This window comes from Cygnus olor, chromosome 18, assembly GCF_009769625.2.
Source record: "Cygnus olor isolate bCygOlo1 chromosome 18, bCygOlo1.pri.v2, whole genome shotgun sequence".
Taxonomy (NCBI): Eukaryota; Metazoa; Chordata; class Aves; order Anseriformes; family Anatidae; genus Cygnus; species Cygnus olor.
This window is the reverse complement of record NC_049186.1, coordinates 2,179,932-2,444,659: the sequence shown is the minus strand read 5'-3', so window position 1 is coordinate 2,444,659 and position 264,728 is coordinate 2,179,932. Positions and strand designations below refer to the sequence as shown.

The 264,728-nt window shown below is 53.7% G+C and overlaps 6 protein-coding genes and 3 long non-coding RNA genes across 14 annotated transcripts; 3 read left to right on the top strand and 6 right to left on the bottom strand.

Moving 5' to 3' along the window:
- Nucleotides 1-13,460: 13,460 nt before the first annotated feature.
- On the top strand, nucleotides 13,461-24,918 carry ARHGAP44 (Rho GTPase activating protein 44). The gene is given in 17 exon segments (XM_040530443.1): nucleotides 13,461-13,578; nucleotides 14,755-14,788; nucleotides 14,791-14,822; nucleotides 14,935-15,016; nucleotides 15,608-15,735; nucleotides 15,848-15,959; nucleotides 16,740-16,821; nucleotides 17,592-17,672; nucleotides 17,756-17,869; nucleotides 18,090-18,181; nucleotides 18,410-18,590; nucleotides 19,053-19,070; nucleotides 19,394-19,615; nucleotides 20,720-21,112; nucleotides 21,425-21,540; nucleotides 21,645-22,025; nucleotides 23,995-24,918. Coding segments are annotated over 17 exon segments (2,244 nt in total). The 5' UTR covers nucleotides 13,461-13,542; the 3' UTR covers nucleotides 24,135-24,918.
- Nucleotides 24,919-25,334: 416 nt separating this feature from the next.
- On the bottom strand, nucleotides 25,335-34,827 carry USP43 (ubiquitin specific peptidase 43). The gene is given in 16 exon segments (XM_040530444.1): nucleotides 25,335-26,588; nucleotides 26,659-26,796; nucleotides 27,408-27,566; nucleotides 28,151-28,466; nucleotides 28,572-28,701; nucleotides 28,778-28,827; nucleotides 28,829-28,856; nucleotides 28,978-29,081; nucleotides 29,401-29,506; nucleotides 29,604-29,677; nucleotides 30,302-30,433; nucleotides 30,516-30,651; nucleotides 30,800-30,892; nucleotides 31,385-31,464; nucleotides 33,078-33,218; nucleotides 34,533-34,827. Coding segments are annotated over 16 exon segments (2,661 nt in total). The 5' UTR covers nucleotides 34,815-34,827; the 3' UTR covers nucleotides 25,335-25,896.
- A 6,386-nt stretch (nucleotides 34,828-41,213) lies between these two features.
- On the bottom strand, nucleotides 41,214-62,855 carry CFAP52 (cilia and flagella associated protein 52). Of its 3 annotated transcripts, none has more exons than XM_040530536.1 (14): nucleotides 62,750-62,855; nucleotides 61,081-61,280; nucleotides 60,264-60,400; nucleotides 59,527-59,655; nucleotides 58,371-58,470; nucleotides 57,790-57,903; nucleotides 49,937-50,037; nucleotides 49,068-49,238; nucleotides 46,978-47,126; nucleotides 46,210-46,355; nucleotides 43,691-43,842; nucleotides 42,969-43,071; nucleotides 42,605-42,716; nucleotides 41,214-41,812 (listed from the first exon to the last, which is right to left on the bottom strand). In XM_040530536.1, the coding sequence occupies exons 1-14, from the start codon at nucleotides 62,811-62,813 to the stop codon at nucleotides 41,637-41,639; spliced, it is 1,854 nt and encodes a 617-aa protein (XP_040386470.1). In that variant the 5' UTR covers nucleotides 62,814-62,855; the 3' UTR covers nucleotides 41,214-41,636. The 3 variants fall into 3 exon arrangements, with proteins under 3 accessions (XP_040386470.1, XP_040386471.1, XP_040386469.1); XM_040530537.1 differs by lacking the exon at nucleotides 62,750-62,855 and adding an exon at nucleotides 61,838-62,525; XM_040530535.1 differs by lacking the exon at nucleotides 62,750-62,855 and adding an exon at nucleotides 61,639-61,809.
- A 1,108-nt stretch (nucleotides 62,856-63,963) lies between these two features.
- Nucleotides 63,964-71,529, bottom strand: LOC121056965 (TBC1 domain family member 24-like). Its single transcript, XM_040530538.1, has 7 exons — nucleotides 71,410-71,529; nucleotides 68,762-69,800; nucleotides 68,409-68,567; nucleotides 67,760-67,823; nucleotides 66,853-66,948; nucleotides 66,228-66,504; nucleotides 63,964-65,724 (listed from the first exon to the last, which is right to left on the bottom strand). The coding sequence occupies exons 1-7, from the start codon at nucleotides 71,519-71,521 to the stop codon at nucleotides 65,579-65,581; spliced, it is 1,893 nt and encodes a 630-aa protein (XP_040386472.1). The 5' UTR covers nucleotides 71,522-71,529; the 3' UTR covers nucleotides 63,964-65,578.
- A 2,286-nt stretch (nucleotides 71,530-73,815) lies between these two features.
- Nucleotides 73,816-75,532, bottom strand: LOC121056962. Its single transcript, XR_005813580.1, has 2 exons — nucleotides 75,094-75,532; nucleotides 73,816-75,057 (listed from the first exon to the last, which is right to left on the bottom strand). It is a non-coding gene; the product is annotated as an uncharacterized LOC121056962 (long non-coding RNA).
- A 197-nt stretch (nucleotides 75,533-75,729) lies between these two features.
- STX8 (syntaxin 8) lies at nucleotides 75,730-174,178 on the top strand. 4 transcript variants are annotated; one of them, XM_040577756.1, is made up of 8 exons: nucleotides 75,730-75,861; nucleotides 75,976-76,075; nucleotides 78,772-78,866; nucleotides 80,214-80,324; nucleotides 89,950-90,074; nucleotides 91,765-91,857; nucleotides 136,869-136,970; nucleotides 173,081-174,178. In XM_040577756.1, the coding sequence occupies exons 1-8, from the start codon at nucleotides 75,845-75,847 to the stop codon at nucleotides 173,146-173,148; spliced, it is 711 nt and encodes a 236-aa protein (XP_040433690.1). In that variant the 5' UTR covers nucleotides 75,730-75,844; the 3' UTR covers nucleotides 173,149-174,178. The 4 variants fall into 4 exon arrangements, with proteins under 4 accessions (XP_040433690.1, XP_040433691.1, XP_040433692.1 ...); XM_040577757.1 differs by lacking the exons at nucleotides 136,869-136,970; nucleotides 173,081-174,178 and adding exons at nucleotides 94,356-94,531; nucleotides 95,898-96,464 and having other exon boundaries at nucleotides 75,736-75,861; XM_040577758.1 differs by lacking the exons at nucleotides 136,869-136,970; nucleotides 173,081-174,178 and adding an exon at nucleotides 92,544-92,685 and having other exon boundaries at nucleotides 75,736-75,861.
- On the bottom strand, nucleotides 136,978-147,133 carry LOC121079907. The gene is made up of 3 exons (XR_005825210.1): nucleotides 140,829-147,133; nucleotides 140,108-140,529; nucleotides 136,978-139,082 (listed from the first exon to the last, which is right to left on the bottom strand). It is a non-coding gene; the product is annotated as an uncharacterized LOC121079907 (long non-coding RNA).
- Nucleotides 174,179-176,729: 2,551 nt separating the features above from the next.
- On the bottom strand, nucleotides 176,730-262,779 carry NTN1 (netrin 1). Its single transcript, XM_040577754.1, is given in 7 exon segments — nucleotides 176,730-180,196; nucleotides 180,198-180,226; nucleotides 187,223-187,297; nucleotides 200,801-200,854; nucleotides 203,423-203,572; nucleotides 217,023-217,211; nucleotides 261,566-262,779. Coding segments are annotated over 7 exon segments (1,821 nt in total). The 5' UTR covers nucleotides 262,590-262,779; the 3' UTR covers nucleotides 176,730-179,896.
- LOC121079908 lies at nucleotides 182,167-186,413 on the top strand. Its single transcript, XR_005825211.1, has 2 exons — nucleotides 182,167-182,270; nucleotides 186,118-186,413. It is a non-coding gene; the product is annotated as an uncharacterized LOC121079908 (long non-coding RNA).
- Nucleotides 262,780-264,728: the final 1,949 nt, after the last annotated feature.

Genomic DNA, 264,728 nt, shown 5'->3' with positions numbered 1-264,728 from the left:
CCCCCCCCAGCACCGCTGCCGCAGCCTGACCACCCCTCCCCCCCCCGCAGCACCCATGGGTGCCCCCCCCCCCCCCCAGCCCGCCTGTTGGGTGCGGGGGGGGCGCGTTGGGTGCCTGCGGGGTGGCACCGCGGGTGTCAGGGGGCCCGCGGCCGTGCCGGCGGCTGTTGTGTAATTCCCCGAGATTTTCAGCAGCGGTGCGGGGGGGGAGGGTGGGGGGGTGTAGGGGGGGGGGATTTATTTATTTATTTTTTTTTCCTTTTCCGACTTTTCCGGGGAGGTGGTCTCCTCCGGGGGCTGCCACCCTGCTCCCTGGTTGTGTCCCATCCCTCCTTCTCCTCCCTCCATCTTGTCCCTCCCTCCTTCCATCCTCCATCCCTCCTTCCCTACATCCCTCATCCCAATCCCTACATCCCTCCCTCCATCCCTCCCTCCCCCCATCTCTCCATCCTCCCTCCCCCCATCTCTCCATCCCTCCCTTCCCATCCCTCCTTCCCTCCTTCCTTCTCTCCCTCTCCTCCACCCTCCTTCCATTCATACCCTCCATCCTCCCTCATCTTCCTTCCGTTCCTCCATCCCCTCCATCCATCCTCTCCCTCCTACCTCACTCCTCCTCCATTCCTCCTCCTCCTCCTCATCGGGGACACGAGCCCCAGGTGCTCACTCGGCCAGGACCCGGTAGGTGCGGGCGCGAGGGCCGCAGCTCCGTGCCTCGTCCCGCGCAGCCCCCGTGCAAGGCGCCCCCGCGGGCATAGCGGTGGCAGCGGGTCCCCGGCTGGGCCCGGAGCCCCTCGGGAAGGGGCTGCGCTGGGGCAGAGCGGGCGGGTGCCCTGGGGAGGAGCGGGGAGGGGGGCCGGGGGGCTGCGTGTGGTGCTGCGAGCTCACGCACACCTTCAAAATGGTGTCCAAGCAATCCTTCCTTCTCCACTGCCCGGCGGCCCCTGGCTAAGTGCGGGCAGGCGCAGCGCTCCGGGTGCCGGTGGTTTTGGAGGAGCTCGCGGAAGGTGAGGCAGGCAGGAGGGAGGGGGGCCGCCTGCAGCCTGCTCGTTGTCCCCGGGATGTCCTCGGCAGGGATGTGAATTTGCAGCCCGGGCCATTGCAGGCATGAGCAGCGGTGGTTTGTCCTCAGCTAGGCTCGGTGCTGCGCGGCGCCGCGAGGCAGCCGGCCCCAGTCCCGGGTTTTCGGTGCTTTTGCTCGTGCGGGGGCTGCTCAGCAGGCAGATCAGTCAGTAATCCTCTTCCGTGCCCGGCTGCAGCTCGGCTGTCTGGTGACCGGCAGCTCGGAGGGCCGGGTCCGTGGCTGCAGGGCCACCGTCCCCTGCGGTGCCTCACCCGCGAGTACTTGCCGAGGACGGGGCTGGAGACCACCGGGCCGTATCCCGGACTGGTGCTGGTGCAGCCTGCGCTGGGGGTCTCTGCTGTACCTGGGGGTTGTCCCTCGAGTTGCACTGGGGGGGACACCGGGGGGCCACGAAGAAGGTGGTGGAGGGGGGTCCACCACTCTTCCCAGCAAGCCCCTGTGGGGGTGGCCGTGCCCCCCATGCGTGCGCTGTGCAGGGAGACAGGGGCAGGGGACCAGCGATGCCATCCATGGCCACATCCCCCTGCCGTGGGGTGTGCCTGGGGGTGTCTGGGGGCTGCGCCCCCCAGGGACATCGCTGTGGTGGTGACGGATGGCTTGGGCTCAGTTTGGCACAGCCACAAGGCTTTTCCATCCTGCCACCCCCTGGCTCGTCCCCTTCATCACCTCACCTGTCCAACACCTGAACAACGCGCCTTTTAATTGACTTGTGCTAATTTTAATGACTTGCTCTAACGCAAGTCAGCTAAAACCAGGAACTGCCCCTCCTGTGCCCGTCCAGGGAGCAGCAGCACCCAGAGGTGTGGCGCTGCCCTGCGGGACCAGGGCTCGTCCCTTCCCCGGCACCTCAGGGCTTGGAGGTAGGTGGGATGGATGGGGGCCGGAGGGCTGTGCTCTGCCCTTTACTCCTTTATTTTGGTTGGCTTACCGTCGATGGAAAAAGGGGAAGGGCAAGGAGAGAGGGCAGCAGAAAGGAAGGAAATGGCCACTTGGCCAGGGCGCTGTCCCCTCCGGCTGTCCCCCCTGCATCGCTGCCCCACTGCGCCCTCCCGCTTCCTGGGGGCTGGCACGGGCCACGGATGGTTTCCTCGCAGCACCTTTTCCCAGCAGCATCACAAAAATAAGCACGTGAGGCCACAGGAATCCTTGCTTTGGCAGTTAAAGAGAGTCGGAGATCTGGGAATGCTCGTCCCAGCTCGGACACACACTCGGTGCCCCGACCTTCGGGAGAATTGCGTAGCCTGGCTGTAAGGCTCATAATATTTATCTCCATGGGGCGAAAAGAGGGAAGGGAAAATCAGTAAGTGGCTGTAAAACACTTTGAAGATGCTGCCTGCAAAGTGCCACGTTCCTGGGTTCTTCTCTATTTCCCCGTTGTACATGCGGGGCCACCGAGGGCCGCCGGGAGCTCTCCCCGGGACTGCGCCCAGAGCAGAAATTCATCGGCTTTCCAGAAGTGTCGGAGCGCGGTCTTCGCTGCGCCAGGAAGGAAACGGGCGAGTTGCAGCCTCATGCGAAGTGACACTTTGAGGTCCCTGAAGGCACAGCAGGCGACTGGGAACGTGCTCGATGGATGCGGGGGGGAGAAGGGGGACCCGGGTGCGTGTCCTGGGTGTCCGGGGACCACGGGTGGCGCTTTGGGGTTGCAGCGCGAGGATGCCTGGGGTGCTGCAGGCTGGCGCACGGTTCCTGGAGCTGTCGCTTTCCCTTAAGCACCGGGATGTCCCCGCTTAGATCCCGAGGCCTCCAGTACAGAGGGGTTTGCTCTGCCTGCGGCCTTGCAGGAAATAAGGACGGAGGGCGCGGGGATGAGCTGCGCCACCGGGGGTTTTCCCGTGGATTTGCAGGAGGCAGCGATGAGCTTCGGATACCTGGTTGCACGCACGGGGTGCGGGGCCCTGGTGCCTGCGGCCCCCCCCTCCGTGGCCGTTCCGAATCACGGCCCTCGGCTCGCAGGGCTCGGGAGCTGCGCGGCAGCGGGAGAAGGGAGGTGCCAGCTGCGAGCGAGAAGGCAGGCGGGCGGATATTTTTATCCTCCTCCTAAGCCGGCAGCGCTGACAAATGGAGTGATGAAATATTAATGGAGCAGTCTGAATGTTTTGTCCCCAAATTGCACATAAATCACCGGCTCTCCCGTCGGCTCCCCGAGCCCCTGGGGCTGGCAGAAGAATGCTCCAGCAAGTTTGGGGGGCTAACGAGGTGTCTGCGAGCATGGAAGGGATGAGTGGGAGCCGGCAATAAGCAACGTCCCCGTGGCTGCCCTGGGTTCACAAAACTCCGCGTGGGCAGACGTGGGGCTGGAGAGCGGCTGGGAGAGCCCGGGGGGCTCCACAAGCTGCCCCGAATCGGGGGAGCAAAGGCGAATGCCTTGAGCAGAGCTCCCCCTCCATCAGTCTGCGGGGCCGCGTGTCCTCAGCTCGCACTGGAGCCGTTGCAGGTGCTGGGGCCCCGCTGTTGTGGTCCCGGTGCTGCCTGTGCCAGACCCGTGCCCCTCCTCGGCTGAAACTGAGCCAGGGCTGCTGCCGGCTGCACACTGTGCAGGAAACCCAGGGCACCCACGACAGTGTCACTGCCTCGAGCGTGGCATCCTCGTGGTGCCTGCTGGATTTTGTTGTGCCTCTAAGCCCAGTGAAACGGGGGCAAGTCGGGGCTCTGGGGTTCAGGACCCGAATTGCCCCATGGGTGCCGGCACCCAGAGGCGCACGAGGAGTGGCTGGAGGGTGGTGTGGGGCTCGACGCAGGGAGCAGAGGTGCTCAGCCCTGCTCTGAGGATGCTTTGCGAGGGCTGGGTCACCTCCGTGCTTTTTGGGACACGGCTGCTGGCCGTGGGTTGCCTTTTCTCAGCCCCTTGTGCACCGGCATCCGGGTGCCAGCAGTCCCCAGCCCTTTTCTTCCTGGAGGGGGAGCTGAGCCCTGGCCGTCCTTGGGAGTCAGTCCTTGGCCGCCTGCAGCCTGCCTCCCCCTCGCTGCGGCCGGCTGCCGGGCTGTTTTGGGGCAGGAGCCCGCAGCCCCGCAGCGGGCAGAGAGCAGCCGCCCCAGCTGCGTCCTGCACCCTTCCGGCCCCCGGCGGGGCTGCTGCCGCGGGCAGCGCCGCTCGGAGCACCCGGTCAGAAATTTGGTGACGCTTCTCCCTTTTGGAGAGAACACAGCAGCTAAATCCAGAATGGGGTTGAAACGGTCGTATTAAAGATCGAGCTCCTTGTGGTGGGTGTTTTGCTCGTCCTAAAAGCTCGTTCCGTGGTGATGCTGAGCGGTGCAGGGCAGCGGGGCGCGATGCCCGTGCATGGGGATGCCACACGTAGGGACAAGCACGTATTGGGGTGAACGTGCATCACCCGACCAGGTGCAGCAGCATTCCTGCATCCCTCCGAGCACCACGGCAGCAGCAGCAGGGCTGGGCTCAGCCCTGGGACCTGGCAGGTGAGGGACGGTGTTGGGGAAGCCGTTGCACCCCCGTTCTGGTGGAAGTTTGTGCCCCCGGTCCAGCTGCGGGGATGCTCGGGGGAAGCAGACAGCTCGCTGTGGCTCCCGAGGTCAACGTACAATTTTCATGTTGAAGATTATGTTAGTATTTATGTTTAAATCAAATTAATTTGCTTGATTGGTGTTGATTTCTACTGGCAGCAATTATTTCTCACAGAAGCCAATGCCAACCAAACAGTGGCTGCATCCCCCCCTTGTTGGTTTTTAGCGCCACGTATTAATCGTCCCCTTTCTCCCAGATGTTTGCGGGGACACAAGTGTCTGGATGATGATCGAGTGTGATAATTGCCTGGATTTGTGCTGAGAAAAACAGCTCTGGGGTGGGAATCTGAAGGGGAAGGGGAGGAGCATGCTCTCCTTTGCCTAGTGGAAAGATGGAAGAAGGCACAGAAAGCCACTAATCCCGCCTGCCTGCCTGCAGGACGTGTGTAACGAGTGGGGTTTTGGGGCTGGGGGCACCGGGGTTTATTCTGGCTGTCAGTGTCCGGTGCTCCCCTGGTGTGTGCAGGGCTGCGGGATGGAGAGCCCGGGGCTCATCCTGCTGCGAAGGGGCTGGGGCTGCTCACGGGAGCGGGACCCCAGCAGGAAAGGGTGGGAGCATGGCCGGAGGGTCCCCGCGCCCCTGTCCTGGGGGTGATGCTTTGCAGAGGACGCGTTGTGTGAGTGGGGACGGCGTCACCAGCCTGCTGGGTCTGGAAGCGGTCGTGCCCTGTGCGGGGGTCCCTGTCCTGCTCTGCCTGCACCCACATCACCAGGCACAGGGACAGAAACGTCTGGGCGAGAAGCGAGGTGGCCAGGAGCTGGCTGGAGGTGCCAGGGGCGTTCCCAGGGGGGCACGACGTCTGGCTGGAAGACGATAGCATCCCTTCTGCTGCCAGACACGATTCCAGCACTGGGAACCCAGACCGGCTTCTCTTGGTGTTGGTGAGTTTCTGTAGGGCTGCAGCTTCCGAGGCACCTGTGGGGATAACAACAACATCATCCAACACAGTGCACGCCACGCGGCAGGGAAGAGGCCCCAGCCCCCTAAAACCATGTTAACTTTGGGCTGACGGTGGTAGGACACAACAGATAGGACGGGATTTTGCCAGCATGGAGCTGCAATGCAATCCCGATGGGCTGGGGAGTAGGACGGTGTGTTTTTTCCTTATAATCTTTACGTGTAGAACGGCCATCTGGAACGGCTTGTTCTGGTTTGATGTGCATTTGGAGATGCTGCTCGGTTCTCACACTCCTGGGATAATTTACAGATTCTGGAGAGCTGCCGGTGGGAGCAAACACAGAATGACGAAAATTGGTTTTGGGTTGGTTTTTTTTTTGAGCATTCTGGAAAAGAAAAGAACAACCTTAGGGTTGGTGGCAGGAAGTCGGCAGAGCCCAGTGGTTTGCAGGACCTTGCACCCGCTCCAAAACCGAGCGATTTCAGCCCATTTTGGCTGACCCCGGCTGGCAGGGCTGTGCTGGAGGGAAATTCCCTGCCGGTGGCTGCGGGGCCGGGCTCAGTGGTGCAGGATCCGTTCTGCGTGACGTAGGTACCCAGCCCAGGCACTCCCAGTGCTGTGAGCAATGCCATCCCATCACAGCAGTGCCCATGCCATTGCCAGTGGCTGCAGCATGGCCATGAAGCTTGTGGGGTCCCCATCCCACTGCAAAAGCAGCCTGGCTCCTGCAGCAGCTCCTCTGCACCCATGGTGCAAGGCACAGGCTGGGGATAACCATGCAGCACCCCTAGGGATGTGCTGCTTGCTCCACCTGGAGCAGTGCTGAGCTCCCGTTTGCTCATGAATGCCCCCCTAAGATTGCAGCCTTTTTTTCTCCACCCTTTTGTAAGCCAAATTGTTTGCTGAGGCCCCCTAACCCGATTACATGTCCCATGGGCTGGGTGCTGGGTGCCTGTGTTGGGGTGGATGGTAAGGACACTGAGGTTTTTCTGTACTGCAAACGTGCTTGAAAGCAGAACAAGGCCAGATTTTGGTACCCTGTTTGAGATGTTTCCTGCTTCGTGCACATGCATTGCAGTGTAGTGCGGGGTGTTTTATGATGGCTGGGGGAGCTCTGCCAGAGCAGGACCATCCTGGCAGCCTGGGCGTGCAAACCCCTCCATTTGGCTGTCCAGAAAAGGAGAAAGCACACAAAAAACATCACTATTTTTGTTTTATCAATTTTCTCTATGGTGATGGCCGTTGCATGGACTAGGGGAGCAGCCAGCTGCTCCATCTCCCCCGGAGCTGACACGGGGTTGGGGCGCGGAGCGGATGGCAGCGATGCTCGGCGGTGGCACAGCTTCTCCCCCGGGTGCTGTGCGTGCACGGTGCTCACGTGCATCCCTGCTCCTTCCCCTCCATGGGTGCTGACTGGATTTAGCTTCATATGCCAGATCTGCTTCTGTATAGCAGAGGCTTGATGCTGAAAGTATTCTGCTCCCAGCAGCGAGGTCGGGGAGCGCCACGTGGGTGCTGCACCGGCTCCGATGCGCGGGGCCGCGGGGTGGGTTTGGGTCCTGATGGGGCTGTGCCTTTGGGTATTTGCTGCTTTCTTCCATGCCCAGGATAATTCTGCACTGTTTCCAACCTTGCCCAAAAGGGCTAGCGATGGTGATTTGCAGAAGAGGAGTAACACTTGAACAGCCTTTTTTAATTATTTTTTTAAAGGCAAGTCTGGTTCTGAGGGGCTCCAAACTCTGTTTTCCCCAGGGGCTCATTTCTCACCTACCTCCAAGGCTGGGTGTAAAAATCCTTGGTTTTCTACATTCACCCATTTCCATCCATACATGGGCGGGCACGGGTGTTAGCATGGTGCCTTAAAGAGCACAAATAATGCTAGAAATTACTGATAAATGGGGTTTTGCACCCCAGGGACTTTTTGGGCCCCCCTCTCCCAAAGACAGGACGAAAGCTTCACAAAAGGCTGTAGGAAGGTGTGCCAAGGGAGCAGCGGGGAGGAGCAGAGCCCCTGGGGCCGTAACCTGGCAGGTGGAGAGCAGGTTGATTGCTTTCCAAACACAGGGAGGTGTAATGTGCACGTTTAAATCCATTTTTTTAATTAAACCAAATGGGTTCTGTGCCTCTTTAAAAATAAACTGACTTAAATTGAACGCTACGACAAGTTTCCTATGCAAGCTGGATTTAGCACCGTTCATTTACATTTCATAAAGGCTTTGAACTCAGCATGTTCGCCGATGAACTTGCAGACAAAGTCCTTCCCCTGGCTGCAAGCCCGTGGCTGCGCCGCTGGCACTGCTTTTGAACTTTCTGTCCGGTGCCCTTTACTTCCACTTTCAAATTCTTCGTTTCCACTTTCATATTCTACATGTCCACTTTTGCAGCACTTCACTTCTGTAGCTGGGTTCTCAGGGCTGAGAAAATCATGTTGGGTTTTGAAAAGCAAACAGAGCTTGGGCAAGTTAGGTGTTGGGTATTTTTTGTGTGTTTTTTTTTTGTTTTGTTTTGTTTTGTTTTGTTTTGTTTTTCAAGGAGGCCAAAGGATGAGAGCAATTTGCTGTCGTGCTCCAGTCTCACGTTAACCAGTGACAAACCTTGAGAGGACAACTGACCTTTACATTTTAGCTAAATTCCACTCTCTGTCCAAGCGCATCTTGACACAGATAACTTTTTTAAAGAAGAAATGGTTTACTAAAGTTTTTTAAAAAAACACCTCTATGATTATGAATAAACATTACAGTGTTCAATGGCTTAAACATGTCCCCTTGCCTACCAGCACAGCGTGGGTGCTTGCAGGGACTCTCATGGCTTTGCAGGTAAGTTGTGCCAATTGGCCTTTCTGCAGCAAAATATCCATCGTCCCCAGAGGAGCCCAGCACATCACTGGGGCTCATCCTTCCGGGCACAAGGGCTGCTCCTATTGCTTTGTGCATTTTAGGGTGCTCAGACCCCATTGGGGTGTCTGGGCAATGATAGGGTGCCTGGGAGGGAAATGCGTGCCCTGTTCCAGCATGGTGATAGCTGTTGTGATCCAAAGGAGGGACACTCTAGGGCCAGATGTGGGTTCCTGCAGTGTCCTGGAGCTTGGACGTGAGGTTCTGCAGTGTCCTGGAGTTTTCATATGGGGTTTTGCAGTGTCCTGGGGCACGGATGTGGGGTCGTGCAGAATCCTGGAGCTCGGACATGGGATTCTGCAATGCCCTGCAGCTTGGATGTGAAGTCCTGCAGCATCCTGTGCCTTGGCACAACCAGGCAAGCTGGATTTGCACCTCTGGGTTCATCCTGCCGGCTGTGCACCACCCCTGTGTGCTCAGCCCCACGTAAAGAGGCCAGGCTGCCCACGGGGATGTGCAGGTCCCTGCAGTGGGGCCGTATCTCTGGCTGCGCGGCAGAGCCCGGGCGGTGATGACGATGCTCCAGGCTTTGCTTGTCTAGGACGTGGTGGGGAGAGGCTTTCTGACCAGAAACCATAACTGGGAAAAAAAAAGCAGGTGGGGCTCATGCAGGGGCTGCACACGGGGCTGATGGACCAGAGAGTCTTAAACTGATGTGTGCATAGAGTCATGGAATCACAGGGTGCTTGACTGGAAGGGACCTTAAAGCCCCCCCTGGTTCCATCCCCTGCCATGGGCAGGGCCCCCTGCCCCCAGCCCCGGCTGCCCCCAGCCCCATCCAGCCTGGCCTTGGGCACTGCTAGGGATGGGGCACCCACAGCTCTTGGGGCAGCCTGCGCCAGGGCCTCACTGCCCTCTGAGTAATGAATTTCTTCCTCATATCTAACCTAAATCTCTCCTCTTTTAGTTTAAAGCCACTACTCCTTGTCCTACCACCACACCCCCTGACACAGAGTCCCTCCCAGCTCTCCTACAGCCCCCTTTAGGCACAGGCAGGCTGCTGCGAGTTGACCCCCGGAGCCTTCTCTTCCCCAGGCTGAACACCCCCAGCTCCCTCAGCCTGTCCCCACAGCAGAGGTGCTCCAGCACTCTGAGCGTCCTCGTGGCCTCCTCTGGACTCCTTCTAACAGCTCCACATCCTTCTTGTGCTGGGGGCCTGGAGCTGAGTGCAGGGCCCCAGATGGGGTCTGATGAGAGCAGAGCAGAGGGGGACAATCCCCTCCTCGCCCTGCTGCCACGTTGCTGGTGGTGCAGCCCAGGGTGCAGTTGGCTTTCTGGGCTGCAAGCGCACATTGCCGGCTCATGTTGAGCTTCTCATCACCCAACACCCCCAGGTCCCTCTTCCTCAGGGCTGCTCTCAATCCATTCTCCACCCAGCCTGTGTTTGTGCTTGGGATTGCCCTGACCCAGATCCAGGGCCTTGCCCTTGGCCTTGCTGAACCTCACGAGAGCCACACAGGCCCACCTCTCAGCCTGCCCAGGCCCCTCAGGACAGCAGCCCTGCCTTCCCAAGGGTTGCTGCACCACGCGGCCCGGGGTCATCGGCAAGATGCCGAGGGTGCCCTCGCTCCCACTGACCACGTCTCCAACAGAAATACGGAACAGTCCCGGTACGGACTGGTGGAGGAGCAAATACCGCTGTGCCCAGCACAGCCACACACCAGGCCCTTCACCAGCTCATTTTTGTCTTTCTGCTCTTGCAGGGCCGAGAAGACAGAGGTTTTGAGCGAAGATCTTCTGCAGGTAAAGTGCCTCTGCCCTGAAGAGGGCAGCCACAGCCCTGACACCCATGGATGGCTGTGGGTGCTGCAGCGGCACAGGGCGGGGGGGTGCAGGACGGGGACAGGGATGGGAGGTTTGGGCTGGATGGGGGGCTCCCCAGCCTGGCGGTGCAGGTCAGTGTTTCTCATTGCTTCGTTTTTAGTTCCTGGTTTCTCTCCGTGCACACTCAGGTCTCTGCTGACACCGCGCAGCCTGGGCCTCGTGCTGTGTGGGGCGGTCGTGTCTTTTGGGGAAGAGGAAGGTGCTGTGGGGAGAAGGGGCGAGGTGCTCTGTGTTGGTGCAGTGCCTTCTCCGGGGGGGTTGTCTCAAGGGAAAATTGGGAACCAAACCCCTTTTTGGAGTGGTGTCGCATTGCCTCCGTCTCACACACCCGTGTTCCTCCTGCACAGAGTGCCCCATCTTTCGAGGCGTACACGGACGTGTAGATACATACAACTAGTGTGCAGGGCCCCAGCCGAGGCCGAGCAGCCTGTCCCACACATATCCTGCCATCTCTGCTCCCTCCAGGACCTGCCGCCCTGTCGGCACGTCCCCGTGTCCCGAGGGCAGGGGTTATTTGTTTTTCCGGATTATTTTCCCAGATGTTGCGCTTTCTGCTTAGCTGCACGTTTTCCCCGATGGTCTCGGCTACATTTTTCGTCAGATCTTGTTTGCTGACTTTTAGTGACTCATCTTGCTGAGCTTTTGAATGGACTTCCCTGTTTAAGCAAGTCCGAGGCAAATCAGGCAATTTTCAGCCCTGGGGTTGAATATCTGCCAGTTTGGTGCAAGCAAAGCTTTCCTGGGAGAGAAAGCTCCTGCCCTCACTTGGCCGCAGCGCACAGTGTTGTCCCAGCACTGCTGTTGTCTCCACGCCTGTCCCCAGAGCCACTGACCGTCTGCCTGCACAGCAGGGTGGTGGAGGACAGCCAGGAGTCTGTACCCAGCCCGATGCACCAGCAATTAAAATCCCTTTGATTAACAAAGGGATATGGCTGCACCGGGGTGAGGATGAGGAGGGACGGGATGGTGACGGGTGCCGCTGTGTCCGCAGGTGGAAAAGCGTCTGGAGCTGGTGAAGCAGGTCTCCCACAGCACCCACAAGAAGCTGACGGCATGTCTGCAGGGCCAGCAAGGCGTGGACGCCGACAAGCGCTCGGTGAGGTTCGCCAGGCTCCCCTGGGGATGCGGAGTGGGCAGCGGAGCCGTTTCCTCCTTTCCTTTAGCCAGACGCACACGGGTGCACACACATGAGGGTGTGGGGCAGAGGGGTTGTATGCATGTGAATAAAGCACCCATGTAAGCGAGGTCCTGGGCAGAGCACACGTGCAGAAGCACAGCTGGGTGACAGCAGGAGGGGCTGGGTGGCCATAGCCACCTGGGCCTGGGGACAGCGTGACGTCCTGTGAGCGCGGGGAGCCTGACAGTGCCGGGGCGCTCCCTTTGCAGAAGAAGCTGCCGCTGACGACGCTGGCGCAGTGCCTGATGGAGGGCTCAGCGGTGCTGGGCGACGACTCCCTGCTGGGGTAAGAGGTGGCAGTGCCACCATGTCCCCACGGTGCCTGCCGTCCCTGTCCCTCACCTTGCAGACCTCGGGGCACAGCACCCCACGGCTCCGGCCGGGATCGCTGCTGTCCCTCCCCAGCCTCGCCATCCCCTTGCAGGAAAATGCTGAGGCTGTGCGGGGAGGCGGAGGACAAGCTGGCGCAGGAGCTGATCCAGTTCGAGCTGCAGGTGGAGAGGGATGTCATCGAGCCGCTCTTCGTGCTGGCTGAGGTGGGGCTGGGCAAAATGCAGCCAGGCGCAGCAGGCGGTGGCGTCTCTGGGTCGCCCAGGGGTGCTGGGTGCTGGCTCCCGCTGTCAGCGCAGCCGGTGTCTGCACGTCCACCAGCCCGGCTGCTGGGGCAGCTCCCTGCCCTGCTCAGCTGCTGTCCCTCTTGGCTGTTGCTCTTTTCTGTCTTTCTTCAAGGCAGAGGCTTATTTCTGAAACACGTTTCCAAGCTCCAACAAGGGAGGTTGTTGTCTGGGATTTTTTTTTTCTTCCTTTTTCCTCCTGCTGCCAACTTTCTGTTTTTTTAATTTTGCCAAATGCTTTTTTTTTTCTTTCCCTTTTATGTCTTGCAAAATGTCATGGGCTCCATTCTGATTTTATCGCCCCCAGCTGAAATATGAAGAGCTTTATTGAGTTGCTGGTGATAGGACAGGAGAGCAGGGCCCGGGCAGCAGCTTTGGGGCTTTCAGCCGCTGCAAAGCCCTTGGCAGACGCTGTCTGTGCGTGGCAGGCTTTGCTGCTATGGCTGGCACATCCCAGGAAGAGTTTTTCTTCTGTAAGCCAGGTATCCAGGTGCAGGAGGACTTACTGACCAAAGGATTCCTCTTTTGGGGTTGGGGTTTTCACACTTGCATGTTGGTGTCGAGGGGTTTTGTGCATCACAGGTGGGAAGCAAAGGAGGGGTGGGCTGTGCTGCCTTCCTAATGCTGCGGCGATTTAAGTGAGGTGTTTCTCTCCCCCCATGCCCCTGTGTTGCTGCAGGTGGAAATCCCAAATATCCAAAACAGAGGAAGCATTAGCAAAGCTGGTGCTGGACATGGACTCCTCAAGGACGAGGTGGGAACTGCAGCCGGGCTGCCTGCGCTGGGCAGGCGTCGCTCCTCGCGAGGGGCTTCAGAGCTGCCCCTGGCTCTGTAAATCCCCAGGTCCCTGGGTGTGGGGTGATGCAAAATGCACGGCCAGCAGCCATGGGAAGTCACCGCCCGGCCGTGTCACTGTGCCTCGAAATCAAGCTCTGCAATGAGCCCATAGCTCTGCTCTTCTCTGCAAAATCCCTTTTCCTTGCATGCACACTGCAGAAAAAAAAATACGTATTTTGTTCTGGCCCAAATCTTTATTTTTTCCTGTTCTCCCTGTCTTGCTGAATTCTTACATGGTGGCAAAGAGCCAGCTGCTCCTGCTGCTGTAGAGCAGCGCTCGGCTGGCAGAGCCCAGCTGGGGACGTGGGATGTCCCTTGGCGTCACCCCGTGTCCCAGGTGACGCTGGAGCAGCCCGCTTGGGGCTGTGCCCGAGGCAGTCTGCAAGCGTTTGAAAAATAATAATTGCTAAATTGGAGCTAGGGATCGTTTGGGCTGGGGGTGGCTCCTGCATCCCAGCACGGCCTGGGCCCTTTCCGTGGTGCTCAGCCCTGGGGACTGCGGCGGGGCTGGCAGGGGTCCCTGGGCTGTTCCCCACCGGCTCAGCTGGGCTCCGGCCACGGCTCTGTGTGGTCCCTGTCCCCTCCTGACACCCTGCCCGCTGTCCGCAGGTGGCAGCAGTCCGCGAAGTCATCGAGTTTGTCAAGCAACCTGCAGCCGTCGGGCGCCAAAGCCGATGCTCTCAGGGAGGAGATGGAGGAGGCGGCAAACCGAGTGGAGATTTGCAGGGTACCGCTCGCGGGGGGCTCAGCCCAGGGGCACCCCGGGACACGTGGGGGTGTGGGGACGTCAGGGTGCAGCTGTAGGGACAGCACGGCTTGGGGACACCTGCTCCACGTGCAGCCAGGGCTTCAGCATCCCCTCGCATCCCAGGTGCCACTTGCAGTGGGAACCCCTGCAGCATCACCCCCTCTGCCTCCCCGTTGCACACAAGAAACCCTCCCTGTGGCTGGCCCCATGCCCAGCACAGCCCCCTGGCAGCCCTGGTCCTCTCCTGGCCCCGCTGGGCGTTGTGGGGTGCTCGGGCACAGCACGTGCCACCCTCGAAAGCGGGTGCGGTGCCCTGGAACTGCTGGGTGTGGGTGATGCTTCTCAGCCACAGTTCCTCTGGCCCCCCGTGTCCCACAGCCCTCGGGAGCCCGAGAGCATCCCGTCCCCAGGGCTCGGCCGGATCACCTCGTGGGGACAGAGCCAGGACCCGAGTGGCCTCGGAAATCTGCTCCCAGCCCTGTGTGTTTCCTCCGGTTTCAGTGCAGGAGGGGGAGTCACAGAAAGGAGCAACTCAAGAAGCTGCAGAGTACATTGAGAAAGCGTGAGGATAGAAAACGTGAGCTGCGGGGCTGCGTGCAGCTCCGGGAGGGCTCTTTGCAATTCGGAGCAGACAGCTCCCTCCTCCTCACTGCCAGAAAACAGGAGGAGCACCTGAGGGCCCTGCCAGTCTGTGCTGTGTGAGCGCTAATGCAGTACCCGCGGCACACGGGCTGTGCTGCTGCTCTGCTCTGCAGAAACGTGCAGCTGAGGAGCTGCTCGCATGGGAGAAGCGATGCAGCAAGCGCAGAGCAAACTTTTGTGCGATTTGTGCCAGATTCGTGCTGTTCAGCCCAGGAGGTTTCCATGTAAATCCTTCTGCGAAGCTTGATATGGCAAATCGGGGTTTATGCAAGGGTGTGGGAGAGTGGAGAAGTTTGTAGTGCAGCAGAAAGCGAAGCCACGCCGTGCTGCTGGGCGTGCGGAGTCCTGGGCACATCTCGAGCAGGCGTTACATGCCATGTGCTGCGCTGGGCTCAGTGCTGAGGATGTGAGGCAGGGAGGAAGGCTGGCGTGCAGCGCTTGCGTTGTCCCCCACGGTCTGCCATCGTGGTGGCCACGGCACCGGGCGTGCTCCTAACTCTGTGCTCCCCGCAGGACCAGCTCTCGGCTGACATGTACAGCTTCGTGGCCAAGAAATCGACTATGCAAACTACTTCCAGACGGTAAGCGCTGCGAGCCGGCCGCTCCCCTCATCCCCGCGCGTGCTGCAGCTGCTCCGTGCCCGTCCCTGCGGCGCCGGCGGCACCGCGCGCACTCTGTGCCCTCTCTCCCCAGCTGATCGAGGTGCAGGCCGAGTACCACAGGAAGTCGCTGGCGCTTCTGCAGAACGTGCTGCCTCAGATAAAAGCCCAGCAGGGTGAGTGCACGCAGGGCTTGTCCCGTTCCCGAGGAGGGTGACACCAGGGACATGGAGCCCATCACCCGGCGTCACGCCGGCAGCCGTGCGTGGCTTCGGGCTGCGGTGTCACCGCGTGGCGTGGTGCCTGGCTTGCAGCTGTGCACCCCCTGTCTGCTCCCCTTCTTTGCATCCCACCTGTCCCTGAGCTGGGGAAGTGTCCCCGTCCCCTGGGACCGCTGCGTGGTCACCCCGGCAGCCGCCCTGTGCTCGGGGTGCCGCAGTGGTTGGGCAGGAAGGGATCTTTATTCCTCAAATTATTCCTGACTCAAATTGTGGCAAAAGAAGGGGGAAAACCCTGCAAACGTTTGCAAGATGTTGCTCCCCTGGAAAGCATCATTCAGCCCCCTTGAAATGTGATGGCTGGGAAATATTTGGCTTGGATTTCACCTTTAAAACCCACTTCTGGGTGTCCCAGGACAGAAATGTGGGGTCGTGGGGTTGCAACAACACCCGAACAGCCGCTGCCATCCCCAAACTTCTCCTCTGGGGGGTCAGGAGGACATAGGGTGCCCCGTGCTCTGTCCCCCATCACCCCTCTGCCCGTCACAGAAGCGTGGATGGAGAAGCCGTCCTTCGGGAAGCCGCTGGAGGAGCACCTGGCCGTCAGCGGGCGGGAGATCGCCTTCCCCGTGGAGGCCTGCGTGACCATGCTGCTGGAGTGCGGCATGCAGGAGGAGGTGGGTGCTGGCCGACGGCATCCTGGCCACCTCTGGTGGCACGGGGACAAGTGGCCGGGGAGGTTTCGGGGCCGTGCCCTGGTGCCGACGCTGCCCCGTGTCGTCTGCCAAGGGTCTGTTCCGCGTGGCTCCCTCTGCCTCCAAGCTGAAGAAGCTGAAGGCCGCCCTGGATTGCTGCGTGCTGGACGTGCAGGAGTACTCGGCCGACCCGCACGCCATCGCAGGTGGGGATCTCCCCGGGCGGGTGGCTTTGGGGTGCCCTGGTCCTGATCTTCTGCTGGTCGGGGGCTTGCCCGTGCCGGGCAATGTGGAAGCCCCGCGTTGGGGCACGGGGGGGATGCTGCCGAGGGCAGGAGCCAGCGAGGTGCTTGCGCTGCGGTGAACACGTCGAAGAGCTGGTTTCAGGCTTCCTTCGAGCCTGAATTGGACATCCCTCACCGAGTGCATGCACCTCCCCTCTGCCCCTGCCGAGGGATGAAGCCCACGGTTACGCTGAGCCTGAGATTCTCCAGAGGAACCAGGAGCAGCCAGGGAGCTGCACACACGCACCCTAATTGAGTTCTCAATCATATCTCTGCTGCTTCTGCAGTGATGCAAGATGCCCTCTGCACGCAGAGCCTGGCCTGCTGGGCTGTCAACGAGCATTAATTTGGTTTAAACATGAGTCAGCTTTTCCCCTCCTGGGCTTGGCTCCTGGTGGCTGCAGGGTCTGGGCGCTGGTGTCCTGTCGGGAAGCCACCGACCGAGTGCTCCCAGAGACGTGCTGAGTGGGGGGCTGGGGCATGGTGCCGGGCAAAAAGGAGAGGCAGAGGGGCTGCTGGAGGTGAAAGGGAGAGGGAGGAGCTGCAAGGGGTGGAAGTTCAGCAGCTGCTGGGGTTCGAGGAGGCTCCAATGAACCTAATGGGTCTGGGGAGGCAGCACACGCTTTGGGCAGTGCCATCAGCAGGCGGGTGCAGGTGGCCCCGGTGAGCCGTGGTGAGCCCCGTCCCCGCTGTGTGCTTCAGGAGCGCTCAAGTCCTACCTGCGCGAGCTGCCGGAGCCGCTGATGACGTTTGAGCTGTACGAGGAGTGGATCCAGGCCTCCAAGTGAGTCCGGGTCAGGAGGTGGCCTTGGGGCTGGGGCTGTCCCCGCGGGTGCCTCGCCAGAGCCCCGGCCCCGTACTTGGCCTCGCCTGTGCCCCAGCCCTGGTCCAGTGGCAGCATCTGCTGAGGTCTGGCCGGTGGTCTTCCCCAAAGCAGTTTCAAATAAGTTTCAGGAGGGGCTAAACAAGCAAGTTTTAGCCCCGTGGCAGTTCCCCGAGGGTGAGGAGGCTGAGCACGAAGGCTGACAGCCCACGGATGGCCAGCAGCGTGCAGGGCAGCGGTGTGGGAGCTTCCAGGCTCCGGGTCCAATGCTCCCATGTATCCAAAAACTGTGGGCACCCTTGTTGAGTTGTTTCTGACCGGCTGCCAGCATTTGGGATGTTTCCTCCAGGGTCCGAGGGCTCTCTGTGATACTCCTTGGGCATTGCATGTCCCAGTGCAAGGGTGGCCTTGATGTCACCAAACCCTGATGTCCCCAGCGTGGTGCACAGCACCCTGCCCACGGTGGCTCAGCTCTCCCAGCACCTCACAGCTGGGCTCTGGTCCCATTCCTGGCCGGGTCTGCAAACCCGCCCTGCCCAAGGGCGCTCAGACCACCCTGGTATAAATGCACAAACCCATCCGTACGGTGGTACCGGCTGGTAAAGGAACGAGCTCGGAGCGAGCGCCCCGATGTGAAGGGCAGCGTCCCCCTCGGTGTGGTGCCCGTGCCGCGGGCAGTGGGGTGGCAGGGCTGGGGTCTGTGGGGTGCTCACCCCGATCCCCTCCCGCAGCATCCCGGAGCAGGAGAAGCGGCTGCAGGCCCTGTGGAGCGCCTGCGAGAAGCTGCCCAAGGCCAACTACAACAACATCAGGTGAGCGTGGGGCGGGCGAGGAGCCGCCGTGGGCATGGGGAGGGCGCACCCTGCCTCACCGGCGCCTGGGCTCGCCCCTCCAGGTACCTGATTAAATTCCTGGCCAAGCTGACTGAGTACCAGGACATGAACAAAATGACGCCGAGCAACGTGGCCATCGTGCTGGGTCCCAATCTCCTCTGGCCGCAGGCAGAAGGGTAGCGTACGGCGGTGGGCACGTGCAAGGGGGTGACGGGGACTGAAGCCGTAGCTCTGGGGCACGAAAGGTTTCTCCTGCAGCGTGGGAGCAGCACCCGCTCCCCGGGCAAGAGACCTGAGGGGCTGCTGGAGGGGCGAGGGGCGGCCAAAACCCAGCAGGGAGCGGGGTCGGGCCGTGGCGGGGTGGCAGCCGCCGAGCCGCTGCCCACTGTGTTGCAGGAACATCACAGAGATGATGACGACCGTCTCCCTGCAGATCGTGGGCATCATCGAGCCGCTCATCCAGCACGCGGACTGGTTCTTCCCCGGAGGTGGGCTGAGCCCCGTGCTGGGACGGGACGGGACGGGACGGGACGGGACGGGACGGGATGGGACAGGACGGGACGGGATGGGATGGGATGGGATGGGATGGGATGGGATGGGATGGGATGGGATGGGTTGGGATGGGACGGGACGGGATGGGCATCACGGGGACCGGCTGCCCCTCCTGGCCCAGGGGAGTCAGAGCTCTGATGTCCCCGTCTCGCTTTGCCACCCAGACATTGAGTTCAACGTCACGGGGAACTACGGCAGCCCCATGCACGTGAACCACAACGCCAACTACAGCTCCATGCCCTCCCCGGACATGGACCACGCCGACCGCAAGCAGCACGACCAGGCGCGGCGGCCGCTCAGCGTGGCCACGGACAACATGATGCTGGAGTTTTACAAGAAGGATGGGTAGGGCCGGTTCGGGGTTGGGGACAGAGGGAGTCACACCAAGGGTACAAACTGGTGGAGGTCGGGTGGTCCCAGGATGGGAAGACCCTACTGTCCATGCTGGGATGAGAGCTGGGGGTGCTTGGATGAGATCTGGGGGTGCCCGGATGAGACTCAAGCTTCTCACCACCCCTGAGCCCGCTGGAGATGGGAGCAGGCGGGCCCATGCTGTGGGGCTGGGGCTGCACAACCCCCGTGTCACCTCCTGTGCCCTGCTCAGTGCTGTGGACCCACAGCCAGGTCCCAGCCCCATCCCCTGGGCTTCCCCAGCTCCAGCACAACCCGGTCCCCCACCGTGTCCCTCCTGTGCCCACGCTCCAAGCCCCTTGGCCTCTCAGCTCCCTTTCCAAGCAGCAGGCACTGCACCGTGTGGCTCGTTCTAGCTTCTTTTCCACTAATAACTGTGTGTTTCTGTCCATGCAGCCTTAGGAAAATCCAAAGGTACGGTGTCCTCCGCGGCAGGACTGGGAGGGTGCTGGGAGGATGCTGGTGCCTGCTGGTGTCAGGGCAAAGGGCGACGTGGCTGGTGACACAAGCTTGTCCTGCAAAGCCACCGCTGCCCTGCTGCCGTGGAGGTCCATTCCCAACAGCTTCCCTGTGGAAGAGGCGTTTGTAGGGACCAGACCCCACTGCAGCGGCCGGCCCCGAGCCCTGGCCACCAGCTGGGCTTGGGGTGGACGTGTGGGGTTGGGACGCCCCAAAGGGGCCCTAGCACGGTCCCGTCCCACCATGCGGGTGCTGAGGACCCGTCTCTGTCCCCCCAGCATGGGCGTCAGGGTGATGGACACCTCGTGGGTGGCCCGCAGAGGCACCTCGGGGGGGCGCAAGGCGTCCGCCACCCCCCCTGCCACGCAGCCCCCCGCGCCGCCCACCGAGCTGCCTGGCACGCCGCACTCGCCCATCCCCGAGCAAGCGCCCGATATTTCGGCGACCCCCTCTCCTCCTCCCACCAGCTTCGGCTTCCCACCTGCAGCCGAGCGGGCAAGGTAAGGACACCCCCGTCCCGCCCCCGTCCCCGCGGTGCTTCTCTCCCCGGGCACGGCCTCCCCCTGGGAGCAGGAGGAGAGGATGCTCCTCGTCCTCGTGGTGCCCCCCTGGGGTCTGCAACGAGCTGGGTTTTCCCTGCGGGGCTCTCGCATGGCTCGCCGTGGTTATCCTGGGCTGGAGTTTGGGTGCTAACAGCGAGGAAGGAGCTGCTGGGCTTGCAGTGGCCAAAGTGACAGCCTAAAGGAGCCAGGCGTTCCCCGAGCCCAAGGTCTGTGTGTCTGCCTTCATCCTGCATGGACCAAGTAGAGGAAAATATCTGAATCACACCTTCCTGCCCCAAAATGGGGAGCCTCCCTCTCCCACCACCCCACAGGGCTGTTTTCCCCCAGCCATGAGCTGTGCACTCCCTAGGCTGCACGGTGAAGGGCTGGGCGAGCACCCATGGGTGCTGTGGGGTCCTCATGGAGGGGGGACCCACCCCGCAGCACTCCCCGGGCACATCGTGCCCAGGGGCCGGGTCCTGGAGCTGGGCTCGGAGCCGTCCCAGCCCTGTCTTGGGGGGGGGGGAGGGTTGTGGGGGTCCCCTGCTGCTGCACCCAGCACGGCGGGTGCCCGGCGGGTCCCCCCCGTCCTGCAGCTGCTGTACTTTGGTGCTGTTTGTGCCCAGCCTGCTTCTGCACTGCGCTCGGCTCCCAGGGCACCGTGTCCCCCCTGCTGGTGCTGCCTTCACCCCACCCTCCTCCTCCTCCTCCTCCCCTGGCCGGAGGAGAGGTGCTGTCCGAGCTGGGCTGCCGATGGCACCGCAAAGCGCGGGGATGTGCCAAGGGCTCCTCTAGAGATGGCTCCGTGGCCGGGACCATGCAGAGCCTGGAGCTCGCCTCTCCAGCCACGGGGAAGGGGCTGTCCCCCAAATCCCCCCTCATTTCGGTGTCGGCCTCTCCTGCAGCAGCCCCAAGCACTCAGTGGGGCCGTGCCTGCTCCCACGCCGCCTGTTTTCACTGCCGCTTTTGCTTCCTCCCCTGCCGACGCTTCTGCTCGTGTCTTTTTTTATTTCCTCGGTCTGTCGTTTTGCTGGTCTGTGGTTGTTTCTGGACATTTTGCAGCACGGGTGATGCGCCGCCTGCCTGGTCGGATTGCTGCTACAGCCCCCCCCGCCCCGAGGACAAGCGGGGTCCCCCGGCCCCCGGTCCCCAACCCCGTCCCCTGCCCTGGGCACAGCCCGCCCCGGGGCTCGGCCCCGCACCCCTGCGCCTCTGGGCGGGCTGCAGCCGCAGCCTGCCTCCCCCCCGCCGCTCCTCTTCCTCCCCTCGCCCTCTGCTCGCCCCCCACGCTCGCCCCAAGCCCTGCTCCCTGCCGGTCCCCACGCAGCGCTCCCCGGCCCCGTGGCACTGCCCGCTCCCCGTCGCTGCCCCCCTGCTCCTGCCCAGCCCCCGGCCCCGAGCGCTGCCCTCTGCCCCCGGGGGCGGCCGCACGCCTGCGGGAGCCAGCCTGGCCAGGTAACTCCCCCTGCCACCCTTGGGTGCCCCCACCACGGGCGGTGGCCTGGGTGTCACCGCTGTCCCCGGGAACGGCCGCGAGCCGTGCAGGGGCTTGCCTGCAGCATGGCTTCTGCGCGGAGAAATTGCTTTAAAAAGCTCCGATTAAAGCAAAATCGGATTGTAACGACCCCCAGCCCGGCGCTGGGCACCTTTGGGCACCGCTTCGCACCGGGACGCGTGCAGGTGCCGGGGCGTCGGGTGCCGGGGCGTTGGGTGCCGGGGCGGACGGGACCTCACCGCTGGTTTTTTTCCACCCCCCCCCCCCCCCAGCACTTTAAAACCCAAGGAGCTCTCCCCCGTCTCCGGGCCGCAGAAGGGCAGCGGGCAGCAGGCAGCGGCCGCGCCGCCGTCCCCCGCCGAGCAGAGCCCGCGCAGCCTGCGCAAAGGTGGGTGCCCGGCGGCGCGCCCGCCTCCCCGCGCCCCTCGCCCCCCTGACCGCCGTCCGTCCGTCCGCCCGTCTGTCTGTCTGCCTTGTCCGTCTCTCCCGCAGCCTCCAAGAAGCTGGCGCCCATCCCGCCCAAGGCGCCCTCGGGGGGCACGTCGGAGCCGCCGGCGGGCCAGCCGTCCCCCGCCAGCCTGTCCCCCACCCCACCGAGCACCCCCGCGCCCTATGGACTCGCTTACCCGCAAGGCTACTGCCTGGCCTCAGGTCAGCTGTCCCCAGCCGCCGCACCTTCCCCGTCTCCTCCTCCTCCTCCTCTTCCTCCCCTGGGCGGCTCTGTAACCAAATCTCGACCCGTCCCCAAGCCGAGGCAGAGGCCCTCGCTGCCGCCGCCGCAGCCCCCCACGGCCAGCGCGTCCGGCTCTAGCCCCCAGCCCGCGGAGCCCCCCCTGCTCGACGCCGTGGCCCCCGGGGAGAGCGTGCCCACAGGTAACCCAGCCGCTGCGGGACGCTGAGGACGCGCCGGGGCTGCGCCGGGGTGCTCGGAGCGGTCCAGGGCACGGACCCCAACCGGGGACCCCGCTGGGACCCTGTGGGCAGCCGGGGCTCTGCTCTGGTGGCACGGCTGCGTCTGCGGAGCAGAGGGACCAGGACGGCTGCTCGTGTCCTGGGGTTTGGTGGCGGCATCGCTGGGAAGGTGGCGGTGTCCTCAGGAAGGCGGTGATGTCCTTGGGAAGGTGATGGTGTCCTTGGGAAAGTGGTAAAGTCCTCAGGAAGGCTGTAGTGTACTCAGGAAGGTGGCGGTGTCCTCAGGAAGGTGGCAGTGTCCTTGAGAAGGTGGCGGTGTCCTCAGGAAAGTGGTAATGTCCTCGTGGAGGTGGCAATGTTCCCAGGAAGATGACTGTCGTCAAGAAGGTGGAAAGGTCCCTGGGGAGGTGACAAGGTCCTCAGGAAGGTGGCAGTGTCTCTTGGATGGTAGCAGTGTCCTCAGGAAGGTGGCAGGGTCCCTGGGAAGGTGGCAGCGTTCCCAGGAAGATGACAATATCCTCACAAAGGTGGCAGTGTCCCTGGGAAGGTGGCATTGCCCTCAGGAAGGTTGTGACATCACTGCGAAGGTGGCAGTGTTCCCAGAAAGATGACAGTGTCCTCATGAAAGTGGCAGTGTCCCCAGGAAGGTGGCAGTGTCCCTAAGAAGGTGACAACATCCCCAGGAGGGTGGCAGTGTCCCTGGGAAGTGCCCAAAGCTCTGCTGCCGTGTCCGCTGTGTCCTGACCTTGTCCCTGTTTCTTTGTCCCCATCCCCCACCACTGCTGTCCCCGAGGGCCACCTGCTGCCACCCCCTCCCCACTGCCACCCCTGGGTGCATGGGGCGGGTGAGGGCGTGCCCCCCCAGCCCCATCCCGCCAGCAAGGACACGTTTGTCTCCTGGCTCCGGCTTCCTCGTGCCGCTGGCTCCCTCCTGCCCCGCGGCCCCGGAGAAGCAAAGCGGCAGCGGGCAGCCGCTGGTGTCCCCAGCTCGCCTCCCGAGGGACTTTGCAGAGGGGTGGCAGGACGTGGTGGCAGGGGGGACATTTCCCTGTCTTGGGCAACTCAGGGGGCACTTTGGTGGTGGGGGCAGCCTGGGGACGTGGTGCTCGCAGAGCTCGATGCCCCAGGGGCACCGCGTGTCCCGCAGGGCGCAGTGTGGCTGGCAGCCGGGTGTCCCCACGCACAGGACCTTGATGTGCCCGGTGACGCAGTGAGAGTGGAGGGGATGGGCCGGGGGGGACGTGCGGCGGTGGGGTCGGGCTGTCCCCAGGCGTGCTGCGTCCCCCTGCTGCGCCCCGGTGCTGTGCCCGGGCCTCGGTGCAGCCCCCACAACGCACCCCAGCGTGGTGCCCCCAGGCATTGCAGTGGGTCTGCAGCCAGGCGTGGAGGCCCCCCAGCACCAGGGCGCCCAGGAGGTGCAGCCCCAGCACTGCACCCAGGCATCGCACCCGCACAGCGGTGCCGCCCCAGCGCTGCAGCCAGGCATCGGTGTACCTGGGAACTGCGCCGGGCATCGCTCGCAGGCACAGTGCCCCTGGCACGGCACCCATACGTGGTGACCCCAGCACAGCACCCGTACTTGGTGCCCCCCAGCACAGCACCCAGCTGTCGCTGCGCTCTGGCATTGCACCCTTGGGTGCCCTTGGGTGCCGCCACCTGCGGCAGGGTCCCCGAGCCGGCAGCTGCAGGAGCAGGGCACGGGACTTTCCCCCCGCTCCCCTGGGTGGGTTCCTGCAGCCTGCTGAGGGACTGTGACGTCCCTCCGGGTGCGGGGACAGGCAGCTGGCTGGGGTGGGGACCTGGAGCCCCTTGTGCCGCCCCGGCGGTGGCACCAAGCGCTGCCAGCCCGTCGGAGCACGCCGTGTGCCAGCACCCGTCCGTGCCCCCCCCCGTGGCAGCCCCTCACGCTGCCCGTCTGTGCCCGCCGCAGGTCTGGTCCATTTCGAGATCCCGTCCATCCACCTCGGCGTCGATGCCGCCCTGCGCCGGGACCCGCCGGACGCTGCGCAGAGACTCTCGGTGAAAGCCCCCCCGGAGGAGGAGGAGGACTCGGAGAGCACGGCCCTATGACAGCGTCCCCTCCCCGCCCGTCCCCGCGGCACCCGGCCAGCGCTCGGGGGACGCTGCTCCTTAGTTGGGTTCGGTTTGGTTCGGTTCGGTTCGGTTCGCCTTATCCAGACTTTGCCTTGTGACTCGGTGCCTATGTCCCCCCCGGCAGGCGCCCACGTCCCGGGGTGCATCCGGCATCCCCGCGGTGCCACCGGGGCTGGAGAGGTGCCGGCAGCCCCGTCCTCCCCCCGAAATGGGGCGCGGGGGGCACGCGGGTGGCGTTGCTCCGGGGTCTCGTCTCTTTGCTTCGGCCCCGGCCGAGCGGGGCTGGGGGAGGACGGCCCAGCAGCAATAACGCGAGTGCCAGGAGGGGGGGGGACGCATCCCTGTCCCCTGCCTGCAGCCCCCGCTCGCTGTCGTCGTGGGTTGGTGGCGTGGAGCAGAGGCTTTGGTTGTGCATGCAGAGACAAAGTAACCTTTTATCCTTTTCAGAGAGATGGTATATATATATATCTGGTGGGCATAGATATATATATATTATATATTTGTATATATAGAAATATATATATATATATTTGTTTTATTTGGAGCCATTCCACCTGACCTGGCGTACAAGGGACAATGTAAATGGAAATGCTTCGCCTTCCCGGCCCCCTGGCCCCGCTCCGCTCCCCGCGCGCTGCACAGCCCAGACCCCCCCGGGCTGCCCTCAGCCCCCGCCGCGATGTGACCGTCACCCCTTCGGGGGGGGGCCGGGCGAGGGGAGGGCGGGAGCACCCGAAATAAATGTGCAAATTGCTGTTGAGCTCGCCCCGAGCCTGGGTTTATTCGACGCCTGCGGTGGCTTCGCAGCCGGTTGCGGCGGTGGTTGTGGGGCCGTGCTGTGGAAGTGGGCTTTGGGGGAGGGTTTGGGGGATAAAGCAGGGGGTGTGCGCCCTTGGGGTGAAGGAAAACCCTGTTACAGCTGTTCCTTGCTGTGAGGGTGTTGGAGGAGGCGGGGGCTCTGCCTGCCAGCTGTGCTGCACCCCAGCCCCTTCCCCGCCGGCTTGCGCCGTGCCCCAGGGTGCCCATGGCCACCTCCAAACCCCCCCAGGACCCGCTCCAGGAGCTTGTCGGGGGGCTTCGGGTCTCCCACGCTCAGCTCTGCTCAGCAGGGAGGCAGCAAGAATCCACCCCCCCCCCCCCGGGTGGGCACCACACACTGACACACACGGCACCGGCTCCTTTCACGTGTCTTTAATAGAAAGAGCTCAGAGTGCCGCCGCCAGCAGCCCCCGCGTACAAAAGCTGGGTGGAGGAATCGCGTATTGCATAGCCCTGAGAGCGGGCGCGGCGCCCCGCTGCCGGCCGCCCTCCCAAGGAGTCGCCTCGTACAAAACAAAACCGTCTCTGCATAAAACTCTCTCCGTACAGAATAAATACTCTTAGCTCCTGACATCCCTCTGCCCCACGGACCCCACACCTGCTGCCTGGTGCTCGCTCCCAGGTAAGGCATGGGTTGGGAAGGCGCTGGGGGCCGTGGTGCAGGGCACGCCCAGCATGGGATGCCCCCGGTGCGGGGTGCCCAGGTGCAGGGTGCTCCCTTGTGGGATGTCCCTGGGGTGCCAGATGTGCAGGGATGCCCCGATTTCGGGCACCCCAGTGCATGATGCCCCCAGCACCGTACGCCCAGCTGCGGGATGCTCATGGTGCAGAAATGCCCCAAACGCGGGCACCCCACTGCGCCATGCCCCCAGCGCCGGGCGCTCCCACTTGAGCCTCACGCCAGCCCCACGGGCCCTGCTCAGAAGCTGGACTCGGGCACGGCCGCGTGGCGCGGCGATGCCGTGCGCTCCCGGCCCCGCAGCACCGTGCCCCGCGCACCCGGGGGGCCGGGTGGGGGCTGTGGGGGGCCCCCCGCGCCCCTGCCCAGCGAGGCCGAGCGCCGCAGCAGGCGGAAGGGGTGCAGGGGGAGGCTGGCCGAGCTCTGCGAGCGCCTGATGGGCGGCTCGGGGCTCTGCGGGCTGCTGCAGAGCGTGGCCCCCCCTGCTTTGCCCTCTTGCCGCCCCCGGGGGGGTCTCTGCTGCTGCTCCCCGCTCCCGGGGGGGCTTTTGCTTTTGGGGTGCAGGCGTGGGGTCACCTCAGCACCGGCGCTCCGAGCTCGGCGCAGTGTTGGGGTGCAGAGGGGCAGCTCGGGTTTTTTGGGGGTGCCGGCTGCCTCACCCAGCGAGGGGCTCCGGGCCTGGGGGGCAGCGTGGGGGCTGCCATCCTCACCCACCCCTGCTGGGAGGACGGCGCGGTGGGGGCGGCGGGGCCGGTGCCCCGGCTCCAGGTGCACCACCAGCTCCCCTGGGGCACCCGGTGCCCGCGGCCGGGAGGTGAAGGACCAGCGCAGGGGCACGGGCCTGGGGGGGCCGTCGCGGCGGGCGGGGGGCAGCTTCACGCTGAGGCTGCGGCTCTGGACGCCGCGCACCGAGGGCCTCGCCTCGAAGCCGCCTGCAAGGAAAGGAGCAGGAGGTTGGAGCGGCCGCCCCAGGGTGCTGGGGGTGCTGCGGGTGCTGCTCACCTTTCTCCTGGGCGGTGCTGGTGTCCGGGGTGCTGGGCGGGGAGGGACGGGGGGCAGGGGGCTGTGACCTGGCGCTGTCCCGCTTGCTGCCGCCCAGCCGGGCCACCCAGTGATGGGACAGGGGCGAGCTGGTGGAGCCTGCGGGGAGCGGGGGGGCTGCGAGCGGTGCCGGGGCCGGGCTCCGTGCAGAGGCTGCGCAGTGCCGGCACCAGCACCGGTCCCACCTGCAGCCCTGGGAGGGCTCAGCACCCCTGGGAGCGGGACGAGAGCTGCTCGTGGGGCGGCAGCAATGTGGGAGCTGCAAAGAGCTGCGTGTGCATGTGTGGGTGTGCACGCGTGTGGGCTAAGTGTGAACACACCGTGCTGTCTGCGCTGTGCGGCTGCAGATTCAAGCACGTGTGCAGTGTGTGCAATCACCCAGGTGCACGCAAGCGTGCACAGCTGGCTGTGGTGTGTCTGCACAATGCGCTGCATGCACGTGTGTGCACTTAGCTGTGCTGCGTGTGCCTGCGGCACTGTCCACGCATGGGGACACGTTCCCCAAGTGCATGCATGCATGCGCACACCATACCGTGCACACACACGTGTCCAGGTGCTGCACACACGTGTGTCTGGCTGAGCTGTGCCCAGGTGCTCTGTTTGCACTGGGCCATGCCCGCGTGCATGCCCCAGAGGTTCCCAGGCACCGTCGGGCCGGTGGCAGCGTGCGGGTGGCGGTGAGGTGCCACCGCTGGGGCGGTTCCGCTCACCTCTGGCGGCGCTGCTGGCCGACCAGGCGGGGATGGCGTTGCGGCGCTGGTAGAAGAGGATGTAGGCGCTGCGGGTGCTCACCTCGTCCTCCTGCACCGCCTCCACCGTGCTGTCGTCGTAGCTGTACCACCGCCCGTCCAGGGAGTTGCAGCAGCATGCTGGGGCAGGGGTGAGGGAGGGCACGAGGGGGCAGGGACACCCCCGGGCTGCCCCTCGCGCAGTACAGCGGGGACGGGAGCCCCATCGTGCTGCGGGGTGGCGCTGACAGCGTGGGCAGCCCGGCCCCTGCAGGCGCTGCTCTGGGACACAGCCCCACGACCCCAGCCCATGTTCCCTGCCCGTTGTGCATGCCCCCCACCCCGTGTCCTGCCCCACAGCATATCCCATGCAGTGCCTCCCAACCCTGTGCCATACAAACCCCATCACACATGCCCCAGAGGTGCCAGCCAAGCCTCGTTGCACACCCCTGCAGTGCCCTCCAAACCCCACGTCCTGCCCCACTGCACATCCCCCTCCAGCATGTCCCAACCCCGTGCCCCATCTCCTTGCTATGTACCCCAAACCCAGGCTGTACCCCAAAGCACAGCCCCTGCAGCGTGCCCCAAGCCCCGTTGCACATCCCCTGCAGTGCCCCCAAACCCCACGCCCTGTCCCACTGCCCATCCCCCTGGGGTGCCCCCCAGCCCCACGCGCTGCCCCGCAGCACACCCCGTTGCCGTGCCCCGTCCCGCCCCGCACTCACCGGTGTAGTGGCCGCCCTGCATGCTGCCGTGGTGGTTGCAGACGGCGTACAGGTCGTAGAGGGAGTCGCGGGGGCGGCTCTCGGGCAGGCGCCGGGGCGCCCAGCGGCCCCCCCCCGGGGCCAGGTGCGGGGCCATGTCCAGCCCCCGCAGGGGGAAGCGCACCAGCGTGGTGAGTTTGTGCCTGTGCTCGGCCACCTGCCGGAACCGCTTCAGGTGGATGATGAGGATGTCGGGCAGCGTCCAGAGGCTCAGCTTCACCGTGCCCTGCTGCGGCACTTGGCAGTGCGGGCAGCGCCAGGCGTCGTCCGGGGCCAGCTGGGGACACCGCGCGCTGTGGGCACCCCGAAACGAGCCCGGAAGTCCCAGCAGCCTCCCCCCGGCACCGTGGTGCTCGTGGGGGGCTTTCAGGGTGCCCCCTACCTGCTCCTCCTTGGTGTAGAGCTGGAAGCACTCGTCCAGCGTGCAGCTGTGCTGCTGCTGGTGCGCCTGCTGCTGCAGCCGCACGCTCTCGGCATCCTGCACGGCCTCCTCCTGGAGGCTGCCGAAGAGACTGCGGGGCGAGGGAGGCCGGGGGGGGCTCAGGGAAGGGCACCCCACGCTGCCCCCCCTCCCCACGCGGGACTCACCGCTCCTTGGTGGCCACGTCCCACTCGGCCGTCAGCTGCACGTGGGGGGGGGCCGCCCGCACCGCTCAGCCGCAGCGCCCTGCGGGGCAGCGTTAGCCCTGCAAGCCCCCGGCCCCTCTCCGTGCCTCAGTTTCCCTCCCGGCAGGGCCGGGGGCAGCAGCACCCCCCTCCCCGCGGGGACGGCTGCGTCCCCCCCTCACCTGTCAACGGCGGGGTGGCAGAGCGGCCGGGCGTCCTGCGGGGACAGGTAGGTGCCGGGCGCTGCGTCCCCGGCCACACGGAGCCGGAACAGGGTCCCTGCGCCCTGCGCGGCACAGCGGGGTTCAGCGGGGTCTCGGCCGCCCCAGGAGCGAGACCACCCCCGGCCAAGCGCCCACCCCAGGCTGGACGCAGGCACCGATCCTCGTTAGCATTGGGAATTTAATTCTGGGTCCCGAGGGGCTTCCGATCCTGCCCCCGCACCCGCGGTGGGGACACCCGTGGGGACAGGGTCCCACCCATGGGGGCTGCCCGCTCCCAGCCCTGGGGACAGCACGGGGACCCCCGGATGGTGGCACCCAGGTGCCAAGGGACGGGTGACGCCGCGGCCCCGTCCCCAGGCGGGGGCACGCGGGGGGTCTCACCTGCGCCCCGCTCCTGATCAGGTGCCGCAGCGGGGCGAGGAGGCTGCGCTGCAGCTGCGCCCACGACGCGCCCCGCTCCTGCCACAGCACCAGGGGGGGCCCGAACCTGGGGACGGAGGGGACGGGGCTGGGGCGGGGCTGGGGGCAGCGGCGGGGACGCCCCCCGGGGACGGGGGACGGGGGGGGGGGCGCGGTGCCGGTACCTGGCTTGGTGGGGGCCGGTGCCCGCGGCGTGGCACAGGAGCAGCAGGAGCGCGGGGGGGGGCCGGGGGGCGGCCTGCGGGACGGGGACAGGGGGACAGGGACAGGGACAGGGGCACAATCGCGGCACAGGGGGCACGGCGTAGCCCAATCACAGCGCAGCGCACCCACCTCCCACCAATCACAGGAGAGGGGATCCCCGCCTCCCACCAATTATAATGGGGGGGGGGGGGTGAAGTCTCCACCAATCACAGCACAGCACACACCTGCCCCCACCAATCACAGCACGAGGGACACGGCTCCCACCTATCACTGGGAGGGGGAAGGAGGGTGCCACCAATCACAGCAGGGCAGGCACCTGCTTCCACCAATCATGAAATTGGGGTGGGGGTGGGGCTGTTATCTCCCACCAATCCCAGCCCAGGGGCTGTTATCTCCCACCAATCAGAGCACGGGGCTGTTATCTCCCACCAATCCCAGCCCAGGGGCTGTTATCTCCCACCAATCAGAGCACGGGGCTGTTATCTCCCACCAATCCCAGCCCAGGGGCTGTTATCTCCCACCAATCAGAGCACGGGGCTGTTATCTCCCACCAATCCCAGCCCAGGGGCTGTTATCTCCCACCAATCAGAGCACGGGGCTGTTATCTCCCACCAATCCCAGCCCAGGGGCTGTTATCTCCCACCAACCCCAGCAGCACCCCGGTACCTGCGGGGGGCCCGGGGGGGCCCTGCAGCGCGTACAGGGCCGCCCCCTCCCCGGCCGTGCCCAGCTCCTCGGCGTCACCCAGCGAGCGCAGGGAGCCCCGCGGGGACACCTCCGCCAGGATCACCTGCGGGACACCACGATGTTGGGGGGGCCTGCCTGGGGGGGGATTTGGGGCGCCCCCGGTGCCGCCACCGCCACCCCCGTACCTGCTCGGGGGGCACGTCCCCCTCCCGCGCCACCATGGCGCGCAGCTCCGCCACCGTGCCCCGCAGCGGCACCGCCAGCCCCACGCGCACCGGGCGCCGGGCCTCGCGCTGCAGCACCAGCGTCACGTTGAGCGCCCTGCGGACGGCATCGTGGGGAGGGGGCGTCAGAGCGGGGGGGGGGGGGGGGGCGCACCCTCAGCCAGCACCCACACCGCAAATCTTTTCCCCAAATTTTGCAAACCGCTCCGTTTTGGGGGAGTGGGAGGGGTGCGCGGGGGGCCCACCTGGTCTGGCGCGTGGGGATGGGCAGCGAGACGCACAGGAAGGGGTCGAAGGTGTTGCTCTGCTTCAGGCAGTGCGGGCACGTCAGCGAGGACCTGCGGGGCGCGGGCACGGCGCTGGCATGTCCCCGAGGAGCGCGGCACGAAGCCATGCGGGGACGGGACAGCCCCACCGGGGCTGCGAGATGGAGGCGGGGGCTTGCATCCCCCCACGGTGCCTACCCAGAGCCACGCGCAGCCCCGGCCGGCTGTTCACTCTGAAACCCATCAATGGCACCGCAGCAACTGTTGCTGCAGAACCTGGTGATGGCCGCACAGCCCCAGCACAGCCTGGCTCAAATCAATATTTAATGCCAGCAGCCAGCACACCTCTCCTTTCCTCTCCTCTCCTTTTCTCTCCCCTTTCCATTTTTTCCCCTCTTTTTTCCGCACCTCCAGATGTGTCCCCTCGCTGCCCTCCTCCCCGAGCCCTCCCAGCCCAGCAGACCCGGGGGGGTCCCAGCCCATGGGTGTCCCCCCCTCTGGCAGTACCACACGGCTGCAGCGCTGCTCAGAGGGCAGGACACGGCCCCCGCAGTGCCCGCTCACCTGTACTGCGCCTGGAAGTGGCTCTGCACGAAGCTCTGCACACGGGGTGCCGCGGCACCGCTGCTCTGCTCCGGGACGGGCTGCGGGGACAAGGGACAAGTGGGGTGAGCCCAGGGCACCACGGGAGCATGGGGAGCCAGGCACGGCTGCAGAGTCCCCACGGGCTCTGCAGCGTCCCCATGGGCTCTGTGGCACAGGGAGTGACCCCTGCCCAGCCCCATGGGCATCTGCTGCAGGGGGGATTTCTGGGCACATCCCCACGTGGGCAGCACGGCCCAAATCCCCAGCCAGGAGCAGCCCCGGGGCAGGGAGGACCTGGGAGAGCCGAGCCCTGCCACAGCCGAGGAGGCCGGACATGCAGATGGGGAGGCGAGATGCCCTGCGGGCGTTCCCCTGCTCTGCTCCTTATGGGACGTGGATGAAAATGCAACAACCGCTCGGCTTTTCAGGGCTTGGGCTGCTGAAAACCAGGGCTCAGCCCCCACACCCGGCCCCTGTCCCTGCCCTGCCTCAGCCTCCAGTCCTGAGGAATGGGCGCCCTCAGGGTGCGCACAGCCAGCCGTGGGAAGGGGGAAAGCCGTGAGATGCTGCTGGAGGACTGGGCTGTTGTAGGGAATGAAGAGTTTTTGGTACGGCCATGAGCAAGCCTGAAAACACACGAGGTATTTGGACAGGCTGTGGGTTTTCTTGGTGCCATCTGCTGGCACCAGGTCCCGCTGAGCCTGACGTGTCCTCACGGCCTGCTTGGGGCCATCTGCCGTGTCAGAGGGGGACCTGACTCACTCTGAGCAGTGCCCGTGCCCCCTCTGATTCCCCCAAATTGCCCCAAATCCCCCAGAGGGTTCCTCCTCCTCCTCCAGCCCTCCGAGCAGCAAACCCTCTGGACCCCTGGGGCTGCTCAGGCAGACGCAGCGCCTGTTTCAGTCCTGCTGGTGAGCTGTCACCAGCGGCTTCTGCCTGTCCCCAGGGCGCAGGGAACACACCAGGGTTGTGCCACCTCAGCCCCAGATCAGAGTATCCCCAGGCCCGGTGTCCGCGCTCTCCATCCATCCCACAGCGTCCCCACCCCGTGTCACCCCGCGTGACACCAGCAGCGGGTTTCGGGTGCTGATTTCTCAAGCTGTGCTCCCAGCTCCCACCCAGCTGCCGGGGGAGCTGCTGTCTGATGGCGAAAAGCACGTTTCAGCTTTTCTTCCTGTTTAATAGGTTCTGAGAGCAGAAGGGAAAGCACAAAGTGCCCCCCACAGGCACCACTTTGGAGCCAAAGTGTCACCGAGATGGCTCCCGGCAGCGATCTGCTGCACCCACGGGTGCTGCAGGGACCCAGGGCAGGCGCTGGGCTCCACGGGGACCCCACAACGGTGGGGTGATGCCCGGGAGGAGGGCGCTGCCCATGGGGTGCAAGGGGCGGGCAGCAGTGGGTTCAGCTTCTGAGAGCCACTGCTGCAAAAAGGACGCTGGGGGGCACAGAGGGCCCTGTCCCAAAGCCAAACGGCCACCGCCGGTGTCACACCAGGTGCTGGCACCTCGCTAGGGATGGGGACATTGAGAGCGCAGACAGACAGAGGGAGGCTTAATTGTGTGCGCTGTGCCGGAGCTGCCCGGCTTGGCTGGATGCTGCAAGGCTGCGCTCCCCGGCTCAGCGGGGTCCCGGGGAGAATTGGGGTGCTCCCTCCCCGCAGGGGACACCCACCTCGGCGGTGGTGCAGGGCCCCTGTGCGGGCAAGGCGGCGCCCAGGTCCTCGTGCATGCGGTCCAGCAGCCAGAGCAGGAATTCGAGGGCGTCGTGCTGTGCGTTGCCCCGGAACTGCGCGCCGTGCTTGGACACGATGCTCTGCAAGGCATGGCGCTGAGCCCTGGGACACGCGTCCCAGAGCTAACCGACACCCCGGCACGAGGCTCTGATCCCGTCCCAGCCCCAGCCCGCGGTAATTAAGCCCATAACAAACAGGTGCCTGCTGTCCTGGGGCTGCAGGGCTGTCGCAGCAGCTCTGGGCCGGCCGGGGAGCATCTCCCAGCAGCTCGTTGCAGGACGACTTTTGGGCACCAGGAACTGCTGACGCCCCAGCAGGCAGCAGGGATGCTCCTGGGGTCGGGGCTGCCACCAGAGACCCCCCCAGCCTGGCCAAGCCCCCCTTACCCCATCAGCAGCAGCCCATTGCCAGCCCGGTGCCACCCCGTGTCTCAGTTTCCGCAGCCGGGTGAGGCTGGCGGTGCCACCCCGGGGTGTGCTCAGCCCAACGCCGCCCGGTGCCGCACGGGCAGACCCCGGCACCCAGCACCCTCCAACTGGCTGGCACATCCCAATAATGAAGGCTTCCCTAATTAAGCAGTTCATGAGCTAACAGCCCCGCAGAGGCTCTAGCAACCTCGAGGCCCCCAAGCCTGTCCCCTGCAGTCTCCCCTTGCACAGCTCCAGCCCCTCACAACCAAGGCTCGGCCTTGGGGTCCCCCAGTTCCATGGCCACCAGCTGAATGCACTGCCCCGTGCCTCAGTTTTCCCTTCCGCTGAGCAGAACAAACACCCACACCAGTGTGACCGGGGGGGGGGGGGTGGTTCAGCCCAGCTGGGTGCCCCCCAAAGTCCCCTCCAGCTTTGCCCAGCTCGGTCTCAGGGCCCAGCCCCTGGCGGAGCTGACGCGCTGCCGGGACCGCAGCAAGCCTGACACCTCGAGCACAGATCACTGGGGACACGCAGCGCCAGTCGGGCGCCACCGTCACCAAACCCAGCTCTGCCACCGAGCCAGCCACGGAGAGCACCGGGCGCCGTGCACAGGCGTAGTGCCCAAACCCCACATGGGCACAGCCCTGGCACCGGGGTGCCAAGTCACCGCCGAGGCTGAGCCCTTGTGGGGCTCTGCAGCCGCCTGGGCACCCGCCCTGCTGCCACGTTGCCACAAGGGAGCTTAGTGTAAGGGCAGAATAAAGAAAATAACGGGGTGAATGCACCCAGCAGGCAGCAAGCATCCAGCGGGAGGGAGCCCCAGGCTCAGCCCGAAGTCGGCTCATCCCTCGCGCTCCGTGCGTGGCCCCACGCGTGGCTGCGAGCGGGGCTCAGCACCGCCGTGTTGGTGCCCGCTGGAGCTGGTGAGAGGCCGCGGGGCGACGGGGCCGCGATGGGGCCGGGATGGGGCCGTCGGGGCCGTACCTTGAACTCGGCGGAGAGCCGCGGGCTGTAGTCGAGGGTCCAGAGGGCGCGGACCAGGGCCGCCAGCCGCTGCGTGACCTCGGCGCGGGCTCCGCGGGCGCGGTAGCGGCCGAGGGCGAGGAACTCGGCGAGCGGGGCGGTGTTGCTGAGGCACTGCACCACGGCGTTCATGAAGCACGTGTTGCCGTGGTTCCGCAGCCCCTGCGCGCCCGGCGGCCGTGCCACGCTCCCCAGCCCCGTCCCCATCGCGGTCCCCACCCTGGTCCCCACCTCCATCCCCATCCCGGTCCCGGTCCCCACCCCGGTCCCGCCGCCGCCGGGGCCCGATCCCGACCCCGACCCCGATCCCGGTGCCCGCCGCCCCCCGGCCCCCCCGCCCCCGAAGCCCCCCTCGTCGTCCTCGGGCGCCCCCCGCTGCGCCCCGCGCCCCCCCGCCAGGCGCCCCCAGGCGCGCAGCAGCCGCCCCGCCAGGCCGCCCAGCGAGCGCAGGGCCCCCCGGGACCCCCGGCACCCCCGGGCCCCCCCGGGCCGCCGCCGGCCCCCCCGCCGCCGCCGCCCCCCCCCGCCCCGCCACCGCCCCCCGGGGCCGCCCCACGCCGCGCTCATGGCCCCGGGGTGCGGCGGCGGCGGCGGCGCCCGCCCGGTGCCGGTGCCGGTCCCGGTGCCGTCGGGGCGCGCATGGCCCCGGGCGGGCGCTGGGCGCCGGTGCGGAGCCGGTGGGGCCGGGGAGGGCGGTTTTGTGTGCGAGGGCGGCTCCTCCCCCGGGCGGGCTGGCTCCGGGAGAAGGGGAAGAGAAAGGAGGAGGAGAGGAGGAGGAGGAAGAGGAGGAGGAGGAGGAGCTGCAGCGGCGGTGGACGCGGCCGAGCCCCGGTTGACCCGTCCTGTGCCCGCCTCGGGCCCCTGGGGGCCACAGGGGGGCTGCGACCTCCCCCGGGGAGCCGAGGCTGGAGGCGGGCCGGGGGGGCACAGGGGGCAGCGGGCACCGGCCCCGGCCTCGGGTGCAATCCGTCGGGGCCCGGTGGTGCCCAGCAGCTGGAGGGAGCATCAGCAGCGGCAGTGCCTCTCTGCAGAGGTCATGGTCTGCAGGGCAAAGCCCCGCGGCTCCGCGGCACCGAGCCAGGAGCTGGAACCGGGGAACGTTCACGGGAGGATGCGGGGATTCCTCCAAAGCCGGGTTGTGCTTCGCGTGCTGCGGGAAAAGCGGGCTTCGTCAACCCCGGGAGCTCCCGGCGGGCTGCAAACAAAAGCACGTGTCGGTCCGCCCGGGGCTGGGGGCACCAGGCCGGCGGCATCGCCCCTGAGCACCTCACGGCAGCGAGGGCTGAGCCTGATCGGGCATCCCGCTGGGCTGGGGGCACGCGGGGACCCGAGCCTGGGTGCTGCTGAAAGCACGGGAGGGCAACGGGGAAAAGTGAGGGTGCTGGGACGTGGAGGCAGGAGCCGGGGAGCCCGGCCAGGAACGTGGTCGTCAGGTGTGGCTGCTGCGAGCGGTGGGAATTAGAAAGCCAAACCTGCTGGGCACACGGGAGAGAACAGAAAAGGGAGACAGTGAAACAGCCCTGAACCAAAAAACAACAACCAAGCCTGCCCAAATTAGACAGCGAAATGTGCCAGGCCGTGGAAGTGGCTGCGCTGGGGTCCCAGCAAGCTGCGGCACGGGGCACGGCGCTGGTGGCACCGCCTGCCCCTGCTGCCAGCCCTCCCGCAGGTAGCACCGGCCTCTCCTGGCTGGGAGCGAGCGATTCCCACGGCACGGCGAGGGCCAGGAATGCTCGCTATGTTAATCCGCCTTTCAGTAATATCCTGCTCGCAACCTTCACTCTTCTTCACACGGTTCTGGACCCCGTGCCGTCCCATTCAGCTCAAATCAAATATTTATTGGCGCTGCAGCACGCAGGCAGCGCTGGGTTGTGTAAGTGCTTTTTCTCTAAACGCCTTTTTCGGGAGCCCCCGACTTTCTCACACGTCTGCCGTGCAAGCTGACATTTTGCACACACCAGGCTTAGACGTGGAGCAAACGTGGGGTGGGGAAAACCTAAACATCAGCTACAAGGAGAGTGGGAAAGTACCCGCCTGCTGTTCTGAAAAAATCCGTGCTGCTATGGCATGGGCTGCCCCGGTGCCGTGGACAGCAGGCGGCATAAAACCAGAGGGAGGTTCCTGTGGCAGGAGGGTGGCAGAAACGTGCCCAGCGGGCGGGCAGAGTCTGTGCAGGGCGGCACCGGGGTGTCAGGGGGGGTGTGGGAACACAAACCTCAGCCCCGAGCTGAGCTGAGTCCAGCCCAGCAGAAATCCATTCCGATGCTGCCAAATCACAGCAAAAAATAAAAAGAAGAAAAAAAGAGTCTTCACGCTCGCTGGGTTTTGCCCCAGGACAATGTTTTCTTTATCGAAGCCTCCCTGCTCTCTCGGCACGGGCCGGGAACATCTGCAGGGCGGGCTGGGAGCCTGCTTTCACAGGGGGCTCTGGAAATGGTAAGTGCTTTCTGAGTGCAAGTGAGGACAACCGAAGCCTGCGTCTGTTTTTAAGATTCTGTGCTCCCGAGGAAAGCCATAATGCCGGTCCCACATCGTTACGGGGGGGCCGCCCGCTAATGGTGACATCCGACTTCGCGGCTTAAGGCAGAAAGGGAAAGCTTCCTCCTGCAGGAGACACCTCCTCATTCGGCCTCCTCGCTCCAATTAAATTATAGATAGCAAACTAAGTTATTTAGCAGCCACATGAAAGATGCATGGGTCCTGCCTTTTGGGGGAGCGGAGGCGCAGCAGCGAGGCAGGTGAATGCCGCTGGTCCGGGGAGCTCGCAGCCGACGAATGCGCTCCTGCGGCGTGGAACACGAAAGGTCAGCCAGCAACTCCGTGCTGCCCCTGAGCTGCTCTAACACACACTTCGTTCGCAATTCTGCTTTGTTTGTCATGAATATGTGCAGTCCCTGGCTGCTGCTCTGAGTAGGTGTCTTTGGGCTGTTTTCACCCGTTGTCCCCTGTGAACGTGGAAGCTGAGATCCCTGCAGCAGGCACTGAAGCTGGGGGTACAGAAGGAGCGGTGAGCCCCGTTACAGTAGCCACAAGCCAGGGATTCGGGTGAGAACCAGCCTCCGGCCACAGGCACTCACATCCCTCTGGATTCTCCAGGGTGAACAAAATCAGCGTTCAGAGCCCTGCACGTCCATCCCCATGTTTCACAACCTGGAACCTCCGTTTTTGCAGGGGGCTGGGAAAGCCCTGGCTTTTTGGGACAGGATGATTTGGGGTGAGGAGCAGCGCTCCATCACGCTCCGGCTGTGTGCGACAGGCAGGTCAGCGCACACCCAGCTGCTCCTTCTGGGCTGCATTAGCCTAAGGACCCGTTTGGCAGCCTACAGAGTGCTTCTGGAGTAAAGCAATGACTTTGCCCTGCAATCTCCATCAGTCCCTGGGCACAGCAGGGGGTGTGGAACTGGATGATCTTCCAACCCAAACCATTCCATGCTCCTGTCATCCTCTGGTTCTGCCTGCGCTGTGACTTCTCTTGGCCAGGTTCGTGCCAGCTGAACCCCCTGGGGACTTGCTGCCCGCCTGCTGCAGGGACACGGAGCAGCCTGGGGCTGGGCTCCCCCCACTCCGAGCACCAGGGGATTCACCTCCACGCCAGCAGACACCCCGAGGCGCTGAGCGATGCGCAAATCAACAAACGCTGCGAAGTTATTTCAATGCTAGTGTGTTAAAAAAACTTACTAAAAGGCTTTTGTGCCAGGGCAGAGCAAGGCAACAACAACGTGAACCCTTCTGCAGGGCTGCAAGCCAGCACACCACAAAGAAGTCCTCCACGGAGCGGGGAATGGCAGCCTGGGGGTCAAATTCCTGGTGGCAAGGAGCTCCCATCACAGCACTGTGCTGTGAGTTAATGCCACACACCCAAAAACCCGGGTCTCCCTTCCTTTGGCTCCATGCCATAAAGCCCACGATCAGTTTCACCCAAAGAGCTACCTGCTCCTGGAGCAAGCAGCAGGCATCACACAACGCTCACTTTTTTTTTTTTTCCCTATTAAAAAAAGCCATTTCCAAAACCCAGGATATGCCCGATTTTCACTGCCCCTCACTTCACACCCTCTCCCCCGGGGACCACAGTTTAGCTCCATTACCGAGGCAGTGCATAGCGCAACCGTGGTGCTCATGCAGGCTGCGCTGCCGTAGCCTGTCTGCTTCTCTGCCTTGCCACTTGCTGCTCCTCCGGGGAATTCGGGGAGATACACGGGGAGACATGTCAGGAGCACACGCAATGTGTATGCAAACATGGCTTTTAGCAGCGACACCGCGTTGCTTTTGTTGATGTGACTGGAGCAGCAGCACCTCCCTTTGCCTGGGTGAAGCTGCGCCGCGCTGCCTGGTAATAGCGCCCGTGTTACGGCTGACTCCGGGTAGAGCCTCGTACGGATCCGTTATTAACAGGGCTGCTCCTCGTGACTAATGATAGCGTAATGAATACATTCACGTTGTAAGACACAATTTGCCTGCCGTCAGGCAAGCGCCTAATGGGGAAATGTGCAACTGCAGCTCACGTTTTCCAAATACAGCCTGACTTCTGATGGGAGCGAGGCACGGGTTGCTCTGCCTATCCGCTGCTCGGCATTATTCATGTAGGTCACATCCCTTCGTAAAGCTCCAGGGGCTCCCCAGGGACCCCAGCTGTGCGGGTGAGGAGCGTGCACCGCTCTTAGCGCTGCTGGGAGATGTGCCGGGGGGGCAAGGAGCGCTGCTGAGCTGCCTGGAAAGCCAACGAGCTTATGAGAGCCTGGCTGAGCCCCGGCTGCCCGTCTTTTCCAAGTACAGGCACAGACTCAGAGGTCACGCAGCTGCTCACAGCCAGCCTAAACGCCCTGAATGCGGTTATCACCTCAGAAGTACAGCGTGGGGGTCCTGCCCCAGTGTTCCTCTTCCCCTGCAGCTGCAAAGACACGATAGCATGGCTTCCTCGGGGGGCACTGGGTCAGGGTGTACAGGAGCATGGTGTTGTGCTGCCATCGCATGCCGAACACCGCCGCGGGCAGTGACCTGCACTGGGTTGCTGCGCTGGAGCGAGTGAACTTGGTCAGTGTCCATGCTTATGATTTGGGCTGGCTTCAACAGGTTGATGCCCGTTCACTCTGAAAAGAAAGAGGTTCAGGAGAGGACTTCTCCATGTCTCTGCTCACTGCTTTCCCATCTGTAAGCTGCCAGTAGCAGACACACAGCCTGAGCCTCCTTGCTGCTGGTAACAAAGCGTGGTTACCCTTGGCGTGTCAACTCCCGTCTGCCAGAGTCAGCAGATGACTGCGGCCAGACAAGTCTGGAAAGCCCATCTCATTTTGCTGCCTCCAAGCTGAGAAGAACCAGATAACACAGGAGGCTTTGGTCCTTACACCGAGGACCAGCCGCACAGAAACAGGATCTTGGTGCCCCGCCGGGTACTCGGATCCTGCTCCTGCACGTAACGACAGGTTTGGTGCAACCCGAGGGGAAGGGAATTGCTTTGCTGGAGTAAGACTGCTGGAGAGGTACCTGCATCTTGAGCCCTCCCCCTCCAGGTACACAGGGAGCTGGCGGTGCATTGAGTGGTGCCCTGGATGGGCTCCCCCAGGCTGACGGTGTTGGGGGCTCGGGGATCCGGCACCGCGCTGCCCGTGCTGCCCTGGGCAGGGCAGAGAGGAGCTGCTCTTCGGGGCTGCCCGGTGAGCTCTCACGCATGGTTTCTGTTTTCATTGTCCTCCACAAGCACGAATGTTTTGCCTGTCCGTCCCACATTCCGGTGGTTTGATCCCGCCTTCCAAACCACAGTGAGCGCTGCTGCAGAGCTTGTAAAACCTGCTGTAGCGTTTATTGCTGCATAGCAGCGAGCCTTGAATCCGAAGAAAAAGAGGAAGGAATGACTTAATTCCTTTGCTCAAGACTCCGTTAATAACAGCAGAGATATTTCAACCAGAAGGAATATGACTTGCACGGTGTTTGATGGGCAACACGTGCAGATACCCCCAGAGCCGGTCTAAAAGGATGTGCTGTGAGCAGTAATCATTTTCAGTGGCATATAAAGAATAACAAGCGATCATCCCGTAAAATGCCTATCCCCCATTGCATACCAAAACAGCTCTACTACCAGTCCAGGTGTGACAGTATCTAAATGACAAGGCCTTTAAATCATCAGCTTAGTTAACTGTCTCTAAGCGTTAACATTAGGAATACAACATTTTGCTACAATTTTAATTTATGACAGAATTCTCAGTGCCTGCAAGAGAAATATTTACTTCACTTGCATCACTTCACAGACTGGCTGCCTACGCTGATCTTTAAACAAACAGTATCTGGAGAGCTGTTGGCTATAATGCCAGACATGATACCAGATACTCATTCTCGGACAGAATACATATTTCATGCTATTTGGAGCCTGTTTGAAAAATTAGGGCAATGACTGGGAATTTGAATGCGTCCAGCTGGAGACATCCAGGCATTTCTAGAAACGATTGCGCTCTCGCTCTTGAGAATCAGGCCTCTGAACAGAGTTTTAGATTGGACACTGCAAATGAAGAAGCCCCAAAGACCTGGCATTCCTTTGAGAACATTGATTTAAAAGCTTGAGTCAAAAGAGCCTCCTAGTAAAACACTTGAGTTGGAGCTGAGGGCTTTCTCCTTAATCAAGACCCGACAAATTAAAATGAACACAGAAGACTGAATTTACACAACAAGTTATTCATTAAAGAAAGGGACAGAAAGGGGCAGGGAAGAACACGAGAGAGAGCACACAAATGAGCAGTCATACAAGCAAGAATTGGCTAGAAGACTGCCAGGAAAGGTGGCAGTAACAAAACACCAGTGTTACAACAGCCGGGATGATTTTCAGAAGTGATGAATACTTTCACTCCAAACTAAGAGGAAGAGGAAATTCTTAGCCCCGCTGAAAAAAAAAAACCAGACCTATTCATTCAGTGCTAAAAAGGACATCCGAAGGATCTGGTAAATTCCTACCAGCAAGTAGAAAAATGGTTCTCTCCTCTAACAGTACAAATGCTTTAAAACAACCTTATCTGTAAGCAGAAAGGACCTTTAGGACGGGCCTAGGAAGAAGCAGCCCAGCAGCTCCCGTGCCAGCTGTTAGGGAAAGTCCGGGTATTTCCAGAGCAGGATGGCACCATCTGCACTCACACTCACGATGTACTTGTTCCCAGGGCAGATCTTGAGACGGGTGATGTTGCCGCTGTGGCCCACTCCAACATGAGTCACTGTACCCTCGTTGTAGTCCCACATTTTCACCAGATGGTCATCACCACCTGCAGCGGGCACAAAGGAAGAACAAACGATTACACAGAGTTCTGCTGCTTTTTGTTCCCAGCTGACAGGCAGGGGAATACTTTGGCATTCATTTAATTTAGGAAGGGTGGGATACACTGTCTCGAGCATTATGGCAAAGCCCACTTCTGCTCAGCTGAAGCAGAGTCAGCGGCCAGTAGAGGACTCAGGACCCGCACCAGCAGCACCAGTAAGCTATGGCCTGCAGTTGGTACCAGAGCTGAGCGCCTTCAAAAGGCTCTTAACCAACGCTGGCTTACTGGGTTAATCTAAAACCTGGTGCTGACACAAAGCCTGCTGTTTTAGCTACAGTCAATAAATACAGTACCACGGCTCCTCTACGCTAGCGCTAGGTTCCCAGAAGAGATGTCATGGCGGTGGGGAACATGTGAGCCTGAGGCTGGATGGAGCCTGGAGCCACACACGCTTGCAAACTAACAGAGAGCCAAGCTCCTGGAGGAGGACACCTGAACAAATCATCCAAGTGAACACGACAGAACGACATGAGGAGCAGGGCAAGGTGCAACCCTGTACTCGCCTGGGGACATCTGAACCTTGTCTTAACCTTTAAATTACACCCTGCAAGACTGAACCACAGCACCTTCCAAGTCTGAATCACAGCCTTTTCCGAAGTATTTTTCTTCAGTGATTCATTTTATTTTGCCTTTTAGCTGACCTTCCTTTTAGTTTTTTCTTTCTTTGCTGAGACCCTTGCCTTGCTCTTCCTGGTCTTAATATGGTCTCCTCTTTCCTAGTTTCATCCACCCACTCACCTGTGACAAAGTATGCCCCATCTGATGTAATGTCCATCCCATTGATGGAACCCGACAGCGAGCCTTCCAAATCTCTGATTGCAGAGCCATCAAACACTTCCCAGTATGCAATCTAGAGAGCAGACCAGAGATGAGAGCTCAGTTGTACATAAATAGCACAAAGATTTCAGGGCTGCCCTGCAACACAAACTTCTATCAAAGTATGGGAGCTCCTTCACAAGCCCCTGCTGGTATGGGAAGCCTTCCCTAGGTTGCATGGCCTGGCTTTATCAAGGCCTTGTGTGATTCTGGCCGTTTGAAATGTCTGTAACCAGACTTTGTGTTCTGGGATTACTGCCAACAGAATTCCTGGAGTTTTGCTTACCCTTCTGTCTGTCCCACTGGTGATTAGCTGGTACTCTTCAGGATGGTAACACACACATTTGAACAATGTGTTGGCTAGAATCATTTGTTTTCTTATAGAACGCCTGCAAAACACCCCAAAACAGGATAGAACAATAAGGTCAAAAATCAAATTTTGACTGCCTGAACTCTCTCCACCTGTGCTATACATCAAATATCTCTTTCTACTTGGATACTTTCAGGTACTGGTCCAACTTCAGGATTTCATGAAGCCAATTTAGGCTCATTGGTTCTAGCTGCCTTGTAGGACTTTTGATCTGCCATTACACGAAAAAAAGATTTTTAGTCCAGAATGCTTTCTAGGTGCTACACACTATGCAAGAACATCGCTACCCCTACAACAGTACAGCAAATCTAGAGACCTGCAATAGATGGACCAGAGTCATACAACGCTGGAAAACAGAGCTAGCTGGAATCTTAGGAAATCATCTGCTCCGTCCCCTTGCCTGATACACGATTTGATACAACTAAACAACTTGGGACCAATGCTTGTCTAAACTTTTCTGAAAAGTTTCCAGTGTTGGAGCTTCTGCTTTTCCTGACTAGATTGTTCTTTCTAGTAATTTTCATTTTCTAAGGCTCTTTTTCCTCTTCCTCCTCACCGCGTTGTGTCCCAAATAGGACCCACTGACCCAACAGTGACCAGCACTTTAAGCGTGTTGCAGTACTTATCTGTCTCCTTACACAATGTCCCAGATGATGCATGTTCCATCGAGGCTGGCTGTGACACACTCTTGGTCATTCTTCTTAAGCTTAATGCAAGACACAGTAGATATGTGCTCCTTCAGAACTGCTTCCAGTTTGCGAGTTTTCTCGCCAATTGCCCAGACCCTCACCTGAAAATCAGCAGCAAACATCAGCTCTTTAACTGCCTGGTTCTGAGCTCAGCAGGATGCCTAAGGCTTTCCTAAACTCTGCACTCCCCTTATAACTTGTATGGGAACTGAATCTCAATGGACTGTCGCTATTTTTCCATGAGTTACTCACGCAGCTGACTCATAAAATTGAGCTGGGTTCATAGAATCACACAATGGCTCGGGGTGGAAGGGACCTTAAAGATCATCCACTTCCAACCCCCTGCATGGGCAGGGATGCCACCCTTTGGTCATCAGGTTGGCCAAAGCCCCATCCAGCCTGGCCTGGAACACCTCCAGGGATGGAGGCGTTCCCACAGCTTCTCTGGCCAACCTGTGCCAGTGCCTCACTACCCTTACAGTGAATAATTTCTTCCTAATGTCTAATCTAAATCTATCCTCTAGATAGATTCCTGAGAGCTTAATCCACTTGGTTCGGGAATTCATGACCATTAATCCTAAAATAATGTTTTGGCAAGCCCACACCCTCCCATGTTTCAGGGTACTTGTATCTCAGTCAGGAATAAGCACCTAGTCCATGGTATATTTCTGGCAGTGCTTTAAAGATCAAAGAGCAAGGCTTCTGAAATCAAATTTTAAAAAGCTACCTGCTATTTGTGGTACTTATAATGCTAGTAAATACAAAACAGCTCTTCAAATCTTTGATGTGAGGTATGTGGCTGAGAGCACCTCTTTTCCCAGAGAAGGTAAAGGCAGAAATCTTTCTGCTTTGAGGACTTGATTCTTCACACCTTGCATTTACTGTCCCACTAGTGCCAAGCTTCATGGTATCAGCTTGAGTTTATGTTCCACTAAGGTCAAATGCTAGTGCAAATTTAGTAATTTAGACGCTGGGATCAAAAGCAGAGAGTGCTGACCTTCCATGTTTTCAAGCCTGATGCCGAGTTACCTATGGGATCTGGATGTCCAATTCCCGCTGGCTACATGACCAGAGCATCCAGACCCCTTAAGAAACCCTGAATGTCACAGCTTTCAGATGATTGACTCTGACAGAACCATTAGCATTTCAGAACACCTCTTTGTGTTGTGAATGAATGCTGCAAGTGCTCCCCGCAGTTCTCATTTCTGCTTAACCAACCTTCTAGCTTTAATTCTGTCTCAGCTGTCTTTTTCAATTCAGAGATCAACTAACCGCAGCCTGTGCCATTCTGTGTGTTCATACGGAATCTAGGTCTCCTATCTCCTGCATCCTCTAGCGCTAATCATCCAAGGTACTTAGCTGTTCTTTTATTAGTGAAGGGTTGAAGTGGCTCATCATCTCTAACGTCTTTATGCCGTTAGACAAGGCAGTGCTGCTGCTACCACTCTACAGGAGAGCTGAGGCACAGAATGATTCTGAAAGATGGTTTCATTGATTAGGATATTAGCCCGAGATTTGGAAGACCCAAGTTCAATGCCTCACTCTTCAAGACTTCGTGTGCAATCTTCAGCATGGCACACTGAACACTACCATCAGGGTACACAAACAAAGCAGAAGAGCAATTAAATCCGTCAGGATACACTTAAATGTCTGGTTCTGAGTGCTTGCCAGACTGCACAGAGGAAGTCCAAAGGAAAGTAAGAAACAAAATATAAACAAAAAAAAGTGTGTTTAAATTATTTAAAAATTAGGAAAAAATACAGGAGTGCCTCTTTTACAGATTGAAAGAGGCCACAACTAAATGAAGTGCATGGAGTAGCCAAAGTACGTGGTATTAGTTTTGTATTGCTGGAAGAAAATTGTTGAAGTGCACAAGTATGATGCCTAAAACATGTTTCCTGATTTGTGTTATGTGCATTGGAACATTTTCACAAATCTATCAGAAGCCAAATTATTAGTCTTCTACTAATATCACCACTGAAACCAGATATTACCAACTCAGAAAATTACTAAGTTACCCGCAGACAACATAGTCATAGAAAGTGAATTTCATGCTATTAAATGAATTCATACAGGTCACATTGGACAGGACTAGGACTTCTAAAGCAATGACAGAAAGAAAATCTGTGTGAGAGCACAGTTAGACACAGGTTTGCAAACAATGACAAATGCAGATAAGCCAAATATAGGGGAAGAGACATGGACAAAAAGGAGGATTAAGAGCATGTTCTACATCAGAAGGATTTTCCAAGACTAACATGCCAGAAGAAAATGGGGCATTGTTTCATATTATACCCTCTGAGAACAAGAGATCTGCATATATCAAAGGCTAATATTTTCAGACTCAGTCCTCTGCTCAAGTGGAAGCTAAGAATAGCTCACTCTCTGACTAAGCAGTTACAGACAATTTTCCCAGGTCCTGTGATGAGAGCACAAAGCTGCTCTGGGATTTTAAAGCAAAATATTACCTGCCCTTCACCTCCTCCACTAACGATCCTTTTACAGTCATTTGTAGCAGCAATTGCTGTCACTCCCAAACTATGGGCATTGTTAATCACATACATTAGCCGTCCAGTCTCTGGCATGAAGGCACGGATTTTCCCGTCGTTCCAAGCTGATGAATATAAAGAAACAGATTATCCAGGCGCAGAGACTTTCCTCAAGCTATTGTTTCTCTTTCTGGTCCAAATGAACCCTTTTCTTATTAACCTCCTTTATACTATACAGTCTCACATAAACTATTAAAAATTAATTCCTTTTTGGTTCTGGCTGTGGACAAATTAGTTTTGTAATAGTGGAGGGACAGGACAGCATTGCTGCTCTAGAGCTGTGGTAGGTCCTGTGTAGGCAACTTGCACATGGCAATGGCCAGCAAATTTACATGAAAATTGTTCTATGTACATCATAGGTTAATCTGTTCCATACGCCAGGGTTAGTATTTTAGAATGAGGTCTTTTGAGTAAGACTCAACTGAGTTGTGAATTGCTGCAACTCACATCCCAGGCAAGGTTTCAAAATCTCACCTTCACATAACACCATAACTGCAGCCCCAAGGTACCCGGGGGCTGGGAGCAGAGTCCGTTGGACCAGCTGCAAGCAAAGGGGCCTGCGGGTCACAGCAACGAACTGGAACTATTCCCAGGTTAAACCTTTCTTCATTCTAATAGACTGATGACATTTATTAGATTTGGCAGCACTTACAGACCGGATTCACGTGGGCCTGGGCTGCCTGGTACCTGAGATGATGCTCTTGCCATCCTTCATGAACTCTATGGCGTAGCAGGTCATGTTGGGGATGATGATCCGCAGCAGCTCCCTGTTTTCTGGGGTGTGCCACACACGAATGTCATTTTTGGAGCAGGTGGCAAACAAGTCAGAAGTTCCCCTGGCGAGTTCAGAGAGAAGAGCTAACGAGAGGAGGCATACAGCAAAAAGCTTCCGTCTCAGATCTTAAACCATCCTTTAAAGCTCATCTGTTTCTAACGTACAGCTGTAATCTTTTCAATAGGGATCACCATGGTTTAGACTGAAAGACCTTTATTACAAACAATTCCCCTGGTTTGGTTTCTATGCAAAGATTAATTTTAAGGAACAGGTATATTAAACTAAAATAACTCTTCCTGCTTTAGGTGAAGTTTATTTCCCATATTCAATCTCTAGAAATCTTCTATTGTTGCACATAATAGAGAGAAAAGTGAGTGCAGAGGTGCTGACTGCCGAGGTTTAACATCAGGGACTAACAACAGCCGCGTATTATAAGGATGTCAGTTTTGATCTTGCTTACTGGATGGTTCCTATTCAACACTGCTGAAGGCAATAGAGAAAATGGTAAAAGCCTGTTCATAATATACTTGGTATACATGTGTGAATAAAAAAGACCTTCTGCAATGTTACAAAAGCTATGGGACCGAATACTTTGAAATAAGCTCTTAAAGTATATCAATAAACAAGCAAACAAAAGGAGACATGAGGGCATGTTTTTATACCACCACCACCACTTTCTGCAGGATGAGATTAACCCTATCTGGCAGAAAATGATACATTCATTATGCAGAAGGACAACCAAAGCACGTATCCCCTGGATATGACGGAGTGCCATCTAGAGAGGTGCCACATCCTTTTGCTCAACATCACCATCGACACCCGGAAAGACGAACCAGTACAGGGGAAACTGGCCCAAAAAAAGCGTAGCCTCTTCCAAGCCAAGCTTGTGCAGGTGCTTTATAAAGCAGAACAATGTCAGCAATTCAAGTGTTCTGAAATAAGCCAGAACAGGGAAATTAAGCCTGTATTTCCAAGTCAGTGATATGCGCTGTTCAAGAGCAGTTAACATATAAGAAGTTCAAAATATGCATGTAAGGATGTAGCCCTGTAGCCCTTACAATCATCCCTAAATCCAGCTCACCCAAATACCTCTGTGACGCAGATGGGCAAGGTGGGTATATTAGCGTCAGATTACTCCAAAGCTCCAAATGATTTACTCATTAAATTGGAAGGATATGGATTTTTCAGGCTGGTGACAAGCAGGGAGGAGGGCATCTTGCACTCCCTATTAATACCCTGCACACTTTGTTGTATCTCGATAAGATTTGATACTTTGTGCTGTGTCAAGAAGCAATGCAACAACGACATGCCAAATATCAAAACTTCCTTCAGGATCAAACTGCCATTCTCTACTGGGGGAGGAAACAATGGATCCCTTGTTTTTCATAAGAACATCATGATTCTACTGTACAGAAAGGGGGGATGTTTGCTGTCTGTTCACGAGACAAATGCAGACAGAAGACACACCACAAGCCTATAATTTAATATAACATGCCATATTGTCAAACGTGAAATTCTAAGTGAGACTGAGACCCAAAAAGCCTCTTCAAACAGCTACATTAGTCAGGTTTCAGCTGATGTTCCAGGTGGGTAGAAAAGCAGACACCTCTACAAACTCTAGCAGCAAAATGCCATACAAAAGCAGATTTTCAAGATTGACACTAATGGCAGACTAACATTGCCCAGGTCTCACAGCACCAACCATAGGAGAAAGGGGGGAGTTTGCCACCCCTGCTGTTACCCCAAAATAAATAATTATAGTCCTTTTATTTAGAATTCTTCCTGTAGATCGATTATTTTTCCAATTCTCAAACAGAACTGCTGCCCTTCTTAAGCAGTCGCTCACTGTCACGCTTGTATTTCACTGGTAGGTGCCAACACTGCCCGTATAAATCACCCCCTCGGGATGTTAATAGTCTTTGGGTTCCTGATCATTGAAAGGTGTTACACGGGTATCCTGGCTTCCTCACCAGCCAAAAGCATCCCAGTCAGTTATACTCACACAGGAAAAACGATGTCGTGAACGGCTTCATTATGACAGGCAGCAATCAGCTCCTCTTTAAAGGCGGTGTAGTTAATTCGATACATCTGGCACATGTCTGTCCCCACAAAGAACTGGTGTCCCTGGCCTCTGCATGTCAGGGAAGTGACACCACCTTGAACTTGAATCCTCCTGTTAAGAGAAAGCAAAATCTATTCTTGCTTAAGTGCAATTAAATATCCCATATTCAAGAATATTTCCATACACTTTAGATCTTTTGGGAACACTTTAAGTTATACAAAGCTAAGCTTTCAGAACTGCACCCCTAAGTTGGCTATTCAAATGATGCAAAATGACTGTCTGCAAGCCCAATTTCCAAACCACCTACTGAAGAGTGAAGCCTGCAGCTTCCTATTCCGTACGCAGAAAAAAGCCTTGCAAGGACTCTGGCACTTTGAGACGCGCCTACAGAATTAGCGAGAGCACTCCTTTACAGTTCCACGTCCTCCAACAAACACTTCTTAAATGGCAAATATTAATCTTCCTCAGGCGGTGTAAAACATAATTTTACTGACTTCAACAGACCTGTCTCAGTTTACTCCAATTTGGGATCTGAATCCTAATGCCCCAAAGGAAACAACGGTCATTTAAAATGAATTATGAGTAGGGCAATGTACTTTTATGCAGAAGCATACAGTAATTTTCAATCTGCTTCAAATTCATTATGCTGGAACCATACTGTCTATTTTAACAACATCTATTTTATCTGCAGGATTGAAAAACTGATTTATTTGGATTATGCCATGCCACAGAAGTGATTAGTTCTTGTACCATGACCCTTAGGGGGAAGCATCACCTCTACCCTCTGACCGTCCCACCTACAAACTCACTTCATTGCTTTGTAGTTTGACCCTTTACAGAGAGCCACGATCCCTTCTCCGGTGCCAACTATTAAATCTCCTGTCTTCAGCAAAAGCAAAGCTGTGATTCCCTAGGAGAAAACAGGATTAAAACACAATTGGATGGAAGAAGAGTATCTGTATCGACGCAGCCATGCTGAATAGCACAGCGGAGTGTTTAGCGTGCTCCCCGTGGTGGTGCTCATGCCACTCAAATGTGCCTTTATCAGTAGTCTTTGACTGACCTGAGCTAAAAGCGGTTCTCTAGAGGGAAAAGGAAGAAAAGAGTTATTAATTACAGGCATATATGAACATCTACGATACAAGTGTTTAAAGAACAAGTAGATAGCAGCAACGTGAACCCCTCAGCACAGTTGGGACCCCGTATGAGCCTATGCATCCTTACCTTGTTCCAGCAAGCACTACACACATTTTGTATCAGTGCCTCCACTTTGTCTTCCACTGGTTCTTTATCTATCAGATGTGAAAACAACAGAAGATAAAACTCAGCCAAAGCATCCTTTCGTGAGACTGCTTTTAGGACAGATCCTCTCTGTCCCCTCTCTGTCTGAAGTATCCAATCCCATCTCCTGCATGCTACTAATAAAATAGACTTGTCACAGAAAAGCTTTGGAAATTAGTCAGCCCATCAGCACAGGTTTCTGCTGTTTACTAAGAAGAGTAAACCAACAGGAGATGAACCATTAGGAAAAGCAGAAATGCTTTTCAGCAGCTAAAGTAGAAGACCACAGCCAGAAGAAAATCAATCCTCAGCCTTGCTACAAAATTTCCAGAATTAGAAAAGTCAGTCTCTGCTTCCGTTCTGCTGCCCGTCAAGTAATGGTAGTCTCCTGTATACAAGACAACAGATGAATTCTTGAAAATCTCTGACACGCCAGAATAGGCTGCAAGAGGAGTGAAACTACTTCTGCGGGGGTCAAATCGCTCAGAACATTCCCACTAGCTTGGGGGAGCAAATGCATGACTGAAATGGAAAAAAAAGAAAGAAAAAAAAGAAAGAAAACACAGGAGCTTTATGCCGTCAAAACTGGGACTGAAAACTAAGTTTTATCACAAAGCAAACGTGTATGAGAGGCACTTCCACTCTCATCAAGAGAGCAGGAAACCATTGCCACTGATTGTTCTGGATCAGGCCAGCTCCAGGCTCCGGTGACATGGGGGGATTCTGCTCTGCACGGCACGATGAGTTGTGATATCAACTCCAACAGCAGTTGCCATGACCTAAGTTTAGAAGCTCTATTGCCAGCTGTTGTGATAGTACCAGCAGTTTCACAATATCATGATTTTTTTCCTTTAAGCCCGAGCTCCTAGAGCCATTCTGTGAAAATTTCTGTTTGGGGTTTCTGGGATTTCTGGGGGTTTCTTATTCTGCTGGAAAAAAAGAATTGTAGCACTCAGTGTTGTGAAAGCACAAAGCGAATTGTCAAAGCAGAATAACCAACAGGTAAATCAGAATAATTCTGCTGTTATACTCCAGGGAGAAATCACTGTCATGTGCCTGACCTGTGATTTTTGAACAAGCACAGGTGTCAGAATTTTATGATAAAGTTTGAAATCAAAGCAGCAGCATCCAGAATTCCTGTTCTTTTCAAGCATTAATCTGGCCTAGCTCTGTCTATTTCCAAAATTAAACACTTGAGGAGTGTTTAAAAGAATGAAGGCCAGAAAGCATTAATTTTCTCTGTTGTGGAAAGGACTGAAGCTCTAAGAAAGGTGACAGAGGAAGCCGAGACAGAAGAAAATAGAATTGATATTTGAGCTATTCAGAGGTGGATGCTATTAGAAAGGATGCTGCAAAAGCCACAAAGTCTGCTGAATTTGGAAAAATTTCTTTGGTTTGGTTATCCAACCAAACAAAAGCAGCTCATTTTTTTTTAAATTCTTGCTCATACTTTTTGTAGAAAAAAAAAACAAACAAAAAACATAACTGCCTAGAATAGATTCATTCCATTCTGTGTAACATCACCATGTTTATTTTTGTTTGTTTTGTTTTGTTTTTGTCCAGCAGCTCAGCAGTAATAACACAACTGAGTGAAGTATTTCCAGCCATTTGGCTCTTTGCACTTAGGGGCCCCTGGTAGCTGGCGTTCCAGGCAGCCTTGCACCTGCCTGCACTGCGGGTTAAGGACTACTTAACCTTAGGATCAAATAAACATGGATTGCAGGGAAAAAAATAATGAGAAATAATTTTCTGATTTATGATCTAATCTCACTGTATTTCTTCGTTAGTCTGTCTCCACCAGTAGCATATCCCAGTCTCCTGTAATATCAGGAATAAGCACGGAAAAACGCCGCACCCACAGAGGATTTGATGCCATGCTAGCACAACACCACCAGGCCGGAAGCTAGGTTTCATGCAAATATTCTTAGCAAAGCTATGATAAGAAAGGTTTTTGTTTTTTTTTTTAATTAAAAAATATGATCTACAATCACAACTGTTTCTTAACAGTGTTTTGCAAAATTTCCTACGAGGTGTTGGCAGCATTTTATGAGTCCCTTGTTATCACAGGCTTGTCAACTTTCTTCTGATCTACTATTTCACTTTTTTTTTTCCTGGTAGAGACTGCCATCTCAGATGACCCGTGGGTATAGCATTATGGCAGGTGGCAGAACTAGAAATCAAGCCTATGACAATATAGTTTACCTGATTACAGTTCCCTGCTATTTGCTAATAAATTAGGGTTTTTACACTGTTTTGAGTTTTTCAAGGCATTGTCTTCAGTTCTTCCAGTCTGTGAGGGGAGCAGATATACTTAAGGAAAAAAAAAAAAAAAAAGAAACACCTTGAATTGGTCAGGATTCATTGCTGGCCAGAGTTTGCTTTCGACCTGAATTTAATAATTGTGCTTCTTCCTTGTCCAGTCTGTTCTTTGACTCACCATGAACAAGCAGCTCTGTGAGTTGCACTTGTTATTCATGGAGTCAGGCAGTTCTTAATAATGATGCGATGAATGCTCTGTGTTATGATACTAACAGTCCTTCTGTAGATGAAATGCAGAGGTTAACGTAGGAGGTTAAAAATATCACCATTCATTATTTACTTCTTACAAAAAGAAACCACTGCTTTGAAGAGCGATTATAAATAAAGATATCGGCACAAATCCAGCCTTCCCCTTCCTGTCTCATCCCTGCAGGGATTCTTGCTCTTTGTCCCATTCTGATCTCTTGCAAAGTTCTCCAGTGCTCTATGAGCTCTTCCAGCACACCTCGTTTAAATATTTTGTTTACAATGCAAAACACCCTACTAATTCTGAACATCCATCTGCAGTGGTACATCCCACTTTGCATCTGAATAGCTGCCTTGTAGCTCCTCAAGCCTGCAATGGGAATAAAATTAATTTTGCTGTTCACTCCAGTATTTATAGACATCACAGAAACGCACTTAGCTTCATTTAGATGGCAAACAAGTTGCTTCACACTAGCGAAGTGCCACTCCTCTTCAAAACAGAAACAAAGAAATCTTCAGATCACGTCTGTATAATAAACACATTCTTATTTATCAAAAGACAAAGTTCCTCTAAGGCCGACCAAAGCTGTTTTCAATAAACAACTTCTCCTCACCCAGGCAGTATCTGTAGTCATTTAAATTTCTCTAAAGTCATGCTTGTCTTGGGGTCGCCACAGATTCCAGGCGCAGAGTTTCGTGGTATGCCACTGGCTCGCAATTCCCTGGTATCACTGAGGAACAAGGCTTGCAGAGATACAAGATAAGCCATGAACATGCGTCTTTTCAGACAGAACTGCAGTGAAGTGCTGAGGACGGCTCCACAGGGGGAGACAGGGCAGCTCACGCCTGCAGGGAGCAGGGGGACAAGCGGTTGGGAGGGTCGGTCGGGAGGGTCCGTGCCCATCCCAGGTGACAACGCGCTCTGGGGCAGCCGTGCCTTGCTCCAAGGGGCAGGGCTCACTCCTGAGACGAGCAATGCAGCAGCTTTGCTTCATACTGCGAGGAAAGTAAGATTTTTTTGGTACAAGAAGTACTACACGCCACAGATAAAGATACAAAAGATGCCTCGTGAAATACGCATAGCTCTGCAAAAAAAAAACACCCATCACGTCTCCTAGGGTTAGCAACATGATGTACTAAATTTTGTAAAAACAAGGATACACTTGTGATACAAGTGCATACACTTTTGTTTTGATAAATGCTGCGTTTTTTACTTAAAAAAAATACCTGCAAAATACTCTTCTAGTATTGAAGGATGTGCTACAATTGGAAATCTCTGTCATAAAACATTAGATTCTGTTTCTGTGCCGAGGGACTTGCTGACAGCCTAGTGACAACATATTATTTGTGTGCAGGGATGTGCATCGGGTGGGTGGAGGGGGAATCGCAGTACAAAGCTAGAAAGGGAGAATTGGAGAGCGTGAGACTGGATCTGAGAGCAGCTGGAGATAAAAAGGCACCAGCACATTCTCACAGACCGCAACAATACAGATTTGCACGGACTGTGATGAATGTCCCATTTCAGGCATACAGAAACCGCATTGGTGAGAGTCAGGGAAGAGAGCAGAAGGAAATGATCACTTTGAGCAACAGGGCAAAGGAGGAGATTGGATGGAAATAGCAAATAGCCTCTCCGACGTGAATGTCTCCCTGCCTCTCCCTCCTCCCAGAACAACCAGTGGTACTCTTAAGTAGCTGTCACTACTTAACACTAAGAAAACAACATTTAAGTCACATTATTGCCTACCAGCTCAGGTCTCATCCACAGGGCTGGCAGAGAGCTGTGACACCCCCTTCTGGAACTTCTCCCTAGCACCCGGTCAGTCTCTCACACAGCGAAAGGTCCCCTTCTTCTTCAGCTTTGCACTCTCAGAAGCAATGCCGGCTGAAGGCAGTGATGCTCCAAAGCTCCTCACAGCCTGGATGGGACTGTGGTCTGGCCTTGAGTCTCTACTTTTCACTAAGAGGCCCTAGGCTCTCTTTCAACTCCCAAATTGCACGGCATCGTGCTAATGACCCTATTTGATCACTTCTTTAGCGATGGTCTCAAAAGCATGTTTTCTGTGAAGGTTTGTTTCAACACACTTGGCGCCTTTCCCTCACTGCAGAAGGCAACGGAGTTCAGGGCCTCGTGTGGCTTCAGCCAGGTGCTCCAGGAAAGGCACATGTAATGCCAGACACAAGAGTCAGAGCATGCCAGCATTTAAAAGAGGAGGGGATATTCAATCTTCAAGACTTCAGCATAAAAAAATGCAGAGATCAGCCAGGACATGGGTCCCATGTGGATGCAAGACACTGCAGGATGACTGCTGGAGGACGATCGTAGCAGCATATAGTACAGGTACACCCACAAGAGTTCTTATGCACATTAGAAATCATAAGTCTCCTGATTATTTATCAGGAGAGCAAAATATGCACATTCTTGTCACCTAATATGTACACAGAATTAAACTACTTACATACAATGCGAGTGAGAAAACCAAATATAGTAACTTCTCCAACCTTCTAGAATAGATAGATAAATATTGAAATATATTTTTAAAAACTCAGTGGCTCCAAGTTACCCCAGAGATGTGGGCATGCATTTGTAATGCAAGAAACACTGCACTGTACATGGGCATGGATGCGGTTTGTATGCACGTGTGTTGGTACAGGCAAAGTTCAGGAGATTTGGAAAAACGAGTCCAGAGTAGCTTTTTCTTTAGGGCTTACTGATGAATTTTTCTCACAGTTTTTGTCAATCCTGTGTTTGCTCTCAAATAATAATGTCCGCTTCTTTCTAGGACAATTTCCCCGTAGCATCCATAGCAGTACTTGCAGTACTTCCATCTGTATTGCTTCCCTCACCGCCCACTGATTTTCGTGGTTTCTAATAGAATCACAAAATACATTCAACCCTACGCAAGAAGATTTTTCAGGGAAGAGTTTGAATTTTTTTAAGTGTTTGAATTTTTCAGGTATTACCCCCTCCACTGGCTATAAACCAAGAAGCTCAAAGAAGTCATTTAACAGCAACACATAAAGAGAAATCAAGAGCAAGTGTTCTAGCTGTTCCTGTTTGTTTATGATTACAGCTCCCTGCAAGCAGAAGTCTCGAACAATGGAAGGCCAAAAGCTCCTCGTTCAGCAGCCATTCCTGTCTGGGGATCGTTACACTAAGACCCACGAGTCCCGATTACAGACAAACAAAACTACTTTAAAGGAGCTTTGAGGTTAGGAAGCTGAGCACTCAGAAGCTAAAGTAACAGAACCAGTGTGCACTGCTCAACCTTGTTTTGTCCCACTTGTGCATAAGCATTATAATAAACTCTTCGATTATATCATCTAGACTATCTTTTTCAGTAATACCTCTGCATCATCAGCGGGGAAGCTGGAGCTACTAGAGACATCAGTCAGGATGGGTACAATGTAATAACGTGATGAGAGAACACACATTTTTGTAATGAACAAAAAAACCAACAGATCACGTCTTGACTGAAAAGCCTTAATGTGGTCCAGAAGAACTAAATTCTATGTAATGGCCACCGCCAGAATTCTTGTGATGCTGAGCAAGTCGTTTAATAGATTTTTCCAAGCAGTATTTAATTGTGTGCTCCTCAGGTGCCAACACAGACTCTGGGGACTGACTTCCAGAAGTATGGGTCACTTAAATCCGTGAATAAGGTCAACTGGACCTATGTCTGAACACATAAAAAAGCTACACAATATCAAATACTATGGGAAAAGGGTAGGGATCAAGCCTCTCAAAAGGGGTGCCAAAAATAAGCAATTTTTGTGCTTTAATTTTGGTGTGCTTTAGTGCAAGATTAGTGCCACAGAAATCTCACCAAAGCCTAGCAGGACCCACCAAATCTCACTACTCTGATCCCACCAAAGCTAACTATTCAAACCTAGTTTTGAAGTCAGCACCCAGTAAGGCAAGCCTGAGGTATATATTATCCTCGCTGCTTACTGCTTTAAAGTTTTGGATTCTTGGTTATTAACTAAACGCCATGACCAGGCGAGTCCCCTGAGCAGACCAGCACCACAGGACCACAGGGCAGCTTGGTGTTGGGAGGAAGCGCTGGAGCTCGTCCACTGCAGTCCTCTCCTGCTCAAAGCAGGGTCAACGACAGCACTAAGAACTGGAACTAAAAAATACAGAGAAAGAACAAATTCTGTTTTATAGATCCTTACACAAGCCACTGACAGCCCTGGAACACTCAGCTCTGCCACACGATTTCATCTCTGAAGTTAGGGGGGGTAACTGAAACCAAGCTATGTTGTCAGACCCCGCAAAAATGAGACAGGTTTTTCTTGTGAATTTTCGCTGTACTTCCAATACAAAGAAGCACGCTGCCTCTTTCAGTTGTGCTCTTAGCAGTTTATGAGGCCCTGCTGTAAATAATACCTGCCCAAAATGACCCTGCTGCAGGTGTTTTTTCGGCTGAATCCATTCTTGATCCGCTCTTAACCTACAGTCAATTCTGCTGGCACAAATGGGGGGACGATAAACTGCAGTAATAGCACAGTATGCACCTATGATCTCAGGAGTCTTTGGTTTCATTACAGGAACCACATAAACAAGGCACAGCCTATTCTTTTCTCCTCTCATCTTTCATCTCTTCAGTTTGGCTTTATTCTGGTCCTTGCTCCCTTCCAGCTGTGAATCCTCATTGTGCTCCCATTCTGGTTTCTCAAAAATTTGTGGTATTCTTTTCCCAGTGCTCCAACCTGAACAGCCACCATGTCACACACGTCCACACCACTCGTCCTCCCTGATGCAGGTTAGTTTGTAAGTCAGCTTTGTAATGATTCTCCAGGAGGTTGCCCTAATTTCCATCACCAGTAAAGAGGAGGATAAGGAAAAAATTCAAGTCACAGAGCTGCTACTTACCAAGCTAAACTTCTCTTTGGGCCCATACTCAGTCATCAGCTTGTTGTTTGTGTTCACTTTCAGGATATCACCACTCGATGTGCCAGCGTAAAAATAGTTATCGTCATCTGCTATCTACACGAAAGTGTTAAAAAAAGACAACACAGTCCAGATACTGAGCCATTTGTCCCAGCCCTAGCACTGTACTGCATAAATAGCTTTATTAAAGTGCATTGCCAGGATTTACTCTAAGGGCATATAGCCAGTGCTTTTAGCCCAACGCGCACAAAGATCCATAACACCACTCAATGTACAATGTTTTCCAACCAAATCTAAGTAATACTTTGAAGAAAAAGTAGAATTCTCTGGGTGCTAAAACCTCTGACTAAAATACATGCTGCTTCTTTTCAGAAGCATCCAAAACACTTTTCCCAGGATAAAGAAACGATGGGAAACCACCTGCCATGAGCCAACATTTAGCAACTTCATTGCCATCCTGTAGTTAAGAGTTGGCATTTTTAGCATTACTAGAAAAGCTCATGGTCTTTTCTAGTCTGTTGAGAGTTACTTAATTCAGCCAAATTATTTTGGCTGAACCTCACCTTAAGACTTGTGATCACCCTTCTCAGTTGCCCCATCTGGCATTCAGTTGGTCGGATTTTTCTGTTTGGTAGATCCAGTTCCCACACTCGAATGGTCCCACTGCAAGAAAGTATATAGCAGGATTAAATCCATACTTGGTACTGAACTCAGAAATATCCCAGTTCTTTCACTACTAGAAGAATGAGAGAGTCTTTATGAGGTCATATTATCATGAATTTTTTATAAGGAGGAAAAAGAACAGAATAAGAGAGGCCAGGAATAAGTCTTTGTCTTTTCTGCTGTCTCTTATGGTAACTTTTTTCCAGATGAATCAAAAATCTCAAAGGTTCAGCAAAATATACACTAGGATTGTGGGAGGGTATGTAACAACCCAGACACTTAATTCCCCAAAGAGATAATGCACCGTGGGAATCCTGTTTCTTAGAACAGGAAATGAGCAATACAGGACACTTTCAACTATTTTCTAGCACAGTTTGATTGACAACAAGGAACCAACAGAGTATCTTCACGCATAGTCACCCTTACGTTTTACAAAGTGTTAAAAATGCAAAGACCCGCATTTATAAGTGTGACTGCAGCCAAAACCATGTAAGCCGTTCCCTGATTTAAAGGGAGCTGCAGCTCCTCAGCAGGTTTAAGTGTCAGGCTAGATATACGGGGGCTGTCTCGAACCCATGAGAAATGTGACTTTTTGGATCAACTTTTGTTACAAGCCAGGGGCCGATTGTACATTACATCTGTTGAGGACAGGAGATGATCCAACAACTTGCAAGATATCATTGTTTCTGCACTAATGAGGCACTGTTCAGAGCTGCTCACTGACTGCTATTCTTATACAAACCCTGGGAACTACATATTTTAAGCATTGCAAGGGGAATACTGAATACAAAATCCTGCTATCAGGAACAGAAGTGGCGCGTGCTAGTCCCTGCGTGCTGCTTTGAAAACAGACTCTTGTGTACAGAACAGGCAGAAACGCTTTAAAAGGCAAGCTGATGGATATTCCTGTGTCCATTCAGGGGAAAAAAAAACAAAAACAAAAACATGAGCACACTATTGTTTAACTTTCCTTGTATTTAAGTAAAGACCCTTTGTAAAAGGAGAGAAGTCTCTGGGTTCTTTTCCTCCTGAGAGTTCTCGTAAATAAAACCTTACTTTCCAGCAGTAACAAACATCTCGTCTCTGCATCCAGAGCACTTGACGATGGTTGTATTGCCCGCGCTCCAGGCCGAGGCAGGGCTCCCGCAGACAGCCTCTCTAGTTAGGATGTTCCACACAACCACGCTGCAAAGGAAGGAGGGGTTTTAAATAGCTTTGCTTTTTAATGTTACTTAAAAACTTACCAAAAAAGCAAGAATAAACTTGCTTTCCTGCAGTCTGTTCCCACAAGGATAAGCAATAAAAGTCACCTCATACATATTTTATTCGAGAAAAGCCTTAAGACAAACACGTGGAATTGCAGCTTACATCCCTTGTTCCTGAAGTAGGGATATGTATTTGTGGTATTCCTCCTGCTGAGCAAGACTCAAATTATATCTTAAGTAGAATCTGATTTAAAATAACTTTTTATTCCACTCTTAATTCTTCAGGACAGTATGTTACATCAGCTAACAGTGCAGTTGACATATCTCTGGGTGACGAAACAACTTCAGAATTAGCTGCTCCCCTTGTTTTCCCCTGCCCTGCACTCTAGGGTACCAATCCAGCTTCCATCAGACAGGATGGGATGCTGAATGCTTCCATCAGACAGAACAGGATGCTCTAAAGAAAGATGTCAAGAAGGGGAAAGCATCGGATTGCCAGAAGAGGGAGGAGTGAGTACTCCCTAAGCAGCCTTCCTCAACGCCATACAAATGGTCAGGAGTTATGCATCAAGAAGGGGAAATCCTTACCTGCCATCGTCCTGGCCTCCCAGTGACACAAGATAAAGGTCGCTTGGAGAGAACGCTAGTCCTTCGATTTTACCCTTATGAAGGGACAGCCGAGCAAGTAACTCCTTCTTCCAAAAATTCCACAAAATGATGTCTGCCTGCAGTCCAAAGCAGAAGAGGTCAAAGTCAGACCATCAGCTGTAACATGCTGAAGTGCTCTGGCAGGAAGGGAACTTTTGTTAGAAGCAGCCCAGCTGAAGGGTAGCTTCTTTCCAGCCCAGTGTGGTATGGTAGAAATATGCTTCAGACCAAGTGCTGCACAGAACGTTATTCCAACTTACCAATTTAGTTGCTCTGTTTCATTTCAGAATCAAAATTTACTGATTACACTGGAAGAGTATTTGACTTAGATTTTAAAATACTGAAGACTCTAATACTTGATTCCTTCCTACTGCCTCAGAATCTTTCGAAATAGGCACTAAAAAATTAAACCATAAAGAATTTTGAATATAACATCATTTATTAATTAATGTCTAATGGGATTTAGGCTGGCAGATGTCCACAACATTTTTGACAAAAAGAATTGAAAGAAATCAATGACTAAGAAATCTCTCAATCTAGTTACCCTGATCCTAGGGGAAATGCTTAATGCTCCACCAAAATATAAAGGCACACACAGCAACAGAGTAGCCACAACTCCCTGTTCTCTGCAGTGTCCTCCCACTATGGGCGTCTGTTTTCTAATAAAACTAAAAATAAGCAAGCGTTCCCACTGCTTGGCAGGCCAACTCCATGCTTCTGGTCAATATTACATGGTTAAACATTGAGCATTACCCACCTTGAAGCCCATAAAGGTGACTTGTCCAGAGGCCACGAACGTACCGCTCCTTGAGACAACGATGCAGGAGACGTTGTTGGTGTGGCCATGCAAGAACACCTGCTTCTTGCTGGCCATGTCTTGAATAACCACGGTACATCCCAGCGGGTAGAGAAGGTGCTCCTTGTTGGGGTGGCAGATCAGGCCAAATGGGATATGACCTACAAGAACAAGAAAGTGAAAGAAACGCTGACTACCACCAGTCTGGGACTTCAGGCAAATTCAACACCTCCACGCTGGTGGACTTCCTGATTTCGCTTCCCAAGAGAAACTCTTATTGCTGAAGGTTTACTTCACAAGGAGGGCAAAAACAAGAGGCTTCCAGCTCCCACCCAAAGCCATCCAACAGAACAATCCTCTATACAATTCAAGGGTCACCTTTACAAATTTTGGGCTGTGCTTCCTACCAATAACAGGAGATTTAACTGTCCCCGAGGTCTGAGCCCTTCATCACAGCAGGTTCTCCAGGAGCACCTGCTGACTTACAAAGGCCACATCACCAGTTCACAGTGCCCTGACCTGCCTCAGTTAGCTGCACGTTTCCCAGGAAGCCGGGCAGCTGGTGAGGACCCGTTACTGACCCCATCACCGAGTCATGGGGTTGTTTATGGCTGTGTTTTGTGCAACCTGATTTGGCTTTATTTTGAAATGAAACTCCTTTCATTCTGGTAAATTGGGTAACTGGAAATAAATAGTGAATCCTGCAATTCAGTCAGACCTTGCCTGTTCTGCAACCCTCCTCTCTGAACTCTTGCCCTGCTGTCAGGGATGCTGTGAGCGGCTCCGCTCTTGGCCAGGTGCGGGGCACCCCACACACCCACTGCCCCGGGCCTGGCTCCATCACCATGGCCCTATAGCCCAGCCAAGACCCATGGTGGCCCCCACTGCACCACAGGGTGTCCTAAACCTGCCCACTTGCATCCCAAACCCCTCACCTGCCCCACAGTGTCCTGTCTGCCCCTAAACTTGCCTGCACCATGTCCCACGGACCCCCAGGTGTCCTATGTAACGCCCCACACTCCCTCAGGTGCCCTATGGCCCCCCAGTTGTCCCCACTGCGCCCCATAGCCCCTCAGCTGCCCCCATGGCTCCTTATAGCCCCTCCAGTTGTCCCCATGTTACACCATAAGCCCCCCAGTTAGCCCAACGGTGCCCCACAGCCCCTCCAGTTGTCCCCACAGTGCCCCATAGCCTCCCCGGCTGCCCCCATAGGTCCCTATAGCCCCTCCAGTTACCTCACAGTGCCCCACAGCCCCTCCAATTGTCTCCACCGTGTCCCATAGCCCCACCAGCTGCCCCCCTAATTCCCTATAGCCCATGCAGTTGTCCCGATGGCGCCCCATAAGCCCCAATTGCCCCCATAGTTTCCTAAAGCCCCTCCAGTGTCCCCACAGCGCCCCACAGCCCCTCCAGCTGCCCCTATAGCTCCCCATAGCCCCTCAAGGTGCCCCCACGATGCCCCATAGCCCCCCCAACTGCCCCCATAGTTCCCTATCGCCCCTCCAGCTGTCGCATAGCTCCCCATAGCCCCTCCAGTTGCCCCCACGGTGCCCCCCCAACCGCCCCCACACTTCCCCCAGCCCCCCGGCTGCCCCCCGGGCGCCCCGCAGCCCGCAGGCGGCCCCGGTACCGTTGAAGCCGATGGCCGCCCGCAGCTCCAGCCCCGCCGCCTCCCTGCCCTCGGGCGCCGCCATCGCCTCACGCCGGAGCCGCGGCCGCCATGGCAACGGCGCCGGGCAGGGCCGGGCAGGGCAGGGCCGGGCGCCGCGGGGGGATCCAGGGCCCTCGGGTGGATCCCGGGTCCTCGGGGGGATCCCGGGTCCTCGGGGGGATCCCGGCCCCACGGGCAGCCGCTCCCCACACGCAGCAGCAGGGAGACCCAGCCGTAGTGCTCCCTCCCTCTCCCCATTTTCACCCCTCAGTGCCAGTGCTGGCCCTGGGTGCTGCTACCTCCAGGGTTCAGTCGCTTGGGAGCCCAAGCCGTGACTGGCGTGGCAATCACAGAATGATCTTGAGAGATCAAACCACCGAGATCAGCTGCTCCAACCCCCTGCTCAAGCAGGGTCACCCAGAGCACCTTGCACAGGATGGCACCCAGGCGGGTTCTGAATATCTCCGGAGAAGGAGACTGCACAGCCTCTGTGGGCAGCCTGTTCCAGTGCTCTGTCACCCAAACCGTAAAGAAGTGTCCCCTCGTACGGCGATGAAATGGCCCTAATGAATTAAGCCAGCTTCAGCACAAATGTGTTCTAATGTGCGATGGGCTTTTCCCTGTCATGGCTATGCCGAGCCGCACCAACCCAGCCAAACAAGTGTGTGTTTCTGGAGCTCTGCGCTTGGGCATGTGGCGCTGGGGGACCCGGCAGGGCCCCAGGTCCCTGCAGGAATCTGCCGGCTTCCCGGGAACTGCCACAGACCCAGGCAGCAGGACAGGGCCCGGCGAGGCGAGGAGCTGGATCCCGCTGCCTGCGGGCCGGGGCCGCCCTGTTGAGGCTGCGGGCCAAAGCGAAGCCATGCCGCTGCACCGGTTGTCCTTTGTGGTGCCGCTTGTCTGTCTCCTTGTTTCTCTTGGGCCACCAAAGAGCCATCAGAGAGCAGCAGTTTGGTCTCTGCTGACCTTACTGCAGTCAAGTGACAGCACAACACAGATGAAAGACCTCTTTATATCCCATTACAAGTCCCCTGAGCTTCCAGGTCCCTCTGCTCTCTCTGCATGTTCTTTCTTTCTTTCTTTTTTTTTTTTTTTTTTAATTCTCTAAGAGTTTTGAACTTTATACGGTAATGGAATAAAGTGTAGAGAGGAAAGTACTATAGCGTCATTTTAAAAAACGGCAAAGACACTCATCAGATTACAGGCGGTGAATGTAATAAGCACACTGACATTCATCGTGATTTACAGCTCGGAGCAGCAGGCAGCTCAGGTATACGGCGCGTACCGCGTCAAAGGGACTCGCAGGCTTTTCCACCACATCAAAGGCCCCCACGGCCCGCACAGAACGATCCCAGTCGCTGGTATTTTAATACGTTAGCCAGGACCTTCTTGCCCTTTACAAGGCAAGATGGTGAAGCCTGAGCCAGCGGCTGCTGAGGGGCCAGACTGGATTGCAAAGGAAGGGCTTTGCATTTCCAGGCATCTTGTGTGTCCTGTGCATCTCTGGGTGGAGAAGGGAAACTGCTTTGTGGAAAGAAAGAGGGACTCCCAAGGGGAACTTTGTGCTGGACAGAAAGCAGTCTGGTACATGATCACAGAAAGCAAGAAATACTGAGGAACAATTAGCAGAGCTCTTTAAATCAAGGGAGAGAGCAACTCTGCTGTGTGCTTTCATTTGAGCTCTGTGAGCAAAGGCAGGTGCGGGGCAGCAGGGACCTGCACCTCACCTCTTTATCTTACCAGGATACGTAATGAAGGCTACAAGCAATTCCTAAGTCTGCTGTGTAACTGACCACGGTGGGAGCTTGCTGCCACTGCCCGCTCCTCCCCACATCCTCCTGGCATCGCTGGACCCGCCAGCACCATGGCAGCAACAACTCCTGCCCTGAATAGCTCAGGAAATGTTATCCATGAAAGATAAAACCACAAATGGGAAGTGTTTGGACACGGGAGATGTGCTCTCATCCTGCAGCCACAGTGACCTCTCGACAGTTCACAACCCTCCTTGCACCGACCTACCTACCAACACCTACATGTTCACATTCCATATTTCAAAATGGCACGTGTGTTATCTGGACCCATTTAATCAGGGCATGCTAATTAAAGCTTATATTAACCGCTCGCAATCTTACATCAACTCTTTGCTGCTAATATGGGCCTTCAGTGTAATAGAAAAATGACAAGGCAGGTGCACTGCTGGGGGGCTTGTGGTGAGCTGCAGACGTGTAAGCACCAGGCAGCACTTTGCTAATCTCCGATCAGCAATTTCAGCCACAAAGTCTTTTGCACCATGTTGGATGCTGATTGGTGCCCAGTCCCAGGTGAAACCTGGGGACCTCTGGTGCTACAAAAATCCTGCACACGTCTTGAGGGCTGGGCTTGGGGTGAGAAGCAGGGTGTGGAGTGTCCTGGTGAACTTTGCACCTTGGTGCTGGATTTTGTCTAGACTCAGGATTCCCACAGGCTGCCTGTGCTGTGGTATCGCAGCTTTGCTGCAGAGCCCCAAACCACAGAGAGGCCAGGGGAGTGCAGCAAGCAGCGAGCTGGCTCCCTTCCCCTCCAGCGTCCTGAGCAGGAACAGAGCTGGTGGAGCAGGCTGGGGCTGAGCTGCAGCAGGGGACCTCGTGCATCCCTGCAGTCCCGTTCGTGGCACCCCACGGCCCTCTCCACGCCACCACGGCTGGTGACAGTGTGGACGGCCAGCAGATGCTGCCGGCGGAGACTGTAGCAGCCAGGCTGGGCCGCAGCTGGTGCCGTGGGGGTCCCATTCTTGGCAGGAGGCGTGGTGAGGGGCTGGCCCCACAGGACCTAGGTGTTTTGGAAGCCCCACACCTCCAAGAACTGCACCCTGAAGTTCTCCTGGCAGAGCGGAGGGTTGTCAAAGGTCTCGCAGTGCTCCGTGTGCCCCCAGAGCAGGTCGGCGTCGAGGGACAGAGCTTGGCCTCCGCCTCCACCTGCAAAAGCATGCCAGAGGGTTGGGACCCGCGCTCACCCCTCGCTGCCTGAGCAGAGACACTGGCCAGGTCTCAGATCGTGCCCAGCTCCCAGCTCTGTTTTCTGCAGCACTGCCGCAGAGCTCTCATGGACAGCTGGTGGGTCCCTTCCTCAAGCTGTTCCGCACCTGCATCTCCTCTCAGTCCTGCATGAAGCAGAGGAAAGGGCCAGGATGGGCATGGCAGCCCCAAGGGCACAAACCTGGCTGGGAGGTTTGGGATATGGGGCTCCCGCTCGGCTGGGACCCGCTCTGCAGCTCCCAGAAGGAGCATCCTTTTCCTTGTGCAGCCTTGTACTCTCTTGCTAACTTGGAGGAGTCAGAGCTGACTTCATCTTCCCTGACTTCTCACCTAAGACAGGAGGTCTTTGCCTGCATGGGCAGCTCAGATTTTAACCTGGGGGAGAGCTCTTTTCAGCCAAAGCAGCAGCATGCTGGGTGGGGTGCCTGCCATTAGGTAATTACCGATAATGATCCCTTCCCGAGAGCCGGACATGAACATGGAGGCTGTTTTGGAAGGCAGGAGGAAATGCCTGATGGCCAGGAACGGGGACAGACGGCCTTTGCGCTGCGGCGTGGGCACGGCGAGGTGGTTGGAGCTGGTGCCACGACCGTCCGGGGAGGAGCTGAGCAGGGACATGGGACCGGGCGAAGGCGACCGCTGGCGTGAGCGTGGCACGGCTTTGGCCAGCTCCGGCTTCTTGATGAACACCCACTCGTACCTCTCCATCTCAGGGCACACCTGGAAAGGAGGAGAGACCCGGTGAGCCCTGTCCCTGGGGGTATCTCTCCATTGCTGCCTGGCCAGGGACCACATGCTGTGTGCCAGGTCCAGACCTGGGGCAGAGGAGGGACAGCGCAGATTGCCCTGCTGTCATCCCTTTAGGATGCTCCTGAAGTCAGTTCTCCATTTTTTCTAGCCCAGCACAGCAATCTCTGTGCTGCTACCTCCTGCCAGAGCTCAGAGGCGGTGGTGGGACTGTGCAAAGGAAGCAGCTCGGTGCCACCATGCCTCGAGTTAGACAAATAAAGAAAAAAGCAAAGACAGACAAGCCCAGAAGCATAAACCCATAAATAAAATGTGACTTACAGTGAACACGAAGCACTCCCCTGTCCCAAAAAAGCCCGATGTTGCCCCATTCTTCTTCCTTTCGCTCCAGTCGGAGGAGAGAAATGCCCCGCACACCTTTGGGAGAGAGCACAGGCAGCTGTCACGGGGAGCAGGGCCAGGGCAAGCCCCAGGACCCCCGGCAGCAGCCTCCATCGAGGCCATTGCTGGGGTGTTCTGCTCAGCAAGGACTCTGCCTCTCCTTGGTACTACGTCAGGAAGAAAACGAGCTAAAACGTAGGAAACGAGGTTGAATAAGTCACCTTTCCCTGCCCACAGCAGGCCCCAGGGACCGCAGTGTTTATCTCCTCACTGCGCTCAAGTGCCTGGCGTGGGAGGTCAGGGCTCGGTGGCCAATAAATCCTCGGGATGCCTGGGCAATTTGCAGAACTTGCCTCTGCTGCTTGATGAAGAGTGCAGGGATAAAGTATGGGTTTATGAGCCACTCTCAGAGTCCCGGGGGAGAGGCCTGGCTCAGGTATTTCTGTAGCTATTTCATGACTTTCAGATACCGTAAGAGCTGTCCTTATTTCACTTCCATTTCCCTCGTGCTGCTGCTCTTGCAATCAAGAAGAGCTCCTGGCATTTAGCACACTGGAAGCAAGTCCCTGCTCAGGCAGAGCGTCTGCTGACTTCAGGAAAGTCTGCCTAGCGAAGGCTTCATGATTTAGCCTACATTTCCAATAAAAACGTCTCTCTCATGGCCTCTCCATCTCACGGACTCCTCTTTACCCCCACATGCCCCCTTTAGCCAGTGTCTAGGGCAGCTCTTGGTGCCGGTGCCCCGCAGACGCCGTGATGGAGCCAGCGCTGGTGGGCAGGGAGACAACCGCCCTCCTTCCCCGTGTCACCCCGGCACGGCCCCGCTCCTTGCTCGGGAGATACTTACCTCCCCCTCCGTTGTCTTTATGAGCAGCACCGTGGGTTCGTAACCCTCGCAGCAGGAGTAAAACCTGGGGGGCGCACAAGGAGGCTGGGTTGGCACGGTCAGACCGGGAGCACGCAGCCGTGACCACGTGGCTCGGGCAGCCCGGCTGGTGGTGCAGGCGCTGGGCACGGAGCTGTGGGACCCCGCTCGCCCCTCACGGACTCAGGGGCGTGCTCGTGGTGCTGACAGGCAGTAATATTGCGGCCCCACCATTAACCCCCTGGAGAACTGGGGGGCACAGATGGCCCTCAGTGGTCCCCCTGCTTGCAGCAGGTTTGGGCATTGCCCGTGGCACTTGGGTTCTCCTGGCTTGGGTCTGGGGGTTTGATGTGTTCCCCATCGCGGGGGCTACCTGAGTACAGTCTGCCCCGACCCTGATCCCTGCTGTGGCCTTGCAGTGTGATGTGCTGCTAAGAGAAGTCTCCTTCTCCGCAGCCAGTGCTGCCCAGGCTGCACCCAGGGTGTTGAAACAAGCCCAGCAGTGTCCCCAAGAGACCCCAGACGTGTCCCACAGACGTTGCAGGTGCCCCTTTCTACACCAGCAGCCTTTACCCGATTTTATGCCCGTCCCATCTGACCCGACCCAAGCCACCAGGCAGATCGCGCTCACCTCTGCAGGCTGCACCCGTCTTCTGAGGTGGAGAAGAGCAGCAGCGGGGGGGAGAGGGAGAAGCGCTCGGGGATCCAGGACCAGATGATGCGCATCTCCTGAGCCGTTACCGTGCTGGAGCTGAAGGTCTGCATGTCCACGGCCAGGTGGAAGGACTGCCTGCGAGGGGGGATGCCCGTGGGTGCTGAGCCAGGTGCCCGCATGCTGCTAGGGTCCTGGGGCACCCGGCACGGCCAAAGCCAAGGGAGATGCCTGGAGCTCCCCCCGTGCTCTATCTCCGCTGTACCTCGGGGTTTGTCTGCTTTGCCCCAGAACACCATCTGCCCACGCTGGCAAGCTGACAGGCTTCTTACCTGCTCTGCACCATGGTTATGCCCCGCTCCATCAGCGCCTTCCTGTTGGCCATCTGGAGGAGCCAGATTTCCTTGCGGGAGAACAGCCGGATGCCAAACGCTCTCTCCAGGAGTTTGTCGACAGTCGTGTGCTTGGCAATGTTCTGCACGAAAGCCTGCAGGTCCGCCTTGATGTCGGCCCCCTCCAGCTCAGCGGAGGCCACTGAGAGCCTGTACTGCTTCAGCAGGGCCAGGGCGATGCGGTAGAGGACCTTCTGCCCCTCCAGCAGGTAGACGTCGAACACTCGGATGGCGTAGTCGAAGGGGAGGTCGTGGAAGAGCCACGACAACCATTCGGAGTAGACCTCAAAGACGTTCTCGGAGGAGCTGGCTATCAGTTTGTGAGCTGCCGGGCAGTGCTTGTTGGCCAGATCCCCAAAAGTCATGCAGGAGGCCCGGTGGGCCAGGAAGGACTGGTCAATGTAGCTGGTGTGGGGGGCGTTGCTGGCGATGAGGCGAGAGATGTTCTCGAAGCACTGAGCTTCGTCCTCGCTGTAGTGCAGCAGCAGAGCCACCAGCGAGGGCAGGGTGGGGCTGTAGGTGATGTCGGGGAAAAGGTTGCCGATGCAGATGAGGATCTTCTTCACGGCGGTGACCCCGTCCAGGCTGAGGCAGTACGTGGGCGTGGAGCACCCCTCCAGGAAGTCGGGCAGAGGGTGGGAGCTCACGCTGTGCTTCCCAAAGAGCCGGCTCGCCACGTCCCTGTAGACGGCAGCGTCGGGCGTGACGAGGCGGCAGGCAACCTGCTGGCACAGCCGGTGGTAGACCTGAGCTCTCAGAGCGCGGCTCACTGCCAGGCAGCCCTCTCTCACCAGCCTCTTCAGCTCCTTGGGGGGCTGGGTGAGGATGTCCCTGGGGATATCGGCCTGTTGCTCCGGCTCTGGCATCCTGTCCCAGTCCACAAACTGTCCGCAGCCCAGACAGGAGGAGGAGGTGTCGATGTCCCAGCTGTCAGCCTCCGACGTGATCACGACGGTGACTGGAGACGAGCCAAGCATCGCTGTGGGACAAAGACCTTTTATCCAACACGCTTCACCACCCCGGTGACAGCGTTTCACCCTGCCTGACGCTGCACTGAAATCCTACATCACCTTCTGGTATTTCAGCAGCTGCTCTCCCCCCTGCAAAGGGAAGGCTTTCAGGAGGCTGAGCCCGGCTGAGCAGCTGGCTTTGCCCTCGCACAGGTCCGGTGGCATCAGCTGGTCCCTTTGGGGAACCCAGAGCAGGATGGGGCTCTGTGCCCCTCGCACAGCCCCTGCCTCCCCTCCCCAGGTGTGACTGGTTTCACTGGGGAGCAGTGGGCCGCAGGGACTGTTCCTGTCCCTGTCCCTGTCCCTGTCCCTGTCCCTGTCCCTGTCCCATGGGCACAACCACAGGACAGCAGTGTTACACCACCGTCAGCCCAGAGCCAGCCCTGGGGCATCGCTGAGAGCCCGGCGCTGGTCGGCAGCTCGGGGGGACCCAACGGGCGGCAGGGACCCGAGCGGCGCTGGGGCCAGGAGGGACCATTGGCACCATGTCCCCTCCCGAGGGCAGAGCTGGGGGTGGGAGGTGATGTCCAGGACCAGGCACTTTGAGCATGGATGGAGCAGGAAAAACTGCCCGCGGCTGCTCAGGTGCCTGAGCTGCAGCAATGTGCGAGGAGAAGGTTCAGCCAGAGGGGCAGGGACAGCCGGCAACACAGCCCCTGCGCCCCACGTCCCCACGCACCCGACGAGACCCCAGCCAGGCAACCAGGGGCGAGGGCTGGAGAAGGTCTGAGCAGCCTCTTGGAGGTGGGAATTGGTGCACGCGGAGGGCTGTGAGCTCGGAAGAGCGGAGTTTGAGCTCCTCCTAGGGAGAAACCAGAGGCATTTTCCTCGGGGTTCCCGCGGAGCTCAGCCCCGACGCCTGTATGTTTCCATCTGGGGGATTTGCGCAGAGCGGTTATTAACTGGCAGCATGAAGTCGATGACACACACACTAATTCCTAGTGCACGATGTCGGGTGTGCTGGGTTAAGCGGGGCTGGATGGGGAGTCTCAGCTCCCCACCTGAGGATTTGCGTAGAGCCAGGTCTCTGCTTTGGACCCAAGGGGACACGCGGGGACAGCAGGGCCCCAGCCACACGTGCCACGCAGAGGTGGCAGCGCGGTGACATGGCAAGGGATGGCTCCCAGGCTGGGCCTGGCTCTCCTCGTGCTGTGCTGGCTCAGCTCGGCTCCGGCTCCGGGCCAGCTCCGGCAGGCTCCCCTCTTTCAGCAGTCGGGCTGGAATTAAGGCAGACCAACGGGCTGGGGGCCACACACCCAGCTCCATCACACTTACGGCCCTAAAACCCAGGCTCAAATGAACAGCCGGGTTGAAGCAGGGTTATTTTTACCTCTAGGTACTGCCACGATTCCCAGACCCCCCCGTACTTACAGCAGGAGAGCGGCCCTGGGTACCACCAGCACCCCAAAATGTGCCACCCGGAGCCCACCCGGCTGCAGGCGCCCAGCCCAGGACATGTCCCCAGCCTGGCACGGGGGTGACACCCCGGGGGTGTCAGTGGGGCCGGGCATGTGTGTCTGCCCCAGCGCCATTGCTCTGGGTGCCCTGGACGGGCTCCATCCCCCAGCACTCACCCACCTTGTGTGGTGCCGGTGCCATCGCCGTCCCCGTCCCCCTGCTCCGGCTGTGCGGGGAAGCCCCCGGCCGCCCCCCCGGGGGCACGGGGCAGGCTGAGGCCCACCTGCAGCATCCACCTGCTCCGGGGCGGCCCCGCTGCCGGCTGCGGCCGCTGCCCTGGCTTTTAATGCGCCCTTTGTGTGCGGGGCGCGTGTTTGGTGTAAACAGCACGCGGGGAGGAGCGGCTCCGTGCCCGCTCGCCCCTTCGTGCCCGATTCGGGGAGGGGATGAGATAGCCATCAAAACAGCAACACGGCCGTTAAACCCGGCGTTTATTTTTCCCCAACGATAACCTTTATCTTCACATTCACTCCCAGGCGGGGAGGGTGCTGAGGGGGCGAGGGAGGGACGTGCAATCGCCCGTCCTTGACGGGAGGAAGCATAAACACGGCGAGTGGGGCTGCAGCCGCTTCCCGCTGGATTGCACGGGTCTCAGGGGGGTCAGAAGTGGAGGCATGTGAGCAGCGAGTGCCAGGAACCAGGTGACGAGCAAGAGGCTGGGGCCACGAGGACAAAATGACGCCCTTCTGCCAGGTGCCGGGGGGGCCGGGCAGCACCGGCGTGCAGAGCTCGGGGAGCACCCGTAGGAGAAACCTCGGGGTTTGGGGACAAAGCAAGGCCGGCGATGCAAACGGGAGCTGGCGGTGGAGAAACATGGCTTTCTGCAGAAAAGCACCCCGCTTTCTTTGGAGTGAATCAGGGCTGGGCTGCACCAGCACTTCCAGCACCGGGCACCTGGCACAAGGCTTCAGCATTCCCCAGCGGTGGCAGAGGGCGTTCAGACGGATCCCCCCCGCTCAGTGGAGCCCCAAACGTGGTCATTCCAGGCACATTTCTGTACTTCAGCATTCCCAGTCTGTCCCGTTTGAAGCTGTTGCTATCGATTGACTTTGCCTCAAAATGTTTTGCAGGGTTACAAACATTTGTGGGCAAAGAGCTGAGCTCAAGGAAAAGCTGCAGCAGCTGAAAGGAGAGGAGCATGCAGGGACCTTGCGACCATCAGCGAACCCACAGTTCGGGCTACACTTAAAAGTGGGGACTTTTTAAGGCAAATAAGACACTATATTTTCCTTAAGAAATTGTATGTTTTTTCTCTCGTGCTAAAAGCTGCTGCTGGTCCCTGCCTTGCATCCTTCCCCCTGCTTCACACCCACAGCATTTCCCCGAGTGCTCGCCAGGGCTCCTGCAGCGGAGCAGGAGCGCTGCCCCTGCAGAGCGTCGCCTCTGCGGATGCAGGATCTCTGCCACGATGTACCAAAACACGGCCTGAGCGGCATGGCTTAGCCTGACAAAGCTGGGCGAGGGGCTGCGGGAACCCAGGGGTGCCGGGCTGGTGGTGGTGGGACGGACAGACAGCGGGCTGCGTTGAAACCTGGTGCTGCTGCTTCCCAACCTGGTGCTGCTGCTTCGCCCAGGCCCTTGCTGGCCGCGCTCTCCCCGTGTGCTTTTCCTGGAGCAGCAGACGCCTCCCGCTGCCTCCGGGTCAGATTTAAGCGCCCCACAGTACCCGTGACTGTGTGGAGACAGGAGATGGGAGCGAATCAGGCACCGTGCGACGTGGATCTGCCATTTCCTTTGCTTTTAATGGAGAAAAAATAAAATATGTAGAGGCCGTGCCGACTTCAGCCGAGCTGCGCAGCTGGAGGCCATAAATGTTTCATGCAAGCTGCCTGCACAGCCCAGCCCCAGAGGATTCGGGTGCCCGGGGACCTCAGGGTGCCCAGAGCAGGGCTGCAGTGGTCCATAAAGGTGACACATTATCGTGCCATACCAAGGCAGGTGCAGTGACAGCCCTGTGCTACGAGGGCCATAAATCATCACTGCCACTGCCTTGCCACCGCTTTTAGGGCACCCGCGCTCCTGCTTGTACCTGCAGAGACTGTCATCAGCGATGGCAGCGAAGGGGAGACCAAACCCCACGTGGCCTCACCGTGGGGCACCGGGGAGCCCCCCACAGCCCAAATATTGGCGGTGCCAACACCGAGCAGCGCCACAGCTCCTGGGCGCCTCCTTCTCCTGCTACAGCCACTTCCAAGCTGCTGCAAAAAACCCTTACAAACACATTAACAACTCTTTGCACTTGGCTCCTTTCTCAGCCTGCAGGTCCCGAGGGAGCCCGTCCTCGAGGCCCGCCGGGCTGTGGCAGCGAAGGTGCCGGCACTCGGCTCGGTCACATCGCTGTTACCGGGGCCGGGCACACCATGAACTCCGAGCAGCGGCCCCGTTAGCTGACCTGGTTCTTTTTGTGTCCTCTGATGCACTTTGGGCTTTTGCGGAAGACCAAATGGGGCTTCTTGAGGTGATTATGGCACCTTTTGGCTCCAGCCGGCCAGCCAAAATGTGGGGCCCTGCAGCTTGTTTCTCTTCGGAGTAGAATTTAACGACAGCTTCTTCTTGTCCATAGCTCTGCCTCCTGGAACAAGGGGAGGAAGCAAAGGGCAGGGACAAGCTCCTGACCCAGTGTCACTGCCCTCTTGTTGCCATTGCCCAGTCCCAAGGCTTGGGGTCCCCACGGCCTGGGGGACGCCAGGGCTGTCCCCACCCTTCCTCTGCCCTCTGACTCCGTCCCAGCCGTTCCCCATCCCGTGCTTCCAAACCCCAAAGCACAGCATGCCCCGTGGCTTCAGCGCATTTTAATCCAGACCGTGATAACGTGATGGCAGCAGCCACATCCAGGTGCCCCAACAGCATCCAGGCTGCCCCGTACTGCGTGGGGCGCAGTCAGAGAGCAGCGGTGCTCTGCGGAGCTGCAGCTGGGGCAAGGCCGGGTCTGAGAGCTTACAGGTGGCCCTATACATGCAAAACTGGAAACGTGAAGGATTTCCGTGTTCCTCAGCACTGCCAACTGGAGGCAGCACTTCCTGCACATCAGGAGGGCTGGCGTCATGAAACCAAGAAGCAATTAGAAGGAAGCGATTACGTTATACAAATAAACCTTCCTGCCGATGTTTTTGGCACAAACACTGCGGCACCGAGCGAGCAGAACCTGTCTTGGGGAAGGGGGGAGAGCAGTGACCCCCGGGCCTTAGGGAAAGCATCGAATGCCCTCGTAGCACCCAGGGAATTGCGAAGGTTTCCGAGGGGACCCCAGCTACGGGTGGAGGAGATGGCTGGGACGAGGGGACAGGAGGACTGGGCAGCCTGATGGGTGTGCGTGCACTGTCCTGTCAGCCCGAGGGCCGGGGCAGAGCTGGGGACAGCCACGGCTGTGTGTCCTGCAGCTCCGTGCTGTGTGCAGTGCACCACGTCCCCGTGCACATCCGCACCCCTGCGCTGCGTCCTCTGCGCCCCTGTACCCTGCGCCATGGAGCACACAGCCAGCACCACTGAGCTGTGCACCTCTGCCCCCTGACACCTCGTGCTGCACACCCAGTACCTACACACCCTGCACCGCTGCACCCCACACCTGTGCACCATGCACATCTGCACTGTTTAGCTTTGTGCTGTGCACTGTGCACCGTGTACCATGCACTGTGTACCCCGCCTCTGCTCCCTGTGCCTCTGCACCCCGCACTGTGCACCGTGCACTATGCACCGTGTGCCCCACACCACTGCACTGTGCACCTCTGCACCCTGCACCGTGCAACTCTGCAGTGTGCACTATGCAACCTGCAGCTCTGCACCGTACACATTTGAACTCTGCACCTGAAGCTCTGCACCATGTACTGTGCACCACTGCTCCAATGTACTGCACACCTCTGCAGCTCCGTACCTCTGCACTCTCCTCCTTTGCACTCTGGACTGCACACCTGTGCACCACGCACTGTGCTCCAAGCACCATGCACCTGTGCACTGTGCACCATGAACCGCGCACCTGTGCACTGTGTAATGTGCACTACGCACCGTTCACGGTGCACATGTGCAACTCTGCACTGTACCTGTGCAACTCTGCCTGCAGCTGTGCGCTGTGCACCTTTGAAGTCTGCGCCCTGCACCTCTGCGCTGTGCACTGTGCACCTCTGCACCCTGCACTTCTGCGCCGTGCAGCTCTGCATTTTGCATTGTGCAGTGTGCACCTCTGTGCCTCTGCACCTGTGCGCTGTACTCCTTTGCACTAAGAGCCATGCACCTGTGCACCGCGCACTGCGCATGGTGTACGTGTGCAACTCTGCACTGTACCTGTGCAACTCCGCCTGCAGCTGTGCGCTGGGCACCTTTGAAGTCCGCGCCCTGCACCTCCGCACCGTGCCCCGCGCACCTCTGCGGCTCGGTACCCCCGCGCTCTACCCCTTTGCCCTCTGCCCCGTGCCCCACGAACTGCGCACGCGTGCCCCACGCCCCGCCCCCCGCCCCGCAGCGCTGCAGGCGGGCGCTTGGCGCCGGCGGCGTTTGGGCCTCGTCGCGCTCCGTCGTCACGTGACGGCCGGGGCCGGCGCAGCGCTTCCGGGTGGCCGCGATGGCCGCGGAGCCCTGGTGAGAGCCGGGGGGGGAGTGGGGGGGGGGCGCGGGGCGGGGGGGACCGGGCCGGGCCGGGCCGGGCCGAGCCTGACGCGCTGTCCCCGTCCCCGTCCCCGTCCCCGTCCCCAGGCTGTCGCAGCACGCCGCCGCCTGCCGCCTGGCGCAGGAGCTCGCCGAGAGGATCCGGGAGAGGGAGCGGCGGCAGCGCGGCGGGGAGAGCCCGGCACAGGTACGGGTACGGGTACGGGTACGGGTACGGGGGGGGGGCGGGTCAGGGCCTCGGGGCCCCGCAGCAGCTCCGGGCCGGGCCGGGCCCCGCTCCCCGCAGCCCCAGAGGCCGGCGGCCGTCCCGTGCCTGCGCTGTGCCCGCGGCGCTTCCAGCGGAGCGCCCCGAGCCGGGCGTGACGGGGCCGGTACCGCCGGGCGCTGCTCGCCCGGGGGCGCCCCGTGCCCCGCTCGAGCCCCGCAGCCGACCCCGAAGCGAACCGCCCGGGCTCGCAGGAGCACCCGGAGCGGGGCCTCTCCTGCAGGAAGCACCGCAGCCGCCCCAGCCTGCGCGGCCCGGGCGCCGCCGTCAGCCTCTGCCTCGGTTGCGTTAAGGTAAAAGGGCCCCAGGAGCCCCCAGCGGGTCTCTGGTGGCGGCGCGCAGGGAGACGGGCACCGACGGGGCCGCGGGCGGCCGCTGCCCCCGCTACAGCAGCGCTGCGATGGGACCCAGGGTCACCGAACCGTCTTTTCCAGACCCTTTTCCCGGCGGCTTTCGGAACGAAACGGCGTTTCTGAGGTAATTCCTCTGAAGAATCCTCGAGGGAAGCGCGGCGGGCCCCGTACAGCGGTCGGTGCCGTTACTGAGCCGCGCTGACGTAGCGTGGGGTGACGAGGGGCGCCGGGAGGCCCAAAGCGCGCCCCAAGTGCTCCGGGAGAGGCGTTCCCCACCTCCGGCAGTAAAAGGGAGGGGCTCAGTGGTGGTGACCGCGCTCTGCTTCCACGGCGATGAAGGGATTGAAATTGTACCGGGGTACTCAAGCGACAGGAGGCTATCAGCCAGATTACCGCTTAACTGGGCTGTGTTTAAAGGGGACAAGGTTCTTGGATTTGCATCATCGCAGTCTGTGACGTTCAAAAACAAAAAAACCGCTGTATTAGGGCTGCTTGAAGCCTTTCTTGTACCGAAGCTCCTCGAGGTTATGTTTTGTGGAAACAAGGCACGGCTGCCTTTATTTCTTCATGAAGCCATTTCTGCCATGCCCCGTGTTTTCCAAGTGCAGTTTCCCTTAATCCATCAACAGTTAAAGACGAATCTTTGGCAGTGTTTGGTTCTACTACAAACAAGTTTCCAGCAATCAGAGGGTTGTTTTCATAACAGAAATGCCTGTTGAGAAATCCATGGCTGAGCTAGCATTTATTCTTTGACTCGTTGGTGCTTTAGCGGAGTAAAAGTCTTTGTACGGTGTTTATCTTGTAGGGAGAATCTGAGCAAGTTTTTATTTTCATAGCATTTGGCCATTAGCGTGGCTAAAAAAAACCCCTCCTTGCTTATTGCCAAATAAAACTAGAGCATAACATTTCAAATGGAAAAAAAACAGGGAAAGGTTTCAAGGCAGCACTTAAAATCTGCAAACTCTGCCCTACTGCGCTGTTTATAAAACTTCCGTTGGCTTCTTGTTAGTTTTTTTTTGTGTCCCCCTTTAATGGAAGTGAAACCTTTTGTTACAACAGCAGGATTTCTGGCCAGAGGAGCGGAGGGAGTCTGCAGGCGAGGTGACTTTCTGGCCACGTACCCCCGTAGCCGCTGTGCGGGCTGGATAGAGGCGGCGTTCTCCAGCTGCCTGTGAGTGCAGAAAACGTGCACGGGAAGGAAAAGCCTTCTTTGCTGTACGGCAGAGCTGGGGGCACGCAGAGAGCTGAGCTGCCCTCACAGCGTCTGTGCCCCGCCGTGGCTCTGGAGATGTGTCTGGGGCTGCGGGTCCCAACGCGGGCTGTGCAGCGCTCCGGCTGCGCGCTCTCAGGCCTGCCTCGGGATTCGGCTGCTTTTCAGCACCGCGTGTGGGAACAAGTCCCCCTGTGGCAGAGGGATTTAAAGCCCTGAGGGGTCTCAGGTGTTTTTGCAGCCCAGTTAGGGCTGGTGCTGTGTGTAGAAGCACATAAAGCTGTAATTAGGGAGACTTGCGTAGTTAATTGCAGCTATGATGGTCTTTCCTAGCGTTCTAAGCAGTTGGAATGAAAAGAAATACCGTTTTGGAGGAAAAATTCGGAGGACAACGTCAGTCTAATTTGGGAAGGGGCGGGGAAAAGAGGAGAGTTCCTGCAAGCCTCAGCCCTGCTTGGAGCCGGGAATGTGAAGGGCTGAGCTGTGCTTTTAGGGAGAACAGACACGGCCGAGCCGCGGGCAGGTCAGGGCGAGGAAGGGCCGGGTGGCACAGGTGGGACTGAGAAGTGAAATGGGGTAAAGCTGGATGTCTTCGGGATCTGTCCCGTAAAGTCTGGAAGAGTTCAGCGGGGGCAAGGTCTGAACCTGCAGCGAGCTTCCTCTGACCATGGGAAAGAGACCCAGTGGCAGAAGGAGCTGGCGCCTGCGTTTGTATTAAAGCTCAGAGGAGAGGACTGGAAAATATTAAAATGTGCTGAAACGCTTTGCCCGCAAAGGAGCCTGTTAGTAAAGACTTGAAAGAAAGCTCACCATATGAAACAGCATCAGTGCGTTGGAAGCGTGTTTGCGAAACTCGTACTTTTTGTCTGGTTTCGTAAGCAGCCCAGCCCAGTTAACTGGGTTGTCCCTTGGCGGCTCGGAGGCAGGCTGTCGTGGCTGAGGACGGAGTCTTTCACACCAGTGAAGCTGAAGTTAATTTTTTTTGTCACCTGGATGTAATAGCGCTGCATGTTACGCAGATGTAATTCAGCCAGTTCTCTTTTCTTCCCCTGCAGCTCAATGTGTTCATCAGATCGTCGCTGCAGAATCTCAAGGAGAAGATCGATCAGCTGAGGGACTTGCTGCTTCGGGATGTGTCGATGCACCAAATGTATCCCTGTAAACATCTCCTCGACCTTCCCCCAGTGTAGGAGAGGGTGCAAAACCAGGCTGTAATTGGAACGAAGCTCTGCCGTGCAGCTAGGGCTTCACCCTCGTTCCACTTCGGGAGGATTTTGTCTCTATAATTTTATCAGTGATGACGTTCAATATTTTTATTGCAGCTATAGTGTAGGAAGAATGGGGAGCCTGAGCATCTCTGGTACCGCAGGCATGAGGCTGGCATTGGTTCTGTTCGTGTTGGGGGGGAGCTAAACGAGATGTTCTGACTTGTCTCAGGCAACTGTTGTCATCTTGCCTGTGCTCTGCGCCGACGCTGCCGCGGTGGGCTGGCTTGTGAGCTCAATTCACTCGTCCAGCAGAAAACACGCTGCTGCTGTTCCACCTTTCCTCTAGGCTCAGTCGCTGGCTGCGGGGTGCCAGTACATGCACAAAGGGAAGGCGAAGCCTTGTTCGGGGCGTGGGCAGGGAGGTGCCAACCCTGACGTGCGCTGGCTTAAGGAGCAAAGCACCTTCGGAGCGCTCTCGGTATGCCTTGGAGTGAAACAGCGGGTCCCTCTGGTACCGGCTGCCCTGGGGCCTCTCGCTGCACGCTGGGGTGCTCGCACTCAGGGAAGCACGCCCGCCTCCCTGAGGGTGTGTCCGGCAGCGGTCTGACTGAAAGAACAAATGTTTAATTTCAAGCTTACTGCAGCAGAAGTCCCTTCAGAGCGTGAGCCTGCTGAGCGCTGTGCTGATGGCCTCGGGTTAAACTTTTCTGCCAAGGGAGTGCTTCGGAGCGCAGGAATGCTGCTGCTGTGGCAGAAAGCAGACGGCTCAGTACAGCTATTGCATAATCGGTGCAGCAGGGCTTGGAAGAGAGTTCGTAGTCCTTTGAAAAGTCTCTAAATAAAAAAAGAAAAAAGTAATCACATGTCACCTGTCAAAGCCGCAGCACTTGGGACATCTTGTTGCCAGTGTTGCGGAGCGGGCCAGCTGCTTTTTAGTAGTAAATGAAAGCAGAATTATGTTGGATGTAGGATTCTTAACACTTAAACTGATTTGGCAGTAAAAAGCCTCCCACTTCCACTGACCGTGCTAGATGATGAGCTGAATATCACGCGGTGGTCACTGTTTGAATCCGTGTCTTTGAGGCTGGTAAACTTCGGAGGGGAGTTTTTAGTAAAAGCAGGTGTCATCCAGAGATGTAGCACCTCTCCTTCTGGTAGGTGTTCCTTGAGCTGAAATAGTGGTGTAGTTATTTTCATGATCACGTATTTTAAGAATGTATAGAAGGTTTTATTTTACATATGGAAGTTTTCCAGTGTTTTAAGCTTGGTCCTTAACCAGGTCTCATTAGCACCCAGATGGAGGGCGACAGGAGGCAGAATTTGGTGGATGAACTTGTCACGCGGCAGAAGCAACTTGAGGCATCTTACAGGAACGAAGGCCCGGAACCAGATATGACGAGGTATGACACTGCTGCCCTAAGTGAGCAGCGTGACTCGCGCGTTGGGTTTGTCTGGAGATGTTAAATGATCCATGCAATTCACTCACCTGTAGCCACGTGCAGTTTCAGTTGCTTGGAAATCCTGTGCTCTTTTTAGCGACGATGTCATTGATGCCTGCCAAAGCCGGGGGAGGACAGGGAGTGGATAGCAGACTAAGTGATCACCGAGCTGGGCTGGCGGTGCCACCATACCAGGTCTCTGTGACCTGTAGAAGGAGAACTGGTGGGACGAGGCTTAAACTTCAAACAGCCCCCAAAGATCATACTTTGCAGCAGTCAGTGAGGCCTGTCAAATGGAACACTGCAGCTTAATTTCTGTTTTGGCACGTCAGAACAGCACAGAGTGATGGATTATCGGAGGAGAGGTGTGACTGTAATTCTGTGGGGGTAGCTCAGCAAGGTGGCTGACTGAAATATCCCTGAGACAAGAGGGGAGAGCTTTATCTGTAAAACTCGTCTTCTGTTCTTAATCTTATTTCCTAGTGCATGAATATTGAAGAGCTTGTCTTTGAGTGGAAAAGGCAGTCCGAATTATTTCTGTGCCTTCAGTGAGTTCTTTCACAGATGGGAAAAATAATTACGGATAATAGCCTGCAATTTGTGCTCTCCTTATGCAGGCCCTCCATAGCCTCTTTTTATTGAAACGACTTGGAGTTGCCGTCCCTAATGTGTTTTTAGAAATAATCCATCCGGGGTCGTCTGTCTGCTCAGGAGGAAAAGGAGAGCCTTTCCTTGAAGTGCGAACCTCAGGCCTCTTGTCCAAATAAACTATTGGCATCCTGTAAGTCGGGTTTGGTGGGAGTCACGCAGATGCTGTGTCCCTAACATACAAACCACAGACCTGTTATATGCTGAGGTGGCAAGAGCTGTACATGAGACATCTTTTAACGTGGTTGTTGCAGCTTGCAGGCCTGTAAACTCAGTGTGCACTGGAATATAGAAGGATGGGTTGTTTCTCGCAATTTATCGATGGACTTCTGAGTTTTATATTTCTCCAGCTAAGTCAACACCAGCTTTTAGCTGAGGAATTCCACTTGGGAGTATTTGCTACCTTTGGGTGTACTTCTCAGTTTTTGGTAGCTTCATTTTCTGCGTAAGCCCGTGTGTGTCTTGCCGAGGAACTCCTTGCAGCTACTGCACACCTAAGAGCTCTCGTGTCTCCCTGAAATACCAAGTTAAAAGTGCGTGTTTGCTGAGCAGCAGACTCCTGTGAATTCATTACACTTTCCCACTCCAAAGAGCATAATCTCTCTTCACAGCCTCTCTTTTCTTCTTGTTCCTCTTCTTTTCCCCCTGTGTTTTCAGTGACATCCCCCCAGTCAAGAGAAAAGGTGTGTGCTGAGTTCCGCCTGGCGCTGCACGTGCTAACCAGGCAGATACATTAGGGCTGAAAGTGCTGCTAACCAGCCTCTGTCTGTTCTGCCTCTTTGTCTGCGAAAGCCAATATTAATTTGAGACTCCTTTTTCTTTGACACGTGTTTAAATTGATGAATGAATTAGCTGGTGCTGGAAGGAGAGGAGAAGAGTGGTAGCAATAAATAAATCTTGTTCCTCAGCTGGTAGCCAGGCTACAGACTACAAAATGCAGCTGTCGTTTCCTTCTTCCTTCACGAGGAAATGCTACCTTAGCACAGCATTAGGGCTCTGAGTGGAATCAATCAGAATTGAAGTGACGTGTCTAGGGATAAAATCCTGATGATTCACTGGGGGATATGCTTGGATCTCTGTTAGGCCTGAGCCAGCATTTGTGCAAAAAAATTAAAAGCCCCACAACGAAAGAGTCTGACTTACCTGTGTCCTGACTCCACGTATGTGATTAAATACTGCTGGGTGTAGGAGTTACTGTGTTAGCTAAATTCCTGCGCAGATAATTGCGTTACTCTTCCGAACTTTTCCTTTGTGGATCAAAATGGTGCAGAAGAGAAGCAGAGCTGCAGTCTCGGAGTTTGCAGAGCTTGCTGTATCCCCATGGTCAGCAAAGTTACTCAGGTGTGGCCTGCAGTTGGTGAAACTATGTTTTAAGCCTCGTATTTCCAAACAAAAAGAAGTGGGCATACTTCTTAGGGTCATTCATGTGCAATTCCCTGACACGTTGTTGGTGTGCGTGGGACTCTGCTGCAGCAGGTGCAGGCACAAATGGCTTAGGCTGGCTGCGGGTCACGCAGGGGGTTGTGCGTGCCCTGCAAGCCTTGCCCTGAGCTGCGTTTGTGGTCTCGGTCCTGCAGCGTGGCTGAGCAGCGCTTCCTCACCTCTGCTGACCCGTGGTGCAGGGAGATCTGCCGCCGAAGGGTTGCGGGGCCGTACTTCTGCAGGACGTGTAATACGGCTGTTTGTGGGTTTTTGTTAATTTTAGCTTGTGCTTCTAAGTGTCAGGCATCTTCTAATGTGCTGTATTCACTGGGCCTTTTCTGGCAAACGCACAGCTCTGCCTTTTAAACATCCACGTGTGAAGGTGCTGCTGTGAGGCAGCGCCTTAGAGCTCTCGTGAGAGTTTTTCACCTTTTTGCAATTTGTCAGCCTTCGGTCTTGGGACAGAATGAAATGTCATCTGTTTTTAAATCCTCATGTTTTTTAACATTTTTGCTGATGTTCTTTGAAAACCAGTCCCTCCTCAGCCCCGTGCCCTTGGAAAAGGCGGACACAGCTTTGCTGCTGTTCTAGGGTAAACACCTGGGTACCAATGTGAGGTCTGTGTCCGAATGGTCCTGCTGAAAATCACATCTTTTCTCCAGCCTGTCTGCATTGTGTTCTTTGGAGCAGGTGTAGGAGTTACTCAAAAGTTTCCCTGATCTAGTTTTCTGTGTTCTGTTGTGTGTTGCTGTAGAGAAGATAGCACGTGCACGTTTCGTGAGGGTCTGTTCAGCACCGTGGTGCAGAGGTCGGTTTCTCCTTGCTTTTGTTCTCCGGCGGGGTGTTCGGTACGTCCAAAGCAGGCATTTCACCCTGCGGTTTGTCAGCTTTGTGTAACTGGATGCTGTCCGTGCAGCACCTGCGGCAGGTGCAAAAACTGGGGGCTTTGGTCTCACCCACTAATTCCTCAATGGCTTTGGCATTTCCCGGAGTGCGGTGCAAGTCCAGGTGCTGCATCGATGATGGCTTTTACATCCGACGCTGCGACAACTGGCGCTTCTAAAATACCGAGTGGGCAACATTTCTGCAGGGGCTGGTGCCGTGAGAAGGCTCTCGTCTGTTGCCTGCTCTGACCAGTGCATAAACTGGTGTGCCTGTCGGAAAATTGGCCTTGAGTGAGAGGAGTCCCTGCGGGCTGTGGAGCTGGCAGGGCCAGGGCCGAACCTCGAGCTGCCCTGGCACGAAGGTGTTGAGGCAGACAGGAGGAAAATACCAAAATCCCATGATAATTTCACGCTCCATAAGAAACCGTCAGGGAAACCAGTATTTTCCAGCGCGAGATAACATCAGAGACAGTGCTTATTTTCTAGTGTTGCAAGGCTTGAAATTTAAGAGTTCTCTTTTAACTTCTTTAATTAAAAATGGATAAAACTATGCCAACTATTCTCTGCCTGGTGAATTCACACCCCTGCCCTGTTCTCCCTTGTAGGTCTGGCTTTCAGTGGTACAGGCAGAGACGTAGCCAGCGCCCGAGTGTCGTGCCGGGAAGTCAGACCTTTCCCTTGCATGAGGCTGGCTGCAGGTGGGTCGGTCAGGAAGGAGTCTGTCCCCCTGCGTGCCCCGTGGGTTGCAGGGGCAGAGGACAGCAGTGCCTGGCGGGGTTAGGCTGCTGTTTGCAGCAGTAGGTTTCTCTGAAATGGTTACAGCCTTCTGGAACAGCCTGCTTTGGGTTGCAAAGGCCACAGTGTCTGAAGGCTGAAATTTTTCAGTCGGAAAGCTTTACCCACCGCATTAGAAAAATCAGCACGTGTTGTTTGATTAAGTTCTAACAGTGACACTTTTCTCTGGTTTTGTATTGGTTTTCCGTATCTAATCCATCTTGGATGTGACAGCACAAATTTTCAGAAGTCTTTTTCTTTCCAGCAGTCATTCTTTTCATTAACCTTCTTGCACCACTGATCACATATTTATTGTCCCCGTGGCCTGTAATTGTGAAGGTTTTGCTAGAATTAATCTTCGTTTACGTTTGGTCACCATTCAGTGAGTTTTACATCCTTTGAAAACTGCTGTAAAGCTATTTCTGATTGTGAAGTACAGTGGTCTTAATGCTCTTGGTATTTATCCTAACTGACAACTTGGGCCGGAACACAGGGCAGGACGCTATATTACTTTGGGATACCGTTAGTTTCCCTTCCGGCGTTGTCGGCCTTAATTAAGATGCAACTGGAATTTTCCAAGAGAAAATTGCACTGTTTGCGTGACTCTGCTTGAGTAGGGTCACTTAAGTTTCCTGTAATTGCTTTTCAATTGGCAATTTCAGAATCTTCTCCCCTCTTTTCTCCTTCGAAAGAGATCTGTGCAGATATTATAACAGAGACTTAAAAGAAGCAGAAATGCCAGTGATTTCATATCATTTGAAAGGGAGAAGTGGAAAAAGCAACTACAAACGTTGACTTTCTGGAAATGAAACGATATCAAAAAACATGTGTGGAGGCAAAGGAATCAAGAATATTCCTCCTCCTGTCTGACCAGGGAGTCAGTGTGTGGGACTGTGTGCAGATCACCAGTGAGTAAATAAGTTGTGTGTGCCTGAACATCCTTTTTTGATTTCTTTGAATTTCTCAAAATGCAGAAATTTTTAATGGCTGTGAGACACAAAGCACCTTAAATAATATCTACCCTAGATAACTTCTAGAAGAGTCCATAGTCTTTTTTTTTTTTTGGATGTGGGTTAATGTTTTTTTCAGTTTAAATACTTTTCATTCAGGTGTAAGGTATTTAGGCCTTAATCCAAACTGGTGTTTTGCCTTATGCCAAATAGGCATCAAGTGCCTGACGTTAATCAATGAGCCGCTAGGTGTTTAAAAGCTTTTGAGAATCCGGCTCTTGTTTATGGAGGAGCAGATGCCCTTTGGAAAATGAGATTAAAAAATAGTAATTTTTTACGTGCCTTTAAAATGTCTTCCTGCTGTTGGAAGCTTTTTAGGGTCTTCTGACATGAGATGCAATTAAGCTTACGTCTAAGATCAATGAAAAAGTTTCTCAGAAGGGTGGAAGAGGAGGCAAATTGTCCACCCAGAAACCCATGCTTGAGAATGCTGATGCTTGAGTCATGGGATCAAATCAAGGGCCTGGGGCAGGATTTTCCAGGATTAATAGGTCTTTGGCCATGTAGTTATGAGGAAAAAAATGGTTGCAGTTGTCCCAACGTTGCTCTTGTCCAGCACGTTGTGTCTCTGTGCTTGGGTCTTCTCCCTGCAGAGCACTTGTCACCTGGAAGCGCTCCCCAGGTGGCAGCGTGCGCAGACGTGACCGCGAGCAGCAGCGCCCTGTGCACAAAACCCGGGGGTTTTGGGTCCGCGTGAAATTCCAGGAAGGTGCCGGGAAGGTGAGCAGCCTTCCCTCGGTTTGGTCTGCGCTCAGCAGGCGGGGGAGCATCCCAGGGGTTCTCCAAGGTCGCTGAGGTCAGGACTGGTTATGGGAAAGCCGTATGCACTTGCATCTGTAAGGAGCAGCAAAGAGATGCTATTTTTTGCGGAGAGATTCCTCTGTTATCTAAACGCAACAGAGGAAGGTAAGTCAAACCCCACACTTCTAGGCATTGTGCTCCAGGTTGTGCCTGCTTGCCTGTTATTAGTGCTTAATGCTTGTTAGCCTCAGGAAGAATTGTCAGTAGGAGGGCAGCTTCCCAGGCTGAACTGCTTGCTTTACATTTTGCCTCGTAGGTTTGCTCAAAGCTCCCTGAAGTGCCCTGCCCGAGGTTGCTCCTGCACCGGCATCGTTCCCGTGGTGTTCTGGCGTGGGCTTACCGGAGTCCTTGTCGTAATTCTCATCCCAGAGGAGTGCGAGTGGGCTGTGGGATCCCACTGCTCTCTTCTGCTGAGCACCCTGAGAACTGTTCTGCGGGGTCTGTGGCTCTGCTGTGGCCACCGTAGCATGAAAAGGGATGGTGTAGAAGGAAGGTGGTGGTACCTGAGAGCTTAGTGTCGTGGAAGTGTTCGCTGGGGTGTGTGTCTTGAGGTCTGCATGGAAAAAGGAAGTCCCAGGGAAGAAAAACACGGGCGTGAGCTGTGTCGTGAAGGTCCCTGTCCCTGGGGACGCTCCTGATGCGGGAGCACCCCGTCTGGGCGTGCTGGTGCTGAGCTACACGTGTGGGTCTGACTCTGCCATGGCCCAGCGTGGCGCTTGCCTGGCGCTGCTCCCCGGCGGGTGCCTGCTGCCCGCGCGAGCTGGAGCTGCCGTTCTGCCCTGCAAGCTCGGGAGCTGCCCAGCGAGCGTCATGGGCAGGAATCGGTGGGCTGGGAGGTGCCGCGGAGCGGCCGTGCCCTCCGGGTGTGCTGCTAGCCGTGTAGCTGCCGTGGAGTTTGTGGCTTTTGAAGCCAGTGGGACCAGTTGGCGGAACTGTGGGCAAGTGGCGTTGAGCAGCACAGCGTCCCCGTGCGCATGAGAGGCGCGCTGCTTCCTTCTCGCTGACGGTGCCAGCGCTGCCCGTCCCGTGGGCCTTGGGTCTCCCTGGGTCTGCTGGGGACAGCCCCGTTTGGGAAGGTGCTGGGGGCGTTTGGAAGAGCTTGTGCTCGTGCCGTGTCTCCCGTTTGTTTTATTCAGGGAGGAGAGCTTTTGTTCGGTAAGTTAAAATATCATACTTGTTGTTTGAGGTACTAGCTCGGAGCTTCCTAAAATTCCCTGCCTGCCAGTGTGAGCAATGAAACGGTAAGTGAGAGAATACCCGCCTTCTTTTCGGAGGCTGACCTGTGGAGCTAAGCAGAGGTGCTCGGAGCGCTTCAAAGACTTCTACTGTACAACCGTACCGTTAAGGGGATGCTCAAGTGATCCTGCAACCGATTGTCATATGACCCAGGTTTTGTTTAAAATTCAGTCGTGCTGATCAGCCTTCTAAAGCCGTAAGCCTTGCTGTGTGGCCTTGGTCTGAAGTAAGCACTGGTTGACTAATCTAAGTTACTCGGGAAGTTTTGTAGGAATTATCAGTGAAACAATGCCTTCTGAAAGATAAGCCCTCACTTGTTAAGCAATGACATAGCCCCCTGATTTTAAACCCCATCATCTTTTATACTTGGGCACATTGCTAAGCCTCATAATTAGTTAAATCTGCTCCTATAATCAAAAGCTATCCACACACTCCACTGCTCTGTGACGGTTTCAAAGATTTACGTGATTAACTTGGCGGAGGCGGTGGGTGGCTAATTGGATAAGCTTTAATCTTCACACCACCAAAGCGAAACATGGGAAGATCAGAGGAAGTAGGAAGTTATGCTGTGTTGTGTGGGAAGGTAGTTACCAAACATGTCAAAAAGATTATTGTAACGAGCAGACCTGTTGTCATGACCCAACCTGCAAGAATAGGGCAGATTATTGGAGGGGGGAGAGTGCAAATTATTTCAAATTTGCTTGCCTTGGCTTTTTTGACAGGCAGAAATAGTTGTGTTCTTAGCGAGCAAAGAGCTTTATGTTCCTTTTGCTTTATTTAAGCCATTTTGTCAGGTGTTGTTAACCCTAGATTGTGTGTGCTTGCTAATTGCACTGCTGGACTGAGTGGCTGTAATGATCTTTGTCTTCAGAAGTGCAACGCGTCGTTACGCTTAGCTTTGTGAACCTGGGAGTGTGGCCGTGAGGCTAGGAGAGGAAGAGTGGGCTTAACCCTCCAAAGCGATGGAGAAATCTAGGTAATGTGTAAAATGGTATTTCAGAGTTATCTTTAATTAAACCTGATCCTAGCTCGATAAATACCCGTGAGTTTTCATGGAGGCGCAGAGAACTGAAGTGCAGAAATCCCCCAGCGCTTTGTTCCAGGTGTTGCCCATGAAAGCCGGGTGGTCGCTGGGACAGGGAGGCAGTTTGGGGTCTGCGCCAGAGCGATGGCCCAGCACCATCAGGGTGGTTAAGAGAGATTTTGTGATCGACAATAAGCACTTAGTGTTGTAGGAACAAAAGTCGTTTCTTTGGTTCTGACAAATCCATTACCTTGAGATTTTGTTAAGTGAATGCGTTTAAAATTTTAAGCGAGAGGAAATTAGGGGTTCTCAAATTGAAATGGCTGTGAATGCAACATGAAGTGTGCAGTGCGACGCACGCAAATGTGTCTAATTTATGGATGGCCCAAAACTCACGTGATAGAGATGAATTGTTTTCCAGCAGCGTTGATTCATCACATGGCCAGGAGATGTCTCTAGTTCACCGTAATTCCTCAGGGATCTCCTAGACGCAAATCGTGGCTTTTGCTTAAATACCTTTGCTGTAAAACTTCAGTCACCCTTCTGCAGAGTTCTGCAGTAGAACCCCGTGTCGGCAATATGCATTTAATTCTTCCCATCCGTACCGATACTTTTGTGACATGAACTTGCTTTGATACAGGGTTTTGATCACAGAATGATATCAAACATATATTATTACCATTTAGCGTTTCAGTACATGCTGCGGAGAAGGGATCTGGACTTAATTAAAAATAAAATAAATAGGTCTTCGTGTAATAAAACACACTTCTGAGATTTTGGGAGAATTGCTTGAGAGGTACTAAAAATGCTGCCTGCTCTTGCTTTGTTTGTGAAAATGATTTGGGAAAGAAGAGGGTAAAGATAAAAATGAGAATAAAATGCAGAGTTTGAAAAAGCAAAGCAGAGATTAATCTTATTTCCGTGCTGCTGTTGAGGATCCAGTCTCGTCAATGACTCTTACCCCAAATCAGGTTTGCGGTTTTGGGTCCAAATGTCTCGCAGGCTGCCATAAAACATTTATCTTGTAGCAGAAACAAATGAGAAACTGAAAGGAGGAAACCAGAAATCCGGTATCGAGAAAAATATTTGTGGCATTTCATTCTGCTACTAGAACGTAGGTACCCTGGGCATGAAAAACTCGTTTTCTGTTGTAACCGGGGAAGTGTCTGTAAGGTGAACACCCTCAAGTCATGAGTGCTTTAAAAGAAAACCTGTGCATCGATTACTTTTTCACGTTAAGTGTGTGTGTGCCTGTCTTCATGTTCATGGCAAACCAGGAACGCAGGGAAAAGTTCTCTGATTTGTGTCTGCGTTAGTGTATCGATCCTTTTACTGTTGGAAACTTTCAGGCTGTACCTCAGTGTTTTTAGAAGCTTGTGTCTCAATTGCAGGGCAAATACATGAAGAATATGTTGATTTCCAGTAACCCTTTTTTTTCTTTGTAACAGTTTTGAATGCTGCATGTTCTACATGCCAGCAGAGTACTTAATGTGAATAGATTATAAAACGTATGGTATGCATTTCACCATGTAGTTTAATTGTTTGGTGCAAAATTAATTCTCTTCTTGCTTTACTGCTTTCAGGCAGTGTTGTGGAGCTTGCAGAATGCATTTGTTATTGGAGATAAGTGGATTCTTTCTGGCTAATTTCTTCTGTGATTGCAGAGAACGGTGTGGATTATGACAGATACTTGCAGTTCCATCTCTGCCAGCCAGTCTTGCGTGCATGATTTAGAATGTGTGGATTTTGTTTAAAACTTGAGAATTATTTAATGAAATTATTTTCAGATCTAGCCTAATGACTGGAGGGATCAAACGAGGTGTAACCAACCCGTGGCTCTTGGAAGAACCCGAGGAAACCAGAGGGCTTGGCTTTCACGATATCAGGCAGCAGCAGCGGAGGATCATAGAAGGTAAAAGAGTCTTTTTGTATGTTAGGAGCACCCCTAGGACTCTGTGAGAGCCCTTGTTAGAAAATCCATGCAATAACTGGCACTGAAGTTTTATTATCTGGAGCTGTCAAACATGATACTTCCAGGTGGCTGTCTCCTGTGTTAGCAGGAGTGGTATTGTGCTTGCAGTGTTCTTAACTGGAAACATCTTCTCAAAGCAGCATTTCAAAACTATCTCCGTTTGGATTGAAGTGAGTAATCTGTGCCGTGACAGGGGAGGAGAAACCACTGAAACAGTTGGTTGTGTTTCTGAGCACATAAACTTGCGAGGTTTCTTTACAGTCAGATGCAAGTAATTCAATGATTGTCTTTTGTCTGCATTTTAGTGAAGTTGAGCGAGTAATTCCTGAGTATAGCTTGATTTAACCCTGGACAGGTGAGATTTTCACAAGACTCATGTGATTTTGCCTGTAGTTATGGTTTAAGTTTGCAGTGGAGATCTCATTAATTGCACTGACTGTAGTGGTATTACTGCTGTGCTTCAAGCGAGGTATGTGTTAGATGTATTGTTGAATTGGAATTAGGTAAGAATTAACTGACCTAAAAGATTTTGGCCGTCAGCATCCATAAGGAATAGATTCCTTAACTTTAGCAGTGTTGGAAAGCCTCTGCCTGAGGACCCCAGGTGGGTAATGAGGTAATTCCTGTGTAATTAAAGTATTGGAAGTGATCAAGTGAAGTCAGTCTCCAGATAAGGCCCACTCGAGTCTGCGTGTGAGCAAAGGTTAGAGCTACGGTTCAGGAGAATGGCACAAACTCTATTTGGATGCCCCAGGAGAAACCTCAAGCTCCAGTTTTGATTACATCCCAGATATCCCTTTGGGGAGGCTAAAAAAAAAAAAGGTATTGGTGACTAGGCTTTCACCCTGTTGAAGGGAAGCAAATGGGTTCTGACCATCCTCTGTGGCTTTTGGCTCTCTGGCTGCAGCCAGCCGCCCTCTCAGGCGGTCTCACTCTGTGCAACATCGCTGCTTTTCACGTTGTCGGACCGCTGACAGTCCTGCCTACAGCACCTCTCCTTGTTCTGCTTCGTGACTTCGCTGCGCACGGAGAGCTGCACGTCATGGTTAAGGTGATGGCGAAGGGCTGTGCAGCACCACCCAACTGCAAGAGCAGAGATACCGTGGGGCTTCCTAGAGGAGCGTCTGCAGAGCTGATGGGAGCACTTCGAACTTCAGTTGCCCCCATTGTCCCCTCTGTCTCAGGCTCTCTTCCATGCGCTCTGTGTCCTCTTGCAGCTTTAAAAATCTATTTGAATTCTTCGGTGCTTGCATCACCTGTTTGTCTTTTATTCATGTTAAAAGTTTCTTGGAAAATTTAAGAAGGCTAATCAGGGATCTGTATGTGCGTGCCAGAAAATCTCCTACATTTGTGATTGAGTAACAGCTGGATGTTGAATTATTGGATTTTTTGGGACCCCCAACTAAATGTCCCAGCCAGAGCAGACAAATTAATTACCCATCATTCACATTATTTTAGGAGTGTTGTTGCCATAAGGATTCATTTTCATGTTGTGTTGATGTCTTTTTCTTAATACCTTTTAACTCTTTAAACACAGAGTAGATCTTTCTTCACTTCTACATCTTTTGTGGTACGTTGCCTGGCTTACTGGCAATTTTTTTCACGTAATTTCATGTAATTTCTGATGCAGAGCAAGATGCTGGACTTGACGCTCTTTCTTCAATCATATCCCGGCAAAAGCAAATGGGACAGGAAATTGGGAACGAGCTGGATGAACAGAATGGTAAGAACAAGAGCCACAGAGACCTATTTTTATGTAAGAATGTTTCATTTAATTTAGTCTTCATACAATGGCATTGCTTTTTCACCCACAAAGTAACACGACAATACTGTAAAGGTTTCTGTAACAACGACTCCTGCAGATTCTATGCATTCATCAACTGTTTATTTTGCCTTACTTGTGCGTAAAATTTATAACACTTGGTATATTTTTATGAAAACTGTCTTTGGGAAAACAAGGATTGGAGGTTGTTTGTACATAGTACAAAATTAATTTTATACTTGAATCTTCTGCATTTTTCAGTGATTCTATTCTAATGACTTTTTTTTTTTTAAATGGCAATCTTTTATTTGTTTCTGAGTTTCATTTGAACATTCTTACTCTGTGTCTTTAGTTATTAGCTGAATGGAAAAATCTTGTGCCAGCAATTAAAGGAGAAGCATTGTATTGTTTGCTACAAATAATTAGGATTTTGAAGACTTCATGAATTGAATGTAGGATCAAGTTAAGTGCAATATTGAAATAGAATAGTACTTACTTTAAACAGAGCCAGTATCCAAATGGCGGAATTGCTCTCCTGTTAAATGTGCTTTGTTATTCACTTAATTGTTTGCCTGACATCAACTGTCCCTAGGAGAGCAGATCCTCTAGTCTTTCTGACTTTTTCATTTCTTACAATATGGTAATAGTTCAATTAGAGCCTTGGAGCCCTGCCAGTCTTCTCCCTTGCACAAAGACTTGAGCCATATGGTTTATCTTTGGGTTGTGTTGTGCTTAACCACTGAGAAGGTAAATGTCCTTTTACTTGCTAATAAATGATACGCTTAAATCAGCTTCTTCCTGGACCTGTGTTTTTCCCTTGTATTTCTCGGCGTGCCTGCTCGTAGCGAGGGGGTTCCCGAATTAACAATCACGTAACAGAAAGTGCTGCCTGGGAGCTCCGTTCCAACTGAGTGAAGTGAGGCTGCGGCTTTCTCGTGTTTGCCTTGTATACATGTTCTGGCTAAATCCAGGAGGGATGAGAAATGTCTAGGATATGTCATTGTTAATCTTAAGATTGTTAAGAAATGGTTTGCACAGCTGGGAGAAACTATGCTTAGTGCTCTTGTCATGTTTTGATCCTCTGCCTCATCTGAGTAAAGACATTTTCAATTAGAAATCTCAGTTTCATAAGTTTCTTCTATTAACTGTTGTTTAAAAAGTCACATTAATTGTTTTTTTTCTCTAAATAGAAAACAGGTGGGAAGCATGAGTGTGTTTACTAATTCTTTGTGAAACCTTGGTTTCTCATCAGGAAAATATATAATCTGTGTCCCATTTCCCTCTCTTGGGGGTCGGGGGAGGTTCCCCAAATCCTTATGTTCTGGGACTCCGAAGGTTATGTGCATTGTACCATTGCATTTCTGCGTGACCATACCAGGCTTTTTCTAGCACTGAAGCCTTGAAACGTCTCTGAAATTGGGAATGTATTTAACCCTCCTTTTCATAAATAGTGCAAATAATGCCAGTTTTGTTTGACTTGCTTGTCTTGCAGATATTTACAAAGCCTAGAGTAAAATTCTTTGTTTTTGTATGAGCTCTTCTGGGACCTACAAGCAACTCTTTCTCAGAAGAAAAGCTTTCCCAAGTGCTAGGGGTAAAAAGCAGTGAGGATTGCCTGCTGCTGACTGCAGGCTAGGTTCTGCGGGCAGGGAAAACGCGGAGTTGCCTGTGCTGCTCACTGCCCCAGCATTGCAAGAATAAAGCCTACCTACCAGTCATGTAGAGCGCCTTGTTTATAGGTCTTTGGCACCCTGAAGAAGTAGGGAAGCAGTCTGACTTCTGCAGATGGAGGGTCAGAGCACTGAGTGCTTGGCTTCTCTGCTACCAAGCAAGTTGAACTTCCATGTTTTCTCTGACTTGGTGCAATTCTTTGTTTTTGTGGATATGGGGGGTATGGTAGGGTGTTTCATGCCACTGGCACGCTGGAAAAGCTGAAATCCCTAGCAATATTTTCCAACGTCTACTTTCCCTTTACGCATCTTATTTTATGCCCTGTGCTTAATTGTCCGCAGACTTTTCTCAGGCACTTTGCCAATATTGTGTCACTATTACACTGTCAGGTTGATGAGCATAACTGCCCTGTAATTTCCCCTTGCTCGGAATCTCTTTCCTTCCTCGTGCTGAGTGATAATGGCATCGTCTGTATTGTGGCAAGGCAGGGGAAGTTCATCTTCATTAAGTGCTGCATCAATATTTCTTTTTATTTGAGTCAAATTTCCATCAAGCTGTATGCTTCTGTGGGAAGCTCGACTTCCACATCGCTAACCTGCTTTGGACATTCCCACCTTCTGCAACTAATTAGGTGCCTTTAGCTCATTCTGGCTTGGGAGCTAGAGCTTGCGATAAACTACAACTAAATTCAGAAGTAGCTGATGATGTCTGATAGTTAACGCAACACAATTCAGAGCGCTGGATAAGTGTAATTATTTTCCAGACAATGTGCTTTTTTCCTTCCCTAGCAGTTCAAGCTCTCTGTTCGTTGAGCTATTTGCACTTCCCAGTTCTTCAGGCTAGCCGGAGGCATTTTCTCCTGAGTACCAGTTGGTGTAGCTGTGCATTTGCAGATTCTCCAGCCGCAGAAAGCAGTGGAGGCATCCAGATTAATTATGCAAAGTTTACTTCTTGAGTAGAGCTGGTATGTGTAAATTCTTTTGTGTTTGTTAAATGACTGAAAAATGATTAAACTTCGCTTTTAGAAGGGGGGTTACTTGGCAGTATCTATTTTTACTTCACTGGTGGGCTGACAGGCATGACAAGGAGTAATGCTCGAGGTTTGTAAGAGGGCATCTCAAGGCATCCTGGAAATGAGCCTCGCGGGGCGACTGCTGCCATCCGGGGAAGTTTGGGCGCTGCAGAAGATTTGATCCCTCTCCTCGGGCAGGCTGGGGGACACCAGCTTCCTCTGAGCCCACCTTTCGGCCGGTGGCTGAGCTGCCATCCCAGCTGGCAGGCACCGAGAGGGACTCCTCTGGTGTGATGCCTCCAGCCTGCCTTATGCGCCCAGCTCAGGACGGAGCGGCCGTGCCCTGGAAAAGCCTGGTTTTTCCCCACTGATCATAAGTGAGCCTGGGCTCGGACGGAGGTGGCTGCTTTGCAGACATCTGCCCTGAGCAAATGAATCCTACCCTTTGATTTCACTGCGATGCTTCCAAGTTTTAATTGGAGTCTCATGTCATTCTTTACTCAGATTTTCATTATAGCTCTGTCCTTGAGATTTTATGGCTCTGCGCTAAGCTGAGGGTCCTTTTCAAACCTCCTGAGCGTAGTATTTTGCACTGATGAGCAAAGTAGAAGCAGGGTACCAGGAGACATTGTTTTTTTTCCAGCCTCGGGAGTCTGCTAGCAGTGGGAGAAATGGGGGATTAGCAAAAGAATTTTCCCATCGTTAATTCTGATTTTGGCCCCAGAAAACTTTCTGTATTCCTTTCATCTGTTACATGAAAAAAAAAAAAAAAGGCAAGAAAATAGTGCAAATGTCCTCTGGCCCTGCTGATGAGGCAATCTAATCTAGTGCAATAATTTTGGAAGAATGCTTTCAGAAATTCTAAATGTTGTTTGTTTTACCCTTATAGAGATGTTGTTTTCTCATTGTGGCATGCTTGCATGAGAATATACAACCCTTAATGATGAACGGTAAATACTGGTAGCTTGCAAAATGTGTAGTGTTTGGCATTTTTACCATATTACTCCCCATTTGGTATACAAACGGGATTCTTTTGCTCACCGCCCCTTTAAAACTTGTCAGAGCATAAATATGTTCATAAATGGATGAGCTGCAAAAAAAGACGACTGTTTATGTCCTTTTGCTGGTCAAGGGAATGCTGTACACAGAGTGAATATTCAGGATGTTCTTAACCAAAATGGCTCTTAAGTAAGTGAGCTGTCATAATGGTGTTTTGATTACGCAGTTATGTAGGATTTTCAATTTCTCACCAGTGAAATTGCTAAAGTCAACCAAAAAGCATTAGCTGTCTTTTTTTGTTTTTGTTTTTTTTCAGTAGCTTTGTAGATAGGTTGCTGTGTCTTAGCAGACAGCATGCAAGCTGTCTGAGGTGTACTCGGTTCAGCTGTCCCCGTGAACCTGACACGGTGCTGTCCAAGCACAATCTGTTGACGCCACTCGAGCCCTGTTCTGGTGTTTCTCCGTGTACGCGTACAGAAGTATTCTTGTGAAATCAAAGAAAATGAGTGAAAGTGTTCTTGGTGATGCAGTGGCTTGTTGAAAACAACTTCTACGTCAGGGATCCGACATCAGGGGTCTGATTTGTACCTCCTAGGGCAGTCTTCAATCAAAAGTCCATCGCTTCTGGTGCAGAGAGCCCACTTGGTATTTGTGAAATGCTCCTCCTAGAAATTCTTTTTACATGGCTGTTGCATAATCAAAATGGAACCCTGAAGTAGTTTCATGTTTCTGTTTATTAAGAACATTTTGATGTAATACAAACTAATTAGTATTGTGTATGGAGTATGTATGAGTTACGAGACTAAAACTGGTAGAGCAATGGATATATTACCTCATTGTTAGGGTTAGTTTGTAAATAAGAAATGATTAAAGATTAAATTTAAAATTTTTAAAAGTGTTCATCTTGTCTAAACAGTTTTCATCAGATAGAGTACAATCCTGCACCCTTTGACCCCCCCCCGTGAGGTGGCTCGAGTCTTCTGGTGTGGGTTTGAAGGTGTTCAGCATTCCTTGAGAAATGCTGAGCACCGGCAGGTTCAGGTTCTTTAAAAGCCTCTGAAGAGAAGCATGTGTTTTTAATATTCAGATTTTAAATAACCATCCCTAGCTTGACTGACCTCATACAATGCAGATAGATTTTTATTTTGCTTCCTGAGCTTATTGTATAGAATAGGAATGACTTCAGTTTTATTGGGAAATGTTCTGTCTTTATTGCATGCTCTTTAGTTGGAGTTAACCCTTCTTAGGGGAAAAATTAACACCCGTGTTAAACGTTGCCTTTTGTCATCAGGGATCTAAATAGGGGAATACTCAGTCTCAATATGAACACTCAGAAGTTAGGGAGTGCCAAAATTGAGGTTAGATGACACTCTCCTCATGTGTATTTCTAGGCTTAAAACAATCACACATTTTTTTTTCTGCAGGTCCTGCCTCACTTTGTGCATATGACTCGATCTCTTCTGGGTTGAATTGAATTTATGTAGTGATGAAAACTATTTGTCAAGTCTCTGCTCCGCTTCTTCCAGGTGTGGGGAAATGTTTAGTGATTAAGGTAACAGTTGTAAAAGGTTTTTATCGCAGCAGCAGCAGAACACTGCCTTAGCACATAAAACTATCTCTGCTTCTGCTGGGAGCTCTGAGTGATGCTGGTTAACCCCTCCTAACCAAGCTTTCTTAAAAGTGATTTCCTCCTTGGCGTCTGACCTAACGGTGCAGGGTCTGCAGAGGTTTTGACACTGCTGCTTATCAGAAATCGGTGAGGACCGTGCCCTGGGTGTAATGAAGTACGGGGCAATACGAAGTACTGATTGGAAGGACAGAGGAGATTTGCTTTATATGTGCAGCTTTGTGAGAGGTTCAAAACCTTATTTACTGGACACCCAAAATACACCTTAACTATTAATTTTCTTGTTTCCTTCTGGGTTGGGACTGATGGTGTTTCATATCCCAAGGAAGCTGTCAAAATCAAAATACACTCATTTTTCCTGTCAAGAGGGCCGTTGGAGGGCCTACAAGGAAGCTTTTAACTCTCCAGAGCAGAGTTTGAGCGGTGTGCAGTCCATAAGAGATGCAGCCTTGTGCTGGATGAGGAGGACAAAACAAAATGTCTGTGCTGCCTGCTGAAGGCTATGTGCAATGAAAACTTAGGTTTTCATTTTTTCAAAATGAAAAAAAGTATCTACACAGAGCAGCATTATTTGTAGCATTTCCTAACCTTTTATGTCCATGACTTTGCTGCTTCAGTGTTTCCAGTGTTTGTGTATATGTAAAATTTCCTGCCATTCTTAAACAGAAAACTGGCAAAACCTGAAAAGTGCAGTGTGGATCTGTCTCCAAACGTGGGTCAGCAGCCTGATGAGAACACCTACGCAGGGCCCTCTGCAACGGAGGCTGACGGGGTAATTTTACCGGTGTTGGATGATGCGGAGCAGCATGGGAGGTGTGAGCTGTCTTGTCAGTGGGCTTCCCGGACAGTTGCTGACAGCAGCGTTAAGGGTGAGGCGTAAGCGGCTTTGTGTTCCTTTTCAGGCTCTGGTAGGGTGGGTTTCCAGCAGCCAAACACTGCTGGAAGCTCTGGCGTGACAAACGGCCATTTGTAAGTATTGATAGGAGGAGAGATCTGCAGTGGCTCTCGCTTTTAAGAATCAGGTGTGTCAAATAAGCTTGAATTCATTCTATGGAAGAGCGTTATGAGTAGGGGAAAAGAAGTAGACATCAGTTTGACTTATGAGACAGAATCAAAACCATTCTTAAGACATTCTTGTAAGTCATCCATGGCAGCGTGGGTTCAAATGAGTCATCTTCAATAGATGTGAAGTTGATTGGATAATTATACTCAGAAATTTAGGACTGGTGATTCATAATTGGATTAAAAGGCTGTGTTGAGTTGGGCTGCATAGGTCTTGCTGGTTCTGTTCAGCTCTTTCCTTAAGGATGCAGATGATGAAGTCTTTAGCGTGCCTATTCAACTCCCATGTAATACAAGAATGGGAAAGATTGTAGCTATGCTGGGAGTAGTGCTAGAATTCCTCCAAATGATCTTGACGAATTAGAGTGAAATTCAGTCAGGCTACCTGTAAAGGGTGACGCTTCTGCGAGGATTAATCTGATTCCAAATGAGCAAATAATCCTTAGGAGAAGAACTTGGGGAGTACAGTGTATGGGGTCACAACCTGAACGTGACCGAGTACTGTAATACTGTAGAAAGGGCCCTGTGCAAACCACTGCTGCCTGGACAATACGTGATCCTGATCGCCTTGGCGCTGAGACAGCGTGCAGCTTGTCCCGCGCTCTTCAAGGTAATGCGGACCAGGTGGGGATGGCCCCAAGGGCAGGCAAAAGCATGACTGAAACACTGAGGCGTGACCCGCAAGGGAAGATGGACTGCTGGGGTGGCTCCGCTTCAAGAGGTGAGGGCCGGGACAGGAGCGCAAGTTTCCTGCGGGCCGAAGCAGGCCGCTTGGAGCGGCGGGCCCACGGAGCAGGGAAGCTCCGCCACCAGCAGCGAGGCGGTCGGCGTCCGGAGGTTGTGCGATGTCTTTGAGGACATGTTTGTGCCGGACAGTGGTGTTGCTTGAGCCAAGTTAGAGCAGGAGATGGACCAGACAACTTCTTACTGTCTGCTGTGGCCTCCTCCAGCTTTTTCTTTCCCGCCTCTTCTTTTCTGCATCTTGGCTTCCTTCAGACTTGTTCTCCTGCTTTTATTGAGCTGGTCTTTAATCTCCCCTTCTGAATGTCTCATCCTCGCTTTTGAAACCACCCTTCAGTATTCCAGTGCTCTTGCTCAACTGGTATCCCCTTCTGGGTCCTTTTCCATCTCTCTCTAACTTGTGCTAATGGGAAGGCATCGGGGTACTGCAGCTCCTGAAGCCACTGGAGAGTCTTAACGTGGAGAAAACAGCATTGTTCCGAAATGGCTGAGAAGTTTTGGCTGAAACTTTAATATATTCTTTTTTAAAAATTCATCTGGAAGCAGACATCCAAGTTAAGAATCTCGAGCCCGAGTCGTAAAAGTTTTTCATCATTTTGAGCAATTGAAAATAGGCCTTCTCATGGGAAGCAACAAATGGCCTGCTATTGCAGGTCATGCTACTGAGCCTGTGTGTGTATTTTTGTTACGCTCTGTGTACGCATAATAATGGGAGATGATACTTTTTCTTTCGGTATTTTTTCTAGCTTTATGCAGTGCTTACAGAAACAGATAAACCAGCAAGGCACAACCTGGATGAGGATGAAAGCGTTACACTTCTGAAATTTGACTGGGCTCCTACATACTAACACACATACACAATGAGCCTGTCTGGCCTCTTGGCACGGAGAGCGTTTTTCCTTGAATAGTTCAAGCCGTAAAATAACTGTTCAACATTTGTCTTCTCAATTATGTGGATTTTTCCACAGTTAGTCAATCCCTACCTCACCCATACCGCTGTGTGGGGGGGAAGCTGTCTTCCTTCATCTGTCTTCATGGTGATCTGAAATGCTGGGGAAATTACTGCTGAGGAAAAATTAGTTTCTAACTCTTTTTTAAGCCTTGCAGGATTTCGTGATAAGCATTATGATCTTAAACGTCTTGATCGTTAAGTCTTGTTGTTAGTTTTGTAGCAGGGCTTATGGAAAGCTGTAATAGGGATATAAGCCTCAACTTTTAGCAAAAGAGAGGTTTTTCCCCATCTGCTTCTTCAGGCGTTTGATTTAAGCTGTTTAAAAAGAAAACAAAACCTAACTGTAATTGTAGATATTTTAACACTCTGATGATTTTTTCCATGTTAATTTAGCTTTTCCCTGTTCAAAATCACAGATTGAGACTGTAGAGAGGGGATTTATTTTCCTAGCCTGCTTTCCTACTTCCTTATGGTGACTGTCTGTCATGCATCGTAAAGAAGCAGAAAGGCACAAGCCCAGCCTGTTCCCTGTTACAGTTCCTTTTTGGTAAATTGCATACCTGTCTGTGAGCAACTGGAATTATATATCCCAGCCTCTGCTTGTAGAAAAGAAAAGCAGAAAATAAATTGTCCCCTGTAGAACTGCCTGTCCTAGCAGCCCTAGGAGACTATTGTGGAAATTTTTGTAGGACTTTATTTATTTTACCCTCACAGATAATACTCTGGTATTATCTATCTGGCTCCTTCTCCATGAGTACCGTTTTTTTTTTTTTTTTTCAGCTGAATTGGGGAAGGTTTTAATTGCATGCTAGAGACTGGGTCCCAAGCTGTTTCTAGCTTGTTCTCTGTAAGCTTACGTTCAATGTGAACAGGATGTGTCTGAGGCGTGTTCTGCTTCAGCATTTTCCAATGATGATATATCATCGCTGTCTCTGGGCAATATTTTACTCTTGAATCATTAAGCACTACTTATTTAAAAATAAAACAGTATTTTTAGGCTATATCCTATTCGTGGCAATGAAATGCAGCTTGAGAGTTTAGACTTTATAAGACTAACTTCAGCGCTTCCTCTGTCTCTTCCCTTCTTGAGAGGATTTTTTGAGGATTTATGGGGAAGCAGTAGGTGATTCCTCTGTCCTGCGTCACTTGATAACTTGCGTGCCTAAGCGTTATTGGGAAGAAGGTAATATTCAGGCTTAGAAGAAAGTCATGCTTGGTAGGAACCATATGCTCTTGCGTCATGGTGATTTTGGTGAGTGGGCTGCTGGATGTTTAAATAGGCTTTTAATAGATTTCCCAGAAAACTTGTAGGGTCGAAACCTGAACGGTTACAACACAGGAGAGAATAAGAAAACCATGTTTCTGGCCGAGTTGTTATCGTGAGGTATTGCTGGAATCCGAAGAGTGCTTTGAACCTAATTTACTCACCGCTGAGTCAGTTGGTGAATTCTCTCCTGCAGATTCTCCTGTATTTCTCATTATCTCAAAATGTGACTCGAGCTCATTTCTCCTCGTGTCTGAATGAAGAAACTCTCCTTGCTGACTCTCCTGTTCTCCCAGACGCTGAGTAGAACGTGTTACTCCTCGGATGCTTTTGTGGAGCCCTCTGGTGAGCTGTCTGCTGGTGGCTTGCTGTGTCTGGGGCCACTGGCGGTGGCTCAGCCAACACCGAGCCGGTGCTCAGTGCAGCTCACGATAGCAGGCGAGTTTGGTGTCCCCAGGGGAGCTGGGCTCAGGGTGGCAGGCAACAGGCACCATTTGCAGGTACGGCACTGGGAGGAGGATCTGCGTTGCAGTTTTGGGCTGCTGGATGCTGCGTTTTAATGTTCCAGTGCCAGAGAGTTCAGCCTGCAGGGGCCGTGGTGGCTATGGTGTATGCAGGGGTTTCAGCGCCTCCCGTGTTAGACCCTCTTTCTTTAGGGGCAGGTAGATACAGTGTGAGAATCAGCTTGGGTGCGGAGTTGAGGGGAGGTGGCAGGGTGGGATGTAGGGGTAGTGGGGAGAGCCGGAGGAGGCTGGGCACGGGGCAATGCTCCCTGCAGCCTGGTGGGTTTGTGCTCCTGCGGGTGCTTTGAGCAGCGGTGGCAGAGCCGTGCAGGCAGGGAGCTGGGGTGGCTTTGGTGGCATGGGGGATGTCCCCATCAGAGCCACGGTTTGGGCTGCTCCGTCCCAGCCCTGCTGCGGAGCGGCTCTGAACACGCAGCCCGTGGCGGCTGTGCCGGGATCTGATAGCCCCGGCCGTGTTCATCAGCTGCCGGGCAGCTTCAGGTCTGTGCTGATTTGTTCCGCAATAAATAACGTAACATATGGAATCGCTTTGGTAATCAGCACCTCTCAGAACCAGAAAATGAAATGAAATGAAACATCTTGTAGTGCTCTGGCCGTAGCAAGAAACAGACAGCAGGATAAAGCTGGTTGCTCTGCTAACTCCTCGCGCGCAAATGGATCTCTATTGTGCAGCGTTTGAAGAGGAAGTCGGGCTTTCTGGCTTGCCTAAATACTGCTTCAATTTGTGAAATCCGCTGGTAGATACAGCCTGGAAAGGGCAGGTAATACTTGGCTGTGCTCAAGCATTGAAATTAGCCCCGCAGCTAACTGTTTGTAGAATGGGTACAACACAGTTCATTGCAACTAGATGAAAGCAGAAATGAGCGCTGGGAACAATTGCTTGCTCAAAACTGCGCTTCAGTCAAACATAATTAAAGGGAATGTGACATAAACATGGCACGGGATGCTTTTAAGATGTTAAAGTTGATATCTTAAAGCATCCTAAGATCACTTAAAAGCAGATAAAATAATTGTACTGCAATTATTATTATAAATAACATAACTTCCTCGCGAGCTGGAGTTTTAGGTGGAATAAGTCATATTAGCATAACCTTTTTTGAATCCCTGATGTGTTAAAATGTGTTTTGTTCCTGTGCGTCCAAGACAAATACGCCTTGCTCTAAACGTTATGCTGTTTGAGCTGTGTATTAAGAATATTTTGCCTTGCTCTCTGACTCCGGTCCTGTAATGTTGCTCAGATGACCCGCGGGTGCGATGTGATGTGCTTACAGCCCCCAGCGCCCTGCTTTTTAGTGGGACCAGAACGAATCCATCAAGGACCAGGGTAATGCTCCGCTGTGCCGGTAGCGGGGGCCTTGGGCGTGGAAGCAGACGGGACTCTCCCGAGAGCTGTGTCAGAAAGGCTCTAGCATGAGGGAGTAAATCACATAGTTCAAAACTGATACCGTAATGCGAACCGGCTGGCATCAAAGTGTGGGGGCATTATCAAGTACGTCTTGTCTGGCTGCATAGATCGCATTGTTTTGAAATAACTCCAGTGTTTGATCTTAAAATTTCGTTGGAAATTTTCTCATGAAACCAAGTTTTGTTGAAAAATGCTGGTTTGAGTCCAGAGTCTTTAGTCTGAAACATCTGCGCCTGGCGGACTTTTTCCAAGTTCGGGGGAGGAATTTAAGGGATACCTTTATCCACGACCAAGGGGTGGGTTTGGCCCCGGACAGCGGGGCCACAGGTTCCCAACAGCTGCCTCCAGGCTCCCTGCGGTCGCTCGCCCGAGCTTGCTGCCGAAATCTCGCTTTGGTGTTGGCAGAAAAGCCAGGCTGCAAGTACTGCCAGGCACTGCTGAAGGTTGGGTTCGGTCTGTTTGGGGGCAGACCCTGTGTAAAAATAAGATAACCTTTGGTATAAACTCCCAGAACACTTTTTCTGTATAACTTTGACCTTTGGTTTTTAAACTCGTTGTTCTCAGGGGCTTTTTATCTATTTTTTTTTTTTCATGAGAAAAGCATAGTGGAAAAAGCGGTGATTTCAGAAAGAAACTTCGGAATGATGTATTTTACGGTGAGACTTCCCTGACTGCTTTAACACCGGAGAGGTCTGGTATCCCTGCTGTAGCATCGCTCCAGCATCACACACCGATGAGATGCTCCTTAGTTTGAGGAAAAACCCCGTCACGATTCAGCTGAGCCGGACCTCCGAAATCCCCCTTAGGATGCTCCGATCGAGACCCGTCAATTTTCCTGCTCGCTTTTCTCCAGGCGGGCGATGCCCGGCCCCTTGTGCACCACGCTGCGGTGCCGCCGGCCTCCACGCCGCTGCTCCTCTCTCTTCGAGTCTTGCGTCTCTCAGACCCATAGCTACCGGCAGCAGTAGCAGCTCTGTTACCTGCTGTTATTTTGGAATATCGACGTTTTCCGTGTCCCTGTGTTATCCTGTTGCTATGCAGCAGGGTGTGGGTATCACGTTACTGTAACTGGGTTCTCGACCAATGTTTGTAGATAACGTGGGGTTTTGCCAAAGAAAATTAGCAGTGTGAATTGAACTCTAAAGTGGCCTTCCGAAACATGATATTTTAAATGAATAGAAAATCAGATAAGCTGGGAGGAAAGCTTCCTTCTGGTTGAGCTTATGACATAGACTAGTTTTTATGTAATAGTTCCCATTATAAATAAGTATTTTTGCTTGGAAGTTGTTATGGGGACTGAGCTGTCTCAGAGCACAAACCCGTGGACAGAAGGAGCAGGCTGCGGCACGGTGCACATCCACGTGTTAACGATCAAAGGGCTTGGGAGGAATCGGGCTGGGTTTTGTGCTTGCTGGTCCTGATGCATCTGTGTGGCAGCTGGGGTCAGTGCTAGCCAGTTGGGTTTTTCCCACTGTTTTATGGTGCTTTGCTATTCATAGGTAATTACAGTGGTGCTTAAACTTGAGCCTAGCTAGCTTAAGCGTAGTTCTTTCCACTAGTTAAACTGCTGTGACTTCACTTTGTGCGGGGAAAAAACTCCGTTTGATGCTTTATTACAATAGAAACTATAATAGTTTTTCTTACGGGTAATGTGGGTGGTGTGTTTTCAATGAAAGGAAGATTATTTTCATAGTTGGAGACCACAGGACTTTTGTAAGGGAAGGTCTGAAGGTTTGTATGTACAATCAGTGTGTTCCTCCCTTTGGCTGAAGGGCTACGCCTTCGCCCAGACTGGTTTGTACGTAACTCTCAAGCAGGGAGCTTAATAGTCAGCGGCGTGGGGCATAAAGGAGGTAGAACCTCTCCTGTCAGTGTTTTTCTTCGCTTCTGGGTTTTGTGTTGGCCGAAATGACTTTTAATAAGTGAGTTTTGGGAACCCCCTGTTCTTCCCACGTGTGGTCATTCTGGAGGTTTGTCTGATCCCTCCCCTCCAGTTCAGTTCTCCGCTCACTGAAACTTGTTTTTGAACTGCCCTGTGCTGCCCTGGAGCTAGAGACTACAGATTTAAGCTGATCTTCAGTTTTCCAGACCGAGCTCTGTGCTGCTTCCCTTCAGAGCAGGCCAGCTGATGGCAGGGGGTTCTGCCGGCATCTGCTCCTCGAAGTACGAGTCCGCGGATGTGACGGAGGTGCAGAAGGACCCAGGTGGGCTGGTGGCTCTAAGGTAGATGTGACCTCAGGTAGGAGCCGCGGTGCCCTCCTGCTCGTTGTGAACCTCGGCAGCAGGCACAGAGCAGCCGGCTGGGACTTCTCCTAGCACAGCACTTCCAACCTGCCCGGCCTGCGGGGCCCCTTGGGCACGACCTGCAGGAAATAAGCTCGAGTGCAGCTTTGCTTTTTGGCAGGACCATCAGCAGCCTTGGAGAACTTGGGGGTCAGTTTTTATCGTGCTGCATCACGTCCTTACGTGGAAGGCTGTATTCAAAACCAGAAGGCAGATGGGAGAGACTGATGCCCAAGTCAGGGACTGCTTCCACTGTGCTTTAACACCTGGAACAGGCCTTGCCTTTCGGTTAGGTGCTGCAGAAAGGAAACCGATGCGTTCAGTCCGCTTTGCAGTGACCCGTGCCGGAGTTCAGGACGGAATACCTTGTGATCTGTCTCCCCAAAAGCAGTTAGATGTTGAACAAGAGGTGCGTTTCTGTCTCACTTCCTAGCATAAGGGAACTCTTTGAAATGCAAACAGAGCTGGAATCTGCTAACTAGGTCTATATCAAACTGGAATTCATATTGGGAAAGAATTTCAAGAGAGGTTTCAATAAATGGTGGAATGTTGCGCCTCTCAGAAGCAAGCATAAATCAGAAACACGATGATCAGAGCTGATTTGAAAGAAATCTCACTGTTTTTATAAGCATAAGAGAAATTTCTCATTTGTTTCTAACTCAGCTTTGTGTTGAGTAGCCTCGGTGCAACTGTGGATGGCATTTCAAATCAAATTTGTACGGCTGAGGCATCTCCTTATAATAGGCTTTCCTTGTAGAAAAAGCGATGTGCCAGTCCATTAGAAACTCAAATTATCCGTTCTCAAAATGCCCGTGCTTATTCACTGTTTGCAGTAGGACATATGTCATCGCCCAGCCTCAGCAGAGTTTCTCAGCGGCGCTTGTTGAGATCTCACCGATCCCCAGATCGGGGACACCTGGCCGCTGCTCTGAGCGTGTGGCTCTGCGTTTTTGTTCTGAAGGTAATAATTGTTCCTCAGACGCTGTTGAAATGGAAGCTCTCAGGTTTTTCTGAATAATGGAGGAAATTGTTAATACAGTGGGGAAAAGACCTCTAAAGAGAGCATGCGAAAGCTTTAAAGTGAGAGGACTTGTTCTACCTCGTGCTGTTTCAGCGTGTTTGATAGCAGGCAGTATTCGATCATTTAGGGTGTGTGGAATTTTGCCTAACGTTAGATATTGTTAAAGGTGGGTGTTTATCATAAAAATCTTTACGCCTTCGAATGACGTGTAACTGAACTGAAGGATGACCAACGCTTCTCAGCGTACAGAGGTAAAACGAAGGAGGGAACCCACCCTGACGGCTGCAGCAGTCATCTCCACAGGAAGGGAAAGCGAAGCTTCACGCGCAGACTGCCCAGGAGCTGTGTCTTGTTCTACTGTACACGTCCCGGTGGACGTTACTAACATCCTCTACTTGGTTAATAGGACCTTAATTAGTAGCTGTTAATTAGTACGTACTTGTTAGCTGTCTTACTGGGATGAGGAACTCAGCTGTTGTGCAGGGCTCGGTGACACTTGGCCTATCCCTAAGAGCGTGTCAGGAGACCTTGTTTGAGTAAAGACGAGGGGAATTGGTGTGGGACTCCGGGAGTTTTGTGGCCTGGCTTCTCATCCAACTCGTTAACGTTTTCCACTCAGTTAAATTGTGACAGCTGAACAATTTATCCTCTGAAGTTAGTAGGAAGAGTAGGAAACACTTTCATTTCAGAGTTGCCAGGAGCCTTTATAAGGACCGTGTTTTAAACAAGTCGCCCAGTGCAATGCTTAAAGAAGCTTGAAGGGGAAACATGGTCTTAGCAGGGATTAAACGGAGCAGCTGGGCATGAAAAGCAGCAGAGATCGTCTGCCTGAAGTCATCTGGATGTGATGATGTCACCCGAACCCAACGCAGCAGAAAAGCCACTCTTCAGTTGTGGGATAAAAGTATTTCCTAAGCTGACTGGCACGATGGACTTCAGCAAGAGGTTTGATTTTTGGAAGGGGGGAAGCCTTCCGATAGTTCTTGCTGGTAGTTGTTACGTGAAAATAAACTGCAGCCACTGAAAAGCTGTGGTCCTCACAACCATGCTCGATAACTCGTGTTGTTGACCGCTGCTCTGCTGAAGTTCCCATCAGGTCCTCTGCTATTTCGGGATCAAAGTGTTGGTGGTGACCAGTGAAATTTCCAAACGTAGGTTTGCGCAGCAGCCCTTAGGTAAATTGGGAAGGTGTCTGGTTGCTGGCAGCGGCTGTCGGATGCTGCGTCTCCTCTTTCTGTTTCAGCTGAAAACGGATCGGCTGCGAATACAGGCAGCCTGAAGCCGTCCCAGGGACTGCAGCGATCGCCGGGTTGTGTCGGTCTCCTCTCACCTTTCTTCCCGCAGCGCTGTGGATGCTCTCGCTCTTCTACAACCAAACAAAACCTTTTTTAATGCCAGCTAAAGGAGCTGGGAGCTGAGCTTGTGGTTGCTGCTGTGAGTGCAGGGTAACTTTGAACCCCGGTACACCATATAAGAGAGATAAATGAGGTCAGTGCTAGCTGTTGCTGTTCATGTGCAGTCCGCTTTAATATGCTTTGGGGATAGGAAGACTCCCTTCTTCTGGAAGAAAGGGGGAGGAGTGGGGGAAGAGAAAACCAACAGTTTAATGTGTTTCACTGTCCCTGTGTGTCTTTCCCCACATCCTAAACATGAAAAATATCAGTAAGCTTCCCTTTGGCCCTGGGGGACGACAAAAGGAGTCTCCAGCTGGAATTCATGAAACTATTGAATAAATGAGCAGTGTCGTGGTTTTGTGGCAATCTCGCTAGAGCACAACTGGAGCGCTGCGAGTGAACAGCCGTTTCATGCACACTTAAACTGTCCTGAACCACTACCCTCCCCGATAATTCTTCATCCTTTCCACGTGGGAGAGAAGCATAGACTAAACCATTTGAAGAAGAGAGTTAGAAATCAAAAGGTGTATTTTATCCCTTGTAAAAAGAAGCCACTGATTTTCTTTTTGCTTTTACTATCGCCCAAAACAATTCACATATGTTACCCGAGGTGCTTTTTAAGCATGGGGTCAGCAAGTGGCTACAGGTTTGATGATCCCACAGTCCTGGGTCTGGCAGTGATGCTGTTTCAGAGGAATGTGTTTTTTCCCCTCCTAAAACTTCTCCTTAAAACAATTGCCCAACCGTTTAAAAAAAAAATGTGCTGTCTGGAGGGGAGGAGGAGATGAAAGTGTTCCCTCCTAACCGCAGCGCTGCACAGCGAAGAAGGCTCGGCAGGTCGGGCACATCCAGCTCCTCGGCAGAGCTTTCCCTCTCCTCCGGTCTCGTACAGGGAGCAGGGCACCTGCCTCCTGGGTGTTTTTCCGTCACCACCATCCCGTGCACTGAACGCACCTCGCGTGTGTTCTGCGAGGCGCTGAGCCGAAGCTTGTGCGTTCCTGGAGCACTCGTGTCTCTCTCTAGCGTTCCAGTTGCAGCTCAGCTCCTCCAGAAATGTGACTCTTAATTTGATTCTCCTGCTCCTGAAAGCAGTTCTGGGTATTTTTTTTTTTTTTCCCCTAAGTTGACTTGTGACTGTCACTGAATTCTTCTTCAATGAGAAAATGCAATAAAATAAATAAGGGAAGGACTGGTGTTGTGCGTCCTCGTCTCCTCTCAGTTGGACTGTGCACTGTGGCTGCCGAGGGGCAGCGGCTGGAGCCAGGGGCTGCACGGAGCCCCCTGCCCCTTTCGGGGGGAGGCCGAGCACTGCTCGTTGTGCTGCTGTCCTAAAAGTGCTTCTGTGCCGAGGTTACTGCGGACAGAGCGTGCCCCTTTGCTCTGCGTAGTGCCCTCACTGCCCTGCTTCCCCTTTCCAACTCCCCTGGGGGCTGTGCTGCCTCTGGAGAGGAGGGACGGTTGTAATGCCGTTTATAAAACTCAACCCAAGCAGTTGGAGCATTAAAAATGGCCACGGAGGTGAACTTGCAGGAGGATCGGTGCATAGCACGACGGCTGAAGCAGCCGCACGAAGCGGTGCTCGCTGTCCTGCCCAGCCGCGTGCTGCGGGACCCCTGGGTGCTGCTGCTCCCCAGAGGAGTGCCCCCGGTGCCTGGTCTGTCTCCTCCTCTGGCTGTCCTTGGGGTGTCTTCTGGGTGCCTCTGCAACAGGGTGAACGGATGGAGCGCTGCTGGTTGCTGTTATCAGCAGGGCTGAAAGGAGGAGAGGCAGGAGCTTCTTGCAGTTGTCTTCCCGCTGGAGCTGCCTGCCCCCGGTAAGCGAGAGGGAAGCCGCTCTCTTCCCCTTCGCTGGAGAGGACTGCCCTTCTTGGCACTTGTTTAAGTGGTGATATTAATAAAATGCACATATATGATATCCAAAACCAGAGAACGTAAGATGTGGGTTTCTGTGCTTGGTAACTACGGCCCGTAGCCAGCAGCTCCGGCCTTCGGTGTGCAGGTCGCGGTGTTCTCAGGCTTCCTCTGCCAGCGCGATGCACGCATGCCTCTGCCTTCCGACCTTAGAGCTGCCCGCACCCTTTGGAGGCCGTGGGGCCCTCGGGGCCGTCTGGTGGAGCTGCCGAGGTGAATTCTTTGCCGGGTCCTCTCGGCAAGCATGGGACAGGGATGGGGACAGGGACACAGAGCCTGCCCGCGCTGAACAGGCGCTAACCTGGAAGCGAGGCCAGCGGATCACAGCGCGCCGCATTCCTCCAGCTACTCCCCGCGGATGCTGAGCCAGATGATTAATATTTTAGCATCTTTGTTCTTTGTTTTCCTTCTAACGCTGGAGGAGTTTAAATCACTGGAAGAAAGGGCCTGACACTTCTCCAGTTACACAAACAAGTTGTGCTGCACTCGCTAGAACTGAACACGATGTTTTCGGGAGAGGTGAGTGCAGACCTTAAATGCCGTTCTTTGGGAAAGGTCTTTCTCCAAGCCGTGGCTGTGACATGGGCGGTGAGCCTGTAGGTATTGCAAGAATTGGGGCTTTATTGCGGCGCCTGGGATGCTTTCCAGTAACTGTGTGTGCCTGAAGAGGAGCTTATTGTCGTACAGCGTTCGGGCCTAGATCCTGGATAAAATATACTGTGTGTTGTCAGACGCTTAACTAAAAGAAAATAGAAGATGTCAGCTTACCTTTTAAACTTCTGCTGGTTCTCTCTCTTAAAAAAATAATTCTCAGGGAAATATTAATTTGTTCCAGCTTCCATGGAGCAGCCCCCTGTCCCCCAAACCTCAATGAGGAAAAATATGACTGCGTAGGTGCAGCTTCACAAAGCAGGAGATATCGAGTTGCACATTAATTCCTGTTTCTCAGCAGTAGCGTGTGGATTTAGAGAAATCCAAGCTGTGGTATCAAAGGTGCTCTCTCCTGTACACCTAGGAAAAGCTCTGGTTGGGGCTGCCATTAAATACTTGTGGTTGCACTGGAATTTGTGCCTTTTATCCTTGGCTTGCCCAAGGACTCACCGCATGGCTTCGGGCAGTGTGCTATGCCTTTCAGCTTGTTTCTTGACAAAAAAAAGAGCTATTTCCCCGTTACGGTGCTCGTGAAGCTTAGCTGCTCTTCTCCAAAAGCTTTACGGACCTGAGTTTGCTAAAAGCCCGTGCGATTTTGATCTAACACGCGATCACCGGCCACCTCTCGCCTGACCGTTTATATTTTCTTCAGTGCAGTTGGGCTCCTCATGGGCTGGATCGCCCGGCTCCTACAACGAGTGTGGGAGCCGGGAGGAAGCCCTGACCGTACCTCTGATCAGGTGAGCTGCAAGTGGCTGCCTGCGTCCCGAGCTCGGGGTGGATGTGACTGAGTATCGTGGACGCGACGGGGAGCGGAGGTCCCCCCGGAGCAGGCACCGGCCGCCAGGCTCAGCGGGGTGCGAGCACACGCGGCCAGCGGCTGTGATGGTTTGAACTCCATCGATGGAAACTTTCAGGTTGGATCAGAATACACTCTGCCTTGGAGTCGGTGGACGTGAATGCAGCTTTGTGGGGAAAGAAAAAAAAAAGCAGCTCTTCCATAAGAGGCTTTTCAGATTCTTGTTCCAGGAGAACACGGAGAAACAGGCACAGGGAAGAAGTCAAGGCTGCAGAGGGCAGCGGAAATCTTACGGCAAGGAGAGGGATTGACGTTTTGGGTGTGTAGTCTGGCCAAATGTGGATTGATAAGAGTTACGGTTTGCTTTCTGTTAGTGTTTTGGCAGCAAGTGATCAAGGAGAGAAAAGAAGTATTGAAGAGCAATGCTGGTTCAAGAAAAAATGGGAATACATTTCTAGCATGTACTAAGGTCAAAAGACTTTTTTTTTTTTTTTTTAATGAGAGATAGGAAATTCCGGAGTAGCTTCCAGGAGGAGAAATGGGCAAAAAAGTTATCTGTTTTTTAAGGTAGAGCTCAGTTTACTGGAGAGTTTGTGACTTGATAGGAAGGGAACTGGACTGGGTCTGTGAGTTTCCCTAGGGTCTCTACCTAGAAGTATGTGCTGCTACCTCACAGTAACACAACCAGATAAACCCTGTTTAAAACTGTGTTTTAACTTGTAATACAATAACAGTGAAAAGAGTTGTATTTTGAGTTATAAAATGGCAAAACCAGGTATTAATTATTTTAACTCTTTCATTCTCTCTCTCTCTCTATATATATATACGTACTTTAAAAAGGGCTGCTGTATTGTGTAAAGCATGAAGATGCTTCTGAGGAAGAGAATTTGCAGCCCAGGCAGCCTTGAAGAAATCTGTGCAGTCTCACTGCAAGCACTGGGGGGGAGAGAAGGAGATTGCCATTAGTAATTTTTAACCTACACGAGCATACATTATGCTGCTAATTTTTTCCTGCTGCTGAATTAATGTCAACGTTGAAAGTATAAACAATTCCCCGAGTAAAACTTTGTTTGGTTTGCCTTGTCCCACAGATTAACAAATCTGATTACTGCATTTAAATTTAATACCCCAAAAATTCCCTAAATGAATGATTCACTGTGAGGCCATGAGCAGATGTAATTATCTATGAAAACTAATGAATCATGTCGTTAGGATATTTTTCCTTGCAGCTGTCTCCAATTAATATGTCTGTCAATTCTGAGAGTAAAAACGCCGTAACCCCGGTGTGTAGGTACCCCCGTATGGCTGCTGTCCTTCGGGCTGCGCAGTGGTCGCACTGAGCAGCGAGGAATTCTCCGTCGCTTTTTTGTGTCATTCTTGGGAAATGAAAAGCAGTGACAAAGTGTTTCAGAGTTCACCCTCTTGAAAATATTCAGGATGCAGGTCATGGAGCGGCGTTGGGTTTAACTGCATCCCTTTCACATTTGCCGAAACAGGAAAGCCTCTGCGGCACTAAGTTCTGGTGTGAATTTAAAGCTTTTCCATGCTAATTCTGCCTGACGATATTCTTAGCTGGGATAAGTGTGTTCGTGTGGGAGGCTTTTGCTGAGCAGCTATTTTCCTGTGTAAATCAAGCCTGACTCTGCTCAGCGTACTTTGGTACCTACCGGGCTGGATTAGGCACTTTTTCCACTCTCCAGTTAAGTGGCGGGAGATGTTGAGTCTTTAACAAATCGCTCAGATATCCTGTAAACACCCGAATGAAAAGAGTTAAGTATTAAAGGAGGCTTCAAAAGCCTGCGTGGGACTTTCTCTTGCTCGGGTTTTAGGGATTTGATACCCAAGCGGTCCTTCATCAGCTGCTCACCTTCCCTTCCTCTCCAAAACGCTCTGCATTTTATCGTGTCCACGTATCTGTAAAGACCCTCAGATTTCCCGGGACGGGGTACCAAACATAATGAAAGGCACACGTAGCTGCGTACCAGATGCATCAGCGAGCTGGTCGCTGCTCTTGGATGCTGCTGCTGGGCTGTGCACAACAAAGCAAAGGGCGTGGAGCCCTAGGGAAATGCTGCAGTCGGGACTGGAAACGCGCTCGAATTTAGCTGTGTGGTCGGCGGGGGGCCGAGGTTTGCTGAACACCGCGAGCGAGCGAAGCAAAGCAGAGCTAATAAACTTGATGAGTAGTTCGCCGCGCTGCGCGGTGCCGGCCTTGCAGCGGAGGGACCCGAGGGAGGAACGTGGTCCCCACCCGAGGCTGCGGGGTGCGGGGGGCAGAGCCCTGTGCTGCTTTACTCTGCGTGCTGGGGGCTGCTCAGCGCCGCGAGACCTGGGCAGGAGGCGAGGCGCTGCCGTTGGGCGCGAGCTGGCCCTACCTCGGCGAGGATGCTCGCTGTCGCAGGGAGCCTGCCTCGTTTGAAGTGGTTAGCCCTGCGAGAGAAGAACTCGCGGGTTCCTCGGACAAATTGCTCTCCCGCTGGGTATCGAGCCGCGCCACCTCGGGCTCACAATAACATTGGCTCTTTGCTGCATTGTGTGACTGCTGGTGACGTGTTGATATGATCTCCTGCAAGGAGAGGCTCGGTTAAAATGAGGATTAAGAGGGAAACCGAGCAGATTGCAGGGTATTAACAACTTGTTCGCATTCCTGGGGCGGTAGGAGGAAAAAAAAAGTTAGGCTTCTGCGATTTCTCTCTGGGCGTGTTGTTAGCAGAGTGTTTGCTTTGTGATCCTGCAGCCTGCGCGCTGCTGCTGGAGAGGCGCAGACCGCGGGGCTGGCACTGAAGGCACGGGGCATCTGCCGGGCTCCGAACACCTGCAGCTGCAATTAGCAGCCCTGGGACAAAAAGCCACCGGGTTTTGGGGAAGGGGAGAAAGTTAAAGGGAATCTGACCGATAGGGCGGAGAGGCGAGTGTGTGCACCGTGTCCTCTTCCTTAATACGAGGATCGCTGTAAAAATACCAGAGTTAATTTTCGGTCTGTCTCGATGATCAAAGCCAGACAGCACAGGATTTTCCTGTGGGCTTAGTGGGACTTCCTATAAAAGGACTGCGTAACGTTTGTTTATGAAAGCGCAAACCTGCAGGAATTACAAAGAGCAGAAGTCGACGGAGGAGCAGCGATTTTTGCTTTTCCCTCTGCGAGTGTGGTGGAAGACGGCCGTACAGCGTGACCTCAGAAATAATTTTGGTCACCGTTTGCAGAAAGTGAGAAGGTTTATTGTACCACCTGTATTGCACTGTGTTCTCTTAGCTGTTTTAATAGCTAATTAATCTTGATTTGGTTGGATTTAAGAGTTTTTTTTCTCTCTTGGCACATATGTGCGACCTATTATATCATAAATCCCACACATTTCAGCAAATGTCATCCTGATTGTTCCCTACAGCACAGCATACTACTAGTAAACATTCAAGGTCAGGAACCTGGATTCTTTAACCACTGTATTCAGGGAAACCAATTTATTGTTCTGTCGCAGCAGAAAAGGGTAATTTCTTTTGGACCTATATCATATTGGCAGCCAATCTAGAGAGGTCAGAATTGCCTTAATGCCGTAGGAATTGTGGGTGCGTCAGTCTGTCCTAATGAATTAACTCTTGCACCCCGTTGATACCAGCCCAGAACATTTCTGAATGTTCTGTGTTTTCCTGTTCCTCTCAGAAGCACGAGTTATTTTTGTGCTCTCGGTGTCTGACCTGTCTCCTGTCCTCAAATCGACAGAAGTGTGCCCGGTGCTGCTGTCTGTCAAAGGGTTTCGAGCAGTTTGCCGGGGGCTGTGGGAAGTGACCTTCGTATCGAATAATCCTGACTTGGCAATCCGGGCTTTTGGGTAGCTTTCTTGTGGCTGTTTGTGCTGTGGAAGTTGAATCAAAATTTGCAGCTTGGTCTTAAAACATGAATGAGGTATGTGTTGACTTCAGAGAGCCACGAGCGTGTCCTCGGCGTGGGATGTTTCTGGTTTGTCGTCGCTGCTGAGCATAGCGCCGTCGGGCAGTGCCTGACCTTTTCCCTGGGCTGTTCTGGTGGGCCCATGGATGAGAAGTCAGAATGATACTGTGCATCAAAACATCTTGCATAACTTCTCTTTCCAAAGAGGGCAGAAAAGTGTTGCTTTTTTTTTTAAAAAAAAGAAGGGGGAGACTCCTCTCTCCGCTTCCATCTCTTCTGCTACCCGTGCTTCCTCTTGCTTTACCCTTAACATCTTTAGGGTCCTGAGCACGCCTCCCAGCAGGGCTGCGCTGTGCCCGGCAGCTTTTAGAGAACTTGGTTTTCGTTAGAGAACTTTTGTTTCTCGTAGTCCATGTCACTGTTTGGAAGGGCTGGGCTTTATAATCGAGATCTGCTCTTTTCAGTGGCGCTGAGCACGCCCGAGAAGCTGTGTGCTGGGCTGGGCAGAGAGCTCTGCTCTGCGGCACGATGCCTCGCCGCAAGGAGTATTTTACAGCACGTCCCTTTCGTAAACAGAGTAGGCTTGTTTGTGTTTATAGTTTTGATGCTGCCATGGCAGTGATTTGTTAAAACTTCCTAAATGTTTAAAAAAACCCTTCTGTTAACAAAGCGAGGCACGGGCAGGACCTCCTGTAACTAATTTGGGATTCGCGAGGAGGTTGAGCTGATAAGGAGGGGTCACTGCAGGCGCTAGAAACTAGAGGCACAATTTGGTGTCAAGATCACTCTGTTTGTGTAATACAGATGTTTGTATAATACAAGTTCTGTATTGCAAAATACACTTCTGTGTGCTTTGTGTGCTTTCTTCATACGGCAAAGTCTGGTGCTGGAGTGAAGAATGTAGCAGCAGCAGGAGAGACCAGCGGCACCGCAAGGCGAGCCGGGAGGGGTTTAGCAAAATGTGGGAGCTCTAGCAGTGGGAAGGAAACCAGTGAACCGTCATCCGAAGGCAGAGCAACTCGGTGCCGTGGTGTGTGGAAGGCAACGACGGTTCTGCCTGACCTGGGAGCTGCCGGAGTAGGTACGGATCTGCAGGGGGTCTGGCACGCAGCCGTGTTGTGCAGATACTGCTGGAGAGGCTGATAAGTCCCCTGAATGCTGCGTGGCTGATGGAAGTGTAACCAGCGGGCATTTCAGTCTTTAATTAAGACTGAATTTAAACAAACAAACAAACAAAAAACTCTACGTGGGGCAGATTTTTGGCATTTTACTGGTAATAGAGGAGATGCTGATGGACCAGACCAGGAGATGAGCTTCTGCTGGAGCAGTTTCAAGGTCTTCGGTGATGATTTGGGGAAGAACCTGATGGTGTGACCTCTTGTGAATTCAGTACTGCTGAAAATGTGAGATAAATGGAACTTAAATGGAACAAGCATAGGCAGAGCACTGGGTCTCAGCAGGTCCCTGGCAGGAACCATGGCATGTAGAACCCCAGAATATTCTGAATTGGAAGGGACCCACAAGGACCGTTGAGTCCAGGAGGTGTGCAACTGCTCTGAAAAACATTGCATCACGCTTTTTTTTTTTAACTCAAAGTGTGATAAGCACGCTCGGTGTTCTGCAGAAATTTTGAACGCTGACATGGATCTGTTAGTGCTAAAAGTTTGTAACCCAGTGTTACAGACCAGCATTGATGTCCTTGGCCTAAAGAAGACTACTCTAGGAGTCAGAAAGCAACAAAACCTTTTTAATCTTGAGTGGATCTAAGCTGGAGTCGGCGGATGAAGTGCCATCAGCTCCCTTCCAGGACTGGACAAGTGCTGAATTCTGTTAGTGTCCGAGATTCAGGTGACCCAGCTCCTACTGGTGGATGGGAGATCTCAGCCAAAGAGATGCTGTCTCAGTGATATTAGTAGGAATAGGTGAATAGAAGGAGAAAATGGGCCAAATGTACCAAAAATATTCCATTAAAAAATAAGCTTGTGAACAGAGGAAAAAAGATTGAGCCGTTTGGAGTTGGCTCACTTTCGCTCAGATGAATCTGTGAATTTAGGTCTAAAAGTGGATGGGCCTGTGGGCAGCTGACCGAGGGTTTGGTGCCGGCAGCAGGGGAGGCACTGAAACGTAGGTGAAATGGGGCTGGTGGCAGGGCGCAGTGAGTGCTCTGTGCTCTGGCTGTGATCTCCTGGGTTTCTTGTGCTCTCAGGGTCTTTTAAACCTTTCTCCTATTTTTTTTTAATCATTCTGTAGACACCGTCTTGGAAAAGCAAGGTGCTGTGCAGGTTGCCTTGTTTTTCATAGTGGATTTCCGTGAAGAGAAGATGCAAAGCGAGCTGTGCTCTCCTCCTCTGAGCCTTTCTCCTGGGGAGCTCGCTGGGAAGCCCTTTCTGTCGCTTCAGAGCGGGTGAAAGCTGCCCACTGGTGTCCCCACCTCAATGCACGGTGCACATCTCTGTGGCTTGCAGCTCGCTGCTGTCTCCCAGCTGCTGTTTGACACCTCCCTCCTAGCCATAACTCTCCCCCCACTGCTCTCCCATAGCCGGAGCCCCGTGCTTCACAGCTGAAAACTGCAACTTCCCTCCTGGTTTGCTTTGAAGACAAGCACGGGGACGGCTCTTTGGAGACAGGACCCGTGGCCGCAGCAGGGCAGCTCGTCGGGGTGCAGGTGGAGGCGGCGCAGGCACTGCTGCCTAGCCCTGGCACCTCGTCTTCCCTGTCCCTGGGCTGCTCGGTGGGCAACCATCCTCAGGTTAAATCCGCTAATACTGCTCTGACAGCAGGGGCCAGTCTCGCAGCAAGGAGGTTTGGAGGAGCTATGTATCGGTCTGCGCCTGGAGGGCTCATCCCGGCTCTTTGAGCTGCGAGCCTTCGCTGCTGTTCCTCTGACACTGCTTCGGGCACGGCTCCGAACCCCTGGAGTTTGCCCTGCTCGCTTCGGGAAGTAACCAGCTACGGAGGAGTTTGACGTTGGTTCTTTTGACCTAGCTGCACCGTGCCTGCTGGAGTTAGAGCTGTTGCCTGCTCTTCCCCGCTCACCTCACCTAAACCCTGCAGCCGCCTCACCTGTCTGCCTCCCGGCCGTGCTGCTGGCGGAACGGGGACTCACCCCCAAGCTGGGACGCTGGAAATCAGCGCTTCTGGTCACGTCAGCCCGTCTTTTGCGCTGTAGGCACATGCAGACCAGACATCTCAAGTGAATTGCTCAGTGTTGCTGTGATGCTGTTTTAACACACTTTTTTGTGCTTGAGTGCATAAATGACAAAACATACCGGGAAGAGAACTGCGCAGAACAAATTGCTCTGAATGCCAGCTCTTTAAAAGTGGGGTGTTGCCGTGCATTCCCTTTGTGCGCCCTGGGCTGGGTACATCTTGAAGGGATGTTGCTTGTAAGCTTCTGGTCACTCTTGTAACTTGCTTAGGGACGTAACTGTAACGGTTTGCGTGTGACAAATTCTGATTTATGTGAACAGTTGCTCACTGTCCTAAAACTAATCATCTAATCATTGAATTTGGGGATGATTGTCTCCTTAGCTTTTTACATGCAAGCGGAAGATAAGGGTGCATTGCTAGTGGTCTCCACATACCACTGTATCATACCACGCCCGAGCAGGCATCTTCCGTGTAAGCACTGTGACTACAAAGGAGATGCTTTGTGCTTACCGAAGTGCCCCAGTGGAAGAGTTGCTGCAGAAAATGAAGAATTTGGGCTCGGGGTCAGGAACTGCTCTGTACGAGAGCCTCTGCTGGGGAGGCAACGCTGATGGTCTTGCCTCTCCTGCTGAGCAGGTGATGGGGTATGTCAGCTGTCCTACAACTAGTGGCCAGAAAATGAATCAGCTCTTGATAGCATTATGTTGTTCTTATTGTCAGGGACTCGTTTTTTTTTGGTCTGTTTTTCCCTCCCAGTTCACTACCAGGTTGGAGAAAAGGTGGTTGGCTCTGCTCTCACTGTCCCGTGCTGCCGGTGGCCTCATTGCTCCACCTGGGACTCCAGCCTGGTCACTTAGCCCCTGGGATGCTGTGTCCAGTGTGGGCACAGCTAAAACGGCGACAAAGAGCACGAAGGGCAGCTTTCCTTTTAAATGAGCCACTGCCCACCGTGTGTTTTCTGCTGGTGACACCCAAAGCGAGGGCAGCAAGATCTGTCCTATACCTGTTGTCAGTCAGGAAGTGAGGCAGAGACCAGCTGAGGAATAAATACTACCTCAGGCAGATGAAACTTAATCTGTTTTGAAAGAATTCCCTCCCACTGAAATCCTTTTTCTTTAAAGCAGTCCTGTCGTGGAAAGTCTCTCCTGCAGTGTCTCCTCCTCACTTCAGTACGTTGAGGTTTGCTCGGTCTGAATTTCGGGAAGCTCCATGGTTTTCGGTTGCGTGTTTCGAATTCAGAATGCCCCTGTGAGTCTTTCCTTTTCCGAATCTCAAGAGTAATCCACGGGGAGAAATTTGCAAAATAACTTGTAAGCTTTAAATAATTTACTATGAGAGTAATTGGGTTTATACAGCAGTTCATAAACCTTTAGCTGGTAAAAATCAAAGTACCTTAATCTGAAAAGCAGATGGGGGGGGGGGGGTTGTCAGGGTGAAGGCTTACAGAGTTTTCAAAGACAAATTGTTTAATTCCATCACCAGCTAGGAAAATAAATAGTTCTGCTGCTCGATTGAAAACAGAAACATCTTAGAAATGAGACTTTCGGAGCTTTCAAGCATTGTTCGTTCGACAACAAAGAAATCAAAAGAAACTTAGTGGAAAGATGTGATCTTGTTCTAGTTTATGAGAAATGAAAGGCGAAAGCGTCTAAACCACATTTTACTATTCTTACTGAATTTTCAAGTGCTTTCCTCTCCTCCTTTCATTGGCTGACACTCTGTACAAGGCATCTGTTTTGTGTGAATCAGTGATGCATATGATGTTTGTAGGTCATTTCCTTCTATCGAGAGAGGTGGCAGGACTAGCCACAGTCTCTGGCTAAATGGTGGAGCGGTAAGTGTGAGACACTCCTCTAAAATCCCACTTTTCAATACAGCTAAACTGTTTGCAGCAGACTGAAAGCTGGGAGCCATGCTTTGCCTGTGTAATGAAGGCTGCATTTGTACCCCCATAGTAATGCTCCTCGCAGGCCAATCAGTAGTATCTCGCCAGCACATCCCCTCGCCAGTGATGGTCTTGCTTTAGCGGGGCTAATGGACTGATGAGATCACCTCTAATTTGTGTATCAAGCTGGTTTGTGTCACATTGTTCAAAAAAAGAAGGGGGGAAAAAACCCCACACAAAACAACAAAACCCTCTTTATTTTTTTATTCTTACTGGACTTCAAAAGCTTGCATTATAAACAGTGTGCTCTGCCCTGTGAGAGCGGCGTTTTTTGCTTGGAGCCATTACCTCAGCCAATAAACATCAGAAAGTGAGCGCTCATTTTGGGGTTTGCTTTTCCTTTGTCGTGGAATTGTGACCTGCTCCCAGTCGGCGCAGGAGGAGGTTACTGGGAGCACTGGTGTTTGTACTGAGCTGGCTCGGTCGCTGACCTGGGGCTGTGATCTGCTCCCCACGTCCGCAGGTGCCTTCGTCGTTCTCCTTTGGCCAAGAAAACGAAGAAAACTCAAAGCAAGAAAGGTGCTCCGAGCATGTCTGGTGCTTTGACCATTGTTTAAACACCTGCAGCTCCGAACCTCTAAGAACAAGGTTTCAACGGCCTCTCAGGGCATGTGTCTGGCTAGGTGGGGCTGTATGGCACGGGGCAAGGAAGTTAAATCCTATTGTGTTATATGAGGTTATGAGCGCTGTCCCTCCAAGCTTCTTAAAATTTCTGCTGTAGTAGAGGGTGAGGAACCTGGTGGAAGTGAGAACAACCAACTTTAAATGACATTTAAAGTAGCTGAACCCCACAGATGGTGGCGGCAGTGGCCTCAGAAGCCGGACTGGACTTCGTAAGGGTGCTGTGGACAAGGAAATAAATTAGAAATTCCTGCGCTTACGTGAAGCTCTGCTCAAAGTCGTCTCCTGGAGGCTGCTGAAGCACCCTGAGAAAAGCAGCGTTTTCTGTCTGGCTTGGGCTTTGCTCTCGCACGTTTTTGCCTGGTGTGTCACGGCATTAACAGCAGGGCAGTTCTGCAGGCAGCGCGGTTTCTGCGTCTCTCCTCTTGCAGATAGCATCTCCAGCACGCTCAGAGTTTGGAAACGATACCGATGAAAATAGAAGGTCATAGGAGGGGGGGAAAGGCGAACGGAGGGAGGCTGGTCGTGGAGGTTTCACAATACCCGGGCTAGGAGGAGTGTGTGTCGGGCAGGCCCTGGTCAGGTGCAGGTAGAAGGACGGGATGCTTCGGCAGGTGGCTTTTCAGTGCTCTGTTTAAGCCTCCTTGAGAAGGAGCTGGTGCCTGGCGGTCACAGCTCCAGGCAGAAGATCCGGATGTCTGAAGCAATCTGGGCAGCCAGGTTTGAGGCCAGGGAGCGTGGCTGATGTGCCCGTTTGCCAGGCCATCCCTCTTCCTTCTGCCAGCACCCCGTCCTCGATGCCCCCGCTCTGCTTTCCTCCGTGCCCCTACCACTGTTTCCTGCTCCTCGCAAGGCACACACCCCTGCCGGGTGGCAGGCGCTCTCCTCGTGGCGCTTTTGGCTGTCCCGGTTTTCGTTCTGAGGTCTGTGCGAGGAGCGCTGTGCCTCTCCTTGCCGCGGGCGGCGAGCTCTGGCTGGCAGAGGCGTAGGTTAAGCAGCTTAATTACGCTGAGCACTTGGTATTAAGTGATGAGGGAGAAATGTGTTGCTCTAATGAAAATATCTGTCACGGAGCGTTGCAGTGTGTCTCGTTTCACCGTGACAAAAAGCAGGTGAGCAGCCGTCCTCTGCTGCAGCTGGAATTGCCATTAACAGGCTCGCCTGGCTGCCAGAGCCTGCTCCGAGCCGTGACACCCGATGAGACCCGATGAGCCCTAAGGAAGGTGCTTCCTGGAAGTTTCAGGAAAAAAATACAATAACGAGGTTTTAATCTCATAATGGTGCCTTTTGTGTTGAAGGGTCCGGAGGGGCGGCCGCATGCTCCCTGCATTGTCCCCAGGGGAGGGCCGCGTGCGGTGCGGGGCCGTGCCATGGGGGGGGCCGTGCCCTTCGGAGGTTCCAGCGGTGTCACCAAGGACTGTGACACGGAGCTTGGTCACACTGCAGCCATGTGCAGGAGGCGGAGAGCAGGGACAGCATCACAGAGCCCCCGGGGAACCCGCTGCTGGCCTGGGGTGCTGGTGGCAGTAACCTCGGCAGGCGGCCGTGCACACACCTACAGAAGGTGTCCCCGTAGGGCATGGAGGTACCGTAGTACTTAGCTTGGAGCAAAACCTCTCTGTGTTTGGGTGTTCCTCGAAAAACCAGGGCGGAGAGGCTCAGTGCCACTCTGGGAGGTGCCCACGTTTGTGAGCTGGCTGCGTCACCCTCACGGTCCCTCCAGGATGAGGGTGTTTGGGCAGACCTGTGGCAGCAGAGTGCTGCGCCATGCCGTCAGTTCCCCAGAAGAGCTGGTACGAGGTGATCACCAAGTGCTCACCAGTGTTTGGGAACATCGGAGGTGTTCAGTGCTGGGTGAAGAGCTGGGCTCGTGCTCGGTGCGGGGCAGCAGGGATGCAGTCAGGAAACCAGAGCTGAATAATGAAATAATCTGGAGCCCAGCACACAAAGCTCACAATTGTGCATTGGGTAGGAGGAGAGATTTAATAAAGGACTTTAGTAGAAAGTGTAAGAAGTAATTGAGTTAGACTGTAGAGTGTTTTGTGAAATGAGTGTCGACAGAAGAGTTAACCAACCAGGCTATTGTTGCTTTGCTATCTTCTGTGATCAGCCAGTCTTTTCTTCCAAGCTTCTCTAAGAGCTGAATTATGACTGAAGTATTTTTTTAAAAACTGCTTTCACTTGAAAGGAAAAAAAAATAGCAAAAAATGAATTTGTTTTTTAGCAGCTAACTTAGAAATCTAAAAATGTGAATAAATAAATGGTGCAATGATCCAAAAATGTTACATTAACACCTTTTTACTTCATTAATTGGGACACGTCAGTAATGTGCGGTTATCCTGGGGCACCAGGAAGATTGATTTTTCTACTTGTATCGGTTTTACCGTTCTACACCCTTTTGCTGCCAGTTTCACTTTGCATCTGCATTGCTGACGTTTGGATTTCTCTTGAAATCTGGCTGGAAGAATTTTGTTCTCCGGAGCCTATCTTGTTGCCTTCTTGTTGTGTAAGAGTTGGGTAGTCAGAAGAGAGCCATGAGAAGCGGCATTTCAGGGGAATGAGGGCCTTGGCTCTCTTGGAGTTGGTAGGTCTTGAGCGTTTAACTCTCTGAAGACCGAGTCTAAGAAGATTGCAGTCTTCTCACGAAATTGGGGTGGTGGCTGTAGAAGACCATCTGCAAAATTTGACCGTGTAACTGGTGGTTGCTCTCTGTGGGCTCTTGTGCATCTGCGCGAGATGAAAAGCTGGGCAGGGAGATGTGGCTACAAGCCTGTCTGTTAGGTTAGCTTGCTCGATCTGGCAGTGGAATTCATTTTCAAAGTTGTCTCGGGACTGTCTGCATTGTTTGGGCTCCTTGTGTTTGCTTTCTTGCTGAACTGGACTTGTAGTTAGTGCTGAGTTGCGATTTCCATGACAAGTCCTCTGCTCAGAGATTTACAGCTTGGCTGCTTTAATTTGCCAGGCTAATGCTTTGGAATGCAGGTTGACAGTCCAGATGTGAAACCTTTCTCCTTAGAAAGAAAACAAAGGATTAAATGTGTTTTAAGAGGGTTTGAAAAAATAATTTAAGATTGAGGCCCAGAACCTAACATCTGAAGTCTTAAAATACTGCTGTTAGCAGCGAGGTTGAACTTCAAAACCTGGAGACTTGAAAGTGTGTCATCTTTGGCCGGGTCGCCGGTGCCGTGTTGGCTTTTGGTGCACCTGTTTCTGCACATATCAAATGCTTCATGAGCTTTCAAAAATGTCAGATAATCAAATTATTCATCTTTGCACAAATAGTGCAGGTAAAGTAATGGTTGTGATGGTTCCTGCTGAAACGGGGAGTGCAGCTTTGTAGCAATGGGTGGAGAGCCGCGAGTGCTCCCTTGGAAACGACACGCATTTCCTCAGTATTAATTGATAAAGATCGTAGCTCATGCTGATTGTGCTGCCTCTTTCTTTCTGATTTGACAAACTGACCCATCCACGATTTTATGAGGGGACCTCTAAATAGGATTATCTTTGTTTTCGGGGTTCTTCCTACGTGGAGGAAGGTCCAGGTGGTGCAAGACGACTGTAGCGGCTGTTCACCATCATCCACGCTGCAGGGTGAAGGGTCTGACCAGAGTACAGGGAATCTCTAAAGCATGAGTGAATTGGAGAAGGGTAGAATACTGGTGTTTAGTGTCCAAAACATTTTTTTTAGAGAGAAACATAATGGCCTCAGCCAGGCCATTGAATCCAGTCCTTTGTGCTCATGAAGATTTGTACAATGCATCTATCAATTAATATCCTTTTGGGTTTCACAATTACTTGGGTTGGAAATGATGCAGCAAGTGTTCATTGTCCTTTGAAAGAAAAGATGAAAACATCTATAACTTTCTCCCAGCCCATATGGAAAGATCAGACATTAGGAGCCTGTACTACCAGATGTCTTAAAACTGAACTCCTAGCCTCACAAGTCAAAAAGGGCAGATCTTATAGGGCAGGTCTTTCTCAAGCTGCCTTGAGAAATATAATGAGGTTAAGAGCAGAGCTTTGCATTGTGATTTATTAAAACTGGGGCTGCAAAGTAAAAAGCTTGTTGTTTTTTGCTGGGAGATGAACAGTCTGATCGGTGCTCTCTTCTGATCGGATTTAGGAGGCCTCTCTAGACCGGGGATTTTGCAAGTAGGAAAGGCACGTTTCTTATGTTCAGCTGGTATTTGTTCTTGTCAGAGAAATCTCTGCCTTTTCGCCATGTTATGGAACAACAGTTGAGTACAAGTGTGTTAAGAAACGGCTGTAACATATGACAAAAATGGCTTACAATTTTTCTTAATTTTTCACACCTTTTCTAGTATCAGTGCTTTTTTCTAAATTATTTCAAAAGTGAGATGTTGTAAGTTAAGTAATTAGAAATAATGACTTAAAGAACAAACACAGATCTAAGAGTTATTTTTTTTGCCCTCTGTGTATTCATTCTCCTCTCCTCCCCCCACTCCTCCCCCCCCCTTTTTTTTTGGAAACAAAGAAGTTTGGTGAGAGAAAAAGCTATTTGATGTGTGAACTCCGCTGCTGCTGCAGTAAGGTGGTGTGCTGACTTGTTCCCATACATTTGGAGCGATCAAACAGTAAGCTTCTACAAACAGTTGCAGAAGTAGTACAATAAGCATTAGTAATCTCTTCAGTTTGATAAACCATGTATTTGTGTAGCTTGATAAAGTGGAGGCTTAAGGTTTCCTTCCTGCGCTGGCGTTCGTCACACAGGAATTCAGAACTCGTGCATCGAGATCAAAACGGTATTTAGCCACGGTCTTCTGAAGTGTCTTATAGCCACGCTGCTTAGTGGCACTAAACCCTCTGCTTTGTGCAGCTTTTGCCAATTAATCACTCTTGGTCCTTCCAACAAATGAACTGCAGAAAGGAGAAAATCATAGAGGAGCAGAGCAGCTGTATAAGGGCTCCCTCTGTATCACAGCCTTTCCTTGCTCTGCAAAAATCCATGGGCACGGAGCCACGCTAAACAGTAAGTGTTCAGCCACATCTGCAGAAAATCCATGGGAGGGCATGTGGAAAGTTGGCACAACTTTTGGTGGAAGGAAGTGGGAAGAAAGAAAATCATTAGCTAAGGCTAACCAGGATTCAGAGACTTGAGGTCGTCTTATCTGTGGAAGTTCTTCTTCCACCCTTCTTGTTGTTTTAACCACTTCTCTGAGTAATCTGAGCTTTTTCCATGACTGCAGACTCGGGATAGAGTTTTTTTGAGCCATCAATTCAAGAAACGTTTTTCTTTGCTTTTGGTCTGTTCCAAGCTGCGGGGCAGGGGACTGAGGAGGTAGGATGCGAATATTGCAGCAGCAGCAGAGGACTGCCTTCACTGCAGCTCATCCGAGCCCGGTACTTGCTCAGCACTGAACGTGTTGTTAGATGATGTATTCCTCTTGCTAATTTAGTCAATTCACCATTGATTCCAGTAGAGCTTGATGAAGTATGTCAGCTGGAGATTAGTCCCAGGTGTCTGGGTTGACCTTAGCTTTATCAGCTGCTTTCAATACTGTGACCATGAAGCACTTGCAAGTTTTCTGGTTCCTCCCATGATTGATAGACCAATTCTAAAGTGTCTTTCCTCCTTGTTTGTGATCCAAGAGGATAATGCCATGCAGCTGTCCGCAGCATGATGCTCTTGTGGTGAATAGTGTGATGCTCTGTTGGCTTGTTACCAACCTGAACATCTATTAAAATGGCAGTTGTGTTTTGCAGGCTTGACATCTCGCTAATCCACAGTTCTGTATCTTCTTTGAGTATCTTGAGCGGAATTGAACAAGTTTCTTAATGCTGAGGTGAGATGGAGTTACTTTAGACAAGGTTTAACTGCTGACCTGTAGCAGTTAGCAGGGTTATGTGTTGTTTTGAGTGTGGTTTTGGGGAGGTTTCCTGGAGTTCTTGTCTGCCCAAGGTGCATAAGGGACAGACTGGTGAAGAAAGCCTTTCCACCCAGCCTCTCGGCCTTTCCTGGTGTTTTCCCAGCAAGCTGTCACTATTTGATCTCCTTCATCGCTTGGGTATCAGCGTGCTGAAGGGCATCTTCCTCAGGGCTGTACATGAAGATCACTTGAAAGATGGTGTGAAATCCTATCCCCATCTGAGGCTGATGGAAGCCTTCCCAGGAGCTGGGGCCGGGACCTGACCAGTGGATTTTTTTTAAACTAAATTTTGTGTCTGCTGCTGCATGGCCCTGGGGCTGTGCAGAGAGAGGTTGCTGATGAGGAGCTGCGATTGAGCCTTCTTGAAGCAAACACCAAAGCAGTCTTCCTTTGTCAGGTGAGGGTGTATGGCCGGCCGCGAGCTGTGGTGTGACCGTGCCCCTCACGTTAAGGAATTCCCTGAGTGCGACAGGGTGCTGGGCTGTGTTCATAAATTGAATGGAAGTGGAAGGAAGGAAAGGAACGCTCTGCTTAAGCTTGAATCACCAAAGTCAGCATCACATCAGCACGTTGAGCTATATTCCCTTTCTGCTCCTCAAATTGCAGTTCCTGTAATCTATTTTTGGTCTCTGGCTTTGTAGAAGACCGCTGGTCATTTTTTCCAGTCTTCCTTAATCTGCTTCAAAACTGAGAGCACTTCATGACCTCTTGTTAAAGAATTCTCAATTTTGGGGACTGTGGCAGCCGTGAAGTGTTTCACTAACTTTTAAGCTTTTTAATGTGAAAAATGTGGGACATTCTAGTGGGTTGGAAATTGCGCTGTGCTTTGGGGATGGCTCACTCCTGCTTTTTGGATGGAGCTTTCTTTAATTCGAGCAGGAACAACTTTATGCATCCTGCACAGCCTGCTTGATGTGTCGGGAGGGCCGGAGCCTGAGTGGGGGCCTGCTCGCACCTGAGGTGACGCTGCTGAAGCGCGCCAAGAGCCCGGTGTTGGTCGGGGCGTGCTGGCTTCGGAGCAGGGTGATGCTGCTCGGCCCCGCTTGCAGCGACGCCAAAAAAATTCGTGATTTTTCTCCCTCCAGGGACAAAATGACATGAGCCATTTATAATCGTTGCTTTAAATCGCGTTGGAGCTGGGGCTGTCTCGTAGGCAGGTTTTGAGAAATGAGTTTCTTTCGAAGGTGCTTGGGAAACTTGTGCGGGGACTCCCAAGTGGCGAGGCCTTTGTCCGCGAGGCAGGAGCCGGCCCCCGGGTTATCCATCAGCGTGCTGGAGCATCATTCACAGCTCGACTTCATCAAAGAGACGTTCCCAGCCACGTCTCGCTGGCCAGCCGAGGGGTCGTTCATTCGTGATGTATTGTTCGGCTGACGGCTGGCATGCAAGCCGGGGGGGGGATTTATGGGGAGCACCTCGTGTGAGTGACGGCCTGGTGGGCAGCGCCCCTCCCCGGGACGTAGCCCCGGCCGCTTTCCTCTCCCACGAGGCTGGGGAAGTGCATTACGTGGGGCTTTATCTCAGGGAAGAAAGGTGTGTTAGGATGGCCACGATCCACGTGGATGAAATACTTTGTCTCGCCATTTTATTTTCATTTTTTTTCAGTGGGACTAAGGCCTGGCTCTTCGACACATGCAAGGGTTGTGGTTTTATAGCGGCCCTGTGTGGGTTTTCTGTTATTCCTTCCTTATTGTGACGGGTCAGTGGTTTGAGGGGAGCATAGAAATAATAATTGTCGAGTGAAGCTTAATGTGACAACAGCTGCGTAGAGTATAACTTCAGTGATTTTTTTTCTGTGAGATGTGTGAAATGAACTGGAAACCTAAGGTGGTGGTGTTGGGTGGGACAGGGAATTGCTACACCTCCTGCCGTAGCGCACATACAGAAACCGAGGTGTGTTGGTAATTAAAGCTGTTGATATCTGTGGAAAAGTGTAGCGATAGTATATGGACTTGGAAAAATAGCGGAGTTACCTAAAGAAAGCAGAGGTGGCTATTATGAAGAATGGCTGAATGCAGTGCTTTAAAAATCAGATGTTGGTTACAGGGAAACCAAACACGGAGTCTGAATTAGCTTCTGTCCTTTCATTTTCTGCTGCAAGTTTACAGAAAACAAACCTGTCACAATAGGAAGTGTTTTGACTGGCAGCCTTTTGTTATGTGAATATAAGCCAGCTTCCAATGTTTTTCTGCTTCGGGCCTTCCTAGAGCTGTAGAATTTATGCCTGTTGTTTTATCTGTTAGCAGTCTTTCTTCCTGCTCAAAGTTAAGCCTGTAGAAAAATAGTTTAATGACATTGTTCCTGTGACCTATAACTTGAAGATCCTGCTGGAAGTTTTGATAGTCTGGCCTATAAATCCTCACCTTCATATAGCTGGAGTACTTAGACTTCAGATTTGAATAAAAATAAAAGATGATTACAAAAAAAAAGAGCCAGTGTACACTGTGGGCTCGGTCTGCCACTGTACCCAACAGAGTGCCGTGGGTGTATGGCAGCATCTACTTCAGCGAATGCTGCACGCTGGAGTCAGCCTGTTATAACCCCTACAAGAGGGGTTTTTGATATTATTGTCCATTTGATAACTAGTAACTGTGCTGGTCTGCTTTAAACACGGAAAACAAAACCAAAGGTAACTTGCTGGGAGCGGAGAGGAGGAACGAATGACCTGGCTTTACATTCAGATACTTCTAGTGAAGGAGACTTGTCTCCTTCCAGATAACTGGAAAAGGATACTCAAAATACTATATCATATATATATGGTTATTGCCTGCCTTATATCACTCCGAGTTCTCAACACATCTGGACTGAGAGTAGTTCCAGTAACATTAAAGCGTACTATTTTGGTTGGCACACTGACGCTGTGGTATATGCCAATTAGTAATGGCTCTTGGAAACAGGCTGCTCTAAAACTCTCCCCGAACTATTCCCTAGAGAAATTATTCAATTAAGTACAACTAAAATTAATGTCCATGGGTTTTGTTCGAATAAAGCAAAATAAGCAGCTGGAAAAGGGAAAACTTCTCAGTGTGTGCTTTTAGAATAACAGCTCTAACTAATAACCGTGTTTGCTGGAATCAATACTGCTGTTTGTTTTCTCAGCGCTGCTCTTTGTGAAAAATCCAGGGAGTGCTTCTGCAGCTGATGGACTGGGACCGTTCCTGGTCGCTAAGATGTATTTTCAAATCACCACCTGCTTTCGAGAGGACGAAGCGCTGCGTTTCGCATGGCGGTATCGAAGTTGGACGCAGATACGTCCTTACACACTCGGGGTTGGACGAGCGAGTGCTCGGCAGTGCCGTCCGGTGCTGCCTGCAGGGCGGTGTCTGCTGGAAGCAGTGGTCCCAGACACGTCCTCTGCTGGAGGCCGGAGCACTGGCCTGCTTTGGGGGCGCGGGCTGGGGGGGGCTTTGGGGGGGGGCTGCTGCTGGCTGTGCCAGGGCAGAGAGCAGTCCCACAGCCCCCAGCTGCCCTTGGCCAGCAGAGCCGTCGCTGGCCCGCGGCAGGGGAAGCAGCGGGAGGCAGCCTCCCCTCCTGCCTCCCTGTGGGGCGAGGCTGGCAGGGACACGCGGTTCGTCGTATGGCACGTCCCACACGGGAGGCCAGCAGGGTTCTACTGGCCTGGCTGGCCCCAAGCACCATCAAAGCCCTGCGAATTAGCAGAGCCAAAGAGAACTGAAATATGAAGAGGAACAAGTTGGTTTGCCCACCCCGGGAGAAGTTAGTATTTTGGGGTTTAATGCTTGTATGAAGTCCTGCCAAAGCAGAGAGTCAGTGTCCTCAATTAAATTTGGGAAGGTGGAGGAAGGCATCTCGGTCTTTGCTTCGAATGCAGACCTCGTTGTGGTATGAAGCATCGGTGTCCTGCTGTACAGAGCAGCACGGAGCTTGGACTGGCACGAGCACTGCTGGCATTTTGGGTGTCACCTTGGAGCTGAGCAGAAAAGCAGCCCGTGACCGTGCAGGGCTGCACACATCAGAGACTGCAAAGAGCAGGCACGGTTCGCAGAGATGGAGAGAAATTAAGATTCTTGGCTCTGTGTTTTTCTCTGATTTTCTCTTTTCACTTGGCTCTGTGTTTTTCAGTGTGTTTTCTCTTTTCGCTCTGCCTTGCCGTTAGAGCTGGCACATCGTGTGAAGGTGCTTTAGGTTTCTGATGTACTTATGTTAGTTGCAATCTTCACTTCATACCATTGGCATTTTGAACAGCGCTTTCTTACTAACATGTAATTACGGGGTTTGGACATATAAAGGTTGGCATTTGATCTATGATTCATTTCTTTGGTATCTAGCTCTTCTCCTGAGGCACCAGAGACCTGAAGGAGGGAGGGAAAGCCTGCTTGGCTTCTCCACTGAATTCCAGCCTTATTGTAATTTTTTTTTTGCGTAGCATAAAATGTTATGGCTCTTGGTTCTCTATATGTTTTTCTTAAGGCTGACTGCAGTCTTCCATGACTCACAGTGGGATATGCCGTGGAGATGCATTACTCATCGATAAATACTATCGAGTGATCTGTGCATTGAAATCCACCAAAAATAAAAGCTTTTGGAAGGCAACGTTTGGTCAACCATGCTGTTCTGCAAAGCTGTGACCAAACTCCGTTTCCCTCTGCCTGTGCTGTGTTTCTTATGGCCTTTGTCACTTGGCTTCTGGGTTTTGTACTCCACAGACAGCGAGCGTGACTTGAAGATGGAGGTGCCTAAACCAAGTGAGACTTTTTACGTTATAAATAAAATCAGTTAGTGTAAAGTCATCTATGAAGGCAGAGCTCTGGCTGCAAAAGAGCCTGCTTCTCCTTGGGGCAGGAGACGTTTGTCCTTCCTAGGGACTCCTTGTGCGGGTAAGGATGATGGAAAAAAATCCTGTGCTTCAGAAAGAGGGCGCGGGGCATGGGCAGTGACAGGGAGATGGGCGCAATGCTGCATCCTTATCCTGCTCCTGGGTGGAGGAGGAGCAGGTGGGCACCCATGGTGTCACCCTGTGTCACGTCGGGGCTGGAATCTTGAGAGTTACGCCGTCTCGTGAGTGTGCAGTGTTCATGCGTGTGCCATAATGCCAGCATCGCTTGCTGCCGTTCACTCCCTGTGGAGGAAGGCCCAAAATGAATTTCGTCTTTTGCGTGGCCTAGTGGCTGGGCGGGCTGGAAGTGGGGCTTTCGCCCTCTGGAAACGCTTGGCCTCCTCGTTTTGTTGCAAAAACCACACATTTCATTTGCGAGATGAAAGCTGTTTCTGTAGTAAAAGCTGATCCGAACACAGTGCTGTGGCACAGGAGGCGCCGTAAAGCAGGCGGCCGCCCTGAGGGCCCACGCACGCGGGGCGCCCCGCAATGCCCTGTTTTTGTCGTCTGTCCAGCCGTGCTCCAGCTGAAGCTGTTCCTTGGGATGTTTCTGACCAGCTGTAGAAAGACTTGATGGCTGAGCTGACACAGAAGACGGGGCTGCCAGAGAAGTCAGGTTTCAGCCCCCTCGGAAGGCTTGCTAGAAGTGTCAGCAGAGAGGCCGGGATATGGGAAAGGCAGATGGCGGTCGTGGCGGAGGGCCTGCTGCTGGGCTACGCTGCCTGACAGGAGGGCAGGCGAGTCCCGGGCCTAGAGCTTGCGGCCTTTCTGAGGAGGAGGAGAGGAGAAAAGCACACGGATCCTGTTGGACACAGCAGACTGCTCCGGCACCTGGCGTGGGTTCAGCCCAGCGTTTGCTCTCGCATCCTGTGCGAGCCCGCAGCGCAAGAGAGCAGATGTAGCGTGATGTATATCCATTTCCCTCCGAGGTGACTTATGGCTGTAACGTGTGGGATTCCCAACTCACGGGAGGCTCTGAAATTATCCATGCCCTGGCTGGAGAGAAGCAGAACCAGCTTTTCGGAGACAGCATCAATTTTTTTAAGAATTAAAATACACTTCTGATTCTCATTGCAGCAGCAAACTCTTCAAAGAAAAAGAGATAAAGGAGCTTTTTTTTTCTAGAAATATCTAGGATTACGTGTAGTTTCTTCTGCTCACTTTGTCATCTGTATTCTGTAGGTGTCCTTTGCGTAGATCTGTGTTTTCCTAGCTATTGGCAGATGTGATTTTAAAGGTGTATCTAAAGATACCCTTTCATTCCATGGAAGGTTTTTCCACTACGGCAGTCTCTTTTATCACAGATGTGCACATAGCTGGACCCCGGAAACCAGCAGCAGCAAAATGTGGTGCTAGTGTGAGTTGTAATTCAGGCATTGCATTCAAGGAGATTACAGAGATCAGCTTTCTCTACCTTTAATTTGTCACTTCTAATTGCAAAGCTGAGCATGATAAAACAAAGTGGAAAGTGCTTCAGATCAGCATTCAGACCAGTTACTTCACTTCGTTTTCCATTTCAATAAAACTTTGAAAAGAAAGATTCAAAACGTATGTGCCTGCCTCTCGGAATAGTCTTGTGTTGATTTGGATCAATGAGGGGTTTCTTGATCCTTTAGAACTTGACTTTCGGCTTTAATGGTGCTTGAACTTGCTGTGACCAGAGAAGCAATGCAGTGAGCAGATGGCAAAGAAATAAATTCATCTGCATCTTCATTTGTGGCTGTGATGCGGTGACAATTCAGATCCAATTACGTGACTTTTGTATTTGTTTTTATGGGCAAAACTGTATTTCAAGTTTAATGCAAAATATTAAAAAAAATCTTTGGCTTTTTTTTTTAACTGTTAGTAGAATAAACTCCTACCTTTGTTCACACTTTGTCCAGCAGCACTGGAGCAGGGCTGCTGGTCCCCATTTCCCCCACTTCGCCCAGCCTGGGTCCATGTTCCAGCCTGGCTGCCCTGCCTTGCTACAAAGCATGCGTCGCCTACAATCAAAACCCTCTGTCGTGGCTTTTTGGCCGAAAAAGGCCAAAATTACTGCATGTGACCTACTGTTTTTTTTGTTTGTTTGTTTGTTTTTTGTTTTTTTATCAGCTGCTTTCCTGGCACTTTTCTTGCCGTGCGTGGCTTTACTTGGTGCTGTGCCGTGGGGATTGTCTTTGTCTTTGGGGTCCTGTGCTGCTGAAGGAGGACCTGGACTCCATTTGTGCGAATGGTTTACGTGTGGTTGGGAGGGCAGTGCTGCAGAAACATCCTTTGTAAGGTCATTTGGGCATTCAGCCTGCTTTCGTGTGCCCTCGCAAAGGCAAGCCCCTTCTCTGCCTTTTTTGCTTTTCTGTCCATTTTTTTAAGTTCTTTAGCAGCCAGGTACGTGGGAGGCAATAGAAGATTTTTCAAAATAGAAGAATTTTCATCCCAAAGGTAATTGCCAGCTTGAACTGCACAGGGGGCTGTAGGTGGGTCGTGCCAGAGGAGGCGATGCTCAGGAGCCTGCTGATAGCTGCGCAGGCTTTTCAGCGCCTGTCCGACACTGCCGGCTGCGGGGCTTTCTCCGGCAGCAGCTCTGCCTGCCTGAGAAATTCGTTACCACCTTTCAACTCCTGCCTTATGCAGTGTGCTTTTTCCTCTGCTTTATGGCGGGGAGAAATTCTTTAATTCACGTGGTGGCTGCAGACAGCCCCTGCTGCTGGGGAGTGCGTGGGTACCGAGGAGTGCCCCCACCGGCTGCCCCCTGTATCAGAAACGTGTCGTGCTGGATGGGGCACGGCTTGGGCAGGGGGCTGGAGGGAGAGGCTCTGGGCACAGTCCCCATTGTACTGCCTCGGGCGCTGGAATGATGGCAGAAAATATTCCTGCCTATGTTTGTTCTCATTTAGCTACAGCTTGTTCACCAGGATGTTTTTCAAGGAGGGTCTGGTCAGTGTTGGCAAAGGAAAGTCTCTTATTTCCCAAGCGTGCTTATCGCTTTGTCCTTGACAACGATGGGAACTTTCAGCACTTTTTTTTTCATTTAGAGGCAAACAGGAGAGAGCCTGCCTTTGCAGGCGGCATTGTGCTGGTTTTCCTGCGTGCTGAATCACACAGGACAGAAAGTTTCCCCAAAGTGTTGTTGTCCTTGCAGATGTTGGACTTGGGAAGGTTGGGTGGGAGGTGGAGGAGAATTAATATCTGAGCTATGAACTGAATGAGTCTCGCGCTTCAAATAAAATACCTCCAGTCACGGGGAAACGCGTTTTTGTGCAGGGTGAACAACGAAATCTCGACTGGTAAGAACAAATCTGGAGAGTTTGCATCTGGAACAGAGCGGTGCTGGTGTGGTGAGGTTGCTCCATCACAGCAGTGGCTTAGATCTGTAGGATAAAGCTGAGGCTGCACGCAGCAGTGGTTGATGTTTGCCCTCTGCCCTCCTTTGTGTGAATACTTCGACTGCGAGCTTAGGCTGAGGGGCATGAATCAGTAGCTCGTATTTGGGAACGATGTGTATTTTCAAAGTCTTAGATGGTGATATCATTTTATGCAGCAGCTCACTGGAGATGGTGCAGTGCTTGTGGAGCAGACTGGAAAAATGTGCACTAGAAGGATAATGCTCTTAACTCTCCACGAGGGTAAAACCTCCTTGCTGTGTGTGCCTGTGAAACTTGCCTCTGCCTTCAGAACTTTGATTTCTTTGTTTTGTTACCCCTTGTACGATCAAATCTCCGTGTCTTTTCTCTGTATCTTGAGCAATACTTGTTACTTGGTAAGATTGGAGGATGCACCATGCATAACTAAAACCATTTGCTGTAAGAAGATGAATTGCAGAGGAAGCGGCTCCCTTTCAAGCGCTGGTATAAAACTGATGGCGGGCACAGGCGTGCAGCTGCGAGCACACCTCGAGGAGCTGCCAGAGCTAATGCCCAACATCAGCACTACGTTGTATTTGCCTCCCTTGCAGACACAAGGTCTGCTTTGAGTGTTGCTGGCAGTTTTGGAAGTGCAAAGGATGTCCCCGTTAGCGTCATTGCCTTGCTCCTAGCAGAGAGACTTGGAAAATCTGGTTTGAAGGAATACAGTCGAAACAATAAAGGCTATCAATAAACACCCTGTCCTGCTGCTGGGACTTGTTGTCTTTACCTCTCAGCCAGCCTGTATACAGGGTTATGATGCTTGAAAATGGTCAGAAAGTTAGTATACCTTGCTCTTTGAATGTTAGGCGCACTAACGTTTTCTTTTGCGTACAGTCAGTTAAATGTGGAGGTTTCAGCAGTGCTGCAGCAGTGCTGCAGTGCTAGGGGCTGCTTGTGTACAACCGAGCTGAGAGCTCGGCACCCGCCAGCTGGCAGGGCTCTTGTCCCAGGCCTGATCTGAAAAGACAGACGAGATTTATTAAGACAGTGATCAATAGCGGGGAAAGTGCTAGGAGTGTAACCAGAGGAAGACATTTTGCAATAGCATTCGGTTTTTGGCTGCTGTCCTCCTCCTGATTTATCATGCACAGAAAAATCATTCCTACCTGCAGAGTAGAAAGCAACTCAAACGTAGCGTATTCCTGCACCGTCTGCATATTTCAACAAAATTTAAGCGTAACAGTCAGCAAGAAGGAAATTTGGTGCCCAAATGTGGCTTTCAATGTTAAGTGCTACAAAACCCCAACCCAACGACCAGTCTTGGTTTAAGCCTTTTACCTGGTCTGATTTCCATGACAAAAATTGCTAGTTGCACGAGGCTGAGGGTGGGTTGGCTTGAAGTTTCCTTTTCTCCTCTATTAAAAATGGATGTAGGGGAAATTTTGCTCACTTTCCTTTTCCCTAAGGATCATCTGGGCTGCAAGCAGAGCTGCCATTTGTACATCACAGTAATTGAAACAATGTGAGACCTTCACCGTATCCTCCCATATCACTCGGTCGGGTCCGTACCGAGTACTCTCAAAAGCATTTACGAAGATAGTGGTTCTGAATTTGTTTTAATGACTGCGTAACAGCCAAGTGAACTCTGAGTGTTGAGATGCTCTCTTCCAGGGACTGAAATTTCACATTTCCTATATTATTTGCATTAATTCTTACTTGGGCTATTGTTCTGTGGCTTCCATCTCACTATGCTCGGTGGCTCCCTAGGCTGATGCTGCAGTTTGGGGCTGTTCCTTTTCTCCTTAGAGCTGAGCAGTGCACTGAATCCCAAGTCAGTCTCTTGGACCTTACAGCGCTTTTCTCAGCGCTGCGGAGCACTGGTGTGTCTCGCTGGAAGACAGCGGGGTGCAGCTGGTTTCCATTTCGGAGCCTCCAGCAGCAGCGTGCTTGCTGAGCAGCGATGCTGAGGGCTCGGAGATTAATGCCGTGTTTCTCTTTCCCCAGAGATCATCGACGACCTCACTAACCTGGTGGAAAACACAGACGACAAGCTTCGCAATCAAACGCGGCACGTGAAGATGGTGGACAAAAAGTCAACTTCCTGTGGTAGGAAATGAGTCCAAATCCTGTGCTGTTATTAAATGCCTAGAAACTCGCTGAGTGCTCCGAGGCTGTGCGCACTGTGCCTCCCCCCAGCAAAGATTGCTGCTAAAGAGGCAAAACCCATCTCTCCGACCCCAAATGTACTTCAGCGATGTTTCAGGCTTAACTTACTGCGCTTGCTGTGTTAACCTCCTTAAGCCAGTGAATGTCCTTAAGCCATTTGACTCCAGTATTGCACAATACCCTGATTGGAAATTGTAGAGCTGTATGAAATTAATGTGGTACATGTTAATTAGGTTTAAAAAACTTGCTAGCTACCAGCTCTCAAGAAACGGTCACAATGGGGAGTGGTGCCGCAGGGGCATTTCTGGCGGTGTCCTGCAGGAATGCGTTCCCAACCAAGTGGTTTTCAGAGCCTGCCAGACATGAAATCCTCGCTGGTGACGCTGAGCTAGCGAAGCTGCGCTAGGCTGCTTTCGCTTTAGCCAAGGCAAGGCTGTACCTCTCGCGCCAGGTTTTGTGTAGGGGATGCGGAGCTTTTGGTGCGGGGAGGATGCCGCGGGCGATGGCAGGAGATTTATGTTTGTCTCGGAGGGATGAGTGGTGCTGAGGAGTGGCTGTGGGAGGATGTCAGTGCGAGATGGTGTTAGTGAGACAGTTCTGGAAATACCACGTCCCCCTCCGGTGTCCATGGTTCTTTTCTGGCAAACGAGAGGGCTCATTACTAGAGTAATTTATGCTCTGTAGAAGTTTGACTCGTAGTCAGAAGTGAGAGAATTTTGGCTTACGCAGTGCAGTGAAGAGGAGGACGAGAGCTTCCCGATTCTGGGTGAAGCAAAGGGGGCTGGTGGGAGCTTGTAGTCCCTGGCAGGGCGATCTCGGGGCTGGCAGCGAAAGCCCCCAGCAGTGAGCTGTTTGTCAAGCACTGGGAGATATTTGAGGGATTTATTTGGTTCCCCATAAGTGGTAATTTTTTGAAAGTCTGATGCAAATTGATGAAAATCTGTGGCCTTTTCTTATAGCGGACTTGTCAGAGGCATTTGTCTCTGATTTCTCATACACCAACTACAGGCAGAATTAAAGAAGTGGCTGCAGCGTTCGTGACTGATGATTTTAGGTCTTTAACGCTGACAAAAGCTCGATTTAATTTACAAATAATCGCACTCGAATTGTGTCGAGTACCCCTGTGCAGACCCTCAATTTCTGTGGCTTCGCTTTCCACACAAGCACCGGGTGCGAGAAGCAAAATGCCCGCGCGGGGCCGGCACTGAAACCGATGGCGGACAAGAGGTTGTCTGCGGGGAACAGCTTCTCGCTTGTTAGGTATTTCTCCCCCCTTCTAGCTTCTTAATGCAAATGCAGAACCCAGACAATGCTGCTAGATAATGAGCCTGTCTCTTTAACTCTAAAGCCGAGCTGGCTGTGCTGGGGAATTTGAGAGGAGGAGGAGGATGGGAGAGGCGAAGGCTGGGAGGATCCCAGGCTGGATGCCTTGGGGGTGACCTCTCTCACCCTTTCCACATTGAAAAACATTTTTCTTTAAGGGGTGGTGAGAAGCGCTGCCTCTTCGTGCCTTATTCCGTCTGCTCCAATAGGTCTTCCTGTGTTTGCATAACAATTTGGGTATATGTAAACACTGTATTGCCTCAGATAGCTATTTTACTCTGCCTAATCATGAGTTTTAGAACAATAATGCTGGAAGAGACAGGCTTTAACGGCATTCTTCCCATCCCTTTTCCACCCTTACTCCTGGCACTGAAAATCGCTGGTATATGAAGACCAGAAAACCCTCCTGTATGTACGGTTATTCCCTGAACAAAGCCAAGCAGCAGAAAAACTGGCTTTTTTCCCCCGCTCTAACATTTTGTTTAAATTGATCACACCTTCGATAACCAGGGGTGTGAAGCAGCGTAGGGTGCTCCGTGTCCCCCCGTGTCCCCCTCCTGTCCCTGTCCCTCGCGGTCGTGGTGGTGCCTGCCTGGACGCGGTGCCTGCGCCGCTGCCCGAGCTGAAGCCCCGACGAACGCCTCGGTGTTCGCCTGACGGTGGATGTGCTGCAGCATCTGGACGCGGGTACCGGCAGAGCCCTCTGGCATGAATAGTGGAATAATCACCCTTTTACGAGCAAGAATGTAACACATTAATGGGTGGGTCTTTGTTAGCAGCCAGTATAATAACAAAATCAAAGTATTGCTGATGAAATCCAACTTTAATCAATGTTTCAACGTCTCGCTCTCATGCAAACAGCGTGTCAGGCTCTGGGGGCCCTTTGCAGTGACGGCGTGACTTCCAGCGGGCCCTGGCTGCCTCTGCCCGGCGCGGGGAGGAGACCCGGGAACAACCTGGTGCTGCCCCGGGCCCTACGCACTTCTGGTGGAAGTTTTCAGGTTGTTTCGGGTGTGTTGTTGCATTCGCAGCTTATTTTCGGCGACATTTCTCTTGCTGCCTCTGAGCTGTTGACAATCCCCCCCCGACTCCGCCAGTTGGAGCACGTCTCCCTTGGTGGCCCCAGCAGCCCCGCGCTGATGGCAGTGCGAGCTCCCATGGATTGCAGCGGAAGAATGGTCAGGGCATGGATTCAGCCGGCTGCATTTATGAAATTATTGCTGAAAATAGTCAGCCATCTGCGAGCAAATGCTTGCACACTGCCTGGCATTGTTTGGTTTCTTCTCAGCGTCTGCTGGGCACCGAGGAGCGTTGTTAGAACATATATGTTTATTCGATTTCAGAAACTCGCGTTTAGCTTTCACCAGAATGTGCGCACAAACCATTAATCAAACGTTAGGCTGCCTTTAACAAATTTGCTACAGGAATGCCTGTGTGTGCAACCCGGCCTTTGCAGTTTCACCACGGGCTCTTGGGTTTGTGTCTGACTGTCCCCGCACTCTCCCAGTTTGCATACCTTTAGGGTTTTTTTTTGTGCAGAACAGTGCTTGTTAATCATTTCTAACTAACATTTTTATTAGAAACTAACTCTCAGAATGTACTCTTCAGAACCGAATTTAAAAATAAACAAATACAAGTATAATAACAAACAAATGAAAGTGTAATTAAAGTTAAGATGCTGGGGGGAAAACAAATTTGCCTCAAACAAACCCTTGATCCGAAACAACCTGATTATATGGCAGTTGCCACCTTACCTTAATGATGCAACACTCCTGAATGCTTCAGTAATTTGTTTTTCCTGGGTAGAGAGAGCCTCACTGTGATCTCACCCATTCTGCTTCCTAGGATAAAAAAAAAACGTTGGGAGGAAAATGACTTCCCTAAAGCGTGCTGTCATCTGCTTTCTGCAGCCCGTGGCTTGGGTTGCACAGCACGGATCCCGTCTGGTTTTTGAGCCTCCCTGGCCTGGGTGGCTCCTACGCTGGCATCCTTGGCACGGGTGCTGCAGGTTTGGTGCCCAGGTGGACGTGGGGCTCAGAGCCAGCCGGCTCCAGCCTTTCCCCTCTGCTCATGGTCCCCAGACTCCAGCGGTTAAGCACGATGCAAGCGTTGGTAGTGCTTGCGGGGTCTGCACCACTCCGCCAGTCTTCCTCCCTGCCGGTGGGCTGCAGGGGGCCTAATCAGGGAGAGAGAAGAAGGTTTAAACCAAAAGGTTTTAAGCTAAAAGAGGAGAGATTAAATTAGATCTTAGGAAGAAATTCTTTACTGTGAGGGCGGTGAGGCACTGAACAGGCTGCCCCAGGAGCTGTGGGTGCCCCATCCCTGGCAGTGCCCAAGGCCAGGCTGGATGGGGCTGGGGGCAGCTGGGGCTGGGGGCAGGGGGCCCTGCCCATGGGCTTTAAGGTCCCTTCCAACCCAAATCACCCTCTGATTTGATGAAGGTCTGTATTTGTCTAGAGCTGCGCCTCGGCTTACCTGGCTGGTGCTTTGGGGTAGCTTTCCCCCATCCCATCGATCTGAGCTATTTTTGGTACTTCAGGACTTGCAGATAGGCAGCTCCCTGCAGAGGGGATGGCTGTAAGAGGCTCTGTTTGTGATTACAGCATCCTGTGCCCTGAGCGTTTGCCTCTGAACGAGGCAGGGAGATGTTGGTAGCAGGGCCCGCAGCTGGGAGCGCGGGCAGCAGAAGCAGCACGCGGAGCCTGGCGCAGCAGAGCTCCTGCGCGTGGAGCCATCACCGCCTTTGGATGTGGCCCGGACTTGTTCCGTTAGGTGGCACGGTGTCACTCGAGTACGTGCCGAGGGCCCAGAAACGTCCCTCGGGTGCTGCCAGCCCGTGCCAGGCGCCGGGGCGGGGGCCCGGTGTGCTCTGGCTCCAGGCCCTACCCTTGGCCGCGGGCTGCTGGCGGGCGGCCGCAGCCTGGGGCAGGGCTGCTCCCCTGGGCAGGCGGCGCGGGGCGCTGGGGCTTCGTCGTGGGGAAGGCTGGAAACAAGCAAAAAGAAGCAAGAACTCTTGTTTCTGGCAGCGTGAGGGGAGCAGAGCACGCCTTTGCAGCTGCTGCTGCATATCCCTTTAATATTTTAGACGAATGGGGAAAATGAGAAGCAGCCACTGAGGGTGTCCTGCTGGGCCCTCACCAGCGTCCTGTCCTGTAAAATAATACACAGTCGCGAAGTGGCGGCTGAGCAGTTGGTTTCGGTCTTTCGTTTTCTCCTATTCCACAAGATGGCATTGCAATCTAATCGCCTCCTCAGACCCAGGTAGGTGCTCTGACCTCCCCGTCGCCTTCCGACCCAGGCTCTTGAGGATGCTGAAAGCAGGACTGAGACAGCCGCGAGGGCGGTCATAGCGGGTAGGGGCGGTTTTTGTCTCAGCAAATCACCAAAATACCCGGGTGAAACGAGTCGGAGTTTTCAGAAGGTCTCGTTTGTTTTAAAACAGGGTAGCTTGGATTATACAAGGTTTCCTCTAGAAAAATAATGATTCATGCAGGCTGGGGCCGTTCCCTGCCAGATTCTGTTCACTCTGTTCTAATTTAGAGTTATTTGTGCCATGGACTTAATTTGCTTTATAAATTATGGATGGCAGTTACTCGCGTTTGTTCCTCTGACGTGCGTTGTGTGTTTAGATGAGCAAGTCCCCATCTTTTTTTTTTTTTTTCTTAGTGGACTGGAGAAGTCGGTGTAGTGTGACATTAAATCAACCTTTCCTGCAATCTGATTCTGGGAGCAGTTACGCCGATATTCCTCCCGGCGCTGCTCCGGCGGCTGCACCGGTTCTGAGTCACCTGCCCGGGCTTGCGCCGGACGCCTTCTTGCCTTGGCAAGCTGGGTTTTTTTCCTGGTTTATTTTTTTTTCCCCCTTTCTTCAGTTTCTTCCTTCTTCGGTTTCTTCCATATTAAGCAATTGTGTGTTGAAAAGTTTGTCCTGTTACCACTGAGAAAACACGGAGGCGAAAGCGCTGCGGAAGAAAGAAGCTGTTGCTTGGACCGGGCTCTGGCCGCGGTGCCCGAGCGCGCCGGGTGCCTGTCCTCCCGGGCTGCTGCCTGCGTGCCCGAGGTGTTTCCTTCCCCTCTCGCACCCGTTTTTGCTCGGCGTGAGCACGCAGCCCAGCAGAAAGCTGGGGAAGGGCGAGCAGCCCGCTCTCGGGAGGAGCCGGGGGCTTTGCAGCCGCATGGTGTGTGTGCCGCCGCGCTCTTCCCTTCGCCTTGCCCCACTGACTTCTGAACCCGGCGGCTAATTGAGGCTGGAATTAGCAGGAGGGAGAGGTCACAAAGATAAGAAGTTCCTACAAGTTCACTTGGCCATCTATCCTCATTAGCGGAGAGACCCAATTAAGGGTCCCATTGAGGGGGAGAACGCAGGGTGAGCTCGAGTCTCATTAGACACCAGGGAAACCTCAAAGCAGCTTAGCTTGGGGACATAGCAGGAAATGGGGCTCATTAATTATGTTAATAGAGCAGCTTTTTAACGGGTCCAGCGGTTTCAGTACTTTGCTAATCAAAGCCTTCTGTTTGTTATCTTACCATCTTGTTTTCCCAAAATACTAACTGCTTTTCCCCACTTCAGTAGCTCCGAGTCCCTGAGCAGCAGGTGAGGAGCGCGTGTGACACCGGCGGTGTGAGCACAGCAGATCGCACGGGGCTTTCTGGTTCAGGAAGTATGCTGGGAAGAAAGGTCAGTCATCGTGCCGAGACGCTGCCTTTGCTGGTGGCAGTGTGCCCAGCACCCTGGCCTCGCTCCCTTGGGTGCTGCTTCTGCCCCCCGGCTTCTTCCTGGTCTCTCCGTGCCATTTCCTCATATGTTTTGTGTTATTAACTTCAGCATTTGGCTTAAAATTGCTCATGTTGAGATGTTGCAGTGGATTCAGGCAGTCAAAGATGCTGGACCTAATCATTCATAAACAGCTTTAGAAAGAAAAACGTGCCTTGGAGCTGCTTTGCGTGCTGCTTTCCAGGTGAGGAGCTCAGCAGTCACTGGTGGTGTAACGCTGCTCATTGAGCAGTAAAGGACGGGAGGAGCCTTCTGGGTCATGGGATCGCTTCAAGATAAATTTCCGAGAACAAGCTTGTTTTTTCCCCCCCATTACTCCCATTGGAAAGTTGTAATGGTCATAAACTTATCTCCATCCTAAACTTGTCAAGGATACTTCATTTTGTCCTTGTGCAACCCTTGTTCTGGTGTCTTGAATGGTTCTTCCCCCTTTTTTATTTTACACCCCCAAACGTGCGTCTAGGAGATCACTGTTCCCTCCCAGCTTTTGTTTTGTGGCACTGAACAAGCATCGTTACATTTTACTCTACTAAAATAATCCCTCTGATCTGACAAGCCCCCTTTTTTTTTGCACTTCTTCCTATTTAAACTCTTTTTTCCTTTTTTTTTTTACACAAGTCTTGACTGCCGTCGTCTCGGTGCGCTGTCACCGTGCCGTGCCCTGCGGCACTTGTACTTCCCCAGCTGCTGGAGGCATTTCGCAGCTGCAGCACGTTGGTGCCTCGGTCAGTTTGTTGTAAGGTGTTTGCCTGGGCCTTTCTCATTCTTGGGAATTTTCTACCTGAGTTCATTTTCTTTCCAACTCATAGCAAAAACTATTGCTTGTCCCATGTTTGTGGCTTCCCCTTTTGTCCTATTAATTTCAACCTTCTCTATTAGTCTTCAAAGTTACCTATTTTTTCTATATGCTGTCCCAGCTTGCCTCTGTGCTGATGGTACTTTCCAACTTTGTGTCATCAGCAGATTTCATTAGCACACTTACTTTTTGTGCCAAGGTCATTAATAAAAATATTTAATAAGATCAGTCTCCTGACCGTTCCTTGAGGAGCTCCACCGGTGACCTCCATCCGTTCTGATCACTCTTTCAACACGGCTTCACCTTTCACCAGTTTTCTGGCCTTACAGTTCTGCTAATCCCCATCTTTTTCATTTAATAATTTCCCACATGGCACTGCATTATATGCTTTGCTGAAGTCTGCATGGATGGGATCTATCACACTTCCTTTGTCTAGGAAATTCATTATCTTACCGGGCTAACCTGATTAGCTCTGTTTGATCTGATTTCCCTTCAGAAAATTCCCATTGTTTTCTGCCCTGTTTACCGTTTAGTTTCTTGCTCTAATTAGTCTTTCTTCAGCTTGCTCTGGAGCCTTCATCCTGCTGAGGTTAATGGGAAAGGTTTGTAGCTGCTCACTCCACTTTTTCCCTGCTGTGGTACACAAATGCAGATGCTGCCCTGCTGCTGGACAGGCAGCCGCAGTTTGGTGTCACAGCAGGAACCAGCACCTTTCTCTGCTGCTCCAGTTTGGGGATATGTGTCCCAGGTACGTTTTTAAAATGCTGGGTTTAAATGGAACGACCCGGAGCTCTGTGGGCATCAGTCCTCCTGGCTTCATCTGCCTGCTTGTTTTGTGTAATGAAGGTTTGCCCTGTGATGCTGAGACCCTGCAGAACTGTTGCAGTCTTTTCTGTCCTCCCACCACGCACTGGATTCACAAATCAAGCAGCAGTCGCTTGCTCCAGGCGTGCCTGGGTCTCTGCACAGCCGTGGTCTCCTCCCTTGTGCCTGTTTCTGGCCGTGGTGGTTCCCAGAGCATCTCCCTGAGCAGCGGCCGCAGACAGAGTGCAAGAAATGCTCCCCTGAGGCTGCACAGCAAGTACGGGGCAAATAAGGGATGGGGGGCAATCACCAACTGGTCAGTGGGAGATGAGGTAGAGGAAAATGATTTTACTTTGATATACTGAAAAAGGGGTTGCACTTCATATGGCAGCGTCGTGTCGATGCTCGGACCCGTGTGAGGCTGAAAATAATCAGCTGTTTTGTTTCTGAGCCCCGTACTTAAAGACACCGTAAATGATGGTAGAGGGAGCTGGAGAGTGGCATTTCTGGGACTCAGTCGTGACACGTAAGTGAGGCGTATGTTCAAGGCTGAAGCTATGGAGTGGCAACCACTTGGAATGCCCCCCTCGCTGAGAGGAAGCACCTAATGTGCCAGAGAGGGAGAGGAGGGGGGCATGGGGAGGGCAGCAAAAGGCAGTAGACGTTTTCTTAATTACATTTGCATATGCAGCTGTTCAAACAGACTGAACTTCATCAATGCTCGTTCGTACCTATCAGGAGATTAGAGCAGCTGCTGTCAGCCCATGTAGCAATATTGTACCAGGCTGGTGGTAAAATAAGCCCCTGGGCAGCCTGCTCGCCCAAGCTGTCCATCACTCCAGAAGGCCAAGCAATTAGTTGTGTTTGAATATTGAAAAAAAAAAAAATATGGAATTGTGTGAAATATCCAAGGGCGACTGCTTACAGCTTGGTTTCCAAGGATACATGTGGCAGAATTAAATCATAAATTTATATTTCTGAAAATGGTGCTGAAGTGTGTTAATTTGTACATTACCAAAGAGGCTAAAACTCGCCTCCTTCTGCCTTTTCTTTCCTAACATGCTCAGTGACAAAATAATTGCTCTGCCCAATCTGGAGTTGAAATATAACCGTGTTCTGGCCTGGGGTTTTCGTGCCACGTTAAACTGAACCAGGGGGGAAATATCTGGGTTAACTGTTTGTATTAATTCTTCCAGCTTTGAAATTCTCCCTTAATCTTTGGCTCCGAAATACCCAGCGGACAGGAAAGTCATGAAGCGCCCTGTGTCCTTGTCGAGCGAGCCATCCCTCGCCTCCTTTGGCCTTTTTATTGCCGGTTGCTGTAAACCCACCCCAGCCGGGGACGCTGTCCCGAGCGGGCCGAGCACAATGCGGCTGCACACGAAGTGCCCGGGCAGGGAGAGGGTCCAGCATCTGGAATCCGGTTTTACAGCCCCCGGGCACTGGAGGGACAGGATTGTGGGACACAACAATACTCGGAGGATGTGGTCAATGGAGAAATGAGTTTGCTAGGGACCAAGTGGTTGTGTGTCTCTTCAGGGCTTTCTGAGATGCATAGAGGATGTTGATCCCACCAGAAATTGGGTATATAAATCAACAGGGGCTGTGATCTCAAATCTTTGTTTTGCAAAAGTGCGGGCGGCAGTAGAATTGCTGCAGCCTCGCTAACGGCGGCTTGAGGAGAATTGTCCTTGGGAAAATGGGAATAGCCCTTCAGAGGGGGGATCGTCTCGGTGGGGATGTCCAAAGCCTCCAGTGTTACTTTAAAGAAAAGAAAAAAGAGGTGGTATTAAGGTGAAACCCAAATACGTTCATGCAGTGTTCATCTTGAAGCATTCAAACGGCAGAAGTTAAGCTTCCAGCGATAGTGTTAATTAAACCATGGTGTGCGTCTGGGGCTGGTGGTTTACCTTGGGAAGGCACAGGGGGGCTTTGCGTTCGGCTGTGTGGAAGAGCTGCATCTGCGAGAGCGGTCGTCACGAGGGAGCGTTTCCTCCAGCGCTGCGCTCGGCGCTGCTGCGAGCAGCTGAGCTCTGTGGTGCTGGGACTGTGGGACAGGGCTGGCAAGAGCCCCACCGAGCATTTGGGTGGCATCAGCGTGAGACAGGCTTCAGCAAAGGTGTTTTATGGATGGGCACCGCCACGGCACGGGGTGCTGCTGCTGGCATCATAGGGACAGGGCTGGGACAGGGACAGGGCTCCGCTGCGTCCCCGGGAGCTGCTTGTGATGTCACAGTATAGCAGGGGGTTACATGGGACCGTCCCCTTCGATACCAGCCTCCCAGCAGGGTTAGGTGCAGTCTGAAGGGACGCCAGAGCTCCTGCTAGGGCTCGAGGGGAGCCGTTTGACTGATCCAAGCTCGCAGGCGATTGTGCAGCTGCAGAAAGAGGCGATTTCACGTCTGGTAAGGGTGAGTTGGTTGGACATGCTGACACAAGCTGCTCCAGGGGTGCGTGCTGCCTCTGGGAGATGCTTCGCCACATTCCCTGTAGTGGGACATGCAATCGCAGCCTAATTCGCTTCCCCAAACTCACAAGCCTATGAAGCATGCTTCTAAGGCACGAGCTTAATACACTAGCCTCAGTTTAACACCGCACTCAAATGTAGCTTTTGCAGATTGCAGACCGTGACTTGAACTCGCTCTGACGAGGCTGGAAGGTGAGGTTGCAGCTCCAGTGAACGTAGCCTTTAGGGCAGCTTTAGTGTGGGTGCACAGAGCCCAGTGTGGGCTAGCTGTCTGTTTGCCCTGGGCTTCAGGTGGGTTTTGCACCCTTAGCTGAGCACCGTGCTGCTTTAACTGTTACGAAGTCTTGGATGCAGCACGTTGATGCTGCTGTAACGGTGCTGGAGCTGGGGTTTGCACTGGTTCCCAAACCTCCGCGGTGACACCAGTGCAGAGGCCAGTTTGGTGTCGCTCCTCGGGGCACAGACAGCTCGTTTCTCTGCAGAGATGCACGTCGGCGGCAGGAGCAGTGCCCTGGGCACAGACCTGCAGTTAGCCAGGCGGGACTCAGTGCGCTGCTGACCAGCCCAGCTGCACCCGGAGCAACTTCTTGCTTTGGGGGCGGAAGGAGGGAAGGGATTTGTGGGGCACAGGATGGCTGGCCTGTGCTTTGCCTTTGCTGTGGAATCCCGGCGAGTGCTGCGACTTGCAGATCAGTTGCAGGTGTGAGGCTGTGCGCCTCGTGGGATTTTAATGCATTATGGTTGACTTGTGCTGCATCCCCACTTGGGTCGTAACGCGCAGTAGCTGCTGTGTTATAGTTCTCTATGTAAAGAAAAGTACCAAATCATGGCCTTTTTGGCAAGGAAAACAGTGCCACCAGCTCTGATTCAGTGGAAACTTCATTTTCCGAGCCACACTTTCTGAAAGTGCCTGCTTATTACATTTATCTCTGAGACGTGTTGGGAAATGTAAAACTGGCCTTCGATTTACTGCAGTAGCCTTTTGCAGGACGTGCTTGTAAAATGGCCTTTCTTGTCATCCTCTGGCAATTAACTGCCTAATAATTAAACTGCATTTATCACTCGGGTTCCTGGAGATGAGCTAGGGAAGGAGCGGAGCGAGGTGTCCCACATCAGCGCCCTTTGCGTTCTTCTTCACAGCCCTTTGTGGAAGACCGCTCTGTAAACATTTTCCCCTTGATGCTTTCTTTTGTAAGGAGCCTGAAAGAATATGCTTATTTTAAACTTCTTTCTGCTTCCATAGATGGACAGTTTTATATGATGCAGACAGTGCCTGCTGTGATTTTTATGGCCTATAGTTTTCTGAGCAAATGGTTTTGCTCACAAGTTGGCTAGGCTAAAATGACCTTCTCTTGTTCATTAACTGTCTGTTTAAAAATACGCATGCGGTGTTAGTTATAGAGCATTGATTGGGGTTATTTTAGGTGGTGCAGGGAGGTCTGTTCCTTTCCTTCCCTCCTCATTATCAAGCAGAAGCGACTGCTTAGGGCCTGGTTTATTTACCTAATAAACTGCCTCTTGTATCGTCTAGGAAATGCTTACATTTTTCAGCCAAGAAATCCTAGTAACAGGCAAACAGAGGTCTAGCAGTCAGGTCTGGAGAAACAACAAAATGAAGGTCAGCTAATATCGCTGTTATTCTCTTTCCCGGTGGCCATGACAGCAGGGGTGGTTTATTTGAAGATCCCAGACTCGGAGTCATTGCTCGCATTGTTGGTCCCCCGAGCACGGGAGGCTGTGCCAACAGTTCAGGATATTAATGTATTCTACAGATCAGTGAATGAAGAATTCCTCCGCGCTCCTTTCTTTTTTAAAAAAAAAAAAAAAAAATCCTCTTCTCTCCCCTTCCCCCTTCTCCATGCACTTTGTTTGCAGTGGCTTTGTCTGCTGGATGTTGCTGGGCATTTCTAATGAGACAGCAAGGAATCGCAGCAGCTCTGGTGCGGCTGGGAGGCGGCATCCTCACCGCCTGCACCCCGTAAGGTGAAGTCTTTACACGCTGCTCCGGTGCACGGCGATTCATGTGCTGGCGGGGTTTGGGAATGCACATATACACGGGGAGAAAAAAGCTCCTTTTCGACACGTGAAGCTCCCCAGTTTGCTTCTTGCAAGGAGGAAGTGCTGCCCAGCACCCCCGGCACAGGCCGCGATGCCTCGGTGCTTCTTTAGTATTCATCCCAGCTTCGTTAGCGCGGCCATCTCCCAGCCCACCCCGAGCAGCTGCTAAAGGGGCCAAAATTAAAGCAATTCCTGCTCCCGGTGACTTACTGCCAGGGAATAATTGGGTTCTGTTTGCAGGGAACATATCGCAAACCAGCCCCGAAGGTGGAAAAAGGCTGGGGGAGTGGGGCTTTGGTGAGACGTATTTGTGGAGACTTTCACAGGATTTACAGAAAGGCGGTGCAGTGGAAATAAAAGCTGGGCTCATGAAGAGACAATTATCTAGTAATAATGCAATGGATCAGGGAAAGGCAGCCGAGCAGGGTTTTTTATATATATATTCCCGTTCCATAGCAGGAATTGTACTTAGATATTTTTAATATATTCTTTGATCCCTCATGGAAATGTTAATGAGACGAAAACTGCTAAAGAGCTCTCCAGACACTGCCCTGCTTTGGAGAAGGGTGGACTGAAACGCAGACCCTCTGGAGGGCTTCTGACACACAAGAAGTCCCTTTGTTCCCGCCTCTGTGAGCCAGAGACATGTCTAACATTGCAGGGAGGATGAGAGGAGGCTGAAGAGGCTGGGCTGAAGGCACGGCATTCTGTACTTACAAGAGAAAAATTGTCAACCGGCTATTAGGGCCTTGATTTGACGGGCACTGCGCTGGGGGCGTTTGAAGTCCAGACTGAAGGTACTCCGGAGTAAGTGGGGATGCTTTTAGGCTGTCTTTCACTCAGACTTAATTAAGAAACTGGCGGGCTTTGTCTCTCGGAGGCCCGCTACGTGTGAAGCTGCGGCCCCCCGTGAATAGGGCCCGGCCGGGCCGGTGCGTGCGTGCATGCCGCTTTGTGCCGTGTTGCCAAACTGGAGCCAGCGGCAAGCACGGGCTGGGCGCTGCCGGAGGCCGCCCCTTGTTCGTGCCGCGCGTCCCCGCGGCCGGCTGGAGCCGTTGTGCCAGCAGGCCTTAGAAAGGCCGGGCTAACCAGCCTGCCCGCGCCGGTGAACAGAAAACTGGGCTAGGAAGGGTTCTGTGAGGTGGCCTCAGCCTTAACGGAGGGCCAGAGGTGAAGCCAAAAAGGGCAAACGCTGCTTCTCAAATAGCCGGTGCCTGGGTTTGTATTTACGCAGGGAGGAATATTAGCTTTGAAATTTCCTGGGCTGTGCCTGGCTGATGAGCTGCTAGAGGAAAGGCTGGAGGGGCAGGTAACTGCAATGGCCTTGAAAATCGCACCAAAGTATCCGACCTCGCCGAAGTGGTGGGCTTGTTTTAAAGTCTGTGGTGCTGAGACCGGGCCTGATGTTTCCATCAGCACCCTGCTTGCCCGGAGTGGTTGCAAATAAACTCCACAGCCCTTTGGTATTATTTGTTGTTTTTCATACCTCGTGGTGGCAATGGGCAGCACTGGTTTGGTTTCCTTCTGGCTGGCAGAGAGATTTCAGTGCAGGCACGGAGGGGAACCATGAGCAGGCTGGACTCAGACTGGGGCCTCTGGACCTTCAGAGTCCAGCCCCTGAGGTTCAAACGTGAGGAGCAAAATAAGCTTACTTGGGGCAGAAATTGCAGAACTAAAATTAAGTTTTTTTTTGTAGTCTTTGCGCTTCTGTGGGGCTTGACAAGTGTTTAGTGAGGCGTTTCTTCCTCTCCAGCTCAAGGTGTGCCTCTGGGCCTTGGGGGGTAACTGGGGCTAGAGGCTCCCTAGCCAGCAGCTCACAAAGATGTGACATGGTCTTTGGTCCCAGCCTGGGGGCTGAGTGCTTCCCTGCAGCACAGCAGCTGACGGTGGCCTTTGGGATGCAGCTGGAAGAGCCTCGTGTCTCTGGATCCGAGCCGAAACACTTCATCGTGGTGCTCTGTGGCTTTGGTGGAAGACTGCACGTTAATCCAGGAGAAGCCTTGGTACCAAGTCAGGATGGGAGAGGGAGGAAACAAGCAGGCTGCCTGGAGATGTAGAGCCCAGACAGTAGTTGTGATGGATGTTGAGCCTAAGGAACGTTTTACACGCGCTGGAGAGCACCCAGTGCAGGCTGTCAGGGCTTGGCAGACGCTGGGGGTGAGGACTTGCCAGCTGTAATTTGGGGGTGGTTTATTAGGCAGAGTCGAATGGGGATAATGTTCACGTATCAGTAACTTTTATAAACTTGTTTTAATTCCTCCGCTGAGCAATTCTAGAGTTGTGGCTAGAATTCAGAAGTGATGTAGATAATGTGAAATGGTTCCCTGCGTGGAGGTGATAACTGCTCCCTCTTGCCCCCCTCACCTGTGCTCCAGCGCAGGCGGGCGGGAGGGAGTTTGCGGTTATGCTGTTACGTGTAGTGCTTCGTCACTTGCTTCTGGTTGCCCATGAGAAAAGCCCCCTGGATGAGGATTTTATGCAACACAATGCCATAGCACGAGGGTTTGATTTTTTTTAGCGTAATCCCTTTATATGCATGTTTGCATAATTCTCCCAAATCAGCAAGAACTGTCCGGCTCAAGGAATCTGGAAAGTATAAACTCTCCAGAACCGAAGAGATTCCTGGCTGTACTGCTTCTCCCTGAGCTCGGTGACTGTGTTAGCGCTGTAGGACTTCCAGCTCCTGCAGGGCTGGTTTTTTTTACTACTGCAGTGTTTATAATGTCTTTGGGGATCCCAGCAGACAGCGCTTTGTGTTTAGCTCTAGAGCGTTAGCAAGGCGACAGCACTGCTAAAAAGTTTTGGAAAAGCACCTTTTTAGAGCCAAAGTGACTCATTCCTGCTAAAGGAACAGCAACAGTTATTCTGGCATTTAAATAAAATGCAAAAATATTAATTTCCCACCTCGATACTGAGTTAAAGACTCAAAAGTAAGGGGAAAAAAGCCCTGTGTTCAGGCCTTCCACAGAAACACTAGCAGTGCCAAATGATTCATAGCGAATAATTCAGGGCATGCTTTTAGGGGGAGCACGGCATTGTAAACAGAAACATTTCAAATTTCCCGAGATGAGAGTATTTGAGTGCTTCTTGTGAATTCTGCATTTTTGGGTGATCTTTGTGCTTTCAGACTTTATCGGGGGGGGGGGAGTGTTTTGACAAGACACTCCAGTAGCGTGGGAGCTGGATAAATGTTTAATTAAAGTTGATCTCCGGTCGCTGCCAGAGCGCGAGGTTCGGGTGTGCGCTGAGGCGGGGACGTGGATTTTCAGAGTTGGCGGCTGCCTGCGTGCCCAGCCCCAGCTTCCCACGTCCCCACGACCGCGGGCTCCTGCACGAGACCTCCCTTCAGGCTCTTGCCCAACACGTGCAGGACTTCGCACCCACTTCTCCCCTTCGCATCGGGGCGTTGGAGCGCACGTGTCTTCCCTCCAACCTGCGCGCTTCTGCTTGCAGATACGAGGTGAATCGCTCTTTTTTTGGGTTTGACTCCTAATGAGTAAATGTCAGCTGCTCAGGAGACCAACATCCTGCTCCGGCAGTGGAATCCCTCCTGCTCTGCCTCTCCTGCCCGTTTTTGGCAGAACAGGGTAATGTTTTGCAGGGGGAACGGAGGGAGACCTGCCTCACGTTACACACTGCTGCCTGTGGTTTAGGATATTCCCCCAACAGCAGGTAGATTTGAGCTTAGAAAACCCCCACGCAGTAATTGAACCCATCTTCTCTGACGCCTGGATGAATTCCTTTAGCATCTGAAACATTGTGCAAGAGGGACATGGTGGTTACTTCTCTGTCCCTCCCCTGTTGCATTTTACAAACCTCATTCTATTTTTCTTTCTTGCCCTGGAACTATTTGATGAATTTGACCTCGATTTGTAAATAGTTTTGGTGTGACTGGAAATGTTTTTTTCAGTGAATTTATTAAATGCTGAAAGCATTTCGCCTTACTTTATTGAGCAGTCTATTTACTCTTCTGTACATCTCCATCATGCAGCATTATTCTTGGTTGCAGTTATTGTTTCATGGGCCACACACTTTGTTCTTTAATCTCTCTTAATTTCTGCACCTCTTTCCCAGTGTTACTATTTCTGCTCTACTGTTGACTTTGGTAATAACAGCATTATTAATATTTCCGCTCTGCACATGGCTATTTTGCCATGTCCTCTGTTCCCCTTCCTAACAGAATGAGAACAGAATTTGTTTGTTTACCATCACCTATGGTACCTCAAAATGCTCTTCGCTTGGGTAGCTGGATGCAGTTATGTAGATGGATGCAGAACAAGTTGTTCTCCTGTGCACTTAGCTGTTTGCATTTAGGCATTCGTAGCATATTTGTGCATGCATATTAGCGGTCAGCGGGCTACGAGAGAAACTTCCTCACAAAGGAATATCTTGGGTTTAGATCAGCCAGCCTCGCCCACTGATGAAAAGCTGTTCCTGTGCTGGGATGCTCCCACCGAGACTTCCGTGCGCCTGGATTTGCTCCAGCCTGGACTGTGTCCTCTGAGCTGCTGTTGCAGGAGGAGAGTCGTGCTGTTGGTCCTTCAAGTTTGCTTGAAATAAATGGGGAGATGGGGAATTGGGAGTCTTGCTGGAGAGGCGATTGCTTTGGTTTGTGCTGTATGAGCCTTGATGAGAAAAGGAAGGTTGGATTCTGGTGACTGGTGACTGCTTGGAACAGAGGTTTTCCAGCTGGGAAGTCAGGTTGGCTTGCTTCCTTTTGAAGGATGCATTCTTTATTTTTGATTACCAGAGGAACTAAGTGCTAGAGATCATCTCCTAAGGGAGGAAGAGTCTAGCAGAACATGATTTTCCTTTGCTAATCTGTAAGTGAGAAGGTCAAGGAGCGCTGACAGCATTTTGGTGGTCATCTTTTGTCCTGATAATTAAGGCAAAAGAAGAATGCTTTGTTATCAGAGAGTTTGGAACTGGGGAGCATCTAGATGTGAAATGGCTTTATAAACCGAGCGTGTCTGCAGGTTGCAGCTTGCCTGATGTGGCAGCACCCAGAAAGGAGGCATTCGGCTGTTTATGACAGAGGCACATGTCCGTAGGTGGGCACTCAGGTATTTTTATGGGTTATGACTGAACAAGTTTTACAACGTACAAGCTCCAGTCGTCTGCTTCCTTGCTTAATTTGGCAAGGTTTGTAGGAGGACCGAGCGTGAGGTAAGGGGTAGTTTTGGCTCAGTTCTGCTCAGTGGCTGGTTTTAGCGGTGGTCTAGCTCACCTGAGACACCAAGTTGGCTCCGTCATTCTGAGATAGTGGGGAGGACCCCCTTCTCCTTTTAAAGCCTTCATTCAGCATTAGTTGAGAAAGAAATGGGGTGTCAGGAAGGCAGGAAATGTGTTATTTCTAGGCAGGCTTCCCATCTTTGTGGGCTCACGTGGCCGGTTGTGCTTTCCCTGTAGGGTTTGTGCTCTTCTGGCAAGGTTCTTGGAAGGTGAGAGCTAAAAAAAACCTTGCGGCCACGAGGGATGAAGGGAGGAATTGGGAGTAACGGTGTCGTGGTCACAGCAGGGAATCGTTCTCCTTTGCTGCCAGGCTCCATCCTGCAGGAGCCGACCTGTCTCAGTAGCTCCTTAATGTACCCGCACTCTCTGGAGCAGGGCGATGCTGCTATCCCCACCGTGGCTCGGCTGGGTCCAGCCGCAGCTCCCCCGTGCCTGCCTGGAGCACCGGCACTGCCAGCCTGCTCGGACCGGCTCGGTGCTGCACCTTACTGAGGTGCTGGAGGAGCCGGTGCTAAGCCGCAGGATTTGGGGACGCGATGCAGAGTTTGCCGTGCTTTGGTCAGATGAGCTGGGAATGGCTTCGCAGCAGGGTGATGCCTCTGTTCTTCCCAGGGGATGGTGAATGCTGCGTTACCAGCTGGCGTGTACCCACAGATGCGTGGACGTGGCTGATGCTCTCGAGAGCTTCCCTGCTTCGCAGAGGCCACTCGTGGGCTCCCCACCGTGCCGAGATGACTTGAGCTGCCCACTGCAGCGATGGAGTAGGTCTCGTCTGGTGGTTTGGCAAACCCAATGTTCTTCGAGGTGGTTCCCAGGTGCCACAGCACTGCTGTTAGATCCGTGTGCTTCCCTTGCTTACAGCCACTGCACCTCTCGCAGCTTTCTGAGGTGAGCCCTCTTCATCAGGTTGATCATCTACTTCCCTGTGTTGTTTTTTCCCATTTATATCTGCCTTCTCTGAGATAGCAGGGCATGAAATAGTCTCTTATGGTGGAGTTTCCTTGGATCAAACTAGACTGCAGTTCAGCAGTCCTGAACTGCCTAACTTCTTGCATAACAGACTTTCTCTGAGAGCTATTTTTAAAGAGATGCCTTTGGTAAAAATACCCCAGGTGGGAGGGAGAACTCGCTGCAAACTCTCACCTTCTTGAGCTTGATGGGGTTACGCCCTTTGCTTTATATAGATCAAGAAAATAGGGAATTCGTAATTCTTTAGATAATGGAGGGTTGCTGAATAATGCTGTATAGAAGTCTTCTAAAAAGAAAATGAAGTGTGTTATAAAGCAAAGTCTGGAACATCTGTGGAGCAGCCTCTCCCTGAACCTGCCACTACCAGCAGTGCTCGTCGCAAAAAGCCATCAGTGGGGGAAAAAATGCTGGATGCCCCTTTATCCAGTACTGTGGGCACCGAATTTCCCTAACTTTAGGCCAAGTACTCTCGGTGAAGTACAGAGATCACAGGCATCACCCATCTACCGTGGGGGCAAATGGACACTAATTGGGGAACTTGTAACCTTAACACATTCCTGCAGCTTCCTGTGTATCGCACAGGCTGTTTCCCATTGCTCTTAGAGCAGCTGGCTTTCTTGCCGCAAATCTTTTTTTTTTTTTTTCTCTTTTGGATTGAAAAAGCTGCTCTGTTGGGCTGGATTTATTAAACGCACGTGACAGATAACTGCTGCTCTCTGTCTTATTTGCAAACACCCCTCTGAAGTCCCGGGGTTCTGTTGCTGGCAGTACTGCGTGCACACACACCCACGGAGCAAGAACATTACTTTTTTAGCATTTATGTTGATGGTGGTACTGGTAGCATCATTGCTTCCAAAATGCTGGCCCATCTCTGAGAGAAAAAAAAGGAAAAAAAAAAATGAAGTCAGCGCTAAATTGCTAAATGCTGCTGTGAGATATTTTTATGTAAAATTTTAAACATGATGTTCTTTTTGGGTAGCTAAATGAAAGTTCATTGGAAAAGGAATATTTCATGCTGCCAAGAAGGTTCTTGATTGCGGTTTATCCTGAAACTGGTAATGAATGTGTGCTATCAGGGCCTGGGGATTTGGTGTATGAATTTCCCAGGGTATAATCATCTCATAAGGCTGCTGAGTGTGACTCCTTCCCCAGTAATCTACTTAACTCAGTAATTTACCCCTCCTTTTGCCTTGCAAGGAGAATGAATCTCACAGGTTGTTTGCATGACAAGTAGCTCGGGATTGTCTGAGACTTCGAAGAAGATGCTGGGAGTTAATTGTAGCAGCTTGAGTTAATGGGTTCCCATGTTCACTGGCAAGCTGAGCGAGGAAGGGAGCTGAAAAATGGATTTTATGGGGAGTACTATAGCTGCGCCATGTGTTTTGATAGCTAAAATGCTAAAAAAATGTTTTGCCTCACAAAGGATGTTCTTCCCCACCAAAAGTAATCTCGGGGGAAAATTATGTTTGGTAGTTTTAGGATTATTGGATTTGCAGATAGAATCTGCTGTGCTAATGTCAGCTACTGACTTATGACCAAGGCAGCTAAATGGGAGATGTTTCTTGGCAGTTGATCATTCTTAAAATCTCCTCTCAAAGTCCTTAAAACCCCAGTGAACAACATAAATAAATAAATAAATATGATTGCTAGCAAGCAAACTAATTGCTGCATCCAAGCCTTCATTTGAAAAGAAAGAAACTAAGGATATTCCATCATAAATTTTATTAGGGTCACTTTACACCAAAACTTTATTGTGCTAAAAAATGAAACGATAAGCAGCCCTTCATTTCTGTTTTTAATTTGCCTCCTCCTAAAGCCATACATGGTGAGTAAAATTCCTGGTTCAAGATAGGCTCCACGGCATGTGCTCAGCTTTTGCTAGCTCACAGCGAGAACGGAGAAGAGAGAAAGAGAGAATGTGATGGGAATGAAGGGATAGGAAGCTCTGGATAAACTGTACAGGCTTTATTTAAATTACCGTCATGTTCTGTGCCTTGCTCGAGATCAAATGCTGCCAAGCATCTTACCGAAGCCCCAGTCGTTTGCACCTAATACGCATTACATTAACCATCTGCAGACAGCCTAATTTCTAGTACAGCATGGTGTGTGCAGCCTGAAACTTTGAGTGATTGAGGCAGGGTTTGATGAAGTCTTAAAAAAAATAATAATTAAAAAAAAATCTCTTATTTTAGGAGTACCTATGCATGGCTGTACCAGGTGGCCCTACACAGGAGTCAAGGTGTAAGTTTTCTCTTCAGCTGGGAGGTGAGGCCATCAGACAACCTCACACCTCCGCGGGCGCAGGAACGTGCACACTGCTGCTGACACAGAGCAGCAAGTGCTTTTTGTCAGCATTGGTTTCCTCAAGCCACGCTCTGTCCTCAAACCCAGGGCTGCTGCAAGGCTCAGGGTAGATGTTGATGTTCACCCCTCACTTAGCACTGAGCTAGCTTGAGTTTCCCAACTCTGGCTGAAAGGAAGAAAGAAACCCGTGGTGCAGTCTGAGGCGTGCCTTTATAAAAATGCATTGGAAGGCCTATTTGTTTTCTGATTGGGATAGATACAGTCGGCTTAAAAGCGTAATTTTAGAAGGATTGTACCACTTGGTTTAAGTTAAGGTTTTGCAGAAAGGAGAGTCCTCGGAGCAGCGCAGAGCGCGACCGGTGATCCTCCTGGCGACCCGTGCAGAGCCGTGGGCCTCGCTTCCTCAGCCTGCAGCTCTGCGAGCTCACGCTTCCCTCTGCCCTGCAGAGGCAGCTGTGGGTCCTTTCAGGCCCACCTCCTCTACCTGGCGCCAGCAGCCGGGGATGGCAGACGCTCGCAGCGAGCGGAGCTTCCCCATGGAGCCGGCTGCCCCGTGGTACCAGCGGGCCGGCCGGGATGGTGGAAGTGCACGGCCCCTTCTGTGGAGCCCGGCCGGCTGGGCTGATGGCAGACTGCTGTGCTGTGCCCCCCGTCAGCCCTCCTGGTCTCGAAGCAGCGGCGTCGCGAGGCCTGGCTGTGGCTGACCCGTGCCAGAGGACGCCTGGGCCCTGCTAGGCCATGACCTGTGCCAAAGGCCCTTTCGAGGCCTCTTTCTTCTCGCCCTTGCCCGGTTTCGTACAAGGGTGAATACCGCTGCAGCGGGGAACACGGGATGCTTTGCAGAACGCTGCCTTTATTCTGTCAACCAAGCGACTGCGACTTTCTTAATTGTGGATTCTTTTAGTTAATTAGAAATGTTTGGAAATGCCTCGCACCTCAGCAGGGTTCGGGTCTGCGGGGTGCCAAGTTCTTTGTTCTTCATCCAGCAGAGCACTTAAGCGTGCCTTTAAGAACACTTTACAGGCTCACATAAGCTCATTGATTTCAGCAGGTTGAAGGGCTGCGCCAATACCAAATTTCTTCCAATGATCCTGGCTCAAATAGTAACATCCAGGGAAGTGTTTCTTGAATGTTAATGATACCTTAACTCGCAATATCTGAGGCTTCACAACAATTTCACAGAAATGCAGCAAAAGCTAAAACTGTCATGTTGGGGGTGGGGGAATTTCTTCCTTGGAAAGGAGTAAATGGAAGAAAATTCATGGTTAAAGGTGATTTTATTTTTTTATTTTTTTATATTCCCTTTTTTACCCCCAGTTTTTAGTAGCAGAGGTCAGGTTTCGATGTGGTCATCTTCAGCGAGCTTTTCATAAATTAAGAGGAAAGTGAAACAGTTTGGAAAAGTATAGAATCAGCAAATACTCCAGAGAGAATTTTAGTGGCAACATGATTAATAAGGGACACTCCTGGTAATACTATCAAAACAGTGCTATTGCAAAAGCATATGGAGTGTCCCTCTGTCGGGGCAGCAGCAGGGTTCAGACAAATGATCCCAGTTATTTATGTGCCTCTTTGCAGTGTGGATTTTTTCTCCCCCCTAGAAGTGTGAGGGGAATCAACTCTGTAGATTTAGAGGATTAGTCTTAAGGAAAAAAAAAAAAATGTTTAGTAAATCAGGCAACTTTTTGCTCTGGAGTATATTTATCCTTGTTGATTGTTTGATAACAGGCGTACATTCCTCACGCAGACCTATTTTTCTCCATTTTTTCTCTGTGTCAAACCCCAGGTGTACCTAGCAATACCTTAAAGAGCTTGAAAAGAGAAACATTCTCCAACAGAAGCAAATGGTGCAAGATACACGAGAATAAAACCGTTGTGCCTTGTGCAGGTTCTCTTCTGGTTTTGCTGCCTGTCTCTACCATGAGCAAAAACCTCCGCCAGGCTGCCCTGGCACCCGCTGCACCGGGCACGGCTGTGTCAGCCCTGCATTGCTCACATCACCCCGACAGTTTTTTCCCTCTGTCCGTTGTTCTGAGAGCAATTATTTTGTATTTCCTGTGAAGACATTTACTGTGCAGCTGCTGTGGCAGCTTATAGTTGTCATGTGAGAAGGCAAAGGAAGAGAACTGGAGCTAAGAGTTTATAAACTTCTCAAGTTTTAGGAAGGTACTGAGATGAAATGATATTGTGGTTTTCCCCCTTTTTTCTTTTTTTTTCTCTTTTTTTTTTTTCAAAACATGAGAGAACCTTTTGTCCTGCACTTAGACTGTACAGATTTGGCTCTGCCCACGACAGAAATTAAAATATTAAATTTAAAAAATAGCCGTCCTGACACAGGAGACAATGCAGTCTTCCAAAACCAAAATAGTTTTATATCGTACGCTAGCATATAGCAGTCAAAGATCTGTGTGTGTGGGCTTTAAGAGATGCCTTTCCTTCTTTTTTTGGAGAAGGAACTTCTGTTAACATCTAAATGATTTCAAGAATTCAGCAAGGATTGAATTCCCTACTTCATCGGCATGAAACTTTCTCATTGCTACTGAACTATGTTATTTTATCAGCCTTCTGCTCTTCAGACTTCATTTACCAAAAACTTTGAGAAGTGATTATGCAAGTCAAATCTAATTTCTTATCACAGTCCTGTATTTATTGGCTCCGTTGTTTGTGAGGGATTGTTTCTCCCGGCCTGTTTCCCTTGGCATTTTTAGAAAGTTCTTATAGTTGTTAGCGGCTGTAAATTGTATTAATAAGACGTATTTGGTTACTGGTTTCTGCAGTTTTGTATGGTGATTAAGCTGGATTGCCAAAGGTTGAGCAAGTTTCTAAAAGAAGGCTTGTTCTTTGAATTGTTGAAACACTCCTCAACAAAAAACAGCTATATCTGTTTCAAAAATTTTACATGCGGGCTGATTCACTTCTTCAGAAACTAGGGCAAAACACTTTATTTTTCCAAATTGCTATTGACTTTAAAATAATGCAGTCTCATCTAAGAATTTTCTTAAAAGTTGAAAGCGCCAGACTGAAAGATGTGAAGGGTTTGGGGCTTTTTTTCTCAGCATTGCATTCGAGATGCATTTCAGCACTACCTTTTTGCGTTGTCTCTACTGTGCCGTTCTTCCTGAAGCAGTTTTAGTGGTTCGGTGAGTAACTTTTCTGAGTAGCACAGCCTGTTTGCAAAAATGAGCACATCTGGTTTGGCATCATCCAGAGAGAATCCAGCGTGTGCTCCGTGAGCAGTGGTGCGTCCTCGGAGGTTTTCAGGCCTCAAATTGACAGAGCCCTGAGCAGCCCGGTCTGAGCCTGGTGCTGACCCTGCTTTGAGCAATGGGGTTGTGCTGGAAACCCGTGGTCCCTTTCAACGTGACGGTTGTATGATTTATGACTCGTTTTCTTCTCTTTGGTGTCAGAAGAGCATCTCCTTGCTGTGGTTACCAGATCTTGCTGATGGAGAACTAGATTCACCCAGCTCAAATTCATGATATGTGTCAACAGAAAAGACAATAGGTGTGGTTTCTTTATGCAGACTCTCATGTTCGTGACACTGCAGATGGGGAAGGGCTCAGTGAAGTCAGATTTATCCAAGAAGGAGAAGCTGATGCTAGGCAAACCTGTTGCTAACTGTATCGTGCAGAGCAGAGAGCTTACCATCCATGTGACAGCAGCAAGCAGGTAGTGAGACTGTCCAGCCACAAGTATGATCAAAAACTAGTTTGCTATAAAAACTGGTTTATTTCCCTCCGAGACTCCAAAAGTTGAAAGATAAGCATTTTCTACCTTAATTAGACTTGTGTTCAGGTGACAGCTACAGCATGTATTCATTCCAATCCACAGGGCACCAGCCTGCAGCTACTGTGCTGCGCGTAGTTTGTGGAGTGAGCTGAGGGCAGTTGCTGTAGCAGAGTTACGATGTGACCAAGACTGTTTGGTGAGGTCAGGTTTCCCAGCTGAGTCCCGTAACGTGGAAAGAAGTCCTCGTGCTGGGGCTGATGAGGACTGACACTGCTGGGCTGGCTTGGGAGCCACTCGATAACCTTGCCCAGCCAAACCTCCCAGAGGGCAGACTGACACTCAGGAAACATCATCCACCGCTGAATTGTGTGTGGAGCCTGCGTTAGCATTCTGAATTATGTCTCTTCTGGCTCTTGACTACATACAGACTTTGATGTTGAAGACTTAGGATGGCTGGTTACATCCTGCACTTAGTTGGTATCACTTCTTGAACGTCATTGCACAACCGCTTTTACTGGAGAAGCTCCTTGCCTCAGCCAAGAACATTAATGATAAAACGGTGGCTTATGCAGTAGTCATCTTGTCATGTACCTGAAATTATCTGTTTGAGCTTTTCTACAGGGTCTGTAGCAGATGGAGAGAGACATTATGAGTGAAGCAGTTCAGACTTTAAGTCAATATAGAAGGAAAAAAAAGGAGCGTTAGATGTGTGTAACCAGTTCAGACATAGTATGTAATTAATCTTCATCTGTGGCTTTTTAAATAAGCAACAGCCATAGTATCCCAGATTTGAAACCTGTATTTGTTCAGATGTAATGGATGTGGAGAGAATTTTTTCTGAACTTCACCCCCCAAAACATCATTTTTGCAGGTAGGTTTACATCAAATGAGTTGACTGGAGCAGAGCTGCACAGTGCAGGTTTGTTAACCATTGCAACAGCCCTGAGTTGTAGGGTCATCTCAGTAGGTTCATGTTTCAAGCTGTCAGTCATTTCACTTTTGACTGTTTTGTACCCATTTTCATTTTTTTTAACAGAAAAAAAGCCATGCTGCCTTTGAGCTGTAGTTTCTCGTACTTAAGTCTGTGTAAAGATGATTTATGGTGCTAGTAGGGGCTCCACTGGAAATGCAAGATCTATTATGAAGTGGGATTGAACAGACCATGCTGAAATGTTTATTGCCGTCTTCAAAATAGAATACATCAGGGTTGATGGTGCCTGTCCAGGAAAGAGAGAGAGTGGAGTGGAGTGGGGCTAGTGGGGTATTTTTAGTATTCCAATAAAAGACAAGGCTTTTAAAGGAAATCACTTATTGCCATTTTGCAATCAAGAATGCAGGAGTGTTCCAGGGACTGCAAGAAATATGCTTCAAGAATGCCGGACCCATAAGGAACTAATCATTAAATATTCTCTCGTTTCCACCCCCGTTTTTTGCTCTGAGGAAGCCATTTAGAAGCTTTGCAATTTGTATGTAAATCTCAACCCTTCTGACCACGCAGTTAAGTATCCAAGTGACTTAGGAGCCAGCATCCCATTTTCAAAAGTTCTTACAATTCCTGTGCAAGTAGGGCACTCTTTTAAATAAAAGACACATGGACCAGACTTCAAGAACACTTAAGCTGACCTTAAATGACTTGGTATGAACAGTATATGATCTTTTTGTGTGCTATGACTTATTATCCTTGATCAACGTCTTACTAGTAAAGTTCCTCTTGCAGGTTCGGATAGACCCGTAAAACTGCAGTTTTGTTTCTGCAGCTTATTCCACTCATTTGACTGACCTGAGCCGTGATTTTTTTATTTTACTGTTTGTTTGTTTGTTTGTTTGTTTTTTCACATGTAGTTCTAGTTGTTGATGTGTTTTCACATTCATTCATTTCACATTTCAGAAGCATTCTGGCACTGTAATATATCCATCTCACTGGTGACTGGGTAGTCCCAGCATTTGTTTGAGTGAAAAACAAAGGAAGAGGCAAAAGATAATACATTCTCAAGTGATTTCAGAGCCTAATGGGGTGATTTACTGATGCGTCTAAGCAGATCTGGTGGTTACCTGCTCCCTCTCCCCACGTTCCCGTCTTTTTCCTTGTCCTGGCACCGGTGTCCTGGTGAGCCGGTTCAGGGAGCTATAATGCTGGAAAAGTGACCCTACCAAAAACAAAGCCCGGGGTGTCAGGATGATGGCAGATGGACACGGGCAGATGTCCCCTTCTGTGCCAGGCCAGCAGAGCAGTCCTTTCATTTTATTTATTTTTTTTTTCCATTTGTTTTTACTGGAGAAAGTAGTGGGGGAACAAGAGCCCCCCGCTGGGATCATCTGTCATGTCTCCTGCCGTCCCGCTTGCTCCAGGTAGCGGCTGCGGGGTGGGCGGCTGCCTGGCAGAATTCCTTTCAGGAAAAGCCCCCCGAGCCTGCCAGCTGGGCTGCGGCCCCTCGCCGGGTGGGAGCTGCGATGGCGAAGGCGCACGGCCGCGGGGATGCGAGCAGGAGTGCAAGCCATGAGGGCACCGCAGGAGGCGGCGAGTGCCGCGTCTCCAGGATTTAACTCATCTCGGCCCCGCTGGCCTCGCAGGTTGGTAAATCTCCAGGGCTTTCTAAGCCTCGAATGCGAGGCAGCTGGTCCAAACCTCCGAGACCCGTGCTGCCGAAGGGCCACCTGATGGCAGGTAGCCTTTGGGTTTCGGTGGGTCCTTGCCTTCCTCCCTGGAAAGCCTGACCTGGCCGCCCCGCAGCGCCGGCTGTTCGCACCTCCACGGTTCGCGAAGCCGGGGTCCGTGCCAAATGCTGCTTCTGTTCCTCTCTGCCCTCAGTGGCAGGGGGAGAGTAACTTCTGGTGAACCTGGAGAAGGGGATGTTCCACTTAAATCCGCGCTTTCTCACCCTTCCTCGCTGACTTTTGCACAGCGTATGCCAAAAGGCAAGAGTTCAGGTGACACCTGCGGCTTGGTCGGGCTCACTTGGGTGAACCTCGTCTGAAACACAGGGATTTGTAGAACCTTTGTGGTTGTGTTTGGGCTTGTTTTGTTTCCTTTCTTCTGGGAAAACTTAGTGCACGCTGGGGTTTTTCAAACTTTCACAAGTGCTGTTCCAAGTTGTAACACAGTTGTCCAGAAACGCAGCACAGTGCTTGACTGATCTTGTTTCGTGGCGTTGCTTATGTAAGGGAAAGGATGCTAGAGAGTTTGAAGAAGGGAAAATTGGAAAGCGTGTGTGCTTATTTAATTTAAAAAAAAAGGAAGAAAAATAAGCCACGTGCAAAAAAATGCAGTAACCATGTCTGCCGATGACCTTTGGGGTTGGAAATAGTTTGATAATAGCAGTGTGGGGACAAGCAAGGAAAGTCTGTGAAGTCACTCGAGCAGGAACAAAAGGAAAAAACATGAGCATGTTTCCAGTTTTCTTCCTTGCTGGGATCTGGGTGATCTGCACGGAGCCGAATGCTTGCATCCGATGCTTCCCCTAGCAAAAGGCATCAGGCAGGGATGAGCAGGGGCTGCCGGGTGTGACTGGAGGTAAAATAGGCGCTGTGTGGGAGAACACCAAATGGGAGACTGGTGGGGAGACTGCTGGTCTTAATTGTCCGTGTTGGCTGGGCATGGGTGCGAGGCCCTGCACTCGTTTCCCCAAAAGACAGCCTGTGCTCTGGGGGCCGGTCATTTCCTCTGCATTTAGCACTGTTAACCAAGTCAGAGAGAAATCGCTGCGTAGTCACTATTGCTGGTTAAATACATCTGATCTTTTCTTTGCTACGGCAGCGAGTGCGAAGGGTACAGGCAGTGGTGGGCTGGGGGGAAGGCGTGTAACTCGCAAAGGCTTTTCCCTCGTGGTGAATTTCCATTCGCTCTTTATGCAGCGACGAGTCCAGTAAATATTTTTATTACCAAATCTTTAGAAAGTTTGCGGAAAGGTGTTACGGAGGCAAGTGTATAAACTGTTTCAGTGCTCTCTGGTTCAGCAATTCTGTATCAAATGTACCTTGAACTGTTTCTCCTAGGTTGTCCTGTGTGAACTAACATTTGGGTTTAAAAGCAGATACAAATTTAGCTCGGCGTTTCCTTTCCAGCAATTTTCCCTGGAAATTACAGATTATTACAGTTCTTGCCGTGCTCTTGACTTGTCTTCAAATCCAAACAAATGTCTTACCTCTCTCTGAGCTTCAGTTCTTGTGTCTCAGAAGGTAAAATGTCCCTGTATTTCTTAACTCCTTCAGGAAACCTTCCTCTGTTCCCACTGCCCTTCTTTTGTCTGGTTCTCAGATTAACGCAAGAGGTTAATAAATTGTGTATCTTAAGTAGACTTAGAGGTGTGCCGTCAAATTTATATTTATGTGGCATCTTAAACCCTTGGATCAAAGCCGCCTAACTGCTGCCAAAAGTGGGTTTCGTTAGTGCAGCCCGAGTATTGGCCTTGCTGGAGACATGAGCAGTGGCGGGAGGCTGCGAGTGCATCCATTCGAGCTATTCCTCCAACTATTGCAGTTCATTTAAGGTTGGGATTTTACAAAATATATCGTTTTCTTGAAAGAATATGGGATTTTCATTGCAATTGCACTTGGAACTAGTTCAATATACTATCTGGCATGCATTTGTAATTTGAAAAATAGATTAAAAAAAGAAGTAAATTGAGGTATAACAATAATGGATTAAGAGAAACACTTATCTCACTTCCTTTCATTCAGTGGGGCTATGCATGTGGTTTGGGACCTGAACTCCAGGGATTATTTGATCACTGAAGCAATAAACATTTTGGATTTAAACTCACATCATGTTGCTTCTGGGACTACATTTGACATTTGTTTCCCCATTGTGGTTTTTATCTCGCTGTTGTTTATCCGCGCGTTGTTTGCCAACAGGTATTGCTGTCGGTAACGTAAGGTATGGTAGGGCCCTGATCAAAGGCTCGCAGTAACAATAACAAACCCGTCTGCGTGCCGCGAGAGAAGCACAGCTCCAACATGACGTGGCAAAAAGCACAAAAATGCAGGTTTTTTTCCTATGTGAACTAAAGCGGCCTGAGGAGTTAACGCGTAGAAACAAAGCCTATGCGTCTGATTCCGATAGCTCGTTCCTTCAGCTTAACCTGTTGTTGCACAAACAGCTCCAAACGGGGAATAACTTGAGTTTTTTCCTTCTCCGTAGGAATGACCTAGGTCTGTCTTTCTTCCAAATAAGGAATTAATAATGCAATAGTTGTTGTTTCCAAAGAGCTCGGCTTTTTTGAGAAGTGTCTTTTTTTTTCCCGTAGACCCAATGAAACACATGGGCGTTTGGAGCCTTTAATAACTGTTCTCAGAGCCTGGTCTTGATTTGTTTGAGAATTGCCAATGATTTCGATGTCAGAGTTGAGAGGTACAATTGTAGTGTTAAATTTCTCAAGTCAGACCGGTTGAAAAGGGAGGTCAAAAGCAATAAGGGCCAGGTTCCTTTGGGTGGACGGGGGCGTAGGATAACGTGCGAGTGCAGCGCTTTGCACAGACGTGTATCGCCCAAGAAAAAGTTTGGCTGTCACAGAAGTAATAAAGAACAGGCCTCCAGAGAGGTGGTTTCAATGATGCAGGTGTAGGAATCGGGGAGTGTATTTACATACAAGCCAGCTTAATAGTGTGGGATTTATGCTAAAGTGGTTCTTAATGCAATACAAATTGAATACCCCGTCTCGCTTTAGACGAGGAAAATGTTAGAAGGAAAGATTTTTATAGCTTTTGGGGGAGAAAGTGTTTGGCTTTTTTTAGGGAACATAAAGGACAGCAAGATGGATTTCTTCGGGCGCTTGCCATGTTAAACTAGTGCTTTAGGTATGTGCATCGGGTTCTGCGTCAGCCTTCCAAGTTGGTTCTCTGTTGCCTTGAAAATCAAGGTTTTGAACAGATCTGGGCAGGGTTTCTGCCATGTATCTGGCAACACGAGCTTAAAATGAACTTACTGAAAAAGCAGATAAAGTTTTGTTTTTTTTTAAACCATGACATTAAAAAAAAAAGGAGAAAAAAAGAAAGCAGCCCTGCCTCTGCAGCCTCTTGTTGAAACTCCATCTTCTCCCTGCTTCCCTCCTACCCTATAAAACAACTATTATGTGTTTATAAGTTAGCGCTCCGTGTCACTTATGAAAGAAGACTTATTCATAAACTTCTGCATAGACAGTTTGGTGGGAATATAACTTTCTTGGCATAAAGCAGGCAGCTTTTTCCAGATAATGTAATGCTATACCAGGCTCTTTAAAGTCATAGCATGCTATTTATTATTTTCTTTAGAATCTATAAAAGGCACCACCGCTGAGCTTAGCGTTACTGAGAATGACACTGCGCCCAAATCAACGGAAATGATGTGGAAAATCCCAAGCAAAATCCCATTCCCACAGACAGTCACCAGCAGGCGAAGGAGCGGGTCTTAGGGGATGCTCTAAAGTCGTCCATGGGCAGACAGCTGGCTCGGGGTGGCTTTCCCCTCTTCTTTTTTCCCCTTTTCCCTTCTGCAGGCGGTGAGCAGGGGGAGATCTCCTACAGGCGCGCCTCGTTTTTTGCTGGGGTTTGCCAGCTGCGAGCTAAACCTTCTTGAACCAGACCTGGATGTAACCTCTCAGCTTTTGAAGTCAGGGCACTTGACTTGGACACACACACATACTTTAGAATGTTTTTAATGGGCTGAAATCGGTATTTATTTCACCATCCAGAAACCAGCCGAGGCATGCTTGCGTTCGCTTTCTGAATGCGCCCAATATCCAGGAGGAGCAGCGAGCCCACGGACCCATCCAGCTCGCCGAAAGCACGGCTGCTCACCGAATCTCAGGGTGTCCTGGGGGATTTGGGGGTGACAGAGGCAGGGGTCGCCTTGGCCAGGTCCTTGTCCAGGTGACTCTTCCTGCTCCCTGGCTAGGGGGAGGAGAAATGCCTTGCTGCCAGAGCGCTCTGATTCGGACTTGAAAGAGAAACCCTGGCTACAGACCCCGCGGAAAGGAGAAATCATCCCTTAGCATATTGCTCGTATTTACTTCTCCTATCTATAAGGACCATCCGATGCGCGCTGCACTAATTATAGCAGCAGGCACTGGAAGGGATTTCCTTGCTCATTGAGTCCAAGCTATCGCAGGCAAACTGGCTCTGCACTTGCTGTCACAAACTCTCCCAGCATTTCTTAAAACGTTCAGGACCTGCTCCCTAGCGCCTGCCTGCTTCCACATTGCCTGTTCCCACCGTCAGCCCCAGCTGGGCTGGTACCCACGGCAGCACTGCGCCAGCATCGTGATGCCGATGTCTTGTGCCCGCTGCTGCCTTCCTTGGGCCGGGGACCAGCAAAGCGGGGCTGGGGACCCCTAGAGACCTCTAATGGCCCCACGGTACCTGCCTGCACCCTCCTCGTCCGTACGTGGCAGGTGTGATCCCCGCTCCCCGGAGAACGGTGCGGGTTTATGGAAGCGAAGCCTCAGCCCCGTTCGCAGTGACCGTCGCCGCTGCAGACCTTCCCTGGGGGCCGCTGTAACACAGCACGTCTTGTAGGAACACAACAAATCCAACGGGGCAGCGCGCCGCGGCGTTAATGGTACATCGATAGTCTGATAGAGGCAGCCCAGAAATCTTTTGACACATATTCAAGAGGGAGTTGTCAAAACAAGATGTATTTATGACAAAGTTCCTGCCTGCCTTTGCAAAGGCACTTGAATCCCTGCCAGATCCTAAACACGCTCAGATTCCCAGGAGTTATATTCAGCACAATAAGTGGATATTTCACAGTAAATATTGCCTTGTCACAAAGCTGGCATGAGCGCCGAGCTGACAGGCAACAATTGGCTGCTTTGTATGGGTGCTGCGAGGGCTCCTGTCCTCGTCGGTGCTCCTGGGCAGAAATTTCTGCCGGGCTCCAGCCGTCGTTAGCAGGGGGAATTAGAAATGCCCTAACAAACCTGCAGGTCGGTCAGGCTCAGCGGCCTCCGTCTGAAGGGGCAGCAGGAGGGGCTGGAGGTGCTCGGTGGTTAATGCAAGCACAGCGACTGGCTGCCGGCTGGCGGTGGGCGTCCGTCGTTCTCCGAGGAAATGGATCCGTCGGAGCTGTGCGTGGTTCGCAGCAGTTGGTGAGGGCAGACAGGCTCATTTAGCGCCCTGTGGGGTTACAGACACGGTGGCAGCACCATCAGCTTTTCCCTGTCCTGCTGCTGCTCCCCAGCCCATCGGCGTGCCCCGGGGTGTCCCTTGTGCCCTGCACCCTGTGGGCGCCCGGCTCCAGAGGCAGGGACGTGCTCTGCGCCCCCGCGGCTGTGGGGCAGGCAGGGTTGGGAGGAAGGGAGGAAATGAAATGACTTATTGGGCTGCCGTCTGCCGGAGTGCTGTTTGTGCTCCCTGAGGGCAGCCGGCAGCACACCAGAGGGCCCGGGCTGTAGGTGTGGTCCTGTTTCCAGCGGGGACTTTGGCACCCTGACGTTCCCCCTGCCCAGCTGGGGCCCAGCGGCACGGTCCTGGGCCATTGACTGCATCTGCGCCCATCGTTAACCCCTGGAAAACACAGCACGAGCTGGGGCTGGACAATCATTCCCTGGGAGCCCAAACCCCTGCGGCACTGCGGGAAGGGCCTCGGGCGCTCAGCCGTGGGGGCAGCAGGGAAAGGGCAGGGGAAGGGGAATTCGGCGTAGCCTGCGGAGGCGTCCTGCATTCCTGGGCCGCTCCTCTACGCTGAAACAACAGCACGGCCTCGAGCTCTGCAGCACACGGAGCTTCGAGAGCTTCCTCCAAGCCCATGGCCCTGACTGCGCCCAGGCTCCTGCTGTCGCTCCTCACCTTCCCCTGCAGCACATTTCCAGCGTGTTTCTGTCACTGCTCGCTTCTCCTTTGTGCAGGGATCTGGTTCTTGCTGCCGCTGCTCTCCAGCTCCCGTTGGCTTTGTTGGTGGCTTTGATTCGTGAACTTTCCTTTGAGGAGCTCTTGTCGAGGGGACTATTTGTGTTTCATGGGACTTGAGCAAAGAAAGGCAAAGCAAGCAGGGAATCCAGAGCGCATAATTACTGTCAGGTCCTATCTGCAGTTTTGGGTAGGAAAGCATGTTGCGCGCTGTGAAACACCCAAGTTTAAAGCCTCAGATCCTTCTAATCTGGTATTCTATAGTATAGGAAAAAGTACAATGTGCGTAACATCTGGTCTCTATCATGCAAGAGGTACTTTGAAATTTGTATGCTATTGCCAGTTTACGTTGTCCTATTCTTTTTGTGCATATTGTGAGGATCAGATAAACCTTTAATGCTGGCTGATGTCTGATTTATGCTGCGCTGACACGTGCCATCTCTGCTTCTCCGTCTCTCATATGGGGAATAAATACTTGACCACTGCTTTTGGAAACAGAAAAGTGGCTCCAGGTTTTTAATACCAGTCTCTTTCCAGGAAAAAAAATGAAGTTTCTTTCATTTTGCTGTCCCGCTGTTGTTGCCCTACCCATTCTCTCGAGTTTCCTATGCATTCTGCCCCTGCCCATTAGCCGTACTTTATTAGTCCCCCACCTTCCCTGGTTCCTGCTGTGTAATAATTCTCGTTTATGTGGAGTTTTTCTTGGGAGTTGTCAAAGAATAATTATGCCCCATTAACCCTACTTGGTATCATTACTAATTCACACCTATAGAGTGTTTTCCAAGAAACCGATCTCGGTTGTCTCTTAATTGCTGAAGTCCATAAACTCTGTTACACTGGAACTGCGCTAAGGATTTGCACCCTCTAAAACTTTTCCCTCCAGTGCAAAACATAACAGGGAATGTGAATGCAGAAGCTTAATCAGATCTTGCTTCTTCCTTATTTAAGCAGGCTATTTGCTTCCAACCTCGCTGAGTACCTCAAAATGTACACTAAGATGTAAACGCACAGAGACTAGAAGTGCAGTAAAAGTAGAGATCATGTTTGCACCGTGTTAATTCAGCAGTTTGTGCTGATGGGTGAGTTGGAGGTGGTGGGTGGGCTAAGCCTGAGCTAAATGCCGGCGTCTCGGCCCTGCCAGGGGGTGGGAGCGAGTCACCCGCTCGTGGTCCAGCACCCAGCTGGTTCCTGCACGCGTGGATCACGCTGGTAGGCGGGGGCAGAAAGCAGCAGCAACAGCCAGACATTTTTAGGAGCCCATTCCCTGTTAAATGTGATTAATGCACAGTTTTGTCCAGGTGTAGCCCGTGCTGTAGCATCACCTGTGTACAAGCCCGATGTCCCTAAGGGCCGTAGCTGCTGTGAGCCATGCAGCAGGAGGACGTGGTCCCGTCCGACCCATGGGCTGTCCCCGCCAGCCCCGCTGCGGCTGTGCCCTGCTCGCTGCCCTCCCCGGGCAGATAACAGCCACGTTCAGCTGGGCAGAAGAGGAGGAGTTCTGGTGGTGGCAACTCCGCTACACTGGAAAAAAATCACGGACCCCTGGCACAGAAACCGTTTCTGCACAGAAAACATGACACTATTTACAAAAAGCAATGTCTAATATCCTTTTCCAGCTTGGAAAGAGGAGTTTATTTTAATACATCCTTTTTTAATTGCCATGAGCTGGACTTGTAAATATTGTAAGTGGTTGAGTAATAGTCATCTGTTAGCGGACCAAGCGAAGGGACATTTTTTCCGCTCTTGGAGCCCTAACATATTCCCACAGCTCTGGCGGGGGACAGCGCCGAGCAGATACCAGCACACAAGCCGAATAACTGAAAGGTGGCTCGGCCTCAGGGGAAGCGCAGCGCCGCTGCCCGAGGGGCCGTGCCCGTGCCAGGCCTTGACTTTTGGGGCTCTCGGTGCCTGGGAGGCGGTGGCACCCAGTCTGCTTTCAGGAGAGCGTTTCCGCCTGTCCCCTCCAGCCCGGCTGCCCAGCAGGGCTTTCCTCTCGGCTGTGACGAGGCAGCGTCCAGGCGGCGTGCCCCGTACCGCTGGCACCGAGCGGCTCTGCGGAGAGCCCACCTGTGTGACTCCGCTCAGCTGGTAACGCGCCCCTCTTCATGCCATCCTTCTGCAGAGCGGTGTGGGGCGCCTGAGCTAATAAATAGTCGTGCACATTTGTGAGATCGAATTAGTCGTTAGCATATCAGCCGGGAGGGCTGGGCACCCAGAGCTGGGGCAGAGCACCGCCAGGCTCCCTACATGCTGCTTGACGTTCGTTTCCTGAAGCCAGGTACACGCATCCCCAAACGCGCTGCTTCTGCCGTGCAAATCGTTCTGTCTGGATGTGGGAGTAGTTTGTATTGGAAACAATTTCCTGATGCAATTTGGGTTTCCTTCTGAATAATCCTTTCCCCAGTGGGATGGTGGAGAGGGATTCTAGAAAAGCTTCGCTGTTCTTGCAGTGCGTTAAACCTGCCCCTTAATTTTTGCAAGGCAGATGTCGAAGTAGGAAGGTACTCTGCAGGCACAGCTAAAACTGAATTCGGAGGGTCGGTTAGGGAAGGAGCTGCCCTGCCAGCGGGGCTGTTGGGTTCGGGCCACGGCGCAGGTGGTCGGCGTGCGAGGGTCTGGTGGGGCGTTGAGGAAGGGCTCTCATGCGGTGAGCAGGGGGTAAAATCTGTCTCAGCTGGGAGGAGGAGCAGGACTCAGAGGAAGAGCTTAATTGCAAAAGACCAATTGTAAAAGATGAAGGCAGCAACCTTAACGTGTTGTTTCATCTTTTCCAGGAATGCTGGTGGTAATTGTGTTGCTGCTGATTGCAATTGCTGTGGTTGCTGTCTGGCCAACAAAATAAGGCGAATGTGGGGCCCATTCGAGCTGCTGCTCACCAGCTGAGCATGGACGACTCCACAGAAGAGACCAACTTTGTGCAAAGCCCTTATGTGTTTTCAATAAACTCCACAGTGTTAGAATGAAGCTGTGTCCGGCAGACATCCGTTCCTTCATTCGGTGCACAGCTGAAGAGTGCTGCCTGGTTTGGAGGGTTTGAACTTGAAAAGGACTCTCTGCCTACCTTGATTTCACGTTCTGGGAGGATGCAGCTGGCTGTCCTAGAGATACACTTCCCACTGCCTCCGTGTCTAAGCAGGCAATGATGCTGGCATGCTCCCTGCCTGGCCCTCAGCTGCTCTGCTGAGCGGCCACGTGTCCCGGGGCTTTGACATGCTGCCAGCTGCGAAGGTGAGGTTGGGGAGGACACCAGTGGCTCCTGTGCTTTCTGATACCTTTCTCCAGACTGAAAACTCTTTACTGTTTTTCAAGGCATACGTGTTTTAGGGAATGCATGCATGTAGCTCGCAGCGGGGTGGGGAGGATGAGGGCAGGCGTAGCCCTGCGGGGAAGAGCTGCTCCCGAGCGCAGGAACCCAGATGAGCCGCTCCAAAATGGCCACGAGTGAGTCAACCTTTGGCCGCTGGGGGAGAATTATCGGTGTTGATCTCTGCAGATAGAAATGTAAACAGCGGCGGGGCTTTAACACAACCAGGTGCGTAAGCGTGGAAAACCTTGCCCAAAATGCGCTCATGGGGAAGGAGCGCTCTCCACGTGCTCTGCCTTGCTCGGGGCAGCCTCCGCCTGACCACAAGAGATGCGCCGGTATTAACGTACTAATTTCAGCAACTGAGATCTGCCTCTTTCTTTTATAACTTTACACACACTGTTAATACTGAAAGGAAGGATCGCCTATTAAAAACTAATGAAAAAGAAGTATTGAATGCTCACTTCTGGCCAAAAAAATCATTATTTTGTTACATGCGCCGATTTGATTTCAGAATTGATAGAGCAAGCAATAACTGTTGAATAAAAGCTGATCCATTTATATACAATTCATCTGCCTGGCGTTTTAACGTTTCCTGTCACCTCGTGTTACGGGCGAGTGAGTTCACTCACACTTCCAGCACCTCAGAGCCGGTTCTGAGAAGGAAAGAAGTGGCTCTGTGTATCTTGACACACACATCCTGCGGCTCTGTAATGACTGCCAGCCCTGGGGCCTCACCCACGGCGGTGGGAGACGTGCTCTGGGGGATCCGAGCTGCCCCTGCCGCCCTCCCCTCCGCACGCAGAGGTGCCTGCGGGTGCAGAGCTGCGCCGGGAGGGGGGACGCGGAGCTGGCACTGTGCAGCCCCCCGGGGCACAAAGCCATTCCCCTCTTCTGTGCTCGGTTTCCCCATCCTGTGGCTGGGGCTCGGGCGCTGACCCCTTGGGACGAGTGTGCAGATCTGCAGGTCTGAGCGCAGAACTGCTCTCATTAAATCCTCCTTGCAGCTGGAGCTGAGGCTCCAGGATCCGACGTGGAAAGGACAGCGTGCGATGGTTCTGCTGGAAGCAGGCAGCGGTTTCACAGAGCTGCCGAGCACCCACCAAATGCGTGTCTGTTGCTAACGGGTAGGAACTGTCCCCGCGGGCTGAAAAGCCCCAGCACTTCGCCCTTTCCTGCCTGTGCTCCGGGCACCAGCACGGGGCAGGTGGAGCTCGGAGCTCTGCGGGGAACAGCCCAGAAGCTGCAGCTGTGCTGCCTGGCACGGGCAGGGGGCTTCGAAAATCCCCTCCTGAATGAGGGGCTGCCGGGGAGACCCGCACCCCAGCGGGATTCCCAGTCTTGGAGCAAGGCCGGGTGTGCTCTGCTGGCATCTTGTGCTCTGCACACAGGTGGAAATTTGGGCTTGGGCTTCGTGGTGGATAACAACGGGTAACGTGTTCTGCCTGCAAAGTGAAATTTCGAAGCGGTGCCTGTTAGTGCGAAGGAGCAGAGTCCCTCACACATCTCCATGTGCTTTGCTGGAGAAAATCCTTTAAATCCTTTAGAAGTCCAGTCCAGGTTGTTCTGTTTTGCTTGTTTTCCTTTGCAAAGATGCTTCATATTACAACCTTCAAAGGAGGGATGGAAAAAAAATAGTTTTACTTTCTTGTGGTTTTCAAAAGGACACAACAGGTTTTTGATTAGTTTATTGCTTGATCTCACTAGAAATGGAGCTTTAAGCAAGGCTGCCCCAGCTGGAAAGGAACAGCAGGGAGCTTTGGAGATGTCTCCAGCACCCATGCACTCCCGCGGCGCTGGCGAGGGGGGAGCCGGGTGCCAAACCTGCCCGGCTGGGGTCCGGGATGAGCCCACCGACTTGGCTTTCTGATTAAATCTGCACTTTACAGAGGCGATTAAGGCTTTGTTTAAACTCCCAGGACGGGCAGAATGGATGCGTAATTCATCCTGATCAACGGGACAGTGACTTTGAGCCGATAGAGGCTTTAAAAAGATGTTTTCTGGCCCGTTTTGTCCTCAAACACATTTTTCTGTTGGTGCATGGGAAAGGTGGGAACGTGAGGATTGCTCTGCTGAGTCGTCTAACAAAGGGATTCTTAAGTTTGCCCTTTAGGTAACATTTAACGTGTCATGTGGGTGAGGAGCTTTATTAAAAAGAAGTGGATTTGGCAGCGCTCTGCTGTGCGTGGAGTGCTTTTCTGTCTCCCGGCTCCACAAAAGAGAAAGGAAGGTTAAAACATCGGAGCAGCTCGCGGTGGCCCCGGAGCCAGCGGGGTTGGGAAGCCGGGGTCGTGGGGCTCTGTTGCGTTGTCACCGCCCTGCTGTCACCCCCCTTCCCTGGGGTCCCGACACGGGGCGGGTGGCACTCGGGGCTGCACCGTGCCCATGGGGTGCAGCGGGTGCTGCGGTCGCACCCCAGAGCCTTTTTGGGTGCCCTCGTTTCTGGGGCTGCACCGAGCGCCCCACTGCAGATGCCGCGAGCGTGTCCCTCGCCGGGGACCAGGCTGAGCCCTGGGGATCGCCGGCCGGGGCTGGGAAATCCATTTGCTCCTCTGCAAAGCCGCCGAGAGCCCCGGGGCGGAGGTGGGGGCACTGCTGACCCATTTGTCCCTGCAATAAAGATCTGAGATTGCTGACCTCGGAGATGTTTTGGAATTAATAAATTATCGGAGACACTGAGAGCGTGGGTCACGCGGGCTGACCTCTCTGCCGTTTGCAGCACCTTTTGCCCGTGTTTTTCTCTCTGGAAGCATTTTGCTGCCTCGCTCCCTCTGCGCCCTCCCTCTGCCAGCACTCCGGCTGCTGGGGCTCGAAATCCCTTTGCTGGGGGGAGCAAAGGGGGGCCCTGAGCACGGCCCTCAGGCTGGCAGCCCCCCCATAGCCCTGTCCTGTCCCGATCCCCACACTTGGCCCTCGATCCTGCTCCTGGTGCTGGACGGGGGTCCCGCAGGTGTCAGCACCCAAAGGCACCCCCAGGGACCCGGTCCCGTGTGTCCGGTGAGCCCACGGCACCCCTGCTGTCCCCGGGGGGTGCTGGGGGTGCCGGGGGGGTTGTCAGCAGCCCCTGCGCGGAGCGGGGCCCCTTGGGGCGGGAGGAAGCAGAGGTGCACGGAGATCGGTACGGTTTACAAGAGTTTATTCAACTGGTTCTGACTTTAGTTCTACCGCGTGGGTGCTGAACAGTTACAAGCTCTTTCGGGTTCAATTACAGCCAATCTAACGAAACAGACAAAGAAAAAAAAAAGAAATAATTCAGAAAAACAATAAGAAAATCCACAACTTTTTTCACGTGTCATTAAATATATTCATATATAATAACCATAATATATTAGTATGCATTGTAAAGAAACATCGCCCAAAGCCGTATGCAATGGTCATAACTAAACAACATTTACAATTCAAGATATTAACAGAAATAACCAAAACAAAAAAACAAAAAACAAACAAACAAAAAATAAAAAAACAACAACGAACACAGGTTTTGTGACAGGTCTGTGTGACCGGAGAGGAGCGGGTGTGCGGGGGGGACGGACACGACGAGACGAACAAAAACGAGACGAAACAACTCCTGTCGGGTGCTACCGTCGAGTGATGATTGTTTTGGCATTTCAGCTGCTTTCCGATCTCGCGCTGAAGGCGCCGCAGCCCCTTTGCCCCGTCCCAGCCCCTGCTCGTGCCCCCCCGGCTCTTTGTCACCTCCTTGGCCGTGGGACGGGGGCGGTTCGCGGGGGCCGAGGCGTGGGGTGCGCAGGGCAGGCAGTGGGTGGGGGCTGCGGTTCCTTGGGGTTATGATGGGGTTTCCTTGTTGCCCGCCCTGACTGCTGCTCCCCTGGCCGAGGCGGTGATGCTTAGGGGTGAGATCTGCTCCCCGCTGGGTGACGACCAGAGGTCCCCCCCCTCGGGATGTGTCCTGGAGCGGGGGAGGCTGCGGGGAGCAGCTGCATCCCCAGATGCCCCGAAATTGGGGCATCCCGAGGGGAAGCGCGCCAGTTGTACCAGCTGCTCCTGCAGGTCGGGCTTACTGGGAGCACGGATGGAGCGTCTCCGCTCCTGTTGGTGAGCGCAGAACTCCTGCAGCCACCTTGGAGCGGGCTGGCAGGGGGATGGGGACGGGGGCTTGGGGTCCCCAAGCTGCTCTCGCCCTGTGCAAGCCCCATTCCCGATCTGCTGGGCTTGGCAGGCAGCGGGCGGGCGGCGTTAATCCCACTGCCTCCCAAACACCAGTGTCAGTGAAAGGGCTGGGGCTCGTCCCCAGGGGGGTGCTGGGGGGCACCCAGCGCTCGCTGGGCTTGGGAAGGGGCTGAGGGAGCACGGGGTGTGCAGCATGGGCAGCCCCGAGTCCCCTGGCCTCACCTTCCCGCTGTGCGGGTGAAGAAGAAATTTGGGGCTGGATCCTGCTGCTTTGGGGCTGTTGAGAGCAACGGGGTCGCCTGGCTAAACGGGGACCAGGCTGCCCCGGGCATCCCCCGATGCCGGCTGGAGGGGAGCATCTGGCCCCGCTTTGGGGCTTTAGGCCTCCATTTGGACACTGAAGCTCAGATTTTGTCTTTCTTCGTGGCTTGGGTTCCCTCAGCTGCAAATCTGCTGGCTGTCCTTGAGCCCTGAAGTGAAGAAGACCGAGTCTGCCTGGAGTAAGGGGGGGCAGCTGCGGCTTGGTGGGGTGGGTCGCTTGGTGCCCCTGAATTTCCTGGTACCCCAATTCATTTCGACAGGGCCGCGCGGCTGGGGGGGCTCTGCGGAGCTCGCGCCCTCCCCGCCGTGGCTCCAGCACGTGGCGCTGGCCGGGGCTTCCCTGGGAGCCCTCCCCTTTACACCTATTTACATGGCTGCCTCGCTTTATGGTAGTTTATGTCATTATATAAATATTGTCAATTGCTATAAAACAAGGCAAAACCACTGGAAAATGTCATAAAATGGATGTTTCCAAGTTTCCTAAAAGGAAAAATATCAGGGAGGTTTTGCTTTTCGGAGCAACTTGAATGTTTGCTTCCCCTCCAGGTACCTGGCCTGCCCTCCCCGCCCTTCCACCCTGGCTCTTGCTGGCACAGGGGCTCCGGCTGGGTGCTGAGCGGCTCAGCACCCCATCTGCCCACACCCTGCCCCAGGACGGGTGCCCCTGGGGTGGGAGATGGAGACGATGCGGCCACTGCCTGGCTTCAGACATTAGAGGTTAGGTTGGGAACACCATTCCCTCTGGGCTGATTAGCTCCTCTCACCCCGGCGGAAGGGGAAGAGCAACCCGGGGAGCTGTGGTGGGCCAGACCTTGCCCCCGGTTCCGCGGGGCAGGCAAAGCCTTGGCACCCGCTGTCCTGCCTCCCTGCGTCCCCAGGGGGCACCTGCCGGGGGCAGCAGGCTGCTCCCGAGGGAGCGGGGGCAGCGCCGCGGTGCTTTCGGGGGGTGGCTGAGGCCAGAGCCCAGCCGCTGCCAGCCGGGGGCTCTGCTCCCAGCGTGTGCCTGAGGGCGGCAGCAGGAAGGGCCAAGCCCATGAAGGTATCGGGGTGGCCGTGGATGGAGACTGTGGTTACACTGGGGTGAGGCTTTTCAGAGCACCTATGGGATGCCAATTTTTCTTTTTTTTTTTTTTTTTTCTGTGTGTTTCCTTGGGTTATGAACTCCTTGAGTGGGAACCTGTGGCCAGGAGGGGACCAGGCCACCCGAGTGGCAGTCGCTACCTCAGGTGGTGCTCGCTCGGTGCCTGTGGGAGGCTCACCCGGTGCTGCGGGATCAGCACGCAGAGACCTCGTCCTGCCCCAGGCCGTGCGCTGCGGGGGAGCGTCGTGGCCGAGGAGCCCTGGCACAACCCGCACCGGCCGGTCCTCAGCACTGAGCCTCCTCTTAGGTTCTTCTTAGGTTCAATCTCAGCTCACTGTGTGTATTCTGGGGAGGGGGGCTCGTTTCCAGCGTTGTTGTTGATTTGTTTCTTGCAGCCTCGGTGTTCCCAACCTGGGCTTTGGCCGCAGCCGGTGTCAGCGGCTGTAAGCAGTTTGGTGTCTCCGGATCCTCCAGCCAAGGGGCAGCATCAGCAGCGCTGCACACCCGCGTCCCCCTTCCTCTCACGGTGGTGTTAAACTGCCATGTCTGTGATTTTGCCGTTGGTGGTTTGTTGTGTATTTTTTTTTCCTTTTTTATCCTGGGATGTGAGGCGCCCGCCTGGCACGGCCGTGCCCCACAGCGCACACGGCGCCGCAGCTTTCCCCCGCGCCGGCCCTGCCCGCCCCAGCCCTACACAAAGCAGCATGCACACTCAGACTCTCACTCTCGCGCGCTCCATCGCCTTCTCCTCCTTTAGGCTTTCTTACACTTGCCCTTCTTCTCCCGCTGCTGGAACTTCCTGAGCCGCCGGGCCCACGTATCCCGCCACTGGATCACCAGGCTGGTTTTGTCTGCAATGATGCCACTCTGGTCGGGAGAGTCCTCGTTGTTGCCCAGCAGCAGGTACTTCTTCATGGGCTTGATTTTGGGGCACTTGCAGGCTATGTCCTTGGAATGGATCCACAGGGTCTGGTCTCCGCGCCGTATCCGGTTGCTGCCTTGTTTGTAGACGGAGATGATGTTGACCGTGAACTTCCACCAGTCGGCATTTTTTTTCCGCTTTCAGGATGTGGATCTGGACAGCTGGAGAAAAAAAGGCGGGAGGAGAGAGGAAAAGATGTTACAGCTCGTGCCGGTGGGAAGAGAGTGAATTCAGAGTCCTACCTAACGGCGTGTGAGAGGAAAAGGGAGCGACCAACGGGGTGGCTGCGTGGAGACAACCTCTGGCTTTGGAGGTTCACCAAGGGCAGCAGCAGCCAGTACTGGTGGCAGAGGGGCCGCAGCCACCAGGAGCAAGGCCCCCAGGTCCCCCCCAGACAGGCACACGACTGCCCTATGGACCATGGAGGCTGGAGAGGGGAGTCTGGGAGCTGCCCTACCCACGGCAGGGGCCTCTTTCTCCTGCTCATGTCCTAGAGAGGTGCCAGGGGCCAGCAGGACGTGGCCACAAAGCACACATGGATGGAGTGGTTTCCCCAGGGCCGCTCGTGCAGTGATGCCTCCACCATTTGCCCCGGCACCTGCAAAGTCTTTAAGTCATCAAAAAAACTCTTTCAGAATTAGGTGCATTCATGTTTGCCAGACCCTGCCTCTTCCCTTGAAGCAACAAGCACGGAAAAAGGGACAAGCACGGAAAAAGGGACGAGCACCAACCCCAGGGATAGCTCCAGGCTGGAGTAGACCCAGACCGATCCCCATCTGGCCACAGGTTTCTGTGCCACCTCTCCAGCCCCTCCGCTCCCCTTCCCAGCCCCAGGGCAACTCAATGCGTCTGCCCCAGGCCCCTAAGGCAGCCCCTGCTTTTAAGAGCAGACGAGCCAAGACCCGGAGCAGTGCGTGGAGACTGGCCCCTGTCTCCGAGCATTCGGCGAAGGGAAGCAGGAGCGAGTTCTCAGCCCCTTTCCGCTCCCTGCCTTTCTCCTTATCAAGGCACACCCTGCGTTACTGCATCCCTCCGGCCACCGGCATCCCCATGGGAGCCACACACCGAGGTGACAACATCCTGCCCGAGGCAGGAGAGGGCTCTCCAGGTGTCATCCACCACGGTACTGCAGAGCTGGGGCGGTGGTGGGTGCTGCCTCCTGCTCACACAAAGCTGAGAGCGAAGTGCTCAAGGGTGAGGATCGGGGCTGATTTCAGAAGCCCCTGGAGCCAGTGCGGTTTTGTCCCATGGGGCAGACCCAGGTCATGTCCATGCCTCCCACATGCTTGCAGCCGTGCTGCCGCCCATAAACACGCAGGTTCTGCAGACCGGGGTCCCAGCCACAGGGAAGGACGGGGACGTGTGTCCCCACGAGGCCAGCGGAGTGCTTGGCCCCACCGCCGGTGAGGAAGAGGAGGCGCAAGGCCGGAGGCAGCTCCCGGTGCGCAGCCTCCTGCAGCTGCCCACAAACCTCCGGCCGCTGCCTCCGGCGGGGTTAAACGCGTGCCTCCTCGCTCAGCGTTGGCTTCCAGGAAAGTGGCATCATCACCGGGCAGCGGCTACACAGCCCTCGCATTTATTCACAGATTGTGAGGCGAGGGGGACCGGGAGCAGCGGGGACGGAGGGGACGCCGCCGGCCGAGGCTCCAGCGCTGGCCGGGAGCCGGGGGGGGAGGTGGCACCGCTGGGGCTGGCGTGTGCGGGAGGCGCAGCCCTGCTGCATTTTCCCTTTTCCTCTGTAGTCCAACCACAAAACGCTTTTTTGACCCAACCTTTGAGCCTTTCCTCTTTTTCTGCCTCCCTTCCATCCCTGGCACAGTCTCACCCCCTCTGCCCACCTCTGCCAGAAACTGACCCCATCCCAGGTGGGTGCAGTCCCGAGGGCAAAAATTGCCATAGGGGGAAACAAGCTCAGCAAAACAGAAAAAAAAAAAAAAAAAAGAAAAAGGAAAAAAGGTCAGCATCCCCCTTGCTCTAAAGCTGCAGTGTGCAGACTGATTTCCAGCTAGGAAAGGCAGGGGGGCTGCAGGGCTGTGCAGCCCAGCAATGCTTTTTAACACATTGCAAAATATATGTGTGTTTTTTTTTTTTTTCTTTCAGAGCATGTCATGGACGCCAGATGCTTTCATTAAAAAAAAAAAAAAAAGAGAGAAGAAAGAAAACAACCCTAAGCTCTGACCATGTATTTCCCAGTCTGGTGTGAAGGTAACAAAATGTGAAGATTAGCCAATTTTTATTTTTTGGAAACAAATCTTTCCATAAAAGTTTAAACCTTTGACCTGCCTGGGTCCACACTGACAAAATGGAGAAAATGAATGAAAAGGAACCGGAGAGAGGTGGTTACAGGAAACTCCACTCTAACATACACAGTCTGTATTTTTTTGATGTCAGGGCCCCGTCTTTTTTTTTTCCCCCCCCTTTATTAATGAAGTGGAAGGAGTGAAAGCTTAGGTGAAGGCTTGGCTGGCACCGCCGCAGCTGCGTTCCCTGACAGCAAGTTTTATGCCCTCAAACTCTGCATCTAGGACATGCGGCTTGCCCGGAGCCGGAGCCCTCGAGCTGCTGCCTGCAGGACAGCTGAGCTCTGCAGGGCCAGGAGCTGCAGCCCGGGTGGGTTTGGGTCTGACCCCGTGGGCTCAGGGGTTTGCAGCACCCCTGGAGAAGCCTCAGTGGTCTCAGAGCTGAAGCTCGGGGTGAATTACCTGGGGGTTTTGGAGGATGGGGACTCCATCATCTCCCAAGGGATGTTGGAGATGCCAGGAGGAGGTTTGGCAGCTCCTAGGCTGGCTCCATCCCTCCACCTGGAAAATCCCGTGGGATTTAGGCATCTGGGGGGCTCACCACCCTGAGGCTGGCTTCGGCCCATGGCGTTGTCCTTCACCTGCTGCCTCCCTCCTATGCAATGCTCTCTGCTCGCTTGGCTTTGCCCACATCACTCTGCGGCGGGCAAACAGCGCTCACAGCGCTGCCATGGGAGCCCTCTGAGGCCAGGGCAGCCCAGGGAAGGTGCCGGGGGTGAGGAGCTGCCTGGCTCTCAAACTTTAGCCCTGCTCTGCCCCATTGCCAGCAGCGACGCTGAGCTGCAAATCCCACCAGGGAGGAACCTCGCAAACCGCATTCCCCAGTGTGGTGCACGGGAGGCTGTCCCCACGCCGTGCTTCTTTTCTAAGAAAAGGCACCTGAGGTTCCTGGGGCTGCGGGAAGGGCAGGAGGGTCCCAGTGCCACCGGGCAGTGCCACAGGGCAGTGCCACCAGCACGGCTCAGCCCCAGCCCCGGTGCTGCCCAACGGCTCTGAGCCTTGGCCGGGAGCTGCCAGCCACAAGAAAGCGCCAGGGACCGGCTGCCGCCAATGGAAGCAGGGGGAGGAGGATGCGATGATTTAGGAAACTGACCCCAAACTGTCGAAACTGCACGTCCGAGGACAGCCACATAAAGGCTGAAAGAAAAAAAGCAGCACCCCTAGAGCATTTGGAGACCATGAGTCAGGGGACCAAAATTATGAGATTGCAGAATAATAGTGAGGCTGAAAATAAAATTTATTATTATTTTTTTCTTAATTTACTTTTAGGGTTTATCTTAAACTTCCTTCCTTCAGGCTTGGCCATGCCAAAGCAGACCTGGGACTGGGCTATGTGGACAAACCCAGAGCATCCTACATGTAGACACAGAGCACCCCACACACAGGCAGAGCATCCTGCACGCAGACCCAGAGCATCCCACACAGACCCATGAGCTGGAGCCTGGCAGAGCCGCCAGTGACAGGGAGCGCTGCTGAGCCAGGGCAGAGCCTGAGGGAGCGCAGGGATGGCAGTTTGGGGATGGAAAGCACTGGGTCCTCCCCCACTGGAGCAAAGTGCTATTTTTTTTATTATTTTTTAATTTATTTGGCACACGGCACTGCGCTTTGCCTGCTCCGGTTGCCAATTTCCTACCGGTTTAATATTGGAGATTTATGACCCTTAATCCCAGCCGGGTGCGTTCCCCTCCTGCGGGGCCGCGGCCGAGCCCAGGGATGCAGTTTTGGGGCAGGATGTCCCAGCCCTTCTCCACCACACCAGGGTCGGGGGATCCATCCCTTACCGTGCTGCAAGCTGGGGGCAGCCAGCACAGCGCATCCCCCGCTGTGGGTTTTCTACACGCACTCGGGTTTCCCCCCGCGTTTCATTTCGGAGCTGCCTTTTGAAAACACATTCTGCTTTTTTCCACCGGCCCCTGCCAAGTTGCCTCTCGACAAAGGGGGTGACTAAGTGGAGTCTCCACGAAAGGAAGGATTTTTTTCCAAGAAAGGGCGAAGCGAGCAGATGAGCTCACCTTTCAGCCCAGGATGTGTGCCCACCACCCCCAGGCAGGGAGCCGCTGCCCAGCGAAACGCCCTGGCATCGATGGTGCAGGATCTGGCCCCACAGAAGTAAACGGGTCTGGGGATCGGAGTGGGGGGATATTGGGATTAAGAAGAGCTGGGTTTGCTTACTGCAGCCTCCCACCTGGCTGGGATTAACCACAGAGCCCGGGCAGGGGGAAAGCCCCCAGACGGGGCTGGAAGCAGAGGCACTGAGCGAGCGAGGGATGCTCCCGACAGACACCCAGCAGCAGAGGGGCTGCAGGCAGCAGAGCCAATCACCTTTTCTAATAAAAATAATCCCCTTTCCAGAGCAGAAATAAAAGTGCTTTGGGGTCATGGGGGACATCTCCATCCTCCTGCAGCAAAGCTGTGCTGCAGAGAGGCACAGCCACGGTGCACAGCGATGCTCCCCGCTCCCCCAGCTCTCTGCTGGGCTGATTTTTACTGCCCAGAGCAACAGCCCCCTGCCCCCAGCTCCTTGGGAGCCGAGTGACCCCTGTGCTCTGCCAGGCAGCCCAAATAAACCCAGACAGGGATTTTCTGTTTCTGCTGTTGTCTGACCCCCCCTCCCCGAAATCTCCCAGCCTGCCCTCTCCATGCACTGTTTCACTCCAAATATTTGCACCGAATTCATCTTGCGGGAAAGAGCCCAATTTAAAAAAAGAAAAAGAAAAAAAGAAAAAAGCATCAATACCAAAAACAAACAGATAAGAAAAATAAATAAGGGAAAATATCCCCTTTGAATCCCTGAATGAACGAGGGAGCTAAAAAGCCCCATTGAGGAGCTCGGGGCGGATGATAGCTTCCCGATTGAGCCTGCGGGAGAAGTAACTCTGTTCAAGCTAATTAGGGCCTTTTAGGACATTCAGCGTGGCGATGCTGGCGTAACGGTGAGGAAAAGAGCCTCCTAATTGGCTTCCTGCTGGGGTGTCAGTCAGAAAGTCTTTATTATCCCCCCTTGTGCACCTTTTCAACCCTTTCTTCCCTCCTGGCTCTGCCAAAGGCACGGGCTACAGGCACAGCACAGGGGCTGTGCCGCAGCATCACTTATCCTGCAGCATCACACATCCCATGGCATCGCTTATCCCATAGCATCAGTCATCCCATACCATTGCGTACCCTGAAGCACTGCCTATCCCATAGCATCACTTATCCTGCAGCATCGATTGTCCCATAGCATCTCTTATCCCATAGCATTGCCTGCCCTGCAGCATTGCTCATCCTGTAGCGTCTCTTATTCCATAGCATCGCTTATCCCATGGCATCATTTATCCTGCAGCATCGCTTATCCCATAGCACCAATCATCCCGTAACATCAGTCATCCCATAGCATTGCCTAACCTGCAGCATTGCTTATCCCATACCATTGTTTATCCCATGGCATCACCTATCCTGCAGGATTATTTATCCCGTGGCATCACCTGCCCTGCAGCATCACACATCCCCTCCCTGGCCAGACTGCAGCTTTGCTCTCTGCTCTGGAAAAAGTGAATCTGTTGTGGCCATCTCCTGTTTGGGATTATCCCAGTGTCCCCACCTTGCACCCACTCCCCCAGGCAGGCAGCTTTGTCCATTTTTCCTTCTGAAGCAGCATTGCTGCTTGATAACAGACACCAGAAAGCCCCTTTCCAGCACTCTTCTTCCTATGCGCTGCTCTGTGGGTTTTCTCATATCCCATATGGGCTCCTGAGACGCCTTCCTCTCCGCAGGTCTCATGGGGCTGCTGAAGCCCAGAGCCCACCTTACAGCCTCAAACAAAACCATCACAACCTTTCACCCAAGCGCAGGAGAGCCAACACAGCTCGGGTGGGAAATGTGGCTCCAGTTCGATGCATTTACCTCTTTTCCTCATCCAAAAACCCGTGGCCGATTTGAATCAGCCCAGCAAAGACAGACTCACTCCCTGCAAATGTCCTCCAGCCAAATGGCTGTAAACACACCAGTGTGAGCTCAACCCCTATAGGACACTGGAGAAGCTGGGTGAGGAAATAAAATAGTGCCAGTGCCACATGTGGGAAACTTCGTTTTGCCTATCAGCGAGCAGAGAATCCACCTGTGAGCAACCCAATGCCTGTAACAGGGTGGTGCTGAGCATCACTCCTGGCACGGGATTCAGATATTTGCCTCCAAGCCCAGTGTCTTGCCCCAGTTCTTGGGGAGCCCCCGGGGCATCCCTGAGGGCAGGGGCTCGCCCAAGGAAGGCTTGTGGAGGCCGATGAATGGGAATTTGTTCTGCTGGCACCACCGCTCCCCCTGCATGCCGAGCTGCTGCCGTGAGCATGCCTGGGGAGGGAAGAGGAACCTGCACTGCAGGGCTCTGTGATGCTGATGGATGGGGCTTTTTGCATTGTAGCTTGGGGAAAATAATATCTATAGGGATAGCTGCACACCCGCACTTATATACACAGGTATATACATATATAGCATATATTCCTCTTCTCCAATTTTTCCATGTGGGCCCCGTTCCCAGTGCTGGGGATGGGGAGGGGTCATCTGCCCAGGGCCACCCTGACCACCTCCTCCATGGAGCCACCGGTGAGCACTTGAGCCCGACCCCACTGGCAATGAGCCAGGAGAACAGGGCTGGGCATCGCCGTAGCCCTGCAGACACCTGAGGGTGAAGATGCCTGGCCTGTGACGTGGGGCTGTCCCAACACCTGTGTGGGGCCAAGGGTTTCACATGCAAGGCACTGCTCCGCTGAGCGCTCCCAGCCCGGGCTTTGTCTCCAGACCCAACCAGAGGCAAACCCCAAAGTGCCGCAGCCCGGGAAGGGGCTGGGACGGGTACGCAAGTGCTCGGCGAGGGCAACTCACCATAGTCTTTCTTGCAGTACTTCTTCATGTTGATCTTCAGCTTCCCCTTGGAGGCTTTGCAGTATGAGTCACAGTCTGCAGGGGAGAGAGGGGGAGGGCAAGAAAACATTAACAAAACAAATTAGACTTAAAATGAAGAAAAGGCTGGGGGAGAGAGGGGGGGGGGGGGTGGCTCAAAGCCGCAGCCTGCGGTGAATGTGCAGCGTGCCTGTGATATCCATCTGCCAGGCCCCCGTTGGGTTGTCTAAGGGGGCTTTGAGAAAACCCTTCCTTTCTAAAGAAAGCTGCTCACAAAGGCAGCGTCCTCCGTGCCTCCCCCAGCCCGGCTTCCCTGGCCGCCTCTGTCTTCCTGGGAGACCCTGGGGCCTCCCTTATTGTGCCACCCAGGGCTTTTGAGAGCCACACAAATTCCCCCTGTTCTCCAGCTCCGTGCTGGAGCCTGCCCGGAGCCCACAGAGGCCCCATTGTCACCCCTAACCCGGGCCGGTGTCAGCCTTTGGCATTCATTGCCGAGAGATTCGGGCTGGGGTCACCCTCTGACAATGCGGGTCAGAGAGGAAATTAGCAGCCCATGAAGCATTAGCAAAGCCTTTTGGTGTCCACTCTAGTGAAGTGTGCAAATAAAATGCCCCAGTAGGAACACTCTGCTCCCAATGGGCCCCACCGCTGTGACACGATGGCTGCACGCGGGCGGCCCGGCAGGAGCTGGCACCGCGGCCTGGATCCGGGCCGCGCGGCGACGGAGGCACCGGGACCCCTGGGGCACTTCTTGGCACGGGGCGAAGTTGGGCAGCATCGCAGTGGTGATGACCCAGTGGCACCGTGGCCTGGCGATGGCGTGGTGACAGGGGATGTGACATGACAGAGTAGGCCCCAGCATCATGGCTGGCCAGTGGACGTGCTGTCCGTGTGCAGCCCGTGGCTCCTGGCCACCCATGGGTGCTGCAGGCAGGTCCCCAGCACTAGGGCAAAGCCTATGGTCAGGGGAAAATGGGACACATTGGCCCCAGTGGGACAGCAATGGTGCTCGGGTGCCTCCACCTTTTCTTCACTACATGTGGCTTCTCCACTGCATGTGGCATGGGACCCTGCTGAGATGCCACCAAGCAGCCCCAAGGCTCGGTGAGCACGACAGGTGCTGTCAGTGGGGCAGGGCTGGCACCCCATGGGCAGTGGGTGCAGGACATACCCACTGTGCCCAACACCACGTCAGCTGTGCCAGAACCAGGCCCATACAACACCCTGAGCTCCCCAAGGCTGTCCTCCAGCAGGCCGCGATCCGCAGCCCCAGGGAGGAGCCGTGCAGCGTCCTCCCGTGTGCCCCCCACCACATGGCTGTGTCACACCAGGCTGCATGCACCCAGGCCCAGCAGAGCTCAGGGCCCCGTTCCTCCTGTCCTGCAGGAGCACAAGCAAGAGGCAGGTCCAAGAGCTGACATGAAGCAGGCTGGGAGGGGAAACTGAGGCATGGAGCCGGAGGTGGCAGCACGGCTGTAGCAGCTGTAGCACTTCTAAGTGATATATATGGATATTGGCTATTGCATAAGATATGGAATGGGTATTTCATCAACACCGCAGCTGAGGGGTTGGGGATTTGCTAACAAGGCCCTGGCCATGCCTGCCTGTCAGGGTGCTGCTGTGGGCCATGGCTGCCTGGTGTCACCGAGCCCAGGGAACAGAACTGTTCCTGACCCAGCTCACTGGCAAGGTGCCCCCAGCCATAAACATAGAAAGAAAAGACAGGAAAGGAAATAAATGTGAGCGCCACAGCCTAACAACCCGTGAGCCTTTCCCTTGCAGGCTGAGCGGGGACGGACGGGTGACCGGACACAGGGCGGCTTCGCAGGGCAGCCAGTGCGGTCGGAGCATTGTGGCCGTGGTAATCACAAGGACAAGAGCCTGATTCTCCTCAGGCACAGAAATGGTGCGGCTCTATAAACATTCATCCCTCCTGCTGCATCGCAGAAGGGGACAGCGCAGTACAGCTCTGCAGAGAGAGGGACCAGGGCAGGGACAGCGGCCAGGAGCTGAACGACCCCAGACCTTTTCAGCAGCCTCTTCCCATGGAGACATCCCCAGCCACACCTGAGCTCCCCCATCCGTCTGCTCCCACCACAATATTCCCACTCTGTCCAAGGATGCAGACCCACACAACACCTCCCCAAAACGGATGAAACCACCCACTGCCAGCAGAGCCCTGAACATGCTCTTGCTGGTACCAGCTCTGCTCTGCCTTTCTCCTTCCCTTTCACCCAACCCCACAGGTTGCTTTAAATTGAGCTTGCTGTGGCCAGAGCCAGCTGGTGTAGATCAGCGTGACTCCCCTAGGGTCGGGGATCTGTCCCGCTTCATTACCTCCCCGTGGGAGCTGCTCCTGCCTCCTGGGCCATGTGCGGCTCCCCAGGGCCTCTCTGGGACCAAACTGAACATTTAAGTGAAGCCTCCAGTTTGTGTCCCCAGCAGTGCTGCAGGTGGGGGTGATACTGCCTGCTTACTGCTTGCTCAAGGTAGGTGCATGGAGGGGGTGCCGCAGGTCATCCCGTCCTAGCCCCTGGCCAAGACCTGCTGTTGCCATCAGGGGACATCTTGGCAGCTGGGGACCTGCCGGCAGAGCAGCCGGTCCCCTGGTGGAAGGGGACAGCAGAGGCTGGGGCAGGGGGGGCTGCTACTAGGGGAGGAGAGGCGTTATGTGCCCGTGGCTGGAGGGCTGCACGTGCTCCTGTGGCAACCCATGCACCTGTACGTGGGGATGCACTTGTTACACGAGACTCCTGCAGGACTTGTCCCCAAATCCTTCCCTGCTTCAAGCCTACAGAGTCCCAGGGCTTCTCTGGGACCCCGATGCCTCTCCAAGTCCCTCCTAACCTGTGTCTGGGGGACTGGGACAGCCCCAGCACCTTGGTGCGGGAGCACTGGTGCACTGTGATCCAGGCACCCTCCTGCTCCCAGTCCTCTCCTTCCTGCACGGCACAAGTACTTCCATGCAAAACCCTGTTTTAGCGATGCAAACGCAAAGCACAACCAGATATAAATGCTTCAGCAGTGACTTTGGGAACCAAAGCACCTCTCTTCTACATTTAATTCTTGATTATATATATGTTTTTTCAAAAACTGAAGATTGCATCATGTGGCTTTCCTATTCCAGCTCCAAATTTTTGCAACCAAAACCAGAGAGACCCAGAGGCTTAGCAGAGGAGGACACAGCCCTCCCACACCCTGTGGTGTTTCTCCCACCGAGCGATGCTTTTCCTGCACCGCTGAGCAGTGCTGCCGCTCCCGAAGCACCGCAAACCACAGGGGTTGCATCCTGCACCACCCCGCCGGGTCCCCAGGGCTGGGAACAACCAGGCACCTCCCAGCGAGGAAGCCCAAACTTTCTGAGTTTCACAGATAAATAACAAGTGGGGAAAGCGGCTGCAGGCTGCTCTTGAGGGCCGGGAGCAGGTGGCGGGCGGCTGTTTCGTGTCCGTGGCAGCTTAGTAAAACATGTCAGCAGAGCATTCAGCAGCTTTGCAGCTCGGCCCATCCCCTTGATATAACTAATTCTCTGGCTGAGCAAAGAGTTTTCACAGCTAAACACCTTCGTTTTGCTTAATTCTTTTTTTTTTTTTTTTAAGTTGCATTTATTTTATTTTTTTAAATTTTCTTCCTTTTGAGGGGGTTGCTTTAGCGGTGCAGGGCTGGGGCTGTCTACACAAGACCGAAAGCTGTGGAAGAGCCCAGCACCGGAGTCCTGCTTGCCCCCTGCTATCGCACAGCCCCTGATCGGGTCCGGGCCCACTGGCTGCCCCTGGGGCCGGGTGGGACGAAGGCACCGGGGCTCGGCGCTACCTGCCCCAGGAGCAGCCGCGTTGGGCTGCAACTTGCTGCGCTTGCAGTTCCCAACCGATCGCTAAGCCTCTGCGAAAGCCACATGTCAGGAACGGAAATGAAAGGCCCCTTGGTTCTGACATGATAGAGCGATTAAAGCCACATTTCTTGGCCCGGGTACCTAACTCGAAACGCAGATATAAGGCTTCGATCCCCCAGGGGATTTGGATTTCTAATCCCAATTTATACAGCTAAATTCCGATTGATTTCCCACAGGTAGGGCCCTAAATACCTTTGCGGGCTGACGTCCAGCGTGGAGGTGTTGTGGCTCAGGAGGGAATCCCCAGCCTTGACAGCCTGGCTGTGACACTTCCGTGGCTTAGGAGGGACACTTGTCCCTCTTCTGCACACTCCCGAGGGGCCGCGGGTCATGCTGGGGCTCTGGGGTGGGCTCGCGGTGTCCCCGTGTCCTCTTTGCACCAGGTGGGATGTGGGAAGAGAGTGTGCTGTGACCTAGCTTCAAAATGATGGTGTGGATCCAAATGTCAAATCCCAAATCCGGGAGCCCATTGTGGGACAGAACAGGGCTGGGAAATTTGGAGACCAGCAGAAATTGGCCAGAAATCTTCTGCTGGGTGATGCTGGGGCGCTGCAGCACCCCCGCGAGGAGCAGTGCCTGAGCTGCCCCTTGCACTGGGGCTGCTGGTGGCAGTGACCACGGGGAATGTGGCCACATCCCGGTCCTTGCTTCCTCCAGGCCAACCCGTGCTTGGAAAGACCAGCTCTGGTGCAGAATTAAAATTCCCCTCCGCAGATGCCCCAGACCTGCAGCCCAGCACTTGCACTGCTGCTTCCTCCTCTTTTCGACCAGCCCTTGAGGCTGGGGGCTCTCTGCCCACACTTGGATGCGGCTGTCATCTCCACGCTAAAATCCACACCCAGGGATGGACGTAAAACCCTCCCTGCCCAGGGGACAGAGGCGGATGGCTTACTGCCACAGCTCTGTGGGCTCTGGCAGCTGAAGACGCACCCTGGGGGTCGGGGAACCCCAGCACTCAGATGTGGTCCGTGCCCAGAGTCGATGAGGACCTCGAGCAAAGCCTTGCTACTGTCTGCGTCAAGATGTTTCCTGAGCCCACCCAGCATCCACAAAACTCTTCAGGTGCTCCAAAGCACTGCTCTGTACCGTGCTCCCATGGGGCGCCTGGCCACTCAGCAGGTCTGCAGGGCTTTGCACTGCCATCACCAAGGGCTCCCGCCAGCTCCTCGGTCTGCAGAAATTAATCTCTGGCCCTGCTTGCGGGCAGCAGCTTCAGCTGGAGGATGAGCTTGCTGAGCAGCAGCGTGTGAGCGGGGAGCCAGCCTCTGGGCAGGGGCAGAGGCATCGTCCCTGCTCCTTGGCTGGACGTGGGCTCAGGAGGGTGCTTGGTGTGCCCGAAGGGAGGAAAACATTTCTACGAGCCATCTCACAGCATCCCCAAGGCTGGTGGAAGCTGGGCTGTAGGAACTCCAGAGCTCCCAGGTGATGAAGTGCAATCCAAGACCGGCCAGCAGCAGGACAGGAGATGGTGATGCTGTGCTGGGGCTGGTGCTGAGTGTTTTCGATGCCTTTGGCTCCCGGACTCCTGGACATTTCCCTGAATGACCATGAAATCCTGGTTCACTTCCTCCAGCTTTGAAGCTGCCCATTGCTTCCATCCCAAATAATTATTTTAACATCTCCTCCATCAGTCTCGGTGAGCGGCTGTTAGAGTCGTTGTGGAGAGTGCCAGTTCTGCCGGCCAAACATGCTGGCTCCGAACCAGCTTTGAGCTCCTGGCCTTTGACCACGTGTCCCGAGGGAGGGGAGGCTCTGGAGGAGCCCTCTCCTTGCAGAGGAGCACACATGGGCTCTTCCCTGTGCAACGGGTGGCAGGGGGTTCCCTGAGTGGATCCCACGGTCTGTAACTGGGATGGATGCTGTAATTTAACATGGGCCGGACTGCACTTGGAGTCTTTGTCTCAGAGCTGCCTTCTTTAAAGTAAAGGCAGACTTCAGGCAGAGAACCCCTCCTGGGTGCTTTAACATTGGAATCGCCTCTCCTGCGCTCTGCTGCTCTCCTAGTGTGGCCATGGACCAAAGCAGGGGACTCTGTTGTCACCAAGGTGGCTCTTTGTCCCCCACCTGGCAATGACCCTGCTGAGGATGCCCTTGTGAATGCAGCCCGCCAGCGAGTGCTCTTCATTTTGAGGCTGGCAGGGGACAGCTGGGGTCTCTGGCTGGTGTCCCTGGCCACCTCCCCAGCGGTGCTCCTTGCCCTAGCAGCTCCCAGAGGTTTGCAAGCCTCAGATGAGCCGGGACTGGGCTGCTCACATCGCACACATTGTATGGCCTGGGAAGTGGTCCCCAGACCCCAAATCCCCCTCAGCCTGTGCACAGGGACCCCAAGGGCTCGAGCCTGCCCCAAGGGGTCTGCATGAAGCACGCCTCAAGCACAGGATTGCATTTAATCCCGCAGCCCTTCTGGCAACAACTGCAGCACCTGCAGTCAGCAGGGGCTGGAGGGCACCAAGGGGAGTGGCGGGGGGGGCTCAGGCTGAAGATGGGGGCTTGGGGGGTGTCTGTGACCAGTCTGCTCTGTGAGCAAGAGCAGAGGCACCTGTGTGGGCACAGCAGCACCTCCTGGTCCCCAAAGTGGTCTCAGGAACCCTTTGCACCATCACACATGTGCAGGGTGCTGGGGCTGTCCCTGTCCCATAATGAGCACAGCACCACAACAGGGAGCTGCGCCAGCCCTAGACAGGCAGGAAAAATGTGCTGAGCTGTCCAGGATAGCCACATTTTTCTTTCTCTGCACCCTGTTGAAACCTCTGGCAACAGATGTGCGAAGTCTACACTACAGCAGAGCCGCCGAACAACTTGGGACCGACTGGCAGGAGTGACCCGAAACCTAGCCCACATCCCTGCCTGCCCAGTGCTGCACACCCCAGCTGGGGCCACCAGCCTGTCCCTGGCTGTGAAGGATCCATCCCCACAAAGCAGCCTCTTTTTACAAGCCAGGCAGCTCCATAGCCGGGCTGGGGATATGCTGCACCGTGCTGGGGCTGAACGCGCCCGTGCAGCGGGCAGAGCAGCCCCGCACAGGGGGAGTGGGATGTGCGGCCCGCAGGCGCTCCTGGCAAGGATAACTGCCCAGCCTCTCCCTTGGAACAAGAAGGTGCAAATGAGCCCACAGAAGCCTCCTTTCTTCTGGCTGAACAAGACTGATTGGAAAACAAATTGGCGCAAATAAAGCATGTAATTAGATTAAAGCCTCTTGCCTGGAGCAGCCAGGAGGGAAAGCGGGGACCAGGCGCTTTGCAGCACCCACAGCCCTGTTCCCAGCTCCACCATGGGTCCAGCACCCATGGGTCCATGCATGGTACCGCCCCAGTACTGCCCCAGGACCCCCTCCAGGGGCTGGGGATGGTTTGCTCCCTGCTTCTTCAGCTGCCTGCCGCCCGTTTTGGGATGGGAAGGAACAGTCCCGAGCCCTTTTGGGGCATTTTGAGATGGCGCACCTGCCCGTACAGCCTCCTCTCCTGCAAGCAGCCACAGCTGGGGCTGGCAGCACCCCGGAGCAACTGGTGCCAGCCCCAGGCTGTGCAGGGGATGCTCTGTCCCCACTGCAGAGTGCCTCCCTCTGCCCCTGCCTCCACCGCTGACAAACTCCAGGGTCACCACCCCACCGGCACAGCCCCGCCGAGAGCTGCAGCCGAGATGATTGAAGGCATTAATAGGAAACTGTCTGTCCCCGACAGCATCAGCCACCCTATAAATTCCCAGCCTGATGGCAGCTCCCTGGCTGGGTGGGTGCTGTGCGGGGCAGGGTGTCACCATGTCACCAGAGCTGGGACAGAGCAGGCTTCGCTCTGGGGGATGTGGCAATGAGGAGCCAGAGCTGGGGACAAGCACTTTGCTTCACCAAGGGGGAGCTTCTGGAAATGTCTCAGGAAGGGGAGAGACACAGTTCATTTCACTTCAAAAATATTATTAATTTAGATGTGTTTCATGCTGAGCTTGCAAGTCCCTGCTCTGAAGCTCGCGGCTTGGCCAAAATGTCTAGCCCTTGTGGGCACCCAGGTCCTGCCCTGGGTCAGGAGGACGGTCCCTGAGGTGGCAGGGTCCCAGAGCTGGGGATGTGGGGGTGCAGGGACATGGGGAAGGAAGGATGAGGGTATAGAGGGATGTCAGGATGCAGGATGTTGGGATGCTGTGATGCAGGGATGCAGGAAGCGCTGTGGTGGAGCTGTAGGAGTACCATGCAGTTGTGCACGAAGCTTCTCTGCATTTCAGCAGTCGCTTTTCTGTTCACAGAGGTTCAGAAATATTTTGAAGTGACCAGAAGTTTCTTCCCTGGAAGCCCCTCGCCCCTCATTGTGCTCAAGGCCATTCACTGCGGATCTCCATGAGAAACCTCTTTTCAGCAAGGCGCTGGATGCTGCAGCCGATCCAGCAGTCAATCAATCACAAAGTCAATCCATCACCTTGCTTACAGCCCAAGACAAGCAAGAGAATACCCACGCAGGGCTGAATTAATTACTCATTTGGACTGCTACAAAGCTGGAGCCCCCCCAGACTGAGGCCAGATTTACACCAGGGCAACCAAAATGAGCATTTTGTCTCCTGAGCCCCATGCCCTGCTCCGGCCGGTCCCTTGCTCTGCTGATCTTCTCCAGATGTGCGAGCCCATCAATCTTCAGCCAGATCCTTTCACACTGCATTTGCAAGACGCTGTGTTAGGGTGGTTTTGTTTTCCTTCTGTTTGCCTCCGATAAAGGAGACCTGCCAAGAGCCAGCCTCTGGCAGGAGCCTGCGCTTCTGCTTCCCAGCCCAGAGCCCCGCTCCTGGCACTGTACAGGGGCTGTGGCAGCCTGGCTGCCCTGCTGGGGTGGCACCTTCTGGGCCAAGAACCCAGCGAGTCCCCAGGGACTGAGGGAGATGACTTGAAGGGGACATGGCCACGTGCTGGAGCTCACAGCAGACACTGAGACCTGCTGGAGTGACTACCCAGGGGTGGTGAGCTGAGGTTTGGGAAGGGTTTGATGTAAACTGCAAGGATTTGGGGTCTCCAAAAAGGCAAAATGCACAATTCCAGACTCTGCAGCAAGGCAGGGCAGATGCAAACTTCAGCAAGGGGTGGGAGTTGCTTCCTCCAGTCCCCTCAAAAGCCGTGCCAAGGCCAAGCAGAGAGCAAGGAGCTGGTGCTCATGGACCACACCAACAGCACCTGCTGTGTTTGCCCCTGAGGGTCCAGCACCAGGAGAGCTTTACCAGCTTCTCATGGGGCTGGGGCCAGTCTGGCCATGGGGACAAGTGCTGGGGAAGGGGCCAGGAACAGCACCTTGGCCCTGTGCCCCCTCCTGCCCAGGGGCTTTGTGTGATGTCTGTGGTGTGGCTGCATGCTGGCCCGTCCTGAGTGCCCCTTGCAGATGTAGTGGAGGCAGCTGGCAGCTCACGGGGCCTTGACTCCTTCTTTCCAGCTGCTGCAGCTCATTAGAAGGAGCTGTGGTACATTTAATCCTTTCCTAATATCACTTTTCCCCTGAATCTGTTGCCACAGGGATGATGGCAGTGTTTATGTGACCGTGAGCAGGGGTTGGTGGTCCACAACCTCCGCTTGGGATGGAGATGTTGGACCGGAAAGACCACGTTCCCACGGGGACGGATGGGTACAAACTGACCGGGAGGCTGGAAACAAGGTGGCTCCCAGCAGGCTGAGCCCTGAAAGTCAAATTCACAGCAAATGGCTTGAGTCATCCCCAGGGAGCACCTGGTGGAGATTTGCTGCGGTGATGAGAGTGCTGGTGGCAGCAAGACTGGCTAAAAGTTGGGGATTTCACCCCAAAGCCTAAGTGTGTAAGTAGGGAAAAGCCATGGGAAGGGGTTGGAGGCACCTGGGATGCTCCCAAAGCTGGGACATGATGTGGCTGCTGGTGGGTCCCAGCCATGCAAGGCACACAGCGAGTTCCCCTGGGGAACAAATGCTTTCAAGTCAATGCTTTCTACTATTTCCTATAAAGTTTCTATTTTCCCGGCCCGAAGCCATAACCTTTGCATGTGTTTTTTCCAAGAGAGCCAGAGAAGCAGGAACAGCCTTGAAGGGCTCGGACAGCCGGCGGGATTTGTTGGTGGATTTTTCTTTTTTTCTTTTTTTTTGTTGTTGTTCAGACTATTTCAGCTTGTTCCAGAGCTGGCACCTGGCTGCCCACCTCCCTTCCGCACGAGCATCCCACCCCGGCCCCACCAGCCAGGAACAAGAGCGCCCGGACACCACCTGGAGCCCCAACCACTTTTGGAAAATCCAGCTCTGGTTTTGAAACTGCGGAGGCCGATTTCCAGGGGAAAGCTGTGCAGAGCTGCATCGATCCAATCACCTGGTTTTATTTAAACTCCCTCGCTGAAATCATCCACCTAAGGTAATCATTTCCAAGCCAATCTGGATTAGATTCAGATAAGACAGCGACTGACTGGCAGGTTTGTAAACCTTCCCCCCCATTATTTTTTCACCCTTTCTACATCTTGGAGTGGGACCGGCAGCAGAGGGCAGGGAGGAAGATCTTCCCGCAGCAGCCCCTCCTCATCCTCCGAGCCCCGGCACGGCACAGCATGGCTGCGTTTCATCTAAACAAGGCCCTTTTGGACAGTTTCCCTAAATTGATTGGGGCCCCTCGGGGCTAAGTGGAACCAGGCAGAACCCCCCCCCCAAAAATCAGTGCTTCCACCCCCTGTGCCCCGGCCAGCTTTCATCCGTGCTCTTTTAAAACTCGCCCTGCATTGCCTCAGATCAGTGGGACGCTGCCTCGGCTCCCAGCGGGGAAGATACTTCCCATCGCGCTCAGCTACCAGCAGGGGAAACAAACGGGCTGCACCCAGAGCCTCCCTCTGCATCCTCCCTGCATGTCCACCTTTTGCTCCCACACCACAGGTTAGTGGAGGAACCACCAGGGGTTTCGGCAGGATGCTGGGAGCTGGGTGATGCCGAAAATGTCCATGTTCAGCCTGAAACTGGTCATGTACTGCCTTGTCCTGCTTGAGGGCACTGAGAATGCAGGCTCCGTGTGTTCGCCCTGCTCACGGTCATGGCTGGGGAAGGTGCGAGAGGACACAGGACAGGCAGGGAAAAGACCAAGGACACCCTCTGAAAGCCCCTGGGTAGGACCATGCCCAGATGACCGTGCTCCCACCAGGAGCAAACAGATGCTGGGGATCTCTGTGGCCAGCTCGAGCTCAGGGACGCTGCACAAGTGTCCCCTCGCGGCACCGGCCCTGAGGCTGGCAGAGGCCCGAGGGAGTATTGCCACTGCGATGATGGGGCTGGCTCTGCTCCTGGCTGGGGTGACGGAACCACAGCGTGGCTCTGTGCACTCAGGGACTTGCCCCAGCAGCCGCTGTCCCTGCAGGAGGGGCTGCAAGAAGCCCTGGCTGCCTCTCCTGGGCTCCTCATTGCCTGTGTTTGTTGGCAGATCCTACAGCAAAGCGATGGTGTTAGGGTCCGAGGGGGATGCCCCACTACCCCTGCGGCAGGCTGGGAGCTGAGCGGGTTTGGGAGGCTGCGGGGGGATGAACAGGCGGCTCCTGGAGTGGAGAACAAAATCTCTGTGTTCCCAGACCAGGATAAGGAACATTCAGTCGGCAATCCTTGCTAGGCAGTGAGAAATGCGGCATTTCATCTGATGAGCTTTTGTTTTTAAGCATTGCTTGGATTTAATGCGCTGCCCAGCAGGACGACAAGGGCTGGGGACTGCCTGGCTCCTTTCTCAACACGTTCGGGTCAGAAATGGTGATGCCAATTTCCATCCCCTAGGGTGGGGAGGTGAATCGGGCAGGAGAGGCTCAGCTGAACGTGATGACATGATGGAGCAGAGCTCGCCCTGGCAGGACCAAGCAAACCCTTCAGAGCCTGCTCTGCTCCCACCCTCCTGGTGCTGCGGGTGGCACTGGTTGGGGTTGGGTCTCTCCTGCAGTGTGCACACAGCAGTGTGATGGGCACGTTCCTCTGGGGGGGTCCTGCTGATCCTCAAACCAGCACCTGATATTCTCTGCCCACCTGTAAATCCCTGCCTGTAAAATGGGTCTGGGGGAGGAGCTCACTGGGGCTGGAAGATGGTGAGATGCTCTGTGGCTTTTAATTAAGCTCCTGAGGAGCTGAGGAAGATGACTTATGTTGGTAGAAGAGGGTAACTTCGGCTGGTGTTGGGAGATGGTGCTTTAAGGAAGAGAAGACCCACTGCTGCTTGAATTCGGGTAAGGTGGGACAGCCCCTATTGCTAATAGCCCAACACTAGGCTGCGATGGACTCGCCAAACCTCACATTGCACGTTGGCACCTAATTAATAAGCAAAGCAGCAAAGGGGCTCATCACCAGACCCCGAGCTCGAAGCATGCTCCCTAGGCAGAGTTCTGGTGCGCGGCCTCATGCTCCGCTCAGCACTGCAGGTCGGTGGAGACACTTTAAGAAGCACACACAAAGCAAAAGGCACAAACTCAATGCCACAAGATATTTCTTGCTCATACCCGCCTAAGAGAAGATACTGTAATTGCTGCTATTGTGTTTACAGCCCCAGAGGTTGCCTTTAAGTCAGCAGTACAGAAAACCCCGGGGTTCCCCTTCCCTTGGCACTGGGGTCTGAAGACCTTGTCCCTTTGCTGCCTGGTTTCCCGTCCTGGGCATTGCTCCTGAGCACGCTGCCAGCACAGCTTGTGGGAAAAGCCCAGCCACAGGGCTTGGAGTTCAACTTCAGGTGACGTCCATCACTTTTAGTGCAAAAGGTTTAATTTATGAAGCCTCCTGCACTGGTGAGGCAAAAGTAAACAGCCTTCCCTCCCTGCGTCCTTCGCCATCGTGGCACTGTCCAAATATCCCAGGAATCTGCAGGCTGCAGGACAGGAGCTGCTGTGCTCCTCCTGTCATTGCCTGCTCAGGCAGGTCCATGGAGGGGACTGGGGACAGGAAAGTCCCTTGGTGACACGAGGAGGCAGGTGTCTGTCCCCCCGGGGTGTGTATCAGGAGGGGAGGGTGCTGGGAACCAGTGCTGTAGTGCTGGTGGAGATGGAGTGAATGAAATGATGGCACTGCACAGGGTAATTGTGGGGCAAGGACAGGGGAGAAGAGATTGGAAGATGCGCTTTGGGAGGTGCCAAAGCGTCCCCAGGGTGCCCCCGTACTGACCACAGCCCTGTCCCACCCCAAGAACCTGCAATGCTGGTTTTGAGACACGGTGCCGCAACACATCAGCCACACCTGCCCCTCAGATTGCTTAGCGCAAGAAACACACAGATCTGGATAGAAAAAGGAAAGGCTCACATGCAACTGTAAGCAACACGTAGGTTTTCTGTTATCTTTTGGTTCTCCGGTCCTCCTCCCCAAGAAAAACTCAGCTGAGATTTCTATTGCCCTCTTTAGGGCTCTCGTACTTGTGCAGCCACTACGTGCATCAGCCAGCGGTGCTCTCCAGTCCTTCCCTGGTTCCCATTAAGGGCCGGTCCCATGCAGTAAACCCCATTTGCTCCGTGATTCTCCCCCTCGGAAACACCTTTCTGCAACTTCCCCGTGCTCCCGCTTGCTCCCAGAAGCTCCCATCTCGGGGTGCTGCACACGTGTTTTCAGAACTCAGATATTTGGGGCATTAAAGGTCCCAGTACTTGTCCCAGTACAGGCAACAGAATTTATCCGTTAATTTTATGCGTTTTCAAGACCTTTACCTTGGAAGCAGAGAGAAGAGGCTTTAGGAGAGGAGGCAACGTACCTGCAGGTTCCTCCGTGCTGCTGGCGGCGGTGGTGGGGGGAGCGGCAGGGATCTCTGTGCCCGGCGGGGAGGAGCAGGTGGGAGCGGAGAGGGGACAAAAGAAAGCAGCGTTAGTCCCGATCCCGAGGAGCTGAGCCCTGCCCAGCCCTGCCCAGCAGCGCGAGGTGCCCGCAGCCCCCGTGAGAGGCTGCAGGTAAAGCGTTGCGTCCCCTCACTGGGACGCTAGCCTCATCTCACACGTTCAGAGGAAATGCAAACGGAACTGGTGCCAGCGCGGTGCTCCCTGGTTTTGATTTGGGCTTTGTATGCATAGCTGAAACCACATAATGTTCTGGGTCTTCATGCCCAAGTCTGACTGTTTGTTGATCTTGAGGAGGCTGGGCTGCAGATGGAGCGCATTATATGGTCCCAGCTTTGGCAAGACAAGCTCTTTTCCCCAGCGCACATACGCGGCTCTCATCAGTGACATCTTTTGCGCATTTAGGGCACAGCAATTCCCGAGCATCCCTGGGAATCCTGCTGGGGGAACACCCTGCTGTCCCGATCCCTCGTCTGGGTCTGAGAGTGGAATTTAGGCAGGAGGGACGCGAAGCTTGGCCACTTGGGTCTGTCTGCATTGCAGCCCCATTAGCGTTAGACAGCTTTTGGAGTCGTTCACCCTCATGCAGCTCAGCGCAGGCACAAGCCCCCGCGAAACACGTGGCGCACACGTGGGTGGTGCACGAGCAGCCAGCACGGCTGTGCCGAGTGGGGACGACGGATGCTCGCCTTGCGTGGGCTGCAGAGCAGACAGACCCTGCCTGGCGCCTTGCTCATTCCCATGGCACGATTTTTGTGTGGATAGAAGTTTTTGGGACAGGGAAAATACAGTCAGTGGTAAATCAGAGAGTAAGTGTGCTCTTGCAGACAGGGTGGCCAGACCCTCGCTTGGTGCAGTGACCAGAACAGAGCGGGGTGGATGGGGATGGAGAGCTGGTGCCCTGCACTGTGCATGTATAAAACCTGTGGAATACCCCCCCCCCAAACAATGGATACGCTCACTGACTTTTTTCAGGGATGAAAATGTGCTGCTGTTTTTTTTTTTGTTATTATTATTATTTTATTTTTTAGCATAGGAGAATTGTGAGATGCTCATATACTCATTCTAATTGCTTTGGCCTCGTACAAGCTGATCAAACACCCAACAACTGCACAACGATTTTGCAGCCAGGCCAGAGCGTTGCTTGAAATGCATCTGGACCAAGCTTCGCAGCCCCCTGGGAGGATGCTCTGCAGTGTCACAGAAGCAAGCAGCTGTCACGGGGCCCGGAGGGTGGCAGGGTGGCAGGGCAGGGGCAGCCGTGATCTCGCCGCTTCGGCAGCTGGCGCAAACACAGCCCGGCTGCGATCGTGTTGAAATTCTGCGTCTGTCTTCATTTAGTGCAGCAAATCCCAGGGGAGGTGATGCAAGGAACAATTTACCCTCTGATTTACCATGGCCCTGGGGAATGATGGATGATAAACCTTTGCGCATACTTGCTGCAAAGCATACCGGAGCCATGACTGTAGCATCTTGGGGAAACAAGCATCTGGTTTGAGCTCTTGCCGTCCCATTGCAACATGGGGAAGAATGAGCCTCAAGTGACCAAAAACCACCCTGGAATGTGTGTTTTCTTCCACAGGAGAAGGTGGAGAAAGGGTGCCTGCCCCGTAATTTGGCAAGAGCAGGCACTGGGAGTGGGCAGCAGACTGTGGGATCCGACAAAGACTTGATTCTTTCAACCTTCATCTTTCTTTTCCCATTTTCCCCCTATTTTTAGCGGCAGGGAGGCAGCCTCGAGGGGAGCAGCCCTCCTCCCCAGCCTGCCCTGGGCACTGTCATTTTGGTGCCTGATGTTAGGGCAGGTGGGGAGGTCTCTGGCAAGGTGTGCGAGCACCAAATGATCCAACAGCAGCAAACCCAGGAGGCTCTGTAGAGAAGCACGGGGTGAAACCACACCTTGCCCAGGCATCGGTCAAAAGGGATCGAGTGGGGATGTGGTTCTTGGCAGAGCAAACTCTGCAGTGCCTTTGGGAGCCGTACCTGGAGCTTGCTGCTGTTAAGAGCAGAGGATGAGGGCACCCTTGGGAAGGCAAACCAAAAAGCGGACCCAAGGGACCATGTGGTGAGCCAGCCCATGTTTCTGTGCGCATTGTGTGAGTTGATGGTCGCCTTTAGCAATCCAGGTGCTAAAATCCAGCAGCACAATCAGGCTGTGCTGCTCTGATGGCAGCTCCATCGCACCAGCAGCTCTTTTGATTTGAGCTCTGTACCAGTGCAGCCTGGAGTTTGGAGAGAAAAATCTGCATGTAGTGATTTGCCTGAGCGCCCAGACCCCATGCTGTACCCCAAGGCAGAATCACAGCTTGAGGAAATCGGGCTGTAGCTGCACTCACACAACACAACTCCCTGACACGACGGGTTTGTTTTGGGTAATGTGCCCCACAGCAGGTGATGTGTGGGGGCACCGGCAGCTCCATCCCCCAGCCCCAGCCATCAGCACGTATGCTGGGGGGTTAGTGGCTGCCTTGGCCGAGCTCACACGTGTTGTGCTAAGGGTTAATCTCTCTGATCTACAGACAGCGAAAACGCGATCCACCTACTTATGCAGGGGGCAATGGGAGAGCGGCTTTGCTGGTAGCCCTTGGCGCATCGGTTGCACGTGATGCCGGTGACGCCGTCCTTACAGGGACATTGGCCTGTGGTTTGGTTACAGGTTTGGCCGGCGGCGCCCACGGGATGGCAATCGCACTCTGCGGGGGGAACACACAAGAGGAGGGTGAGGGTACGAGGAGAGCGGAGGCAGGCGAGGTGGCACGGCTCCACCGGCAGCGTTTGGGCGTCCTGCGAGCATCTCGTCCAGCCGGGGACCGCACTGACCTGAAACAGAGGTGGCGTTTGGCACAGGAGCAGCGGGGACCGGGGGGACGTCTCACATATGCTACGGGTGCTTTGTGCTCCGTGGAGCTGTGGAGCCGAACGGGGTGCCTGAGGTCCTGCTCTAGGACACCCACTGCACTGCTTGGGTGCTGAGATGGAAGAAGGGCTGCAGGGCTCAAAGAGGAGCTGTTGGGCAGCATCGCTGGAGCAGACCCTAACCCTAACCCTAACCTCCCCGGCTCCCTGGAGCACCGCCAGGTTTGTAGGGAAGGGGCACAAAACCAAGGAGTGTTTCATCACCCCTTCAGCACACGAGTTCTCGGGTGGAAGTAATTGCTTTCAGTGACTTTGGGAATTCATTTCACGTGCAATGTAAAAAAATAATAAAAAAACCACACACACAAAAAACTCCTTTCAGTGCTTTTGCTCGAGCCCTTCCCCACTGAGCAGCATCCCCGGCAGCTGGCACGGCGGGCGCAGGAAGGAAATGCCCTTGTGGGTGCAGGCAGCCTGAGGACCTGCTGTTCCCGGCCAGATGGATGGATGCTTGACGGCAGAGCTGGGCAGATGTGAAGGGTTTGGCAGGGGATGTAAATACTGCACTTGAAATCATTCACCAGCTCATTTCCCACAGTGGGACTTACCGGCGCAGCTGTTGGATAAAAAAAAAGCCAAAAAAAAAAAAAAAGAAAAAGCATCGGGGCTTGTTATCATCACTGCTCCAAAAGGATTATGGCCTCGCACATTTGTTAACAGCCCTGGTTTCTAAGAGCTGCAAGAGCCGTGCCAGACTGCGGTCTGCCCCTGCTGAGCCGTGGCAGGCAGAGGCAGGAAAGCTTCCTTCTCTCGTGCACATCCTTGGGACGGAGCCAGCCAAAGCCCTGCCCGGGGAGCACGGATCCTGCCCGCCTCGTGCCCCTCAGGGTGCTGCCTGCCAGAAAGGGGGCTTGGGGGAAAGACCTTGCCCCACTGCCCAGAGCCTGGACGGGGCTTCTCTGGGGGTTGGGAACCAGCCCGGGTGCCCCCAGAGGCTGGGCTTTGCTTTCAAACACCCCCAAACCCCCCAGACTGAGGCTGTCACTCCCATGAGGGACGCTGCGATGCTTCCTGCTTTGTTCTGCCACCTCCTGGCTCTGAGACACCCCAAATCCTCCTCGTTTGGGGACATCCCGCATCCATTTGGGTTGGGTTTGCAGGTTCCCATGCCCCTCCCTCCCCCCCCCCAAGCTGGACCTTCCTCCACCCCAGCTCCAATTTGCCCCAGTTCGACCTTTGGGGTTTGGATGCTGCCTGGGGCTCTCTGCTCGGGATGTCCCCTTGTTCCTGCACAGGACAGAAAGAGACGAAGTCTTGCCAAAATATGACGATTTTTCAAGGAAAAAAAAAATAGCAAAGCATTTACTTCTTTTTCCCTTTCCCTACCACTTCTGACTTGGGGATTTTGGCTAGAAGTCCTGCTCTGCCCCCAGACCTCTGGGAACCAACTGCTTGCAGACCTGCCTGGAGCAAAAAAAACCCTTCATTTTCTATCAAATCCAGTTTTGATTGGAAATATTTTAACAGCTCTGTTTTAAGGTTAAATCAGCGAGGCTGGTGATGAGCACAGAGAGCTTTAGGTGGGGAACCTGCTCTCGGCAGCCACATGGGATGGCTCCAGTACTGCCAGGGGAGACAGAATAAAAACACATCGAGGAAGTGCAAAAAGGAGCAGGGTGGAAAAGCATGAAAGTGGAGCAGAGAGGCAGGAGTTAACACGAAAATAAGCAAATCAGGGAAGGGTTACACAAGAAGAGGCAAAGGGCAGGAGGAGCGGGAGGAACATGCCTCATGTTTCAGGCGTCCCCGCTGGGGCTGCGTGTGCTGCTTTCAGCAGCGCCTGCAAACCCCCATCCTGTGAGTAATCCTCCCCCGTGCGAGCGGATCCTGCGGGTTTCGGTGGGACCGCTTGGATGAGAGAGGGGAAAAAGGGAAAAAAGGGAAAACAATTTAAAAGGGAATAAAAAGAAAAATGAAAAAAAAGAAAAAGGAAAAGGGAAAGAAAGGTAAAGGGAAAATAAGAAAAAGAGAAAATAAGGAAAAAGAAATAAAAGAAAAAAGAAAAAAAATGAAAAAAGAAAAGGAAAAAGGAAAAAAAGAGAAAAGGAAAAAAGCCTTTGTGATGAGTAAGATTTGCAGAATGGGGTGTGTGGAGGACTGGCTGCAGAGCGTGGGGAGCTGCTTGGGTCCCTCGGACCCCGCTGCAATGCTGCTCCCCCTGACCCCCAGCTCCCGGGGCTGCTGGCCCCCTGCGCCTGCCCGGGGCTCTGGGGTGGCCGTGACAGCCACGTGTGGTGACCGAGGGGACGAGGGTGGAGTGGAGGCCGCCTGCCTCTGCTGCTTCTGCCGGTCGAGGGGTGGATCAGCCCCGTGCTTTGCCCTGGAGCAGGGAGGTGGGAAGGGGCCCAAGCAGCATCTCCAGATGTGCGTTCTCTGTCCCCCAGGAATGGAGCCAGTGCCAGCAATTACGAGCAATTAAAGGCAATTTGCAGTTCCCTGGTCAGTGCAAACACTGCAGCCAGCAGTTACAGGCTCTTCTCCTTCTCGGCGTGGCTGGGCCGCTGGCGGCTGACGCTGGCTTGTCCGGTGCAGCTCAGATTCCTCTGGGTCATAGCCCCAAAGTGAGGAAAGACTTCACGAGAATCACGAGGGGAGGTGATTAGGGCAAGCACCTTTCTGGCTTCCTCATCACCTTCCAGTTATCAGCGTTTTGGGTCACGAAACATGTTTTCATGCCTGGACTCCCCAGCGTGCAGGTGTCCTCCATCACCCACCAAGATCAGCGGTCCCCAGCTCTGAGCGGAGCCAAGAGCAGGAGGCACGGGAGCAGGGACAACCTCACTAATCACTGCAGGAAGGTGCCTGGATATCGTTAGGGATAGCAAGTGGGGCAACAGCTGGCTTCTGCCCTCTGAGATGGTGCCTTGCTTGGAGAATCACCGCAGTGGAGATGCGGAGCCGCTGGGAGGGGAGTGCCCTTGGTGGCTGAGCCCCAGGTCCAGCAGCACGGAAAAGGATGGTGACGGTCACGGTTTGGTTTCTCTTTCAGGAAGTCTTTGAGAAAAAGCTTTGGCAAGCATCCGTGGCAGAGCTGACCGGGAATTACCGGCGAGAAATGAAGTTCTTCTATGCTCAAGGCTGTGGCGCAGACAAGGAGCAGATGGCGAGGCTTAAAGGGGGAATGAGGGAGCAGTGGGGGTGCCTCTGCCCACAGAAGCTGGTTTCTTTTATACGATAGCCCTGGCCTGGAAAGCAAGGAGTTAACTCCACCTCTATGTGACCATCTTCAGCTCGGCTAGCCCAGAGGTGAGCAGACCACATAGGGCTTGTCTGAGACCTGCCCAAAGTGCCCCGACAGGTGTGGGGGCAGCGGATAAACCCCAGCGTGCGGAAGGATGCGCAAGGGGAAGGAGCGCTGAAGGGTCCCGATCAGCTGTAACCACTCCAGGAACAGACCCAGGAGTCAATGAAACATCTGGCTGATTGCAACGGAGCTCGGAAGAGCAACAAGATAGCAGGTTGTGTTCTGAAAGGGGGAGAGAGTGACACTGAATATCGTATCATGACACTACAGAAATCAATAGCAGGTCCTCAGCTGGGAGCCTGCGGTGAAAGGCAGGGAGAAGCACCCATCGGAGGGCGACGGAGAAGATTAGCGAAGCCCTGCCAAGAGACGGTGGAGGGGTGCCAAGGAACGCGCCGCGCCGAGGAGGTCAGACAGGTGCTCCTCTCCTCTGCTCCTCCAGCTCCAGGAACAAAGGGACATTCAGCACACTCAAAAGGCAACCTTTTTCAGCGATAAAAGGAAATGCTTCTTTGCACTGCACGTAATTAACTCGTAGGACTCGTGCTACGAGACACCATGGCAAAGACCCAACAGGATTAGATGGGCCTGTGAATGAGAACATCTGTAGTTACATTAGCTGGGATTAATATATATACGGATATAAGCACTCCGAGCCAGTTACTAACTGCCTGCAGTTAGGAAGAGATTTCCCCTGGGGGCATGCTGTTGCAAAACTGCCTGTTGTAGAGGTTTGTATCTTTGTCTGAGGCTTCCAGGACAAGCCACTATTACTTGCACGAAGCTGCAGAGACAGACCATCGTCTGTCAGAGCATGGGCAATGGTGCGACTTGGGGCTTTGGCTGCTTTGGGGCTAAGAAAATTGGCAGGCAAAACTTAGGACTGTGCATGAAAGGATGCAAACTGCCCTGGAAAAGTGTTTGGACTTGCTGGTATGTCTCCGGCCCACCAAAGGTGGGCATGTAGCATGACAAAAATGCAAATATTTTTCCACTCCTGAATTTTGGTCAGAGGCATTCCCAGGTGCTAATCTTCCCCCACACACGTGCATCGAAAGGTAAACAGAGGCACAAATCTCCGGGCTTAGCTCTCCTCAGGTGTGACCATTTGTGAGAAGGTACCTGAAAGGACCCGCATTTTTGGAGAATTAGCATCTTCCTGTTTTTGAAGAAGTCCTGGCCTTGGGAGGTTTTCAGAATGACGAAAAGCCCATTTGACCGAAGAACAGAGAAAGGCGTAATTTCGGGGATTGTCCAGATCTCCCCTCGTCACGCTGTATCTGCAATGATAACATACCTCGCAGGGTTTCCAGATTTCAAAGCCCCAAATGTGGCTGCTTTGCACTGCGCCGTGCAAGGAGCAGTAAAACAGCAAATGAATTAACTGGAAAAACCCTCCTTCCTCGTACTAGCCATCGGCTGGGGCTCCGGTTCACAGAACAAGCCTTCTTCAGGAAATCACGCTCAGGTTTAAGTATGAATCGAAGCCCCATGTAGCCAATGTGCCTCAGGTACACGTTTATATTTAAACATGCTTTTAAGCGCTTTTCCAGAATCGTGGCCAAAATTGCCTCCCTTTGGTTGCTTTCTGTCTTCCCTCCAAAGACTCTGACTAGAATAAAAAAAATGTGGCTAGAGAAATTTTCTGCTGGAAAAAAAATAAAGCACCAAAGTGAAGCTTCACGTGTGGATGCTTTGACTCCAACAATATTTTAAACAGCGAAACAGCAACTTATATTTGCCTGTTGCTTCAAGAACACAGCCTGTGCCCTCCTGATGCAGTAAATGTATTTCTCTTCGCCTGTTGTTTTAACATTTAGAGTTAGGGCTCGGACAGCGCTGCGCAAGCAAGCTGTTGTGTAGCCACACACTTGCTTTTTCCTGCTCCTGCACCTTTGGCAGCCCGGGTGTTGTGATCCCAATTCCAGCAGAAGTCCTGCAGGTGGTCTGGCTGCACCTCCACCAGGGGTGGCACGGCCAGCAAGTCCCACAGATTTATGCTGTGTGCAAGAAAAATCTGTGGCATCTAATGTGTCCGCACCCAGCCCGGCCTCGTCCCTCTCCAGGAAGTTTGCTAACAAGAAGCAGAGGTTGAAACATGCCTGTGTTAACTCTGAACCCTAATGATGGCTCTAAATATTAACTGTTAACTGCTTTGCAATGAGATCATTGGCTTGCCTGCAGTATTGTGAACTGGATTTAGCTCTCCAAAGGATCATGTTCATGCAGCGTGTCCCTCAGCACATTCTCTAGGAGATTTAAAGGTTTTCTTGCCAGCAGAAAATGAATCCCCCCTTTTATCAGGCAAAGACAAATAATCTCTTGGCATTTCACAGCGTCCGTCCTCCTGGGCCGCTTCTCAGGGCTCTCCCATTTCCTCCTCCTGAGCTGGCACTCAGGGAAGCCAAGGGCACCGGCACCCTGCAGTTTGGGCCAAATTTCACAGATTAGACCTGGTCTTTGTCCCCTCTGCACCAAGGAATGGATGGGGCCCCCAGTGCCTCTGCTGAGTGAGAGTTGCCACTAATCCAGGGTGAGGGGCTCTGAATGGCAGCAATAAATCCACTTTTTGGGCAGTCGTTAGTGATACATACAGTGATTATCACAGCGCTTTCCAAAATGCTGGAAAATCCTCTTGTTAAGACCTGCTAGAGATTCCCTCTCGTCTCTGAGCTCCACCATTTAGGTGCGTCTTGCGTCTTGAAGCGATTGCAGAGGAGCTCCTGGGGACACTGAGACCTCCAGGGACCAAGCATCGCCACCTCCTTCTCCTGGCTTTGCTGACAGAGCCTGTTTTTTTTTTTTTGTTGTTTGTTTGTTTGTTTGCGTGCAGGTGTGGGCAGGCAGAGAGCAGCTGAGCAGGCACAAAGACGTGTCCTCGCGGCTCTAAAGCAACATAAGGCTCAACCTGCTCTGAGGGGAGAAATTGCTTCTTGCACAGATCCGGGGCTGCTTGCAGAAAAAAAAAAAAAAAAAAAAGAGCAGATTGGAAAATACTTTCATTGAGGGGGGAAAACAATTCAAACATTTTCTCCTCCTGATGCGTTTTTAGGCTGGCTCCTGAGGAAATGAGGTTCCTGCGGGTGTATTCTCCCACTAATAATATTTCAATCAAATCTGGCAGCACAGCCAGTCTCGGGGCTGATGAGCTTGCCACAAGCCTGACGAAACGAGGCAGGAGGGAGCGGGGAGCCCCGCGAGCAGCTCTGCACAGGGGGGGACCTGAACAGACCCTGAACCCCCCCCAGGGGGGAGCGAAGGATTGCAATGAGAGCTCCTGGGGAGCAGCTGGCTTGTGATGCCCTGAGAGGTGCAGGTTTAACTGGGCAATATCTGCCGCCTTCTAATGAGGAAAAAGCTTCTAGCTTTAGTATGGTTCAATTCAGAACAGGGCATGCTAAGGGACTTGGGCTGAGCTTTCTTTTGACATCAGTCTGGAGGATTTTGCACTCTCTAGAAATGATCTGAAGCAGGAAATCAATTCAGATATTTGCAAATATTTATGGGGAAGGCAAATTATTGCTTTTCTTTCCTCTGTCTCAGAGATATGCAAAGGTCTAGCTGCGCAAACGAATTTAGCAACTTCGGCTCTTCTAGTCCTCCAGGTCTCTTGCAGCAACCCAGGACCCAGCCCCAAGCTCTGAGTCCTCCAAAGACTGGGGCAGGGAGGTCTCTGGGCTGCCCTGGGGGGCTCAAGGTGGATCTGGGGGACTTGAGGGTGCTCTGGGGGCCCCTGGCCAAACTCCCCAAGCTCCCAGCACCAGCGGAGCATCCTGTGCCACCTCTGCCAGCCCAGCCAGTGCCAGTATCTTCTGCTGTGGCTTTTGCTCCTTCTAGGGGTTCTTTGCTGGCTCTTCCAGCTCACCCACTGAGGGGGGGGTCCAGGCACCTCCCTGGTGCGTGCAGCAGGGGCTGGGGTCGAGCAGTACGCGCAGCTCTCAACTCCCCTGCAGCCTGAAGACAGCCACAGCACAAGGGAACTTTTGGCATGGAGGTGCTTTTGCTCTGCTGTTGTCACCAGGCATGGACAAACCCCTGTCTTTCTTCTTTTCATCTCTCTTTTTTTGCTCACTAAGTTCCTAGGACAATCTCTGGAGGCCACGGAAGATCAGAGCACTGTCTTGCCCCCAGCCCCTGGCGAGGGGTCCCCACGGACCCCCTGCACTCATTGCTCCCAACATCTGCATTTCAGTCCCTGACCACTCAAAACACATTCTGTTGAAAGCAAATGTCTGTCTAGATGTTGCTGTAATTCAGGAGGTTGTCCCAGCTGAAGAAAGTCAGCGGTGAAGTTGCTGGAAAGAGCCGAGAGCAGGATTTTATCCCTGTCCCAGTTAATTTACAGGGAAATGTAGAATGAGCCCCAGTACCAGCGATCTCGCCAGTGGTTGCACACCTGGCACGGGAACGGGACTTCTGTGGTCCCCAGAGGTGCACCCTAGTGCACGGCTCCATCCTTGTGGTGGTGGAGCTGCCCTGTGCTGGGGAAGGGGCTGCGTGCATTCCTCCTGATGCCCACATATGTTGGAGTTTAGAAAGTCCTTGAGTAGAGGGAGAGCAGGGCTGAAGGTGACCGGCTGGAGCCTGCCTGGCTTGGAACAACTCAGAGGTGTCCCCATCGCTGCCCGGAGCTGCAGGAACAGTCGCTGCTGCCCCACGGCAAGTGCTGCTCCCTTGGAAGTGGCTGCTTAATTTGGCGTAGCTGCTTGCATGTCGTTACAATCCTGCGGGTTTAATAGCTGGCACGGCCAGGAAGAGGTGTGGCGTTGGGCCTCAACTTCTATAAAAAAGAGAACCCCTCCTTTTCCATGTTTTCACTCTACTGTCTCAAAGTAATTTCAGAGTTTCTGTAATAACCACGTCCCTTCTGCAGTCTGGGACCAACTGAAGTGGGTGAATGGTCCCCACGTGCCGTGGCAGGGGTGGCACTTGAGGGCGGTGACACTCAGGGCTCCTGCAGTGCTCCGGGACACCTCCACACTAGTGCCTGAGACGGCTTAAACAGCATTTTTGTACACTTCCTCTGAGTGGTTTGCGTCTGCCTGGGGCTGCTGCTGACAAGTTGTAGATGCAGGAAGCACAAACCAGAGCTCAGCACTTGGAATAGGATCAATACAAGGAACCACGGGGCCTCTGGGAAGAGGGCGTCAGGCAGAGCCACTAAGGAGCGCTGCATAGGATCACAGCTAGAAGGCTGCTCATTCAGCCTGAGCAGAGCTTGCCTCACAGAGGAATTAAAGGCTGTGTTTGGCAGATCAATGCTGTGGAAGCTGCAGCTTTCTCCAGGGATGTGATTTCTCAGAGGTGACCAAGCCCTGGTGCAAGAACTCGATGCAAGCCCTGCTGGCACCAGGCACATCTCCCATTTCCCTGGTGGCTCCAGCCGGTCTTCAGGGAGGAAAGAAATGAGAAGAGGAAGGGAAGAAAGCTGGAAAACTGAAGACAACTCCCTGGGGGGCGGGGGGGGGGGGGCGTCACAGAAAGTCTCACTTTGGGCTTGGGCCTGGGCCTGGGAAACCACGAACGAGGTGGGATCAGTGGAAGGTTGCCTGTGGGGCAGGAAGCACCTCTCGTAGGATGCACCCCCTGTCCTGAGATGGACACCAAGGAGGTGATGGGGGAGCCTGTGGAACCTGTCCAGCAGAGGGGACTCGCTGTGAATGAGGAAGGGCTGGGGACAGGAGCCCTGCCAGAAGCTCCCACCGATGGCCTCGGGCATCCCATTGCCTCTAGGAGGTGCCAGCTGCGAGGTGTCCAACCCCAGCCCTGCAGGTTGGCCGCTGTGGTGGCAGGGGACATCTCCAAGGCCAGAGGGTCCTCTTGGCCACCAAAGCCTGCAGAGATGCACCACAGGCACGGCACTGCAAGGAAGGGAAGCCCGGGCTATTCTTCCTGACCTGCAGTGAGCCACAGCCACGGGGACACCAGCGTGGCGCTGGCAGCGAGCCCGTCCTCAGCCCCTGCCCTCCCCTGGGCTTTACCCCGGCTGCCTCCTGCATCCCAACATCTCGCTGGGGCTCGGCAGGAGGCTCATCTCCCCTGGCTTCGGCCACGCAGAGATGAGCTCCGTGCTCTAAGCTGGTCACGCAGCTCCCTCTATAGTCAGTGGAGAGAGACGGGGGACCCGTCCCTCTGTCCCTGTCACCAGGGGCTCTGCTCTCCCCTCCCGTGGCACAGGAGCCGGGGAGGGGTTCTGCTGGGCCAGAACCCCCCGAATGCCTGTGGCCGGCCGGGGACACAACCTGCGCCTGCACACCTAGGGCCAGAGGCTGAGCCCATGGGAGCAGCGATCGCTGCCTCTCCACTTGCCCCCAAACCACCTCCAAAAAGCAAACCCCAAATCCTCGAGCAGCAGGCTGGGAGCACGCACCCACAGATGCCAAGGCAGATGGACGGTGCTGGCACGCCGATGGCAGGAGGGCTGCAGGTGCCAAACCCGGCCCCTCCACCTAGCTGTGCTCTGGCAGCCTCAGCACAATGCTCGTAATGCCCCTCGTTTGTCATCTTTTACTCCAAAAGCGTGTAAATCCCTTCCCCAGGGCGCGGGGCTGTTTTATGGCTGGGCTATAAAACCCTGAGGAATTTCTCTTCTGATAGAGTGACATTAATGCCAATAAACTGGCTAATATCAGGAGTGAATTTAATGACCAGAGCTAACACCAGGACACTGATTTGCAGCAGCCCATGATGGAGAGGAGCGGGCGGAGGCTTGCAGGGGCCAGATGTGGGGTTTTGTTTGTGGCATTGTTTGGAGCAGAGGAAAGCACAAGAAACGGAAAGCGCAGGTTGGGCGCTCTGGGAGCTGTTCACACTCTTGCAAAAATCATCGAGAAAGGAGGGAAAATTCGCACTTGTTCAGAGCTTTGAAAAGATGAATATTTGAGATTTCTTACATGTGGGTTTTTGTTGTTAAAAGGGCAGTGTGGCAGGGTTTTGCTTCGTGCACTATCCCTGCTCCAGCTGTCATCGACTTCTTCCCATGTGGTTTGCAGGCTTCATGCCATGATCTGCCTGTTTCATGGCTCTGGGACATGGCATCTCTGATCACCGCAACTTGGTTTTCTTTTTTTTTTTCCCCCAGAAAGTAACTGGAAGCTAGCATGCAGGCAAGAAACATAGCATAGCTGCACAACTCTGCGGTTAGCTACTGTTGGGTTAGAAATCATCCCTAGAGGCAAACTCTTATGCTTTTACCTGTGCTGGTAGGACAGCTTCAGATCTTTAAAATACCTTTTACACAAGTGAGGACAAAGGTGTTACATGTTTGGCAGTTGGAAAAGCTGCCAGCACTCAGCCTGGGTGCTGCCCAGCTTTGCTTTCTGCTCACATTTCATTTCATTGCCATGTCCTGCAAGATGTGCAAAAATCAGTGGCATTTCCTTTTTATCCAAGTTTAAAAAGAAAAAAAAACAAAACAAAACAGACATCATGCAAGCATTTCTGCAACATGATATTTTTGCATAAATACATCACCGGAACCAGGTACTGCAAACACCATTTAAAATAACACAACTTTTCCTCTACCGTTTCCTGACGTGTGACATGAGATGTGTTATGGATGGAGATATAGAACCTAGCACATAGGATGGGGTGAGAGATGAGACGCACAGGGGAGAGGAAGGCGGGCTGGATGTGTCTGTTAGGCTGAATGAATGAGGCTGAATTAACACAAACTGTCTCCAGCGGCTCGTTCATGGAACATTTGCTGGGAGTTTGCCCGAGCTCACGCACACTCGCAGGGTGGTTAAACGTGCTGCATGCTCCCCCGGTGGGTCCCTGCCCGTTATATGCACTGCTTTAAATGTGTTACACGTGAAACATGAACGGAGTGATGCGATGGTTGAAAGAATCAAGTCTTATGGAGAAAACATGATGTGCTGCGTGAGATGCAGCGGCAGGCAGGGAGATGGCAGATGCTGCAGGACAGTTAATTTCTTAATTCTAAACACATTGGGTCAAGAGGAGGCTCTGGGAGAGCTTTGCCCATCGGCAGATGGCTTGGTGAGATGATAAATTAATATTGTTATTGATGGAGAAATGGCTGAAGTTGTTAGATGGCATTTTTGTTTTGTTTATTTGTTTTAAATGCTCATTTTTACCAATTATTTCAGAACATTCCCTGAATCGGGGACACAAAACAGGGGGAACATAAAACACACTGTGCCATAAACAGGGCTCAGAAAAAGCCGGTGTTCAAAGGAATGCCTTTGCTGTAGGAAACTTCATTTCGCCTGCTTTTGTATAGGACGGTGGATTATGCCAACAATAAACCATTCCAACTGCTGTGAAATCGTGCTAATAGCCTGCGAGTCGGGGAGCTGCTCATGCACCAGCATATTTATTACAAACCTTTGTATCTGGTAGCTCCAATAGCCCCATTTTTGTTATAACCTGTGGGGGGTTTGGAGAAGCATTTAAATGTGGCAATCTCAAGTTTCAAGAGCAGGAGCAGTTGAGAAGGCAGGGGAAGTGGAGAAGAACAATTGCAGAGGGTGTTCGAGGAGCAGATGAGCCTGCGTCTGGGAAGCGTGGGCTTAAAGCAATGCAAAGCGCCTGGCAGAGGCTGGTGGGGCTCTGCCTGGCTGCCTGGGGAAACTGAGGCAGATGCAGGGTGCTGTGGGCTGGAGGATGGGAAATGCCAGAGTGAGGAAAGCCCTGGGAGACACAGGTGAGGGACAGGGAGGTGGGCACCACTCTGGGGCTTCCTTGTGATGGGATACATGGGGAAGTCAGGGATGGGGATGGAAAGGGGAACCCCCCGCGTCCCTGGGGTGGAGGGAGCTGGGGTGAGCTGGGACAAATGGAGCCCAAAGGGCGCTCTTCTTGCAGCATGGTGCATGAACAGAGAGGGACTGCACCCCAAAAGCAGGCTCAGGGTGAGTGTGGGACATTGGAGCCCAGCACCCTAAAGTCCCCCCAGTGCACTCCTTAGTGGCCATATAGTGGGGCAGCTCAGAAATCCGTCATTGAAAAAGTTTTTACAAGGTGAAAAAAAAAGAGGGGAGGGCTGTCTGAAGAACTGATTGCTTTTTCTGCTTTGGCAAAGTGTGTCTGTTTTCAGTGGAAAAAAAAATGTAGAAGCATTTTCATTAAAAAACTGAAAATGCTGAAGACCTGGAGCTTTCCAGCCAAAAATACCCAGCAAGGCCAAAAAGCTTTCCATTTCTTGTTGATATTAGTGCTTTGAGAGAAAAGAGGTGAAGCTTTCTGCAGAAAAGCCTAGCATCTCCTGCTCTGGGTTTGCTTGATCCCTTCAGCAGAGCCACAGGTTTGGGATTTATGCCTCATCCAGCTGAGGGTTAAAAAAGTGTGCTTGCAGGACTTGATCCTATGCAAAGCAATAGAGCTCGGTAAGGTGGGGGCTGCCAGGGGCACCCACCTGTGCCAGAGGGCCACCCCATGCCTTCTGGGGATGGCTGGCCTCAGGTGTGCTGGGAATCCCCCTAAAATACACCCTGCAGAGGCTGGGGGGCTACTCGCCCCTGCCAAAGAGGAGACCTCAGAAAACCCTGTCTGCTGAGTGAAAAAATAAAATTGTTTCCCGTTTTACTGCTCTGGCCTCATCCGGAGGAGGGGAGCAGCTGGTGCATGGGTTTGGTGTTGCCCTGGCTCCTGGGGGTTCGGGGGAGATGAGCGCTGGCTTGCAGACCCCACGTCTGCCCCACACCTGGGGCTTTGCACGAGTCTGCCCTGATGCATGGGAGTGAGAAAACAGCCCTTGTAACCTGGAAACATCTCAAAACTCATCCTCAGCAAGGAGGACCTTTTATATCTTGGAGGCTTTATCCTCACTGGGAGGCTGGGGAGACCGGGGTGGTGAGGGGAGGGGAGAGGAGGAGGTAGGAAAATTCATTTTGGTAGCTTGGCTGGGAGAGGAGCAGGAGGAGGTGGCCATAACAGGAGCAGTGAAAGCAGAAGAGGCAGGCGGAGAAGGGGCCGTGCTGTCCCACCCGTCCCACCCCCCCCCCAAAAAAAAAAAGTACCTTTGCAGGCCTTGCGGTGGGAGATGGGCTTGCTGAGGTCGCGGTAGAAGCCCTCCTTGCAGTAGTGGCAGTGCCGGCCGGCTGTGTTGTGCCGGCAGTTGAGGCAGACGCCGCCGCTCTTGCGCCCCGACAGCTTGTACAGCTCCATGTTGAAGCGGCAGCGCCGCGCGTGCAGGTTGCAGTTGCAGGCTGCAGAGGGCACAGAGTGCAGCCCGTCAGCACCCCAGGACCCCCAAACACAGGGGGTCCCTGCCCCAATACCAGCCCACGCCTCTCCCCAACCGCCACTTTTTGGTGAACCCGGCTTTTTGGAGGGGAAGCTGAGGTCAGCGAGACTTCGTGCTTCACCACCGCAACTTACAATGTACCTTCTGCCTCTCCCCGCTCCTCATGTGAATTAAAAGCCGGGCACGGACAGGGAGCTGGCACGCATGGCTGGGACACGGCCACGCACAGCTTTGCTGCCGGAGCTTTGCCCCTTGTGAGCCCTGCTCTGCTCCCTCCCTTCGGCTCCTGGCCCCGCAGGGCTTTGAGCCATGCAGGACACAGCCCCCTTTTTTCTCCCCAGCACCCCCTGATCCCAATCCCTCTGCCCCAGGGGGTTCCAGCAGCCCCATCCCACCCTTCCCAGTATTCTCATTCACATCCATCCCGACAAGCATGTTTGAGCTCTACACAACATTTCAAAGTCTTCCTCATTATCTTATTCCCTGGTTCTCCTTGCCATGTTTGTACGTGGAGCACAAGGCTCCGTGGTGTGTGTGCAGCCTAAAACACGTCCGCAAGACCTCACCTGCATGCCTCCCATCCCGTCCCGTCCCATCCCATCCCATCCCATCCCATCCCATCCCATCCCATCCCATCCCATCCCACCCAGCTGCTCAAACACCGCTCCAGCTGGCTGTGCTGCGACCAAGCCTGCCAGGAGACATCCCATGCCCCCCCCACCATGCACCCTAAAGTCAACACGGGCGCTGCTTTCACAAGGGGCCTTCGCAAAAGGCAACTCGAGGACTTCAAAAGCGTGACCCTTCTCCTGCCGCTCCCCGGGGCTGTCACGGGGCCATCAAGAGGCGGTCTCTGAGGCTGTGCGCTTTGCTGAGGGTTTTATAGCTTGTTTTCTTTTCCCTTTGCTTTTATTTGCTCTTCACCCCTGAACAATGCAGCTGTGCAATGCCAGCCCGCAGCTGGGCCCCCTGCTCAGTGCGAAGGTGTCACGGCCCTGGGCTTGTCACCTTCCTTTCCAGCAGAGACATCTTAATCCTTCATTCCTTCCTGTTTACCTTATGGTGCTTGCCCAGGACAAAGGCATGCTGTATTTGTTTAATTATCAAATTTCAGACCCCAAAATTACAGTGCAGTTCCGGATTATTTATCGGGAACAATCCCCGGTTAACTCATGATGCAAAATCATAGTGGGGAGCACAACCCTCTGGCCACGTCCGCCCAGCGGGATGCAGAACCGTTTCCCTGCTTTTCCCCACGCAACCCAAACTCCTGCAGCTGCCGTGCCAGGGCCCGGCCTCACGTCCCCACCAGATCCAAATGCCTGCAGAGCTGGAGAAGCAGTCAGATGGTGTGAGGGTGGCCCCAGGGCGCTTTGTCAGCCGTGAGACAGCCCGATTCCCAACGCACGGCTTCGAACTGTGTTTTGCATCCCCGTAGGTGAGCCCCCAGCCTGCGGGGACATTTGCCATCTCCCAAGACAGGAGAGGAGCATCAGGGTGAGCGGCCCCACAGCTCCTGCGTGCCGAGGGACTCATGGCTTTGGAGACCCAGCTCGGCCCTGGTTTTCTGATGCAGTGAGCACGGGCAACCAGACTGTTTGCATCAGAAAGAAGCGTGGGGGCATGCGCCCTTCCTGCTTAACCTCAGCACTGTACACGTGCGACCGGGGGCTCTGCCCTGCAGCGCACAGGAATGGAGCTATTGGGAAGTGGTGGTGGAGTTCATAAAACACCAACCCTTGATTTGCAGTGGGGAGGAGCTGAGATTAAACCCTTCCCATGGGGCGTGCAGGGGCAGATGGCGGGGTGAGACCGATGGCTGGTCCTGCTCCGGCAGCAGAAGACTGGCCAAGATGGGGACAGGAGCTGTGACACAAAGGCACAGCATGGGTGTCCTCCGGGCTGTGGCTAACCACCAAGGCACATTACCAGCACCAGCCACATCGCTTGGCTTGGGCAGAGAAGGGGAGATTCAGGTCCCTCCATCTGTCCCCTCTGCTGCAGGCTAGGAATGTGCAGGCACATCTCTGCCACTGAAAGCCTTGAGACTTGCCAGGGACTCTCTCTTTGGTGTTACAAACAGCAAGATTTACACCCAGCTGACCAACATGGGGAGGTATTTCTCCAAGGGGTGGCATGGAGAAGACCTCCTTTTTCCTCAAAGCCAGCAGGAATTCATGTTTTCCAAAGAGTGTGCAAGCTCACCTCCTCAAACTAGTGCTTGAGGAAAGCTGGCACTGGTACTCCAGTATTTTGCAAGACTGCATTGGTGAGTCCTTTTCCAAAACCCAAGGCTGAGCCCACCCGGAGAGCAAGTGAAAATCTTTGCATTTCTTTGGGTTACTCGATAAACAGAGACGTGTTTGCAAAGCCAGGGCACGGAGCTCCTGGGGTTTTCTCAAGGTCTGTGCAAATATTTCGGCTGGTCCCACCGGGCAGAGCTGCGTGGGCAAGCGGAGGAGCGAGCAGGGTGCACAGAGCTGCTCACAGCCTGGGATCGATTTCAGGCTTCCAGGAATGCAAAAATCCTATGTCTGGAGGAGGGAAGAAGCTGAACCTCACATGGGGCTGCAGGGGCCACCTCTCTGATATGATTTCTCGGTGAATCTTGGCTCCAGCAGCATGGCCTGGGCTGTCCCCTCTTTCCACCTGCCCTTCCAGGGCACTGAGGGCATTTGCTGGGCACTGATCACCTCCTAATCCCACCCCTGGATGCTTTGCCATCATCCCCACTTTGGGATGCACCTGTTTGTACAGACAGTGGGGCTAAACCCCCAAAGAGACTGCGTTTTGTGGAAATAGTTGTCCCTGTGCTATCCCAGAGCAGACGGAGCTGTGCTGGGAGCTCCATCTGTACCCTGATGTGCTCAGAGATGCCCGATGGGAGAGGCTTAGACAGAAGAGCCCTCCTCTTTTTTCCCTGACAATAGCACATAGGGACGGAGGAATTAGGGCAATGAAACAAATGGCCCATGCAGGCGTCAGAAAGTCCCTGCTGAGGACGACGGTGGGATCCATCACGCTGGTGCCACAGGCTCGGGGCAAACTGGTGATGGGGGCACGGAGATGCTGAGCAAGGAGGGAGGCACTCAGGAAAGGAGGATCCCGCCCAGCCTCCCCTCGCTGAGGGTCCGTCGCCCGCTGTGCTGAAGCCTCTTGCCTGGTTTTGAACACGCGTTGGCCTGGCTTTAATTTCCAGCCAGTGCTCCTCGGTTCGAATTTCCCTTCTGCAACAAGCGGCTCTTTAGCAACCCATCCTTTCTTTCTATGAACACCTTTGCCGGCTGCAATAAAAAATCACCTCCCAGGGTCAGCACCACCTCTGCTCCTTGTGCTTTGCTTTCACCAGGTGGAGAAGATGCTCCAGCTGAAGACCCTGGAGCAAAGCATGTGCCAGGTGCCACAAGCTCCCTGATGAAGGTTTCGGTTCCAGTTGCTCGGCCTCGCTCAGCGCTGCTGCCTCCTGCTCCTTTCTTTCTCTTACTCTGCCAAGGACCTCCCCAGCCTTTTGTTCGCTGACTTTATTGTGCACAGATGTACACAGCTTCATCAAAGGGCCTCTACCTGGGCTGCCAGGCTCCGACACCAACAACCAGACGTCCCTGAAATGCAGATGTTCAGAAACCTGGAGGAGCTCAGAGCGGAAAAGGGGAAAGTTGTGGTCTGGGGCCAGTCAAATAAACTACAATGGCAGCAGCATCCCCTCCTTAAATACAGCATCTTGGTAGAAAAGCTCTGTCGAAGAAGATCAAGGCAGGCAGGATTTTCCATTTGGGGGAGTGAAAGGAGATATCCAGGTCAGAGGCGCAGGCTGGTTGCGGTCCTTTGTGCTGCCACCGCGTCCCCAGGCCCCGTGTCCCTGCGCCCAGCATCTCCCCGGACGCATTCCTCACTGCGGTTTTCATTCAGCAATGACAATGCTGCCCTTTCAAAACACCCCACCCTTTCCAAACTTATATTTTGGCAATTTTCAAAATGAAAATTGCTTTTTAAACAAACGAAACCCCCAAAACATTTTGTTTTAATTTTTGTGAACAATAATTCAGGGGAAGGGGGGAAGGGACGGGGGAAGAAAGAAGAAGCCAGGGGCTGAAATTAATCTCTAAATTTGACTTGAATTAATGAATAGCCTCAGTCTCCTTAAAATTGTCCCTTTTCCAGATAAGTTTTTTTCTCTTTTTTTCTTTTTTTTTTTTTTCCCCAAAAAACTGCTAGTTCAGCCCAAGCCATTATTTGTCTCTCGCAGGATCAAACCTCACGTGCTTCATGCTGCAAGGGCCACCCTGCCTGTGCCTGGGCCCCAAACCCCTGGAGACATCTTTGGGGATACTTTTTGGGGGGTCCATATGGATGGAAGAACATATATCCCTTAACTCCAAGGGAAGGGATATCGGAGATGGAGCAACCCGAGCTGATGGAGACCTGTCTGCTTGCTGGACCAGAAGGTGAGGAGAAAGCCCTATGGATGGAGCCCTCCAGCATCGCATGCCTTCAAGCCTGCTGCTTCGTTTGAAGTTTTGGAGCAGCTGGGGATGAACCTGGAGATGCTGGTGGAGCTCCTGTACCATGGTGTGGGGCTGCACCTGGGGAACGAGCCCCAGTGGCGGCCCCACATGTCCCTGGGGACCCGGATACTGTCCCCACTGGGACAGGGATTTTCCTTCAGTCTTGTTGCATGAAAATGGTAAAGTGTGGAACGACCCAGTTGTGGTGGCAGTGAAGTCCTCCAGCGTGTGTGGCCCAGGAGCTCAGAGCCATCAGGACACATGGCCAGATCCAGCTCTACTGGCAGGGCAGGTGGCCCTGTGTCTCCTGCATGGACCAGTGTCCCGTGCCACACCGAGCCAAACCCTTTGTCTGGGAAAAATCCATTTGTGTGCTCTAAGCCTGAGGGAGGAGGAGGATGGGAACTCGATTTGGTTTGCTGAAGATGATCCAGCAAAGGAGAAACCCAGGGGAGGCTGTGGCTGTGAGGGAGACACATGGTCTGTGCCAGGCCCCAGGTTTTCTGACATTTGGCACAAAGAGATGGAGGAAAATGTGTGTACTTGCTACAGAAAATGCATCTACAGCTGGCCTCACTCACAAAACCAGAGCCACAAACCCAGTTTGCAGTACAGGCTGGGCAGAAAGGGAAGAAGCCCCGTCCCTGCTGATGCAACCCAGAGAGAAAGGGACCAGGGAACGGAAGATATCTCCATGTGTGGGAAACCCAAGGAATGACAATTCTGGGGAAACAACTCTGGAAAAGACGGCATCAGAGTAACTGAGGAGCCCCCAGGAAGCTGCACATCCCAGGGGCCCTCTGCTCCCCACGCTGCCCAAACCCCCACGTGCCTGGGGACCAGGAGGTCCTGGAGCTGTTCCCACCCAGCACGGGTTCTGCAGGGTGCAGCCCCAGCCCGTCACAGCAGCAGGTTTCCTGCCCAAGATTTCCAGTGGTAAGGCCCCTGCTTTCTTTTACGTTTAAAACGCCAAACTTGCTGTTTGGGCTTAAATGTTTGAGACTGGGTGTCTGACTCAGGCTGAATGTTTTTGGACAAGTTCCTGCTAAAATGATTCAGTTGCTAATGAGAAACGAGGCTAGTGAAAAATCCAGTGTTTTGCCAATGGCAACAAATTCGGGGATTTCTTTCCTTAAAGAAAATCTATTGCCCTTATATTTGAAGCCAAGGCTTAAAAAGAACAACACTGCTCCCTGGTAGGGATGTGTCTTTTGCTGTCTCTGAGAAGAACTGCTCTAAGACGAACTGCTCCAGCTTGCTTGAATTTGTCATAAGTCACTGAAACTTGAGTAAGTCAAATTTGAATTTGAATAAGTCGCTGAAAAAATGGAGGACAAGTTTGGTCAAAGTTGGAAGAGATTTGCAACTAAATTCCTGAAGAGCTTATTTCCAGTGGCCAAACCAAACTTAAGGAACAGGTAGGAGAAGCAAACACTGAACGTCAGAGCCTGATGGATTCAACCCAGGGGTGTTTGGGGGATTTGCCCTCAGCCAAACAGAGGGTAGGGGTGAACCAGGCACGTGCTGCTGCCATCAGCACCCATAGCCAGCTCAGATATTGGCTCTCAAAGTGAACAGCAGATGGCTTGGCAAAGCCCAGAGCCCAGAACCAACGTCTGAAATGGCCGTGGTCACTGGCGTGGGGTTTTGGGAACAAATAGAGAAAGTCTGGAGCTGAACACAGACCAAACCCAAAAGGCAGGAAGACCAAGTCCCATCAGATCCACTACAGAAGGTCACTTTGGCGACACTCGCCATCACCAACCTTTCTCCAGTGCTGTGGGAGCCAAGCTCTGCCCTACACCCGACGTCCCTTTGGGTGCACTGCTGCCAACGGGGCACGATGCCTGCCTGTCCCCATGGCATGGGATCCAGTCCCAGCACCGACAGACACCGCTCACGACTTAACCTGAAGCATGAGCCTGCCCGACTGATGCACAGTGTTATTAATTTCAGGGAGGGAGATGTTTTCATAACTGCTTCCACATTTATTCCTCCCGGACCGGACTGAAGCACCAGGATCTCTATAGGTATTTCCGGGCTGTCCACGTGGCCCCTCAAGGAGCACCAGAAGGAAGAGCAAGACTTTTCCCTAGGAGATTTACGGCTCTGAGACATTCAGATTATGAGCCAGATTTTATCAGACTCTGAGCAGTCGAGGTCTCCCCGTTGCTCGCCACCACACGTGGCAAGCAGCTGCTTGCATCCAGCGAGGTCCCAGTGATTTGTGTATTCCTGCCCCGAATCCTCGGGGACATCTCCAGTGACCTACAATAACTCCTTCAAAGCAACTGGGCAGCTGACGCTCTATCAACAGGCAAAGAGGATGGATGAGAAACCTGTGGGCCTGTTGTGTTGCATTGAAATGTTGAGACTTCTGGCAGCTTCTCACCCAAGGCATTTTAGCCCAAGACAAAAGCAGTCTTACTCAACACAGGATACAAAGCACAAAGCCGAGCCCTGGTGCAGCACACAGGCTTGTACTCCAAGTGCCTGGAAATGTGCTGCAGTTTGCCCTCGCTTCCTCCAGTGAGCATTCTGGCACTGGCTGCCCCAACAGAGACACTTGAGTGGGGTTTTTGTCCATCTAAAACCCCGTGAAAGCTGTCTGGAGATGAAGGCTTGAGCCTTGTAGCCCAGATCCTGGATAAGAAGTGGAGGAGGCACCCCCGAGGGCTGGGAGGAGACCCCCAGGTGGTCCTTGCCTGGAGCCAGTAGGTGCCAGGGGGTGTCCTGTCCTGCACTGAGACATGGCGTGCCCACCTCGTGTCAGTCTCTGTGATTGGGGATGAACCCTGTTTTCTTCAGTTGCTGCAGGACCTGAGCAGGCAGTTTTCTCTTCCAACCAGATTTTGTGCAGGAAGTCTGCAGTTAAGTTTCATCCTGGAAAGTACTTGATAAAATTATTTTTTTTTTTAGAAAGGAAAAGTCAAGAAGCAAACTCTTTACTTTGATCTGGGAGATGATGCCAGGCTGCCATCAGTGTTTTTTATTTAATTGCACCATCCAAACCTTGCCTCCCAAGGTTGCAATACTTTGAAATGAACAGTTTGCATCCCATAACTCACCCGGCTGCCATCTGAGCAGATGGGGACCTCACCCGGGACCCTGCGGGCACCCGGGCACAGCAGAGAGCCGCTGGCCATGGGCTGCCCACTGGCTGAGCCCCCAGGTGCCCCGTAAGTGCCAAGCCCAGGGGAATCCGAGTGGGGACAAGTCCTGCACTTAGGCTCTGCCTGTGTGGTTTCCCTCTTAACTGGTGCCGATCTCGGCAGCTTTCCTCCTACCGCCACAGGGCTGTGGTGCAGCAGGGGAAGGCCTTGTAGTGCTCACCTCTCTGGCTGGCGTGGACCGTGGGGGACCTTAGTGAGTGGTTTTCAAGGCGCTAATGTCAGCATCCCTGTCCCAAAGCACTTGGTCTCACCAATATTGTTGTATTTCTGTCATAAAATCAGAGCCCCAGAGCTCACAAGGAGGGGATGTGCTGGATCTGAGTGCTGGTGCTCCAGACCAGAGCCAGGGGCAGGATGCAGCACACCCGTCACACAGGGGCATTGCTTTCCCTGCACAGAACAAGACATTTTCCTGAAGGTTTTCCCACACTCCCAGTAAGACGTATGCCACTTGAGAGTTAAAGTCACAGCAGAAAACAATATTGAAAGAATTTGCACATACAGAGCAAAGGTTATTGAAATGCAAAAAGCACAATAGTGCAACCAACTCAGCAAGGAGGGAAAAGACTTAAATATCTGTATTAAATCTTCTCAGCCTACAGTGCTACAAACAGCCTCAGCTCCACTCCAGCACTACCCTGGGGAATGGGGAGACTCGGAACTGGCAGTTGGGGGGTGTCAGCGATGCCAAGCGGGGTGACAGTGATGCCAAACGGGGTGAAAATGATGCCGAGTGGTTTTAAACTTGCAGGAGCGGCGATGCCTCCACAGCAGCCCTGGCTTGAAATCCTGTCCCCGCTGCTCCGCCTGTGCTCACCCAGCTGCCTGTGAGGTCGGGCTGTACAGGGCTAGCACTGAAAAGCAAACATAGCATGTGCAGGAGCGTGTTGTGTTGTTTTAACCCTAGATCATTTCCCAATCTTGTCTGTATCAGGGCCAGGGGAACTGTTAAACTGTACCCAGCCAGACCCATGACCTAAGCTGTGGCTCTGCTCCCATGCACACTGCATGGCTGGTGGTCACCTCCAAACCCAGCGGTGTCCCCTCTGAGGTGACACGGAGCTGGTGGCACCACCCAGACAACCTCTGTCAGTGTGTCACTGTAGGACGGAGCAGCTGCAGTCCCTGACCACTTCTAGCTGGTCAGATCACCTGCAACCAACCCCACAAAAGGCCCGAGCCCTTGGAAATCTGCAGAGCGCTCAGCAAAGGCAGGCATGCACATGGGAACATCGTTCTGAGGTTGTTTCCCTTGTGCACCCATCACCTCCCTGTTATGTTAATAAACTGTGTTAGATTGGTGCAAATTAATTGAAGTTCCATTGGTTCTGCGTCAGGCAGTGGCTAGGACAGCGAGGACCATCCATCCCTGTGCGTGACAGGGAAGGTGGCAGCCCACCACTGGCACAGGCTGTGTTTGTTCCCACTGCTCTGTCCTTGTTCCTGCTCTGTGAATGTCCCAAAATTCGGCAGCTGTCCTGATACAGGGGCACCCAGCAGCGGGCAGCACTGGCAGCCCACTCGTGCCTCTCCGAAGGCACGTTTGGGTGATGCCTGGGCTCCCCTGGGCCACCACCACTGGTGACAAATGAGCTGCACCGTCCCCTCCCTGCGCTCCTGTGCACCCACAAACTGCAGGTGCAGAGAGGGTCCTGCCTTGGCTTTGCTGCTGATCCCAGTGTGAGCCTGGCCAAGTTACTCAACACCACCTTGCCTCAGTTTCCCATCCTGGAAGACTCAGAGAGACCTGGTTACAGGAAGCCCTCTTTCCTTTCTTCCTCCTCTTTTTTTTTTTTTTTTTTTTTTTTAACACCTCCCAAGGGTGTTAACCTGGACCCTGTATGAGCCTTGTGCTGACTTTCAAGACCCTGTCCAGGTGTGAAAGTCTGGGGATGCCTATGTTTGCTCAGAGATATTCACACCTTCGGGGCTGTGCACAAAGCTCTCTTTTGTGGTGTGCCTGAGTCCAGGTAAATAGAGCTATCTTATCTCCAGCGAGGTTATCGGGGATCTAAGAGAGAAGGAAAACTCTGTCTCATGTGCCTGACCTCCCCAGCAGCACTATCACCAGCGCGGACATGGACCTATTTCAAGGAGGTGTTGGGCTTTCTGCTCCCGTAGCCCAGGCTAGTGCCAGGACTCCCCTGCAAGGCGCTGCTCTGTTTGGTTTTCTTGGAGATTGGGGTTTTATCGGAGCAGACAGGCTTATCCCTCTTATCAGTGCTACTGTTAATGGATTGCTTTCGGCTGCTGCACAGCAGACCAGCAGTGGTTTGCTGGAAGCTCACCCAGAGCCAGTGCTGCCGGGAGTGACGTGCTACAGCCCCGTCCTTCTGCAGCCCCAGCGCTCCTTGGGTGCCAGCATCATGGTCTGTGTGTGCTTATCTGCACCTGCAGCTGCTGTCCACTTAAAAAGGCTTTGGTGTGGGATCCTAGAGGTGGTAGAGGCTCCTAGAGGCTCCTTAGGGAGAGAATGGAGGAGCTGGAGACAAACATTTTCGGGGTCGTGGTACCTATGGAATGCACAGCATTGGGAGATGCGAGGCAGGGGCCATTTCCCCCATGGCCATAGCCCAGCAGCACCAGGGGACATCCCTGAAGGATGCTCAGCCCAGCCCCAAGGTGGGATGGGGCTGGGAGCTCTGCCTCCAGGCCCAGCCTGGCCCCTACAGCATTACCAAGAATGAAGCAGGCAGACATCTGCTCGATCCTGAAGCAAAGCCACCAAATCTGGACCTACAGAGCCCTCAGACAAGAACAATGTTCCTGGAAATGCCAACGTCACATCATCTGCACCCCGCCAGCTCTCTGCTAGCTATAGGGGTGCTGCTGCAAAGCCCCACCAGCACCCAGCGCCCATCTCCATAACCCCACAGCCACTGTCAGAAACCAGCAGGGATGGAGCAATGACAACAAGAGCGTCCAGGCCCAAGCAGAGGCATTGACAAGCCCTCTGGGAGGAGGTGGAGGTCCCGCCGAGCCCAGGGGTCCCAGCCGCCGCCCTCTTCCCTGCTCTCAGGGATGCTGCAGCTGCTGCACGCTCCCGCGCCTGCAAGGCAGATTTTATCAGATGCCTTTAATTAGCTTATCATGGGCAATTAGCTCCACTGCTCAGACTGCTCCAGGCACGGTCTGCAGACCTGGATGGTTACAAACCCATTCAGAATGCTCTGAGATGGGCTCGGGCCACTTTGGTCCCAAAATCACCAGCCCCAGCACGGGGACTCAGTCTGTCCTGGGCCTGAGCCTGGTTCTGGGTCCCCGGCCATCCCTGTGCTGACAACAAGGAGGGAGCATCACAGAATCCCAGAAGGGTTTGGGTTGGAAGGGACCTTAAAGTCCATTAAGTCCAACCCCTGCCATGGGCAGGGCCCCCTACCCCCAGCCCAGGCTGCCCCCAGCCCCATCCAGCCCGGCCTTGGGCACTGCCAGGGATGTGGCACCCACAGCTCCTCAGGCAGCCTGCGTCAGGGCCTCACTGCCCTGTCAGTGAAGAATTTCTTCCTCATATCTAATCTAAACCTCCCCTCTTTTAGTTTAAAGCCCTTCACCCTTGTCCTATCCCCACACCCCATGACACAGAGTCCCTCTCCAGCTTTCCTGCAGCCCCCTTCAGGCACGGGCAGGCCACTGTGAGGTCTCCCCAGGGCCTTCTCCTCTCCAGGCTGAACAACCCCAGATCCCTCAGCCTCTTTTCATGTGAGGGGTGAAGAGCACCCAGTGAGAGCACCACAGGGTGCCTACATGGACATGGGGCAGCCTGAGCATGGCCAGGAATTGAGCCACATCCCCATAAACACAGAAGCACTCACGATCATATCCCCATCCCCAAATACCCCGACTATGGGCTTACAGCTTGAACTCAACTTTGCCAGGAGGCTTCGGAGCTCCTACCCAAACCGCCCCCCCCCGGCTGCTCTCCACCCCCAGTGCCCACGGAGGGGCCCTGTAGGGATGCCCGGGGAAGGCTGGCAAGGACGGGGGCCGGGCAGGGACCACACAGCTCCAGCGGTGAGGAGGGCCCGGCGAGCGGGTGGCCACGGCGCGACGGTGCCGCGTGATGCCTCTGCAGCTGGGGTCATGTCTCCCCCTGGGATGGGGTTGGGAAAGCCACTTGCCCTGGGCTGGAAGATTAATGATGTGAAGGGCAGGGTGACAGGTCTAATTTGTTCATTCTGGGTTTCTTTTCCTTTTTTTTTTTTTTTTTGAAGTGATCCCCACTTTTCTGCAGTCCCAGATGTGGCGTGAAGCTTACACCGAGCCCATCTCGGTGGGAGACCTGCTCTGGGCTTCAGCTGAAGTTCATGAATTTTTGCCCAAGTGTTGCAGAAAGAAGATTGCATTTCTTATAAGGAAACTGCATTTCCTCCAGTTCCAACACCCGGCTGGGAGCAACGACTCCTGTATTTCAATCTGGCCTCTGCTGTTGCGTCTTGGACGCTGCTCTGAGCCAAACCTCTGATCCTGCTGTGGTTCATTTTCAGGCGCGTGTGCCCCAGAAACTTTTTTTCTAAATTAATTTTTCATACAGAATTCTTTTGCTTGATGGATGCAGTGAGAAACTATTTCCCAAACAGGAAAGGGGACCTCCCTCCCCCCTCCTCTCTCTCTCGTGGATGTTTTTAATAACAACATCAATTGTCTGCAAAAGACTTATTCCTTTCTGACCTCAAAACAACTCCTGGTTAGTGCATTCCAGCATGGCCACAAAATGAGCCTGGATGAGCCTGGATGACTTCACAGAGCCAGGCGAGAGGCTTCCCACAACCCAACACAGTCAGTGAGGGGCCCGATCCTGGCAGATGGGAACTTGGCTTCGCTGGGGGCTGAGGATGCTGAGTACCTCAGGAGTGGACCTGGATGCCCAGGACAGTGATTTCTCCATCATTCCTACCTTCAGCTTCCCAGCCCTGCCTGTTTCTCCTGAAACCTCCTCCTGCAGAGACATCCCCATTTGTCCTTCATCCCTGAGCCCCTTGCGCGGTTCCTGGTGATGCCAGCTCCACGTGGCATGAGCGAGAGGGGCCACTTGATGCTGGAGGTTTAAGGGACATTAATGCAGACCAGCATCTGCACCGCTGTCTTGCATTCACAACCCTAAGAGCCCAATTTGCAAATTTGCAGTCCTGCATGGCTGGACCACAGCGATGGTCACAGGACGCAGACCCCAAACCTGTGGCATCCCACTTCAGCCGAGGGGTATTTTCCAGCCAAATTATCAATTGATTACAGCAGCTTGGGACCAGCTGGAGCTGCCTGCAAAGTCCTGGGGCCCGGGCTGTAAAGAAAAACTAGTTTTCCTGTTAGGTCATTGGAAATACCCATCTGGGCATTTTGGAAATACAGCATTTTGGTTTTCCACTGCAAAAGGGCACTGGGAAGCCAAGGCCACCTCAAGGCAGGCAGAGGAGGGAAATCAAGCCACAAACAATCCAACTAAATAACCGTTTTGGGGGGGATCAGATAAAACATTTCTATGGTCTGAACTACCGGCGGGCCGGGGGAAGGGAAGTGCGCAGGACAGCAGATGCTTTGGCAGGAGAAGGGAAACAAGCTGCAGCTCAAGCCCACCTCCAAGTTCCCAACTTGGCCGGAGACACTGGTGCTCACCCACTCCCCACGACGGGAGTCCCATGAGCTCCGAAACCCACCCGTCCCACCAGGACCAGGAGAGCCGGAGCAGCCCCAAACAACCCCTGCCTCTCGCCCCAGAGCAAGCTCGGAGCTGTCGGGCAGACCCAGAAGCACACTAGCTCCGAAACGCCTGACCGCAGTGCAGGCTGACGTGTAAAATCCCTCCCACGGAGGATTTTTGGCTGGGTTTCTGGGACAGCTGCTGCCTGGACCATCAGCCCTGGTGAAGCCCAGCTGTGACGCCCTTGGGTGACGGCAGGCACCGTCCCGCCTGGCCAGGTGTCACCCGCTGTGGCCGAGCGGGATGAGCATCCCCGCACCCGGCCCGGGGCAGCTCCTGGGCACTACCTCACAGTTGTCTTCCTTCAGGCAAGTGCTTTCCCGAGCCAAACCTCTGAAGTGTCTGTGGTTTGCCCATTGCTGCACATAAGGCTTTTAAGTGCTTGTTTGCCACAGTTTGCATCTCTGGCACAAAGCTTGCCGCAGCCCTGGAAATAACCCTGAGCTGAAGCCTGATCCCCACGGCAGGAAATAAACATAATTTTATAAGCGTTAACAGACAGCAGAGCATCAGCAGGAATACGCAGCATTTCCTAGGAACCCAGATGTTTGCAAACCAAAGGGCTACTCCAGCGCGCCGCACTCGCGCGGGTGTCAGGGTACGCTCAGGGCCTCAAGGGATGTTCGTACATTAGGAAACAGTGTCCTTGAAAACCACAAAAACAGGGACTCTGGGGACGACGTGAGGAAAATGAGCCCACAACACCCACCAAAGCGGGTGATGCCACTGCATCACCAGGGCTGGGGGAGCAGGAGGCATCAGGCACACAGGCAGCCCATAAGGGCAGTAAGGCAAGGGAGGTGGGTGGCAGCCGAGATGCAAGGGGGACTCAGCTCTCAGCCCTGTGTTAGCAGCTGAAGCTCTTTTAGGTTCTTACAGGCTTAAATCTGTCCCTGAGTGCTTTCTGGCTGCCATGCAGGGCGCTGGACTGGGGTCCTGCTGCTCAGCGGTGGGCTGGTTGCTGACTCCCTGGCCTTGTTGTCACCTGAAGGACCTGGGAACCTCCAGTCTCAAGCAAAGAACCAAACATATCTTCACCAGGGCAAATGTTATTTCTCCCTTTCAAAGCAAACTTGGACAATCAGCCCCAAACGCTTTCTGATGTCCCCTCCAGGAGCTGAAATCTTCACCTTTGGCCAAGCATGTTTCCCAGATGGAGAAAACTCTTTTTCTCCCTCTGAAAGCAAGCAAAGCAGATTTTTTCCAGCTGCATCATTTTGGGGAGTGCAAGTGAGAGGGGGTTATTTATTGCTTTTGTTGACAAGCTAAACTAAACTGACACTTGTAATCTGGAATCGGAGTATCTGCTGCAGCCTTGCGCGGAGACATCTGTGGATGAGAGCTGAACCAGGGCCATCAGCAGGGGGCTGGCCTGGGTACGGCTGGCTCAGTGCCAATGCTTTGGGCAGAGGGGCAGCCCCATGGCACACAGGGGTCCTGCCCATGTCCCCTGTGCCCCTCTGGGTGATGGGGAGGGATTTGCATCCCTCGGTGTTGGAGGATGAAGGGGATTTCTCCAGCAGCAGCATGGACACAGAAAGGCACACGGCCACTCTCCATCATCACCCCCTCACCACCAGACTCCAACAAGAGGTCGTGCCCAAAATGGGCCATTTCCCTATGGCCTGAAAGGATCCAGGACTCAGGAGCATCACCCCGGGGAGGTGGTGCTGCTTGCCCTGCTTCCCACCTCACCTGCCCTTGGCAGCAGAGCAGCAAAATTGCAAGTGTATTGCCCTAAGGACATGGGATGAACAGTTCTAGTGAGGCTTCATCAACAATAAGCCCTTGAGAACAGCCTTCATATTCACTGTCACTCAGCTCATATGTTTAATAAACCAAAACGCCTATTCTTCCAGGCAATACAGTCCCAAATCAATATTAATCAGGCCAAAGCCCAGGGAGCCCACCTGGATGGAAAAAAACCGTTGGTTTCACAGCAGTTGGAGGTGAGAAGCAAGGGCATGTGTCTGGGATGCTGAGCTGCTCTGTGAGAGATGGGGCTTCATGGCCATGGCCCCTTGGGGTGTTCTCCATCTGCCCCAGTGACACTAGGAACATCACCTGCTCCCTGCACCCTGAGCGGCATCCTGCCTTGTAGGACACACAGACACCGTGAGCATACTCCTTATGCAATGTCCCTCTTTTCCGTCAAAAAATACAAGAGATGGATTCCTTCAGAGGGGTTTTCACCTCCCTTTCATGCCCCTGTCCCGCACTGAGCTGCTTTGCTAACAGAGCCGGGCAGTGCTGGCCGCGGCCCCGTGAACCCAACACATCCCCTGCTCTGGGCAATTGCTCAGCCTGGATCCTGCCCAGATCATTTTTAACCTTCCACAACTTTGGCTCTGGCAAAACGGAGGCTGCTCCGTGGGTAGCCTATTGGAAGCAGCACTCCCTTGTATTTGCCTCTCCAGGTGGTAACAGGCTGAAAAACACCAGTAATCCCTCTGAATAAACCACACAGCACAGAAACAAAGTCAAACACCATTGCATTGTGCTCGTCTCCTTTTACCACAGGCTGGTTCAGCCACCCAAGATAAAGCAGGCGAGGATCTCACAGCTGGGACCCAAGAGGAAGAGGGAGGAGATGTCCACCAGACCCCCCCTCCCCAGCCCTGGGGGGATTGCCTGCAAGTTTTCCACATCTTATTTCAACTGCACCAAGAAAAAAAGCCTCCTGTCACATCCCCTCCCACCACTGGTGCCTTTCACCACGTTTTTGGCAAAGCTCCATCTGATTTATTTGCTCCAGCCTTTGCTACATTCCCCTTGCAACTCCAGTCGCTCCCAGGATGTGTCCTCACAGGCTTCACCTGGAGGACATCCGTCCGTATCAGCACGCTGCTCTGAGCTCAGCCGTGTCTCTGTAATTTCATCATAAAAACTCTTTTTGAAGAGTTTTCAGCCTTCTGAAGTAGTTCAAACACTCAGTAGCATGTGCAATATATTCCCTATGTCAAGCACCACGTTTCTGCCTTGTTTCTTCAGTGCAGGTTGCCTACACAGTTTTTGGGCAGCCGGCTCTCAGTAACGCCTTGCTGGTTGATCCAGCCTGGGGAGCAGGCAGCTGCACACACCAGGACTGAAGGCTTCTGGCACACGAGGCCAGGAGGCTGCATCACACCGCAGAGCAGGCAGGGCTGATCCCAGCTTAGGAGCTGGTGTGGGGCTGTGGACAGCTCTGCCCTGCCCTCTGCATCCCTCCCCTTCCCCTGCTGCCCCGTGGACTGACCGCAGCTTCGCACCCCTGACCTGGGGCTGCTCGGGCCAAAACGAACAAGACCTCACTGAAGAAGAAGCCATGAGCTATGCTCCGTGCATAGTTCTGTGCAAGTGAAAACAACTGTCCCGTGCCAGGTTAAATACAATTCCCCTTTTCTTACTTATATATCATGGTAACCTTCTTTCAACAAATTCGCTTTATTTCTGGCCCAACAAAGCATTACAGAGCCCTTATGTTTCTTGGCCACAATGGCCAAGACCCTCTGAGAAAACCAAAGCGGCGCAGAGTCAGCGCGGGTACACCTTGCTGGTACATGTCAAGACGGATGTGAAACGATCGGTGCATTAAGGGCTGCGTGTTTGCTAAGGGCAGGGGAGCCTGGCAGGATGCACAGGCTTTCTTCTGGCAGCTCTCTGCCTTGTGTCACGGTGGAGCTGGGTCCAAGAGGAGAAATGTCAGCATGGCTCAGGCTGCTCAGCATCTCCTGAGCTGGTCTGTCCTTTGTCCAGTGCACTTTGGGTGGTCCCAGGCACATCCTTGCCCCAGTCTGGGATCATCCCTGGCTCTTCCTTTCTCCAGCTGCACAGGGATCCTGGTTTCCAGCAGGGAAGGGAAGAATCAGATTTCAGATTTGGGTCTCCACCACATTAAAATGGGTCCTGCACTGCAGGGACCTTCACCAGAGGTCAGGTTTGGCTGAGAAGGAAAGCAGCAGAGAAAGGTTAGGGTGAAGTAGACCTCCCTAGCACCCAACCAAGGTGATGATGAGGAAAGGGAATGACACGAGGTCTTCAGAGATCCGCCTCGCTCCTGTTTGCTGCGGGTCGGCGCCTGCTGATCCAGTGGCCAGCCGGTCCGTTAGGTCAGCTGTTGTTTTGGAAAGGCGTCTCGTTAGCCCCGCATTTTCCAAGAACATCAGAGCTTTGGCAGGGGCCAAGCAGCAGGCTGAGGTTAACAAAACAACCCTGTGCAGACAGGCGCTCTGATGCATCCAAGAAATCTTCAGTCAGCAGCTCAGTACGTGCTGCGGGGATGCGTGCAGACGCCAGGGATGTCCATTCCTCCTCTTTCCGAGCCCTTCCGGAGGCTGGGAACAGCCTGCGTCCGCAGGAGGACACTCCGTGAGATGCATCTGGAGAACAAAGTCTCCTAGGCTTGCCCGAGAGACAGCGACCGCCTGGCTCCTGCAGGCATTTCTCCACTACAAATGAATGCTGCAGCCAAGAGCAACCTTTCCGACGTCCAACACGCTGTCTCCTTCGGCGGTACTCGGCCTGCAATAGCAGCAGGCGTCTCAGGGGACAAGCCCGGCTGGAAATGTCATTAGCATGTGTCACCTCTGCCTGCTTGGAAGGATTAATCAGAACAAGGAGCTCACTTTTTAATGAGCCTTTTCATGGCGCGTTACTGGGGGAGAAAAAAAAATAACCCCCCTCAAGCAAAACAGATTTTCCAATAAAATTTATAGAGCATGAAAAGGGCTTCTGGCACTGGGGTTCAGAGGTGGCTGGCCTTGTGCGTGCCGAGCACCACCCTCCTCCTCCTCAGAGGGTGGAAACAAAACAAACAAGCAGAAAAACCCAGGGAGCAGATAAGTGAAGGCACGGCCTTCTCTGGAAGGAGTGAGTTGCCTTTGTTGGCAAGCAACCCTCGGACGGATAAACCGAGTCCTGTGAGGCATCTCCGCTCTGCTCCACGCCCACAGGCACGGCCCCTGGGGCTCAGCTCCATGAGCAGCCCCGGGGTGTCCCCATGCCCCAGAGCAGACCCCTGGGCTTTCCTGGCATTGAGGTAGCCCCTGGGAACCTCAGCCTGAGTGGGTCCGGAGTGCTCGAGGCTCTGGGTGTGTATTAAGAAGATGCTCACCATGCGGAGCTTGTAGATGAAATGTGCTAAGTGGTAAGCAAACTGTGCATGGGGTGAAAGCTGGGTCCACGTGGTCTCAGTAGCTGTGTGGGGATGTCATGTGGGCTACATCTGAGCTAGGCACACCAAAATACCTTTAAAGTCACAGGGAGAAGCAGCCCCCTCACCCTGGGCAGGTGTCTGAGGCTGCAATGTGCAGAGGCCACTCTCTGCTGTGCCAGGGGAGATGCTCGGACTCGGTATCTCCCTTTCAGCCCTGGGCAAAGTGTCCCCGGGAGGTCAGTCCTGGGGCAGGCAGCAGTAGGGCAGGGGGCTCCCCTGCATCATTGGGCATTTCCCACCCTCTCTGCCCAGCCAGCAGCATGCAGGACGGACCCACCTGGGGAGCCAGCATCCCCTAGTGGGTGAGGGACGGGGGCCAGGGGAGCGGGCTTTCCATGCCCTGTCAAGAGAACAAATTATTCTTGCATAGTCCACCCTTCCCTGCAGTAGAGAGTAATCCTTGCAACCATGACAGCCACTTCTCTTTGCCCCGGAGAACGGTATAAATCAGAGCGGAACAAAAGTCCTCTGCTGGGAGCTGGGCATGTGCACTGCCTTTCAAAGGGTAGGCACATTTCTCTATAGATCCGCATTCTCCGGGGACTGCAGCTCTGACAGCAGAGAGATTAAGCAAAACAACCCACTCAACCTACCCTTCTCCAGGATCTCTCCATGGGTGGAACAAACCCATCACAGTCAAACCACAGGGCAGAGCCATAATTCACACTTGTTACTTTGCTTCTTTAGTTGTTTAATGGCCTATTTTTCCTACTTAATGTTTTCAAAGTTTTGAGTAATAATTACATAGAATACAGGCTCCTTTGGCATTAGAGCTGGAAAACTTAGAAATAATGAGGAAAAGCAAACCAAATGTACCAATTATTAGAATCCCCAGGGAACCTGCAGAACTCCAGTGAGCTGCATCCAGGCATCAGAGCAGCCTTTCAAAGTGCTCCTTGCTGGACTGGCAAACACGTGCACGAGCCCTCGCCCACGCACCCTGAGTGAAAGGCTTGAAATCACCCCAGTGATACCAGGCAAACTTTCTGCAGTTAAAGTAACCACAGCTTGTCTTGTTATCGGCACTGCCATGCATCACAGACCTCCTGCAGGGCAACGCTGCTCACGGTGCCCGTCACACCACGATGGCCAGAGCAGGGTAATGGGGGAGCGAGCACCGATTTCCTCCTGCACCCTTTGCAGAGCAAGATGTGCTTGCTTGCAACTTTACTAAGCACTCAGGGTAGCAAATTCACTTCTTTCCCCCTTGTATTTGCACCAGCGGAAAGCTGGGTTCAAACCAGCTGAATGAGGGACTGAAAATGAGAGTCAAGGGGAGCTTAAGCCCTTCTGCTACCAGGGCTTTCTTAGGAACGGGACATTTTTCTGTGAGCTCCCAGTTACACAGCTATTTGCTGGGGCAAGTGTTGGCTTCTGTGTTTTTCTTCCCTGTGCCTTCTATGCTTGGGTATTGGGGAGGGGTAGGTGGTGACCTCTATCACTGCCCAAGGCTGGCAGAACTCTCTTTGCAGACTGTTGCCCCATCCCTGGCCACCCTACATCTCCTGCAGAAGATCCTCCTGGAGCTGGATACCATTCCCCACCTCACTGGAGAGGAGATAAGCACCTCTTAGGTGGCAGCCCTCTGCCAAGGGGACATGCCACTGTGGGTGAGGGGCTCTCCAAGGGCCCCTTGAGCCACCTTGGAGCCACTCCGTCACCCTCCATCCCCAGCAGGAGCTCTGCTCTCCAGATACTCTCCATCTCAGATGAACGTAACTGAAAACCTGGCCTGGAAATGTCTTTAAGGGAAAAGGAAGTATTAAAGAGCAATGAAAGAGCAACGACCGCATGTGAATATCATTATTCATACAAAGAAGTGCCATCCCCCAAATCCGTGCCAAGAAACCTACTGCCATGAAGTTCCTCTGCATAGGAAACAACAAGCAGTTGTGCAACTGCGGTTGCTGTCAGATCCTGACAGCAGAGCTAGGAAGTTAAACTGTGGCTTTTGCCAACCTCCCTGGGTGTTAAACTTAAACCTGATTGCATGGTATATGTGCCTGAGACAGAAATCATGGGAGTGACCCTTTTCTTGGAGACTCTTGAGGAAGCATTTTCATTTTCCAATGAAAAACATCGAAATGTAGTAGAAACATTTTTGGTTTTATTTCAGATTGAAATGGTTTCATTTTGGGTTTTGAAAGCCAAGCCAAGCCAAAAGTTTGGATTTAAAACAATAAAAGGGAAATATTTCTGTCCTGTTTTGAATTGCCTTCCATCAGATAATCAAAAACTTCATGGAAAGGGAAGAGTTTTCTCCAAGCATTCACATCCAGTTTGAAACAGTAAATTAAAAGAAGTTGAATGTTTTCAACCAGCTCCTTTATTAGCAGCAATGTAAATTCCTTTGCACCTGCATCAGGACACAACCTGACCTGCTTTGCCTGCCTCCATCCCGCTAGGGGTTACGCTAATTTTTGGGTGCCTGGTTTGAAGCTGAATTGTTTCCGCGGGGCTCTGGGGGGCTGAGCACCCCCTTGCCTGCCCAACCTTCCCTGAGCATCGCTGGGTCAGGGGCACCCGGGTGGGTTTTTGCCTTTTCTCTCTATCTCACAGCTGCATCCAATGGCTTTGAGATCGCCCCAGAATTTCGGTATAAGCGCCAAGAGCAAAAAAAGAAAAGCTGTTCCAAAGAGCCTCCAGCCTGCAAAATGGGACTAAATAATATTTACTCTTTGCAAGCTCTGAGTGCTAAATGATAAAATGAGGCTAAATCTCTGCTTTCTATTTTTTTTCCCTTCTTTAATGTAGGGAAGGTAAGACTCCTGAGCCCTGGGGATTGCCTTTATTTTCTCTTTTATGATATTTACTAAAGACTTAAAGATGGGAAGAGGCAGAAGCCTATGCAGTCTATGGGCTGAGATGAAAAGGTCCCGGATCCCCAGCGGGATAGGAAGGCTTCCAACAGGAGGCACAAGCTGCTCGCCTTTGTTTCTCAATTCAAACATGGTGCCATGCACAAAAGGAGGCGAATAATATCGCTCTCCCAGGCGGCGAGCCCATGCCTCGCTGCTGGCCATAATAGTAATAATTCCAAACAAAAAAAGGGATGCCAGTGAGAAAAATGATTTGGGATTAAGGGTTCCTGTGTCCCACCTGCTGGCTCGGGGCATTCTTCTGCTGAATAGACCTTCAGCTCCCCCAGACCTCAGGCACCCCAGGACGGAGCCTGTTCCTTTCCGGGCCACCATTGACAAGCTGTGGGATCAAAATGCCTATGGAAAGGTTCCTGGGGAGCAAATGGTGTGGATAAAGGGGCAACCTGTCAACAGCTCTGTGCTGGCACTATGGGGTATGGGGAAGAGCAGCTCAGGTTTCCTGCAGCAGAGGCTGGGGGGACCAGCAGCACAAAGAGGGCTCAATGCCACCCCAGGGACTCCCTGTAATCTGCCATTATATCCCCCCCTGAGAGGACTTTCTTCTGCTTAGAGGTCCTCTGAGGGTTTTGTTCACAAGGAACAAGGCCAAGCTGGCCGGCCCTTTCCCCAGTCCCAAGGTGGGAGGACAATGCTCAATTTTCTCCTAACAGCACAAATACAATGAGAGCCCTAAATGTCATTAGAGTAGTTCTGTGATCCACTCTCACTCTATCTCATGCTAAAACCTATCCCTTTTCCCCTGCCACCCCCCTTGAGGCCACATAAACCTGTCATCCTTGCACTGGAGGACGAGGAGCTCCACAGCTTGCCCACAGTGCTGGAGGAACGATCTCCTTTCCTTTGACTTGGATTGAGATTCACTCATCCCCTCCTGCACAAAGCCCCACGCGTTACCACAGAGCGTTCTGCCCCACCAACAGCCCCACGTCCTGCTCGGAGAGGTGGCTCAGGGGGAAAGGGGGAAAGATGCCTCGGGGACACTGTTGTCACCCTTCTCTGTTCCTTCTAGTGAGGATGGAATCGACTGATCGACTGTACTTTTTGTTGGGGGTTTCGCTGTCTTGCTCGAATAAAAGGGCACAAGGAGACCATGAAGCTGAGTTTTTCTCAAAATCAGTGAGGCTTTCACACCCACAATAAAAGATCGAGTAGGAGATGCCACCATGTCCATGCCAGAGGAAACAAGAACAACCTCCTTCCCTGAAAAGCTGTCCCCAGCCTCATGGCCTCTCCCTGATCCATCCACCACACAGGTCAGGCTTTGCTGAGCAGGATCAGGGGCTGTGAAACCTCCCCAGGCTCAAATCCTGCTGCAGAGACAGGATGAGCTCCCCAGCCACAGCCAGAGCCACTGGAGGAGCTCTGCTGCCTGTTCTGGCCAGGCTGGAGGAGTGCTGCCTCCTGCCTTGGCCGTGCTGGGGGAACCTTGGCAGGCTCCACGTGAAGGCCTCTGCCGGCCCAGCCGTGCCAGGAGGTCAGTGGTGCGGGGGAGGCGCCGCAGCGGTGCGGAGAGTAAAAGTTCAGAAGTGACACTGGAGGGGCCTGAGCTCTGACTAAGGCTTCCTTGGAAAATAAAACGGCTCTGTCGTGTCTCCCGGCTGGCTTGGAAGCCTCCACGGGCCACCTGGACAGCCATGCCCTTTGCGGTCTGTGTGCAGGCCTTGCTCAGGCCCGGCGCTGTTTAAAATTGGCACGGGAGGTGGAGGAGCCTTCTCCAGGGCTCAGATAGCTGCGTGCTGGCATTTTCCACTCGGGGCTCTGCCCTACGGCTCCCACTGTGATCAATGGGGATGCTTCAATAAACTCCAGAGAAGAGACTGCCATCAGCCCTCCCATCAGCTTGGAGCAAGCCCTCAGAAGCCCATAAATAAGTAATGGGATTTTTATATTATTTCATATAAAAGCTGGTAGGATTTTTAACTCATTAATGCCCAGTTCACCATGTCCTTCGTTTGCTCAGCATATTTCATGGGTATTGAGCTATGACAAACAGTGCTCACCCCCACACACTCCCCTTGCACATAAATCGGTCCTCCCACAGCTTCCCACCGTGAGATGCTGCTTCTGTGGGGGGAAGCTGCAGGTGACACCCGTGATGTGTCACCTGGCTTTGTCCAGGGATAAAGCACTGCTTGCAGGAAGCTTCAGCCCTGTACAGGGTTTAGGGACACCTTTAGGAAAAATTCACTCTGAGGTAGCATCCGAGTGAATTTTGGCCCCTATTGTATGTTCCTGGGGTTCAGGACGCACCAGCCCAGGCAGCTCTGGGCTCCAAGCTTTGGTTTGCTTGGAAGGATGCGGCCATGGGGATCCCTGGTCCAGAGAGGAGTGGGAAACAGCCGCAGACATGTCACCCTGTTATGGACTGACAGCAACGATGCCGATGAGATTGCCTTCTCCTGCTCTGACCACCATTGCTTTCTTCCAACTCCACTACAAATCTTTACCCTTTTTCATAAACAAACAATGCCAACCAAACCAACCTCACAAAACACAAACCAATGTTTTCCTCTGTCCATTTCCAGACCAAGATATTTGATTCTTCTGTCACTGCTTCAGCGTGACTGCTTGAGCTCTAGGGTTGTCTTTAGACATCTCGGTGTGGTAACACCAAGATACTGCTCTTGTGGCAAAAACTTTTTAACCAGATACTGAGATGCAGAATCACCACAGAATCTCATCCTTTTTACCCACAAGGGCCTTTTGCAGAAATTCACAGATTGTTGATGGCCAAAGTGGGCTCTGGGACTAAATCAAAGGGCAGAGACTCTCCTGCCACAGTATCTACACCAACCCCCTAAGGTCTAATGGAGCGACAGCAAAACTTTCAGTCAAAAATATCTCCTGCCTCAGTTTAAACACTTTGTATGAAGGAGAATCAACCTCAACGCTACACTTCTTACTATTTGCAAAGACTTTCCTGGTCACCATGACATATGGGAAAGGGCAGGGTCTACAACATATCCTTGAAGAGATACCTCAAAAGGCATTGCTGAAGAAGACAATTTGGGGGCATTACAGTCACAATACACCATTGCATCATTCATCAATTTCGTATCAAAGCCCAGCTGAAATGCAGCTTTCAGTATGAGACCTCCATGAAGTGATAATCCTCCCATGTCTATAAAAAAGTTCTGCACAGCATTTATTTCATTGAGAACTGGGAGTCTCTAGTAATTTTGCTTAATCTTCATACAAGGATTTGAATGACAAGACATTCAGTCTGGTATATCTGGCCAGAAAGGGAACCCTGGCATCGTTTGTGCCCTTCCATTCTGCACAGTTGTGACAATCTCTACAGCATCCCCTTGGGGTGGTAATTTCAATGCCCAAAAGGGTGTTGAATTTGGAGTTGTCCAAGAGGTTTCTGTTCTCCATCTCTCATTACTCCCTCCTGCAGAGTTGTGAATTGCTGTGAATTTTATTTTGTTTTGAAAGAGGGCAGTTCTTGACTCCTGTTTGCTTCAGCGTCCAGCTGCTTCACTCATGGCTTACAACACACGACTTCTACGAGCTTGTGGCACCAGACGTTGGACCTGCTGAAGCCTGGCCACGCTTGGTTGTTGCAATCCCCAACCTGCCCAAATCCAGCCTTGAAAGGAGATACCCGGACTGGAGCAGGGGAAGGGGCAGGGTGGCCTCTCTCTGTGCACTCCCTGTTCCTGCTCTCCCAGTGTTTCTCCTCTAATAGGACATTGCACTGGAGGTTCTGCACTTCATCTCGTTCATAAAACTGATGCTAGGCAGAATACTTGGCTCAGTTTGAGCATGACCCACAGCTATAAATCTGCACTGCTCCCCCTACTTACACCCCCACGGAGATGCTGTCACTGCCCATTTTGAGTTGAAAAACCAAACATGACATTTCCCAGGTGCAGATGTGTTTGCCTCCCCTCCCTTCCAGACTTCCTTGGCTTCTCTTTCTTTTTGAAGAGAGAGATTTAGCAGGCTCTCATCCTGGATGGAAATGGTGAGGCAACGGCCAGCCAGCCTGAGGAGTGGAGCTGGAGGTCTCGCCCTGCCCCAGGAGGACTCGAGAGGAAGCAAGTTGCCCCTGTCCCAGCGCCAAGCATGGCAGGGAGGTTGGGGAAGGATTTCTGGTGCTCACTGGCTGTAAGAAGAGCTTCAGGAGCAGAGACATGGGTTGTGAGAGGGAAGGCAGGAGGACAGAAGATGAGACACGGTGCAAAGCTGATCTTGTGGCCAGACATCAGGATGAGTGCCAGTGCCTCTGCTCTTCTTGCGTGCACCCCATACAAACAGTCTCTGCTGCACAGCACTGAGCTTGATGGCCAACAGTGCTCTTCAGGGAGGTCATATGCTGAGCATAAGCATAATAAGCATATGACCATAGCATAAATGGCTCCTGGGGGACCTTAGAACCTTCTAGTCTTAATGAACGGGTAGGCAAGGCACAGCACAGCTTGGTTAACAGCCATGAAGGGAAGAAGGATTTCCAAGAAGGGAATTTCATGGAGAAATTATGTTCTCTTGGTTTACCTCTGGAAGAATCTGCTTCTCCCACAGGACACATTGCCAAGAGATGATTGAGGCATTCAACCTGCTGCAGTGTTGAGCTTCTTCCCGCTTCCATAGTTTGGACTGGAGACCTCAGAGGTCCTTCTCAACCAATGTCTCTGCAACCACATCATGAGCACGGGATGAGGAGTAAAGATGTCAGCATTTAAGGAAGGGTCACAGGGAGCTGGTAGGCCTGGACAACACACCACTATGAGCTTTCCAGGAGAACATAAAGTAAGAGCCTGCAGCTGCAACAAGGGACTGTAGGCTGTTGGGTGAAGGCAGCAGCACCAAGCAGCCATGTCATGTAGTAATGCCCATCCAACACACTCTGGCTGGCCACGTGCCCTCCTGATCAGCTCACGGGGACAGCCGTGTTTCCAAGCCTTGCTCCTGCGGCAGCCCCGTGTGATTTTTACAGCTTACTGTCTGTTCAAGAGCCAGCCGCCCTTCTGTCTCTTAGTGTTGTGTGGAGGTGGGTCTTATTTCTGCAGCTGGTGCCAGAAGCCTCCTCTTCAGATTGCACAGTGATAAGAAGTGACTGGGGCTCTTTATGACATTGCTTAACGAGCTGATGACATTTTTACGAATGAAGAAAGCCCCGAGATGATTACACTTGTTGATTCTTCGGAGATGCCAAGACTCTTTCCTGACTAACAAACCCTGTTCACATTCTTCTCATTAGATGCAATCTTTACAGTGCACTTCCTCTTCCTGCCATCCAACAAACTGTCCTCTGCTCACCGGCCCGAAGCCAGAGGTGGGAATAAGCTCCCCATCCTCTGCTGGGAGCCTTGGGCCTCTCTGGCGTTGGAGGGGACAGAGGTGTCCATGGCACTGTGGGTGCCATGGGATGGGCAAGCAGGATCGTCCCAGGCTGGGATGGGCAAGCAGATCTGGGTACTGGCTGATCTTGTCTTCTGTTCTGGAGAGGGATGCAGGATGAGGTGTGCACAAAGGCATTGCTGTGTATGGCTCTGCAAGAGCCAGTCCTGCCTCCTGAGCGGATAACACGGCTTTGAAAGAGTGAGTTAAATGTGCCAGGGTATATGAAGACTTTGTGAGAGGCTTTTCTAAAATCCCACACAAGAGGCTGTTAAGGAAACCTGGTAACCAGAGGATAAGAGGCACATTCCCATCTTAAAACCGAACTCGGGTAGCAGAGACAAAGAGTTCAAACCCCGCAGGATTTGGCATGCGGCGAGGTGAACAGCGCCTGGGGCACCATCATAATTAAAAATAATAACAGTGAGCACTTTCAAAGCACTCGGTAAACATGATTAACTAATTAGTCAACTCTTTACTAATTAACCAGTCACAGGACTGGTGTCGCTCAATATGTTTAATGATCCGGAGAGCGGTTGAATAGCTGGGGGCAACGTCTGCGGAGGCGCGGGAGCTGCTCAGGGGACTGATGGGGAGGCTGTGATGAGCTCAGGACAGGAGGGAATGCTCAGAATGTGCCGAGGACAGGGCTGTCCCCTCCCCACCTCCCCATCGGGAAGGGGACTGGCTGTGCATCTCCCTTAGATGCCCATGGCTAATGTTTATAACTATTTAGGTGCATTAAGATGCAGACAGAAGATTTTTGATACAGACAGAGGTTTTTAGATATACCTGAAACCAGCCCAGTCTGAGATCTGGTGGAGCAAAGTGTGCATCCCCTGAATGCTGTGCACCCCAGCCTTTGGGTTAATAGTAACCAGCAGAGAAACAGGGACAATGAGCCCCATCCCTCTTCCCTGCCTGTAATGCCAGTGCAGGAGCAGGGAAAAGAAGAGAGAAGCAGGACTGGGGAGCCTCTCTGGTTGTCACTCCACTACCAATTGATTAGTCCTCCCCTCCTTGTGCCTCAGTTTCCCTAGGGCAGGTGCTGCAGTTGTGGTGCAGACCAGATGTCACACAGATATTCTAGAATCTGTCTGCTTCTTAATTAGGGCTGCAGCTGGAAATTCCCCAAAAGACACAGGGGGCTGTTTTTAACCCCACTGCTCGCGATCACCACACACCTTTCTCCCCATGCCATCTCCTGCCTCCTTCTGCCTTCAAGCACAAGCCCCAGCAGGTTTTTCTCAAAGGTGCTTCTGGTGGCCCCAGGCTGTTTCTGTGGCCAGTGACAGGTAGCACACCGGCAGGTAGCAGCAAACCAACAGCACACCTACAGGTGGCACTCCCACAGGACGCACAACAAAGGAAAAGCTGCTCCTGCTTCTGGCTGGCAGCTCCAGCACCTCCCAGGGCCCTGCAGGCACCTCCCCACCCCTGCCATGTCCCTGCCCATCAATGTCACCTTTTGGGGCTGACTTTAGGTATCACCTGGCTGTAATTTGGGCACAAACTTTCCAGGAGGCTCACATAATTGCACTTGGCATTGCACAGCATCACAGGCGCATCCAGAACAGATGGGTGCAGCTGTGCCCGTGGCTGTTAATTCAACACCTAGTCGCACAGAGCCTTCATCCCACCACCAAAAGGAGTTTTTCTGGATGGGCTTTTCCATCAGACATCCCCAGCAAGTCAGGGAAGGCACCAGGGCAGGACCTGGTGGTTCTGTAGGACATGATGGCACAGGGGGCTCTGCACATGGTGATGGAGCATCCCACCGTCCTGGAGCTGCCGTGCCTGAAAAAAACATCCTCTCCACTTTCTCTTAGCTGGCTTCTGGGCTTCAAGAATGAAGTCCTGCCACTGGGCAAGCGGCTCCCTGCTGAATGACCGCCTCGCCACTGGGGTAGCCAAAGGGTCTGACAGCAAACACTTGATTCTGCAGTTACCAAGAGAGAAAGAAAGAAAATTCTCCCATGCAGAACAGTTTTCTGAGGTCAATAGAGAAAACCCTGTGGCCTGAATACCCAATCTGGGGAGGCTGGGGAGTCTGGCAGGAAGGCTCGGGGTCTGGGTGTCTGTGCTGTCACACTTGTAGCCAGGTTACCATGGCTCATCCGCAGTGCATCCACACCCCGGGGGGCTGCTTCGCGCCCGCATTCAGCCTTTCAGTGGCTCCGCTCCCCCAGCACTGAGGAGGACAGTTGATTTGCAGAAGAAAAGCCAGTCCTTAGTGGTCCTGTCATGTCATCGCCCCTGGGGTTCACAAAGGACCGGGGGTACAGCCCAGAAGGGAGCTGCCCTGGGCATGGTGCCCACTCCCCTCCTGGGCTGGGACACCGCCGGGTCCCCGCGTGTCCCACCGAGGGGACCTGACGCACGGCAGCAAGCTGTGGCCACATTGCCTTCAATCCACGGGCTCCATGAGCACAGCAGCATTTGGGTGCCCGGCACAGGTAACACTGGGGACGTGGTGCTTCCAGAGCCACGAGGCAGGAGGGACACGGGCATCCTGATTTTGGGGGTTTTCTACCTGAATGGAGCTGAGCCCCAGAGCAGGGTGCCCAGCGGGGATGCTTGGGCCATGGGCAGCACTCCATGGCTCTCTTGGGGCTCCCCCCGCCGAGCTGGGACATTGTGGTGGCAGGGCTGCTGCTGGGGGAGGGGACCTGGGCACCCACCCCCCTCCTCCCAGGGGAGGCAAGCGGAAAGAAAAGCTGCATTTCTTTAGAAAGCAAGGCCTGACTATGGGAAGGGTCCCCGTATCCATGCAGCTCTCCCGGCCTCCCGGTCCCCTTTTAGTAATCTCACTTCTGGGCCTGAATTCATTCAGACATTGTGGAGGATTAGCTGACCTTTCTTTCAGCGGTTGGTAAGCTGGCGATGTTAAAGCTTCCCAAAAATTAAGCTCTCAGGGGGCTGTCTCCGAGGAGGGAGCCTGCAGGGCTGCTCAGCCACAGTGGCTGCGTCCCTGGTAGGGACAGACCTCGGGCTGTCCTTCTGTCCCAAAACCAGAGGTTTAGGGAGGCTGGGAAAAGCTGTCAGAATGAGTGACACTGTCACAGCTAGCGGGTGGCACGAGCTAGCAGGGACAAGCTGCTTTGGCATAGCGAAGGAGCGTTCACTCTGAAACCTAACAACGACTGGTGGCTTGGCTAGCGTTTTGCGGCAGAAAGGCCTCAAGCTGGGTCTGAGCATGAGGATTTATGTTAAGCTCCCGAGCTCAGACGTGACGGAGTGACACACAAAGTGCTTCCCGCAGAGGGGGGAATGTGCAAACGGTGGGGCCGCGCTCCCCTGGCCAAGAGAATCTGATGCTCAGAGCGGCTGCTTGCGAATTCACCAGCGCAAGCAAAGCTCATGTGCGGCCAAACCCAACCTTCCGCCCAAACCCGGACAGGGAGAACAAATTGCACAGAGGGAGAGCAGGGCTTCATCCAAAGCCCGTGGAAACCAGCAATGGAACTGGTAATCATTTCTCCTCCTCCCACATGCTTTCTCTCTCTATCTAATTTGAACCAAGGCTTTTGGGATGCAGAAATAAACAAACAAACCCAAATGTCACAGCAGAAACCTCCGAGTCTGACTCAAGCAAAGCTGTTGCTGTTCCTCTGCTCCATCCAGCTAAGCTCAGTTATTTTACAGAGGCTGCGATGGGGTCGGGGCGGGGGGATGCCGTTGTTATCCGTTTAAATTGCTCGTTTAAATGGGCAGCCAGCTTCTAACAGGGCTAATTTTATAGGCACCATAACCCGCTGTGAGAAGTTGCTTTTATGACTCTCAACTCCCCCTGTCTCAGGCAGGAACACGGCTGCATCCCTCCCGTGGCACGGGGCTGCTGCTCGCGCACAGCCCACGGCGTCGCTAATTCAGAAAAATAAAACTGTCTTCTGAGATATAAATTAGATTATTGCTCGGGAGATGAGCCGCTGCGCTCACCCACGGGGCTGCCGCCGTCGGAGAGCATCTGTTGCAATTACAGGTTCCTCCAGCCCCGTGCAGCACAAATGACCTCCCGAATATTTCGGCGGCAGCTGGAGCTTGCGCAAGCCCTCCGTGTGCTGCATGTGGCTGAGCAGCGAGTGCCTGCTCTGCGGCCAGCCCTGGGCTGGGGGCCCCCTCGTCCAAGGATGCCGGGGGGACCCGAGCCCCTCCGAGGGGAGCAGGGCCCAGGCTGGCACCTTGCAGCGGGCACCAGAGGCTGAGCTTCTCCCTGTGGGTTTACACGATGCAAAGTGCACCTCTGGCACTAGAGCAGTGATATTAATTGCCCATGAGAGGAAGCGTATAATCAGCCTTCAATGCTGTATAATTACACAGAAATTACCAGAAGAAATTAATTCCAAAAGGTGAACATATGGGCTGCGACGCCGGCGCTGGGTTCTGCCTCTGGTTACTGCCACTCATAACTGAGGGCAGAATCTGGGCCAAAAGTGTGTTTTCTTGTTCATGATTTATTGTACCAAAATGTAGCTGGTAATGAAAACCGCGCTCCACTTAGCGCACATGCGACTTCCAGCAGAAATGCCAGCAGGAACTCCTTCTCCTCCTCCCGTTGCAGCTGCCCGTGCAGCAAGGATCCCTGGGCTCAGTGCGCGGTGACACGGAGCTGTCCCCAGGCCCAGTGGCCGTGCCACCCGCACCCTGCTCTGCCCCCTCCAGCCCCAGCCTCCCCTCCTGCCCCACCGCAGCAGGGCTGAGCCCTTGTGCCTCCTGGATTTGGGATTATTTCAGCGAGCAAATACAAATCCAGCTCCATGACCGCCCCACTCTGCAGCACCCATGTTCAGCCATGTTCATGTCCAGTTCAACCAGAACACCCAGAGCTGACAGGAGCCATGTAGGTGAGCACTTTGCTCTTTTCGGGTCCAACCTGCTGCTTCCCAGCCTTAAAAATGCCCTTTTTCCTTTTTTTTTTTTTTTTTTTTTTCTTTAATGCAACTGCCGTGCACCAAGCAGTGGGACGCTGCTGAGATGAGCAGGTGCAAAACGTCCTGGGGAGGCCCCACGGTGCCAAAGGGACCCTGCAGCCCTCCCAACCCCCCCTTGCCGACACGGGGCAACCTGTGGGAAAGTGATGGGAGATGGCTGAGTGCCACAGCTGAGCCCCTCCGCCGCAAACGGGAATTCATTTGCATGCCAGCGGTGTAGCTGGGCGCTTTGCAACACGGTGGGAGCATATCAATGGGTCTGGGTCTTCCGTATCGCCGGCAGCGCGCTGCCCGTGGAGAACCCCCCCGGGAGGTAACACAGCGGGCGCCCAAATGAAACCCCGGTCCCCAGGGTGCCAAAAGGACGGCAGGCTGCAGCGCGAGGAATTCAGGCACGTGGTGCACCCGCGGCCAGATGGGGCTGTGGCCTCTCCTCTGCTCTCAGAGCTCCCCAGTGGGTCCCAGGTGACCGTGACCGAGGCCCCACTCAGGAGCTGCATCCCCGGTTTGTGGGGCCGGCCGGCACTTCCCACTTCTCTTTCAGTTCATGGACACCCACACATTTTCCAGGGACCCTGCAGGCACCTGGGGCGGTACAGGGCAGCTTCCACTGCAGCCACCCCACAGACTCCTTCAAGGTAATGCGTGACCCTGAGAAATTAATTCTGTTAAGAAATTAACGGCACCACATCTGAGCCCATGGGACCTGCTTAGTGCCCAGGACCTGAGCACAAACCACATCACCCCTGGTCAAAGCAAGCTAGCCCAATTATTGGCAATAAATACATTTATTCCAAATGTATACCCACTTTGCATCTCTTTATATTACACAGCTGCTCTGAAGGGCTGCCGGAATAAAGGAAAAATAAAGTCTGCAAGCCTTCATGCCTCCCTGCTTCTCTTAGCGGGGCCGGCTGAATTGCCGTTGCTATTATTGGTGTTGTGATTGTTGTTGTTATTATTATTGTTATGATTATATGCATTTCATTCTCTTTTGGGTTATGAATAATTTATGACTCTGTCTCCAGCCCCTTTCAATGGATTCACTATCCAGGGAGACTTGCTGAATAATTTGGATCATTCGTTTTCAAGTGCATGGGCTGCCGACAAATTGTTCGCTTTTCATTCCTGGGAATATTCATTGGTCACCCAAACCAGGGGATTTCTTTGGTCACCCCGAGCACGTGATGGGCCGTCTGGGGTTTTGTTGGGGTGTTTTTTTTTTTTTTTATTGATTGGGTGAAACTTGGTGAAGTGGAGAGTACCAAATAGCTCATGTGGGGGGCTGGATTTCTGGAGAAATCACTCTGCCACATTTTTGTGAACATTTGGTGGCTTCACAGAGGCTTGTGAAAAGCAAATGCTATGGAGTAGATTAAGCACTGTTTAATGTTTTAAAGGCATTTCTATTTGCTGTTTGATTTGATCAAAACTGTGATATGGAGGATTGTTAAGCTTTTGCTTCCTCGGTGTTAACTAGAGAAATATCGAGATGTAAGACGTGGCTACCTCCTTGCCTAAAATCACAGGAACAAGCAGATTTTTGAAAGGCTTGCATTTGAGCATATTTTGGCATTAGCAATCAAGTAAGTGTCGAGCGCCCCTGTAAACCAGGCTCTGACTGCTGTGGCTGGTTTTGGGGCCCAGTGGCAGAGGCATGCCCAGGGTGCTGTGAGGACGAGCCCTGCTCCTCGCCCTGCTGCCGGGGCACGGGATGGAGACATCACCGCCGGTACCCGCAGCTTGTCAGGGCTGTCCCCACCTGGACATCCTGCAGTTTTTACCTCCAGCACCCAGACCACCATGAAAATCATTAGGATACACCACGCTCAGCTGCAGAATGAACTGACAGCAAAGCTGGGTTGGTCCACAGACTTTTATCCCCATCCCTCTAGCCCAAATGATGCTCCGTGCCCCCAAATGCCATGGCTTGAATCTGAGCACAGGTTCACCTGGGAATTAGCAGCCTGTGGGGCACCGCCCCGGCTCAGCCTGCAGCACGGTGTGACTGCGACCCCACGGAGCATCCCACTGCCCGCCCCACGATGGTGCAGGATAACCTCATGGTGCCGGGGCCCCGAACCGGGGGGGCTCATCAGCTCCCGGCTCCGCACCGCTTGCTGCCTGCTTAGCCCCGATTTACGAGCAGCGTGTAAAGGACAGACACTGGGCCGCTGGGCTGAACAATGCGGGAATATTAGCCGAGTTACAAAAACAAACAAACCAAACCCCGCCGGGAGTCCGTTTCATTTATCTTCTTTTGTCCAGTTTTGCTTCAGCGTGAAAGTCGCCCTTTCAAGTCCAGCAGTTGTGTTCCAGCCCCGGCGGGTAGCTGATCCAAAGCGTTACACTGAGAGCTTCCCAATGGCATGTTTGCACAGTTCAATTCATTTCTAAATATTCAGTGGAGTTTCCCTCCCTCCTACCCTCCCAGGACTTTTTGCCCAAGAGCCGAGGGTGTAAAGTACAGGGCCGGGGATACTGGTGCACAGAGCCTTTGTGTGCAAACACAAGCTGCTGTTTGTATTTGCCTTCACACTGTCAGAGCTCAATTGTGTGCAGAGCAATGCTGGCTACCAGTCTGCTTTCAATATCCGCTCGGCCATCCCCGCTGCCAGAGAGACGCTCCCCCTCCCCGTCAGCTTTGAAGCAAAGTGATTTAATTTCATGAGACTTTCGGTAATCACGTTACGATCTCCAACATTAACCAGAACTGACTCCCTATTGCAAAAGGGCGGGCGAACGACCGAGTAAACAGCCCGGCTGGGGACAGCCTGTGAGGCGAGGGGAAGGCAGAACCCGCCCGGCTGCTCGGCTGGTCCCGCACCGCGGGTTGGATGCGGCCGTGAGCAGCAGTCCCTGGCCAGTGCTGCGAGGGAGAAGCCAGCTCTGGCATCCCGACGGTGCTCTGAGGGCAGCTCGGCTTATTCCTCCTGCACCACTGGCTAGTTTTCAGAACCACCACATTTTCTCCCCTCTGTAACTCTCCCTCTCTTTTACCCTCTTCTTCCCCGTTCCGGTTACAGAAATCTCTGCCACACCCCAGGACTGGATTTGCTCCTGCGACAGGCTCCCTCTGGGCGAGGAACATCGCGGTGCCCGTGCCCAGTGCCCGGCAGAGCCAGGCCCTCACTGGATGGAGACGGGGGTCTGGGGCAGGTCTAGAAAGAAGAAGAGGAGGCAAAGAGCCAGGGATGCTCCGGTATCGCCTGCCGGTGGTGCCTCTCCCCCAGTCCTTCCCACCTCACTGCACGCATGGTGAGAAGAGCATCTCCTGACGGACCCCAGGTCATCCACTGGTCCCCAAATGAAAGCATTTCTGGGGCTGCAAGAGCAAACCAAGGTGCTGCATGGGGCTGTTGAGCGATCCCTGGTGGGTGTAAAGAAAATCCCTTTTGCTCATCAAATGTATTGTCCATGCTCTCTGCATCCACTACAGCTCAACTGCCGAAGACTGGACCCTCAATATCCAGATGGCTGACATTAAGGCACATTAATTTGCCACGTGGAGCTGCCATGAAAATAAAGTCATACTCAGTTAAAATGAAGTGGGGATCTCGACGATTCACGCAGTGCTGCAGAACGCAGCCTTGTAGGGATCTGGCTGATGGATGGCTCAGAAATAGTAGGGGGAAGATGTCACGGGCTCCTCATCCATCTTTCCATCCCAATCCATGAACTTGGCATACAAAGGCAGGTGTAAAACCAGTGATGGGGTCAGAATGGCTGAGCAGAGCCCTGCACACAGCCCGGGGAGCAGCTCTCCTCCTCTGCTGCTTTTCCCCCTCTGATTCCCACCTGGAAGCACTGTGAGAGATAAGAGAGCGCTCTTCTCGCTCTGTCCCACACCATTATTGAACCCATCCCAACAGTTCCCCACAGCAGGTCAAAAAGGATGAATGTGCTGTAAAACAGACCTGCAGAGCCTGGCTGCTTGCAGCCTGCCTCGGTGCCCAGCTGCTCCTGCTCCTCACATCATTTGGGCCCTTTCCAGGTGAAAGTGGGGGTGGTGGGGGTGGGCTGCTGGGTGTCCTTCACCCTCTCTCCCGATGGGTGAGATGCAGCAGCTGTGACCCTCAAGCAGGGAAAATGTTTGTCTCCGAGACACCCCGAGGCTGCTTGCCCCAGGAATCCCGCTTGTGCTGATGTTCCCGTGTGCTGGCTGCACAACCACCTGCTTGCTGCTCATTTTTGGCCCAGGACAGCAAAGAAAGATCTCCTGGGCTCATCCGTTGTGCATCACAACAGCTGCTGAGGAGCGGGGCTGGGGCTGCTGTGCCCTGTGCTGGGCTCTCCGGCTGTGCCACAACCCGGTGGCAATGACCAGCGGGCGAAGCAAAAAGTCCCTTCCAGCCCTTAGCCTACTACGAAATACTTTAGGATGACCCTGTGCTACAAGATGAGGGTAAAACTGTTTTTCTTTTGTTTGCTTTTTTTTTTTTTTAATCCCAGCCTATCCAGGTGGGAGATACAGATATAAATTTCAACCCTCTCATCATTTACGAGATGCTTTGAAAAAGTTTGAAACTAAAACTCCCAGCTGCATCCTCCTCACTTTCAGAGCTGTGTGTGGGACATGGAGCCGGGCTCCTTCCCTACCCTCTGCTTTCCTGCTCACTGCGCTCCCAGCGATGCAGCTCCCAGGCAGAGGGAAGGTCACTTTGCACACGAAGGGCACACTGTGCACGGCAGCAATTTTGTGCTAGCTTTGTGCCTTCGATGCAACGGGATTGCCTTTGCCAGTGGGGACCTCGGGTACTCAGCACCATCCCTGGGATGGAGGGGATGGAACAGTCTCTCTGGCTGTAGCACCCCATTAATTTTTAAACTCTGGGAACCACTAACATAAATCCCCAAATCCAATACCCAGCTGAACTGCATGCTTCTTCTATCCCCAACCCACGCCAATATGGGTGCCTGTGCTGTCCCACATTTCTTTAGTAGCTATCCCAAAAAAGCGACATTTTTCCTTCCCCTGCTCACCCCCTGCATTCTGATGGGCACAGCACAAACTCCAAGCTCAGCACAGACCACGAGCTGCAGGAGCCGGAGCCGAGGCATGCTCAGCCCCGTTGTGCGCTGATCCCTGCTGCAAATGCACTGCCGAGCGCCCGCTCCGCTCCCCAGCCCATCTCCTGCAGGCTCCCGGCTGCTCAGCTCGAGTAGGAAAAGCCTCCCCGTCTCGTTATCAGTCCCCAGGGCATCCTAATCCCCCTATAAACGAAAGCTATTATACAGATATCTTTTTAAAAGCCTGCCTGTCACTTCCCCATCAGGGGATTTTTTTTGGAGTGCATTCGCAGGGGGGAAGCACCGTCACTGGGCAGAGCCTGGTTTGCACCGGGTGAGGATCTGGCCCCGTTTCCTTACACGATGCACGTGGGCACCTGGTTTTAGGCTGAGCCCAGGCTGAGCACCACGGCCGTGAGCTGCCCGGCTCCACGAGGCAGCAGGGAGCTGGCAGCGGCGCTCGGGGTGGGGAGGTCGGGTTGTGCAAAGGAAGTGTCACCCGCTGATTGCAGCGGCTAAGGCCAAACGGCAGCCACCGCTCCGGAGACACCCTGGGGATGGAGCAGATGTGGCTGGCTGAGTGTCCCCGAGTGTCCCTGGCTGCTCCTCCCACCTGCGCGGTGGGAAGCCCGTCCGAAGCCGCGCCGCGCTGCCTTGGCTGCATCCCTGCCACACAGGGGGAGGCGGGCAGTGCAGCAGGAAGCCCCTGGCAGCAGAGCTGGGCTCGTTTTGGGGGTGTTCTTGGTGGCATTGCTCCCCTCAAACATGTCCCCAGACCTGGCAAGGTCCCTGTGATCAGGAGGGTGAGGGTTGCCTGGGGCTGGGATCTGCCTCCGTCAAAGCCACTAATCTGTCCCTGCTGAGCCCTTTCCCTGTGTCCAAGCCACCCGCATGGGCTGATCACAGCTGCAAACCCTCTCCCAGCCCTGCTGCTGCCTGAAAATCTGGGGAGATGCTGCCTGGTGCAATTAGGAAGATGCCTCAGATAAACGGTGTGCATGAGGTCGAGTCCGAGGGCTGCAATCCGTCCGTGTGGCCGGGGCTCAGCCCCATAGGGACGAGGGCTGCTGAGTCCTGTGCTGCAGGCAGACCCGTCAGTGCTTTCTAGGGAAGGCTGACCATGATATTTGGTGGGTCCTGAGGTTGTCTTGGTTTTGTTTCTGCCATCTGACAGCAACACATGGCTAAATGTTCTGTGCAGCCCTCTGCAGCGCTCTGAAGGTACCTAGCTAGCCTCCAGTCCTCAATACCTCCTTCACCCTGCACGTCCTGCAGGCAAAGCTGGCTGGGGAAGAAGCTCATCACAGCACCCCAAATCCTCCCAAAGGTCCCCAGGAAAGCCCCTGCACTTGCACAGCTCAACCCCAACACAAACTGCCCCGTAAAAATCATGAGAGCTTCCAGAAACACTGCACCAAAAGCCAGGTTTGCCCCTAGGAAAAAGAGGGCAGCAGCCCCCCACAGCCAGAAAGCCCGTCCCCCATCCCCAGGGTGAAGGGGACATACATTTAGAATAGAAAGAAGGGCTCACACGTCCCAGCTGCCCCACGTCCCAGCCCGGGTATGAAGGCATGAATGCCAGGGCAGATTTTACAAGCAGAGCCCTGCAGGCAGCGGCCACTCGCGAGCCCTTGTGTGCTTTTTGCTCCGTCCTGGGCAGGAGCACGTCCCCCCGGGCGGTCACAGGGAGTTTGCCGAGGCGAGGACAGCGCTGGCTGAATAAGGATGACATGCTTTGGCCCAGAAAGAGGAGGGCAGAGATTAGCCGTGGACAAGCTCAAGGGAAGGCAAGTGTCCAACCCCGAGTGCCAAGCCTGGTTTTGTTTTAGCCTTAACTGCGCTTTTTTGTTTGTTTGTTTGTTGGTGTAAAAACCTTTCTGTTGGAAATCAGTTTAACTTTAAGCTTCCTGAGAATAAAAGCCTGTGAGAAAGCTCTACCCATGCAAGGCCCACTTGGGAGGCTACAATGGGAGTCTCAGCAGCTTACGGGCCCATATTTCTATGGCTACAGCACCCATCTGCTCAGCAATACCGTGTTACCCACACCTCGTGCAGTTCCCCATGCAGAACAACCCGCCGGGAGCAGAACCGGGACTGGGGTGCAGCGGATCCACTGCTCCATGGACAGCACACGGCAGCGTGAGGGGTGCAGCCTGGGCAGGCGTTGGTCCAGCTGCTGGGGAAGGTGCCACAGCCGTGGGGTTTGCCTGGGCACCGGGATGCTGTGCTGCTGCTGCTAAACACCTTTCCTGCACCAAGACCAAAGCAGTCTGCACAGCCCCATTTTGGTGTCCGTATAAGAGGATACGGAGGCACGGGGGGACAAGACAAGCCCGGATATAAGAAATGATGAGTATCCTGCATATCCTCCATAGGTACTGGGTGGTATGGGCACCCAGCAGCTCCAAAATCCACCGGTCAGCCTCACCTGACTGCCTCAAGCTGGGCACATTGTCGGGCTGTGCTGTCCCAGCTGGGTGCAGGGGACAACACAGGCACCCCAGGGACCCTGCATGGGCACCCTGGGATCCTCTATGGGGACACTGGGGATCCTGCAGGGGCACCTTGGAAATCCTGCTCAGAGCCTTTTTGTTCAAATAGGAAAAGTCGCTGCTTTACAAGGAGAGAAGGGATGCTCGCAACCTTCCCTCTGGAAGAGCCGCAGCGATACATGGGGTAAATGTTGGGGCAGCTCTGCTCCAACTCACAGGGGCACTTACAGAGCTGCCTCCCAAGCTGGTCTCTGCCAGCCACACTGCTTCTGCCCCAACTCCTCACCTCGAGACTGCTCACAAAGCCCTGAGCCCCCACAGGAGGGAAGAAGGTGGCAGGAGGACATCTCCCACCAGCCCAGCCCTGCCCGCCTGGTGGGTCTGAGCCACCACAAGCCATGATGATTAAGGTGGGCTAAAGAAAAAGGATCACCAAAGTTTCATAAGGGACACCAGGAATGCCCTGAGAGGAAATCCTACAGTCCCTAGATCCCTCTGCAGGACCGGAACGAGAAGAGCATGCTGCTGCGGCACGGCTGGGGCAGCACGCTGCGGACACGGGAGGATTTGATTTCCCCGGTTGTGATGAGGATGGAGGGGAGCCCAACAGCTGCTATAGTCAGCACTGCCCCGCAAATATCTCCCTGAACTGCCACGGAGACATAAAGGTCCAGCCCCAGGTTTGCCTGGGAGGAAGTTTTTCATTGGGAATGTCTGGCAGCCTGGTCTCTAGTAATTCCTGGACTCCTCTGCCTCGGAGATGAAGTTTCCTCTCAGCTGGAGGAGAGGCTGGCTCGCAAATTGCTCTGACAAGAGACGTATCGCAGCCTGGGAACCCCACCGCAGCGCTCGCCGCGGAGCAGAGCCTGTCTAACACCAGGATTCGCGCGCCTCTTGTGCCAAATCCCCTATCTGAAAACACAATATGTTTCCTTTTTCTCACTGCAATCGCACTTGTTATTGTTAAATGCTCTCTAGGCATAACAGAAGGCCAAAATCCGAGAGGCGCCCGGCACCTGCAAACACCACTGACGTCAGAGAAATGTGCAGGTGCCGGGCGCATCTCCTGTCCCTGCGGGGAAAACACTGCGGAGCATCCGAGGCGGCACTGGGAACGGTGTCCGGAGGTTGTTCCCAAAGCGCCTACAGCCTGTGCTTGTCTGGCAGAGCTTTCTCCAGCCAAGGCAAGTGCAGTGGTATTTTCTCCAAGTGAAAGTGAGATTTCAAAAGTGTTTCACGGCTTTTTTGTCCGCATTCATTTCCAGCACTCAAAATAACACCGCGGTCCATGAGAAATTGTGGGGCGGTGTTGATTGAATTTACTGATGTTGCTAAACCTGGTTGAAGCTGGGTCCCTGGCTGTTTTCGTGCATCCACACAAGCTCACCAGCAGTGGAACTCTGAAGGCGTTTCAGTTCAGCCTTTTCCAGCTGCGTTCTCCTCTCACGGGGGAGCTGGAAGCTTCATCAGGACAACATGGGTTGGACAAAAAGCGGGGCTTGGGCTGGCCGGACACTGAGCTGGCCCGGCGGTGCTGAGCGGTGCTGGGGAGACAGAGGATGGAGAGCAGACCTCCCTGACTGGCTGAGTGATTGCAACAGCTTCCCTCCAAGCTGTGTCCTCCCTGGAGCATGTTAGCTCCCAGGCGCCTGGCCAAAGCCAGACTGTAAGGCCAAGCTCTACGTGGAGGAGTTATTTGCCAGGTAAAGTCGATGGGAACCTGAACCAGAGGGAAGTTCTCCTGGCCGAGCTCCTTCTGCAGGAGCAGGTCCCTGGAGAACATCTCCTGGGGCCATGTCCTGTCCTCTCCCTGCATGGTGCCCGGGCTCTTGCAGGCAGCAAGAATTGATAAAGAAAAATTGGATCTGGCTGGCGAAAAACGTTCCCGTGGGAAATTTTGACTTTTTGTCAGAAACTCCAGCGCGTTTCTTTTTCAGCCCCAAATAAGCATGAATAGGAACAAAGATTAGGTTTTGGCAGGGGGAATGGGCTTACCAAAGAAAACACCCAAATTTTCAGGCAGAGCAGACACATTCTGTCATTTTTTCTTTGTTTGAAAACCCAACTTTCCCGAAAAAGAGCAAATTCAATGAAAAAGTCAGAACCGCTCCTCACACCCCTGGCTGGTGCGAATTCAGCAAATTTGGCTAATTCACCTGCCCCCTTACCACTGCCGCTCATTCACCTCCTTCTCAACCTCTTCAAGAGGTTGAAGATCCCTCCAGAGCGCGGCCAACGGCATCACCACCACCATCATCCGCAGACTTCCTCACCGCCAGTCCCCGGCCTCTGCCTGGTGAAGGCTGGCACCCGCAGCCTCCGAGTGAGCGCAAAGGCTGACTTTATCTCTGGGTATGGGAGAGAAATCAGGGTGGGCTGATGGTCGTGAGCAAGTGGGTGGGAACTGAATGGGGTTATTGTGATCTTTATCTAGGGGGATTATTCCGGGCCGTGTGGGCTTGGCAGGGCAATGCAGTTGTTTGGCTGTGGTTGGTGTTGCAAACTGATAGGTATGGCCCCAGGGAATCTGCAGGAGAAACAGACTCAGGAAAATTGTTTTACAGTAGCTTTACCGTTGCAAAACATTCATTTCCCAGCAAACTCTGAGGAAGAGGAAAAAGCCTCGGAGATTTTCGTTTGCAGAAGTCTGACACGGCTAGAACTGTGCATGGTCTGAAATGCAGAGCCTGGCACGAAGACACACATTTTACTGGAAACCGTGAACTTTATTGGAAGTAAATTGGAAGTAAGAAAGATGGTAGGCACACAGGGCCAGCACGATGACTGAACAGCGGCGTTTACGGGAGCACTTCAGGGCGCTGCAGAGCAGACAAGGATCTGGCAGTGACCCCGGGGCACCCTGAATTTTACGGCACTGCTGATGGAGACAACTTTCTGCGCACAGGGAACCTGTCCCGGGCTGCGAGATGGGGCAGAGGCCTGGCGGAAGCGGAGCCCCTCCAGCTGCTGGCGGGGATGCTCACGCCGGGGTGCCGCTGGGATCTGTCCCTGCCCGGCGGCCGGGGCGCGGAGCCCCTTCCGCAGGCTCAAAGCACTGCCGCACAGAGGAACCCCGCAGGGACAGAAGGAAAACCGGAGATAAATCACGGCTCGGCGCTGTTCGCACGTCCGAGCGGCTCTCCCCGCCCGCCTCCCCCCGGGGCCCGGCCTCTCCCCGCCGCCGCCGCCCCGGAGCCGCCCCGACGTGAGCCGCAGCCCGGCGGGGAGCAGAGGCTCGGCCCGGCCCGGCCCGGCCCCCCCGGCTCCCCCCCGGGGCTGAGCAGCCCCGCGGCACCGGGGGCACAGCCGGCACCCCCCGGGCTCCCCCGGACCCCCCTCGCCCTGCACCTTCCCGGCGGCGGCACCTGGAGCTCCCCGCGGCCGCCCCCGGCGGGTCCCGGTGCCCCCGGCCCCCGCAGCCCCCTGCCCGAGGCCGGTAACCCGCGGCCGCTGCCCGGCTTGGCCGTGCCTCGGTGCTGAAGGCGCCGGCGAAGAAATTGTGCTCTCTGCAAGGGACACATCTGATTGTGATTTGGGAAGAAAAAAAAAAAAAAAAAAAAAAAGGGAAAGAAAGCAGAAAAAAAAAAAAGCCAAAGCCCAGCCCGGCCGCTCGTTGTTGATTTTTTTTTTTTTTCCTATCGTCGGAGCTGCAAATGTTTTGGACGACGGGGCCGAGTTTTCCGTGTAAACAAGGCGGCTGCGGGCGGCGGAGAGCCGGAGACGCGCTCCGGCGCGGAGGGACGAGCCCTGCCGAGCCGAGCCGAACCGAGCCGAGCCGTGCCGTGCTGTGCCGAGCCGAACCGAGCGGAGCCGAACCAAGCCGAGCCGAGCCGAGCCCAGACTCCGGGCTAGCTCACCCCGAGACCCCGTCCCACGCAGGACCTGGCACGGCTCCGTAAACCGGACCGAGAAGGGGACCGGCAGCGCAAGGGGAGGCGTCGGCGGGGTGCACAGGGCTGCAGGGGAACTGCCCCCCAAAACCTCACCCCGTGCCAGGGACGCCCCCGTCTCCCCTCGGGTTAGCCCCGGAGCTGGGGCTCGCTTTCAGCCCGGACGGCGAGGGTTTCTCGCCAGGCACGGAGCGAACCGGCCCATCCCGGAGCGCTGCTGCCGCTGCCGTTTGCTCTCGGGTCCCGTCCCCGTTCCCGTCCCCGTTCCCGTCCCCGTTCCCGTCCCCGTCCCCGCCGCCTCCCGCTGCCCGCCCGAGGCCGCCCCCACCTCGGGACAGGACGGGGAGCGGGACTTGGCCGAGCTGCCCCGCGCCCGGCCGCCTTCTCCCCCCGGTCAGGACCGGAGCCGTTCCCGGCCCCGGCCGGGGCTCCCTGCGAGCGCCGGGCTCCGGCACGAAGCCCCCGACCCCAGCCCGGGACAGGGGACGCTGCCCCGCCCGCGCCTCTCCGGGCGGCGTCGTGCACGAACGGGGTCTTGCCGTTTTGCTCCGTGTCCCCTCTCCCCGCGCTGATCTCCGCCGTGTCCCCTGTCCTGTCCTTCCGAGCCGCCCGCGGCCCCTGCTCCGCTCTCCAGCGTCCCTCGGTGCCCCCGACCCTCCGGGTGCCTCCGCGTCCCGGGCCTCCCGCATCCCCTGCCCTGCACTCTCGGGTCGCTCGGTGCTCCGTGCCCCCCGCCCTGTCGCAGACCCCTCGCCGTCCCCTGGCCGGCGGTCCCGGGTCCCCCGGGGTCCCCGCTCTGCGCCTCGGGGTCCCCCGGGCTCCTCACCGCTGCGCTCCCGGCCGCCGCTGTGTCCCCCTGCCCTGCGCTCCCGGGTGCCTCAGTATCCCCTGCTCCGCGTTTCTGTGTCCCTGGGAGTCCCCCGGGTGTCCCCTCCTTTGCCCTGCGTTTCCGGCTACTCCCGTGTCCTCTCCGCGTCCCGCTCCCCGTGTCCCCGCGTGTCCCCGCGCCGCTCCCCGTGTCCCGGGATGGCCCCGGCTGCCCCCGCGCCTTTCGCTCCCTGTCCCCGCAGGTCCCCGCCGCGGGTTTGGGTGCCCGTGGCTGTCCCCTCCCTCGCCGCGCCCTTTCGGGGGGACCCCAGCGCCCCCTCCCCGGGGTCCCGGCGGTGCCCACGCTGTGCGCTCCCACCCGGGGACTCACCCACGCACTCGTTGGCCTCCCGGGCCGTGGCTCTCTGCCAGGGCCGGTCGTAGTGGAAGGGCTTGCAGCGGTCGCACTCGGGGCCGGCCGTGTTGTGCTTGCAGTCGCACACCAGGTTGTCGTCGCGGTCGCGCACGCAGCGGGACGCGTGGCCGTTGCACTTGCAGCGCCCGCCGACCTGCAGGTCGGACACGGCGTAGAAGTAGGAGTCGCGGGCGAGCTCGGAGTCGTCCTCGTTCTCGTCGCCGAAGGTGTGGAGGCGGCTGAAGGTCACCTTGATGTCGGTGGCCGTCACCCAGTCCTGCAGCACGGGCGAGTTGTCGAAGTCGTGGGCCGTGGGGCGGCCGTCCAGGGTGCTGAAGGCGATGAGGCCGCCGGAGAGGGGCCGCACGTCGGTGTGCGAGTCGGTGCAGATGGCCTCCTGCTCGTTCTGCTTGGTGATGGTGGCGCGGCTGGGCTTGTTGTACATCTTGCGGCATTGCGTGGAGTAGAACTGGAAGGGCACCCAGGTCTTGCCGTAGTCCATGGACTTGTAGATGGCCATGGACTCGGGGCGCGGCGAGCAGAACTGCAGGCTCACGTAGGTCACCTCGAACTTCTTGCCGAGGGAGAGGGTGAGGGTGACGTTGTGCGGGTACTGCACGTAGCTGTCGGACTGCCAGCACGTCAGGTTGTGCGGGTTGTTGAGGTCGGTGAGGAAGGAGGGCGGGTGGGCGCGCTTGGGGTCGGAGGCGTTGCAGAGGTGGCAGGAGCGGACCTGCTCCTCGCCCTTCTCCGTGACCACGCAGTACCGCGACGGCGGCTTCCCGCAGGTGCTCGACACCTTCACCTCCTTGCCGAAGGCCGAGTTGACGAAGTCGGGGATGCAGCGGCGGGGCAGCCCGTGCTCGTCGTAGCAGGGGTCGGGCTGCGCCGTCTGCACGGCGAACATGCTCAGCCCGTGGTAGCCACCGCGCAGCGGCTGCGCCAGCCACGCCGCGGCCAGCAGCAGGGCGAGCGGCGCCTCCGCGCCCCTCCGCGGCATCCTGCGGCCGCCGACCTGCGCGCAGCAGCAGCGAGGGACCCGCCGGGCACCCGCGGGGCCGCGCCGGGCTCTTGCGCGCAGCTCCGCGGGGCGACGCGGCCGAGGGCGGCGGGACGCGGGGGGCGGCTCACGGAGCCCGGAGCATCGCCCGCCCCGCGGCCAGCCCCGCGGAGGAAAGGGGGACGGCGGCGGCGGCGGCACCACAAAAGTGCCGCTGGCGGCGGGGCTGGGTCCCGCCTGCCTCCCGCCCCGGCTCTCGCACGGAGAATGACTGGCGGTCCCAGCCCCCGCCGCGTTTGAGGTCATGCTAAAGGAGTGACATTGCGCTCAAGGAACAGAACAACGACATCCACTGGCGGCTCAGCCAGAGACACGCACAGGCGTCGGGGGGGGAGAGGGGGGAGGGATGGGAGCGGGCCCGCCGAGCCCGGGCTGTGTGGGGGGGTCCCGCCCCGACGCCGCGGCCACGGGCGCCCCGAGAAGCCGAGGAAAGGCCCGGCTCTGGCCGCCCCCTCCCACCGCCGCGCCGGGGGTCCCCCCGCCCTCGGTTCCTCCTGGCCGCCGCCGTGCCCCGACGGGGCCGGGAGAGCCCAAAGCCGCCGAGGCTCCGTGCGCACCGGGCGGGGAGAGCCCGCGGGGGTTGCGCACACCCGTGAGGATGCCGAGAGGGCCGGGATCGGGCCCCCTCCCAGCCTCTCGCTGCCGGCACCCCCCCCTCTCCCCGCCCCCGAGTCAGGTCGGGCCTGACCCCTCCGCACGGCGGGGGCTGCCCCGAACAGACGGAGCGGTGCCGGGCGCGGCGGAGAGACCCGGGGCAGAGCCCGAGCGCAGGTGCCCGGAGCTGGGGGGGGGGGGGGGGGCCGTCTGTGCCCGGCCCGGTCCCGAGGGACTCCCGGCCCGCCGCGTCCCAGCCCGGGTGATTCTGTGATTCTGTGAGAGAAAACCGGGTGCCGGGAAAGTTGCACTCGGGGAAGTCTCGAGTCCTCGGACACGACTCGGTAGCCCAGGGGCCGGCAGAGCCCGGCAGGTTATTTCAGAGGCCCGGCACAGCCCGGCCCGGCCTCTCCCCCTCGGCTCGCACCTTGTGGCTCCGTCCGCCCACGGGAGGAAGGGGTTGGAGGGCAGCGCTTGTCCCGCACCGGGCCGTGCCCAGCCCCGGGCTCCCCTCCCCGGCCTCCCCAGCCGCCTGCCCCCCGACGGCCGCCTCCCCTCGGGGCGCTGAGCCCCCCGCTGCCCCGACGTGCCGGTGCCGAGACCCCGGGAGCCGCGGAGGCTCCCGGCGAGCGGCCTCCCTGCCGGCCTCCCTGCCTCCTTCAGCCGCTCCCCTTGATTAAAAGGGCACTTTTATTTTTCCAACCGACGTGCCCTTTCTCGGAGCGCTGCCCACGCCGTGTCACTCAAGCGGCCGGGCCCTGGCACGGCGGCGCGACCCCCTCCGCTGCCAGCCCCGACGGGGCGGCCCGAGGGGACGGGGGTGCCCGGGCAGCGGCGAGCCCCGCACCGGCCTCCGCCCCCTCCCCTCCGCCCGCCCCTCTCCCCGCTTTGAATTCCTTGCCACCGAGCTGAATAAAAGTGGTTGTTGTAAATTGAATTAGTGCCTGATTAATCTGCTCCCGGGCCTGCTAGCCCAGCGGGGCGTCTTTGGCAATGCAACCGCCTTCCCCGCAGGGCAGCGGCGCTCCGCAGCCTCCCTGCCCCCAACGCTACCCCCGGCCCCCCCCCGGCAGCCCCGCGGCTGCCGGGATTTGTTAACTCTTCCCCGGGAAGCAGCCCCTCCGCCCTGCTCCCGACGCCCTTGCTGCTCCGGCTGCTCGGCCTTGGCCAGAGGGAGACGCGTGTGGGAAGGATGCGATCGGCTCGGGGGGGTCCCGCTCCTGCTGGTCCCACCCGAGCCGTCCAGAGATGAGGTTGCAGCCCCCTCCCGGGGCTGTGGGAAGGATGCGATCGGCTCGGGGGGGTCCCGCTCCTGCTGGTCCCACCCGAGCCGTCCAGAGATGAGGTTGCAGCCCCCTCCCGGGGCACACACACGCATCCCGGTGTAAGCCAGCCCTGCTGCACGCCCCAGCACCCCCTCCGCGGAGTTTTTCCCCCCTGCAGGGGGCCAGGTCCGGGCTGCGCCCCTCCAGGTGACCGAGCCGT

What these genes read in the sequence shown, in the direction of transcription:
- CFAP52 (XM_040530535.1), bottom strand. Translation starts at nt 61,783, where the DNA reads ATGAAAGGAGTTTCATTTCAAAATAAAGCCAAATCAGGTTGCACAAAA. An exon ending in CCAAAGAGAAGTTTAGCTTG is followed by an intron (nt 50,038 to 57,789) that starts GTAAGTAGCAGC and finishes GTTTTCTCCTAG; the next exon opens with GGAATCACAGCTTTGCTTTT. An exon ending in TGGCAAGAGCATCATCTCAG is followed by an intron (nt 46,356 to 46,977) that starts GTACCAGGCAGC and finishes TATATTCATCAG; the next exon opens with CTTGGAACGACGGGAAAATC.
- LOC121056965 (XM_040530538.1), bottom strand. Translation starts at nt 71,521, where the DNA reads ATGCTGCAGGTGGGCCTCAGCCTGCCCCGTGCCCCCGGGGGGGCGGCC. An exon ending in ATAACCATGGTGCAGAGCAG is followed by an intron (nt 68,568 to 68,761) that starts GTAAGAAGCCTG and finishes CCCCCCTCGCAG; the next exon opens with GCAGTCCTTCCACCTGGCCG. An exon ending in TAAAGACAACGGAGGGGGAG is followed by an intron (nt 66,949 to 67,759) that starts GTAAGTATCTCC and finishes TCTCTCCCAAAG; the next exon opens with GTGTGCGGGGCATTTCTCTC.
- STX8 (XM_040577755.1), top strand. An exon ending in GCGGGGAGAGCCCGGCACAG is followed by an intron (nt 76,076 to 78,771) that starts GTACGGGTACGG and finishes CTTCCCCTGCAG; the next exon opens with CTCAATGTGTTCATCAGATC. An exon ending in GATGTGTCGATGCACCAAAT is followed by an intron (nt 78,867 to 80,213) that starts GTATCCCTGTAA and finishes AGGTCTCATTAG; the next exon opens with CACCCAGATGGAGGGCGACA.